Source organism: Mus caroli, unplaced genomic scaffold (assembly GCF_978045245.1).
Source record: "Mus caroli unplaced genomic scaffold, Mus_caroli_1 scaffold_15, whole genome shotgun sequence".
Taxonomy (NCBI): Eukaryota; Metazoa; Chordata; class Mammalia; order Rodentia; family Muridae; genus Mus; species Mus caroli.
Window position 1 is genome coordinate 67,574,677 of NW_028227270.1, and position 269,038 is coordinate 67,843,714.

The 269,038-nt window shown below is 45.7% G+C and overlaps 2 protein-coding genes and 1 pseudogene across 4 annotated transcripts; 1 reads left to right on the forward strand and 2 right to left on the reverse strand.

Moving 5' to 3' along the window:
* Window positions 1–62,896: 62,896 nt before the first annotated feature.
* On the forward strand, window positions 62,897–76,573 carry S1pr3 (sphingosine-1-phosphate receptor 3). Its single transcript, XM_021180081.3, has 2 exons — window positions 62,897–63,106; window positions 73,089–76,573. The coding sequence occupies exon 2, from the start codon at window positions 73,232–73,234 to the stop codon at window positions 74,366–74,368; it is 1,137 nt and encodes a 378-aa protein (XP_021035740.1). The 5' UTR covers window positions 62,897–63,106; window positions 73,089–73,231; the 3' UTR covers window positions 74,369–76,573.
* A 4,345-nt stretch (window positions 76,574–80,918) lies between these two features.
* Window positions 80,919–242,700, reverse strand: Shc3 (SHC adaptor protein 3). Of its 3 annotated transcripts, XM_029468657.2 has the most exons (13): window positions 241,498–242,700; window positions 240,226–241,403; window positions 170,828–170,898; window positions 137,830–137,893; window positions 135,086–135,205; window positions 127,725–127,778; window positions 121,484–121,535; window positions 116,538–116,664; window positions 108,600–108,750; window positions 103,682–103,769; window positions 102,457–102,615; window positions 97,298–97,593; window positions 80,919–85,704 (listed from the first exon to the last, which is right to left on the reverse strand). In XM_029468657.2, the coding sequence occupies exons 2-13, from the start codon at window positions 241,102–241,104 to the stop codon at window positions 85,576–85,578; spliced, it is 2,190 nt and encodes a 729-aa protein (XP_029324517.1). In that variant the 5' UTR covers window positions 241,105–241,403; window positions 241,498–242,700; the 3' UTR covers window positions 80,919–85,575. The 3 variants fall into 3 exon arrangements, with proteins under 3 accessions (XP_029324517.1, XP_021036164.2, XP_085687205.1); XM_021180505.3 differs by having other exon boundaries at window positions 240,226–242,700; XM_085831079.1 differs by lacking the exon at window positions 97,298–97,593 and having other exon boundaries at window positions 85,572–85,704; window positions 240,226–242,700.
* Window positions 242,701–253,166: 10,466 nt separating this feature from the next.
* On the reverse strand, window positions 253,167–253,773 carry LOC147000967 (X-linked lymphocyte-regulated protein PM1 pseudogene; annotated as a pseudogene).
* Window positions 253,774–269,038: the final 15,265 nt, after the last annotated feature.

Here is a 269,038-nt window from a genome sequence, read left to right on the forward strand (position 1 = left end):
CCCCTCCCCCATTTTCCCACAACACTCTCACTAAGCTGGGAGGTGGGACGGAGAGGGAGGGGGGCAAGAAAAAGGAGGAAGCACAGACGGGGCAAAAGAGATGAGGACAGATAGTTACACACCCACCCACACAAACAGCAGAGAAAGGGAGAGAGAGGAGGACAGAGAGACATGGAGAGACAGAGAGCAACAGAGATAAACAGAAAGAGACAGAGAGAAACAGACACAGGGAATATATAGCACAGAGAACCTCCGTCTCAAATGGTAAATGAGAGAGGTCGGAAGAGAAGGGAATGGGGCCGAGTGGAGAACAGAGGTCATCTCTCCTCCAGGGTTACTCTCCTTCTTCATCCTCTTTCATTTTCTTTGGAGCAAACCTTTGTGACTGGAATAGTCGGCTCTCTTGCTGGGCTCGGGCCAACTGTGGCGTTGTTGGTCTTGGGACTCCAAGTCCAGCAGATCTTCTTTAAGATCAGATGCCCCCCACCACCATACCCTGGTCTAATTCTGAGTTCTGCTTCTCAGGATCTAGAGTACCCTTCACAGCCTATGGCTCCCACACTAGTTCCATGGGAGCCAAGACTCCATGGTCCTTGTTCTTCCTGGGTTTTTCTGTGTCCCAAAATTGCCTAGAGTGTATCACCATCAGGAGTATATATAAAGACTTTCTTGATATGGCATTCATGATGTACAGTTTGAGAGAGTATGTATGTATGTGAGAAAGACACACACACACTGTGTGTGTGTGTGTGTGTGTGTGAGAGAGAGAGAGAGAGAGAGAGAGAAACAGAGACAGAGAGACAGACAGACAGAGAGTATGTGTGCATGTGTGTGTGTAGGTCAGAGGGCAACCGCAGGTGTTGGTCTGCCTTGTTTGAGGCAGGGTCCCCTGGTCATTGTCACACTGTATACATCAAGCTGGCTGGCCCTCAAGCTTCCAGGAATTCTCTCGTCCCCACCTCCCTGTCCCTTGGAGGCTCTGCGGGATTTCGGATGGTCACACCACTTTGTCCAACTTTCTTGTGAGTTTTGAGGATTCAAACTCAGGTCCCCCCACTAATCGCTGAGCCATCTCCTCAGGCTGATTTCACTTATTTTAAAAATTCTTTCAATCCATATTTACCATGGAGTTTCCAACCATGTCTGCAGGGGTGTGATCCCAGGCCTCCCGAGGGTTCCAAAGCCTGCACTGTGTGCTGCGACCTGCTCTTTGCATAGAACCACACGGATCGTCTCACACCCCTGAGATCACCTGCAGGTGTCATCTGTCATATCTCATGCACATAATCTCTATGTCCTTAGTTATCTTACTCCAGTGTTTCTGGAACAATGGTGAGGAAAAAGTCTACCTGTGCAGTACAGATGCAAATTTTCTTAGACTACATCTGGGACTGGTTGTGTCAATGGATGTGAACACTCAGGTACAGAGAGACAGTCTTAAGCTCTGCTGTGCCGAGGCTGGACAGAGAACAACAGAATGAAAAATATGCAATACACCCAAACCTGTCCTTCTATGTCTTCTCGTTATGGAGCAGACAATAGAAAGACCTCCTGAGTACGTTTTCTGTTTGCCTTGATGCCTGCACACGGTCCTGCTAGGATATGGTCATCTCCCCCTCAGCCTTGGACCACTCTTCATATCAACCGTGTTGGTGCCCTGTGATCCTGGCCTAGCTGTGGTGATGAGCAAGCTAGAGTCTCCCAAGTTTTCCAGGCTGCCACAAGAGGAGGATTCAGTGTGCGAGAGAATCAGTCTCTTCCTTGGGCAGGAGAAACTGGGAAAGGGGCAGGAGGAAAGAAGAGATGGAGAGAGAGGGAGGGAGAAAGGGGGAGTTAACATCTTCCTGGGTATGTAGGCGACAGTGACTGTATCAGCTAGCGGTTGTTGTGACAAAGCATCTGTCAGAGCTTAAGGAAGAAAGGGTCCACTTTGACTCACAGTCTGAGGGTACATTCCATCACAGTGGGGGATGCATGGCACAGAAGCGAGAGGTGGCTTGAGGCAGCTTGTGCAGGATCTTCCTACAACAGCTGATAATCAAGACAATCCACAGAGGAACCCACAGGCTGATCTTGCCTGGATAATCCCTCATGAAGATTCTTCTCGGGAGACTCCAGGTTGTGTCAGCTGGCAGCTCAAACTAGTTGGTACACAGACACACACAGACACAGACACACACACACAAACACACACACACACGGTTTAAGCTCTGATCCTTTGATATATGTATAAAGATGTGATTAAATCAAGCCAAGCAACACAACCACCACCTCACCTCCCTGGCATTTCTGTGGTGAAACACTTGAAGTTCTTGTGACGTGCACGGTACGCTTGTTGCTTTGTAGACATCAAAATCTGTTCCTCGTACCAACACTGCACTCTTGTCTCAGCTGGACCCCATTTCCTCCCTGCTTGACCCCCCTGACCCCTGGATACTTTTATGGCAGTAACACTAGATAGAGATCATGTGACATTTGTCATCTCTGTCTGTCACATTTCAAGGAGCATGAAGTTTTCCAACTCCACGCATGCTGTCATAAATAAATAATGCATTCTGTTCTTCTAAAGGCTGGGTAGGAGTCCATTTCATCTATGCAGACCACACTACCCTTATCCACTCATAAACAGATACAACCTTAAGTTGGCCCCATAAGCTGGAGCACATATGTCTCTGCCAATTCTGACTTCGGTTTCTCTGGAAGTGGGATTTTTCCCTAGAAGTAGGGTTCCTGGTTTACATAGCCGCTGTTTTAGTTTTTGAATACTCTTTATACAGTTTTCCATGATGGCTGAGGCTGGCTATCCTTGACCCTGTTCCCTAATTCCTATCCATGTCCCTCCTTGTCCTCCATGTGCAGGGCACTTCTTCTCCGGAGGACTCTAGAGTTAAGTTCCCCATTCCTATGGCAGGAAGTTTTACAACCAGGAGAGGACATTTCACAGCCGATCTTGCTGGTGACCCTGTGGGGCCTTTGAGAAGCCATCGCTTAGGCATTCTGCTTAGAAATACCTTTCAGAATTCCCAAAGAAACAGGACTAAGTCCCCAAAGGTTCAAATGCATCAGTGTTTGCTCATGTTGCCAAAGTGATGTTCCCAACCCCTGGCATTTTCAGAATAAGTGAGACTTGTACCCAAATGGCATCTTGGGGCCTTCTGGAGTCATGCAATTGGGGAAGGCTGTTTTCGGGGCATTCTGTGGTTTGCAAGTGGCCTGGGAAGCAGAGCTTCCAGATGCTGAGTGCTCTCTGCACACATCTCAGTGAAACAGCTGACTTTCTGAGTTCTTGCTTCAGACATGTAACTGCTCAATTCTCAGCAGCAAAACATGAGCTCCCCACGGTATCTGACCTTACCGACAGACACAAGCGACTTCTGTCATTATACCAACAAAAACATCTCACTGGCAAGATTTCTGGGGACCCACTGAGCGGTAGAGCAGACGTGACATAGTCACAGAGTGAGACGTGCTCTCCGTGTGCAGACTGTTCTCTGGAGACCTTGGCAATTTCCTAGATTGCACAGACTGAGCTCCCAGTGAGCCTTGTGTGCTGCCCCAGGGCGATCCAAAGCTGTTGAGATGTGCAAGCCAACTTCAGAGACATCCTCCCCAGAGTCTCTCAAGGGCAGACTGAACAACCAACAATGTGGGTGCTGAGGAGGCCCTACATCAATCGTACCCTGGGTCTTAGACTCAGTGAGTTTCTTGTGAGGACCATACAGCTGTGCAGTGGTTCTCTGGCCTTGCAGCTGACCCGGGAGCAATAGATACACATAAGCGAATTTTCTGGGAGGGAATGCATACATCACACATTATTAAGAAGGTCTAGGGCAAGCATAAGAACTTTATGGGAAGCCCTTGTGAAGCTAGTCAGACTGCTCAGAAACAGCTAGAGTGTGTGTGTGTGTGTGTGTGTGTGTGTGTGTGTGTTTAGTCTGGCTGACCATTGAGTTCCAAGTATTCTCCTGTCTCCAGCATCCTAATGCTGAGATTTCAAGTGCAAGCCACCATACCCTACTTTATATGTGAGCGCTGGAGAAATCCATCTCAGATTCTCATTCCTGCACAGTAAGCACTTCGCCAGCCGAGCCATCTCCTCAACCACAGAAACATTTGCCCTAAACGACGATCCAGATGCTCAGATTTGGTGGATGGCCATTCTTTCTATGCTCCCTCTCAGTATTCTCACGGACACCACAGATCACAGTCAGGGAGGTCTGCAAGATGCCATACTGCTGGCTGACCACACACATGGGTCGTAAAGCTAAGAAACCAGGGCTTTCGGGGATATATCCCAGAACTGTGGGCATCCAAGGCTCCTTTATACACACGCATTGCCCAATTGACCACACAGAGGGTGGCAAGCCTGCTTAGGGAACTGCCCAAGAAAACTCAGGCCATGTGGAAGTTCTGGTACCATACTGTAAGATTCTGGTCCGTCTGTTCAGCGTGCTTCCATCTGGAAAATGAAAAAAGGGAAGTCTCCCAAGGCACACGCTGTCGTCATGAGGGTCAGTGAGAGAGCAAGGGAAGCTTCCTCCACACAGAAGCACTTAAGGTCTGGGCTGACTTGAAAGTCTTGGGGCAGAAGGTGAGCAGGTGACTCCAGAGGCTTGGTGCACGTTTGAGGTGTGACCAGTGAAGTGTGCACTGGTGTCTGTGCAAAGGACAGCGCTTGCAGGAGTCTTTCTACCACGTCAGCTCTGGGATTTCAACTCAGGTTATCAGGCTTGGTGTCAGGATCCTTACCCACTGAGCCATCTCATAGTCCTCAATCTACTGGTTCAAAGGTCAGACCCATCTAGAAATACCCAGAATAATGTCTGGGCAACTCATAGCCCTGTCCATTTGTAAAGCCATCAGTTTTTGTGTTAGAGAAGGCAAACGGTTACAGAGCAAGGAGACTGGAGGCTGCTTGTTTGTGTTCAAGCCCCAGAGCTGTTCTTGTGGATGGTGGAGGCAGCCATTCTCTTCAGTGGCCACTGAGGGAGTGCAGTTGTCTTAGTCGGGGCTTCTCTTGCTGTGAGGAAACACCATGGCCAAAAAGTAAGTTGGATAGGAAGGGGTTTATTTAGCTTAAACTTCCACATTGCTGTTCATCACCAAAGGAAGTCAGGACAGGGTAGGATCCTGGAGGCAGGAGCTGATGCAGAGGCTGTAGAGGGGTGGTGCTGTTTACTGGCTTGCTCTCCATGGCTTGCTCAGCCTGCTTTCTTATAGAACTCAGGACCACCAGCCCAGGGATGGCACCACCCACAATTTTTACAGCCAGATCTTATAGAAGCATTTTTCTCAATTAAGGTCCTCTCCTTCCTGATAACTCTAGTTTGCGAGTCAAGCTGACACAAACTAGCCAGCACAGTGATCATAGGCACTGAGTGTGAACATGGACATTAAGTGTGGGCACAGACACTGTGTGGGTGGCAGGAGTGTGAGGCCGCTGGCTACAGTGCAATCTCAGTCAGGAGGCAGACGGGTGAATGCTGGTGTTCATCTCCCTTTCTCCTTCTTCTATATATCCAAGGACTGAATCCCATCCCTAGGAGCCCAGCCAACCCCCAACCAGCCTAACCTAGACACTCCCTCGCAGACATGTGCAGAGTTTGTCTCCCAGGTGATTCCAGAGCCTGTCGATCTGACAATCAGTATTAGATATCACACCTTCTAGAACTTCTCACTAAGCCCCATCTCCTGAAGGAGCCATGCTGGGGACTGGTCTCAAACCTGAGTGGAGAGTATTCCTGATTCAAACTGGAACAAAGTCTTTGTAGCGTGAATTGTTTGTCTGCTCTGAGCTCCCAGCAGGATTCCAGCGCAGTTAGCTCCAAGTGGTGAGCGCACTTCTTGCCACCTGCCAGGGTTCTCTGAATTCATGAATGAAAAGGCAAATGCACAGCGTTATTTTTAATATTCTTTACTAGCTCGACGGCTGGGCATTTCCAAACCTCCCTGTGGCTATCACACACTCCCCTCCGGTATTTCTGAATTAATACTTGCTAAGTCTAAATTTTATCTCTGCTACTCCAGACCCAACTGGGGGAGTGGCCCCGGGAGCCACTTTCCAGGATTCTTACATGTCTGCGGGCTTTTAAATCGATCTTCAGCATCTTCCTCTTTCCTTAGTCAGTTGTCCAGGAAATCTAAAAGTCCCGCCTCCGTCTCTGCCCAGCCATTGGCCCTTGGTAACTTGATTTCCCAATAAGAGCCAACTGGGGCAGGCTTCCTTTAGCCTACCTGCAGAACATTGCAAACAGATCTTTTGGGTAACACATTATCATGAGAACTCAAGCCGCTGCAGTACTTGAGCCTCCCAGCCTTCAGAATGAGACTATCCTTTCTGGTTCTTAGGCATTTGAACTTAGGTGGGGACTGAAAATCAGCTTCTCTTGCTGTCTGGCTCACAGACGCAGGTCTTGGACCTTATCAAGTCTCTGCCATCATGTGATCCAAGCCCTTACACCCTTGTGGGTCTGTGTCAGTGGACAGCTAGGCTAAGACACAGGGCCATCTGGGTTCGCTTTGGGTCAGTTCATGAGAGAATGTGGAGAGGGTGGAGCCCCGGGTGCTGTGGATATGTCTTGTAGAGCAACAAGCAAATCCCAGGGCATGAACAGAGCCTGAAACCTGAGTCAGGAAGGCTGCGGTACTTGACTATCAGTGCCCATGGGCAGAGGCTTCTGGATGATAACCCCCTACGTAAGCAATCTGGTCAAAGCCCACTGGAAAAGCTTTGTGAACCTGGTGTTCTGACTCCTTGGTAAGGATTGACCAGAGCTTCATAGCAACAGGAATGTCCTGAAATGTAAATATGTTACCTAGTTTTCCCTGGAGTAAAGAGAAATTGGTAAGACAGCTTTGTTCTCAATCTGTTCTTTTTTTTTTTTAATAGCGCCTGTAAATTGAGTTTAATAGTTATTTAATAACTCTATTAGTTATTAATATGACCCGGACAGGCCCCTAATAATTGAGTTAGAGTCCTTTGAAATTTTTAATCAGCTCTTGCACAATTACTGGAGCATTACCTCTAATCTCTTTTTCTGTACACTAGAGTGTCTACTTTCTAGATGCTCTCCCCAAGAACTTGCTGTTTGAGTCTTTTCCAGGTTACTTCTGCTCCAGCACTCTGTGTTGGGGACCTCCCAGTGTAGTACCTGAAACTCTGCCTAGCTCTATTCTTCCCAGTAATTGACTATGGCCACTTTTATTTAACCAATAGCTTTGAACTGGAGAGCAATTTACATAGCATCACTCGGTGTACATGAAGATCTGCTTGTCTACAGGAGGGTCTGTTAGTCAGGGGGCAAACAGATCTTGGGAGCCAGTATTTAGCGTTTGCATACACAACACCAGATCAACCCCCAACAGTGCTCTGTGGGGTGTGTGTGTGTGTGTGTGTGTGTGTGTGTGTGTGTGTTATGTTCCCTATCTGGGGCCAGTAAATGTTTCTTCATGTCTTTCCAGGAAAAGTCACACAGCATCATGTGAGTTCTTTGTCTTCTTTCAAGGGCTTCTGTTTTCTTTGTAGTCTTTCTTTCACATTCTTGAGTTTTCATAGTAAACTCACAATGCTTCTCTGATCTGAACAATTCATGGCATTAATAAGCAGGGGCAGATGACTAATTGGAGACTCTGTGTTGTGTCGCTAGTCACCAGAATGCACGGAACAGAAGCAGAGGTGTGAGTGGGGTGGTGTCGCCTCTGGTAACAAGTGTGGTGGCCCAATGACAGCCATGGACCTGAACTCGTTCGTGGCTTGTTGCAATAAATGCCCCTCATGTAGTATATACTGTTTTAAAGTAAAGTACATACATGTAGTATGTACCGTTTTCCGCTAACACATGTGGGGTTATAAAGATGTCGGAGCTAGGACTGCAGTTGGCTAGGAGCACTTGCTGCTTTTTCTTAAGATAGGGTCTTACCCTATCATTTAGGCTGGCTTTGAACTCACTGAGATCTGCCTCTGCCTCCCCAGTGCGGGAATTACAGGTGCAGGTCGCCTTTATGCCAGGAACTTGCGGATTTTGCAGAGGACTGGAATTCAATTCCCAGCATCCACTAGGGGAGATTCATAATTGCCTCCAGGGGAGCATGCGACTCCTTCTGCTGGTTTCAGATACCATGTCCATGTGCATAAACCCACACACAGATACACACACGTAATTTTGAAAATGTTGAGGACTAGATGACAATCAGTAATCCTAATCTAAACAAACAAGCAAAAACAATTGGATGAGAATCTGCACTGTAGTTCTGATTGCATTGATGACATTGGAAACAGTCCACCTCTGTGCCCTTCTGTCAAGCTGCATTCACTGGGAGCAACTGTTGAGCCAATATGAGGAACACATTACTGATATTTACAAGGTAGATGAATCTCAGAATCATTATTCTGAGCCACAGGAGTTAGAAATCAACCAGCAACAGATTAACAGGAAACCAAACCAACCAACCAAACAAACAAACAACAGATGTGTAAAAGTTTATCAGAGGTGAGTACCCAATAACTCGGTGAAATGTAGAAACGTATACCCTATTCCTCATGGAGGAGAGGGAGTGGTGTGTGTGTATGAAAGAGAGGGCATGTGAGCCTCTGTGTGTGTGTGTGTGTGTGTGTGTGTGTGTGTGTGTGTGTGTGTGTGTGTTGACTGTGCTGAAGTTGGATGACTTCCTCGATCTCTTCCCATCTTGTTTCCTGAGGCATGGTCTCTCAGCTGAACCTGGAGTTAACCAACCCATCATGTTGGAGATCCAAGCTCATGTCCCCACTCCTGGGTGGCAAGTGTGTCATCTGCACACACACACACTCACATACTGGGCCAGGGGTGGGGGAAGTGCACCAGAGGTTCACAGTTCCCACTCCGTGGAAGCATCCATCTCTAGAAGCTGCTCCCGTGTGTGAGGGCAGCCTGAGAGATATTTTCACTGACATCCTGGTTTGTTTTGATTTTCAGTTGTTCCACAGAAGCCAACCCTATTCTTCATGAAAAGGCTGAGTATCACTGTTTATCACAGATGACAATTTTACCCTGGGAAGCTGAAACTGCCTTCCAAAATGTTCACTAAAGAACAGAGAATGTATCCAAATACAGACTCAGGAAAAGTACCTTCCCTGCATCTTTGGCTTTGTCAGAGCCAGAACAGTGGGTTGGTACTAAACACTGCTCTGAATCTGGTTTCAATTATCTCTGCAGGAGTACTTTGCAAGCTCCTAGGTGCCTGTGCCTCTATAGCAGCCCTCCACAGGATTCCTCTACCCACCTCTTCAATGCAATAAGAGGCACATCCCAGTAAATAGAAGCCTGAACCCCTTTCCAGAGTTCAGCAGATGCCAGGTACGTGTACAGAAATAGTCACCTTTAGAAGGAGCAGAAAGCTTTTTGAAGACATGTTAACATGTTTGTCTGTCTGTCTATCTATCTATCTATCTATCTATCCATCCATGTGTCTGCCTGCTTGTTTGTTTTGCGGGCCTGGGCATTGAGTCCAGGACCTTGCACATGTCAGGCAAATCTTCTTCTACTGCGCTTCAAAGAACTTCCCTTCCCACACTTGACTTCAGACTCGTAGATGCCACTCAATATTATTTCACTCCACAATGTCCTCACACACACAATGTCTTCAGGAGAGGTCTCTGGCTGAGTTACATCCACAGCATCCTTTTACCTTGCAAATGTCCAGAACCCTTGCTAGCTGTTGTTTGCAGAACTTTGTGGATGGTATATTATACCGAGCCATCACTGGTAACAGAACACTAAAAATTCTTGTTTCTCTGGGTCTAGTGGTGACACAGGTAATCCATCACTGGAGAGGCAGAGGCAGGAAGGTCTTGATTTCTAGGCCAGCCCGAGCCACTGAGTAAGACTCTTGTCTGAAACAAATGGGTAGCATAGTAATAACCGCATGCACTTGAGATGATAATTAAAATAAATAAAAATGACTTTCCCACTTGATCTTAGCCAAAAGGCCGAGAAGCAATATGACTTTCGAAATATATCAATTTTCATAAATATATACTTGCAAGTCGGTTGATGACACACTTTATGGCCTGTCTATGAATAAGGTCACCAGAGGTGGCTACATTTTCCTCATCTGCCCTCAAAACTGAACTTTCACATAGTTCAAAGGTCAGCAAAGGATGAGTGCAAGTCCAGTGACAGTTATTGATTTAAGACTTTAAAAAAAAATACCATGAGTCTGAAAGACAGCAAAGGTTTTGAACTAGCCAGAAGGAATTAGAACTCGGAGATTTGTTTCTTTTAACACAGAACAGGACATTAGCTTCATTTAGCATCTTTGAGGAATTTTTAAAGAATCAAAGATTCTTTGTCCCTGTATCTGAAATGAGTGTGTTTTATGGTTTAAAAAGGAGGGGGGCTACACTGGAAAGAATTATTTTAATTTCTTCTAAATCTTCCTTTAAACAAATATACCTTTCATAACATTGAATCAACAAATTAAAAATGTTGAAAATGAAGCACGGGGCTGTGGAGAGGGCTTGGCCAGTGAAGGTGCTTGCCACCAACCCTGACAGCCTGAGTTTGATCTCACAGCTCCAGGTTACAGAGCATCCTCATAGGGAAGTCAAGGGGCTAGGTTTTCCCATATCAATCAAAGTAAGCAAGACAACCCCCCCAAACCCTCCCCCCCCACACACACACAAACATGACCCCTGGCTAACCCGATCCAGGAGATACCTCACTGGGACTCTCTACACCTGGTCCCTGACAGATGAAACTGCTCATCACAACTGTCATGAACCGAGCTTGTACTGTATGTGCAGAGGTCTCTGTTCTTATGAAAACAGTGATTTGAAGTTAAGCATCGGAGACTCTCAGCGGCCTCCCACCAGCTCCCAGCAAGTACCAGAATAGCCTCGCTTTGCATTCAATGATGCCAGAACAGTTGACTTCAGAAACTGCCTTGCTGAGTTGACTTCCCCCAAAAATTGTGAAATGATTTTTGACTTGAGATCAGGACAAACTTACAGCAGTCCCTGGAGAGGTCTTGAACATACATTTGCCGTTTTGTGAAAGTGCTTGCCCTTCAACAGAGCTGAATTCTCAACATTGATGATTCTGAAATCAAAATACTGATCAACTCTAAAAAATGCCAAAGTTTTTTTTAAGCATTTACACCCTGCTAGATCAGACCTTCAGCCCCGAATTAATGCTCTCTGTAAAGAGAGACAAGCATATCCATCCCATAACTATGCAGATTTGTTTTTCTTTCAGCAAAATGTTAAAATTATATGCCTACCAAAGAATTGATTTAAATTAAAGTCTGTATGGTTGGTTTTCCTTAAGTCTTTGCTTTGTGTTCCTATTTCACACAGTCAACACCTGGCTGGATAAAGTTTCTTGAGCAAAGAACGGTGACAGAGGAGAAAATTTTAAAAGCTGCAATGTTTGAATCTATGCACACAGGACTGAGCCACCAGCAGGGTCTTCCCCCCTTAATTTGATAATTACATTCATACAGAGTTGCAAAGCACTTACAATTGCCAACACAACCTTTTAAAGTAAGGTGGGCTTCAGGCCTGGCTCCCCTGATTCTACCTTTTAGGAGACTCAGGCACTCTATCTTTTGCTGAATGACTCAGGCAAGAAGATTAAGGGTTTGAAGTCAGGCTAGGCCATAGAGCAAGACCCTATCTTAACAAACAAACAAACAAACTACCGTGGAACACTAAGATAATTACTACTGATTTCTAGATTCACAAGAAGCCTAGCATAATCAAGACAGTATTATTTTGGTGACAGAATAGACCAGCAGTTCTCAATCTGTGGGCCACAACCCCTTTGGGATAGAATGACCCTTCCACAGGGTCTGTATATCAGATATCCTATACGTCATATATTTACATTATGATTCATAACAGTAGCAAAATTACAGTTATGAAATAGCAATAAAATGATTTTCTAGTTGGGGGTAAACACAACATGAGGAACTGTATTAAAGGGTTGCAGCATTAGGAAGGTTGAGAACCACTGGTATAGACCAAAGGGGTGTGTGTGTGTGTGTGTGTGTGTGTGTGTGTGTGTGTGTATACACTTGTTTGTGAGCATGTGTATGTGTTTGCTCTAAGGCCTGTATTACTTTTGACAAACTAACTGGATGTTCACTAAGTTCCAAACAATCACATTAAAAAAAAATTCACAGTGTTTAAATAAGTTTATGAGTTTGTGTTGAACTAAATTCATAACTATCTTTAGCCATGTGTGGCTCCCAGACCAGGGGCTGCACTCACCTCGTAGAGAGACTAGTAATTTGTGTGCTCACTCTGTCTTGCGCCCACTCTGTCTTGCTGAGTGACTGTTGACTGTATTTTAACCACACCTTGATGGAGAAATTCCAACTTTTTAGGTAAATGGTCCTACAGGAACTGTGTAGGCACACGAACACAGTGACCCATGCTCGGGTTCCTTCAAGTGATGTAGATTGATTTACAGTAAAAAGTCTGAACTTTAGAGAAGGGGGTGGCAGATGTGAACAACATTCCACCACCATACCAGGCTAGACCACTGTGCTCTTCATGGGAATTTCAAGTTACCTTTAGGTCAACCCAATAAAGGAGAAGCAGAAAAATGACAAGCCATTTAAAAGGCTAAATTTACTCCAGAAAGCCCTGTGTCTGGACTGTGACATGAACATGGAAATGGGGTGCTTCTAGCACGTGAAGACTTAAAGAGCTTTGTGAGACAGCACAGCTGGCCCTGGGGAGGACTTGATCCATTGAGGCTGGGCTGTGACTCGCCAGCATACCTCCAGAGCCCAAAAGCTCACTTACTGAGCAGGCCCACGGAGTAACCCTCATCTAACCTGGAATGAAGCAGTGAGAAGCTCACTCTTAGCTACCCTGCACCTTCACAGGAGGATCACTGTGTAGACTGGCCTCAGACTCCATCCACCCAGCACTGGGCCAAAGTCATCAGCCAGTTCATAAGGTCGGTAGGTGCAGTTGCTTGCTTGATGCGGAGGAAACTGGTCTACCCAGAGAGTGTCTTGTGCCTCCAGGTCCTGTCTACCTGACTGTAAACAGGACAGCAACACATCAGGCCTTGGCATTGTCCCCTTGTGAGGCTGGATATCTCAGATGGAGGAGAGGAGCTGAGTTCTATCCCCTTATAAAGAGCAGGACGCAACAGCTTGGAATCCCAGCTCTAGGGAGGCAGACTCTAGAGTCTTAAGCCAGTGAAATACCCCGTATCAACAAACGAACAAACAAAAACAGAAAATAAAGTGGATGCATTTGAAGAATTACAACCAAAGCTGTCCTCTGGCCTCCATGTTCATAAGAACACACAAGTATGACTGTACACCACCAAAATGCCCTTCTCTGAGACTCTCTCTCTCTCTCTCTCTCTCTCTCTCTCTCTCTCTCTCTCTCTCTCTCTCTCTTTCTGTGTGTGTGTGTGTGTCCCTTTCTAATAAAAGGTGAATTGGCTACTGCAGGCATGGTGTCTAGCCTCCTACACCATGGGGTTTCCAAGCAGAGTGACAGTCTTGGACTGTCAATCACAGAACTACATTCCTGAGTAGCTTATCTCTCATAATGTACCCAGGATACTAGGAACCAGTCCATAGTCAGAAAGTTTAAAGGGCTATAACCATCTGGTCTGTGTCCTTAGAAAAGATCCGAAAGCCATCCCAGGAGGAGGGTTGTGTGACTGCAGACTGTGGAGCCATCTGAAACCCAGACAATGGCATATTAGCCTTCAGAAAGGGGGAAGCAAGGCGTTTAGATACAGGCATCCTTTATTCCTACATGGGAACTACAAAGTTGTTTAAAATAAAGAGTCTCCGAGGCCCTTATGGGAACAAACAAGCTCCATAGTCCATAAATCACGAAGCCAGCTTTTTATTCCCCCTAGAGGAGGTGGGAAGAGAGAGGAAGAGCAAGGGAGGGAAGGAGTGAGGAGGGCCTGCCAGAGGATGGGGTGGACCAGCAGAAATGTACGCCTGACTCATTTTATGAGGAGTAATGATCCCTTGGGCTTATGGGTGGCTTTCTTCTGAAGATCTAAAGGCCCTCTGTAGACCAGCAGAAGGTTTCTGTTCCCTACAACCAGAAAAACAAGATGGCATTGTGAAAGAACATCAAACAGAGTGATCCTGCCAGAGAGAAAGCCAAGAGCCCTTTCAGAGCAGGGCGTGGCACTTCCTCCATGACAGGGCCATGGAGAGATACTGAGGATAACAGGTCTCACATGCAGCTCTAGGTCCCTCGGTGGTATAGATCCCACAGGGTCCTTGAGTGATGCTGACCCCACCTGGTCCCTCAAGGTGCAGATTTTACAGGCATTTCACTGTCTTAATACCTTATGTGCTGTGACAGTTCACACTCCACATCATCCTCCACTTCCCTGGCCACCAAGCCTTTCTTCTGTCTGTCTTTTGCCTCTTCGGCGACTTTCAGAATAGCTTCTTTCCTTTAGCCAACAGTCTTCCACATCTTCTGGCTTCCTACCTCCAGTCTCTTGGTAGCTGTATAATATTCCACTGTGTAATTGAAACACCTCTAGCCCATTTTCATACTGAAGAAATCTCAGTTGCCTCCAAGTTCAAGCAGATATGAATAAATCTGTTCTGTATGCAGGTGTGTGTGTGTGTGTGTGTGAATACAGCTTTCAGCCTCTTTGGGTCAAGGAGTGCAGTTGCTGTGTGATGACAGTGTTTAGTTTTGTAACAAACTACCAAGTGGCAAGTCCATTTTGCATTCCCAGCAGCTCTGATGAACAAGAGCTCCTATGGCTTTGCCTGGCTTTGATCACACAGGTGTTGACAGAAGCGTGAAGACTACAATCAGAACATTCCATTCTCTGAGCTTCACCCCTCAAAATCACTAGACAGAAGGGGCTTTCGGGGCTCAGACCCAGCAGTGCTCTCTGGAGATGCACAACAAAGCCTCTGGAGTTCTAATTCAGGAATGGGGTGATTCGCTGCCTCTGGGGACCTCGAGGTGTGTGGGGGTCTGTCTTGCCACTGCTTTTCTGTTCACGCACCGGATGCTGGAAGAGTTCCACATGTGGCAGGGCACCTGCTCCCATCTCTGCACTTTAACCTTAGCTTTTGGTTGGTGCTGAAGATGCTAATCGTGGTGCTAAGAGAAACCAGAGGGGTCTCATACAAGGTGGAGAGAAGGACCAGGCTTTCAAAGGTATCTCACTGCAGACTCGGGAAGAGGTTCTGAGCTATGCTCGGCTTCACGTCAGAAATGTTTATCCTGCAGCTGGAGGTATGGAAACATACAGGTTGAAGTTTTTTGAGAACACTTTGGGTCACTCCATAGGATGTGTTTCCTTTAAGCAAAAGCAAAGGCCGGTCAGGGGGAAGATGGCGCAGCTTAAAGCATGCTTGTTGTGCACATGTGAGGACCTGAGAGCGGATCCGGAGAACCAGTGTAAAAGCCAACGCTGAGTGGATGGGGCGAGGGGGGCAGGTCTCACTGACCCCAATGCTAAGTGGATGGAGCAAGGGGGGCGGGTCTCAGTGCGGATCCGATGCTAAGTGGATGGGGCCAGGGGGGCGGGTTGCTCTAGAAAATAGTGCGCTCAAGCTCAGTGAAAGAAGGAAAGGAAGAAAGAGAAGGGGGAAGGGAGGGTGGGGGAAGAAGGGGAGAGAGGGTGGATACTGAGCACTGAACCTAGAGTTTTGCACGAACTAGGCAAATAATCTGTCATAAAACTACATCTCTGATCCTTTGTCTTATTTTGATTTCCATTTTGAAATAGATTCTTGCTAAGTTGTCGAGGCTGGCCTTGAACTTTCTACTCAGTTTACGCCAAGATCCCCAGCATAGGAGATGAGGAGGGAAGGGTCTGTTCGTCCTCCCAGTGTCAAGACTCCTTGACACTGGGTAAGGAGGACACTGGACTCAGCAAGGAGCCATCTCATCCTAAATTCACTAGGAAGACGGTCCCTGCAAAGTTCTGTAAGTATATTCTCCTCTTAAGTCCACAGTGATGGACCGATGAGAGACAGACAGACAGACAGACAGAGATCTATCCACATACCTGTCGAAAAGTTGCAAAGTGTAGGTAAGGACAAATAATGATTATCTTCTAGCACAAGCCCCGCCCCCTTTTACATATGCATAACTTATTTTAATATTTAAAAACCTCAAGCTAGCCTTCAGTAGTCAGATGAAATGTTGGCTTTACTGGTCCTTTGAAACTCAATGCTGGGTTTTAAACACACCAGGAGGCATTTTAACAAAAATCTCCTTGTCGAAGCTGACAGGAAGGGAGGCAGAGGATGGAGGCTGGCATCAGAGCACCGGATGTGTTTCTATGTTTTGTCCCCTCCATGTACACACACGAAGGCTGCCTGGGCCAGGAGCCACAGAGTCAGACTTCAAGCCCAAGCCTGCCTGCCTGGGCCCACGCCAGAGCCAGTGGACATGCAGGGAGGCTGCCTCCTCCTACCCCTGAGCAGAGAAGTTCAGTTGACAGAGCTAGCTGGAGGTCTGTCTCTGTAGGAAGGTCGGCTGCTGGCTTCCACATGGAGAGCCACGGAACACCATCCTTACAAGAACCCTGTGATGAAGGGCAGTAGCTTCCAGCCCTGCCAAGACTTTTAAAAGTTACATATAGTTATGTGTGAGCACTTGGCTCTGTGGGTCTGAGAGATGGCCATGGTTTGGGCAGCCTAGGGAGCCAGTCATGGGTGTGACCACGTCTAAGAAAACAGACCCAGGGTGCCATGATGGTACAGTCAGTAAAGTGCATTTACTGTTGACATCTGACCTCCCCACCTCCTTGGCAGAAGACCGCATGAGCCAATCTGCTGTTGTTGGTATCTGAAGGAGCTGATGTGTAGTGCCGCATAAAGACCAGGACCATCAAAGAAATGCCTTACCACAAAAACAAACCTGAGCCAGGCAGGTTTACAAAGCAGCCACTTAAGTGGTTAAGAACTTGCCACACAAGTGTGGGATCCTCAAGGCCCACGTGAACATCAGGTGGGCGTGGTGGGCTGCTTGCCATCCTGGCTAGCAGGAGATGGACACAGGGAAGCCCTGGAATAAGCTAACTAGCCAGCATAGCCAAAAGAGTGAGCTCTTTGGGTTGACAAAGAGGCCCTGCCTTCATATGTAAGATGGAGAGCTATGAAGGAAGGTGCCTGAATTAACCTCCACACACATGCACACACACACACACACACACACACACACACACACACACACACGTATGCACACCACACACAAACGCACATTCAAGAAAAGCAAACAGACTTAGAGAGCAGGCGAACTTTCTTGTTTGTGGCGGTTGACTTTTGCTTGCAAAGGCTGAAGAGTCCAAGTCAGTGGTCTTCAATCTTGCTGAATATTAAAATCACGGGAAATATATTTTAAGAACCACCCTCACCCCCTCTTTCCAGACAGGATCTTGTGTATCTCGGTACAGCCTCCAAGCCAGAGATGACCTGGAACTTCTGATACCCTTTGTTAGCATTCATCCTAGGCTCCACCCCACAGTTACCTGGCAACAGCCAGATATGCCTGGCTTATTATAAAAGGGGCTGCTTGCCCCCTCCTTTCTCTCTTACTCTCTTACACTCTGCCCATTCTCCTTCTCTAACCCTCCACTCACCCCTCTCTCTGAATGTTTCTGGCCAGCCTCCCCTCTCCTCTCATGTACCTCAGCATAGGCCCACAGAAGCATCCCCTCCCACCTCACCAGGCCTCGCTCTATCAAACATATCCGTGGCTCTTTTTCCTCTCTATAAAACACAGCGCTCTTCACCTGTGGGATGCTGAGACTATATGTGTCTGTGACCATGCCTGGTGTGCACAGGCCTAGGGACCAAATGTAGGACTTTTGTGTGTGCTAGGTAAGCGCTCTACAGACTGAACCACATTCACCTCTCTCAGGAGATTTTGAAAATGCAGGTAAAGTTCTGAGGTTCTGAAGAGTCCCTGGGTTGGAGAAGCCCTGCCCTCAGTGGACTGTGAGGGTGCCAGCTCACAGGTGGCCAGGGCCTCTGGTTTTCCTCATCTGTTTAGAATGAGCCCCTGCTAAGGTTTAAACAGGGACTGTGTGTCTCTCAGAAGTTCGTGAACAAGAAGCTATGCACACGAGGGGCTGGAGAGGTGGCTCAGGGGTTAAGAGCTCTTGTTGCTCCATCATGGGAACCAAAGTCTTGATCTCAGCACCCACAACCAGCTCAAAACTTCCTGCAACACCCATCAGGGGATCTCACACCCTCTTCTGGCTTCTTCTGGTCACACGGGTATTTGTATATGTGCTTGATTGTGCACACACACACACACACACAGAGACAAAGATGTTATATATACATATACATGCACACACACACACACATATATATAAAGAGGCCATGGATTTGAAAGAGAGCAATGAGGGAAATCCCTGGGAGGGACGAAAGAGAAGGGGGAAATGACGTAATTATAATCTTAAAACACACACAAAACCATTCAATCCTGTCTCCCCAAACTTTTTTTTAAAATTATGGAAAAAGAGAAAAACTGATAACTAAGGTACTGACTAGCTAAGCAAACCAACAAACCCTAGCGTCTCTTTCACAGTAAATACAATTTGCTTTTCTTGAGCTCCTCCTCAGGCCTGGCCAGGGACTTTGTTGTTGTGTTTGAGACAAGGTCTTGCTATGTAGCTCCAACTGACCTCATACTCATAACGTGTGCCCAGCTAGGCTCAAACTCACAGCAATCCTCCTGCCTCAGCCTCCTGAGTGCTGGGATTACACACTTAGGCGGCGGTCCCATTCTTTACTGGGGAGGAACTGAAGCCCAGCGAGGTGGCTGCTGCCTGTAGTTGTGGAGCTTGTTCAGGGCAGAGCTGGAGAGCATCCCACCCATCTCCCTATTACATTCCTCCTTCCCCTTGACCTTTGCTGGGCTTCAAGGCAGATAAAGGGGAAATGATCTTTTCCTGGGACACTGAGCAAGTCTACACACTGTTACAGTATATTTTAAAAAATCACTATTGGCGTTAGTGGAAATTATTCTTGATTCTTGTTGCAAGAACTCTTCTGAGGTTTGTTTTCCTATAAACTACAAAGATGTCAGGGTCGGGGGCTATGGGATTCTCTGGTTAGCAGCTGGATCAGCCTTATGCCAGCCCTGGCCATCATGAACTTGCCACTGTATAGCAAGAGAGAACTAGAAAGATCTCAGCTGGTTGCCTGCACTCCTGAAGGTATGGTCTCAGCCAGCATGCTTTGAATTCGTTTCTAGCACAGTGGTTACCATCTCAAGCTTTGACTAACTTTAAATGACCCTGCAGCTGTGTTCACCTTGACCGGGTGGGCTGCATCTCCCATGCTGGTCTAGTGATGGGAACGATGTGACATCATCCATCAAGAAATTGACCCAAATATATGTTTATGGTCAATTGTTCCGAAACCAAAGGCCATGGCTCACCCAAACACATGACCATGATTGGCCCAAATAGCCTGTACAAGTAGCTGCTCAGATTCACCCCATCCTGTGAGAGACTCACCCAAGTCGTACCCCTGCCCACCAAGTTACTTCCAGACTGATAAAAGGTTTTGCTTAGTTACTCGCGGCAGTACATCAGTGGAGAGGGAGGTGGAACGGCAGAGACTATGAGAGCTAACAGGCAAGAGGCCAAGCACTGAAAACAGGCAGTGGGCTCCCCCGTGACTGAAGAAGCTGAACAGCCTGAGAGCAGCCAGGGCAGGAGTGAGTCTCAGGGAAGATTGGGAGATTAAGAGATTACAGACAACAGACACCGTGGCCTCCAGTCGCCAGATGGGTTCCAAAGAGCTGTTGAGTCTTGTGACTCTACTGAAAGGTGTAACACAGCCACTGCTGCAGGCTAACACTCGAGCCTGCATGAAGGTAATAACATTAATAGGACTAATACTCTCGATGCCCGAATCCAGCATGGGACTATAAGCACCACACACAGACAGTGTGGTGTGTAGCCAGATAAGAAAGTGCCCCAACTCTCTCATTGTAGGTGAATTCATACACGAGGAGCCATCTGTCTGCACAAGGGAATCATACGCAGCCTTGATAGGGAAGGAACCTTGAGAACACTATGTATATTAGAATAAGTCCATCTCAGGTAGACAAGAACTTCATGACTTCCCTTGCCTCTGACATCTGGTGTAGTCTAGTCTGTAGAGATAGAAAGTAGAGAGCTGGTTGTGGAGTGCTGGGGTCAGGGAGGATGGGGAGTTGTTGTTTCACAGGTGCAGAGGTTCAGACACAAAAATTCTGGGGATAGATGGCCCTGGTATCACAAAACACTAGGCATACATGCAATGCCAATTTATTGAACAGTTTAAAAATGTTACCTAGTATTTTTATGTGGATGCATCTTTTACCTGTGTATGTGTGTGCACCACTTATATGCCTGGTGCCCATGGAGACCAGAACAGGGCATCAGATATCCTAGAAATTGAACCCAGATCCTCAGAAGAACTGCTGGTGCTCCTGACTGCTGAGCCATCTCTCCATCTCCTGCACTGAACATTTTCAAATGTGTGAGATGGTTCATTTTATCCTGTGGATGGGATGCCATGATTTAAATCACTAAGAAGATAGAAGTTGTGGATTTTTCCACCCCTGTCTAGATGTCACACATTCTGTGGTTTGAGGGTTAGAGACATGCCAGCTATAGACTGTGGCTCTCTTTTGCTTAGTAGGGGCTTCAAACTAGGTATTGGTTGTGCCCAAGATCCTCCCTAGTTACTCACCATGTCAACGATGGTAGGGAAGATTACGGCAGACAGTAGTTACATTATAATGTTGATGAGGGCAGTGGTGATGATGATCATCATCATGGTGGTGGAAATGTTGGTGATAATGGCAGTGACAGTGTTGATGATGATAGTGATATGACGGTGGTAGAAGTATGATAAGGATGGTGATGATGATGGTGGTGGTGGTGATGTGATGTGATGATGGCAGTGGCTGTGGCACTAAATGCTTAGGTCCAAAATGACATTAACATTATCATTCTATCAACAAGAAGACTGGTGCTTGGAAACTTCACAGTCAGATTGGCAATTTGTGTTTATTTTTGGTTTCCATATACTTGTGGATACGTGTGTATGTTACTTGTGGATAATGTGTGTGTGTGTGTGTGTGTGTGTGTGTGTGTGTGTGGTGGGGTTAGGAGGAGGTTCGTGTATTTGTGTGTACATATAAATATGGAAGCTTGAAGTTGCCCTTAAGTATTATTCTCTTGGAGCTGTGCCCCTTTCTCAAGAAACAGGATCATTCACTGACCTGGAGCTTGCAAGTCTGTCTAGGCTGGCTAGTTGGTGATCCTCAGAGGTCCACAAGTCTCTGCCTCCCCAGTGCTGATAATATGCATGTGACCACCAAGACTGACTTTTAAAAGTGGGATCTGAGGGGGAAACTCAGTTCCTTGTGCCTGCAAGACAATTTCTAACTGAGAGATTTCCCCAGACAAGACTGAAAATAACAAAACTTTAGATGTATACACCCAGCATTGGCCTTCTTTTGGAATCCATCAGCCTTTTGGGCAATGGCCTTTTACATTATTTTTATGCCCACACCTTAATATTTCTTACTCTTTACATCTTGTTCTGTTTGCTCTCATGATACTAGAAAGCCTGTACAGCCCCAGGCATCCAAAGCTGACGGACTGTCTGCGGGTCTGTTAGGGTCTCAAGGCCATGGCTAGAATAAAAAAGTGATGTGCTCTGGAAAGCCCAGACACGTACCAGCCTTAAGTGTCACAGAAGGTTTGCTTTTGTGAGCTACTGGCAGGGAGACTAGCTGAGGGGGTCATATCACCCCGAAGCCTCAAGCAAAGGAAACAAGGAGAGCCAGTACTGTGTGACAAACTTTTCCTGGGAGATACAACCCATGTCTATTCACCCCAGTAGAGACTCTGTAGGGTTAAAAATCCTGAGCTCACATCTAGGCTTTGAAATCCCACCAGTCCCTGAGATCAGAAACCCACCAATCTCTGAGCTTGTTTTAAGCTCAGGACTTGAAATCCCACCAATGGAAACCCCACCCTGGAAAACTCCGCCTCCAAGAAACCCTATATAGGCCTTCCTCCTGCTCAGTTCTCTGCTGCAATCCACGAGCTTCTCTTTCCCAAGAGATCTTGTGTGAGGTTTGGCTCCCAGCTGTCAGGGCCTTTTCCCCTCAGAGCTGTAACATTTATAGATCCCAAGACAGAGCAAGGTAGAGATAAGACTAAAATGGGAATGGAGAAAGAACACACTAAGACCAAGTTCTCAGGACAAAGGAGATTTAATCACCTCAGAGGAAAAAGCAGCAAGGTAACTGAGGAAGAGGGACAAAGGACTGCCTTGGGATAAAGTGGAGACAGACATGGCCAGCAGCCTTAGGATGAGCCGATTAGTTTTGATTGGGCATGTTAATTAGGTGAGCCAAAAGACGGCTTCTGATTGCTGGACTTCAATACTTTCATAGTGGGGACTCACCTTGGCGGTGAGCAGCTGGAGGAGGAAGTGACCATATAAGGGAATAGACCCTGGAGGCTAGCTTTAGGGGTGGAACCTATGGTGTAGCAAGGGAAGGGGGAAAGATAAGACATGTGGTGCCATGTTTTCTATTCTTTCTATTCTATTCTTTCTATTCTTTAGTGTGGTCTGGTTTCTGCATCTGGGTGTTTCCATTCATCAGGGGCCGAGACCAAGCTGCCCAGTGCCATGTCCTTGGATTCTCCATTCCCCTCTCTGCTTTGTTTGCCTGGCCCAGCATGTTATATCTGTGTTTCCTGAGCCAATGCTGGCGGGCACTGTTCTTCCTTTTCATAGTAGTCTCCATCGCCTTCGAGGTTGTCCTGTTCATCCTCCCGTTCCCTCTCCCCTCCCCTCCCCCCACTCCCTTTCCCCCCTCCTCCACAGCCACTCCCTCCTCTGGCTCCTTCTCCAACAACTTCATTTCCTCTGTCCCATCCTCTGTCTTCTCCTCTTCCTCTTCCTCTTCTCCTCCTTCCTCTCTTCTTCCTCTATCTTCCCATCCCTTCTCATTCTCTCCTTCTTCTCCTTTCTCTTTTGATTGACACAGAAGAATTATGTGGAACTATGCAATAATGTGTGTGTGTGTGTGTGTGTGTGTGTGTGTGTGTGTGTGTTTGTGTGTATGTGATGCAATGACCAATGGGTATTTAGCATTTTGTCACCCTGGTCACACTTTGTGCTCAGAACACTCAGATTTTTGTGACAGTTAATTTTGACTGTCACTTTGACTGAATGAAGAAGCACTTGGTGGGGGGAGGGAGGTGAGTGAAGCTCACCTCCGGGTATGTCTGTCCTGATATTTCTATAGATTAGTCCCTTGATGGATTTGTACTGTGATGCCCATCACTGGTGGTGGGGAGGGTTCAGAAAGTAGGGGGTGGGGCTTAGGTTGAGGACAGAGATCACTGGAGCGCCCCCTTCATTTTCTCATTCTCTCACTGTTCAGCCTCTGAGGTGAAGACGGGCTTCTGCCACACACTCCCTAAAAAGCCGGAGCCAAAGTAATACCTTCTTTCTGTATACAGTTTGTGTCAGTATTTGGTCATGATGATGAAAACATAAGGTGCTGGCTCACTGCTTATTTAGAAACGCCCCTGACTGAGCTTCAGGGCAGCGACACTTCATCCTCATCTTGTCACAGTTGCTACTCCACTACCACCAGGCCTTCTCTGCCTTCCTTTCCTCTCCGCCACTCCAGCCTCTCTCTGTCAACCATTATTCGACTGTCCACTGCTGAGATCAACATTTTTGATTCCACGTGTCAGGAGATCAGTGGGTCACAGTCTCCAGCACCCTCCACCTTGTGTTTACTACAGAACTATTCACGGTAGCCAAGGCACACACCCCACCTAAGGGTCCGTGTGCTCAAGAGTATTAGGACATGGGCCCCTTTAGAAGTGAGTAGGACTGGGTTTGGAGGTACATTCCTAGCATCTTGGCCTTTGGGAGGCTGAGGCAGGACGACCCCCAAGTTCAAGGGCAGCCTGGTTGAAGCAACAAACGGAAAAACCATCCTGACCCAAGTGTGTCTGGCTCAGGTGTGTCTCCTGGGCCAGCAGCTGTATGCAAGGTGAGATCCTGGAGTCCAGGCACACACAGGCTATAAGTTAGGGATGCTGGCAGCCAGCACTCAGGGGAGGAGAGACATGGAATGAAAGTGCTCAGCGGTGCCCCTGAAGCCCACGTAATCACCTCGGATCTTCATAAACATGAAAACAACCCACATGAAAACACTTGCAAATTAACTACAGGAGCGTTTAAGAGTGGGTGGCAGAGGTTTTTATTGGAATACATAATGGGGAGGCTTTGAGGGCAACCCCAGCTCCTTGCATTTTGAGCATCCTCTGCCTTTCACCGAGGATTGCTTCTGCATAAAAAAAAAATGTTCTGAGTTCTCAACCTGAAGCTTTGGGGAGACAATGATGTCATTTTTTAAGAAAAACTAGCTTATTGTGAAAAGTTCAAAATGTTGAAGTAGAGGGGTTAAAAAAGAAGGACAGACTGAAGGAGAAACGGCTCCCTTATGAACTTTCCAGCAGAAAGGTTGGACATATGGCTAAATAACAACAGAGTTCTTACCTAGCACATATGATGTCCAGCTTCCGTACCCAGCCTTGGAAGTGTGCAGAGAAGTAGAAGCTTCTAGAATATAATCGGGTTTAAAAAGAAACCACTCAGAGGTGGACCGGACAGCTCAGACCTGTCATCCCCTTGTTGGGTATAGAATGAGTCTGAGACCAGCCTAGGTAACTGTTCATTCATTCATTCATTCACTCATTTAGAGCCCAATTCTCTGGGAAGAAGTTATCAGTGAAGGGAGAGGGGGACTGAGGTGGCCCCTAGGCCTTCTTCCATGCACACATCAACCCAAAAGTGTGGGGTACCAGTGACTTCTCACCAGGGAGGCACAGCCAAAGCTGTCTCGCTCACAATCAGACTGCGATGGAGGCACCACACTCCTTCCTTTTGCATAGCAGTGACCATGGTACAAACAGAGACAGCGAGCTTGCTTTAGCTCACAGTCCCTGAGGGGTTCATCCGTCATGGCAGAGAAGTTTCCTCAATAATGGTGAACACATAGAATAGAGGCCCAGGAACTAGGGCCCAGGCCACCAACTTCAAAAACAGGCCCACGGGGGACATTTCACACTCAAACTAGAACATACACTCAAGGCTTCGTCTTGCTATTTACGGAGACATCACTCCTGTCCAAATCCAAGCGGCAGAGGAACATCGGACGTGTCCAGAAGCAAATGGCTCCAGTCCTACAGCCACAGGAGCCACACCCTTCAAGCACAGTATGGGCTTGGAAGGTGACATCAAGCTTTATGTGAGAACCCAGGCTGAAGGAACCCTGGGACACAAGCTTGTGAGAACAGAGCAGGAGACTTGGTTGGGGCTTCCCGGACTCATGGGTACTGGGAGATGATGAATAGGTGGTTTAAAAAAAATAAAATAAAAACAACTGTATTAAATTTAATATGCACATAATTTGTCTATTAAAATTATATGGTCCAGTGTTTTTTATTACATCCATAGGGTTGTGCAGTCATGAGCAGTGTCTGATGTTCGAACACTTTCGCTTCTCTTGAGAGAGTTCTGGAGCTTGTGTTTCGAATGATACCTTCTCATTTCCTTCTCGCCCAGCCTAGTAGCCGCAACTCTCAGTGCACACCAGTCTATTCTGGGTGTCTCATGTGGAAATCATACGCTGTGAGTTGGCAGTGGCTCACTTCTCTCCCTTCCTACGCTGTTTTCAGGGTCATCCGTTTGGTAGCCTGGATCCTCTTATTCCACTTCTCCTGCCTCAGTGTATGGGCGTACCACACTTTATTCATTGATAAATCAGGAGATATTTGAGCTGTTTCCTCTTTAGGATGACTATGAATTGCGCTGTGTGGGAGCTGGGTCAGGCTATCTTGTAAAGTTCCTCCATTTTGATGGACCTGTCGCAATCCTAGAAAGACAGTAACTTGGATTCTAGAACTGAAGTGGCTTGTTTCTCTAGATTCTTGTCCTCTCTCTTATACCCTACTTGTTAGCCATGTGGCACAGAACCTCCCCTTCAGAAGCAACTCCCCAGACACAGGTATTGGTATCAGGACCTCAGAAACCTGGCATCACATAGGTGGGACCCGCAGACCTGTTGCCAAGGCAACAGCCACCATATTCCCAGAATCCACTTGGCTCACCTCCCACCTTTACCTGTGTTACATCATCATCCATATATAAAGAAAGGCCCTCCTGGTCTCTCTCTCTCTCTCTCTCTCTCTCTCTCTCTCTCTCTCTCTCTCTCTCTCTCTCTCTCTCTCTCCCCCTCTTCTCTTTCTGCCACCACCTTGCCCCCCTCTCTCCCAATAAACCTCGAGTGGAACTATTTGTCCTGGTGTGGTCCTTCTGAAGCCATGCGACATTCAAGATCACAACAACAGGCTGATTTCTCCTCTGTGCCCTACCATGTTGCTCTCTGCCCATCTACGATGACAGTAACTCTTATGAGATATCTCTAACCAAAAAGATGAATCCACTTCAGTGTCCCCTTTGAGCCCCAAACCCAAATCACCTCATCACTATAAATATCTGTATACCAAAGATGGTTGATGTCTGCTGCTTAGTACATGTATGAAATGCTGTCATGGTGCTTTCTTGGATGTTAAGAAACCAAGTATGTGCCAAAAAGATCTGTGAGAAACACTGTGGGAATCAAGTGTGTGATGTTTTGAGTGTGATGGTGACACTCAGATGTGGTGTGTGTGTGTGATATGTTCTTGCCTGTATAATTGTGTGTGTGGTGTATGTAAGTGTGTGATGTGTGTGCATGCAAGAGTGGTATGTATGGTGTGTGGGTGTTTGTGTGTGTTGGATGTGTGGTGTATGTGTGTTGTGTGGGTGTATAGTATATAGGTGTGTGGCTTATGAGTGTTTGTGTGTTGTGTGTGTGGGATGTGTGCTGTATTGTTTGGGGGTTATGTGGATATGATAGTGTGGTGTGAATGTGTGGTATGTGATCTATGTGTTCTGTGCACATGTGGTTTGTGTGGTATATGGTGTATATGGTATGTGTAGTGTGTGGTGTATGTGTGGAATATGTATATAGTATGTATAGTATATGGTATATATGATATATGTGTGTATGTGTTGTATATCTAGTGAGGTATATGTCTATGAATGTGTGAGCATCCATTATTAATCTAGCTATATCAGCAGTTTGATAGTAGAATACTGCTGAGGAAGGGGGCACAAACTCATGTTGCTTTACTACAGTTTGCAACAGACAAATAAATGTGGACAATAACTGTGTACATGGATGAGAACACACACAGATTCCCAGCTCATAATGTTCAGAGTTAAGGATCAAAAGCGATGTATATTCTGTAGGAACCATAACATAGGATTCTGAAGTTTGACCTTTCCCAGGCTAAGGATTTGTGGTAAGGACCAGGCTTGAAGAAGCCTGTGGCAGAAGCCACTCCCAGCTCCCTGCCTACCCCAGTGGTAGAACTGGCCACTCTCCAGTGAGCTGGTTCTGCAGGTTCATGCATGGAGCGTTACTTCCGTTACTGTACCCTCGCTGTGTGCTTCTGGGACACACCTAGAGGAGCCTGTGTCTCCCCGGCTCTGTTAGCAAGAGAGTCTGGAAGCATGGCAGGCAGCAAAGCCAACTTACTATATACTGGGTTCTTACACCACAAATACCATTTTCCAATAAACCAGAACTGCAGTTCCCCAGAGACACAGCTGCTTCCAGGATTGGGGCAAGAAAAGCACAAGATGAGCGGGAACATTTTGTAGTGCCAGAAATGAGAGACTTTTCAAAATGGAGGGGGAAATAAGAAATGGAAGGTCCTTGGGGAGCGCAGGAGGCAATCCGAGCATGCGCCAATCCGAGCATGCACCAAACCGAGCATGCGCCAGTGGCCAAAACAGGAACTCATTGAGCAACAAGAGAAAGCACAGGCTTTGATTGCAACAACCCAGAGAATGAAATAAATATCCATGGGTGCACGCTGACAAAAATAAACGATGAAAAATAAATAAAGGAGGAAACAGGACACGTTTCCCTTAAAAAAAAAAACTCCAAGTAATAAACACAGAAGGAATGAGAGAGAGAGAGAGAGAGAGAGAGAGAGAGAGAGAGAGAGAGAGAGAGAGAGAGAGAGAAACCACCAGTGAGAGCAGCCTGGTGGGAGTGGCTGCAGTAGAGATGCAGGGATGCCACAGTGCGTGGGAGGGTCTCTGAGAGACAGGAGATTGGCACAACCTCAAAGTACCTACCCCCAAACACTTATTACTCACGGTGTAACTTAACACAAGTCTGGAAATACTTTGATCTGCCTCAAGGGAGTTGATGTCACTCTGACTGCCCCTGCCCGTGAGCATAAGTTGAACTTGGTTAGGAAGGAAAAGAGAAACCTTATCTCCATGAGGAGGCACCCTGATGGTGACACTGCCAGCAGGTGGCCTAGGTTGTCACCAAGAGGGAAGTCACCTGGCCTTGTGCCTTCTGACCCGGGACACTGAGGTCACTTGACCCCTGAATCTGGGAGCCCAGTGTAACCATGGGAAAATATCACAGAGACAAAAACTAGGGGACAAGTCTCCAAAATGCTAGCTTCCAGGAGAGGCCAGAAACATCAGATATAGGACTAATCAGGTGCGGTGGCTAAATGAAATTCATGGTTCTGGACTGGACGCTAGGACAGAGAGATGGACATTCATGGGAAAGCTAACATGGTTAATAGGGCAGTAAAAATTTTAATGTCAGAGGTTGCTCCGTGAAGAAGAAAATCTCTACACTGTCACTCTAGTTTTGCTTCTGCTGCTGTGACAAAATACCTCGGCCAGAAAGCAACCAAGAGAAACAAACATTTGCTTGTAATACAATTCCAAGCTACAGTCCATTATTGTACCAAGCCAGAAATTGAAACATAATATCCGCAGTCAACAGCAGAGATAGAGTAACCACCTGGATCCTTGATTTTGGGCTCTTTGCTAGCTTTCTCTTGCCCTATACCGGTCAGAAACTCCTGCCTAGGGAAGGGCACCGCCCACAATTGGCTGGCTGCAAAAATTACTTAAAAACGTATATTTTTAACTATCTATGCACACAAACACACACACATATACTCATGCTCACGCTCACACATACGCATGTGCACACAGGCACACACCACGGAGAAGGACGCTTGGCAGGGAGGGTGACAAGCAGCCCTTGCTTAGGATAGTGAGAACAAACACAACCTCTGTTGACACGTTCTTGCTCATCCACATTTACAAATCTCCCTGGAACTTAATGTTCTTGAACTGCAAACCTTCCAGAGAAAACTCTGCCAATGAGATGCTTGGGGAGGTTCCCCTAGGCTAGAAGGGGGGCTGGGGGGGGGCTTGTATAGAAAGAATCACAGAAATACATGCTAGGGGCGAGGATCCTATGGTTCCTTAGCAAGACAAAGAGGAATCTTGATGAGATTCATACAGTGGCTACAGCAATCTTGTTTCCTATACTCAACCTTGTTCTGATGAACAGCCCCTGCCTGGCCCTTGGATCATTGAGACCCAAGACCCTGGGCTAGCAAGAAGGTTCAACAGTTAAATGTGCTTGCCACTAAGCTCCATGATCCAAGTTCAATATACAGACCTCACATGGTAGAAGAAGAGAATTGATTCTTGCAAGTTGTCCTTTGACCTCCACACATACACTGTAGCATACGTACATACTATATACATACATACATACATACATACATACATACATACATACATACACAAAAATTAATGAATAAATAAAGAAGAAAAAACCCAGGGCTCCTGGAAGTTCCCTTCATTATTAGTGACTTTACCTCTCATGGTCCCTTCAGGAACCTTCCCACCCACTTTAACTTTTACCAGACTTTGATGGTTTGTATATGCTTGGCCCAGGGAGTGGCACTATTACGAGGTATGGACTTGTTGGAGTAGGTGTGTCACTGTGGGCATGGGCTTTAAAACCCTCATCCTAGCTGCCTGGAGGCCAGTATTCTGCTAGCAGCCTTCAGATGAAGATGTAGAACTCTCAGTTCCTCCTGCACCATGCCTGCCTGGATGCTGCCATGTTCCTGCTTTGATGATAATGGACTGAACCTCTGAACCTGTAAAGCCAGGCCCAATGACTTGTTGTCCTTTATAAGAGTTGCCTTGGTTATGGTGTCTGTTCACAGCAGTAAAATCCTAACTGAGACACTGATCTTACAAGGGTTCCTAACCTCTCTTTGCTATGGTTTAAATGTTGTCCAAGCTCATGTGTTGGGAACAGTCTCCATTGGAGCAGTGTGGGAAGTGACTGACCATGTGTGCTCTGTCCTTACAAATGCATTAAAGTCAACACCACTGCTGCAGTGGACTGGGTGTACAAGTAGAAGAGAGGCTGTTACGTGAGAGATGGAGCCTGGGAAGGTAGGAAGAAAGGGATGGCAACCTCATTAAAGCAAGACACAGACATGCATGGAGATGTCATCTTGGGATCAACTTAGTTGCATGATGAATACGAATTAATCTTTATAACAACAACAACAACATTAATTAGAAGTAGAAGAAAAAGAAGCTAGTTCCGCCTGTTCTACCCTGCAGTCTCCCAACCACTACAGCCACAAAACAGTGAACCTTCTGTTCATTATAAGTTACTCAGACTCAGGCATTCTGTTATAGCAGCAGAACATGAACTAAGATGCCTTGAATCCTTGAGACCCTTTGTCTCGGGACTTCTGCCTTGAGAAGCAGAAGTGCGGGATTTGATACACAATTGTCCCCACCGTTTTCCAGACCTGTGTCCTCTGTCTGTCTGGGGGACCCATTTAGTAGGTACAGCACATGGTGCCCAAGCATGAGTCCTGGAGTTTGGATCCCCAGATCCCATGTAAATGTAAGTTGTACATGGCATCCCACCTGTAATTCATCTCGCCAGAGATAGAGGATCCCCACAGCAAGCTGGCTGGCCAGTCTAGCCGGTTTTACTGAGAGACCCTGACTTATTTGGTTGAGTTGGAGAAATGATTCAGAATGATTTCCAATATCAACCTTGACCTCCATGAATAAATGCACACACACACACACACACACACACACACACACACACACACCCCAACAGGTGAAAATGGGAAAGGAAATAAAAAATGTCTTAAAAAGACACCGAGCAGGCAAATGACATGTCAGAATGTCTATTCACTTCCCATCTCGTAGATGTCTGTTCCTGGTTTTTGTGATGGTTTTCTCACGCCATGAACATTTATTTCTCATGTCATGGTCATCACAAGAAGATAAGTGGGCCAGTGGACACCAGGAAGATGAGTATTCTTCTCCTAGAGAGCTGGGTCAGGAAAGACAGCTGGTCTGGGATGTCACTCTGTGTTAAAAGCACTTACATAGAATGCGCAAAGCCTTCCAAGACACTGAAAGAGGCCAAAGTTCTTTCCACCACAGGAACAAGATAAGAAGCCCCCGGTTACGGGCATTGGCCCTTTGGTTCCATTTTCTAACTGATCCTAAATATGTTCCATCAGCATGCTTCAGTCTCCCTCACCTAAACTAAAGACTGTGGCTCAGTGTGGCTCTTATGATGTCTCTTTCCCCTGCTCCCCTTCCCTTACTCCTGCCCCAACTCCAATCCTAGTCCCCAAAGCTTGGCACGGAGTCAACACTAAGTAGGTTTTAAGATAAGCTAGTGAATTAGCGAACAAATTAAACCGCAGTTCTTATCATCCTCAATTAAAGCCACTTGACAGCCAGTTTAAGGCAAGAACATCACCACTCATCATGACAAAAGAGAAACGGGCTCCAGTGATGTCTTCATGTTCTGTTCTAGCCCCTGGGGGAAAAAACCAAACACATCCTTTCAACTGCTAGCATAGCGTTTATCACCCCAACCCATTTTCCACCGCCAGTCAGCTGCTCTGTGGCAGCCACTGTGGCAAAGCCTCTCACCCCAGCCCAGACTGTATCCTAACATTCCCACCTGCACTGGGTGGGGGAGGGGGCAGCTGTGCCCCTGAGGGGGGGGAGGGGCTGGAGCAGCTCTTCACAATGTCAAGTTGCAACATTAAGCCCATCAGAGCACTGCAACAAAAATACATTTTAGAGCCGATCCTTGACTTTGATATCCTGTTGCTTATTTTCTGCAAAAACAAACAAACTAAACTCGGACTGTTCGATAACAGATGGTAGACACAAATAGAAGCTCACATGACCAGACGAACTAACTGATAAACAATCCTACTTCCCCCCAAGGACCCCTTTGTGCAAACTTTCCAAAGTCTGCAGGAATGCAAAGTGGGCCAGAGGTTGTGAAGTTTGCCCAAGGAGGGGGTCTGTGCTTTATGAAGAAATGGGGTGCAGTATGCAAGAAGAACATGAAAGTGTTTAGAAACTCCTGCTCTAAAGAGTGTGCTTGCTGGAGCTGGGGCGTGGCTCAGTTAGTTATGAGCTCTTCCTGAAAGCAGGACCTGACTTCCATCCCCAGCATCCACATGAATAAAGCCAGGCACCTTGGCGCACTTGGAATCTGAGACATTGCCAGTGAGGAGATGGTGGCCGGGGGTTGGGGGCAGAGCTGCCAGTGAGGAGACAGGGCCATGCTCTGCGCTTCCTGGCCAGTGTCTGTGTAAGTGAGTCACAAGTACCGTGAGAGGCATGTCTCAAAAAGAAAATAAGATAGTGTCAGAGAAAGGACCCTATGTTGACCTCTGGTCTACACAGACACACACACATGCGGGAACATATGATTATTCCCTGAATTATTATTCTCTTCATTTCAAATGCTTTCCCTCAGAATCTCTGTTATAAGCCATCTTGAGCTCAGGAGTATATTAGGGCCCTTTCTCAGTACAAGCTACCTAGTCAGACATCCACACAGTCTCTGGCCACATGCAAACCCTGTAGAGAGACGAGGCAGCTTCTCACCCCATGAGTGCTTTGGCCACCCTGGAAAGCAGGGAAGTTCCTCCCTCAAATGACAGAAACACAGCGTGTAGAGGCTCTGAGCTCTTTCCAGCTGAGCAGAGCCTACATCAAGGCCCAGCTCTTTCTACATGGGCTGAGAATTCTCACATCCCTGGCTGATGATGGAGGGACTGAGCAAATAAACCCACTGCAGGGTAAATCTCAGCAGGACTCACAGCACATGGAGGGCTTCTCCCACCAATACCCCCCCACCACCACCACCCAGGCAGGGTCACCTTCATGTTGGCCAGTTATCACTGGTCTGCCACTTTCTTTTTCCAGACACAAGGGTGTTTTTGGTTTTACCATCCTGTCTCACACAGAAGGAGTAGCACCCGGAGCACATTTCTCTTAGTACAGCGGGGCTGCAGGGCTGCCACTCACCAGTTTCTGCTCGACATCTGGAATTTGACCTTGGAGACCCAGGCACGGTTTATTTTAAGATGCAGTTCACTGACAATGCCCACACATGCTGGGGGAAGGGGGTTGGATTCAAAGGTGAACAGACCCATCTGGGAATCTGGGGTTGTGACCCTGTGGCGGTAGAGGAGTTACTCCAGAGTCACTTGTGACCCTTCTATCAGACCATAGTGGGCTTTTTTCTTTTCTTTTCTTTTCTTTTCTTTTCTTTTCTTTTCTTTTCTTTTCTTTTCTTTTCTTTTCTTTTCTTTTCTTTTCTTTTCTTTTCTGTTGCAAAGTTGTGCTGTTTAACAGGCCTGTGGGAGCTAAAGCCGACTCCAAAGAAAAGATACAAAAAGCTTAACTTCCCCACCATGGGGGAAATGAACAGAGGAAGAGAGGGCCCAGAAGGACAAGGGATCTTGAATCTCACAGGCTGATTCGTTTGCCTTTTCAAGTAGAGGACTCATTAAGAGTTAGTTCCCTTGCCTCTGCTGGGTTTCATTACATAATGCTTACCCTTGATGGTCTCACAGATTTGGAATGACAGTGCAACCAGGAGTGAAAGAGATTGCACGAGAGCCCACGTGTGGTGGGAAAGGCGTTCACAGAAGCCATGAAGTTCTTGGATTAAAAATCCCAATGTTGAGGGTAGGCTACCTCTCTATGAGTTGTCAGTCAAGGAGTCCCCAGAGGTCCCACAAACCATACAGGCTATCACCACTGCTGTGGGTTGTGTGCCAGAACAGAATGGTAAGTCCTTATTGCTAAAGACAACACACACCTTGTTCGCAGGAGAAAGTAGAGGGACTATGCTCCCTTCCTGTGGGTTGATTTTGTAATGCAAGGTGTTGCACAGGCTGTTGGGAATACTGTCACTGACAGTCCACTCAGACCCTGTATGCTACATGCAACATGCCAGGTAGGACGAGTCTGCTGACGTAATGGCGTCACAGATGTTATGAGTATAACCAATTGCTTTCTGCTCAGGGAAGTCATAAGACAAAACTCTTAAGGTCTCTCCGGAAGTCACATAAGTAACAAACCATTGCTGGGGAGAGGAGTTTCATGCAAGTTCCAGAAGGAATCTGAATGGTACAGTCTTCCTGAGTCTTCCCCCACGCTCCTGTGAGTAGCCCCAGTAAACTCACAGGTTTCAATCTTGGCTTGAGTGGAATCTTTTCTTTGGTCTGTCAGTGTGTTGTGTCTGGGGTGACAAGACATTTATTCATATCTCCCAAAGGAAAGTCACTCACACAACAAGATTTCTGATACGCTTTCACCATTTAGTAAACAAAGCTGCTTTAGACTTGCTTTTACATTATACGGGAAAAGGTGTGTTTGGTAAATAAGTCAAGCCCGAGACTCATTTTAATAGTTTCCCTACAGGGATGCTCACTGTGGACATTGCTTCCTTCTGTGATAGGAGAGTTAGTGTTGTGTGTGTGTGTGCACATGTACATGTGCATTATGTATGCATGAATGAGTACACACATGTAGATGTGAGTAGGCACGTGTGTGCATTTATTTATACCTCAGAAATTTATGCTGGAGCCTATCCCAGTTAAACAGCGTTGCTCCCTGGATCCTCTTTCATAGGCTGTGTTACCTCCACAGTACCACTGATGCAATGGTTAATCGCCCTTTTCAATTCCCTTTAAAAGCCATCTTCAAAACCATCACTAAATTAGTCAATGTCAGTCCTTTACATTATGCAATGTACTTGCTATGACTAACGTCGGCAATGATTGGCCATAAAGTGATGGCGACATCCTATCAACTGCTAACATAGGCTGTGGAAGAAGTCCCAGGAAATGACTATAACCTCAGTAAATTGATTGCATAATTAGTGCGGATTCATAAAACTCACCTCAAAATTGTTAAAATATTTTTTTATTAGAAACAAACCTTACACAGGAGTTGAAAATGAGCTCTTTGATAGTTTGCATGCAGGTTGCCTAGAATTGCTCCAGCTTGTCACATTGGACAAGAGTAAACAAGTAGAAGCTCTCTGGAGGGCATTCCAGATCCTGAGATCTTGGAACTATAGATGCGTGTGCGCTGCTGTGTAGGTGCTGGGAACCGAATCAGGTAGGTCTTCAGGAGCAGCCAGTGTTCTTAACCGCCGAGCCATCTCTTCCTACGTGATTTAAAACAAAAACAAGTCAATTAAAAGATTTCTGAAGCACATTATCCTTTTCCTTTTCTTTTCTCTTTTTTCTTTTCTTTTCTTTTTTTTTTTTTTTTTTTTGCCTCCTCATCTGTCTTGAAGCCCTTGCCCATCAGAGACCAACTTTGGCTGTAGTAGTACATTTGGAGGTGATTTCTGGGAAATGGCTGAGAAGAGCAACTGAGCAGGAAAGGTGGTGACTCTAACAAAGGATGTGGGTCCCGGCCTGTCCTGTGGACATCACAGACAGTCTTCTTCATTATTCTCTCACTCCTCTCTGGCTCTCACCCACAGTAAGCCCAGGCTCCTCTTCTGTGTTGTTTTGAAGCAAACAAACAAACTGGAATTGCTCTCTGTCTCTCTAAGAGTCCAGTCCCGTGACCACTTGTGCTTTGTGCTCTACCTCTCTCCCCCTTGCCCCCCGCCCCGCCCAACCCGTGCTTGTGTGGTGCATGTGCATGGGACTGTGGAGGCCACAGGAGGATGTCAGGGGTCTTGTTTGCTCTTTCATCTCTTTCCCATCCCTCCCACCCGCTCCTGCCTTGAGAAGGGTCTCTCACAGAACCACTCTCTATTTGTTTTCCAGTTAGGCTGTCCTCCTGTCTCTGTGTCACACTCCCCAGCACTGGGGTTCATGTGAACAGCCATATTGGGCCTCTTACCTGGGTGGGATCTGATCTCAGGTCCTCTGTGTGTGCAGTGCTCAGTGTTACCTGTTGAGCCGTCTCCCCAGCTTGTGCTTTCCCCAGATTTGCTAATAACAATGGTTGGTGCCCCAGCTTTGTGAGGCATCTCCTCTACTCCCAAGGTAAGACTCTAACAAGCCTTAGCTACCAGGAACCCCCACCCTCACCCTGGGGATCAATGCAAAAGCAAGAGGAATTTATTGTCCCAGAGTGCTGAGGCCATCCTGCACCCAAAGGAGAAGTGGCGACTACAGGAGGCCCGTTCAGCCAGGTTTTTTGTTTGTTTGTTTGTTTGTTTTTCGAGACAGGGTTTCTCTTTATAGCTCTGGCTGTCCTGGAGCTCACTTTGTAGACCAGGCTGGCCTCAAACTCAGAAATCCACCTGCCTCTGCCTCCCGAGAGCTGGGATTAAAGGCGTGTGCCACCACGCCCGGCAACTCAGCCAGTTTTTAAACAGCTTTCAGGGGTAGAATAGAGCAACAGCCACTAGGCACAATGTGACTGGCGGAACACTGTGACTTTTGAACTGATTGGTCCTTAGAGAATGAGGTGGCACAGACTTCCCTTGTCTGTAGATGGCCAATGTTGGTTCAACCTGTGGTTTTCCTGAGGAATGTGATCCAGGAAGGGAGGGGTCTTTATGTTCTGGGGTCTGGTGGAATTTTCCAAATGCCCTGAGCTGACCTCATCACTGGCAGGTATATTACCAAGTTCCAACGCCCTATACTTGTGTCTGCCTCTTTTTTTTTTTTTTAAATGAAAGGCTGGCATTTATCCCAGGAGGGTCTGGAGAAAGTAAATGATTCTCCCAGGACAGTCTGGTCCTCTGAGAGCCTGTGTGATAGCTACTCTTGGTTGTCAACTTGACTACATCTAATCTGGATTTTTGAGATAAGAAACTACACCTTTAATCCAGATGTTTTGAACTGACTGAAAAAATAAAAATAAAAAACCCCACATCTTTAATCCTGGTCTTAAGGAGAGAAACACACCATGAATTCAGATCTTGAATCCAGACATAATTTGAGCTGTACCTCTGCTGGAATTCTAAATCCAGACATAATTTGAACTGTACCTCTGCTGCAACTCTATCTGAGGACATGAAAGAAAGAAGCTTTTTGGAGGTGGGATGGGAGGTTCAAGACAGGGTTTCACTATGTAGCCCTAGCAGTCCTGAAACTCATCCTGTAGACCAGGCTGGCCTTGAACTCACACTAATCTGTCTCACTCTGCCTCCCAAGTGTTGGGATTAAAGACGTACACCACCACCCAGCTAGGAAGAGGGAAGCTTTTGCTGTTTGTCTGCTTGCTCTCACTTCTCGAGCAAATTAACCTTTACTGCCATCAAAACCTGCTTCTTTGGAATGCCAGCATATACCGAAGACCAGGTGAGATACTCAGACGGAGCAACTGCTGAATTCTAAAACTTTCCATTTATAGGTTTCCATTGTTGGGTTAGCTGGACCACAGCCTATAAATCATTCTAATACATCCCCTTCATATATATATTTGTTTTATATATATATATATATATATATATATATATATATATATATATATATGTGTGTGTGTGTGTGTGTGTGTGTATCATATATTTTATATTATATATTTTACATATTACATAGTAAGTAATATAAATATGTATTTAAGACATACAAATATATAAATATATACTTATAAATATATTTATAAATATCTATTATTATATTTCTATATATTTTTATTTCATATAAGTACATTTGATACATATCAAATTATCGGCAGTAGTTGATTAATGTGCTCTAATCACGCTGGCAGTGGCTGGCTCGAGTTCCTTGCTACCCACCTCAAAGTTCTGAATTCTGAAATGAAGCACACACACAGTGCCTTACATAGAAATATGTCTTAAACAGCTCAATGGCCAGGCCACTCCCAAACTTCCATGTTGTTAACGCCTCCCCTCTGATACTCCTGAATTATTACTTACTAAAAGCTATATTCTGCCGGGCGTGGTGGCGCACGCCTTTAATCCCAGCACTTGGGAGGCAGAGGCAGGCGGATTTCTGAGTTCGAGGCCAGCCTGGTCTACAAAGTGAGTTCCAGGACAGCCAGGGCTACACAGAGAAACCCTGTCTCGAAAAACCAAAAAAAAAAAAAAAAAAAAAAAAAAAAAAGCTATATTCTATCTCTGCTAGCCTTAACCCTGTGGTAGTGGGGGTCTGGGGCCGCTCTTCCTTGGCGCTTACATGATTGGTGTGCCCTCTCTTCTGCAGCTCTCAAGCCTGGATTTTATCCCCACCCCCCCCACCCCCAGCATGGCGATTCTCCTTCTTCCTCTGTCCCATTGTTCTTGAATCCCAAAGGCCCATCTCTGTCTCCTGCCCAGCCATTGGTTGCTGGCAACTTTATTTACCAATCAGAATCAAATGGGGACAGGGATCCTCAGAGTCTTACATATGGATTCTGGTGCAATTTTCGGAGCCCAAATGTCATAATGCAAGTTTTAAATCAAATCTACAACACCAGTCTATTAGTACATCATATACATACACATACACATACACATACACATACACATACACATACACATACACATATACATATAGAATCCTGACTAATATAGCCTGTGATAAGATCTTCAACCTTCATCCCAGGAGAGTGACTGATCAGACCATGGCCCCCAGATCATCTGTCCTTCCACATTAGATGCAAATTCTCAGGCTCAGATTTGCTGAGTCAGGAAATCCCAAGGCAGGGCAGCAGGGCAGCATCTTCAAAAGTCCTCCAGGGGATTCCAGTGCATGAGAGCCACCACAATGAGGAATGAATACGCCTCCCTTCAGCACAAGTCAGGGTAATCCTACTCTGTTATCCTTTTGAAGTGGAGAGACATGTATAAACCTTCTATCTTTGGTTGTTTTTATTGAAAAAAATTAATTCTGGAGGTCCCACAGCTGAGAAATATGTTATCATTCACCGCTAAGTCTGTGATAGATAATCCCTCCAAAACGTAGATTATGATAACAGTTGCCTAATTTACCTTTCAAGAGTTTGAGTGATGGTTTTGTTAAAATCACTAACCCTGATCTTTTTCCTTGGGCCTGCACACGTGTCTGATGTTTAACCATTTGATTGAAGGAGCCCCCTGAACTAAACCATCATATCATAACACTGTGTTCTGAACATATGTCCCCTGAAGAGATATAGAGATTGATTGCACATGCACAGACCAATGATTACACTAGCCTTGGCGACCTGGAATCAAGGCTTGGGCTCCCACCTTCACAATCAGTCATGGGTAATCTTCTCTCTCGTAAAAATCATCCCTTGAATGATGAACTTGGGACTGATTTTGTAGCAACATCCACGCCTGTTTCCCAGGCCATCTGGAAGGCATCTTAACTCTGCATTCCAACTCTGGAGTTGTCTATTTCCAAGCAAGCTCTTTCCTCTGGCTTCCTCACTCAATGTTAGGTTATGCCTGCCTCCTCTCAGCAACCTCAGAGTCTCTTCTGACTGGAGACCCCAGAGGGCAAGTACGCTGACCCACAGGGGTCAAGGGGCATATACTATAAAGTTTACTGTCTGTGACCCTTCTCAAATGCCACCCTAGAGGAAAAGGCCAAGAGTCTGCTGGCCAGAATCTCAGTCAACATCCCCAGGAGAGGCAGAGAAACAGAACCAATAAAGTGTATGCACATGCATGAGTGTGTGTGTGTGGTGTGCTATAAAGTATGTATCTGCGTGTGCATGAGTGTGCAAGTGTAGTGGTGAATTAGTTAAACTGTTTGGCTCCTGGTGGGCACACGCACACGGGCCCAAGAGCTTTGTGGATTCTCAAATGAAACACACATACACACACACACACACACACACACACACACCAGCTAATTTTGATATGCCTTGACTATCTCAATGGTTGGGCACTTCTAAATTTCCCCGTTGTTAGCATACACTCTCCCCCTCCAACTTTCCTGAGTCAATTTGCTAAATCAACATTTCATCTCTGCTACCCTAGACCCAATCGGGGAAGTGGCCTGTAGGGCCACTTTCCCAGATTCTTACATGCCTGAAGTTCTTTATGTTCCACCTTTCTCCTTCCACATCATGGCAATTCTCCCTCTCTCTTTTCTCTCCTGGTCCCTTGCCTGTGCAATCTAAAAGTCCTGCCTCAGTCTTTCTGCCCAGCCATTGGCTGTACGGCAATTCTTTATTATCAATCAAAGCCAGCTGTGGGTGGGGACCCTCAGGTCTGGAAGTGTGGCTTTTGGGAGCCAAAATAAGACAAGGCATTAGAACCAGTCCCCAACATGTGTGTGTGCTATAAAGTGTGTGTCCATGCATGTGTGAGTGTGTGAGTGTGTGTGTGTGTGTGTGTGTGAGTGCTATAAAGTGTACGTATTCACTTATCCACAGAGAGATAGAGTAATAAAAGGGGAGTGGCTACTGACCCCCAAAAAATCCTATAGGCCAGAGGATCAGGGTAGAAAAATCAGGAACAAATCCAAATGTTTAGAGTTGGTTTATCTTCAGCAATTTTGCCAGGAACACAATAGAAAATGATATGTTTGGTAAGTGGTTGGGGCACAGAAAGTAAAGTGCTTGAAGTGCAAGCTTGCAATCCTGAGTTCAGATCCCCAGAGCCCATGTAAAGTGAGGCATGGCAGTGCACACGTGTAATCTCGGCACTGGAAGAGAAAGACGGAAGGATATGGGAGCCAGTCGGTTTTACACAGCCAGCTCCAGGTTCAGCAGTGGACCCTGCCTCAAAAAAATAAGGTGGAGATTGACTGATGTCAACCTTTGGCTTCCACATGCATACATGGGTGTGCACACCTACAAACACACACATATACATACACACATACATATATATGCATACATATATGCATATACATACATACATACACATACATATATACATACATACACACACATATACATACACACATAAATACACTATATATATACACACACACATACATACACATATCTACAAAAACACACATACACATTCTTATATACATACATATACACATACACACATATACTCATATATACACATATATATGCATTTACACACATATGTACACACATACAGACAAATGCATATATACACTTAAACACACATACATACATACACATACATACATATACGCACATATACATACACACATAAATAAATAAATGAATAAATAAATAGAATAGAATAGAATAGAATAGAATAGAATAGAATAGAATAATCAAATCTTGGAAAAATAGAGCCTGTAGAAGAAGAATGAAATCAGACCCTAATCTATTAGGATATGACCAAATAAACTTAACACACATCACAAAATTTTAAGAAACCAAACTATAAAATTATTAGAAGAAAACGGAAAAAAAAAAAGCGCTTCTCTACTGGGTCTAGTGAGTGTTTTTAAGTGTGGTTCCCAAAGCACAGGCAACAAATTCAACAACAGACAGATGTAATTGTGTGGGGCCCAGAGGCTTCCACACAGCAAAGGAAAGAGAATGCAGAAGCAGCCTGCGTAATGGGTCAGGGCACTTGCAAGTCCTATGTCTGGCAAAGGGGTAATACCCAAGTATTTAAGGAACTCAGGGAACTCATTAGCAAGAAAATAAATAACCCGGCTTAAAAACAGACATGGGGCCGGAGCATACACTTCTTAAGAAAGACACAGGAATGGCCCAGCCAAACTATAAAAAGGCGCCCACTGTCACTGTCAAAAGGGAAATGCAAATCAAAGCCACAATGAGAAAGCACCTCTCCAGCTGGAATGGCTCTTATCAGAAAGGAAGACACAGACAGCCTGCCCATGACGCTTCGGGGGGAAAAGAAAAGCTGTGAACCCCGTGCATGGGAATTGGAGGTACAGCCATTGTGGACTGCAGCAGGGGCTTCCCCAAAAGCTAAAAATGGAAGCTGGGGAGGGGCTGAGCATTAGAGGCTGAGTTCAGACCTCCCAGCACATCTGTAACCTCAATACTGGGAGACAGAGTTAGGAAGGTCTTAGCAGCTCACCGGAGGCAGGGTAGCCTACTCAGCAAGCTCCAGTTTCAGCGAGAGCATTTGGTTCCTAAAATGGGACAGAACTGAGAAAGACACACACATTGACCTCTGGCCTGCACATGCACATACACATACAAACACATGCACATGAAGTTAAAAACACAGCCACTGTGTGGCCCAGCACTCATACAACTGAGCACCCATCCAGGAGAAATGGAAGCCATATGTCAAGAGTCACCCACACACCTAGGTTCACCATAGCTTTCCTCACTACAGCCAAGATCCAATCTATAAGAGCAATCTGCAGGTCTCCAAAGATGAACAACACACATGCACGCATATATGCACACCCACGTCTGGGCACACTGGCACACATATAGTGACCTGTTAGCCTTAAAAAGAATGACATTCTATCATTTGCACAGACATGTGCCAACCACAAGGATGTGATGCTAAGAGGAATAAGTTAGGGATAAAAGACAAACAAAAGAAAGAAAGACATATGCACACATGCACGCTCACACACGCACACACTCTCGCACATATACATATGTGCACACTTGTGCACACACATACATGCACACACAAGCATGTAAACATGCACATGTGCACATGTGTGGGCATGTGCGTGTGCCCACACACACACGTGAAAAACACAGCCACCATGTTTGTGTTTATGCAACAACATGCAGAATTAGAGATAGTATAATCCAGAGCTAAATTTGAGCACCAGACCCCAGGAAAACACATTTAGGTTACTCCAAATTCCATGTTCTGTCATGGAAGCAGTTTCATGTGTGTGTGTTTGTTTGTTTGTTTTATAGTATTACAGAACATAGAAAGTCATTAATGAAGGCACATTCAAAATGCACTGGTGGGTACATCAGAGAAGCACTAACAGCAAAGTGTGGGTAGGGGGATGCTTTTCTATGGCCTTCAGATGTTATTTGATGACATTCTTAGCTTTGGAGTGTTGAAGACTAGTTGTCTAGTAAGTTAATAGGTTCCAAAAGGTTTTGCTAACACAGAGGTGGGCAAGAAAGGGCTGTTTGGGGAGCTGAAGTTAGCCTGAGGTAAAGTGATTAGTCACTGGCTCAGCAACATTTCCACCTCTCCACATCACTGCAGATGTAACCAAGCAATCCCTCAGTCTTTGTAGACATGGCTCCCTTCTGGGAATTCTTGTTCATATTGACAAGGTACCCCGTTTAGATTCTTGTTAGCCATCGTCCCACTGTTTTGTAGCGCTCTGGCGCTTTGGCTTAGACAACCATTGCAGAAACTTAAAGTAGCTTGGCTGCTTTTCTAGACCCCTGCCCTCCTCATCGTGGACCCCCAGTAACAGCTGCAGGAGTGATGTTGACCAATAGCAGATGGCTTTTAATCCTGTGCTCACTTTACCCACTTGAAAGGCAAGAGGATGGTCCATTTCATTGCCTCCAAGTGCACAGGGGCCAAGAGACTCCACAATTCCTTGGAGCCCCTCCGTGTCCTGTCATCAAATCTCACATTACCAGGAAGTGCCAGGGCCCAATCCCCACTTGCTTTTGCCTAAATACTCCCTGCTCCTTGTTGGTCAATATTCACCCTTTCTTGTAACCCACCTTAGAGTTGGACTCTGGGCCTGGGTGGACAGACAAGTTCTGCATTATGGAATCTCTCAGCCCCTTCCCCTAAAGCCTGCTGATACTCCCCATACCACAGTCCCTGCCCACACTGACAGCTGGATCTCACAGCCCAGACCATGGCTGCCATTTGTTCTTTGGGGATTGCCCTGCTCGGGGTTGGGGTGGAGGTAGAGGTGCTAAGGAACCAGCAATAGGGAAGCTTCTTCAGACCTTCTGGTCACCAGTTGTCACTTTGAAGCCACCCTTAAGACCCTAAAGGTGAAACCTTCCTTGGGTGTTTGTGCTAAAATCACAGCTATAAAAGCAAAGTGTCTGGCAGTTCACAGAAGCTCAGAGAAGCCTTGGTGACCCTGGTCTCAGATGCTCTGAGGATACTGTGCAGCCACCAGGCCGTCATCCTGCTCCAACCCCCATCCCCTGTGTCCCATGAACTCAGCAGCGGGTTGTTCCTCAGTGACAGCCATCTTCTCTCTCCCCAGCTTCATGCTGCAGAGACTCTCCAAATCTCACTCACTCTTGCCTTTTCTCAAAGAACAAGGACATCTTTCCCAGGGTGCATTTTTGCTGCCTGTCATGAGCCTCCTGGTGCTCTCTCTGTCTCAGGGCCAGGGAACCAGAGTCTCCACACAGGAAGTGAACCTCAAAGCACTCAGTGTCTTATTCCAAAGGCTTTGTTTGCTTTGTAAATAGTAATTATCGTTCCATGGGTCTGCAAATAATCAAGGACTAGAAAATGTAAAAACAGCTGGATTGTTTAAAAAAAAAAACTAGGAAAAACTATTTCTACAGTCTCCATTAGAAAGCAGAATTTTATGGATGAAATGTACGTGTGGCTGTGTGCCCTTATGTGTGTACCTACATGAGTGCCCATGTGTGCCTCTGTATGTGTGCATGCATGCATGCATGCATGTGTGTGTACTTAACACTAGTCAACACACCTGTTGGTTTGAAAGGACTGAATTTGCACATGTTTGAGCCCATGGTGTTGCACACATCTATTGAATGCACATTGTTTGTGCATCATTATCTGTTCGGCATGGGGTGTCGTGTGGGCATGTTTAGGGTTTGGGGAGGGGATGCTGGGGTCTCAATTTTAAGGCAGGAGAATAGAAAGCTTGCAGCAGGAAAGGTGGTGTATGGTGAAGACTTATGCCTTTAGTTTGCCTGAACTTCACTCAGTCAACAGAGCATGCTCCGAAATGCCGGATATCAGAACCCAGTAAGGACAGATACTATGTTGATTCTGCATAGGAGGCCAGGACCTTTGTCCCTCTGCCTCTTGGACTCAAGGCGTATCTCTAGGTTCCTCTGTCTTTCCCTTAAATTCTCTACTGTCCTGTAGCTCTGTATCGTAGATTTCCCAGCTAATTCCCAGTGCCCGCTGCCTTCTGGCCAGGTTAGACCAAGCCACCAGCTATCCAACACTTTAACCTGATGAGTGGAAACCACCACTGGAAGGCTGAGCACAGCAGCAGAGACCCACATCTGTCCATGCTTGAGCTCCCTGCCTCACCCTGGGAGTTATCCAAGCTGATCCCCTCCCTCCCCCCCCCAGGCATGGCTGTGACATGGGGACTCCCCAGGTGATTTCCCAGGGCTCCTGAGCACTGGTTCCCAGTGGGGGTGGAGGCCTGTAGCAAATTGAATATAGTCTCACATTCTGAACAGTCTCTGCTGTGACATGTAAATCAACAGGAAACTTAAAAAGAAAACTGACATTTCACATAAATAATCAGGAAAACACACATATCCTCCCACACCTTGCTTGCAAAGATGAGGAAAGGAGACAGTTCCATGCAAGTCCAGAAAGTGAAAGTGATTTCTGTACCCCTGGCACAAGAGTCAGAAACACCCCCATTCCACCGGTATTCAGACTAGCTTGAATGGTGCAGATCCACACAGCACCTTGCTCAAGGGCCACAGACACAGCCCTCTTGATAATGGGACTTGGGTCCTCAGGCTGACGCAGAATCCAGCTGTGGGGGCAGCATAGAAGGGATTGGGAAGCATTCATTCATCAAATGGATAAAAGACACTATGGAGCAAAGCAGATATGGCCAGGAAGGCTTCCTGTAGGAAGCTACAACTGAAGTCAGTTGTGGAGCCTGATGAGGTACAGAGGGAAGCCAGCTGCTGCTGGTGGTACACATCTGTAAATCCAGCACTGGGGATGTGAAGACTGCAAGACTGAGGTTCAAAGTTACCCTCAGCTACATAGTGAGACCCTGTCTCAAAGGTAAATAGAAAACATCAAAGTAAAAACTAATACTTAAGGTGGTAAGGACGAGGGCAGTACATGCAAAGGCCCTGTGGCAGGAGACCACATTGCAAGCTTTCCAAAGGTGTTGACACAGTCAAGAGAGAAGGTGGGAGACTTACCTGATTCAGAATAGCTCTTGAAGGAGGGAGGCCCTCACCCCTGGAGGTGGGGGAGAGATCCCTTGAGGGACACTTTAAAAGATCCTTTTGACATCAGTATGAAATGTGACTGGAGAGGTATTAGGTGTGTGTGTGTGTGTGTGTGTGTGTGTGTGTGTGTGTAGGACCACTAAAACTAAAAGTTCTGGGCTAGTCAGGGTGAGCCACAGGGAAAACTAGAGACATTTGCAAAGCAAAGGACTTGAGTAGCAGGTGGCCAAGCAAGAAACAGCCACCAAGTGTGTGTGGTTACGTTGGGGTGCAATCAGCTGAAAGGCACAGAGAGATGGGGAGGGGAGGGAGAAGGAGGAGGAGGAGGAGGAGGAAGAGGAGGAGGAGGAGGAAGAGGAGGAGGAGGAGGAGGAGGAGGAGGAGGAGGAGGAGGAGGAGGAGGAGAGCAAGGAAAGCAGAGCTTCCCAGAGAGGAGAGAGAAGTGGCAGGCAGCAGGAAGGGTGGGCAGGGCATGTGTGGGGGCAGCTTGAAGCAGGAGTGGAGGAGGGGTCCTCCTGTAACTGGTGCTTGAGATGAGAACTGTCTCCCCTGAAGGTGAAACCTGGTAGACTTTCCTTCTGAGCCTACTGCGTTGATCCCCCATTTACCTTCTCTCCATCCTGAGAAACCACGGCAGTGGGGGAGCAGATTGAGGTTTGAAGATCAAAACAACCAGAGAAAAGCAAAAGCAAAGGCAAAAGCAAGGCCGTGAAACCGCCGGAGAGAGTGAGCTCCGCACACTCTGCAGAGAGAAGTGAACAGAGGGGGCTGGTGAGATGGCTCAGTGGGTAAGAGCACCCGACTGCTCTTCCGAAGGTCCAGAGTTCTAATCCCAGCAACCACATGGTGGCTCACAACCATCCGTAACGAGATCTGGCGCCCTCTTCTGGAGTGTCTGAAGACAGCTACAGTGTACTTACATATAATAAATAAATAAATCTTTAAAAAAAAAAAAAAAAGAAGTGAACAGAGGCTGGAAACAGCTGTAGCAACCCGAGAGAAGCCAGCGCTGGAGCTTACGCAGGTGGAGTCCCACGGTGAGCTTCTCAAAGCATCTTCAGGACCCATGGAGCCTTGGAGCGATGGGCTTGGGGAAGGAGTTACCGCATTAAAGTCAAGCGAGGCAGGGAATCTGTGGTCCCTCCCTGGCTGCCAGACCGGCATCTCAGGGTGAAAAGACCAGAAGATTCGACCACCAGAGAACATGACTGAATGACCAAACTAAGGGATTGCAGTCACCAACACCGTGGTTTCCCCAGCAAGACGCACTATGTCCATCACCTTTCTTCTGCTGTTGCTGGAACAAAATACTCGAGATGTCACTTTATGAGAAAGAAAGGTTTGCTTTTAGTTCCTGGTTTTAGAGGTGTCAGCCTAGGATCAGTTGGTTTCCTTACCTCTGATCATAGCAGGAAGTATTGGAGAGGCAAAGGTGCTGGCTTACCTTAGAGTGGCTAGGAAATGAAAGGCAAGAGGAACTGTGACCCCACAATCCCTATCAAGGGCCTACCCTCACTCACCCAAAGGTGCCAGCAGCCCATCATCTTAAAGGCTCTGCCGCTTACTGGTAGTACAAGCAGGAAGCTGTGCTTCTAAAATGTGGACTTTAGGGAGAAATCAGATTTAAATTCTGGTGCCCGTGGTTTTCCCAGAAATGTAAAGGGGAACAGAGCGGCAGAGGCCCCCAGATGCCAGGCCAGACCTCTTGTTTGAAAGAATTGACACAAGTGAGAGAGTAGTAGAGGGATGCAGGACTAGTAACAAATGGTGGGCAGTGGAGGAATGCAGGACTAGTAACAAATGGTGGATAGTGGAGGAATTCAGGACTAGTAACAAATGGTGGGTAGTGGAGGGATGCAGGACTAGTAACAGGATGAGTGTCAGAGACATAAACATTGGAAGCACCGGGCCAGAGAAAGTGACAACACATCAACAAATCCAGAAGAGCTACAGAAAGCTGGGATTGGTGGCACAACCTGTCATCCCAGCAGTTGGGAGACTGAGGCAGAAGAATCAAGAGTTCAGGTTAGTCTGAGCTATTGAGGGAATTTTTGGCCAACCTGAGCTACAGGAGACCCTGCCTTCAGAATGAAAAGAATGCTAAAAGAAAGAAGGAAAGAAAGGAAGAGAAAAGAAATAAAAGAGAACACATGTTTTTGTGGTACAAATACATGTGACTATCCCCTGAATGCTAGATAGGCAAGCAGAACAGATGACAGGGACCTGTGTGTCATAAAAAATGCATATAAACACATATGTGTATCATATATGTACTTACACTAAATAGCTGAAAATTTTAAAATGGTTCAATTAAAAATATTTGTATTTTCTGTTTTATTTTACCTACTTATTGCTTTTGAGACAGGATCTCACTCTGTAGACCAGGCTGATCTAGAATTCACTCTATAGCTACAGCTAGCCTAGAATTCACTATGAAGCCCAGGCTTGTATCAGACTTGTAGGGATCCTACTGCTTTAATCTCTGAAGTGCTGAAGGTGTGGGCCACCACATCTGTTAGTGATTCTAATATAAGGTGTAGATAGATAGATAGATAGATAGATAGATAGATAGTGCATATATATGCATGCATGTGTGTGTATGTATGTGTGTACCAGGAAGTAGATCAAAATATTAGTTAATATTAGAGATATTTTGGTTTGGTTTGGTTTGGTTTGGTTTGGTTTTTGAGACAGTGTTTCTCCGTATAGCCCTGGCTGTCCTGGAATTCAAATTCAGAGAGCTGCCTGTCTCTGTCTCCTGAGTACTGGGATTAAAGACATGCGCCTCCACTGCTCAGCTCAGATATACAATATTTTATAGACACACAAATATCCTAGGAATTAAAATTTAAAAACAAAAGGTTAAATAAAACAATAAAGGGAAACTCAACATTCGAGAAGGAAATAGAGAGTAAGAGGCTGGCCCTGAACAAATGGCTGACCAAGCTTCACAGCTGTCAACAGAACATTTCTGAGGGAAAAAGTGCAGAATGACCCTGACAGATTCCAGCAAGGGGAAGCTCTAGGGCCACTGCTTCAAAAAAGCATGGATTGAGTGTGATGCCCACCACCCATGTGTAAAGCCAGGCACACCTCCACACACCTGTAATGGCAGAGCTATAGAAATTGAGAACAGGAGATTCCCCAGGGTTCAATGGCTGGCCAGCCTAGCCTCGTCTATGAAATTCAGGTTCAGTGACAGACCCTGTCTCAAAAACAATTAAGGAAGACACTCAATGTTGACTTCCATGTGCACACTTAGATACATGCATACCCACACCAGAAATGATGAGTGCATACAAGCACACACACACACACACACACACACAAACACACGAAGCATAAAACTCATGATCTGTGCTAATTCTGAGGAGAATGGTTTTCACGCTGGAATTTGATACCCAGTCAAACTATCATCCCACTCCCAGGGGATTTTAAATAGGAGCTAGTACCACACAAGAATTCACTGTTGAGGTCTCTTTCCTAGGAAGTCATTTGTGAAGGGGCAACAGAAAATGAGAGAAAAACCATTGTCAGGACAGGTAAGAAACTCAAGCCTAATGCCCAGATGGGCTACCTGAGGATTCTCAAGGTCTTTGGTCTATGTGGGACGTGCATGGATGACTGTCTCTTCCTTCTCCTCTTGACATCACTGGAAACTTGAAGGGTTCAATGCCATGGGCTTCCTGTCTAAGCTGTTTCCACTGCGTCTACAAGGGCCACATTTACAAACCACATCAAATACTACTGTCTCCTGGGAACGGGATAAACATTGTGGTTAGCTGGGATGGAAGAGCTGGAGAAAGGAGGTCTGGTGGAGAGAGGAAGAGTGTGGGGACAAAGGAAGTCTCTGGTGCCCTGGCTGGAGAGAAGGCTCTGGGACAAAGGTCTCTTATTCTGTGAATGTGCTGCATTGAAACATTTGAGATGACCCTCCGCACCACCCTTAGTCATTAAAATGGTCATTTTGCATGACTCATCATAATGAGAGAATGTAACCCAAGATGTCTTGTTTGAGCTGCCCCATTTCCTCTTCCTGCTTTCCTCCAGTTCCCTCACTCTTGCCTGCTTGGGAAAGACAGTGAGCAGCAGAGCTCCTTGGAGACTTCAGAAATCTACTACAGGATGAAAAACTAAGTTTGGCTAAGCCAATCATAGGTCCCTTGATGCCTAGATCCACACAGGCTGTGTGACAGCTTTGGGATCTTACAGTCAGCTAACAGTCAGGCATTAAGTCATAAATTAGAAAGCAACCCATGTCCACAAAGTGCAAACCGCTGTCTGAAACCCCCGCAGGTAGTGGACCCCTCTCATCACTTGGCAAGAGATTTCAGAACTGCAAGAAGTGGTGCAGATTCTAGTCAATCAAAGGAAGAGTCATCGTTCAGGGAGGGCTCCACATCTCCAAAGATGCAAATGGACAATTAAAAAGATGAATTAGCAAATATTATCAGCGTTATGGTTCTCATTTTTGATTCTTAGGCCAAGCAAGAGGAAATGAGTGGTTGTACCCAGAAGCCAGGTGGGAATCCTGCTACTGTCTCAAGGTGGAGTCACAGGCCTTGTTCAGTTTCTCTGAGCGGAAAGTAACCACGAGCCTCTGCTGAACACACATTGCTTTCTGGGTACTGAGATCAAACACCTGGCACCTTTCAGTTCTGGACTTTTGAAGTCTCTCATCAGGAAGAAAAGTAATTTTAATATTTATTTATTTATTTATTTATTTATTTTAGTAAGTTCAAATTTTAGCGTTCTTGAAACAATTATAAGCTCACAGGAATTTACAGAGATAAGGACATAATCAAAAACACTTGTCTGCTTTTCACATTCTACTCAAATCAAGAACTAAACAAGGAACAGCATGTGTATACATGTATGATCACATGTATGTGTGAGTGCATGTGTGTAGTAAGCACATGTGTGGTCCCAATACTCTAAAGCACATGCGTAGACTCGTGTCACCACTGCAATGACACTGACATGGAATTTGAGTTGAGATCATTTGAATGGTAACGTGCTTGCCTTGGAAGCGTGAGGCCGTGAGTTTGAGCCGCTGAAGCTAAGTTTTAAAACGCTGCATTTGGTGCCATGGGCTTTTAATCTTAGTGTTGGGGTTGGAGTGGTGGTAGGGATGAGCAGGTCCTTGGGTGTCACCGGACAGCCAGCCTAGCCTAAGTCATACATTTGAGGCCAAGAAGAGACCTTGTCTCAAACATGGAGGTAGGGATGCCTGAGGGAAAGCACTTGATAAGGACCTCTTGCCTCTGCATACATAAACACACACACACACAGAGGCAGAACTATCTCTGGGTGCCATGGTTCACCCTTCATGGTCACACCCACCCCTCACCCCTCTCACCATCAGACCCCAGTTCTAGGCCCTGGAAAGCAGATATTTCTTTTCCCCACATTATAAAAACATAAATGGATGTTACAGGGCGTGCTGGTTAGAAACTGACTTTTCTATGTCATGTGACATCCTAGCCCTCCATTCAGAATTTGGCATGTAGCAGGGGACCAAGCTACGTCATCATAGCTTAGAGACCATCATCCATGGAATGGTTCCTCTACCGGAAATGTCTTAACTCTTTCCAGCCTGGGTTTTCTGTGTGATCAGTCACTTAGAGAGCTTCAGATGGACATTCCCCGAGGTCTCCTGGGGTAAGCTTGATTCTAGCTCCCCTGGGCCGCCTGCCCTGGAGTGCAGTGGCTAGGTTGCCAAACATCAGAGGTATAGTTTTATGTTTATTAGGGTTTTTTGGTTGGTTATGTTTTGTTTTGTTATTTTTAGGAAATTGCCCTGTCGTTTTCCAGAAAGTCTGTACCACTGCCCAGTCCCACTGGAGAAAGACAGGTTTTCTGCTCCTTCTACAACCACTGGCCAGGCAGTGTCCCTGTGAACTGCCGTCACAGATCACTGGGGCTTTATTTGCACGTCTCCCATGACCAGTCATGAATCTGTTTCCATCCATGTGACCCCTCTGCATTTCCTGCCCACATTTGATTTGAATCTTCTCGATTTTTTTTAATGAGTTCTTTATATATCCTAGATAGGAGTTCCTCATTAGATTTGTGGTTTGCAAATATTTCTGTCAGGTCGGAGCTCAGCTGTCGATCCTCCCAAGCAGGTCTTTTTCTGCTGAGCAAACATTTCCATTTTGCCGAGGTTTGATGCATTGATATTTCTTTTAGAGAACCTGTCATACCCGGTCACTCTGTTACCTATCCTATGGCATCTCACAAGCGCTCTAAAGCTTTATGCCGTACCGAAATCTTTGGCCTGCATACACACACACACACACACACACACACACAGAGGATATGGTGACACTTTCCTGAAATCTCAGCATTCTGGCGGCAGGAGCATCAGAGATTCCAGGTTGTTTACATAGGGAGTTTGAAACCAGTCTGGGCTACATGAGACTTTGTCTTGGCAAACAAAAATAAACAAGAACACTGTGTCTTCTTTATGAGGGGAGTTAAGTGGCATCTGTTCCTGCCATATTTGTGTGATCTGGGGGTAAAGATAGCCCTGTCTTCCTTAAGTAGCATCCCTGTCTCTTCCTCTTTCTGTTTTATGGAATTACCATGAGTCACTTGGTATAATATTTTAGATGAAACACTCCAGAGATTGAAATTCCCCTTTTAATGTTTTTTTGGAAGGTTTGTGAATTATTAGTTCCATTTCCTTGATAGTTTTAAGGGTGTCTCATGTACTTATTTCCTGTTAGAAGAGAGGTGGCTGCCTGGTAGCCTTCACTTCTGTATACATCAGGTCATCTCAACGAGGCTGTAGGAGGTTGCACCGTGCCCAGGAGTCCCTCCTTCCCAGCTCTGATTTCTCAACTGATGACTATTCATATTTTACTGATGCTTCTCACTTTCATAATTTCTGCTCTCTTTATTGGACCTTTTTTTTTTTGGTTTATTGTCTCTTCTGTCATTCTTTTTTGGGCTGTTCTTGAAGTGGCAATTTAGAAGACTAAACTTGTTTGAGATTTTTCCCCTCGTGTTTTCCTCAGTGTCTTGAAAGGGTTATTATTGTTTTTAAATAAATCCATACATGATTTCTAGTCAACTAGCCTTGAAGGGAACCTTTTGCACATGTGGCTGTATAAAATTATAGAGTTTCCATGACTCTTTAAATGCTCAGGTACCGAACTGTATTCAGGATGACAGAGGATGCTGACCCACAGAGCTTAAAGTCTTTCTGTGTCAGTCGAGAAGGATGGAGAGGAAGGACGCCAGCGTTATCCTCACTGCAGTAAGAGCAACCTGCCCTACCACCACCCTCGGGGCAAGGACCACTCAAAGGGATCTCCTGGCTTCCATCTAGAATCTTCTAACCCAGCTAACGTTGGCTCAGAGCTCAGACCTAGGAAATGGCAAGGTCCAAGGTCTGCCAAGGGTCTGCCCCCCTTTTCCCTTCATCTCTGCACTCCAGGGGAACCAGTTGCTGTCCTTATAGCTGTGGCAAAAAGTGACTTAAGGAAAGAAGGAGTTAGCCCATCATTGCAGAGAAAGCTGGAAGGCAGAGGCATGAGAAAGCTGGTCCCACTGTGCCTAGAGCCCGGAAGTGGGGGGAAGCTGGTCACCGAAAGTAGGGAGGCATGGGTGCTGGTGCTCAGTTCCCCTCTCCTTTTTATTCATTCTAGAGCCCCAGCCCACGGGGTGGCACTCCCCACATTCAGAGATGGTTTCCCCACTTCAAGTAGCCCAGTCTAGAAAATCCCTCACAGACACATCGGAAGGTGGGTCTAAATCCAGTCAACTTGATGACCTTAATCACCACACCAGGTGTTGGTCATCCATGGAGAATGGTCAGCCCACCTCTTCCGAAGACGCTGCAATTTCCCAATGTAATCAAAATAGATCCAGGAGACTGCAACCGGACTAGGAAGGAGTCCTAACAAGGGCCAAGGTGAAGCCATAGCTGGGTTTCTACCCAGCTGTGCAACCTTAGCAAAATGGAGGACTCTGTCTCCTGTCTTAGTCTGAAGCTAACCTCCTAGGGCTGTTCTGAAAGGGCAGTCGCCCTCCCCTCCCCTGCCCTCCCCTGCCCTCCCCTCCCCTCCCCTCTCCTCCCTCTCTCTGTGTGTGAACTCATTGTAAAGAAGGCCCTGCCCACACCAGCAAGAGGCTGGCCTTGGTTGCTGCTGGCTCCTCTTGTTTCATCAAACCCTCTGTCCTTCAGTTTATTGTCCGCCACCGCCTTTGATGTTTGGAAGGAGGAGGAAATCGACAACTGCTTCTCAATTCATCTCCATCCTCCGCGTCCCACCACCACCCTAAACCAAACCATTTGGTGACCGAGAAGAAGCAAGCTTATTCCAGAACATTGCAGACACTTGTTCAGAAGCCCAAGGGCACAGTGGGAGCGCGCACCAAACTAGTTCCAGCAGGAGGCAGGCAGGTTTGCTCCTGACCAACCAATCCACCTTCAGTTGCTCAGCGCCCGGCACACCACCGGGCATTTCTGTTGAATGACGCAGTTTACCTCCTCTGGGAACTGTCTGGAAATGAAGCACCGCGCGTCAGGCAGCTCCCACCATGATTTCCCAGGCGTGGCATCCACAGAGACACTTTAAGAGGAGTAATTTGACAGAAAGCCCCCGCCCCCAGGTTGCTGAAGTGTGGTGCTCTGACTGGCTGTGATATTCACATGCAAGCTCTGCAGACACTTTCCTAGCCAAAACGATGTTGCTGTGTGTGTATGGGGTGGGGGTGGGGTGGAGGTGGGAATCCAGGCCACTCACACCCAAAGCAGAGTTTTCCAGTTAGCGGCATTGGAAACACGCGCATGCGCGCAGGCCCCGGCTAGGTTTTCGGTTCTCCATCTGCTGCCAACCTGCTTCTGAAAGTCTGAAGGCTCTGTACCAGCTGAAAGCCCCACTCCCTGGGTCCGAGAAGTTAACAATTCCCCCACCCCACCTCCGCCCCCTCAAAGTCCTAAGGTTACTTTACAGTCATCACAGCTAGACTCCCGGCATCCCAGGGATGCCATGGCCTGGATGCTGCCTCTTTTGAGCTAATGCCCCCGGGTGCTGTTTGCTGAAAAAAGTTTAAATTCCCATTTGCACTTGAGCCTTTCACGTGTTAAATAGCTGGTTCTGAGTAGGATCGCTGGGTAGGAGCTGTCCGCAGCCGAACAACCCGGGCGGAAGCAAGATTATGGTTATGTGACAGTATGCCGACTCTTCCATTTATCATCCTTTGTGTGGCTCTTTTGAGTTCCTCTTTCTGTGCCTTGTTTTCTTACTTGCAAACCACTGTGATACCTATGTCCCCCACAAAAGAGTGTCTGAAGCAATCCAAGCTGTCCCCCAAACCCCAGCTCATGGGGGCGGGGGGAGGCAAGTCTTCCTTCTCTGCCCCCAGCGTATCTGAATCTTTCTCCTAGTGTGTTTATGCTTAAAAGGGCTATAGTTTCCTGGTCTTGGGCTTCTATCTAGAAAGCACTTCCTGAACTAACAACTTGAAGCATTTCTCCCATGATGCCAACCAAATATATTTTAAAATGTTCAATACCTATAGTTACCAGTGAAATGAAAAACAAAACGGCAAGATTCCATCCCACCCCAGTCTCCGTGGTTATCATCAAAAAATAAATAAAAAGTAGAGACGGCTCAGTTGGTAAAGTACTTGCCGTGCAAGCCTAAGGAACTAAGTCAATGGCTAGAAACCACTCAGAAAGCCTGATGTGAGGGTGACCTCAGTGCAGACCCCAGTGCTGGGGAAGGGAGAACAGATGGGGTCCTGGGGCTCACTGGCCTGCACCGCCTAGCCGACTCTCCAAGACCCGGGTGAAAATGATTTCAAGAACTCAAAAATAAGATGGAGAGAGGATGAGAAAGACCTGAGGTTGTGGAAACAGCAGCACACACCTGTACACTTGCATGCAGGCCCACAAAACACACAGGAAGGAGGGAGAGGGAGGGAGAAAAGGGGAAGAGGGGGGAGGAGAGGGAGGAGGGGGAAGGAGAGAGAGAAAAGGGGAAGAGGGAGGAAGAGAGGGAGGAGGGGAGGGGGAAGGAGAGGGAGAGAGAAAAGGGGGAGAGGGAGGGAGGAGGGGGAGAGGTTAAAGGAGGCAAATTCAGGAGATGACTCAGTCTGCAAAGTGCTTTGAGTTCAAATCCTCACACCTACATTTATTTATTTATCTATTTATTTATCTATTTATTTATGTTTGGTTTTTCAAGACAGGGTTTCTCTGTATATCCCTGGCTGTCCTGGAACTCAGTTTGTAGACCAGGCTTGCCTCAAACTCAGAAATCTGCCTGCCTCTGCCTCCCGAGTGTTGGGATTAAAGGTGAGCGTCACCACGCCCGCCTACATTTTTTTTTTTAATTGCAACCTGAGGCAGCTAAAACTCCTCACTGGTCAGCTATCTTAGCCCAGTGCATGAGGTGATAGGTTAAGTGAGAGTCTCTGCCTGTGTGTGTCTCTGCCCACGCATGCACACACACACACACACACACACACACACACACACACACACACACACGCAAGTGCTAAGTATAAGAGATAAATCTAGAGGGCAGTTTAATATTAGGTCCATAAGGAAAAACAATAGCAGTAGGTTCACCCCCTGGGCCCTGTGAGCTCCTTAACCATATGTTCTTTGTCAGATTTGCAGTACCATGCTTGCATGTCCTCTTGTGGGACGGGTTTAAAATCAAAGCAGGAAGTGTTTGGTTACCCCCAAAACAGACATGTCATGGGCCTATCTTTCCCATGCTAGGCATTATTACGGTTCATAGGGTTCACAGCAAAGTACAACAACACAGAGAGAAAGAGAGACAGAGACAGAGAGACAGAGAGACAGAGAGAGGGGGGGAGACAAAGAGAGGGGGGAGGCAAAGAGAGGAGGAGAGGGAGAGGGAGAGGGAGAGGGAGAGGGAGAGGGAGAGGGAGAGGGAGAGGGAGAGGGAGAGGGAGAGGGAGAGGGAGAGGGCACCCTACACCCTGTACACTGCACCCTGCATACTAGAACCTTCCAGTACTAAGAGAGCCAGGTAGCAGGAAGAAAGCTTCCTGATCAGTGCCCAACTTGATTCTTCCATGTCTGTGACAGCCAGTGTTTGTGGTGTCTTAAGCAATAGGTTTTTACCATCAAGTTCTTGTGGGCAGATAGGCAACTAAGAGCAAGCCTATATTATGTTGGGAGTCTCAGAGATACTTCTAACCCAATAAACCACAGAGTTATTTGGCAACCGATGGCTTCTAATGAGCGTAATCTCCCCTGTGTTGGATAACTCCAGCTAGACTCTTTTATATGGATATGTACATAACTATATACATACACATATGTGGAGCTTAGGAAATAGGTCTCCATATGACTTTTTTTTTTTTTAAAACATTCTTAGAGTTAGAGTCATTCTCCCTCCCACCACCTCGTCTGCCTGGCCCTTCCAATCCTTTCCCAACTAACCCTTCTCCCTAGTGTTCCCTTTTCTAATTGCCCTCTGAGTGTGTATCTTTCTATCCAGAAGCCAGCGCAGCTCTCAGGCCTCATCTTAAGATGTTTCTTTGTGCCATAGATGGTGATTAACAAATAAATCTACAACCTGTCAAAATGCGGAGGGTAAGTGTCTGTGGAGTGTTCAGCTGTAAACCTGTGAGACACCTGGACCACACCCTCCCAAGGCTCAGTGCCCATCTGGAAAGAAGGGGTGAAAAGACAGTAAGATCCCAAGGTGTCTCGGACCAGGACAGGACCCATGAATGTTCACACTGTCTGTGGTTGCCTGCACAAAACAACTTAACATTCTAGCAAGGAGTGAGAAGGGATTCCTAAGCCCCACCCCTAACTGAGGAGCTATTGGCAGTTGGTGGCTTCTGAAGGAGGAAGAGTCCGGTTTTGTTGAAGCTGTGGCTCCTGGTAGGTCAACCAGATTCTGGTGGTTAGCTCCACACCTAGAAGTCTGTGGACAGCACAAATTAGGGTGAATGGATTATTAAATATTTTTAAAAGAGAACATGAAATTGGGGGGGGAGGTAAGGAGGTGGGGGATGGATCTGAGAAGAGTGGAGAGGGTGAATATGGCCAAAATATATAAATTTCCTCAAAGAACTAATTAAAATATCTTAAAATCCATAAATAAGATAGTGAATGATTAAGGAAGATACCTAGTAGTGTCTACATGCATAAGCACACATGTTCACACATTTTTCACAACCCCACTTCACACACACACACACCCCACAAAATTAACATAAATGAATCAATAAATGCAAGTGAGGAAAATGGGTTCTGGTCATTTGAATAAGTATGGCCCCTGTGGCTTCCTATCTTTAAATGCCAGGGAGTAGCACTACTTGAAAGGATTAGAACGACTTGGGGGAGGGGTGGCCTTGTTGGAAGCAGGGCATCATGGGAGATAGGCTTTGAGGTTTCAAAAGCTCATGCCAAGCCCGGTGTCTTCCTCTCTGCCTGCAGATCAGGATGCAGCTTCCAGGGACTTCTCCAAGGACGTGCCTACTGCCATGCTCCCTGCCATGGTGACAATGAACTAAACCTCTGGAACTGTAGGCCAGCCCTCAGTTAAAGGCTTCCCTTCATAAGAGTTGGTCATGAGGTCTCTCTGCAGCAAAAGAACAATGACTAAGACCAGGAAAAGGGGGAATTCTTATACATTTTTGGTAGGAATATAAAGAAGTACAGATGCTACGAAGGAAAGAAAAAAAAAAAAACAACTAAAAATAGATCCAGCCTATGAGTCAACTGTCCTACTTCTGGGACTGTAGCTAAAAAGGTCCTTGCATGGCATCACGCACAGTGACAAAGACAGTCAGCTCAGGTCCCCGTCGCAGGCAAATGCTCTGACCATGGCTTCCCTTTCTCTTTTCTCTGTCTCTTGAGTGCTGGGATTGCCGCTGTGCACAACCATATTCAGTTTATACTGTGCTGGAAATGGAACCCTGGGCCTCGTGCATGCTAGGCAAGCACTCCACCCACTGGGCCACATGCCCAGCTCTGCCTTGTCCTTTAGATCAGCATAAGGCCATGGAGGCACAGCTGCAGGCTGACTGGGTGCTGGAGGGGATGAACATGGCACAGCAAAGGACACGGGAAAGTTCCATCATATTCTACAATGCAAACGCCAAGTCCACACAGCTCTGCCCACATGCTGCCGGCACACAGCTGTGAGCTGTCACTGTAGGATAAAGACCTCAAGTTTGGGTTTCTCTACTATGAAGCTAACATGGGTGCATTTAAAACAACTCAATTATGTGAGATGGAATAGAATGAGAAGGCTGCTGTCCACACCAATAATAGCCTCATACTCTCACACGTATCACAAACACCACACACATAAACACACATCACACATCTTACCACACACTATACCCACATCACACATAAACACATGCATACACATACATCACACTACATACACATACTCACACGTCACTACAGATAACACCATGCAAACGTGTACGTTACCCACCGCACACATCACAAACATACACATACAACACCATACATGCACACTGTGCAAATGCGCACTCACACATGCACACACACCCACTCCTGAGACGCACACGTCACATACCACACTAATCGCCACACTCATATCACAAGAGGGAGCACCTGCGCGTACACACACACACACACACACACACACACACTTCTCATTACAGATACGCTGCACACAATCCACATCTCACGAGTTCTCATAGCACACACCACACAGGCACACAGACACACAATCACTTAGTGATTCCACCCACAGACACATGTCTATGAGTGTCTCTGAATACTGTCAACGTCTTTCTAAAACACAAACTGTGAGAACAGTTCCTGGAACTCCTGGCTGACCTCAAGGATGACTACAGGACAGAGTAGGAGTGTGGTGATGAGGACAAGGCGCTGTAGTCACTTGGCGTTGGCCGATGGCTGTCACGGAATGAACTCCCCTGTGAAGGCTGTGGCAGTGAGTCAAAGGATCACTGTGCTCCCCAATAGGGTAGTGTGGCACACAGGGCCATGCTCCATTCCACAAGCCCAGGGCCAGGTTCGAATTCAAAGCCATCTCTCTCCAGATCTGAGTGGTGCGTGCCAGCAGAGAGGAAGTGGCTTGAGGTTGTCTGTCAAGTTGCAGAGTGACCACAAGACCCAAGTCCCCAGTATTGTCTCAAGTGAGTTCTTTTCTCCCATGCTGCCTATCTACAATAAGTTCAGCTTTTTCTCTGGAACCATGATACCAAGTGTCAGGGTGCTTCAGAAATACAACCCAATAGGATATAAGCATGTATGAACATGCATGTAGCACAAACACACTCTCCAGGAGGGACTGACTCACACGGGGGGTGGGGGGCAATAAACCAAACCCTACGGAGTTAATGCCCCAGTCAAGTCTGAAGCCATATGCACTGCTGTGGGTAAGCCAAAGACAACCATCAGGGAGGACTCTCTAACTACCGGGATTGGCCCTCGGTCTTCTGAACAGTCTATTCATGCCCACAGGGATCAGACAAAGCCTCCACACACTGGCCAGCCATATACTGCAGCAGACAGATGTTTATCTCACCCAAACATTCTCACAAGCATGCTGAGAATGGTGTTCAGGAAGTATCTAAGTCCCCCAAAGCTCAGGCCAGGGGAGGAGGCATATAATCAGGCACCTGCTGACCTCTCCGTGGAAAACCAACCGCTTCTTAGTTTCTAGCTGAAACTGTGTGATTGGTCGGCTCGCTAGCTCACACACTTTTACTTTCTGACACACCTGTCTGATTCTGTCCTTTCTGGGGATGGTTGCAGAACATGGATCCCCTCGTTCTGCTGCTCCTGCTGAGGCTATGAATTGGTTTTTCTCTCATCATCCAGCAATACCCAAGGGAAGATGCATTTGGAGAAATCTGCCTGTAGTGGGCTCTATGGACCTAGAGACCCACTGTGAGAGCTGAGTATCTGAGCTTTAAAGCCCAGATACAGAACAGCAGGAGGGGTAAGGTCACTAGCATGGTCCACAGAGGAAAGGTCTCCATCACAGCAGACAGGGGAGGGGCCTCCATCAGAACAGACATCACAACAAGGAACAAGACAGGGAGAAGGAGGCCTGGACTGGGAAGATGGCTGCTTCTGGTTAGGAAACTTGGAGGGAAAAGAAACCTCATTGAAAGACAGGTTTTAGGGATACCACAGGGATGCTGTGGGTGGAATCACTCTTAGGAAAGCCTGTCATTAGCAGTAAGAGCCCTGGTACCTCTCAGGCTGTGGGAGTCTGGTGTCTGAGGCTGGAGGAGCTGTCATAGAGAGACTCAGGGTCACCCTCTTCTATCCAGAGGACCATTTACCTGGTGAATGGAGAGACAGATGCTGTATAAAACACACCTCCAGCAGCTGGGGCAGTGATGGTGACACAGTGGGAAACAGCTAGAGCACCAGGCCTTTTTGTGGGGTTAGACATAGCGACCAAGAAACTGTTGTTACCCTGGCCTCAGGAAGTGGCTGCAGAAACAGCTACAGAAGCATCTTCAACTGCGGCCACCTCTGCCTTCTTTAACTGGATGCTGTAGGAGTCAAGCACACAGAGACACACCCATTCTCACTGCACTTGGGGAGAGAACTAGCTTTCCCCAGCCATATCCAAGACACTAGGCAAATTTGGGAGGCTAGGCAAGTAGGACCAGAGCTCAGGAGAATCATGCTGCTACTGAGCAGCCAAGACAGCTGGAGCCCTGCAGCCTGGCTCCTGTGACCCGGAGGGCTTGTGCGTCTCACCGGGCAACAGAGAAGGCCAAGACCAGCCAAGAGCTGCCTTTACATGCCAGATGAACCCCAAGAAAGCAGTAAATTCATCTTCTGTAGGCAAGAAAGCCCTGAGAAAAGGTAGCAGGGACCTGGAACCCTGCCTGCTCGGGAATTTAGCTGCGGTCTGCTTCCTCTCCCCTCTCCTTCCCCAAGCTGGTCTGGAGATCTTTTGCATTTCCTTTGTAACTGACAATTGTGCGTGCGGTTCCCCCCAAAGATTCTCATTTCTCCCCACATGGCCGGTGAGGCTTGCCCAGAGCGCAGGAGTAGACTGGGGTGCAGTTAAGTAAGGTAGACAAGACACAGGAGTCAGGACCTGAAATGTACAAGAGGCTGGGGTCCCTGCTTTCAGCTCCGAAAGGGATGGGGGCAGGGGCAGGAGTCCGAAGGGGCAGGGGGCTTAGCTTACCAGTTCAAGCTGGTAGTCGGTTGATTTCAGGTTAAAGATTGTATAGTTAAAACTAGTCACCTCGAGGTCAGTAACAGTATTAATAAGAATCCGCTCAAATCCTTCTGGACACTTAGGTAGATATCTACCCAAGCCCAGTTCTGCACCCAGTTTGGTATCTGCAGCTGCTGGGTTCTGGAGCACTTAAAATTAGCAGGATAGACGCAGAACCTTGGAGTCAGAGTACAGGTTTGGGGGTGGGGGGGAAGGTGATCGGCAGAGGAATAGGGGCTTAGGGAATACAGAGGGTTGAAGAGCCCCAGCCCGAGTCCCAGAGTCCAGACAGCGCGGATGCAGAGAAGTAATCCAGAGACTGGGCGGGGAAGTAGCCGAGGCGGGGACATGGCTGCAAACCAGGGCCCAGGGCGTATCTGGGGACCAGCCCGCGAAGCTCTGAAGCTTGGGTTAGGGGCGGCAGGAGGCGGGGTGACTTTGGGCCCCGCCCCGGAGGGCAGTGCAAAAGTTTGCCTTCGGATCCTCTGGGGCAGAGTCTGGGAGAACAAGTTCAGGGGCAGGCGACAAGGTCCGGGTGCTGAACAGGGTGGCTGGACAAGCCTAGCGGGAGAGAAACCTGAGGCCACGAGCGACCTCCGGAGGAGCCCCTAGACTGGAGTTTTAGCGGAGACACGGCAGCATGCAACCAGCCCAGATGCGCCTTGCAGAACGAGGTGAGCGGCGGGACCGGATCCCGGGGTTGCACAAACCAGAGTTGTGGGTTGGGCGCCTGTTTGAACCCCCTTTTTGGATAAAATTTCAACCAAGTCGGGGCACCAGAGTGACTTGGGCTCGCGAGTGCCTCGCTTCGGCCACCCCCTCCTGTTCATATCCCGGAGAACAGGACATAACCGCCCGTTGGAGCTGGTGGAGAGGTATAGGGTTCCTTTAAATAACAACCAGGGCTTTTTAAATGTGTTTGTAAACCCGGAGCAGAGGGAGCAGGCAGTCCAAGGGAAAGATTCTTGCTTTACTTGGCTAATTAAGAAGTTAGACAATCTTAGGAGAAGAAAACCTGGGCACTGGGAACGGCTGTGGGTTTTCCCTCTGGGAGAAAGCAAATGATTCTTGTAAGTTTTATTAGTGACAAAATTCCAGTTTTCTTAGCACTTCTCAAACTAGACAATTAGGAGTGTCGGGCCTGGAGCTAGAAGACAAGGTGCCAGCAAAGTGATAATGAGAGAGAAGATTGGTGTGTCATCTGTTCTTAACTGAAATAGAAGAAAGGGAAGGGTGACCATTAACCATGTGCCTGTACACGGTCTCTGTGTCCCTGTCTCTCCAGCCTTGAACAATCCTGACACCATGTTCTTTAGATTTGATGTAAGAGGGGTTTCTGGTCAGCTGTTAAAAGGGAATACTTTGCTTTGAACAAACACCTCTTCTTCTTGACACCCGCCTCCTCCAAAGCCTCCAGAGTCACTCATTCTAAGATCTGCAGCCAGAAGTCTCTGGTATTGCATATCACCACCTACAAAAATGTGTCTATTCAAAGTTCCATCCTTCATAGACTAAAACCAAGCAGACGGGGGTGGGGGATGGGGGGGCCAAGAGAATATAATTCCTAGAAAGTGGAGCAAGGGGTTACATACCTCAGGTAAAGGCCTGGCAAGTTGTGGCTGTGGTCAGGGCTGTTTGGTTGAGGTGGTGGTGGTGGTGGTGGTGGTGGTGGTGGTGTGTGTGTGTGCCTGTGTGCAGGCGCTCTGTTTGGGTAGCTGTGGAGGAATCTAGATCTGTAAGCTTCTTAAGGGGTGCAGAGCTCAGTGCTTGGGGGAGTATTGTGTGGCCATATACCTTCACATCAGATCTTTCCATCAGCAGACTGGCAGATGTTCTCATCTGGTCAGTGTCAGTCTGCCCACATACATCAGAGCTTGCCCTTAGGAAGCCCCAACCGGCATTTGGGGAGATTGACGTCATAACCACTTAGCATCTCCCCGAAGCCATTTGCTCTTTACACACACACACACACACACACACACACACACACACACACACACACCATACCGAGACCCTCCTGGCTGTCTACCATATTTGGATGCAGGAACTCCCATTTCCTGCGAAGCTTTACGTACTGACCTGATGCCCTGCTTCCCATGAGTCAGGGACTGGTCCCTTTTCTAGAAAGCATGATCCTTTGTTACACAGATTTTTTCCTCAGTGCCTACAGTTTGTGGGTATATTTCTCTATTACAAGGATAATACACATGTTGAGTGTGTCATAATTTTGAAAATGTCGGGGTCCCCTTGTGGTAGCTGAATCCCTCCTTTTCCATCAAAGTCTGAAGGGCCACTCTTGAGCAAGCTGTTTGTGTGAGCTGGGATGTGGTGTTGGGGTTCCTTGAATCTTGTTGTCACGTCTACCCCCACGATTCCATGTTTATCAATTTTGGATCTCTGTTATAGCATTCTAAAAGGTTTCTTCCCCACAAGTGCTTGGAAGAGGTGATCAGCAGGCTGACTGTGACCCTTGGGTCTTAATCCTATTCCCCCATCTTTTAGAGTTATCTAAACATTCCACCCGAGCTCCAAGGCTGGTATTGGGATGCCAGTAGCTACAAGCAATTAGACTGCAAAGACACCAAGAGGCTCTTAGCACCTCCTAGTTAAGGGACCTATGACAAGAGACGAACTCATAAAAACCTTATCCCTGAAGGGATGGACTGGACAGATGCTTCACACCCAGCCTACCCAGGCTCTGCCATTAGGAACTTCAGCTTCCCCCTGTGTGCATTCAGAAGTCACATACTATCGTAGGGCTAGATGTGACACGAAGTGACCAGGATGGACTTCCCCGGCAAGACACCTCATGCTTGCACATATCGTTAACTTCCTGATGGAAGTGATTTCCACAAATCCACATTCGTTTTCTGGAAAGCTTGGCAGTAAGTTGGTCCCCTGTCATTGCCGGGAACAGGCACTGTAGGGAGAATTTGAGAAGCCTGACCAGCAGGCAAAGGGGAAGACAAATATAAAACAAAATTAGATCTTGCATCCACGATTCGATGCCTTTCTACAGACAAGTCTGACGCGCAAGATGTTCACAGGGCACCCAGTGTTCTTGGGACATAACCTCCATATCTGGGGTTTCTTGGACCGCATCCAGATTTGTGTATCGTCTTGTTTGCTAATGAGAAGGACATGTTCGGCAGACAGCAGGACATGGAAAGCCCCACCAGGCAGAGGCACTCGTGTCCATGCCTGAAGGAAGGAAAGGAGGAGAAACGGGGAGCCTTCCCCGGCTTTCATCTGTAACCTTTGTCTCACAGGGTGCTTCACTGATGACCCTAGCTCAGCATGCCCAGTGTGGGGGGCTGTGTGAGTGAAGCCTTCCTTCTACCCTGAACAGTCTTCTAGAGGCAGAGTGAGGTCTAGACAGAAAAGCAGAGTGAGAGGACTCAGGAGCAAAGGAACTCTCCAGGAGTGGGAGCCATGGACTGGCCCTCTGGTTATGTCATTTCTTGGTTCTTTTAAATGAAAAAAAAAAAAAAACCAAAAAAACGAAAACTCCAGCTTTCCAAGAAACGTTGCTCACTGTCAAAAACTGGATGCTTTAATACGATTCAGAGACTGAGGTCATTGACATCTCTGGAAGGAGTCCTTCCTCTAACGAAGAGAGATGTCTTTTTCTCTGAGATTTTTGAGAAAGAAGCAAGGAGGAAAATAAAAAAGAGGAGAGGGGGAGAGAGGGAAGGGGAGGGAGAAGGAGGGGGCACACTAGATAGCAGAGATATTTTCCCTCCTTTTCCTTCTTTTTATAGTTTGTTTACTCTTTAAACCGACATATGGAGAAAGTGAGTCGCTAGTGTAGAAGGCACATCTGGAATCTATCAGACCCCTCTCCCAGGCTCGCTTTTCCCTAAGGGAAGCTGCTTTTGGATGGGGGGGGGAGGGCAGGCATGCCTAATATTGGCGGGTTCTCGTGTAGGGTCACCCACCACTGAGCCATTTGGTCAAGGCGTCTCCTTCCTTCTTGGCAAAAAGAAAATATGTTTGGTGTCAGATTGTTTCAAGGAAAGCTGTGCGATCCCAGTGTGGTGAGGCCAAAGTGAGAAGGTTCAGGGGATGGGGGATGGGGGGACAGGGGGTGGGAGAGGGCATCTCGGATGTGGACAGTGGCTCCCATTAAATGCAGAGTGCCTGAGGACTCCAGTCCAATCCCCATCAGATCAGAGGGGTGCAGGAGAAGGGAGGAGGGGTCTGCTGGGGGTGTCGGAATGCTTGCTAACCAAACCTTGGGGGTACTGATGAACACCGGCAAGGGGCTGCCTACAAACCTGTGCTGAGGAGACCGGTGCTGCTGAGGGAGTCCTCCGCTCTAGAACTCAGTGGGACCAGAACATGCCTCAGATTTTGGAAGACACATAAACTAGTCTCTGTGTGGCCACAATCTCAACATTAGACTTCTTTAAAAAAAAAAATTGTGTGTGTGTGTGTGTGTGTGTGTTAGGGGCACTTCTCTCTGTGTGTATGTGTGTGCGCATATACATTTGTTTGAGTAAGGGGCACATGTGTGTGTTCGTGTACGTGTGTGTGTGTGCGCGCGTGTGTGTGTTAGGGGCACTTCTCTCTGTGTGTATGTGTGTTCGCATATACATTTGTTTGAGTAAGGGGCACGTGTGTGTGTGTGCGCACACGCGTGTGTGTGCATGCATGTGTGGGAATGCAGCTGCTTATGTAGATCGGCACATGTATGGAGGTTAGACGACAACCTCAGGAATCAGTCCTTGCCTTTGTTTGAGACAGGGTTTCCTTTGTTAGTCATTGTGTTGTACACCAGGCTAGCTGGCCCAGCCTCTGGCAAATCTGCCTCTGCCTCCCATATTGTGTGGGAGTGCAGGGATTACAGAAGTTTACTGACATGCCTGGCTTTACATGCCACCTGGGAATTCAAACCTAGGCTCTCAGTGTCTACAGAAGGGCTTTGCTGTCTGAGCCATCTCCCTACCCATAGCTCCCTTCTCTTCCAAAGGAAATGCATCGGCAGTCCAACTTACAATGTCGTTGCCAGACTTCATTCCTTTCCCAACGCCCAATGCAAAACTGCCTACTGCATCTCCCGCGCCTTCAGTGGGAACACCTTGACACCCCCCCACCCCCCACAAAAGCCTATTTTATAGGCCTAACTGGACAGCTACTGTCAGAGAGGCCAGCGCTTCTGGGTCATGGTTACAGTCTACCCATTGCACCAATGTGCCCCTTTAGAAAGCAAGAGTGACCTGCAAAGATGCAGGGACTTGTTCACCAAAAGAATGTGTGAGAAACAACCCTTGTCTGTGATAGATCAGACCCATAGAGGGCGCTGTGCAGAGATGGGTAAAGAGCAAGCTGGTTCGCCCTGCATCCACAAGTGTGGTTAGGTGCCTCATGCAGGGTGTGCCATGGGTTCATTTACATACTGAAAGAAACAGAATAAATTCACTTGGGTGAGAAACCCAAACAGTGGACACATGCTGGGTGACAGTAGTGACCAGCAGAGACCCCTGGTGGCCTGGTGGCTGATTTGAGTGCTGGTTCCAAGAGTGTTTGGTTGTCTGTGTGGTGAGGCAGGCTGACTTCCTGGTGCATCATTCATTTGGTGACAGAACTGAAACACCAAACCTAGCCCTAAGCAGAGCTCACTGACACACATGACTGAGGCTTTCTTTTAGCTCAGTGGAACCTATCTGACCTATTCTAAACAGAGCGAAGGACTCCTGTGACCTGCCTCTGACCACGCAGCGATATCTAGATGTCTCCAAAACCAATCTGGTGCTTAGCCCAGGACTTAGCTCTCAGGATGTAACCAGCTTTACAATCGTGATAAACCAGAGAAAATAGGTGTTTAGGTCCCAGAGAGCCAGACAGCTTCAAGATGCAAATGCAGGGGAACAGAATGGAATCTAACAAAAGATGCTCTATAAAATCTCTGCTGCTTGAGAGATGAGTTTTAATTAAGGGGAACCATGGTCCAGGCTTTAGCAGCACAGTAGACTAGCTTGTAAGCACTTGGCCTCTGCGAGTCCTGGCATGTCCACTATCATTTTCATCGTGGATATTTAATTGCTGGTGTCTGCTTCTCTCTTCACCTGTTTTTCTTTCACTCTGCTCGGTCTTCTTCTATGCAGGAAGAAAATTTTTAAAAAGATCCACTCCTGAAGAGTGTCCCTGCCTTTCTTCACCTTCTGTTCCCCCTGGAACAGTGGTCCCCAACCTTCCTAATGCCTCGGCCATTTAACACAGTTCCTCGTGTTGTGGTGATTCCCGCCCCCACCCCCCAAGCACCACCACTGTAAAGTCATTTTCCTTGTTATTTCATTACTGTCATTTCACTGCTGTTAGGGAATCATAATATACACGTTTTCTGAGACAGGAATTTGCCAAAGGGTCACAATCCATGGCTTGAGATCAGATCTGCCTGATTGGAGGGACTCTCTTTCCTTCTGCTCACGCTGGAGGTAAAAGCTCAAACTCTCCAGGGAGGAGTGGGGTGTGTCCAGTGCTGTGGGAGGCTGGGCAAGCGAGACACTGGAAACAATCTGCATTGGTACGTGCATGGCACGAGGGCTGGGGAGATGGCTCAGTGAGGAAAGTGCTCGCCTCTTGAGCAGGAGGACCCGGATTCAATTCTCCGAGCTCCTGTGAAAAAGCAGGGTGTGGTGGCGCATGCGTGTATTCCCAACTCTGGGGAAGCAGAGACAGGAGCAACCCTGGGGCACGCTGGCCAGCCAGACAAGTCTACTGGGCAAGTTCCAGGCCAGTGAGAGACCCTGCCTCAAAACACATGAATGGCAAGCACAGCCATAACAAACCCAAGGTAGACAGCATCTGAGGAGCAACACCCGAGACTGACTCGTGGCTTTCACACGAGCACATGTGCACACAAAGGCTAACCTAAGTACATTTGTCTTCCCCAGAACAAGAAACCTGGAGGGGAACCTCAATTCTCAGCAGTGTTGTGAGCTATCTTGTCTATCTGTTCTCAGGACTGAAACCCCTGATGGCAGAGCAGACAGCCGCTCAGGGCTATTTGAAAACAAACCTGGGCATCTACACAGCATAGCATGGGGTGGGTCCTCCACCATCTGTAAGAACCCAGATCCACTCTGTAAGTAAGGAAGGCCAGCTGCTGTGTCAGGGGACAGCCCCCGAGGACATGAGGATGGACACTGATCATCTGGATGGCTTTTCCTGCCTTTGGCGTCTAATCTTGACTATCAACTTGAGGACATGTAGAATCAGCATGAAAACAAAACAGATCTGGGCAGGAACTACTTTGTAGATCAGGTTAATTGAAATGGATGGGCAGGACCATCCCATAGGGTGGGGTCCTGGACTGAATAAAAAACAGAGAATGCAGAACTGGTGAGATGGCTCAGTGGTTAAGAGCACTGGCTGCTCTTTCAGAGGTCCTGAGTTCAATTCCCAGTAACCACATGGTGGCTCACAACCATCAATAGGGGGATCTGGTGCCCTCTTCAGGCAGGCGGATGTATATGCAGCAGAGCACTCATACATTAAATAAGTAAAATTTTAAAAACAACAAGAAAAACGAGGCCAGCTGACCACCAACAATCTTTCTGCTTCCTGACTGTGGACATGATGTGACCAGCTGCCTCCAGCTTCCGCACATGGCACGTATCTTCCCCACTGTGGTAGACTGCACCCTTGAACCGGGAGCCAGATAAACCCCTCTTTTCCTACGTTGCTTTTGTTGGGTATGTTGTTGCATCTCTGAAAACTGGCTGCTTACAATTCCTAGTCTTCTAATGAGAGCTTTCGCTATGCTTTTCTTAAAGTGATGGCGACCCTGACGAAAGGTCATGGGAGCTGGCCTGACCCTAGATGGTGCCACAAGATGAGCAGAATGTGGATTGGGGTTTGACAGACAGATGAGATTTAAACTAAAATCAGGAGGCCTGGGCTGCATGTGAGTGTATACAGCTCAGTTAGCTGAGTGTTCGCTTATCAGCTGAGAGGCTTTGAGTTCAATGCCCTCCCCCTGCCCCCACTCCCACCCCTCCCACCCCCGCACTGCATGAAACAGCATGGTGGGTTGAGCATGTAATTCCAGCAGTTAGGAGGCAGAGGCAGGAGGGTCAGAAATTCAAGATCATTGTAGCAACTTCCAGGTCAGGTTATGTTACTTGATACTCGATGATGATGATGATGATGATAGGAGGAGGAGGAGGAAAAAGAGACTTGTAGAATTGTCCTGCCTGCCTCAAGAAGAACTTTTAGAAGCCCAGTGGGGAGCTTGGTTGGGTGTGAGAGGGGGCTCGCTCAATGGGTGCCAGGAGTCCTGAGCATATGAACCCCCTCTGTATCACCAGTATCTTATGCTCAGAATCACTCTCTGAAGTTAAAAGAAGGCAGAGTAAAGGTCCCCCCAGCCAGTGGCACTCAGACTGACTATGACTCAAGCCCTGCATCATCCCAGGCAGCTCAGATACTTGGACTAGGCCAAGGGCAGCTCCAGGTAGAATGCAGACATCAACTCAGACAGTTCCTGGGAAATCTAGAATAGCAGATGCCTGCGAGGGGCCAGGAATCTAGGAGATTCCTCTGCCAAGAAGCTACAGGCCTCCTCTTTCCAATGTCACCAATGCTAAGCTCCCCACCCCCACCCCCACCCCCGTGATGGAAAAAGAAGAGGCTTACACCAAACCCACTGCTCCCAGGGGGTATCTCAGGGGTACAGAGTCTCCCAGGAGTCACTTTCTCTTCTCAGCCCTATAGTACCATCTATAGAGGAACCCCTGGTATCCTTCAGGGATTGAAGTCCCTGTTGGGAGAAGCTCCTGCTGGTGGGTGAGCCCCGCGGTGTTGGCCCATGTGTCTAGGAACCAAATGTAGGCCTGGAGCTTAAACACTGAGTAAATCCTCAGCGGGTACGCAAAGTCGGCTATTTTCAGCTCACCTCCCTTGGACCTCATCAGATATTTAAGAATCCAGTAACTTTAATTTAAACTAAGTGAGCATAGAGAGGGGGTGTCGGAAGGAACAGAAAGAGGTGAGACCCAGTTGGACAGAGGACTCAGTTCTAAAGTTCTGCAGTTGGCTTGGGTTCACCCCAATGAAGAACACAAAGATAGGGGCCTCCGAACTTGCAAATGCTTAAGGAGTGGAGAATGCGAATGGCTATGCTGTGGTCATCACCGATGTATGCACCTGTCACCATGCCACACCCACAAAGATGTACAAGTAGGTGTGTCAACGACAGTAAAAAATAAATGGTTAGCCCGTGCCCATCAAGCACTGCCTTCACAACTGCTCGGCAGAGCACCAGAGTCTCGGAGGTGGATGGAGATGAGATGTAAGCCAGGTTAACACATCCACAGGCCAGTGGGCAGGCCTGGTGACACGGCTCAGTTGGTGAAGTGCTTGCCATGCAAGCATGAGTGAAAACCTGAGTTCAGGACCCCCCAGCACCCAGGTAGAAAGCTAGGTTTGGTGTATGCATCTGTAATCCTAGTGCTGTGGGCAAGTAGACAGGAGGATTCCCTGGAGCTCAGTGGCCAGCCAATGTGGCTGCATGGATGTGCTTCAGGTTCAGTCACACACATGGGAATACATGTGCATGCATTTGCATCACAGGCACACATGCTTATTCTCTTTCTTACATGCACATACACGTGCATGCACACATACACACAGACACATGCATGCACACAGACACAGACATATGCATGTACACATGCACATAAACACATGCCTGCACACATACACATGCATACACACATACATACAGGCACATGCATATACACACACATACACACATGCAGGCACACACAGAGACACTTAATTTTTCAGGGTTTGATGTTTCCACTCAAGGCCTTCACAGCCAAGTATGGCCTTCTAGTCCCAGGCATTGTAAATATGCTATTTTATACTCCTGGCCCAGACTTTTTCCTTTCAAGCCACACTCAAAGTTCACGTCATTACCCTTCCCTTCCCTTTCTTCCTTTAACCTCAGTGGCCGCTTCTTCCAGGACAGTTCGAGTTCCTTCCTCTCTGAGCTCTGCTCAGTGCAGTGGCCGCAGGGTTCTTGCCCAGGCTCAGGCTGCTCTTCCTGCCCTCCCTCTGTGGTCAAAGTGTAGGGCTGTCTGCCAGGTGGGCCAAAGGCCCATCCAGACCCCAAAGGAATCAGCCCAAGGAAGTATGGGTGCTTCTCACGGTACTGCTCCAAACTTCATCCTGGAGGACCCAGAAGTCTCTCAGATACCACTTTTCCTACTGTGTTCTGGTTTTCCTCACCCCTTCTTTCTTCCCTTTCATCCTCCTCTCCTTCATCTCCTTCCTTCTAATCCTCCCTCCCTCACTTTTTCCCATCCTGAGAAAAATCTGATTCCCTCCACAGCTGGGAATACTGGCTTACCAGCTCCCACGTGGTGGGTGAGAAGTAACGCAGTATTTCCTGGTGCCTGGAGATTTCCAAGTGGAAGCTTGCTCGTTTCTGCTGCGGTTACAGGATTCACAGATTCGCACTCTGAGGTTTCTTCTCTGGCAGCTCCAGGCCCCTAACAGCTTTCCCTGGTTTCTATCTTAGAGACTTGGCCTATGTTCCAAGCACTCCCTGCACATCAGCCCTCCACACGCGTTAGCATTTTCCACACTTGGGGCTGCTGAATGGTGATCACTTGCTCTAAAGCGCCTTCTATTTTCATCTCCTTACAGAGCCTATTTTCAACACTCTTCCCGAAGTCAGGCCTGCACGCCTTCAGGAACCCACCACCACGATCCCAATTGTTCCCTGAAATGAACGTTCCTGGCGCGCCCTCTCGTGGACTGTTGAAGTAACCATCTATCTCTAGGAAGCCATGGCAACCACGCATGCGCAGGGCCACCAGCCAGTCTTGGGGAATGACACTCTCCGGGAACATTACGATTACGTGGGGAAACTGGCAGGCAGGCTGCGGGACCCCCCTGAGGGTGGCACCCTCATCACCACCATCCTCTTCTTGGTCACCTGTAGCTTCATAGTCTTGGAGAACCTGATGGTTTTGATCGCCATCTGGAAAAACAATAAATTTCACAACCGCATGTACTTTTTCATCGGCAACTTGGCTCTCTGCGACCTGCTGGCCGGCATAGCCTACAAGGTCAATATTCTGATGTCCGGCAGGAAGACGTTCAGTCTATCTCCAACCGTGTGGTTCCTCAGGGAGGGCAGTATGTTCGTAGCCCTGGGCGCGTCCACCTGCAGCTTACTGGCCATTGCCATTGAGCGACACCTGACCATGATCAAGATGAGGCCGTATGATGCCAACAAGAAGCACCGCGTGTTCCTTCTGATTGGGATGTGCTGGCTAATTGCCTTCTTGCTGGGTGCCCTGCCAATCCTGGGCTGGAACTGCCTGGAGAACTTTCCCGATTGCTCTACCATCTTACCCCTCTACTCCAAGAAATACATCGCCTTCCTTATCAGTATCTTCACCGCCATTCTGGTGACCATCGTCATCTTGTATGCGCGCATCTACTGCCTGGTCAAGTCCAGCAGCCGCAGGGTGGCCAGCCACAACTCTGAGAGATCCATGGCCCTTCTGCGGACCGTAGTGATAGTGGTGAGTGTGTTCATCGCCTGTTGGTCCCCCCTTTTTATCCTCTTCCTCATCGACGTGGCCTGCAGGGCGAAGGAGTGTTCCATCCTCTTCAAGAGTCAGTGGTTCATCATGCTGGCTGTCCTCAACTCGGCCATGAACCCTGTCATCTACACGCTGGCCAGCAAAGAGATGCGGCGCGCCTTCTTCCGGTTGGTGTGCGGCTGTCTGGTCAAGGGCAAGGGGACCCAGGCCTCACCCATGCAGCCTGCCCTCGACCCAAGCAGAAGTAAGTCAAGCTCCAGTAACAACAGCAGCCACTCTCCGAAGGTCAAGGAAGACCTGCCCCGCATGGCTACTTCTTCCTGCATCATTGACAAAAACAGGCCGTTTCAGAACGGGGTCCTCTGCAAGTGACGGTCTCAACAGGGCAAGCTCTGCAGCCACACCTATTTATTGCATGCATCACTTCCACGTGGGGCCTTAAGAGATCTTAACTCTGGAGGTCTGCTTGCTGTGGCCAGACTGTGTGGCATCTCCTGAAGAGGAGACCCAAGGAGTCACCAACGCATTTCAGCCTGGACTTGGGATGTGCCTTATCTGTTGCAGGCTCCATCCTTCTGAATGTACCAAGCTGCTGACACGGTGCACTGCCTTCGGATGCCGCTTCCCCTGGTCCAGGGAAGGCAGGTGGTGATGTGCTATGCACATGCACATTGGGATGATGTCTCCCTGCTTTCACACTACATTTATTTTCCATAGAATGGGTGCTCGTGTGTGTGTGTGTGTGTGTGTGTGTGTGTTCATTGCTGTGTTGTACAGGATGTATACGATTGATTTTCCCAGGTGGAACCCATTACAAAGTGTCAGACTTCCACACATCATTGGTCCAAACCTGCCCACACTGCTGTCCCAGGTTCAGCATGTGATAAGGTCATGTCCCCTTCCCAGTGTTCTTGCACCGGTGTTCTAACTCATAACTGTGAAAAGTTACTAAAGTATTCTGTATTCTCAAAAGCCTCACCCAAGAGCAGCCCAGGTGTGCGGGTCTTATCCTTACATTCCTGCGCCTCTCCCTCTTGGGTCCCTTGCGTAAGCTTAGGTACACCTGAGAGCCAGACTATGTGGTCATTGAGGCATTTCTGAAAGCCACAGCAAAGCCAGCTGGGATCTCTCAGAATGCAGGCACCACTAAAGGAAGAACTCCTAAGGAGAGGCAAGATGCTCTCCACTGTCGGTAATCTTTCTAGGGACTGCAGTCGGTCTGCTGCATGTAGAGAGGTTCCCGCAGTGACGTTCACAAGCCAGTCCTTCATCTCTATGGTCCCGAGTTCAAGTCTATAGAGAGAAGCTTGAGGCTGGTTGTCCCCTTTGCTGTCACCCTTTGCTGGCAAGGAGCTGGAGCTGTCAGCAAAGCTTCTCAACTCCCTCAGTTATGGACCCTGTCCAGGACTATTCAGTGAGAGGAATCCGCCAGGCTGGGAGGTGTGATGTAGTTATTTGTGCACTCTTTAGAGAGAACCATTCCAATCCCCATATGATGGACGCTCTAGCCACTCTCCTCCGCTTGGACCTGCGTTCATTTGTCCATCCTGTAAAGAAAATGCGTAGAAGACACCTCTGAACATCCCCTACCCAAGGACTCTGCCCACAGGGCACACAGATGAAAGGTGGGTGCGTTGGAGGGTGGCCAGCATGCATGCTCCCAGAACAGCCTTCGGAAAGACTCTCATTTGAGGAAATGTCATGTCAAGGCTCCCCATAAGTTGATTAGCCTCAGAGACTGTTGCCTTACGAACCCTGGAAGAGCAGCCTTTACACACTTATGGGCCTTTTTAAAACTGATTTTTTTTTCCTCTTGGTGGTTACCTGATGGCATTTGCTCTTGCTTAGGGACATTTTTCTGGGTCTTAGGTAACCCTGGTCTGACTAACTAAAGACTTCCCCTCATGTCACTCCTGATGGATATAGGTCACTGCCAAGAAATTCTGCTCAATCATTGGCCTTGCCCTTCTCTATGTCACCGAGAAAATGTTGCCATGTTGACAAAACCCATGGCATTTCTGAAAAAGGAAAGCATACAAGTGCTGGGTTAAGGGAAAAATAAATAGCAGAGCAGTGTGTAAGGGAACTGAGGTGGAAAGAGAACAGGGCTTGTGGGCATGCTCTTTCATGATTGCAATGCTTTGAGGCCGTGGGTCTGGGTCATTGATATTAATCACACATTGTACAGGATTCTGGCTTCTCCATTTCCTCCTGTGTCTGCTTTCACGCAACAAACCCTTGTGGAGGGCCAGGCCCACCATCCCCAGCTAGGAGGTGACATTTGTAGCATGACAGACTGCCAAGCAACTGAAAATAAAAATACACTAAAACCCAATTGCGCTCACTTTGATGTATGCCCAGTGGATCCGTCGACCGTGATGCCAGTGTGCACACCTTTCCCTAGCTAGCCTCCGAGACAGCACTGAGACATCGGGTGCATCCAACCCTCGCCCTGAAGGTCAAAGGTCGGAAACCAGTGACACCAGAGACCCTGGGGCTCGCCCAAGGTAGTGAGCGACCTTGGCTACTTGCAGTTTATGTTTGTTAATAATAAATAAAACCAAAAGCCTGTATAAAAACCCATCCTGGAGGTCTGTGTGGTATGTTCTATTGTTTTGGAATAGACACTTGGGGGTGTAGTGGGGTGGTCTTGCTTCTCTCCCCTAGTACCTGGTCTCACGGCATTACAGGCATAAACCACATTTGATGCCCAATCACTAAGTCCCTTTTATCCCCCAGGGCCATCTTGTAGATGATGTTAGATTGAAGCTTTTGCGTACTGGATGCTACTGATACAGGTCTGGGTAGATGCTGTTTTACTGGTGGTGGTGGTAGTGGTGGTAGCGGTGGTGAGTGTGTGTATGTGTGTGCCCACCCATGTACACTATTGTGCATGCAGGAGAGGCCAGAGGTTAATGTTGGATCTCTCTCTCTATGCTCTCCATCTTGTTTTTTTGAGACACCATTTCTCACTGAACCTGAAGCTGCCAGCTTTGGCAAGATTGACTGACCACAGTCTCCCCAGCACCTGTGTTCCTCCTGTCATGGTTACAGGCACAAACTGCCCTCTGTGGCATTTACGTAGGCACAGGGCATCCCAGGGGAGCCATTTCCCAGCAGATCCTATGATTTGAAGAATGGTAATAGCCCCTCTGTAGGGAAGAAATTATAAAATAAAAAAATAAAAATGTCATCCAACCAGAAGACTAGGTTTCATTTGCCAGTGTCTGCAGATGAGCAAGCGGGTAAGCAGCCGGCAGAACTGGCTCCCTGTTTTATAGTCGGTAAGTTTTAGCCACTAACCTGCATCCCACACACAGAGGATCCATATTTGGTGTGATGCTTTGTTGACGACAGTTGTTATAACTTGTAGTGAAAAGACACCCCCACCCCACCCCCCAGTTCCACCTTCCCGCCGTCTATCACCTCTGACCTGCCCAAGGCAGTCTATGCTCCAGATCACAAAACTGGCATGAATCTTTTCAAGTGTTTCTGACAAGTTATCCCTTTTCCCACCCCTGAGGGAAAAACATAAGACCAATTTTCTAGAGAAAGGTTTCAATCTGCCCTCCTGTCTTCTGCGATGCGTTATAAGATCCAGGGCTGGCGAGTGGCTCAGAAGGCAATGTTGCTTGCCTTGGTGAGACTTGATGTCCTCAGTTCGATCCCCAGGGCCCACATGACAGAAGGAGAGAAGCCCTCCCTACATGTTGTCCTGTGACTTCTATGCACGCATGATGGCGCCCTGCCACCACACACAGACATGAGTTCTGTCACGCAAACAAGAGACACTTTTCACAGTAGCCTTTATTGCCAACAACAGACTTAACACTTACAGTCACTGAAACAATTAACTATTTAAAAATGGTTACTCCTCTCAATCTTTGAGCCGCGGTTATTCTGTGTGCTGGGAAAGAGCCGGTCACAGAAAGATAACAAGGTGCATTTTATAGAAAATGTCTAATGACACCGCTGCCGGTTCCATGCTTTAGAGACTGTATGGACAAATGAAAAAATTAAAACAAACAAACAAAAAAAACCAAAAACCTCATCACCCACGTAGTTGTCTAAGTCAGAGGGCAGAGGGGCAGCTCTGAGCTCTGGGATTGGAAGTGCATGGGTGGCCGTCCCAATGGTAAAGGCACGTGTTCCAGTACCTAATAATAACAAGAAGAGCAGCATTGTCTAGGGTTAGCCTGCCACCAGCCATACCTCGGCCATGGGGATGGGATGTTCTATGCTGCCTCCTCGTGGTTATCCCAGAAGCTCGGCTGTGGTGTGCCAGGACCATGGTGGAGGGCATGAGACCAAAAGCAACACCGTTTCTCTAAAGAGTCCCTGGAGGTGAGGGAGTCCAAGCTGGCTGATCACCTTCACCTGTTATATCTTGGGAACGCCAAATGGTCGTCATATCGCCCAAGTTTTATCAAAGAAAAATATTAGAAAACTTAAAGTTGACTTTGTATTTCTGCTCCTCAACAGGTGACTTAGGGAGCCAATTCCAGGCCAGTATCAAAGTGGCAAGGGGCGGTTGGCCACACTCCCAGGTAGTAACTGTTACAGTAACTGTTGGTGTTTCACAGCGGTTAACAGAAACAAAAAGAAATTTCAAATATGCATATATCAATATGTATAATTCGGCCACCCGAATGCTTTTGGAAAACTGTTCAATTCCTTGTTACACATTACATTACATTTACACTGAGCTGTCCCCTAATCCTGGGGCTTTTGAACATCAGATGTCTCATTCTGAACACAAAGAAATTCACATAAATTTCACAATACTCAGAAACAAGTTATATCCAAAAGTCAGTTGAACAGAGAACATTCAATTGGCAACTCACACGTAGTGTTGTTAAACAAAGAAGAGGAAAAGAAACTAGTTGTCCCCAGACTAGTTAGTCTACTGTCTCTGCCTTGTGAACTGTCGCTTGACTCTGCTGTGAGTGACTTTGGTTGTGGTAAAGGAATTTCCTCCAGTGTGAACTTGTATGTCCTCAGGAGCTCGGGTTTCAGATTCACCCCATAGGCTCGGTCCTCTATGTACAGTAGGTACATAAAGCTGTTCATTTCCTGTGGTTTCTCTTTCACCCATAGGTGTGTCTGGGGGGTCTCAGGGACTCACTTACCCCCAGGGCATCTGAGAGGGCAGCGAGAGGAAAGGAAAGCTTTTCATCCTGTCCTCCGGCATCCTGCTGACATCAGCAGATTCCATGAGGGACGCTGACTTGAACTTTTGCACCCTTTTCTTCCTCAAGGGCACAACAGCGCCACCTGCTGTTTAAAATCCTTCAGAGCCTCCAGCTCAGTCCTGAGCCTGATCCATGGTCCATACGGGATATGAGCACACCAGCCCTGAAAGCCTCCCCAGACTCCCACTCCAACACTCTCACACTTCTTCATGTGTGTTGGAGGAGAGGTTCCAGTTAGGTTATAAACAGGAACAGATCCACCTTATGTTCCCTTCTCTGTCCCACAAGTCCCTGCAGGGCCTGCTACATAGGATCTAATGTATAAATGTGGCCAGGAGGGCTGGTCAGCCAAGTCCGGTTGTGGTAAGTCAGGCTGGGTCAAGAAAGGATGTGGGTCTGTGGGTGTTTCATCTGCGTGTCCCTTTTCCTTTTCTCCAACACCTCCCTCTTCCTTGTCTTCTGCTGGTTGCTCCCCACCCTTCTGTTTAGTTCTGTTGAGATATGCCCTCGTGTAGCCCAGGTTGGCCCTGAGCTAGCCTTTACCATGCAAGTTCTGGGATTACAGAAATGCACCACACTCCTGGCTTGCTTTCCCTCTGTCACGGCCTGCAGTGAGAGCCCTACTTCTCTTTTTGTACCATGGCCTCACAGTCCACGACACCCAGAACTCTGCTCCACAGGTCTGCAAATGAGAGCCTATCAACCGCCAAGTTCTTGGTGCCATTTCTCATATACAGGTTGTCCAATGCAGGAAACCCCAGAGGCTCAGTAGAGAGAGACCCAGCACAGAGCTGATCTGCATCTGGACATACACATGCTGTGGTGCGCATTCCATCTGAACTAAAGAAAGCTCGTGTACGTGTATACTACACACATGCAGTTCACACTCAGAAAGCCCTAGTATAAAGTTGCAGTTTTTTTTCTAGCTGATATAAAATGTGCCAGTTTTAAAACTGTGCATTTGTTGCTTGCAAACTTATAAATATGTATAAACCCCATTATAAATAAATCCTGTCTGGCAGATGGCATTTTATCTGCCAGCCACAGTTGCAGGGAGTTTTAAGTACTTATTAATTTCCCATTTTCAAATTCATGGCATGGGCCTGGGAAATATGATGTGAAGTGGTGTGAAATTTTCTTCATAATTGGTGGGGGTGGGAGGGAGATGGAGTCCACAAGTAAGCGTCAAGGAAGGGGTAGAGGCTCACCAGTCAACATCAAAGCCAAGACCCTTAGCATTCGCATGTCCTCACACTGAAGACAAGTGCTCTACCCTCACACTAGGTCTGCTGAGTCAGGAGCCCAAGGGCCAGAGCCCTGAAATCCATGTGTGGATCAGGCAGCCTGGTTCTTCGATGTCTGCCTTCTGCTCTGAGACTGATTTTTTATAAATACCAGCCTCTGCCCCAGGATGTCCCAGTTCACAGAGTGTGCACAGGTATGCACAAGGCTGGGCAGAAATCTCTGGAGATAGCCTTCCATCCATGCTGACTGTGGTGGAGCTCCTCCGTTGCCCCACCCACTGGCTAACCCAGGTGTCTTCAGTTCTGCTCCCGGGGCTTAGCAGCAAATAGATGCCCACAATGTATCCTGGGTGGACTCGTGCTCCACAATGCAACCATTCCACAGCAGCTACTTCCTTCTTGACTTCTGGGATCATTTCCAAAGTAAGCTATATGGACCCAAATCCCCCCTCTATCCCCACCCCCACCCCCAGCTCCCCTTGGTAGAATACCAGCTAAGTCATCAACCACAGGTCCTGACTCTCTCAGGTAAATGGCTCAGTCCTTCCTGTACTTCAAAAGGTGAAGTATGTTGCTTCCATGTGAGCTACATGTCGGAGCCTCAAAAGACCTTAGCAAGTCCTGCATTCTTTCCTAGATCTAGCCATTGACCACTGCCATCCAATTTCTTCAGCTGAAATACAAGGGCCCCTTCAGCTGAATCATCTCAGAAGCACCTGCCCATTATCCCAGAAGGGCAAAATTTCTAGGTTTGTAATATGTTCCAGGAGTGGGGTTTATTATCTACATTGTCTTTCTTGAAAACACACACACACACACACACACACACACACACTTCAAAATTTCCATAAGAACTTACATCACACATATGTTTCTGAGCACATGGTTTCATTTGCAACCTTTCTACTACCCTCCTCCTATTTAAAATCTGGCTGTCACCATCCACAGAAACTGTTTATAGATGGCCTGCCACTTTGGGCCCATGGAGGAGAAGAGAGATACATTTTGTCAGTGAAGAGTCCCAGGAAGTCACTTTACATATTTATTTCTCTATCCACACCACTCTTTGAAGGAAGCACAAGTCATGGCATCTGAGAACCTATTGTTCAGGTTGTACCAGGATGAGCTTCGTGGGGGTGGCCTCTGCTGCATCACTGTCTTGGGGACTGAGTTGGATTTCAACTCAACTCACTTTAACAAGAAGAGAATGTGGCACTGGATCTAAGTTGGAATGGAGGTGTCCACTCTATAGCCACTCCTATAAGGAGGCCTCCCAGGTGTCTAATGTCACCATGGGGGAGATCTTCCCTTCGAAAGAGAGGCATCTTCAGGACACCAGTGGAGCCTATGGCAACTGTGACCTGAATCCCATGGGCTTTGGGGAATTCATTCTCCCTTGTCCTTCCAACCTAAGCTTTACCCTCCATTCATGGTTTCTCACGGCCTTTACGTACAACTGCCTCTGTTGCTAGGAGAACCTCACGGTTGCTTCATGTGTCCTACTTGACCCATCTAGCCACCATCTGAGTTGGCCTGTCACAGAAAGCTGTTTATCAAGGCTAAGCAGGCATCCCACTCTTCGTCTTTAAAATACAAAAGGGACACCGTGGTCGTAACACAAGTGTAGGTCAAAGATTGAGTCATTTGACCTGTGTTGTTAGCAGACTGCCCACCTTATGATGGAGGGAGATTTGAGAATCAGAGCCAACCTAGACCATGATGAACAACCCCGTGGGAGGTCAGTCAGCCCCACGAGTGTGCAGAGGTAATCTGAAGCACAGCTAACTCTCCCAGGAGAGCAAGGGATGGAAGGATTTGGCAGGGGATTCAGAGCCACTGTGCAAGAGCAGACAGGGGCTGTTTTTAAGGCTGCTGAACCCCACCACGCACCACTAAAATAGATGCAGAGTTCTGGACGGAGTGGTGGGGTGCCTATAAGAAGGAGCACAGGATCCAGGCACACGCCAGACCCTCATGCCTGGCGTAGACTCAGCCACCGTGCCCTGGGAGCTGAAGCCCCTGAATGCACAGCAGAGTGCTGTTCTGCACAGTATGGAGTTGCTCCTTCATAGCCCGAAGCCCTGCCCTACCCAGGCAGATATGGTCTGGGAACCCATGAAAGAGGAGTGTGGGCTCAGGGGGGAGCAGCTTTGGGGTTTGCCTCCAAACCCTGGCCTCAAAACACAGGCAGGCCACACCTGTGCGCAGAAAAGGCTAAGTGACTAGAACAGCTCTTCTGTTAGCTGATGATGCGACCTGAAGTGAGCCTCAGTTTCCCCAGGTATATGTGAGGTTTGAGGGACTTGTCCCATCACATACATGGTGTTTGTAGAAAGACATGACGAACCCCTGTGAACTCTGACATGCTTTAAAAGGAATGCAGGCCAGAACATGGCTGCCAAGTACAACCTCTGCAGTCTGCCCTGTGTCTAAAAGATTTCCCTAAATACAACTCCTGTCCTCTAATCTGGAATAATAACTAGATGTTTTGAATTAAAATTAAAAGAGAAATGATTCCTATAAATCTTATTACCCTCAAACTCAACACTGACTTCAGAGAATTCATTTCTGAGTATTTTTTTTTTAACTTCCCTGGAGAGGGAAATGAAGTCAGAAGAATGCTGAGGTGCTCATGGTCTGTAACACTTTGCTAGTGACTTGAACAGAAGCATTCCAGCAGTGCGTGAGCAGGAAATTCAAGATTGGATAATTTTGTATGTTTTTCTATGTACAATACAGTCACACACAGGAGCAGCAGGACTTGTATGTGTGTGCACAGGGCACAGCCTCTTGGGGGACAGAGGACAGGGTGACTCTTGGGGTACCTCAATGCTTATGTATGTGGCCACAAGGCAAGAGCTTGAACTAGGGGCTACCAGCATATCTGCTCATCTCTGTGATTTCATCCATGTAGCATCTGTCCCGACTGACACCACCCAGGAAACAGCAGGATCCTGAAAGTCGATGCTAGAAGACTGCTGTGCTGCCAGCTTGGATCCAGCGGGCACTCAAAGGGTTAAAAACTGCCAAGAGATCTCCTACTGAGCCCCCAAGATCTTCCCTTCCCAGCCTCTCCTGTTAGCACCCAACTGACTACGGGGCAGCAAAAGCGGGGCTCACACTTACAATTAGAGCCATGCCAAACTCCGATTGGCCCAACGTTTAGTCTCCCCTTAACTATACTCTTTAGAATATAATTTATTTATGTTTATATGTATGGGTGTTTCGCTTGCAAGTGTGTAAGTGCATTATGTGCCTACTTGGTGTCCACGGAGGCCACAAGATTCCTGGGACTTGAGTTACAGACAGCTGTGAGCTGTCATGTAGGCTCAGAGAATTGAACTTGAGTCCTCTGGAAAAGCAGCCAGTATTCTTAACCACTGAGCGCCCCACCCTCACCCCCATCTCTGTCTCCCCTCTCTTTATCTCTCTCCACCTACCTACCCACAATACGCACACACACACACACAAACACACAAACACAAACACACACAGAGAGATTTAATTCCTTCCTCTTAAAAATATCCAGTTTTAGCCAGGCAGTGGTGTGCATGCCTTTGATCCCAGCACTTGGGAGGCAGAGGCAGGCGGATTTCTGAGTTCAACCAGGACAGCCAGGGTGATACAGAGAAACCCTGTCTTGAAAAACCAAAACAAACAAAAAAAAAAATCCAGTTTTTCATCACACAACCCTAAAACGTACAGAGTCCTACTATGCTAGTCAGGAGTGCCACCACATGGAGTCTCGCAGGGACCAACACCCAGGTCACAGTCCTATGAGGAGCCAACCACCAAGTGCTCCATCTGCTCAAGTTTGTTAAGTCACGGGGCAATCACTGCCCACATGACTTTTTAGAAGTCATAGATGTAGCCAGCTTTGAAACACAGAGTATCACCCACCATGAAACAACAGCTTCTGAGATGGCAGAGAGAGAAGACAGAGCTCCACGAGCGTGGTTCCTTTTCATGGGGCTACTAAGAAAATATGGAGGAGAGACAAGAAGGCTCATTACCCCTCACTCCAGCTGCTCCCAAAGACTGGAGCGTGGAGCTGAGCACACACGGACCTGGGGAAAAACAGCCCAGTGTGTGTGTATCTCCAAAGCTCAATTCTGGGCAGAAGCTGGCACAGGCCTTTCGAGGCTCTAACACATGGTTTTTTGTTCTACTGAATACGAGAGGTAGGTGGGAGGCCACTTCACTGGCACCTTCCATAAAAAAGCCCATGATGGTCACATTGGCTTGAAGGACCTATAGACCAGGAATACGCACATCCTACTTCCTCAGACATACACGTCATCAGTACGCTGACAAGGAAGCATTTGCCAATCAGACATCTTAAGTCTTATTCAAAGTATCATGTTTGGCCTCAAATGAATCTCCCAAACACACACACACACACACACACACACACACACACAATTGAAGTCAAAGGTTCCCCATGCTGAAACATGACCCGAACAAACCAGAGTACCATCTACTTTGGAGTGGGGATTCAGTGGATTATCCTGTGGCAGAAAACCCATTCACACAATGTCAATTCAGGGCATAGGAGGCAGCACCCAGCGAGCCATGACTGGAGGAGGTACCACCATCCCAGAGGAGGCACCACCACCCATGAGCCGAGCTGTAGTCTGGAACCAGCACTCACACAAAGCGGTATCAGCAGGGGCAGATGTTTGGGCAGCATGCTACTGTATTCTCTCACAATTCTGTTTGTCCTGGAGCTGCCAGCTCACCTGCATTCGCCTTGAATTGTGCTTATTACGTAAGAATGACTTCCTAGCAAAATTTCCCAGTAGAACAGGTTAGTTAATATTTTTCCCAGAACAACTACAGTCGAACCTGCCTCTCTCTAAAAACACACAGCATAGAGCACTAGTCTCTCACATCTCTCTTAGTCTTAAAAAATATAAATATCGGGGCCATTTGTACAGGATGTGTGGGTATGTACACTTCTAATAAGCATGTCTGAATTGTGTGAACATATTTATGAAATTTGAACTTGAAGGAAACCTCCCTGGGGGGCTTTTAAAGGTGATGGGCCCACAGACAGTTGCCCCCATTTCCATAGGCTGAGAGCGGCAGAGCCCAGGTCCTCCTGACCTGGCATGAGGTATGGGGACTGGGGCGCTGGGCAAGCTCAGGGTTTCCTCTCCACTGGTTGCTGGAGACAAAGCTCACTCCCGGCAGAGACAATGGGCAGGCCGCTCTTGAGGTGGTAATTGATGAGGTGGCTGATGCTGTCAAAGACCCTGTCCTTCGTCCGGATCTGTGAGGACAAAAGGAAAGAGAGGTTGAGCAGGTGTCGTGGGGCAGAAAAGAAAGACCTCATTGCAGTAGAGCTATCTAGAACATCTGACTTGGTCCAGAAAGGCAAGGGGAGGACCAGGTTTCCTGGACCTGAGGTGGCACCGTGCTTCAGAGCTGATCTCTGTACAGACCCTGGTCACTGACAGTAGCTGGTCACTTCAGTGTGCGTCACCTACCTGTCCCTCTGAGGCAATCTTTGACCTTTCAGCCCCCCTGCCCTATGGGCACTGCCTACCTCAGTCCTTCTCTCTGTGACCACTCTGGGACAACAGAAAGGAAGTCCCAGCTAATGAAGACAAGAAAATGCAATAAAACACAGGTCTGGAAGGGAAATAAAGTGGCCTTTGTCTGTGGACTCCTGCATAGCTATGATAAAGAAGCCAACAATGAAAACTATTTTTGACCTAATACACAATAAAAGTAACTTTCCAACTTCTGAAGCTAATATACAAACGCCAGTCACAGGCCAGTGAGATGGTTCAGTGGGTAAAGGTGACCTAAGTTCAAACCCTGGAGCCCATGTGAGGACGGAAGTAGAAAACCAACTTCACAAAGCTGCCCTCTGACCTGTACACATGCATTATTGCATGCATGCGCTCCTACACACACACACACACACACACACACAATAACAATAAGTAAATAAAAATGTTAAGTTAATCACTTTCTTATACACTAGCAATGGCCACATAAAATTTGAAACAGAATGCCAACCAATTATTGTACCATTAAAAAAAAATAGAATACTTAGGTATTCAATGAAATATTTAGGTATAAGTTTAGTAACATATAAACAATGTATGAAATGAATTTGTTGCTATTAATAATTTTTTTCTAAAGTTTATTAAGAGAAGAAAAAAGATCCAGATTAGTCTCCAAAGTATTGAAAGAGAAGAACAGGGTTGGTTCCAGGCTACAATTCTGGACCCAGAAAGAAGAGCAATATGGAAAACTTCACTGCAGGAATCAAGACACTGAAGTGTTAGAGGAAGGACAGACTCGTGCACCTGGACCAGAGTAATGAGCCAGAAACAGACCCATTAGATAATGCTTGCTAACTTTTAATGAGAGATAAAGTCATGGACTGAAGAAAACAGTGTTTTTAATAGATAATCCTGGAATAATTGGGCATCCATGTGGGAAAAAAAAAGACCTTATATCTGTTCAAACATTGACTCAAATGTATTAAACAGAGACCAGAAAATCATGAAACTCTTAGAAGATAATTTAGGAAGAAATGTAGACAACTATGGTGTTAGATAAAAGAAAATGAGCATAGATTCGCAGAGAGGAAGCTGACAGGAGAGCGCCCTTCAGACAGGTTCTATTAGGAGACTGGCTCAAGGCCTCCATGACAAGGCCTCAGAAAGGCAGAGTATTGGGATGAATAAGACACTGTACCCACCTTCAATTCTGTTCAACAGAAGGAGTTTCTGACTCAGAGACCTTCCAAGGAGGTGGGAGCAAAGTTCAAGTCAAGAAGGTACTGATAAAGACTAGCATTTGAAGTTGGGAGACACACACTCTCGGACAGAGGGAGGGAGGAGGGAGGGAGGGAGGGAGGGAGGGAGGGAGGGAGGGAGGAGGGAGGGAGGGAGGGAGGGGGGAGGGAGGGAGGGAGGGAGGGAGGGCACCATATGTGAAGTACAGCGGTCTCTTGGTGTCTCTGGTGAGGCACCTCTCCAGCATCCATAAAACTGTGCATGTATTGCCCCTTGTGGTTTCAAGACCCACTATGGACATCAAACTCCAGAGAAATTCAAATCCCTTATTTGTAACATGATTCACCATTTGCAAAATATACACACATCCCACCATAGATTCAAAACAACCTCCAGATCTCTTGTTAGATTACAGGCCAGAAGCTGCCCCACCCCCACCCCAGGCTGTTCTCCAACCCTCCACTACCCCATTCTCTCCCACCACCACTCTACCCCTCCCACCACCCCCTCTGACCCCCTAACCCACCCCCTCCTACCACCACCTCACCCCTCCCCTCCCCACCCCACCCCCACCCCCACCCCTGGCAGCTCTCTTTCTGGGACAGAAAGTGACAAAACCGTGACCTGTGACTTCACGGTTCTTGTAGGGAACTCATTTCTCTCCCTTCCACTGCAGCTGTGAGCAAGCCCAGCTCCCTGGTCTCTGGACCAAGGGCCACCTTGAACTATATCTTCCCTTCTCTCTAGTGCCTTCTGGTGCCTGGCATGTAGACCACACCAGGGTAGGATGTGGTTTGGAGAGCTTGGCTTTATGCCCCACACTGAAATCCTGTAAGGCTCAGAAGCCCCAATTGTCCTTAGGGACTGAGGGACCCTTCTCTCAGGACTCCTTCATGATAAATGACCTTAAGGGCATTGAAGGTTCTCTCTTCATGACCTTATCCTCTGCCTCTGGACCAATGGGCCTCTCCCCCTCCCCCTCCCTCTCCCTCTCTCCCTCTTCCTTTCCCTCTCCCCCTCCCCCTCCCCTCTTTCCCTTTCCCTCCCTCTCCCTCTCCCTTTCCCTCTCTCCCTTTTCTTCTCCCTCTTCCTCTCCTCCTCCCCCTCCCTCTCTCCCTCTCCCTCCCCCTCTCCCTCCCTCTCCCCCTCCCTCTCTCCCTCTCCCTCCCCCTCTCCCTCCCTCTCCCCCTCCCTCTCTCCCTCTCCCTCCCCCTCTCCCTCCTTCTCCCCCTCCCTCTCTCCCTCTCTCCCTCTCCCCCTCCCTCTCTCCCTTTCCCTCTTCCTCTCTCTCTCCCCCTCCCCTTTCCTCCCTCCCCCTCCCCCCACCCCCTCTCTCAGCACTCTGTTCTTCCTTATCAAGGTCTGGTCATGGCTGCCTGTCCTCCTGAAGCTTTCTCTTCTAACAAAGGTAAGTCCTGCCTCTGTTTCCCTTTTCTACACGCCTGCTGTTCTCCCTAACATTTACAATGCTGTGGACATAGCTGTTCCCGAGCTCAGTTTGAAGGACAATGGCAAGAAGACCCTTAGTACCTTCTTAGTACAGATGGTTTTCTCTAAGTCACAACTGACCATAAAGGATCCTGTCACAGGCAGTTCCACCTTGAAAATATTGTCTCAGGAGCTCTGTGGCTGGGGAAAGGGCCAGTCTCTCGTGCCAAGAAGATAACTTGGCAGCTCTTGTTGTCTCCCACAAGACCATACTGCAGACCTCACCCACCTTTGGGAGCTCAGAAGAGCTTAGAAGGTGTGCTGTCTCTTCAAGCCTTCTGGGGTTGGGTGCTATCTGACTCACCACAGAAGAAATCACAGGGAACCTTCAGTTCTGTGAACAGGGGGAAACAGACACCGCTACCCACGGGGTCTCCAAATCTGTCTCAATGATCACAGCATCAGACTCATGAGCAGAGGAAGGCCCACAGGGGACACAACCATCCCTAGACCTCTGTGAGATCCCACAAGGCCAGAGTCAAGCTGGAGAAGAGGAAGATGGCATCTCCCTGCAGGTGAGTCTCCTAGGGAACAACATCAAGGCAGGATGCCTGCCTGTCTAAAATGGCTCCCAGGTGAGGCACCTCTCCAGCATCCATAAAATTGTGCATGTATTGCCCCCTTGTGGTCACAAGCGTGCAATGTTAGGGAACTTCAAAGTTTCCAGGGGGAAGGTTCCTTCAGCATGGTTTGTAGTGCTTGGGAAGATTTTGTTCCTGGACAGCAGCTCCATCACTCAGAACTCCACATGTATGCTAGCCCAGGAAGAAGCTGAGAGGGGCAAGCCCACAGCACTCCAGGAGCGACACAGATTTCCTCAAAACAGGTCCTTCCCACCCAGGACCTTCCCTGACAAGGAAGTCATACTAATCCAGAGCTGACAGTGACTTGACACAATCACAGTGGGTGGCACCTTCATCTCTGCCTTCCTGGACAGTGATCTAAACATAGTCCTGGTGATAGCCATCGCTCAGAAAACCATTGTGCCAGGCAGAGACCAGTCCCAGCTGCCCACAGCAAGGATGGCACACAGTCTAGTCAGAACTGGGCCTCCAGAGGAGTATCCAGGCAGGAACTTGCCTAGCTTCAATGTTGGCCAAGCACCTAACAGTGCCTGGGCAGCCCAGAAACTGGGAAGAAGATGCCTAACACTGCTGGCAGGGGAGCTAATCCTGCTAGGACACATGATAGGGGACAGAGGAATCTGGGCAAGCATGTGCCTTACTTACTTTGTGGCTTGGTAGCATGTCCCAGTGATGGATAGACTTGAGTGCAGAGGCCACTCCTAGTCCAAGCCACTCCAAGCCTGGGCTTCATAGCAGCGGAAGTGCACAGACTTCCTCAATGTGATGGGAACTGTCTCAGAGGGATCTCCACCCAGAACCTCAGGACCTTCTCTGGTCTGCATGGAGACCTCTGCTGACCTCCTTCAGTCCAGTCTCCCCTTCCTTCTAGATCTAGCATCCCGTCCATTGCTAGTTCCTAGGAATGGTTGGGCTGTAGACACAGAACACACAACTCCCATGCCCCACACATTCCTCTTTGTTTGTTTACAGAGGAGAAGACGGCAAGTAAGAATCAGGTGAAATGAAACACGCTGTCTGCAGACAACAGCAGTGACCCCAGGTAAGGCACTTCTGGGAGTCAATGAATTATCTGTCTCTTCCCCTTCCCAGAGTCAGATGCTCTACTCCAGGAGGTTTTCTCTCTCTCTCTCTCTCTCTCTCTCTCTCTCTCTATATATATATATATATATATATATATATATATATATATCCTCTCTCTCCCTCTATCCCTCCCTCCCTCCCTCCTCTCTCTCCTTCCTCTCCTCCTCCCTCTCTCCCCCTAACCCTTCTCTCCTTCTCTCTCCCTCTCTTCCTTACTCTCCTTCTCCCCCTCTCTCCCCCTTTCTCTGCCCTTTGCCCTCTTCCTTCCTCCCCCTCTCTTCCTTCTTCCCTCTTTCCCTACTCTCCACCTTTCCCCTCTCTTCCTCTCTCCTCCTCTTTCTCCCTCTTTCCTTCTCTCTGCCTCCCTCTCCTTTCTCTCTCCCTGTCTTTCCTTGATGTTCAGATAGATACAAGAGAGAGACCAACCTCATGGAACCTAACACAGCATCCTATTTCTAGCAACCACCACGCCCATATCCTAAAACACCACACCACAAAGGGAACAGACCAATTCCAACTCAGAAGACAAGTCAGAAAACAGAAAGAAATTCAATTCACATAAAACAAAAACAAAGGACTTACTACATCCGCTAAGATAGATGTATGAAAAAAATTATTCAATGGGTGACAAACTCTTTTAGAAATTAAATACACAATTTTACAAAGTATGTGAACATATGCTTATATGAGAGAGAGAGAGAGAGAGAGAGAGAGAGAGAGAGAGAGAGAGAGAGAGAGAGAGAAAGTTGATAAGGTTGTCAAGAAATGCTCCAAAGCAGCAGAAACTTGAGGGAAAGATAAGTTGTTATTCCTGTAGCTTTCCAGTAAGTTTATTTTTAGTGTTCTTAATGGTGGAGATGTACACTAATAGTATTTATAAGCAAAAAAACCGACAAGAGGTCAAGCAAGAATATATTACAAAATTATTTTAAATACTTCTCCCTTCCCTCAATTCCTTCCTACTCTTCTTCCTTCCTGGGAAACCAGTACAAAATAAAGGTAAGAGAGGTGCCATATTATAAGGCCCAACTGGGGTTCTGGCAAGGGGAGAGCACGCACGCACAGGAGGTATAGCTCATGGGTCAGAGAACAAGAGGAGACATGGAAAGACTTCATGACTGTGGAAGTGGAGCCATTGTTTACGGTTAGTAAGTAAAAGCTCCGAGAGCCAACAGCTGAAGGCTCCATGAGTCAAGCCCATGGAGGACCTGGACACTCGAGTGTTGGTGGTTTCTCCCAATGCATCACACTGCGCCAGCCTCGCTGGGCCAAGAGGAGGAATCAGCTCTGAATGACTGAGGGGTGGGGGATAGTTTTAGACATACACTGCTGACACAATGATTTGGCACAAAGATCCATCTCCAAGGCCTCTCCCACAACCTCCACCAGCTCTCCCCAACACTATTTATTTAGAATCCCTTTCTTCAGCACCCCACCCACCACAGAGGCTCCTGGAGCTGGGTTGGGTGGCCTCCCTTTGGCTTCCCAGTGACCTCAGTGCACAGCAAGAGAGCCCAGAGGCTGCTAGACGCCGGAATAAATTTAGACTCAGGCCGTTTTTTTTTTCTCTCTCTCTAATCTAACTTGCCAAGCTTCCCCCTTTATAGTCAGGGACCAGCCAATTACCATGAAAATCAGAAGAATAAATATTGAAGAGAACGTGTTCAGCGTCTATTTCAGTGTCCTCGCAGCAAGAAAGCAACTTTGCATTTTTAATTAAGTCTTTCATTTCCATCTCCTTTGCAGCTAAAGCTATCCTCTGTAGGATCAATTAAATCGGATAATCAGATCCACCTAAAAGCTCCTCCGTCCCCCCCTCCCCCTCCCTCACACCCCCCCCCCCCCGCCAAAGAATAGTCATCAGTGGGTAGGAGTTAACGAGCATTCTTGACGGCTCTGCAAATTTCACTCCAGAGTGACTATCCAGGCAGGGATCACAATTCCACTCCCTCGGTTCCTGCACACCTTGTTACGGGCTTGGGAAAATATAATAAGCTATTGTTAGTAGGGTATGAGGGTTGGTTTTAATTACTAATCCTATACACTAAACAGTCACCTGGGATGAGAGTTTGAATGAGATATTATCTAGATCAGGTTAGCCTGTGAGCATGTCCATGGGTGATTATCTTGATTATGATAATTGATGTAGGCAGACCCACCCACTGTGGGCAGCCCTATTCCCTAGGCAGGGAATTCTGGATTGTGTAAGAGCAGATAAAGAAAGCTGGGCACAAGGGTGCATGCATTAATCACTATTCTCTGCTCTTGCCTGTGAATGTCAAAGACACAGAACATGTCTTTTAAGATAATTCTTTGGTGTATAAAGACTTCGAGAAAACATTTAATCATCTTTGTTCTACGCACAACATACTCAGCTAGACTTTTTTTTCAGCATTCCATGTTTTAAATACCAATCTTCAAGGGAAATATTTATACTCTCACAGAATTCTTGAAGAGCTTTCCCTGCTATTTTCTTTTTGATAACCACAACTGAATTGCTGCAAGGCCTTGGGGGGGGAGGGGGGGAAGCACGGGGTTGGGGGGAGAGCACTAGGATGCTTCTATATAGGTATACTTGTTTGTGGTTTTATACCTGTAAAAATTCACTATAGTTCAACATTAGCAGCATCACAGATGCACACTCACACACCTGTAGAGGGCATGAGATCCTCATACAGATTAGTACTATAGAAACCAGAGGAAACAGATATTTGCCTGGTTTCCACCTGGAGAGCTGGGGATGGGTGTACTTCATAACCTGGTGATCTTTGCTATCTGTAGGGCCAAGCCCCACCCTAATCCCCTAAAAGATCATCTTTATTTATCCCAGACTCACCCCTCTATATCTTGAGCATTGCTTCTCATCTATAGAACCCATCCTTATGAGAGATTCACTTGTTCTTTATTACATTAGCCCAGATAACGTCTGTGTTATCTTAGGGCCAGGCCAATCCTGACTCTACAGGCATTTCCAAGTCAACAGAACCCATCTTTCTGGCAGAGGCTGTATGTACTTTGTAAAGAGTTTCAATGTCACTGTACATACAGGACTGGGTTAATTGTCATCAGGAAACTCTTTCTCTGAAGTTGTGCTATGCTTAAATGTGGCTAAAATAAAATGTCCCGGGTCATGCTCTAGAAGTCTGAACCAGCTAACTAAGTCAGGCTGAACTGATTTTCCTTCTGGCCTCTCTCAGATCGCTACTCAAACAGCCCTGACGGTTGCAGAGACACCCTACCTGCTCCCTAAATTCCTTAAACTCTCAGTTCATAATCTATAAAAGCCATGTGGGTCAAGCATCCACTCAGTGCCTGATGAATACCTACTTCAGTGTCTCTGAAGGTACAACATGCATACAGAACACCAAATAGACTGGACAGAAAATAAATTCATCATTATACATAATAATGACACATAATAATCAAAACGCTAAACAAATAGAACAAAGAAAGAATATTTAAAGCTGCAAGGGGGAAAAAAAACCAAGTAATATATAAAGGCAGACCTACTGAAATAACACCTGACTTTTCAATGGAGAGTCTAAAGCCAGAGCGGTCTAGATAGATGTGCTGCAGATTCTAAGAAAGCACAGATGCCAGCCCAAACTACTATACCCAGCAAAACTTTCCATCATAATAGATGGAGAAAAAAAAAGATATTCCGTGCTAAATCAAATTTAAGTAGTATCTCTCTGCAAATTGAGCTCTATAGAAAAATTTCAACCACACTCAAGAAAACACAAAGAACAAATAATCTCAGGCCAGCTAATTAAAAGGGGGGTGGGACCCACACCACCACAACAAAATAGCAGGAATCAGTAAACACTGCTCAATGATAACTCCCAATATCAATGGTCTCAATATCCCAATAAAAAGACAGAGTAACGTATTAGTTATGAAAACAGAACCCATCCTTCCGCTGCACCCCCTAAAATGAAGGATAGACATCACCTCAGAGAAAAAAAGTTACAAAAAGATCTTTCAAGCAAACAGACTAAAGAAACAAGCTGGTGCAACCATTTTTAATATCTGACAAAATAGATTTCAAACCAAAACCAATCTAAAGAGACAGGGGAGACTATATACTCATCCCAGGAAGAATCCACCAAGAAAATATGCAATTCTAAACATCTGTGCACCCAATACAAGGGCACCCAAGTTCATAAAAGAAACGACTACAGTACTTTAATGACTACAGTTCAAAATCACATGTTATCAGACCTCAGAGGATTGTGAGAAACTTCAATGCCCACTTCCTGCCAACAGGCGGGCCATCCAGACAAAAGCTAAACAGAGAAACTCTGGGGCTAAATGATGTCATAAACAAAATGGATCTAACATATTTACAGAGCATTTCACCCAAAGACGGAGAATACACCTCCTTCCCATGACCTCGTGGAACTTTCTCCAAAACTCACCAGAGACTCTGACACAAAGCAAATCTCAGCAGACTCAAGACTACTGACCCTACCCTCCTCTGTGCGCCAACCACACGGTCCAACCAAACACTTTGGCTCCCTCCCGGCCCATCCATCACTGATCTAATTCTGCTAAGTAATTCTAACCTTCCTCCTTTTGTTTCCACTGGCCAAGAGGTTTTAAAGTAACAATCCTGGCATTTGCTCAACGGTTAAGTTGATTAAATTGCACTTACTGAACTTGGCAATTATTGGACTCTGCCCAGGGTGAAGTCAAATACTCTTATTGATTGGCAGGTAGACAAGCCAGACAAACCCACAGAATTACTCAGACAGAATTGTATCATCAACTCGGTGCCTGAAGGCTGTGTTTCAGTGACCTGCAAAACACGGGGCTAATTGATGGGGACAGTTGCCTGCTGCCCAGCATTCTTTGTAGCCTCTAGGAAAGCCTAGAGATTCCAGTTTGGGAAACATTTGGGATAAATATTGAAAATCCAGCAGACTTTTAACTTCTGTGGTCACTGACTACTTTAGGAAGGAAGGGTGTGGTTGTTATTGCTTTAGTGTGCATGTGTGTTTGTGTACGCGTCTACACTCATGTGTGCAGGCGCCTTTGAGGACAGAAGAGGATGCCAAATCTCCTGAAGCTAGAGTCACAGGTAGTTATCTGTAACTGATAGATAGCATCCTGATGTGGGTACTAGGAACTGAACTCACGCCCTTTGCAAGAGCAACAAACACTCTTAACCACCGAGCCATTTCTCCAGTGTTCAAACGTGCAAACGTGCTATTTTTATAAATCTCGTTTCACAGTTATCTTTATAGTTTTATACTTTGGTTTTCAGTTCCAAATGGAGGTCCTTTTTCATAGGATATAAAACATGGATAACTTTTTAAGTGTCCATATGGTAAGACCAAAGTTCCCCTGTCTCGTTATATTCATTCTCTCTCTCTCTCTCTCTCTCTCTCTCTCTCTCTCTCTCTCTCTCTCTCTCTCGTGTGTGTGTGTGTGTGTGTGTGTGTGTGTGTGTGAGAGAGAGAGAGAGAGAGAGAGAGAGAGAGAGAGAGAGAGAGAGAGAACCACCCTGAGTGACGGCCTTCATCTTCCGCTTTGTCTGAGACTCTTGTAGAGGTTTCTCATTGTTCACAGTTATATACATCAAACTAGCTCCAGGGGAGTGTCTACTCTCTGCCTCTGTGCTGGATAGCTAAATGTTAACGTGACACAAGCTAATGTCATTGAGGAGGGAACCTCAATTAAGACAAGACCTCCCTAACAGCAGACTGTAGGCAAACCTGTTAGATAATTTTTTAATTAGTGATTGATAGGAGAGGGCCCAGTCCATTGTGGGTGGGGCCGCCCTTGGGCTGGTGGTCCTGGCTTCTGTAAGAAAGAAGCCAATAAGCAGTACCCATCCATGTCCTCTGCATCAGCTCCTGCTTCCAGGTTCCTGCCCTGTTTGAGTTCCTATCCTGACTTCCTTTGGAAGACCAAGTCTAATAACCCTTCCCTCCCCAAGTGGCTTTTGGTCACAGTGTTTCATCAGAGTAATAGAAACCCTGACTAAGATGTTCTCCCATCTCACTGTGAGAACATTAGGAGTACAGACGCCTCCATGCCTGGCTTTTATGTGGATCCTAGAGATTCAAACTCTGGTCTTCATGCTCCTAATGGTGTAGGGCTTGAATAATAATAATAAAAAAAAATGTCCTCCATGGGCTCATGTATTTGAATATTCAGTGATGCTGTTTGGGGAACCATTGGACGGTGCATCGTTTCTGAGGAAGTCCATCGCAGGGGGTGGGCTGTTGAGGGTGTGTAGCCTCATCCCACTTCCAGTTCACTCCTGGTCTTGACATGTAGACAAAGTGTGACCAGCAAAGCTTCACACTCCTACCACCACGCCATTCCCACCATTGTTCTCTCTCTCTCTCTCTCTCTCTCTGGAACTGTGAGCCAAAACATGCCTCCCTCCAGTTGATTTTGATCTTAGTGTCTTAGCACAGCAACAGAAAAGTAGCTAACACCCACGGCAAGCTCTTTACTCACTGAGCCATTTCCACGGCTCCCTTATCCATTATCTTTCAACAAAAGGTTTATCTTTAAACTTTTGATTATGTGCTCACAAGCAGGGGTGCCTGTGGAGGCCGGAAGAGAGCACTGAATTCCCTGAAGGGGATGTTAGAGGGGGTTGTAAGTCACCAAATGCGGCTGCTGGGAACCAAACCCAGGTCCCCTGCATCAGCACTAAGTAAGTACTCTAGAGCGGTGAGCCCTTGCCCCAGGCTAGATTTCTTTATCTTAAAAGACCTGAAGACCAAAGCTTTTATCCTGGACTATGATAACTTTCCAAGTTTCATAACTCACACAGGGCATTGGTCAGGTCACCAACACTTGTCACGTAAGTCTCCAGTTCCTGACAGGTGCCGTAAACAGAGGAGGCAGTGTGGATGTGGCCTCATGCGAGGCCTGGTAAATAGAAACAGTTAAAGGTAGCTATGAGCTTAATGGAAGGTGCCTGCCCATGCCTCACCGTGCCTTCCGGGTCCACCAGCAGCAGGTGCTTGGCCTGCCCATTGTGCATGCCCGTGAGGACAAAGGAGCCGGGGTTGGTGGTACTCTTCCTGACTAGGAAGTCTCCATCTTCCAGTAGCAGGGCCTCTGCCTCCTTCCTGCTCATCTCTCCTTGGTACCAGGGCTCATCGTTAAGCTCCTCCAGCATCCTGGCATCCGGGGCTCTGGGCGTGACTGGGCTGATGCACTCCACAGACGCGGCTTTGCTCAACATGGGGCCCAGGGGCTGGTTTCTCAGGGCATCTTCAAAAGGCTCTGTCAACAACATATGACAGCGACAGATCAATCCCCGGAAGAGGAAGCAGTAAAAATAGAGTGAGAGATGAGAATTAAGATGTAACTCTTGACAGAGCCTGGCAACAGAGATGGATCATCGGAACTAGCATTTCAATGCGCCGCCCAAATGCTGGCATGACTCTCTGGTGAGTCTACTTCCCAGACAGTTGGGGGTTGTGCCTGGTGCCAGGGATGTGAGCACACACTGTCTAGCTGGATAGATGGATTTCAGTGTTGCACACCACTACCACCAAAGGGCAGGTACAACTTTGTCCCACATCACCTACCTTCTCTGAACCTTTAGACAGCCTCCTTGAGGAACCCTACATACAAACTTATCAGTTCTGAAGGAAAAGACTTCATGGAACTTTGATTCTATGAAAAGCCCAACGCATCACAGATTTACTTTGAAAGTCCCCGGTGCCTCTTGTGGATTTGCTCCAGGATAAGAATTCTACTTGGACTTGACCTTCCCTGGTATCTGAGTACTGACACCACTCTCAGCCTTAATCAACATTGCAACAGACTTCTTACGATATAGCATACCAGTGAGTGCTCAGATCCCACCAAGTAACAACCATACCTGTGGCAAAAGAAACCACTAAATACGCCTAATTAAATTCCAGTGTGCAGTCTTTCGTAGGATGGGGGCATTGGTACAAGTGCTGAAAAGTGTGTGCAGTGCCAGGTAACCACCGAGGATTGCAGATCCCACCCCCTTCATGCTACAGTGCAAGCACAAGATCTACAGTGTTCTCTCTTGAACGGGGCCCCTCCCCAGAGGCCAACATTGTTTCCGGGATACTCATTGGAACTCCATAACCACGCAGTGAATGTCGTTGTAAAACAAGCCAGATTTGGTAGGTGTTAGGAAAGGGTGGGAAAAAAAGAGAGGAGACTTCATCAGAGCAAAATTATATCTTTTTCAGAATTGCTAAATCTTTTACAAGTGTAAAGAGGAAAAGCCATTGGCTGAAGGCTAAAATGATCATTTGTGCGTGTGTGTGTGCATGTCTGTGTGTGTATGTATGTATGTATGTATGTGCGTGTGTTTGTACATATGCATATATATGTATATATATATATGTACATATATATATATATATATATGCAAGTGCAGGCCAGATAACGATATTGGATGTCCTTTTAAATCCCTCTCAGCCTCGTTCTTTGAGACAGGGTCTCTCACTGATACGGAATTCCACTGGGCTGGCCAGGCATCCTCTGGTCTCTGCCTTACCGGGTCCAAGGTTACAGATGTGTGCTGCCACACCTGGCATTTTCACTTGGGTTCCAGACTCAAACTTAGGTCCCTGTACTTGGGCAACAAGCACATTAGTGCCTAAATCCCTCTGCCCTGTCCCCCAGCTCCTGGGTTTTCCTTTTCATCCTACTTTTAAAAATCTGATCATATGAAGTACTGGAAAAGCTGCACTCTCATGTTTCTGTGTCATCAACATCTTGCTAGTCCACCATCAGCCTTCGACACTACCATTGCCAACACTACGCACTACCCGACATCATCATGGTCACTGACATCACCAGCAGCATCACCAACACCTTCATCTCTAACACCACCAACATCAGCACCACAATAATCACTAACATCACCAGTATCATCACTAAGAACACCAGCATTGTCACCACTATTACAGACATCGTCAACGACACCACCACCCTCATCCCTAACATCATCAGCACCACAATAATCTCTTACATCACCAGTAACATCACCATCATCACTAATACCACCAACATTAGCACCACCATTATTAATAGCATTGCCACCATTACTACTATTTAGCAGTCGTGCTTCAGGATATACAGACTAAATATCCCTACTTCTAAACAGACAACAATTTCTTAACATCTTTTCTACTTTCAGTCACCACTTCTCTTGTTTTGCGAACAAGAACAGAAATTAATGGATGAGAGTAAGATGTCTTTAGATTTCCATTTCCTCAGCCCTCAGCCCTCAGCCCTCTCAGCTCTCTTCAGGCTCTCTGGCCAAGGCCACAGGTAAGTTGACTGAATGGAGCAGTGAGAACAGTCTGCCCATACTCAAAGCCTCTAGGCTGAAGTGGCTAACTCGTTAGCTTCCTGAGAACTCAAGCGGAAGTCAGGCAGGGTGGAACATGTCTGTGATTTCCAGCACTAGAAAGGCTGAATAAAGAGAACTGCTTCCACTTCAAGGCCAGCCTTAGCTATATAGCGAGTACCAAACTAAACAGGGATGTGGAGCATTACCTAGTCTCCAAACAAAACAAAACCTAAAAAATAAAATAAAAGAAACCCTGAAGAGTGGGCTAATCACTGCTCAATTCTGTAGCTTGGTTAACAGCCTTACTGTTCTTGTACTGTCTTTCTTCCTTTCTTCCTTTCTTCCTTTCTTCCTTTCTTCCTTTCTTCCTTTCTTCCTTTCTTCCTTTCTTCCTTTCTTCCTTTCTTCCTTCCTTCCTTCCTTCCTTCCTTCCTTCCTCCCTTCCTTTCTTTTTTAATGAAAGGAATGGATTCCATGATCCATGTTATTCACCTCCAGGCCCTGACCCTCAACAGTGTCTGGTGGGAGGTGGGCAAATCTTGGAAGCCCAGATGTGGCCCAGGAGAAGTCAACGCTGCCTCATCCAATAAGCACCTGAGTCTATCTTCACCCTCAGAAGACACCGTGAACAGCGATGCTGAACTGGTGGGCAGGGCTGCCGTTGACACAGGATGGGTCACTTAGCCGCTATGGCTCTCCTTTTCCTTTTCTGCAGAGTAGGGAGGTTGATAGTAATAACCCAAGCTACTTGCACGTAAGGAGACTTACGTGACAAGATAAATCAGGAGGTGAGCGCCCAGCATGCGGCAGCCAGGGCCCTGGTCTTCCCATCTCTCTTCAGCTCACTGACTCCTCAACAAACTAAAACAATGGAGTTTGAAATGGAGGGTTTGGGGAGTCAGCCTAGCTGGGAAAGCACTTGCCTTGCAAACATGAGGACCTGAGTTTGATCCCCAGAACCCCTGTTTTAAAAGTCACCCATGTGAGGCTGAAGAGATGACTCAGTGGTTACCAGCAAGGCCACTCTTGCCGAGGACCTGGATTGGGTTACCAACCCCCACACTACACCTCACAATCTCTAGCAACATCATTTCAGTAGGACCTGACACCTCTTCTGATTTCCACAGCCACCAGCCATGCATGTGGTAAGCATATATTTGTACAGGCAAAACCCACTCAAGACACATAAAATTTTTTTTAAAAAGATAAACCTTTAAAACAAACAAACAAAAATAAAACAGGCGAGCAGGTGAGTTCTTGCAATTCCAGGGCTGATAGCCTGTAGATAGGCAGAGCCATGGGGCCCACTGGCCACTCAGGCTAATCTAGTTAGCAAGTTCCAAGCCAATTGAGAGATCTTTTCTCAAAAACAAGGGGAATGGCTCTTGAGGAATGGCACGCACACACACACACAGGCACACACAGACTCACAAATCTACCCACCCACATACATAAACTCCTCTCTCTTCCTGTATGCATATATGTATATGTGTGTGTGTGTGTGTGTGTGTGTGTGTGTGTGTTTATCCTCATGAGCTTCCACATTTCTTTCCAAATTTCTTAACAATTTCTACTCATTCCATTTCAGTTCATGAATTGCATGATTTTTCTCTAACTATATGCCAAGGAACAAGACCACATGATTGCATCAACCTATCCTGCCAAGTCTGGTGAGTTCCCTTCATCCTGTTCTTCAGCACACCACTGAGCAAACGTTAGCTCCTGACAGCATGCAGTTGGTTATTTAAACCCCACCAGAGTGGGGCCGTCTGTTCCAATGCTCCCGTGCAACTTCAGGGAGTAGAAAAGTGTTTGATACCCGGGAAGCACTGGATACATTTTTGGAGGAGGTTGGGGAGGAAGAATGAGAGGGGAAACCAAGAGCAAATGGACAGGGCAGGGAGGGAAAGGGAAGCAAATAGGGCAGGGGAGGAGGAGGGAGACTGAAAGACAGGAGGGGAAGGGAGGGAAGGAGGGAGGGAAGGAGGGAGGAAAGAAGAGGTTACAGAGGAAGACACTGTAAACAAGATCTAAACAATTTCTCATCCATATGTCATTGCTGATAGACTGGGATCTGTTTCAGTAATTTCCAACCCCAATCAGCCTGTATAAAAGCACACACAATCCAGTTATTGTAATTATAAGCTATGTGCCTAAATTGGGCATCTAGTGCTATACTGACTTATTCCCCAGCTATAAGACCCTTTCTTACTTGCAGTTCCTCCTAACCATGAGGTTCTGCTCCATCATGGCTTTCTCCTCCCCCTCTTCTTCCATCCTCCCTCTCTTTCCTTCTCCTCCTCTCCCTACCTGCCTCTCTCTCAAAAACCTCCCATCCCACTTTTCCCCTCCACTGCCCAATCCCAGGCTCTGGCCTTTATTGACCAGTTAAAGTGGAGAGCAGAATCACCTGAGAGCACCTGAGTGATCACATGATCGACTGACTGCAACCTCTCTTGGGAAAACAAAATTAACATAATTCAAACAACATCAGGATAGCTCACAACAGGGGTCTCTTACTATGGCCACATCATCTCTGTACCTTCTGAAATCATACAGCCATCATGGCCAATTAATATTCAAATGAACATGTATATTATATTTGTATATTGCCTTGGTCTTCAAGAAGAAAGTCAGTTTTCCCAAAAGAAAGTCTCTTGGCTACGGGGTGGGTGTAGCAACTCCAACATATTACTTGAACCCAGTCAGAAAAAAAAACAAAACCCTTAATCATCACACCCACCAGCAGTGATAGGGATACTGGGGAAAAAGGCAGTACAGAAAAAGCGATGGATGCCTACTCATGTCAAAGAGGTCCTTCCGTGGGCTGCTCTCGGTGCTGCTGGTTGCTGCTGGCCACACCTGTGGTGGGACTGGCTGGGTGTTGACATAGGTTGGTGTTTCTCCTACAGGAACCATGTGAGTTTTCCCTTCTGGTGTGCTATAGATGTCCAAGGAGCCTGAAGCAAGAGAGTGAGTCCTGTTATCTCAGGATGGTAGCACTCTTCCTGTCTGTGCCTGGAAGAGCCAGAAGCTGACACAGTAGCACCTCAAGCCTGCTGCTAAGACTATTTCTCATGGTAAATTCTCTTCTAAACCTGTCATCACTGTGGCCCTGTTATAACAATTCCCAATCTTTCATGGAAAGTAAGAAAGAAAAGAAAGAAAGGAAGGAAGGAAGAAAGGAAGGAGGGAGGAGAGAGAGAGACAGAGAAAGAGAGAGGGAGGGAGGGAGAGAGAGGGAGAGAGAAGAAAGGAAGAAAGATGGGAGGGAGAGGGAGATAGATTGAGTGATTGATTGATTGATTGATTGATTGATTGATTTAAAGAAATAAAGAATCCTCCAGCCAGCATCATGATAGGCACTGGTGGTTAAAGGCCTTGTCATACAGTGTTTCAGGACCCTGGGAGTTGAGCATTGAGACACTATTTCAGTGTGACCTCCCAGCTGGCCAAAGGGATGCTGAGACTGGCCTGGGGGGTGGGATCTCTGCTGTTTTGTCACTCAGAGATAATGTTGAAAGTGTTTCCCAAGAGTAAGCACTTGCTTGGATAGTTCTTCCTGTGTGTGGCCATCTCTGCTTCACATGGACAACAGACCCCTTCTTCATATGCCTTTAGGAAGGATGGCTACCAGCCAATAGATGAATAAATTCATGTTTGTTCTGTGGAAGAACATATCTACTAGTTTCAAATAAGATCTTGAAGCCAGGTGAGGTGACTCATGCCCATCATCCCAGCTCTCCAAAGGCTACAGCAGGCGGATCAAGTAAGTTCAAGGCCAGTCTGAACTACACAGCAAAGCCTCATATCATAAAACACTAAAACAAAATTAAAAACTAAAAGAAAATAGAAGACATACTGAGTTGTGGGCTCTTGGGTTCCTGTAGAATGTTCAGTTTCCTGATGTCCCCATGAACTCTCTCTCGCTCCTACCTTATGGGAGGTAGAAGCGCCCCCCCCCAGGCCAGCGCATCCACCTTCTCAGAGCAGGTGTGGTGCCACCCCCTTCACTTTGCCTCTTACCTTGCCTGGTGGGTGCTCGCTGCCAGTCTTCACCAAATGCATCTCCTAAGTGTCTTCCCTGGTAATAAGTTTGCTCTTTTCCTGCAAACTAGAGACACATACCAATATTCAGAAAGAAAGAATTGTCTTCTCAGACCCCATCTTTGTGAGCAACAGTGTCATGGGTAGGGATTTATAGGCCGATACATCCTCTCTGATATCCACCTTACCATCCCTGCCTTACAGTGACATTACCTTCAACAGATACCCTTGCATGGTTGTGAAATAAATTGACTACCTCACACATGCTACAACGCTCTTTGTTCATTCTTGTGACCCTCATAACTCCTCCCAAGGGCAACCATAGAGAGAGATCTTGTGCCAACAGCCATCCTCTCTCAAAGAAGCACACTCCCTGAGAACCCAGGAGCTGCAGTGTCAGAGCTTTGATGTCAATGCTGCTCTGACACTTTTTTTTTAATTTTTATTTTTTTCATTTTTTTTAATTTTTAATATTTTTATTACATATTTTCCTCAATTACATTTCCAATGCTATCCCAAAAGTCCCCCATAGCACCCCCCACTTCCCTACCCACCCATTCCCATTCTTTTGGCCCTGGCATTCCCCTATATTGGGGCATATAAAGTTTGCAAGTCCAATGGGCCTCTCTTTCCATTGATGGCCGACTAGGCCATCTTTCGATACATATGCCGCTAGAGACAAGAGCTCCGGGGTTCTGGTTAGTACATCATGTTGTTCCAACAATAGGGTTGCAGATCCCTTTAGCTCCTTGGGTACTTTCTCTAGCTTCTCCATTGGGAGCCCTGTGATACATCCAATAGCTGACTGTGAACATCCACTCCTGTGTTTGCTAGGCCCCGGCATCGTCTCACAAGAGACAGCTATATTTGGGTCCTTTCAGCAAGATCTTGCTAGTGTATGCAATGGTGTCAGCGTTTAGAAGCTGATTATGGGATGGATCCCTGGATACAGCAGTCTCTAAATGGTCCATCCTTTCATCACAGCTACGAACTTTGTCTCTGTAACTCCTTCCCTGGGTGTTTTGTTCCCAATTCTAAGAAGGTGCACAGTGTCCACACTTTGGTCTTCATTCTTCTTGAGTTTCATGCGTTTATCAAATTGTATCTTATATCTTGGGTATCCTAAGTTTTGGGCTAATATCCACTTATCAGTGAATACATATTGTGTGAGTTCTTTTGTGATTGTGTTACTTCACTCAAGATGATGCCCTCCAGGTCCATCCATTTGGCTAGGAATTTCATAAATTCATTCTTTTTAATAGCTGAGTAGTACTCCATTGTGTAAATGTACCATAATTTCTGTATCCATTCCTCTGTTGAGGGACATCTGGGTTCTTTCCAGCTTCTGGCTATTATAAATAGGGTTGCTATGAACATAGTGGAGCATGTGTCCTTTTTACCGGTTGGGACATCTTCTGGATATATGCCCAGGAGAGGTATTGCTGGATCCTCCGGTAGTACTATGTCCAATTTTCTGAGGAACCACCAGACTGATTTCCAGAGTGGTTGTACAAGCTTGCAATCCCACCAACAATGGAGAAGTGTTCCTCTTTCTCCACATCCTCGCCAGCATCTGCTGTCACCTGAATTTTTGATCTTAGCCATTCTGACTGGTGTGAGGTGGAATCTCAGGGTTGTTTTGATTTGCATTTCCCTGATGATTAAGGATGTTGAACATTTTTTCAGGTGCTTCTCTGCCATTCGGTATTCCTCAGGTGAGAATTCTTTGTTCAGTTCTGAGCCCCATTTTTTAATGGGGTTATTTGACTTTCTGGAGTCCACCTTCTTGAGTTCTTTATATATATTGGATATTAGTCCCTTATCTGATTTAGGATAGGTGAAGATCCTTTCCCAATCTGTTGGTGGTTTTTTTGTCTTATTGATGGTGTCTTTAGCCTTGCAGAAGCTTTGTAGTTTCATGAGGTCCCACTTGTCAATTCTCGATCTTACAGCACAAGCCATTACTGTTCTATTCAGGAATTTTTCCCCTGTGCCCATATCTTCAAGGCTTTTCCCCACTTTCTCCTCTATAAGTTTCAGTGTCTCTGGTTTTATGTGAAGTTCCTTGATCCACTTAGACTTGACCTTAGTACAAGGAGATAGGAATGGATCGATTCGCATTCTTCTACATGTTAACAACCAGTTGTGCCAGCACCATTTGTTGAAAATGCTGTCTTTCTTCCACTGGATGTTTTTAGCTCCCTTGTCGAAGATCAAGTGACCGTAGGTGTGTGGGTTCATTTCTGGGTCTTCAATTCTATTCCATTGGTCTATTTGTCTGTCACTATACCAGTACCATGCAGTTTTTATCACAATTGCTCTGTAGTAGAGCTTTAGGTCCGGCATGGTGATTCCACCAGAGGTTCTTTTATCCTTGAGAAGAGTTTTTGCTATCCTAGGTTTTTTGTTATTCCAGATGAATTTGCAGATTGCACTTTCTAATTCATTGAAGAATTGATTTGGAATTTTGATGGGGATTGCATTGAATCTGTAGATTGCTTTTGGCAAGATAGCCATTTTTACAATGTTGATCCTGCCAATCCATGAGCATGGGAGATCTTTCCATCTTCTGAGATCTTCTATAATTTCTTTCTTCAGAGACTTGAAGTTTTTATTATACAGATCTTTCACTTCCTTAGTTAGAGTCACGCCAAGATATTTTATATTATTTGTGACTATTGAGAAGGGTGTTGTTTCCCTAATTTCTTTCTCAGCCTGTTTATTCTTTGTGTAGAGAAAGGCCATTGATTTGTTTGGTTAATTTTATATCCAGCTACTTCACCGAAGCTGTTTATCAGGCTTAGGAGTTCTCTGGTGGAATTTTTAGGGTCACTTATATATACTATCATATCATCTGCAAAGAGTGATATTTTGACTTCATCTTTTCCAATTTGTATCCCTTTGATCTCCTTTTGTTGTCGAATTGCTCTGGCTAGGACTTCCAGTACAATGTTGAATAGGTATGGAGAAAGTGGACAGCCTTGTCTAGTCCCTGATTTTAGAGGGATTGCTTCAAGCTTCTCACCATTTACTTTGATGTTGGCTACTGGTTTGCTGTAGATTGCTTTTATCATGTTTAGGTATGGGCCTTGAATTCCTGATCTTTCCAAGACTTTTATCATGAATGGGTGTTGGATCTTGTCAAATGCTTTTTCCGCATCTAACGAGATGACCATGTGGTTTTTGTCTATTTTTTTCATTTTTTATTAGATATTTTCTTTATTTACATTTCAAATGTTATCCCCTTTCCTAGTTTCCCCTCCGAAAAATCCCCTATCCTCTCCCCCCTCCCCCTGTTTCCCAACCCACCCTCTCCCTCTTCCTAAACCTGGCATTCCCCTATACTGGGGCATAGAACCTTCATAGGACCAAGGGCCTCTCCTACCATTGATTACCGACTAGGCCATCCTCTGCTACATATGCAGCTAGAGTCCCTCCATGTGTTTCCTTTGATTGGTGGTTTAGTCCCAGGGAGCTCTGGGGTTACTGGTTAGTTCATATTGTTGTTCCTCCTATGGGGCTGCAAACCCCCTCAGCTCCTTGGGTACTTTGTCTAGCTCCTTCATTGAGGACCCTGTGCTCTGTCCAATGGATGGCTGTGAGCATCTACTTCTGTATTAGTCAGGCACTGGCAGACCCTCTCAGGAGGCAGCTATATCAGGCTCCTGTCAGCAAGCTCTTGTTAGCATCTGCAGTAGTGTCTGGGTTTGGTGGTTGTTTATGAGATGGATCCCCAGGTGGGGAAGTCTCAGGATGGTTGTTCCTTCAGGCTCTGCTCCAAATTTTGTCTCTGTAACTCCTTCCATGGGTATTTTGTTGCCCCTTCTAAGAAGGATCAAAGTATCCACACTTTGGTCTTCCTTCTTCTTGAGGTTCATGTATCTTGGGTATTTTGACACTTTCATTGGCAGAAATAACCTTGAAAATATCCAGAGTTGGAGGCCTAGCTCAGCTCACCAGGCACAAGACTCTGGGTTCCATCCCCAGTGCCACAAAAGAAAGAAAAAAAATCTTTGAAGCTTCTATGAAGGATGGAGACGTAATTGTTTTAGAAAGCAATTTTGAGTTAAAAGTTGTTTGAGTTGGAGGGTCTGATGGTTTGTTTTAATTGACAGCTTGACCCAACCTAGAAGAGATGACTCTGGGAAGAAAGTCTTAATGGGAGATTTGTCTACATTCTGTTGGTCTGTGGAAATATCAGTGGGGGATCCTGCCTTTTAAGTAAGTTGATATGGAAAGACCTGGCCCACTGTACCTGCACTGATCCCTGAGCAGGTGGAGCTGAACTGAATAAAAGCGGGGAGCCCAGAGAATCATGGGAGCCAAGCACAAAGGATCATGGGAGCCGAGCACAGAGGAGCATGGGAGCGTTCACACACCACACCTCTGCTCTTGACTGTGGTTGTGATGTGACTTGTTGCTTCACACTCCTGCCCTGTAACTTCCCCACAGTGATGGACTGTAACCTGGTACAGCACACTACCATAAGCACCCCATACCCTCAGTTGGTTAGTGTGACAGTATTTATCACATTTATCACAGAAACTAGATGAGAGTGAGAGATAAACAAGATAAAAAAATGAATAAAATTGTTTTACTTTCAGGGGATGGGTCGACTCTTTTCAGGGAAGCCACAGTGTCGTGGGCCTTTTAAAAGCCCCAAATTCTGCCATCCCCTCATTAAGAGCTCAGCATACTGGGATTGGTGCTAAGATTTACAGTGTCTATTAATGCCCCAGAGAAGACGCTGTGACATCACCCTGTGAAATTGGTGGAAGAGAGTCTTCTTCAAGTGATAGTGTCCAAAGCCATGTGGGTTATCAGCCAGAAATAACACTGAAGAGGGTGAATGCAAAGGGGGGCCAACCTCCTCCCAGGAAGAGAACCCCCAACTTACCTGAGCTGCCTCAGGAGCGTGGGGTCTGCCTTTCAATCGAGCATCCAGAAACCCCCCTGGGGGAGGCATCTTGGTGGGAATGCTGTTGTAGTATGGGTGATCAGGGCCATCTCCCTCTTCTTCAGTCCACGGCTCATCCAGACTCTGCATTCTGTTAAAAGATTTTTCAGGGACCTTCACCCAAAATTGATCACTGGAGCAGACCCAGTGAATCTAACATCAGTGCCACCTATAGAGACAAATCACTGGATGTGGCTTAAGTGTGGCCTCCAGCACACATGGTTCAGGTGTTGGAGGCTTGGTCCCCAAAATGGTAGTGTTAAAAGGTGGTGGGACTTTTAAGACGCGGAGTCTCTCAGTCACAAATGAGACATCTACACAGATCCATACACGGAGATAACCAAAAACAGACACAGATTGTTTAATTCAGATATGCTTGGTACGTTCTAGCTCTTAAGCCTGTCAGAGACCTGCTGGGTTTGGCATTTCATATGTTTAAACTTTACTATGACAGACAGAGACTCTCAAATCCTAACAGCGACCCCAAACAAGGTCTCCAAGAAGATACAGTCATGACAACAAAGGACTGTACCTGGATGGTGGTATAAACAACACTAGGCATAGCTGCCCCATTGCCTCGCCAATGGCTAGGGCCTGAACTGTGGACAAAGAGAGGACACCCAGGGAGTTAATTGTCCCATGTGGTCTGAGACAAGGCAAGGTCAACCTATCCCATGTCCCTCCTCCACAGAAAAAGCCTCTCATCTTCTGGGTCTGATGGCCAAAGACTGCCTCTGCCCATAGTGCTGTGGAGGCCACAGGAGCCTGGGACAACTGTCTAGGTAGTGGACTATGGACTAGTCTCTGTCATTCTAACTAATATATAGGCCATTTAGATTATAATTTATCCTTCTCGTGTCCCTGAGCACAATGAAGGCTAAGCTAACTCTCTGAGAGCTAGAGAACAACAGACAACTAGCTTCTTACCCCAAGATAATCCACTACCATATTAATCAAAAGGGCAAACAGGTTTGCCTCGCTCGCAGGCTTCGTGTTTAAAGATAAACAGGTTTTCAGGTGTAACTTTTTACTCTTCCTTCATTTAAAGGAATTGACTTTACAGTGACTGCTCCCAATGGTCAACCACCTGTGTCTCATTCATGATAAATAATTCGATAGGAAAAAGGTGTCAGGTTTATGTAAGGTCTAAGGATACAGAAGCTTACGTTATGAGGGTCGGAGAAAGTATTTTAGGGTCTAAGAAGGTGTCTTGAGGTAGGCGAATGCAGGTGAAAACTTAAATGGTGATAAAAAGTGATTTAAGGCACGTAAAAGGAATGAAACATGCTTCAGTGGGACCAGAGAGATGGCTCAGGGGTTAAGAGCACAGACTGTTCTTCCAGAGGTCCTAAGTTCAATTCCCAGCAACCACATGGTGGGTCACAACCATCTGTAATGGGATCCAATGCCCTCTTCTGGTGTGTCTGAAGTCAGCTACAGTGTACTCACATACATTAAATAGATAAATAAATCTATCTTTAAAAAAAGAAAGAGAGAAAGAAAGAAAGAAAGAAAGAAAGAAAGAAAGGAAAACTCCTTCAGATTTCTCGCCCTCTCTATGGTATGGCTGTCTTAGTACATTGAAAGTTCAGAGTTCTAACGTTAATCAATGGAATTCTGATAAACTATTAATCCAACTCTGACAACACCTTCCACTATACAATCCACTATCATAGTTGCAAGTTCACGATTTTAAGTTTCCTTTGGTTGTCTTTTAAGCATAGACTTAAAACTGTTTCTCATGGTGCTAAATCTATACACAACTAGTCTTCTGGAGAGAGGGAAGACGCCCCGCTTTCATGGTTTCTAGTCATACTGCAAACCAAGATCAGATGAGCGTTTGCCCTTTCTGCTCCACAGAAGGTTCCTCTCTTCCCTGGCCTCACCTTAAAGCATGTTCAAGCTTTTAACAAAAACAGCTGTTTCCCAAGCCTCACTGTGACACAGAGGTATGAGTCTGCTGCCTTTTTACAATGTGGGTTTCACTATAGATTACAATAATAATGCTAACATGTCTAAAACGTATCTCTTTTTGTAAACTTAGAAAGATTCTCATAAGGTTCAGAGAATTCACTTGGATCCACATCTCACAGGTCAAATGAACTCCAGGTAAGTACCCTGCCAATCAACAGCCTACGTTTCCCACCTGTTGCTTATTCCAGGGGGTGGGACTCCTCCTCCGTCCCCCCAACTACCATGGGCCTAAAAGTTTTAAATGATATACCTTATAAATGATATACCTTATATATATACACACACACATACACTCATATACCGTATATCATATACCATGTATTCATATATCATATATACATATATATGTTCCAGTATCCTGCTAAGTCCAGGTATTTCCTTGAGATCTGCATCCAGGAAGGCTCTCCCTTCCTAGTCCCTCACTTTTAATTAAACCAAAGGGGAGGAATGTTAGCTTAAAGGTGATTCCACTAGGCTCCTCCCAGAAACCTAGCAACAGCTTATATCATCACCTATCACTTCTGCTAGGACTCCCTCCCCCCTTCCCCTCCCTCTCCCCCTCCCTCTTCCTCCCCTCCTCTTCCCTTCCTCTCCTTCTCTCTCCCTCCTTCTCTCTCTCCCTCTCCCCCCCACCTTTCTGTGCTTTTCTGTGCCTTTTCCCCTTCTCTGTCCTCATGGCTCTGCTCTTGTCTCCCTGTCCCCTAGTCTGCCTCTACCCTCTCCCAGGTCCTCACTGCTCTTCCCTCCCCCAGTGAGCCCCCTTTACACCAGATCTGTTGCATGGCATAAGTACTCAGGGCCACACTTGGAATGGGCCCTGTGCCCCTCACTGCATTATCCTCCATAACACTTGTGCCATGATGAAATGCATCCAAGGGACCCACAGTGCGGCTGAGCTTATGCCAGCATCATGTACTTGGCCTCTGAAGGAAGGAGTTTCATAAACATTTTTTTTTCATAAAGCCAGTCTGGCCCAGATATATGGAAATATTCTATATTTCTATGTATCTGTATCCATATCCATGTCTGTATAGTGAAACAGAGTTTTGTGTGCCCCGGGCTTTTCTTGAGTGTCCTATGTAGCCATGGGTGACCTTGAACTTTGAGTCCTTTGGTTTCCAATGTCCAAGAGCCTGAATTACAAGCATAGGAAACCACGCCCAGTTTATATGGTGCTGGGGCTGGAACCCAGAGCCTTTTAGGCGAGCACTTACTAACAGAATTGAATCCCAAGCTCTTGCTTTAATACTGAGAAATGGGTGAATACTATACCTGTTACTAAGAAAGAAATTAGTCACTGCCCCCCGCCCCACCATTTCTCTCCCGAGAATGTCTGTAAACAAGGTGAGTGTTTTGTCTTATAAATAAATCTGTCTTATTCCCGAGATCTACTCGTCAGAATATGCCACCCATATCAGAAATAACCCCTTTTAATTGAAAAATAAATAATTTATACCTACAGAGCACCAGAGCCTAAATGGGCATGTATGCATTTCAGCAAGTCATGAAACATAAGTTAAATGAAATCATGCAAAAATGAAGATTCACCTAAAAAAAATGGCAAAATATGGTCCTCTGAAATCAATTTCCATATAATTAATGATAAACTGCCCAGAGATTTTGGTTGGTCTAACTCAACGTTTTCAGAACTCTGGAATTAACAGAAGCTTGCAGCAGTCCAGGGTTTTGTTTTGTTTTTTAATGTGCTTACTACAGGAGCACGAGGACATAAGTCTGGATCCTGAGCAAGCGTGTAAAAAGCCAAGTGTCACTGCGTGTACCCGGAGCGCCGACACCTGAGGTAGTGGGTGAAAGACAGGAGGATGCTGGAGCTTTCCTGCCACCTGCCTAGCTGAAAAACAGAGAGAGGCTCTGCGACATCAGGGGGCTAAAGTAGAGAGTGAGAGAAGAGGACACCTGAACTATTCCCATGGTCGTAAGTGCATACACACACACACACACACACACACACACAAACACACACACACACACACAGAGAGAGAGAGAGAGAGAGAGAGAGAGAGAGAGAGAGAAACAGGGAGACAGAGAGAGACAAAGAGAGAGACTAGGAGACAGAGACAGAGACAGAGAAATGATTCGTGTTAACTGTCAACTTGATCGCCTCAGCCAGTCGGTCCCTTGAGAATTTGCATGGAGCATTAATCTCAATTGCAGTTTAAGGTCTGAATACCTGCCCACTGTGGGTAGAACCATTCATTCCCTGGGCAGAGTGGTCTTAGACTGCGTAAGATGGAGAACGCAAGCTAAGCCCTAGCATGTGTAGTGTGTTCTTACTGCAGAAGTATGTGACCTGCTGCCTCAGCCCCTGCCTTGGTGAGCTGTCCCTTGAGCTGTGAACCACAATACACCTTTATTCCTTATGTTGGTTTTGTTAGGGTATTTCATTACAGCAACAGAAAAGAAATCAAGAAACACATATGACACACACACACAATTTAAAACTAAGCATTTTAAAACAATGATATAAGCTGTAAGATCAGTATTGTTGTGGCACCTTAAATAGCCCTACTTGCATCCCTGTGGTAGCCTTGTAAGCTAACAGTCATCCATCAATGCCAACCAGTGTAGCCACAGATGGGACAGGGCAGTTCTGAGCCTCTTTCAACAGCCAGTCCCAAAAATTCATCATCATTTTCCCTGTCTGAGTGATCCTTTGAGAACCCAATTCCCCAAGCTGCCTTTTAAAAAATTTTACTTTTAATTATCACGTAGTAATTTTGCACATTTATTATGGGGCGCTGTGTGCTAACTTGATACATTTCTACAGCACACAGTGACCAAATTAGAGTAATTAGCATTCCCATCTCCTTAAGCACTTATCATCTGCTTGTGTTTGCCAAAGCTGTCTTTATTTAACCTGATGCAGAGCCTGCCCGGGGGCATCTGTCAGAAACATTCAGAGGCAAGTGTTTATCATGGGGCCCGCTTGAGGCTGGGAATAACATTTGGGTCAAACAATTTTTATTAGTGGAAGAAAGTGACAAAGAATGTAGAGTGAATGGAATTAGAGGGGGCGGGGAGTCTCACACAAATAACCACAACTAATGACTATCACAAACCCTAAAGCGAAAAGCAGAGACATTAATAAACTCCAGCACGTTTATCTAGATGCTACATTCATTTGCAGGATTCAGCATTTGTTCATACCCACAGTGTGTAACGTGGATCTGAATTCTCACTTCTGGCCTAACATTAAACATCTCACAAGTAGAAAGTGAAAGCTGAAACAATAATCAATTTACATATAAATACATTTAACACACAAACACATGTGTACATGTGTACATATACACACATATGCATATACATACAAATGTATACATACAACACACACCAACATACATACAAACGTGCACACTCATAAATACAAATACATATGCACAATACCATATCTACATGTGTATATGTGTACATACATATACATGTTCATATGTACATGCACACACATGTAGCCCTTTAGTAAAGACTCTAAGGCATCTAAGGAAACCTCTTCAGTCATTAGTGAGGGATGTAGCAGTGTCATCAGCGGACATACTGACATGTGTAGGTTGTAGAGTTGATAGAATTATTTCAGTAAAGTCACTAAAACAACTGCAAACATTAACAATATACATCCCAGAAAGAGAAGAAATATGAGTTTCAGTCTTGCCACTTTCTATTATTTACATTTTTGATGTCAGAAAAAAAAAACCCACCCTGTAAGCTGTATAAAGAAATAAGGAAGGATAGCGCCTAGACAGGAAAAATAAGTCAATGGGAACTGTGACCAAGAAATCTCAGACCTAAGGAAAAATAAACAAAGACTCTAAAAATGTTCAGCCAACCAAAATAAAGTATATGCAAGACACTAAATATGAAAATGCATCTCAGGAAATGTGGCTTGCTAGTATGTATCAAGAAATTTTTAAAAAGTAAATTCTAGAATTGAAAATTCTACTATCGCTGCATACATGAGAAGAAAACTTTAACAATTCACTTAAGCAAGTAGCAGGCTTGAGAGATAGAAGAAGGACAAGATTTAAATAGTTCAATTCAGCTGAACCAGTTTGAATGGAGCCTGGGAGACCTGTAGGACCACTGAGAATGCCAGCTTGTGCCAGCACGAGAAGATCTAGGATCACCAAAGAAGCACTCTGGGCACAACCACGAGGAGTTCTCTAGATTAGGTTAGCCTCGGGCCATGCCTGTGAGGAATTATCATGCTCTGGTTAATTGAGATGGAAAACTCACCCTAATAATGGGTGGCCCCATTCTGTGGGCTTAGATCTCTGGACAGCACAAAACTAGGGAGAAGTCAGCTGAGCGTTCATTGTTCCCTGCTTCCCCCCTATAGACGCAATGTGACTAGCACCTCACATTCCCTCAGCCTTGACTTCCTTGTCATGATGAAAGGACTTCCAAAATGTGACCCAAAATAGATCCCTCTTGCCTTAGGGTGATTTTTCCCCCCAACGTATCTGGGATGGCTAATCTTGGTTGTCAGCTTGACTACATCTGGAATTAACTAAAACCCAAATGACTGGGCACAACTGTGAGGGATTTTTTTTTCTTAATTAAATCTTTTAAATCGAGAAGACCCACTTCTAATCCTAATCTCTGAGATGGGAAAAAATCTATCTTTCATCTTGGCCATACCTTCTGCTGGCCGTCTATAGAAAGGACATAGAAGAAGACTGGCTTGCTCTTTGCCTGTTTGCTTTCACTCTCATTAGCAAGCCCATCTTTCACTGGCATTAGAGTCTACTTCTTTGGGGTTCTGGCATAGACTAAAGACCAGCTGAGACATCCAGCATCAAAGACTGAACAACTACTGGATTCTTGGACCTTCTGTTGGTATAAATCACTCATTGTATAAGTTTTATTTCTCTAGAGAACCCTGACTAATATTGTTTCTGAATATGGGGGGGGGGAGAAAGCAACAAGACAATTTCCCAAATGGGAAACAGCAGGGCCATTAGCTTAATAATTCTACTCTAATGCAAACACACAGGAATATTGAAAGATGGCTATCCCAAAGATTGACTACAACTTCATAGTAGCTCTGTTCGTATGAGCCAAAAGAAGGAAACAGTTCAAATGCTCACAAAGGGTGTATTTCAGTTAACAAGTTCACTATCCGGCTGGAGAGATGGCTCAGCAGTTAAGAGTATTGACTGTTCTGAAGGTCCTGAGTTCAAATCCCAGCAACCATATGGTGGCTCACAACCTTCTGTAATAAGATCTTACTCCCTCTTCTGGAGTGTCTGAAGACAGCTATAGTGTATTTATATATAATAAATAAATCTTTTAAAATAAACAAATTTACTGTCTATCATGGAAGGAAATCAAAGAGGAATTTGAAGAAAAACCATGGTGGAATGATTCTTAATGGCTCATATTTAGCTAGACTTCTTGTATAGCCCAGGACCACCTGCCCAGGGAATGGTGCTGCCCACAGTGGGCTGGCCCACTGCATCAATAAGCACGGCACTCCCTGACAGGCAGATCCATAGCCAATCTGATCTATGTAATCCCTCAAATGAGACTCCTTCTGCCAGGTGACTCTAGGCTATGTCTGTTGACATTTATGGCTAACCAGGACAGTGCGATTCCAAAACACAAATGATTCATTCAGTGTGACAAAAAAATATTACAGTGACTTTTTGGTAACCTTGATACTGTCTCTATAGCTTCAAGAAAATGTTTCCTGCCTATCCCAAGCCATATGTGAGCTTCCATCTGTCAGCTTCCTGTGTTTCTACTGAGCACCAGCCAGGTGTCTGTGAGCCTGGGAAACACAGTGAAGATCTGGGTCTGCCCAGAGTGTGGTGCTGAGAGCTGGCTTTAGAGGAAAGTTTACAGACCCTAGATATGTCCCGGAGAAAGACAGGCCCTGCTACTCACCGGTCCTGGAGAGCAGGAACCTTGGAAGGGCACTGCAAATACTGTTTGAACCGGAGTTCAAAGGCTTGTCCGATGGAGCCAATGACATCTTGGGCTAGCCCGTCACAGCATTCCAGAATGTGGCAAGCTTGGAGAAAAGAGGACATGAGCTCGTTAGAGATGATGCCAGGGCTCTCTGGACCCCTTGACACAAAGCCCCATCTCAGGTGCAGGAAAAAAAAGAGCCACCTGCCTCCTGCCTGGTATGGATCCTGTTATGTCTCTACCAACCCGAAGTCTTATCTCTGGGACATCCCATAGGGATGATGATGGACACATGAATTTCTTAGAGGGCTTTTCTGTTAAAGTAAAGCTTTTATTTTTACTATTTAAAACTTATTTGTTTTCATTTTGTGCACATGAGTGCTTCACCATTATGTATGTCTGTGCTTCCCGTGCACAAACTTCCTGAAGAGGCTAGAAAGAGGGCAGAAGATTCCCTCGGAACTGGAGTTACAGGCATTTGTGAGACATTCTATGGGGGTTAGAAACCCAACCTGGGTCCTTTGCAAGAGCAACATGTAGTTTTAACCACTGAGTCACCTCTTCAGCCCCTAGATGGCTCTGACACTCCCAGAATCTATCACCCAGTGGTTCTGACCTCCCTAGAGAAGCAAGCAGTGTTTTAAAAGAAACCTTAATGCACTCTGGATCTTGGACACAGTGTGTGTTCCTAAAGCCCAGGAACCTTAGCCATAGATTTAAACTGGTTCCCACGAGATGAATATTGATCTATTCAATGGATTTAGAGAAAGTTGTCCTTGACTTAGTGATAGCGAAACATTGACAAGGAAGTCTGACTGGAAACACTAAGCCATACAACGTAGGGACGCAGAGGAGATGGCTCCATTTTAACAAAAACACCCCAACAAAAGTGAGAGGAGAAAGGGTTCCTGGGGCTACAGTTCCAGGTTACAGTCTATCATGGTGGGGAGTCAAGGTAGCAGAAGCTTGAAGTTTGAAGGTGAATTACTCTGACTTGATCACTGTACACTGTATACACTGAAACCTCACTCTGCACCTCATAAATGAATACAAGTAGGTGTCAATTAAGATCAAACAGGAACAGAGGGCTAGGTGCTTGCCATGAGGACCTGAGTTCAGAAACCACATTTAAAGCTGTGTGCAGCCATGCATATCTGGAAGTCCAGTGCTGGTGAGGCAAGACATGTAGAAAAAAATCTCTTGTGTACTGTATGGCTACACCACCTGTCAATTTTTAAAAAGTCTATGGCCTAGAGGAAAGGGTAGTAGAATAGAAGGCGAGACACCCAGTAGGCAGAAAGGATTCTGGGATAGAGCAATGTGGGGAGAGTTGCGTGCGGCCATGGAGGAGGATAGATGTATGGGAGCTGAGTGGACATAACCAGCCTCGTGGCAGAACTTAGATTAGATTAAACTTAGATTTAGAACTTAGATTTAGATTTAAACTTAGATTTTAGAACTTAGATTAGAATAAATGGGATATTAACTTAGGATGTAATCGGGGAACCAACCAAAGCTTATGACCAAGGTGTTTGCAAATATATTTTGAATCTCAGAGTTGTTATTTCTGGGATCAATGGTGTGGGAAGGAAAACACAACACAGCAGAGACAGGGGATGAACCCTGAGCGCTGGCTATCTAATTTAGTCAAATAAATGAGCTTGTGGTTCAGGGGGAGATCCTGTCTCAAAAATAAACGAGGAACAGATGACAGAGAAAGATACCCAAACACTATGTCTAGACACACACACACACACACTGGGGGAGAAATAAGATTTTAAAATGAGAGAAAATCATGCACTAGACACTATTCTGCAAGGCAAGACTGTCTAGATTTCCCCAACAGCACTGTCTGTCCATCTTAGAGGAAGGCTTGGTGAAAGGACCAAGCACAGATGGAGAAAAACCTGGCCCCTTGACTCTGAAAGGTGAAGATGGGACAGAGATGGCTGGATTGCAAAACACCAAAGAAGCTAGGTCATTATACCATCCAAAGTGAAGTACTTGGAGACCAGACACTTTGGGGGCATACACTCCACCCAAGCACTCAGTCTTGCTATATGTCAGAGTCACACAAAGTACCTATGGGTGTGCTCGGGGTGGGGGGGAGTGTGTTCATCTTCATGTGTGCATGTGTATGTGGAGACCACAGGACAACCTCAGGTGCCATTCATTCCTTAGTGGACACTCACATTGTTTGATAAGAGAGGGTCTCTCATTGGCCTGAAACTTACCAACTAGGCTGGCCGGCCACCAAGTGGTCCTCCTGTCTCCACCTTTCAGGCTGGTTTCGGGAAATGGTCTCAACTTCTTACACCTGTGCAGCAAGCACTTGGCCAACTGAGCTCTTTCCCCAGACCCCCAAGCACTGTCTAAACACTTTGCTGTCTGGATCCCACTCTCTCAGACCTGAGCGCTGAGATTTTTCTTATAAGGACCGTATGTCACTCTCAAGTGTAGCTCACTTTGAGGACCACGGACCTACTAAAGAAGTCTGAAAAAAATAGAATTGCCTAAATCTCTTGCAAAAACTTTGTAGCAAATCAAAAACAAAGAACAAACTCTAGCTGCTTCTAATTCAGATAGAGTTCTGTGGGGACAGTGCCTGATACCTTCACTCCTCCATGCCCACCCTGACTGGGGGGGGGAGGTGCTAAAAAGTTAAAGAGGCTGGCTTATACTGTGGGTTAAATTATATCCTCTGAAAGAAAAAAGGTGTGCCAAAAATCCTAACCCCAGAGGCTGTCCTTACTTGGAAACTGTGCAATTTCAGATGTAACTAGTTAAAACAAGGTAACAGTGGGATAAAAGGAGCCCTGAGCCACCATGAAGTCTCATCTCCGTAGACATCCTTCAGTATTCACAGAAACAGAGAGTCTGTAAGGATGGATTTCAGTGGCATGCCTGCAAGCCAAGGGACCGTGGAGATCACCAGTAACTACTAGAAGCCAGAAGCAGGCAGGAGGGATTTCTCCTCTAGAACCTAGAGGGAGTCCACATGGCCCTGCTTATACTATGATCTGGGTATCCATTCTCCATAATTGTGAGGCAACACGTCCTTGTTGATTTAAACACCTTCATTTCTGTTTGCTACCTTGGACACTGACATGCAGCCTCTGAGCCTGCAGCAGTGACTTTTGCTCAAGTGCTCCGAGCAGCAGTCCTGACTGTCCCAGGTATAACCCTGCTCGCCTCGGATCAACACTGGCTGTGTGCAGCCACCAGAGAAGACAGGCAGGTATTCATGCTAACAAAGCATCCCAGGGCCACAACAGCCCCTTCTCTTCTCTCCCCAGACCTGTCTTATTTTTTTTTAAAGAAAAGTCAGAGTGGCTGCTTAATTGGTAAAGCACTTGCCTTAAAAGCACAAGGGCCTGAGTTTGATTCCTCAGACTAAGGCTTTAAACAAAACAAAACAAAACAAAACAAAAAAACCAAAAACAAAATAAAAAACCAGGTGTCATGGGGCAAGCTTGCAATCTCAGCCCTGGGGAGGGAGAAGGTGGCTAACCCATGGCCCCATTGGCCAACTAGCCTAGCCTACTTGGAGAATTCCGGACCAGTGAGACTCTGCCTCAAAAAATAAGGTAGAAACTATCTAAGGAATGAAATCCAATGTGGTCCTCTGGTCTCTACATACACATTCACACATGTGCACCTGTGCACACGCACACACACACACACACACATACACACACTCATACATGTGCATCTGTATATACACACACACAATCACACTACTGTCTAATTGTCCCAGCTCTGTTCAGGAAAACCAGGTACAGTTCTAGACTAGGAACCTGTGCTATGTTATCTACAAGAACCCTCTTCTCTTCCTGTCACCCTAAGGAAGACTCTTGATGAAGCTTCAGCTTACATGGGGAAGAACAGGAAGAAGAAAGCCAGACCCTCCAGACTCCCTGTAACATCTTGTCTCTTCAACTCCAAAACATCGACGATGGGATGTCAGTTCTGTGCTCTTGCACCCAGAGCTGGCTGGCAGTGCAAACGTTTACAGCCAACTCAGAAGCAGTTTGCAAGGACATAGTCGGCATATTTACTGTCTACTCCCTTGCTCTGCAAGAGCCTCTGGTCACAGGTTACACAGTTACTGTCTATCATTGTGATAAAACACCTGACGAGAACAACTCAAGGCAGGCAGGACTTATTTGGGCCCACAGTTTGGGGGTACAGTCCATCACAATGGGGAAGCCATGGTGTCCTGAGCCTGAGGCAGCTGTAACATTGCATAGACAGCCAGGACACAGAGATTGGTGACAGCTGGCACTTAGCCAGCTTTCTCCTTTTTATTTACTTCAGGACTCCAGCCCATGAAGGATGCCACTCCTAGTTAGGCTGGGCCTTCCCACTTCAATTGATCCAATCTAGAATCTCCCTCACCTCACAAACAGAACAGAGGTCCATCTACTAGGTGGTTCTAGTGTTGTCAATCTGACAATATTAGCCATTACATGAGGTTTCGTTTGCTGAAGCCCCTGAAACACAGGGAGAGCTCCCATCCTATCCTATGTTAATATGCCCTTATAGGCTGTCTTGAACATATATCCAAGATACAGGTTTGGGAGGAGGGTGGCAAAGCAGTCAGGAGCACACACGGGCAGTTGTCATGTTTCCCAGGCATAACCGAGGCTGCCATTAGAGCACAGGGTGAGAGAGGCACCATGTGAGCCAGGTAAATCAAAGCATAGCCATCCTGACACAGGTGTGCATGCAGCGCTCAGCATCCAGTAGGTGCTCTCTCAGCCAGGTGATAAGCTACTCTTGAAGGCCTCAATTAGCCTGAATCGTGGCACGTGGCACGTGCTCATTTGCTAAAGGAGCTGAGGTAATTAGGAACATCTGGTTCGCAGTATTAAGCCTGGCTTCCCACGAGTGAGTGATTAAATGGGTCGGGCATTGCTCACCTCTGCGATTGACAGGGTCCTTAGCGACATAGGCAACATAGTCCGTTGTGTCCTGTGGAAGGAAAAAAAAAGAGCCTTTTGGATCACTTATCACAGCAAAAGGTAGGGCCAGAGGGATGCAGAGCCCTGCATGCTGAGAATCCATTCATCCATCACACAGCCCAGAATCAGTTGGAAGGGAAGATCATGGACCAGCACTTTCCGAGTGTGGGAGGGCCCTGAGCCTCCTCAGCACTGGGGAGAAGGAAGGGAAGGAGAGAGAGAGGGAAGGGTCAAATACTGCTTACAAAATTGGTCCAAAATAGACATGGTTTGAATCAAGTCCTCACATTTGGATGTGGTTCGAAATCCTCAGAGATCTGAGTGCAGATCTCTGGGCATAGTTTGAGGAACCACGACCAGCTGTTACACAGCTCCCCTTGGGGCGCACACTCAGCGCAGCCAGGGCAACAAGCACCTGACCTCCCCGTGTTAGCTCTCCTCAAAGACTTTCAGAACTGGTGCTCAAGTCCCATTGGTTCATCTGACTTAGGTAGTTTGGATTTGAGACCTAGCCACAAGGATTTTTTTTAATTTATTTATTATTATATGTAAGTACACTGTAATTGTCTTCAGACACACCAGAAGAGGGCATCAGATCTCATTATGGATGGTTGTGAGCTACCATGTGGTTGCTGGGATTTGAACTCGGGACCTTCAGAAGAGCAGTCAGTGCTCTTAACCGCTGAGCCATCTCGCCAGCCCCCACAAGGACCTTTTTAAAGCTCAATGTGCACCAAAGTCATGAAGCACCGCCATCAGGGATGTGTATATGAGCCGTCCTCCGATTTGAGTTCCTGTGAGAATCCCCTGAAGGTTTAAGACAGATAGTTGGGCTGTACCCCAGTTTCCCATTGGAGTTCCAAATGGGGTTGCTGAGAAATTCCAGTAGCTGTGGGGTTGGAGACATACTTTAAGAACTAATTGTTGGGAAAAAATACTAGGGTAGGTGTTTAAAGACAGGATATTCATCATAGGTGAGATACAGAAATAACCTACTTGTCCTTCAGCAGAGGAGGGAACAGAAAAAGTGTGATGTAGCTACACAGTGGAGTACTATACAGCTCTAAAGAATGAAGTTATTTCATTTCCGGGAAAACGGATGAAATCGGGAGTCAGTCTATTAAGTGAAGTGAGTAAGAGTCAGAAGGAAAGATAGGGAAGTAGAAACAGGCTGCCAGGAAAAGGAGGGTTGGGAGGAGAGCAAACCTGTGGGTATGATCAAAGTATGTCATATATACACATGAAACTCACATGTCATGCACACACATGAAATAGTCACAATAAAGCTCATTACATTAAACAATAGTGAGTGCCAATTTAAAACATTGTAACTGTCAAACAAACAAACAACAAAACACCACTGGTTTCCTGTAGAAGTCTCACCCCTTGGTGTGAAATGAGTTTAGCCTTCTGAGGCCCTGATGATCAGCAGAGGCAGCCTGCATACACTCACTTCTGAGCAAGTAGCCAGGGACCTGGCCATTTTCTTAATCCTTTTAAAAGTAGTATTATTTTTAGTATTTTTAAATGTGTGTGTGTGTGTGTTGGGCAGGGGAAAGGGGATATGTACACGTGAATGCTTGTGCCTATGGAGGACAGAGATGCTGGGTCCCTGGAACTGGAGTTATAGGCTGTTATGAGCCACCCTATGTGTGTACTAGGAACCAAACTTGGGTCCTATGAGAAAGCAGTAAGTGCCCTTAACCACTGAGCCATCTCTCAAGTCCTGTTTTCCTAATTCTTAAAGCCAGAGAGACTTCTCTGCAACGTTGATATTTTTTGAACGTTCAGAACAACAAACCAAAAAAGCCTTAAGGTTTCTGGGGTGGCTTGGTCCTCAAGAGCTGTTCAGGTTGAGGTGTTGTACGGTCACAGTGCGATTACAACCAAGCACAAGGCTCTGCGCTCCACTCCCGGTTCCTCCCTCTGCCAACCAAACAGAAGCTCTTCTCTGTCCACTTCTGTTGCTGTGCCCAACACCCTGACTTAAAAGCAACTTAGGGAAGAAAGGGTTTCTACAGCTCACATGTTCAGGTTACAGCTTCTTAACGTGAGGAAGTCAAGGCTGGACCTTAAAGCTTCGCGTTCATAGTCAACAGCACAGAGGAAATTCAGTGTGTAGTTCCTTGCATGCTTCCTTCTGCTCTGTGATGGTCAGGAACCCTGCCTGAGGACTGCTGCCCACCACGGCAGTCTGACTCTTCCTACCCCACAGCTGAAGCTCGCTTCCCAAGTGATTGTAAGTGGGGTCAAATTGACGGCTAAAACCCCACCAGCACACACGTGCACCACCCCGCAGAGGGCAACTTGAAAGGTCAGCCTGTTTTTTAGTTACTTTCCAAATCTTATGCTCCGAAGGACTTCAAGTTCATCTACTGCCCCTAATGTCAGACTCGAAGTGGTTTGTGCTGGCTCGCCAGTACTGTTTCATCCGGGAGAAAATATCCTCTCCCCTCCAAACAGAGATCCAGAAGACCCTGCCAGGAGTGTGGAGGGGGAGGGATGGGTGGGCGTGGCACTCTCCAAGCCTTCAGAAAAATGGAGGCAGGAAGACTTGGCAGTGAAGGAAACAAAAGAAGCCTTGTCTCTGCAGCTCCTCTGAGTAGAGTACATTTCTTGGTCTTTCATATTTCACAAACTAGAGAAAGGACAGGAAGACGGTAAAAATGGCCTCTGTTCATGTCCATGGAGGGGCATCTTCTGAGGATTTAAAACTCTTGGCAAAAATATGTATTATAGTTTACGATTCTTTGCTCTCTTCCTGGCTCATGGGATGTGAGAGTCACAACTATCCAAGGACCCTCATGAACATCTTAGCCAGCAGACCAGAGTCCTGGAGCACACCCTGGGGTGTGCCTCGCGCCCTGTGTTTACCTTTCTGTGGTCTTTTAAAACAAGCTGAGAACCCAGGATCATCTATCCTTGAGTTAGCTTTGGGTGCAGTTACAGGGTCAGGATTAAGATTCGCAGCCAGCTTTCCCACGTGGTAGGATCTGGGATTTTTTTTCAAGAAGCAGAGAGCCGATGCTTTGGCCCTAATTGACCCAAATTGCTGTCACTTTTGTGCCTAAGGATGCTGTGGGCACTGGAGGCTGTATCTGAATAAGGGAAATTAGCAGAAGAATTGAATCACCTGGGTACCATGGTAGCAGAGCTACCATCCAGAAAGAAAAGGCTTGATGCCCTGGCAGGCAGCTCCTCGGAGAAGCATGGCAGGCAGGAGGGGTGCATGTAGTTACAACCAACTGTTTCTGTGGTACAATAACGGAACGGTGCACTATCAGCTTTCCGGTCTTCATTTGTATCTTCCAAATTTGATGGGGGTGCGGCTAGAGTTCAAGGAAAACATACTAACAGGAGGAGTCTTGTTGTTTGATTTTTGTACATAGCCAGAGCGCAAAATTAACTCCAGTCAGCTCTAGGGATTCATACAAGGAAGTCTTTTATTTTTAAGGGGGATGGTCACCTTCTCTAGTCTAAAGCACTACACTATGTCTGGAGAAGAAAGCTATAATATCCTTCTCTCAGATGGTCCATTGCCAAGCTAGGACATAGCTGTTCTGTCGCTGATCTTGATCCTTATCTGGCATTGTTCCCTAGTGTCTCAAGACTCAGAACAGTGTTCTTGGCCCCACAGTTCTACAGTGGGCACCCTAAATTCCAGAGAAGAGGCTGTGAGGATCTTCTTCTGTGGTGATTGCATCCCTGTGCTTAGTCCCCAAGACCTCTGAGACAGGTTGTGACATCCTCTTGGGGATCTTATGTATGCATGCAGGGAATAGGGTGCAGCAGTCTAAGGTGTCATTCTTCAGGCCTTTCAGACAAGGTCCGTTTGTTGCTGAAATCAGGAGTTCACCACTTAAGCCGGCTGGGATGCCCAGTCTCTGCCTCCCTGGTGCCTGGTTAGAAGTGAACTTCTTTTTGCTTGGGTCCTGGAGATGGAACCCACATCCTCCTGCTTACGTGGGAAGGGTTTCACTGAGCCGCCTTCCCAAGCCCTCCTGGTGATCTCTCAACACTAGACATTGGGGTCTGCTATCATCACCGCCTGTTTCTTTTTGGAGAAAGAAGGATTAGCAGTATTTTCAAGTCTCACTCAACTGTCATTTGTTATCTGTTTCCTCCTGGGTGGACCAATGAGGCACAAAGCAAAGCTGTCCACCTAGAAAGACAGTAAGGAGCCCAGCACAGTTTTGCTTTGTCTTTTAAGACAAGGCCTCATTCTCTAGCCCTGGCTAGTCTGAAGTGCACAATATTCCTGCCTCAACCCCTCTAGGCTGGGCTTACATATCTCATTACACCTGAACCACAACCATTTTTCGGTGAGGAAAAAAAATCTCAGAAAATGTACGCTACTATAGATCACTTCAAATGTCACCAGATGTTGTCAGTCCTTTTATTTTTTTTTTTAAATACAAGTCTCACTATGTAGATGAGGCTAGCCACTGGCCTGAATTTCAAAGCAGTCCTGTGCTCCTGATGCTGAGATTAAAGGCATGCCTGACCACACACAGCTAGACATTCATTATTCTCCTTTTTGTTTCTAGAAGAAATCATGGGGGGGGGGATGAAAAGGTTTTGAAAAATAAAGCTTTTTAACAAAAGATGATGCATTTGGTCTCCCAAGTTCTCAGAATGTGTACCTCTGCTCCTACCACTGCTAAGCATTGCTTTCACAAAATTTCCAGGAAGGGGAGCTGTTTATGCAAATGAGAACTAATACTGCAAACCTCTATGAGCCAGAGATGAAGGGATGCGGGTGAAGGTCTTGGTCTGGGTGTGGGACTCAGGCTAAGGGAGCATAGGTCACAAGCACACAGGGCTCTGCTGTGCTTGGGGTCTAAACGGTTCCTCCAGAGCTGCTCCTGTGAGGCAGGCATGCTTCCAGCTGGTGGAGCCCATCCCTGGCAAGCAATTGGATCATGAGGGCTCTGATCTAAACCATGGACCGATCCCTGGGTAAACTGACGGTGTGCTGGTTAATTTTAACCGTCAAACTTGATACAACCTAGAGCCACCCGAGTAGAGAGTCTCAATTAAGAAAGCATCTAGACCAGGTTGGCCTATGGGAATGTCTGTGTGGGGTTGTCTTGATTGCTGATTAGTACAGGTGGTGTCAGCTCCTTCGCTTTGGCTGCTAAAGTGTACAGCAGCCTTTCATTGGTGGTACGATTCCCGGGTTTTGGAAGCTAGACTGTGTACGAATAGAGAGGGCTTTTTAATTTTTTCCTTCCTAACTGCTGAAAACTTTACCCAGAACCAAAAGTTAATCTGAGAGCATTAAAAAAAAAAGAGAGAGAGAGAGCCTGAGGCAGAGGAAGGCGGATTTCTGAGTTCAAGGCTAGCCTGGTCTACAAAGTGAGTTCCAGGACAGCCAGGGCTACACAGAGAAACCCTGTCTCGAAAAACCAAAAAAAAAAAAAAAAAAAAAGAGCCTTTCTCCTACCACTGCTGGAAAGAGCCAGGCCTATGTCCTTCCTCCTCTTTGTTTCTTGCTCTCCTTTGTATTATCTGTCTGCCTTTGAGGTGGTTTGAGGGATGTAGCACAGAGACAACCAAGGAAGGCAGGCATGGCAGGATGGGTCAGGCATACTGGAGCTATTGCTACCTCTCAAGGAGGCCACACTTCCAGATCTCCTGACCCACCTTGTGACTGAAAACAGTAGACCGTGCTCACAGGTTACCCTGCTCCTACCACCAAATAACAACTAAAGTGACAGCCAAGGGATAGCTTGATGGTGGAGTGACAGCTAAGCACTGCTGACCTCAACTCAGGCTCTAATACAGAAAAAGGAAAGGGAGGGGGAAGGAAGTGGGAGGGGGGGGTCTTCTAGAACCGAGAGGGATAAGCAGCTGGGGTCACAGCTTCAGAATTTATGACTACTCGCAAAGTTTTACTGATGAATATTTTGTCTTACAAAACATCGTTTTCTTCAAAAGAATTTCCCCAGATAGGTATAAAACTTGTTTTTCTGGGGGCAGCACAATTGTTCCCAAGCATGTATCATAACGGAGTTCTACCCAGAAGTTTTACTGATGCTAAAACAGCTGGACTGGTATTAGGATAGTTCACTGGGGTTTCATTAAAATAAGCATTAAACACTTTTGTGTCACGGCGTGAAGGGCACATCTCTGGAAGAGAGGTTTCTTCTTAGAAAGTCCCAGCAAGAGCAAGAGAAACAAACCAAAGGCCACTTACCGGGTCTCCCCCTGAGGCGAAAGAGATAGACCGCATGTGATGGTTCGCTATGATCTGTCAGGAGAAAAAAAGGGAGACTCGCTGTTAGCGCCTTGCCACATCCTGCAGGGCCTGCTGGTATTGGCGAGCAACACGGGTAACAAGATTTCCTGAAAACTGCCCCCAAAGGAAATGACAACCGAAAAGCCCAGAGACAGTAGCTCACCTGCCCTCACATGCACAGCCTGAGGGCTGACATCTCCCTGGTTGACCAGAATGCTTCCTTAAGCCTCCCAGCAGCTGAGTGAGAACTGTGGGAAGCCCATTTTACAGGCACAGAACACAAGGCCAGAGAGGCCAAAGGGCTCGTTCAAAGTAAAAAGTATAATAACTCCAGGTCTGGGAAATCAAGGCTCCAACCTGAGGCCAGGACTTTGCCCAGAAGAAAAACATAGGCCTGGAGAGATGGCTCAGGTGATAAAGCACTTATTTTACAAGTAGAGGGACCTGAGTTCAATTCCCAAAACCCACCACACAAGTAGGGGAGACTTCATGATAAAAGTCTTGGAAAGATCAAGAATTCAAGGCCCATACCTAAACATAATAAAAGCAATCTACAGCAGACCAGTAGCCAACATCAAAGTAAATGGAGAGAAGCAATCCCACTAAAATCAGGGGCTAGACAAGGCTACCCACTTTCTCCCTACCTATTCAATACAGTACTTGAAGTCCTAGCCAGAGCAATTCGACAACAAAAGGAGGTCAAGGGGATACAAATTGGAAAGGAAGAAGTCAAAATATCACTATTTGCAGATGATATGATAGTATATATAAGTGACCCTAAAAATTCCACCAGAGAACTCCTAAACCTGATAAACAGCTTCAGTGAAGTAGCTGGATATAAAATTAACTCAAACAAATCAATGGCCTTTCTCTACACAAAGGATAAACAGGCTGAGAAAGAAATTAGGGAAACAACCCAATAGTCACAAATAATATAAAATACCTTGGTGTGACTCTAACTAAGGAAGTGAAAAGTCTGTATGATAAGAACTTCAAGTCTCTGAAGAAAGAAATCAAAGAAGATCTCAGAAGATGAAAAGATCCCCCATGCTCATGAATTGGCAGGATCAATATAATAAAAATGGCTATATTGCTGAAAGCAATCTACAGATTCAATGCAATCCCCATCAAAATTTCAACTCAATTCTTCAATTAGAAAAGGCAATTTGCAAATTCATCTGGAATAACAAAAAACCTAGGACAGCAAAAACTCTACTCAATGATAAAAGAATCTCTAGTGGAATTCCATGCCTGACCTACAGCTGTACTACAGAGCAATTGTGATAAAACTGCATGGTACTGGTATACCGACAGACAGGTAGACCAATGGAATAGAATTGAAGACCCAGAAATGAACCCACACACCTATGGTCACTTGATCTTTGACAAGGGAGCTAAAACCATCCAGTGGAAAAAAGACAGCATTTTCAACAAATGGTGCTGCCACAACTGGCAGTTATCATGTAGAAGAATGCGAATTGATCCATTCTTATCTCCTTGTACTAAGGTCAAGTCTAAGTGGATCAAGGAACTCCACATAAAACCAGAGACACTGAAACTTATAGAGGAGAAAATGGGGAAAAGCTCGAAGATATGGGCACAGGGGGAAAATTCCTGAATAGAACAGCAATGGCTTGTGCTGTAAGATCGAGAATTGACAAATGGGACCTCATAAAATTGCAAAGCTTCTGTAAGGCAAAAGACACCGTCAATAAGACAAAAAGGCCACCAATAGACTGGGAAAGGATCTTTACCAATCCTAAATCAGATAGGGGACTAATATCCAATATATATAAAGAACTCAAGAAGGTGGACTCCAGAAAATCAAATAACCCCATTAAAAAATGGGACACAGAGCTAAACAAAGAATTCTCAATTGAGGAATATCGAATGGCTGAGAAGCACCTGAAAAAATGTTCAGCATCCTTAATCATCAGGGAAATGCAAATCAAAACAACCCTGAGATTCCACCTCACACCAGTCAGAATGGCTAAGATCAAAAATTCATGTGACAGCAGATGCTGGCGAGGATGTGGAGAAAGAGGAACACTCCTCCATTGTTGGTGGGATTGCAAGCTTGTACAACCACTCTGGAAATCAGTCTGGCGGTTTCTCAGAAAATAGGACATAGTACTACTGGAGGATCCCGCAATACCTCTCCTGGGCATATATCCAGAAGATGTTCCAACTGGTAATAAGAACACATGCTCCACTATGTTCATAGCAGCCTTATTTATAATAGCCAGAAGCTGGAAAGAACCCAGATGTCCCTCAAGAGAGGAATGGATACAAAAAATGTGGTACATTTACACAATGGAGTACTACTCAGCTATTAAAAACAGCGAATTTATGAAATTCCTAGGCAAATGGATGGATCTGGAGGATATCAGATATAAGTGAGGTAACCCAATCCCAAAAGAACTCACATGATATGTACTCACTGATAAGTGGATATTAGTCCAGAATCTTAGAATACCCAAGATTCAAGACAACAATTTGCAAAACACATGAAACTCAAGAAGAACAAAGACCAAAGTCTGGACACTTTGCCCCTTCTTAGAATTGGGAACAAAACACCCATGGAGGGAGTTACAGCGACAGAGTTTGGAACTGAGACGAAAGGATGGACCATCCAGAGATTGCTGCACCTGGGGATCCATCCCATAATCAGCCACCAAACGCAGACACTATTGCATACGCCAGCAAGATTTTGCTGAAAGGACCCTGATATAGCTGTGTCTTGTGAGGCAATGCCAGTGCCTGGCAAACACAGAAGTGGATGCTCACAGTCAGCTATTGGATGGAACACAGGTCACCCAATGGAGGAGCTAGAGAAAGTACCCAAGGAGCTGAAGGGGTCTGCAACCCTATAGGTGGAACAACAATATGAACTAACCAGTACCCCCAGAGCTCGTGTCTCTAGCTGCATAGGTAGCAGAAGATGTCCTAGTTGGCCATCGTTGGGAAGAGAGGCCCCTTGATCTTGCAAACTTTATAGGCCTCAGTACAGGGGAACACCATGGCCAAGAAGTGGGAGTGGGTGGGTAGGGGAGTGGGGAGGGGGGGTAATAGGGGACTTTCGGGATAGCATTTGAAATGTAAATGAAGAAAATACCTAATAAAAAATTGGAAAAAAAAGTAGGGGGGACCTGAGTTCAATCCCTACAACCCACATGGAAAAGAACTCAGTAGAGTGGCTACAATCTTGGTACTAGAGACAGGTAGGTATCTTAGCTGAATGAGGGGACTTCAGACCATTGAACAACCCTTAGACACTGCCTGATCAAAGACAATGCAGGTTGACCTGTGACCTCCACATGTATGCACACATATGTCTTCACACAAACATATACCACACATATGTGTACACACACACACACACACACTGTACTAACTGGTTTTGTTTGTCAACTTGACACAGTTGGAGTTATCACAGAGAAAGGAGCCTCCCTTGAGGTAATGCTTCTATGAGATCCAGCTGTAAGGCATTTTCTCAGTTAGTGATCAAGATGGGAGGGTCCATTGTGGGTGGTGCCATCCCTGGGCTGGTAGTACTGGGTTCTATAAGAAAGCAAGCTGAGCAAGCCAGGGGAAGCAAGCCAGTAAGTAACATCCCTCCATGGCCTCTGCATCAGCTCCTGCTTTCTGACCTGCTTGAGTTCCAGTCCTGACTTCCTTTGGTGGTGAACAGCAATGTGGAGTTGTAAGCTGAATAAACCCTTTCCTCCCCAACTTGCTTCTTGGTCATGATGTTTGTGCAGGAATAGAAACTCTGACTAAGACACATTGGTGTACACACACACACATACACACACACACACACACACACACACACACATACACACACACACACACATACACACACATACACACACACATACACACACACACACACACATACACACACACATACACACACATACACACACACACAGAAGGAACTATATTGTAGTACAATGTTACAACTTGCAGTTTTTTCTTCCCCAAACAGCAGAAGCAAGATGGGGAAGCCTGGTTTGTTTCCCTCCATCCCAGTCATATTACATATGTGTACATCAGAAGGCCAGCATCCGAAAATTAAAACCCACTCATGATCCACTGGCTTAAAGACCAGGGGCTCTTCCGTTTTCCTAAAACGGAAATTTTCCATCCGGTTGATAAGCTGTAGCATCTGTGGAATTCAGTAGACACCGAGTGAATTAAGAGCTGCCCTAAATTCTAAAAGCTACGTAAGTCCTCTGTGCTATTTTTATCTTTTTAAAGACAATGTAACGACATTGAAGAAGAGTTCCTGTGTGGAAAAGAGCTCCCAGCTCCATCCCGACACAGCCAGGCTTATCTCTGAGCAGTGTCCTCTGTCCTTGTCCCCAGAAGACAGTCAGAAGGCACCAGATAGAATACTTGTTCCTGTAAAACTCGAAAATAACATATCATTATAGGGTACAATTTTTAAATATTTTAAAATGCTGACTCTGCATGTTGACATTTGTAAAACCTCATCTAGAGAAACCTGAGGTTTCAGGAGAATAGGGAGCAGCGAGGCCACCGGGAGGCTACGGAGCTGATGATGGTTGCCCTAGAGTCTGGCTATCGGTGGGCAAGCAGCTCCAGAAGGAATGATAAGTCAAAGGAATCCCCAGCTGTAAGCCAGGACTTCCAGGTTTTGTTCTCTTGAGGGTGGCAGTTGAGACAGGGCTTCCTGTAGCCCAGGCTAGACTAGAATTCATGTTGATAAGGCTGGCCTTGAACTTCTGATTCTCCTGACTTGGAGTCCTTACCACTTGGATTGCATGTGTGTCCTGCCATGCCCAGAGTTCAGTGTCTAATGCTGCATAATTGATTTTTTTGTGTGTTTAACTTTTATTTATTTAATTTTTCTCATAAAACACCTCCAAGGTCTGAGGAGATGGCTCAGCTGATAAATTGCTTGCCACACATGCATGAGGACCTGAGTTTGATTCCCCGGAAGATGTGAAAAACTAGGACTGGAGCCTGTAATCCCAGCACTGGGGAGGTAAAGAAAGCAGGGTTTCCGGGGCCCACTGGCCAGGCAGTCTTGGCAAATGTGTGAACTCCAGAACAATGAGAGACTCTGTTTCAAAAATCAAAGTGGAAGGTGTCTGACAATCTTCAGCTGAGGTTATCATCCTGTTTACACACACACACATGCTCAAACACTCACACACATCATACACACCATACCACACACAAAAGCAGCACACACATGACATATACATACACACAGACACATGCCATACTAGAGACACAAACAGCACAGACATAGCACACACATACACCACACACACGTACTATATACACTTCACACACACACATTATACCACATACACAAACAGCACACACATAACACACACACCATACTGCATACACAAACGGCATAAACATAACACACACACATACAGCACACACATACTATTCACCACAAACCACAAACACACATGTCACACACTATATGCACATGCTATATAGCCCCCTCACACACATTCACACATACACAGACATATACACAGACACACACATAAGCCACACACATAGTCAACTGGATGTGCGATCACTGTCTTGCTTGCCTCTCACCGCTCCAAGTACCCAAGAGGGAGAAAGGTGGATAAGAAGTCTTAACCTAGTACTCTGCTCAGCACTTGTTTCTCTTATAAGAGATTCGCTCCAGCCCTCTGCTCAGACCTCAGTACTCAACACTGTTGTTTGTCTGCTCCCTGGGTGGAAGAGGTGGGGGCCTTGCTTTCTCTATTTGCTGCACTGGGGACCTGAACTCAGGATACGGGAAAGACACAGCCATATGCTGTGGACTGTTCCTGTATCACCTAACTCACACCCCCTGGGTGTTGGAAAAGCTACATTTAGACACACCTAACACAGGGCAGGGGGTGAGAAGTAGACACCTAAGTAGACCCTACCTGGACCATCCAAGGTAGAACAGGGCCTCGGATTGGCTGTCTTAGCATTATCCTTACTGGACTTGCTCTTTCATTAAGTGGAGAATGAGCAAGAAGGGTGGAGAGTTATAGCCTAGGGGCCCCTGGAAATGAATGGCCCTTGTGTCACAGAGGCCAGGTTCCAGTTTGCATGGCTATCTAGAGCCTAGTGGGCCAGCCTCCATGAACAACTGGGGTTCAACTTAAAACAGCCAGTGCAAGGCTAGGCTGACTAGATATCTCAAATCCACAGCCTCGAGAACTGGTTGGTCCAACCCTTAGAAAACTGATAGAAAAGGGTAATCTGTGGCACTCTGGAAGACAAAGAGGTAGAATGAGGAGCTGTGGTCAGTTATGTCTCAAAAGAGCCCTGATTCAATTCTACATTAGATCTAATTGGTCTCTACATCTTGGGGTTGTTTTTGTTTTTGTTGGTAGGTAGGTAGGTAGGTAGGTAGGTAGATAGATAGATAGATAGATAGATAGATAGATAGATAGATGGTAGATATATAGATAGGCCTAAAACACAGTCATCACACAGAAATAGATAGATAGATAGATAGATAGATAGATAGATAGATAGATAGATAGGCCTAAAACACAGTCATCACACAGAAATAGATAGATAGATAGATAGATAGATAGATAGATACATACATACATACATACATACATACATACATACATAGATACATAGATACATAGATACATAGATACATAGATACATAGATACATAGATTAGATACATAGATACATAGATAGATACATAGATAGATACATAGATAGATACATAGATAGATACATAGATAGATACATAGATAGATACATAGATAGATACATAGATAGATAGATAGATAGATAGATAGATAGATAGATAGATAGATAGATAGATATCACACAGAAATATAGCCACCCTACCTGAAATTTGCCTTTATAAGTGTGGTTGTGTAGCCTGGGTCTCCACCTGTCAACACTGCAAGTATGCCAGCCCATCAACCCTGAGACAGGAGGGACTATAAGAGGCTCCAACCTAAGATGCTAAGAGGAAGAAAACTCCTGCCTATTAAACCACAGCATGCTGTCTACCTCGAGCAGGATAAGATTAAAGTGTGGCCCATAAAACCAATAACGCATGGCTATAAAACAAGGGCAGATACCAGGACATTTGCACCCATATCACCGTTTCTTGGTTACAAGCACACCAACAGCCACCATTTAGAACAGAATTCCAGAGAACCACTCATTCATCAGTGGGCACACTGTCAAGTTGGCTCAAGTTCAAGGTTCGGCCAAGCAGGTTCCGCATGGGCTACTCAGTCAGCTCTGAGCCGGAAGGCCCTGGGATGTCTACCCTGGGCAGCCACACACCTGTTTGGAGTCAGGAGTGCGCAGATTCAGGCTGGCGGTGGAGATGGTCAGGGAGATGCTCATCCCTGCGAACTGGAGGTTGCTCTTCCCCAGGATGCTGGACAGCATCTTACTCGGCGGCTGTGAAATCCAAGGGGGAGAGTTTAGCTTTTGATGCAGACTCTGTGTCTGAAAGGGCGAAGGCTGAGATGTCAGTATACCCCAGCCCCAGACTCTCAGTCTATGCACATTCAGGAATATGAGTTATAAAACTGTAAAAGATCTAAGATGTAAACTCTGGGGGAGAACTCCTTGTCTTCCTGGCTGCCTTGACTATATGCTGGCATCTCAACGGATCCCTTAGATGTAAACCTCCAGAAACCACGCAGGCAGGGCTTGGTGTCTCCATCACATGTCAGAAAGTCCTTATGGGAGTATCAGAGAACTTCAGTGTCCAGCCAGTCACCTTCTCCTGGATCCCTAGGCACATGCTAAAGCCTTTCCTGTGTCCTCCAGGACCAACCCACGCTTTCTGTTTGGCTACAACATCCTCTGATCACTATGCCAAAGAGTTCCTAATCAGACGCACAGTTCTTTAATCCAGTAGGAGAGACAGTGCAGCAGCTGAGGCTGTCTAAAGTGGAGCTGGGAAACAGGAGGTCACATCCCTCTGCAGAAGCTCAGACCACAGGATGTTCCTGTGACTCAGATAAGAGGCCAGACGCAGACCCGCTGGCCTGGTATACCAACCACTCAGTGGGGAGTAGCCTAGTTAATGAGCCAATCAGAATGGATTTGCAGTTTAGGGTGCCTGCCCAGCCAATGACCTGCCTCAAAAGACAAAGTTTAATGGAAAGCTTCTACTTCAAAAGAATACATCCTGCTGAACTTACCTCCGGGTTGCCTGGGTGGCCGACCCAAACCTCAGCTCTTTGCTCCCAGATAGATGCTATTTCCTTTAGTATCCCTGCCAATTTATTTTCTTCTTTTTCTTTTTACTTGACGCTTCAAAAGAGCCTTTTAGAGAACTCATCTCCCCTGTGCGAGAGTCAGGTCAAGTGCATCTGGGGTACAGTCTAGAAAGCAGCCTTTACCTCCGTCTCTTCCCACCAAGAGAAATGCAAGGGAACCACAAGGCCTGTTAGGACCACTTCCTCCGAGAGATGGTGGTCTTCCTTGCTGTTTCCAGGGGGCACCTTGCTTTCTGTATTCAAGATTCTAGAGCTTTGCTTGGTTCCCAGGGACTGACCATCACATAACATCAGCTGCCAAGTTCTGTGCCCTAAGCCCAGTTGCCCTATAGGTTCATGAGTGTCCCCAGTTCTAAAGACAGAAGTGACTTGGAGACAAAACTATCTGGAATCTGAAAGCTCAGACTGGGGCAGATATAAGGCTCTATGTGGTAGGCTTCCCCACAAATCCCTTCTAGGTGGGTAAAAGTTACGATTGTGGGTGCTGAGTTATTTCTTTCTTAGATACTTAATGAGAGAGACAGCTTAATTCAATGTTTTCTTCTTTTTTGTTGTTATATATATAGATATATAGATATAGTGTGTGTGTGTGTGTGTGTGTGTGTGTGTGTGTGTGTGAGAGAGAGAGAGAGAGAGAGAGAGAGAGAGAGAGAGAGAGAGAGAGAGAGTACAGGTGCAGATGTGTGCAAGCACGTGAGACTAAAGGTCATCAGGTATCTTCCTCTAAAACTCTCTACCTTGTACTTGGAGACAGAGTCATGGAACCTGAAGTAGACCAATTCTGAAACTCTGACTGGCCAGTGAGCCCCAGGACCAGCCTGTCTCTGTTTCTCTAGCACAGGGACTGCAGGCATGTGCTGCCAAGTCAGGCATTTCACATGGATAACTGGGTATCCAAACTCACATTGTGCAACAAGCGCTTTACCAGCTGAGTTTTCTCCCCAACCCCCAGGTATTTTCCCCTCCTAATCCAGCCATATTCAGGATGGAACATTCTAGAAGTATAGCTGAACATCTGCCTCTGGAGCAGGTGATCTGGCTTGACCGTGGCCCCAGCTCCTATCCACGTCGTGGCTTCTCAGCCCAGAGCCTCAAGTTCCATCATCTACAGCATGGGGACTTCCAGTGACACAGCTGGGCCGGCTCAGGAAAGCTAAGCGTCCCATCTTTAGAAATGCTATGAGCTGACCACTAAGCACAACTCTGATTGAAAGTTAGTTTATACAAAGTCGCAACTGCATAAATGGCATCTAAAGACATCAAATACTGGCTACCCAGTTTCACGCTGTGTAAACCTGTGCTCTTCGGGCCCCATCTGCTGTGCTTGGGCAAAATACAACACAGTAATGAGCTATATGGGTCTTTCCAGGGACCTTGCATTGAAAGCTTGAGTCAGCCACGGGAAAATCTTTACACCATAGTAATTGGCATTGTCCATGTCCTGCCTCCCTCTCACAACTCCAGGATCCAGTTGTTAAACATTTGCTAGCATTTACCACTTAGGTGGTGGGCACATGAGCAGTTAGGGGTACATGAACTCATGTATGTAATGGGATTCGGGGATGCTTAGCCAGGTGTTCATTGTTATGAAAGCCACTGTGGGTATCTACAACCTTGAGAGAGACACACAGAGAGACAGTTTCTTAGCTTTAGCTGGGTAGTTTACCTTAAGGGATGACAAGAATGCCCCAGGTCATGTAAGAACACAGTGGACAGTCATGTGGGTGGAGACACAGAGGATGGCCCTGAGACACACGAAGGAGGTCACAGACGTGACAGTGAGGGTGACCGTACCTTTCTCTTCTTGAGGGCTCCTTTGGCACCTGGCACAGCTTCGCAGACACGGCTGATGGCTTCCCTAAGGGCAGGGAGAGATTCGCTTTTATTACATGCCAATCAGAGTTATGTAACTCGGAGAGTCCGCACTCAGAGGTCCAGGGGCAATAACTGCCTGCTTATTTTAGCATAGAAAATTGGCCCTCCAAGTGTGTCTCTCCGACAAGCAGAATTAAACCAAGCACAGGCAGGTCATCTTAAAACTTTCACCACATTCTATCTCTTCCCTAGTGTGGTCATATGGTGATCAATGCCACATTTTGTTTTCCTCTTTTCCGAATCTAACTAAGATTTCGTTTTTAAAAATCAATACCTGATATGAACTCTCCCCCAAATTTTCTTTTACTCTGTCAATCAAGTCTTTAGCAACATCCTATCATGGTCAGATTACCAGGGCCTAACCTATCCAGCCACCACAGCTCATGGAGGTCCCTTCCGAAGTAAGTTCAAATGTCACCAGAGGAAACATGATTCTCATTGTCGGACTCCTAAAGTCTTCCATTTTAAATACAGTCAGCTGGGGCTACAGCCCAGTTGGTAGAGTGCTACCCTAACACTTCTGAAGCCCTGGATTCTATCCCTAGCACCCCACAAAACCAGATTTGGTAGTGCATAGCAATAATCCTAGCACTCTAGAGTTAGGGATAGGAGAATCAGAGAGGTTCAAGGGCATCCTCACCTAAATGGCGAGTTTGAGACCACCGTGGGATACATGAGACCCTGTCTCAAAAAATAAAAATAAAAATAAAAATAAAAATAAATGAATACAGCAGCATTAACCCTCACCTCACAGTCTGCACCATGATCACCAGAAGAAACTGCCAACACTCAAGTCCTCTGCTGCTAAGCTAGCATGTTCTAGCATATTCTCTAGGTTCAGTATATTTCCTATAATAATCTTAATTTGCAGTGGGCTTAAGAGTTAAGGAACTGCTGAATCACAAAAGCCCAGAGGCATGAAGAGTAAAGGAATTCTGCGGTACAAGGGTCTATGCACAGGGCAGGTGCACAGAACAGTACTGGTTGAGAAGTTTGCTATGCCAGGCACTGTCCTCACTGAGGGATAAGAGTGCCCTTGTATAAAGAATACGCGTAGGCTCCAGCAGGGCAGGAATCCCATGTGCAGGTCTCATCCAGTAAGGGCTGGAGAACTGGGAATAAAGAAAAGTCCAGGCAAGGAGGCTGTGGAGGTCCAAATCAGGTGTGTCAGGCTCAACCCTGTGACTCTTGGGAAGTAAGAAATGACTGGGAGAGGGGCTGGAGGCAGTTTGAAGTGAGGAATGCCTAAAGGAGCCAGGAATACACCTTCAACTCCCACATCGAGAAGGAGAAAAGACCGCAAGAACACAGAAAAATAAACCAACAGGCAAAAGAGATGGGCTGAATGAACAAGAGGAAAATGGCTCCTTAGAGACAGCCAACCAGTTTCCCCAAACAGAATACTCCTCACAATTAATGTCTACCATCTAGTTGAAAAATAACCATGGGTCTCAGTGTGGCTGCTTCAGGAGACGTCCTTGTCAAATTAGGGCAGGGACCATGCAGGCGGGCTTCATGTTTGCCATTCAATGCATTGTGGAGACGGGGAAGAAAAATGAGTCTTTGACAGTTTGGGCGCCAGGAAGCCTACAGGGTATGAGTCATCCTGACCTGGAAAAGCGAACCTGAGCAGATGTTTGGGATGGCAACACTGTTCCTATTTATTGCATAATAGCCATCGCCTGTGCCCAAATAATGAAATACGCACCATCTAAATCTGCTCAAAGCAAACTCCTTCTTTGCTTTCAGAACACGGGGGTGTTGTTTTTTGTAATGAGTTAATGTGTGTGTGTGTGTGTGTGTGTGTGTGTGTGTGTGTGCCCATATGCATATGAACGTGCAAACACCTGCATGCAGGCATCTCCATCGGTCTCCACCTCAGTCCTTTGATTCAGAGTCTCTCACTGAATCTGGATGGACCTGAATCTGGCAGCCAGTAAGAAGACCTGGCAATCTTCCTGCCTTCACAATACCCCCACACACATACAGCAAAGGGGTATAGGCCTGTGTAACCAAGCCAAGCTTTTGTTTAAGAGTGCTGAGGATTTGAACTCGGGTCCTCATGTTTGCAAAGCTGAGACATTCCCTCAGCCCTCTGCTGTCTTTTTCCATGAGCATGTAAGTCTCCATATGTGTTTTTTTTTAACCTGTTTAATATTTTCAGGTGTGTTTTATTTTTAATTATGTGTATATGTGGGATGGGGGCATGCACCCACATGAGTGCAGGTTCCCTCAGAAGCCAAAAGAGGGCAATCAGATCCCAAAGAGCTATAGTTATGGGTGGTTGTGAGCTGCCCAACGTGAGTTCTGGGAACTAAGCTGTGTCCTCTACAAGAGCAGTATGTGTTCTTACCTGCCGAGCCACTTTTCCACTCTTGTTCCTGTTTAATTTTATGTTTATATGTATGCATGGGGGGGGTTACTAAAGACACTGTCTACGGTAGTTTTGTTGTTGTTGTTGTTTTGTTTTGTTTTGTTTTTGAGATAGGGTCTCTTGCTGGCCTGAAACTTACTAACTCTGTAGACTGGCTGGTTAAAGAAGCCCAGACACCCTTCTGTCTCTACCTCCACAACCCTGAGACTACAGACATGTGCCACCATGCCTGATTGTTTTCTATTTAGTTAGTTTAAATTTTGTGTGAACATATGCTTATATGAGTGTATATATTTGTATATATGTGTATCACACATATAAAGACCAGAAGAGAGTATCAGACCACCTCTGCACTATATGTATTAAGTCAAGAGACGGATTTAGCTCGACAACCCAGCTAGATCTCTGATGATCTCAATAAGCTATAAAGGACACCTCTCCTTGGTCACCCTTATGACATCCTCAGTAGTTCCTAGATATTTTTCCCCTGACCACCAACATGGAACCTCATAGGAAATTAAGAGTGTTACAAACAGTTTTCTAAAAGGACTCCCACCATCAGAGGTCTTACCTAGTCAGCCACAAGCCATTTGAATCTGGTTTCTAGTCCAGGAAAAAAATCAAGGGGGGGGGGCATCAGTATTTAGAGGGGACTGTACAATGTGACAGATTACAAACAGAACGTCTTCTCAGAGAGGCCCATCAGGTCCGCAGAGCACATTCATGTACCCGCCATTTTATCTTTGAAATTTTCAAATAAAAGATAAGCCAGAACTTTTTTTGAGCTCACACACTCAAGGTGATTCCTAAGGATACCCCTGCGAGCTTTCAGAATCCCTGAGGTCTTCCAGTCAACATGCTTTTCAGAAAGAAAAAAAAAAAATACACACACACACATACACACAAAGCGCGCTGTGTGTGTGTGCGTGTGTGTGTGTGTGTGTGTGTGTGGTCTTAGAATGGCCACAGAATCTGTTTCTAATTCTCACGTGATCACTCCTGTGCATAAATCCTCACTTCAACTTGAGATGGTGTCTATTTCTGTTTGAAAGAGAAATGACACACCATTAAAAACAGCAATATTTAGATGTCTGAAATTAGTTACTTTAACTCCAAGGTCTAATTTTAAATGTAGCTCTTCTCAATTTCCTTCCTGGCTTTTTTTTTTTTTTTTTTGGTGATCAGTGCTGTCTCAATTTGTTCATTTAGCAATATTTTAGTTCTGTGTAATTCCATTTAATCCCCTTTTGGAACCCAGGTACCAATTTTGCTGGCTTTTTTTTTTTAAATAATAGAGATTGCTTCTTAGCATTCTGCTCGGTACAACCCAATTTCGAGAAGCTAAATCCTGACCTCAGTGCTCCACTAATACTAAAATGGGACATTTGGCAGGCTCAGAAGTCCTCTAAAAGCTACCAGAGGCAGCCGGGCCAAAACACTAGCCTTCATGTTTACAGCATCACCATCTCCTCTATCTAGGCCAGAATCCTCATGGATAGAGCAGACACCTCTCACAGCTGAATCTTATTATTGCCAGTGTAGAACTTTAGAACTGGACTTTTTACAAATGTTCCCAGTGAAACAATAAAAATATAATAGGGAAACAGTTGGGTGATTTTTCTGCCCTCTTTAGTTTGTAGTTAAGTAGGAGAAAGGGCAACAGAAAATGAAATAAATTCAACAATAAGCTAAGTCTAAGTTCACACGTGTGTACATGTGTGCTCTCTTTCTCTTTGTCTCTGTCTCTGTCTCTCTCTCTCTGCCTCTCTCTGTCTCTGTCTCTCTGTCTCTGTCTCTCTGTCTTTGTCTCTCTGTCTCTGTCTCTCTCTGTCTCTCTCTCTCTGTCTCTCTCTCTCTCTCTCTCTCTCTCTCTCTCTCTCTCTCTCTCTCACACACACACACACACACATATACACACTTCAGCTGGAGGCATCTCTGAGCCAGTAGTGGAGAGTGGACAGCTATTCATATGCAAATCACCAATTCTTGGTTCATCACAAGGAGAAGCTGTTGTGATTGTTTTTTTAAAAAAGAAATGAAAATATTAAAGAAGCTCATGAAGAATTATTTTTAATGATCTTTGAGTGGGAGGTTGATATGAGAGTAAGACATTATAAAAGGAAAGAAATACCAAGTGCAAACTATAGCATCAAAATAAAAATGTAGTCAAGTCAAGAGACAACCATCTCAAAATCAACCAGGAAGAAAACCCAAAACTCCAAAATCCCAATGACAAAGCCAAGACGGGACAGAGAGATTTTGAGCAAGAAATGAGAAATGTTTTGTGAAAATGAGGGAGGCATCTCAGCTTGATCCCTTTGGTTACACATGTGCCACTCAGCAAGTTCCATCCAGCAAGCAGGACTCTGAGGTAAGTATCATAGTAGCTGTGAATGACATGGGTGGTCACACAGGGGACCTAAACCTCAAAAATCAATGGATGCATCTACACAAAAACCAATGGGAAAAGGAGAAGCCACTGTAGAAGGGGTCCATGAATGCCCCATCAAAAGGAGACAGAAGAACAGGCTGTCCTGGTAGAGCAGAAGATAGGAGACACTTGACAACTGTGGGACAGGAAACTGGAGTCTCCTGAGATGTGAGTCAATATCCTAATGAAAATGGATTCTTGTTTTCTGCTCATTCTGAACTGAAACGAGATAGGATCATAAAATAAGGAAGAGCTGGGGAACACCAGGGCTTGTAGGTGGAGACAGGACAGGGGTTGGGGATAGGAGGATTCCAGAGGCAAGGTTGAGGCTGTTGAGGCTCAGGGGCAGAAAGTGGGATTCCTGGGAATCCAGGATGAGTGTATGGGTCCCGGGTTGGTGGGACACAATATGCATGGAGCCTGAAGCTCAGTGGCAGTGTGGGTGGGAAGCATCCTGGAAGGAACCTGAGAAGTCCTGGGGAAGTTCTGTCCAGGGTGCTGCCAATGTCCCCTAGCCTGCAATGCTGGTCCTTATCAGACAAGGGAACTCCCTTTGCAAGCACCTGACTAGACACAGCCTTTTTTCTATGCCACGTGGCACCTTGATCATATTGGAGACCTCCTCTTGCCAGGGTAACTCAGACTCTCCCACTGTCTTCCACCATCTTGCCCTTCCCATAGGAATTTTGCCAGTGCAGCTTCCATTTTGCTACTGTATAGAAACACATCACAGCACATCACAGCAGAAAAGGAAAAAAGGCAGGAACTTAAAGCAGTGTGTCCTATCCACAGTCAAGACAGAGAGAAACGGATGCATACATGCTGATGACTCAGTTCACATTTCCCACTCTTCTACAAGGAGGGATGCAAACCCAGGGAATGGCGCCACCCACAGTGGGCAGGGTCTTCCCACGTTGATTAACGTAATCAAGACGACAACCTCCACAGACATATCCTCAGATCAAGCTGATTTAGACACTCCCCATTGATCATTTTCCCAGGTGATTCTAGATCGTATTAAGTTGTCAATTAAAACTAACCATTACGAATATGGAAGGAGGTGGGAGAATGAAATATAAATTATAAAGTTCTTTTATCTAATTCTGGCTCCAAACACCACATATATTTATAACAATTATAATCTGATAGATTACAGAATATGATCCCAAAGACAGTCTCAAAAGAGAAGAAGAAAAGAGTAGTAGATCCAATGTGTAGGTGTGACTTACTGAAAGTGTCTATATTGATAGTTTATTTATTTGTTATTATAGTTATTTGTTTCATTGTTGCAACCAAATACTTGAGCAGACACAACTTGAGGGAGAAGAACTTATTCTGACTCATAGTTTGAGGGGAGTACAGTCCATCGCTGAGGGGAAGACATGGTGAGCAGGCCCTGAGGTTAGTTGGTCATGGATCCACAGTCAAGAAGCAGAGAGTCTGGTGCTAAAGCCTCAAGGCAGCCCAGAGTGACCTGCTTCCTCCAACCAAGCTCTACCTCTAAAGTGTCTAGATCTGTCTAAGACAGAAGTGTCACTGGATGAGATCAAGTGCTCAGTAGCATGCTGGAGATGCTGTTGAGAGGTTTGGGGGAGGCGGGGGGGGGGGGGATGTTCTGAAGCCTCTGCCTCCCTCCTGGCTCTACACCTTTCAAGTCACAGGGGCACAAAGAGGTACACCACTGGTTCCAGACATCCTTGCCTGAGCTGTCCAAACTCTCAGCAAGTCAAGGGCAGAACCAGAATTGAAACTCAGTTTGTGCTGGCTTGGAGAGATGACTCAGCAGATCAGTGAGCACAGTCATTTTGCAGAGGATCACAGTTTGGTTTCTGGTATGCATGTCGAGGTGGCTTGCGACCACCTGTAACTCCAGCTTCAGGGAATCCAATGACTCTGGCCTCCATGGGCATACCTGATCATGTGCACATACATGCCCCTGTGCACACTCGCATATGCACACACACACACACACACACACAGAAACATTAATTAAAAGTAGATTCAATCTTGAAAAACCAAACAAAATAGAGACCACTCCTAAGTTTTCTCTTTCCCAAGCCAGGAGAACACAACAAAGTCAAACACACAACAGGCAGGTGGCGGTGGCGTCACTGATAAACCCCAGCTCACCCACAGGAAGGTAGCACAGTTCCCTGGTGTCAGAGGGAAACAATCTCCACACCTCAACTTGTCTCCTCCAGCCCTGCCCTTCCCGATAAGAATAGCTCATGGGGAAATTCTGTGACCCTAAAGCCACCCCTTCCACACAAGGCTATGTGGATGATGGTGCCAAAGAAGTCGAGCTACAGACCTCCTGATGCTCTCCAGGGCAGTCGAGGAGTGGTCACAGCCACTTTGGGGCTGGGTAGCAGAATGCAAGGAGACTCTAGGTTCCCACATCACACATGTGACATTTTTAGTGGTCCACTTAGCTCACCAAAGATGGGTTCCTTTGTCAGGATTGTATCACTCATAAACAACTCCATATCACCATTATAAACCCGAAGACATTGCCAAATATGTCAGATCAAAGTACCAACTCCTAGAAATCTGTGGAGCGTCAGTTTTACTGGTTTTGGTCGCCTCCCCAGTGTTAGTTATGTTTCTGTTGCTTCACTAAATATCCTGACCAAAGAAATTTGGGCAGGAAAGGGTTTACTTTAGCTAACAGGTTATAATCCATCATTTATAGAAGCCAAGGAAGGAACTCAAGGTAGGAAATTGCAGTAGAAACCATGGAGCATCCTTCCATGCCCACTGGCTTGCTCCCAGACTCACATCCAGCTGTGTATTTGATGTAGCCCAAGGCCACTTTCCTAGGATGGTACTGTCCATAGTGTGTTGGGCCTTCCTATATCAATTAGTAGTCAAGAAAATGCCTCACAGAGATACCCACAGGACAATCTGGGGGAGGCAGTTCCTTAGTTAAGGTTCCCTTTTCCCAAATGTGTCAAGATGACAACCAAGTTTAGCCATCATGTTCAGCAACTGGAAAAAAAAAAAAAAACAACAACAACAACAACAAAAACAAAGTGAGGTTACAATGAGTCAGCAGAAAGTTGTGCACCCAGAAACGTCAGAAATGATAAGTGGGGGCGTGGACAAGAGAGGGTATAAATCAAGGAGATGCGAGGACCATGTCACAACCAAGCTGTGGAACAGAAAGCACCATGATGAGTCCACAAATCCCAGCTGTGGACCCAGCCCAGCCCTGTGGAGGCAGCCAGCATGTGCATGACAAACGAGAAGGTGCTGAGTGATTCAGTATTTACACATAGCGTTGACCAGTCCTCCAACCCATCCGAGGTGGGTGATATTTATTTAGGCAACAGTAACCTTGTGGAAAGTTCTAATTCCCTTTTCTGATCCCACTACAGGGCTGGCCTATCATACCAGGATGTTTCCTGGGTGATGGGGTACTGCAAAGCTCTTGTGTGGCTCCCTCCTCATCGCTGACTCCTATGTCCATATTTGTGCATCTCCTTGGGGACATAGAAGGGAAAGTGCCACTGGCTGAACTGAGGAGGAGAGGAACAAGAGGGGAGCTTAAATGGAATTCTAGAAAATGCCAGGTAAACTTTGCAGGAAGCTGGGGAGGGTGACCTCTGAAGGCAGCTTGGAGTGAGGCAGAGTAAGAGGGGGCAGTGTGGTGTCTCCATGATGGGAAGCCACACCTGACACTGCTTCCTGTCTGAGATCTGCCCAGTACTTCAAGGTGAAGGAAAGCTAGGAGTGGGGACCCAAAGGAAGCCCAAGTTTATGCACCTCCTTCCTGAGCACCAGGCATAAATGCTCAAGACACAAAGTGGACTGAAACACAAAGGAAGTTCTTCACTTTGTCTAGAACCACGTGACATTGATGGAATCAAACTGAGTCTATACCCATCCCCCAGAACTCAGTTTTTCTCGGGTCCTTAAGGTTCTCAGAAGTATGGAAAGGGGGCAGACCCTGGGAGAAACCCCTGACCACCTTGCTCACCTATTCATCTGATGGCCAAGGAGATTACCCCATAGCCAGCGCCTCTCCCGGACTGAGGAAGCAAGCAGTCCATTCCCCCACCCCCCACCCCCAGGTTCATAGCAAATGGGAGCGACAGCCTGGGCCAGCACCCAGTAGCCACTTGGGATCTTGTCCAGGCATCATAGCATGCAATTGAGCAGGGCAAACTGTGTTAGAGCGCATTCAGCAAGTTCCCCACCCTCTGGCTTTCAGGGCAATGCTGAACATCCTTCAAAGGCCTTTCTCAAGAGCAGGGAGGTAGCTCAGTTAGTAGAGCAGTTGCTTAGGATGCACAAAGCCCTGGCTTCAATCTGCAGTACCACATAGAACTGAGTGTAGTGCCTGGAAGGCAGGAGGATCAGAAGTTCTAATCCTGCTACAGTGACTCCCTGCGACATCATGAGTTTGAGGATAGCTTGGGATATGGACCCTGTCAAGAAGAGAAGGGAGGGAGAGGGAAGTGAAAGAGAGGTGTGCCCCCTCCCTCTCACACACACATACCCCGCAGCCCATTCCACTCTTCTGCAAAGGCACAAGGCGGTCCAGCCCACTGACCAAGACCATAGAGTCAGCTCTCATGCTGGCGTTGACCTGCACCCAGCCATCCAGAGTACCTTAGAATTTTTAAAGTGACATGAAGACATTTTGAAAAAATTAACAAGAAATAAAAATGAGGGGGAGGGGGGGCGCATTCTTCCAGATGATACCCACAGCTGCAGGAGGCCAAATGCAGAACTGAAACTCACTTTGCATGAAAGACAGATGCATGAGCGGATGGGATAAAACATGCAGAAATACAGCCGGATGTGTGTGGCATCTGGTAGAGAAAACGGTCTCCTTCAGATACAGTAGGGACTTTGTGTGGGATTGGCTATCTGATTACAGATAATTAAAAGTCCCAGTGCGGGCCCAGGAATAGCGCAGCTGGTAAGATGCTTTTAGCAGAAGCACAGGGACCTGAGATCGATGGCCTGAACCCATACGGAAGCTGGGTCTGGGGACGTGTGCCTGTAATCCCAGAGCTGGGGAGACAGAGACAGGAGATGGCTCACCTGCCATCCCAATCTAGGCTAATCAGTGAGCTACAGGTTCAGTGGGAGACCTTGTGTCATAAAATAAGGTGGAAGGCTGGGTATGGCAGCACATGCCTGGAATCTCAGAACTCAGGAAGTGCAGGCAGGTGGATCTTTGTGAGTTCTCCACCAGCCTGGTCTACAGAGTAAGTTTCAGGCTAACTGGGGCAACATTGTAAGACCCTGTTTCTCAATAATAATGTACAAAGAGATAGAGGAGGCACTCATCCACTGTTTACAACTGGCTTCTATATGTATGCATAACACATGCATGTACACACACACACACACTAAATACATACATAATTTAAAACTGAAAAGGAACTAGAAAGAATTGACATTAGTAATGGTGCTACAAGGCCAATAAGAACAGGCTGAATTCCTAAACTCCTGGTGACAACGAGAACACCAGACCCATACACCAGAGGTCACTGCCCATCCCCTTAGCTATCATCCCAGGCTATCAGACCCAGTAGGCCAGGTAAAGCCAAAGACAATTGACTCTGTTCTTAGACAGCTATGGATGCTCCATGCACAATAAAGAATCATGCACAACCAAAGACAGAGCCATTGAAGAGGATGGTGTGTGTGTGTGTGTGTGTGTGTGTGTGTGTGTGCATGGGAGTAGGGGATGGCAGGAAGGAAGGCCACAGACAAGATGGTGAGGAAGTGGCAGACACATGGCACATTGGATTCACCATGTACGGTAAGTTCAAGGATAGGGTGTCTACCATAGCCTATGGGCAGCACAGTGGAGGTAGTGCTCTGTAGGAGATGGTCATACTGTGGGCTGGAAAGGCTCACATGGCTTTCTGGGGGAATGTTCTTACTGAGGTAGAAATTCTTCAGTGATTAAGATAACCTCTTCTCAGCCTGACCCTTGCAACTGTTGCTCTCAAGAGGTATGCCAGCTCATTAAAAAAATTAATATTTAAGCCCATAAGAAAATAGGGAAAAGAAAGCAAGTTCAAGAGGACCGGGCGGTGGGACTGGGGTGTCAGGCCTTATCAGGAGGAGCCAGTGTCCGTTTTGAAGCAGGAAAACTCTATGACTACCTAGTTTGGAGAACCAGAATGGTGTGGTTTGGTTCTGTGACACCGAGTGGTCAGACCCAGAGCCTTTCACACTCTGTGCAAATGCTGTGCCTCAGAGCTACATCTGTAGCTTATCAGATGGCTTTAGAAGGCCCTGGCAAGGGAGGAAGAGGCAAAACAGGAATGCTGGCTCCCCTGGTAAAGATGTGAGCCCAGGAAATGTGTCAGAGAGGGCACCATTTGGAGGTGATGCTCTCATCCTGGTGACCCAGGATGTTATAACAGAGGGAGGATGGTGGTCAAACCAACAGCGGCTTTCAGGACTGGCATGCTACCTGGCCCTGTTCTGTGAGGTGGCATGTACTAATCTCTCAGCACAGAAATGACCAGACCTCCATTTTCTGAGTGAGAACTAGAGCCCATCTATGGTCACACAGGTGGGAAGTGGGGGCTGGTAGTACCTCTAGTTCATATCACCAGCTGTGTGTGATGGAATACAGTTCAGCCTACAACTGTAGGGCTTATAGTGATGGGCAAAGCCTCACCACCCAGACATCAAGGGCCAACTCATGTGCAAAGGGACTTTGGGACCATGAAGTCATACACTATGAATGCAAAGGAGATTTCCTGCAGAGGCCACCATGAGATCATACCTCATTCCCATCAGGTGGCTAGCCTCTAAACCAGCACAGGGAGATGCTAATGGGGAAAACTCAAAGCCTTGCCTGTGGGCTTGAGGGAATGTGAAACATGTGGCTGCTTTGGGAAAACCACGCAGCTCCTGAAAAGATCAGATGTAGAATTCGCACAGGATCCCTAAGCACCAAAGGCAGCGGGGGTGGGGGTGGGGGTGTTGCCCAGGTGTCTGCACACCCATCCTCCCAGAGGCTTCACTCACACCAGCCAAACGTTGGAAAGAACCCAACTGTCCAACAGCTGAAGAGGCCTGGCGTGGCAGACACAGGCAGTGAAACCACACCTGCTTTACCAAGGAAGGGAGGTATGACACACGGGTATGACACCGTGCCTATAACACAAGGACTCTATAGAAGGTGAGTTAAGCCAGTTGCAAGTAGTCTGTGAATCTGCTTTTTTGTGTCTTGTGAGAGTGCACACATGAGTGTGTGGAGGTGCCTTCTAAGCCCAGAGGTGGCCAGAAGATCCTTTAATCTTGCACAAGTGAGCTGCAAGGTGTGCGTGCTGGGAACAACACTCAGGTCCTCCCGACAAAGCAAGACACTCTTTTTTTTTCTTATGGTTTTTCAAGACAGCGTTTCTCTGTGTAGTCCTGGCTGTCCTGGAACTCACTCTGTAGACCAGGCTGGCCTCAAACTCAGAAATCCGCCTGCTTCTGCCTCTCGAGTGCTGGGACTAAAGGCGTGCGCCACCACGCCCGGCCAGCAAGACACTCTTAACCTCTGAGCTATGCCTCCAACTCCCGCATGTATTTCTTTTATGATAAATTAATTCACTGCAAGGGCATGGGGACTAGCCTAAAGCAACCTTCTGAGGCTCTGGACACTAGAAAAAAAACCCTGAGGACAACTTTGGTTTGTCATAATGTTGGCAGGGAGGTCATGGCATCTCATGATCTCATGGGTAGAGGTTGGGGGTCTGACAAATATCTCCAAACTCAGAGGACATCCAACCTCAACAGATAAAAGCCCTTTCTCCTTCCACTGACCCAAGGCAGTGGGTGGGTCCAGCCCCACAAGAAACAAACCCCTACAAGATGAAGCTGTCCTGAGCATCTTCAGTCTACCATGTATGTGGTTGAATGAATATGTACTGTGTGGGTGGGGAGTGTGGTAGACTCATTCATAATCCCTAAGTTCTAATCCTTCCCAGGATCACCAGGCTGCAGACCACTGGGTAGCTCTGGGCTTCTTCCCATCAATGACTAACCCACAGATCCATGATGGGTAGGAATAAAATGTCCCTCTGACAATATGCCAGGCCAGATGTAAACATCTGTTCTTCATTTTTGAGAGACACCTTCATGTACCCCAGCTGTCGTCAGATCCATGTAACTAAGATGAATTTGGACTTCTATACCTTCTGCTGGGGATGGCACTATAGTCTTATATATTCTTGGCACATGCTCTACCAACTGAGCCACAGCTCCAGCCCATAAACAACCACCTTTAATTATTTCTCATGCTGTGGAAGGTCAGGTGTCCCCAGATGCTGTGAGAACAGAAGCAAAGGGGCATCTCATGTGGCTAACTCAACACACGCATGCACACACACACACATAAACACTACATACAGCACATGTATGCACATACATACTTCATACATACACACTTCATATACATACATCACATACAAACATCACACACACATATATACATATACACACCATATATACACATATCACACACACACCATACATATCCACATCACACACATCATATATACACACATCATATATACACAAATACACGGATCATAATACACACATCATAATATACACATCACATACATGTACATCATACATATACACATCACACACATATATCACATACATACATCACACACATACATCATACATATACACATCATACACACATCATACATATACAAATAATACATATACACATCACATATCATACACATCATATTTATATATATATATCATACATGTATACACCATACATATACACATCATACATACATACATACATCATACATATACACATCACATACATCAGACATCAGACATCTCTCTTTCTCTCTCTCTCTCTCTCTCTCTCTCTCTCTCTCTCTCACACACACACACACACACACACACACACACTCAGTCCTAGAGAGAGCCAAAATTGCTTGGTTGAAAACAAAAGAAAACAAGACAGGGAATGATGGTCAGAGCCCCACAAAGTGCCATGGGATGGTAAGAGCAGTATGTCATGCGTCACACCACCTCTACAGTGAACCTGTCTCAGGCAGCTGTTCAGTCCAAGCCCATCAGTGGTGGTGGCCTTGGGTGGGAAGAATGTTCCATTGCAAACACAGAGGCCAGCTCTGGGCCCCAGCAGTCAGTCTGGGGACCTGAGGCTCACAATAGACCTCAGTGGTAGAGTTCCTACCTAATATGTGCAAGGTCATGAATGAATGAATGAATGTTCTTAAAATAGCAAAAGGCACACATCATCTCCCCAGAGAGAAAGGCAGGCTCAGGATCACTGTTCAACATCCTGTTTCTCACTCAGATCATAGCTTTAAGTATCAAAGTGATTTAACTAAGTTACAGGAAATTACAAATTGACTAATAAATAAAATTTTCAGAGTGCAAAGATTTTCCTTCAAAACAGCTCTCAAAATCTTCTTTCTTCAAAGTTGGTAAGAAGGAGTTGGCAAAAAAAAACTTGAGAGAAAGTGCATTCTACCAAAATACCAAAAGGTGAGTTTTCTGCCAAACTTGAGTGGTCTCATTCATTGTCATTGGTAAGATGACCTTGAGGCAGAATAAAAATGGAAATAATTTAATGTAATATTCAGTGTTCTGGTCTGTTAACTAATTGCTTTCTCTTGACTTTATTTTGGGTCATTAAATGAAGCCTTGAAATTTAAGATGTTACCACGTGCTGCACTGTGTATTCATGGTGAGTGTCGATTGCTTAACGTTTAGGAGGCAGGCTCTAAGTATACTTGTGAGGGATTGGCTACATTACAGTTAGCATCTGAGAATTCTGGGAGGGATTTGTCTTGATTATGTTATCAATGTGAAAAGGTCTAACCTAAGTGTAAGTGCAACCTGCACCTTGTAAGTGGAGAAGGACAGCCAGGTCTAGTATGCATGGACTCACCGCTCACTATTTCTGATTGTGGATGCCATGTGACCAGGTTCCTCGACCTCCCACCTCTGTGTCTTCCCCGCTATGACTTACTGTCCCCTGGAATTGTGAGCCAACCTAAACTGATTCTCCTTAAGTAGCTTGTAGCAGAGTATCTCATCACTGCTACAGGAAAAGAAACTACAGTGTTTTCTGAGAATTCCTGGTACCAAGATGAGCTTATGGAGAAAACTCAAACCCTTTTAATTAAAAAGATCACTGTGCTAAGACTGATTTAAGAGCTACTGGTGAGATAATACTGTGATTCTGAGGCAGCACAGATGAGTTGCCTACTTTAAACAATGTAAATATAAACATGTTGACAATGAATACAAAAAATATACAATCTTGCATGGCAAGATGGCAGGCAATGGGGGCACCTGCTGCCAAGCCTGATGACCAGATCCCGGGGACTCACAGGGTAAAAGGACAGAACTGACTCCTACATGTGTCCTCTGACCTCCACCTATGTATAGTGGCATGGGGTGCCTCCTAATAAGTAAATGTGACTTTAAATTCTTTTTGTTTCTAAGTTGATCTTTGTTAGTGTAACAAATACAGTGCATAGCTGTATACTGATCTGATACTAGGTAGATTTTCTAAACCCTTTGCTCTTGTATCTTCTGGGTAACTGCTTCAGGGTTTTATATAGACGAGGGTGGTTTTATTTTGCTTTGTCCTATTAGCAGGGCTTTTTCCTTTCTTGTCCCATTGCTTTACCTGGGATCTGTCAGACAGTGTTAAATAGCAGCCGTGAAAGCAATGTTACTCTACCTACAGTTCTTAAAGGGAAATGTCCCTGCTGTGCACTGGTGCTGGCCATCGGTTTGTGGATGTCTTGTCACTCTGCTGAAATGGTTTTCTCTTTCCAATGTTTTCCGGTTGTTATTGGGCAGCTTTTCTGTCTCTGTCAAGCTGTTCATATGATTTCTCTTTTTGAGTCATTGTAAGTCTCAAACCCATTGTATAATCCTTATAAAAATACCTTCAGAGTGTGATAAGTTATCTTCCTAAGGCATATCTGGATCCCATTAGAAAGTTTCTTGTAAGAGGTCTATGTCTATGTCTGAGGGTGTTCTGTTAGGTTCTTTTCTTTTATGGTCTCTGTGTGGTTTTAGTTTTAGGATAACGTTGGACTCATGAAGGGAATTGGAAAGTGTCCCTTCTGTTCGCTGGAACAGATTGTGGGAACTGTTGCTACCTCTCCCTTAAGTGTTTGGAGCCATCTGGCCTTGGAGTTTTCTCTGTGGGGAGGTCTTCTTTCTAGATGAGTTTCATTCAATAGATAGAGCCTATGTAGGTCACCTGTTCTTCATTCAGGGAATATAGACAGTTGGAACCTTCTAGGAATTCATCCATTTTGTCTGAGTTATCAAGTCTACTGGCACAGCTGCCCTGTTCCTTCTCACTCCTTAGTATTCACAGTTCAGTATGGACAGTGTCTGGCCTCAGTTCCTGGTGTTGTGTGTATTCTGTGACTCTCTCCTCCTCTTGTCTTCTTTCCTTCCTTTTGTTCTCTTATCTTCTAATTCTTTTTCTATCTCTCCATCTCCTCCTCCCATCTCTGTTTATTGACTTTAGAGATCTTATTTTTCTTTCTTTCTTTCTTTCTTTCTTTCTTTCTTTCTTTCTTTCTTTCTTTCTATGTTTTTTGTTTTTTGAGACAGGGTTTCTCTGTATAGCCCTGGCTGTGCTGGAACTCACTCTGTAGACTAGGCTGGCCTCGAACTCAGAAATCCACCTGCCTCGGCCTCCCGAGTGCTGGGATTAAAGGTGTGAGCCACCACTGCCCGGCTTTAGAGATCTTTTATGATGCTTTATTATTGTTATTCATCATCATCATCATCATCATCAGTAGTGTGTGTGTGTGTGTGTGTGTGTGTGTGTGTGTGTGTACATGCATGCCATAACACAAGTATGATGGTCAACTTGTAGGAATCGATTCCTTCTCTCTGCTGGACATTGCTAAGATTAAACTCAGATCGTCAAGCTTGTAGCAATTAGCTATCACTCCCTTTCTAATGATGTATTTTTAAAAGTCACTATTGCTTTCACATTTTTATGCTTGTTCTGAGTCTACTTTTGTCATTTCCAGAGCTCCTGGAATGGCATAAAGGACCTGGGAAGACCCTGATAACAGGGCTGTCAGTCAAGAAGTGATCAGTGACTTGGGCTCTGTACTGGCTAGTTTTGTGTCAACTTGACACAGCTGGAGTTATCACAGAGAAAGGAGCTTCAGTTGAGGAAATGCCTCCATGAGATACAACTGTAAGGCATTTTCTCAATTAGTGATCAAGGGGGAAAGGCCCCTGGTGGGTGGGACCATCTCTGGGCTGGTAGTCTTGGTTCTATAAGAGAGCAGGCTGAACAAGCCAGGGGAAGCAAGCCAGTAAAGAACATCCCTCCATGGCCTCTGCATCAGCTCCTGCTTCCTGACCTGCTTGAGTTCCAGTCCTGACGTCCTTGGTGATAAACAGCAGTATGGAAGTGTAAGCTGAATAAACCCTTTCCTCCCCAACTTGCTTTTTGGTCATGATGTTTGTGCAGGAATAGAAATCCTGACTAAGACAGGCTCCAAATCTGACATTTCTAGGAACACTTTCGTCTTTCCTTTTTCCTGTAAAAGAGGCCTTGATTCTATATTCTGGGTTGCATGTTTCTTCCCTCCTCTCCTTTCATTGTACTCCCCCTGCCTCGGCCTCCTGAGTGCTGGGCTCATGGCTATGTGCTATTTCACTCACAGGAACACTTTTTAATATTGCTCTATTTTCCTCTTAACAGACACAAAACTGTTACTTTTATATGAATCGTGTCTTCAATAATCCAGAATACATTTTTTGCTATATATTCACTGACTCTCAGTGACAAAGGGGCATTGTGTCGTGTCTAACAGGGTGGGAGGGGCTTACGTAGTGTTTATGAAACAATTGTTTTAAAGCGGATCCCAAGAGAAGTGGAGCAGTTTGGGAGGTGAGCAAAGGAAATGAGAGCAGATGTGAGGAAGAATTGGAGGGGAGTGCTGGCCAGGCCAGGAGGAACTCTGCAAGCTAAGAATGCTCCTGCAGAGCTCAGACACACTCAAGATCTCAGGATCACAAGATCCCAGAATCACAGGATCACAGAGACAGCTTGACTCAAAGGAGTTCTGACACAACCAGGATCATAGGAAGGACAGGCTCCATTTAGATATAGCCAGGGCAGGTAGCACTAAAGATAACCAGATAGCAGGAGGCAAGCATAAGAACATAAGCAACAGAAACCAAGGTCACTTGGCATCATCAGAACCCAATTCTCCCACCATAGCAAGTCCTGGATACACCATCACACTGGAAAAGCAAGATTCAGATCTAAAATCACTTCTCATGATGATGATAGAGGACATTAAGGAGGACATAAATAACTCCCTTAAAGAAATACAGGAGAATATAGGTAAACAGCTCGAAGCCCTTAAAGAGGAAACACAGAAATCCCTTAAAGAGTTATAGAAAAACACAATCAAACAGGCGAAGGAAAAGAACAAAACTATCCAGGATCTAAAAATGGAACTCGAAACAATAAAGAAATCACAAAGGGAGACAACCCTGTAGTTAGAAAACCTAGGAAAGAGATCAGGATTCATAGACACAAGCATCACCAACAGAATACAAGAGATAGAAGAGAGAAGAATCTCAGGTGCAGATGATACCATAGAAAACATTGACAGAACAGTGAAAGAAAACGCAAGAAGCAAAAAGCTCCTAACCCAAAACATCCAGGAAGTCCAGGATACAACCTAAGGATAATAGGTATAGAAGAAAGTGAAGATTCCCAACTTAAAGGGCCAGTAAATATCTTCAACAAAATTATAGAAGAAAACTTCCCTAACCTAAAGAAAGATGCCGGTGAATATACAAGAAGCCTACAGAACTCCAAATAGACTGGACCAGAAAAGGAATTCCTCCCATCAAACAATAACAAAAACACCAAATGCACTAAAGAAAGAAAGAATGTTAAAAGGAGTAAGGGAAAAAGGTCAAGTAACATATAAAGGCAGACTTATCAGAATTACACCAGACTTCTCACCAGAGACTATGAAAGCTAGAGGATCCTGGGCAGATGTCATACAGACCCTAAGAGAACACAAATGCCAGGCCAGGCTACTATACCCAGCAAAACTCCCAGTCACCATAGACGGAGAAAACAAGATATTCCATGACAAAACCAATTTTACACAATATCTTTCCACCAATCCAGTCCTACAATTGGTAATAGATAGAAAACACCAAGACAAGGAGTAAAACTACACCCTAGAAGAAGCAAGAAAGTAATCTTTCAACAAACCCACACAAACATAATTCCACCTCTAACAAGAAAATTAACAGGAAGTAACAACCACTTTTCCTTAATATCTCTTAATATGAAAATTAATATTACCAACACATCCTAATCTATTGAAGTTCAAAAATATGAGGAATTAGAAATTTGTTGGTGGTCATCCCATGGTCTCTCTAATTTGGTAATGGGAAAAACAGGTCCAATATTGTACAATCCATATATACTTTCTGCTTGTTTGTACATGACAGGGTCTTGCTGTGTGCCACATTATGGTCTTGAAATCATGCTTCTCCTATCTCAGCCTCTCTATTAGTAGGACTGTTTTTACACTATACTATGGTTTGCCGAACAGCTGACATATTTCACAATTATTTATACAGTCAAAAGAAACATAGACAATTTGGGAGGTGGCTTGTAAGAGAACAGCAAAGAGGGAGAATGAAGGCTTTGCTTGATATTTATAATTATTGTATCAATTTTGAAGAAGAGGACTTTATAAGTTACTCTTATTCTGAGATGAATGCATTTCAAAATCATCACAGACAATGAACCAGAACCTTACCCTCACCTAACATCTGTGCCACCTTCCAAGCAGAACCATTGTTCATTGAAACAGTTGGTGAATGACTTCATGGATAGACCATCTTAATACACACACCATTTCTTAAATAAATGTAACCTGTTCCCTGATGGCTGAGAATGACGACAATCACTCAAATCAAATAGCTTTGACTGTAGCAGGAAATCTGTATCCAAAAATGGTGCCTACAATTCATTCCTTAGCGCAGCAGAACTGTCAGCTCTTAGCTTATCTACTACGGAGGTAAAATCCTTTGGTGATGTGAGGGACATTCAAGTACAGCCTTATTACAATGAACTCCAATGCCCAAAAATTGTTCTTATTTTGTGTTTGTATCACAGTAGGAGCCAAGATTTTAAGCTCTACTAAAAACAAAGCAAGCAAACAAACAAACAAACAAAAAGACTATTTATGTTCATTAAAAAAACTAATAGTGATATATTGCTTTAAAATATCATACAGTTAATATATTTGGAGTTATTTGAAATTTATATTGAGAAAAACATGTATTTTCAGTATTGCTGTAGGCAAACATCTACATAAGACTGTTCAATTGATTGTTGTTTTATATCAAACAACTTTTATAATACTCATTTTTATTGTTACAATATTTTATAAATTTTAAAGAATATGATAAAAAAACGAAAAGTACTGCAGGTTTTGAAGAGGGGGGACTCTCTGGGAGGAATTGGGGTACAAAAGGGAAAAAAGAATGTGATATAAGTCTATGTCCTCAAAATACGTTTTTAAATGTTAACAAATTCAGATACGTTGAAATTATGTATCTTTTCTCATCATTATGCAATAAAACTTAAATCAAAGGAAAAAAAAAGAATGCCCCCTTCAGGTGGCAGAAACACTGTGGGGTATACTGAGAATCTGCACGTTTTAGCCATGGGGCGAAGGCTCAGTGGGCAAAGGACAAGTGTGAGGATCTAACTTGGGATCCCCAGAACCCACCTCACATAAACTACACAGAATAGTTCATGGATGTAATCCCAAGTCTCCTACCATGAGCTGGGAATAGAAACCAGAGAATGCCTGGAAGTTTGCAGGACAGCTAACCTGGTATATGTACCAGAATACACTAAGAGACCTATCTCCAACAAGGTGGTAGGTGAAGGCAGACACCTCAGGCTTTTCCCAACCTTCATGCACACACCATGGCATGTGTGCACTGACACTCACACACAAAAGCATAAGAACACACACACATACATATATACATACACACACACATACACATACATACATACATAAATATATACATGCATACATACACACATATATACATATATATGCACAAACATACATACACACATGCATATATACATATATACACAGATACACACATATTGACATACACATTCATATATAGATACATACATGTATACACACATACATACATAAACATGCATGCATACATACATACACACACATGCATGCATACCTACATACACATGCCTGCATACATACATATATACACACATACACACATATACATTCATACATATATACATACCTATATACACACACATACACACATACTTTTTTAAAATTGGGAACAAAGGAAATCGAAGATAAGGGTTAGAAAAGAGGGGGAGCAGTCACCAGGAGGAGCTGGCGATCTCTGGCAATTGAACAAGGGGGAGGGATGGGCTGAAACAGTCCCTAGTTGTGGTGACAACAAAGACTGCCAAAGAAATGCCAGGAGGGCACTGTGGTGGTAGTGGGTGAGGGAAAATAACCTCAACATGGTGACAGACTCAAGACTGCACCCTCTCTCTGACCATCCCAGCATCACAAACCACCAGGCAGCTTCTATAAGTACAGTCCTGGACTACAAGTAAATGCTGAGGGGTGGGGACAATTTTTCTTTTAACCTAGAAGTAATACATGCCACGGTGTGTGTATTTAAGGCCATGAGATTTGCCGATGGGAAATGATGCGACAAAAATGAAAATTGGGGGCCACTGAGATGGTTCAGAGGGTGGAGAAGCTTGTCACCAAGATTGAATACCCAAGTTCGAGTCCCAAGCCCTACATAGTAGAAGAGACTCTACTCCCACAGGTTATCCTCTGACCTCCACATGTGTGCCATGCCATACATGCATGCATACACACACACACACACACACACACACACACACACATGCACAAAAACAAATAAACATTTTTTAAAGAGAAGAAAATATGACTCTGAGCCAAGCTGGCTGAGCCCTTTTCTGTGCTAAGCTACTTAAATGCTTTTCAGACACCAGCTGAGTGGATTCCCAATTCTCCCGAGAAGGAGGCACCATCACGGGTGCACTGCAGGGCTGACAAACCTCATGAAATCAGGGAAGTAAAGCCGTGTGCACAGGGTCCCCCCAGCTGTAAAGTCCTGATGCCCGGCTGCCTCTCAGGAGGCTGCCTCTGACAGGAGCAGGGGGATCCTTCTGGAATCATCTATTTGGGAGACGTTGACGGCAGAAAAGGAGCAGTAAAGGAGGTACACTGACACAAATGTGCTTCTGGACGGAGGATTATAAATACACACCCTGCCAGATGGTCCTTACAGGGAGCACGGGGAGGAGCACCACAGATCTGTGACACGGATGCTATTTAAACCAGCTTCTGCCACCAAGTCCTCTGTGATCTCCATTTTTTAACATTCCTACATGAGTGGGCTCCTTTGAAAAAAAAAAATAAATAAATAAGTGGACTCATTTCCAAAGCTGTGGTTTCATGGACAGTTCTTGCATTGCATGGTTCTGGGGTTAAAAAAAAATGAATTTCCCAAAGACTTAACAAAAAAAAATAGTTTTTCCTGGAATAAAGAATAATACTTCCCAGAGTGGGTTCCTGGACAGAATTAGCACCTCAAAAAATGTGTCGGAAGCTGACGCTCATGTGGTCCACCTTGTTCCACGTGCCACGACCGTGTGACTATAAGGTAGCCTGGGTTTGAGAATGAGACCTCTGGAGACTGAAGGGGTCAGTCTACAAGTGTGGCCCAAGTCCTAAGCCCACACACCAAAGACCTCTGTGGTCCTGCTCTGTCCAGACTGCCTGCATTTATTTATTCACTATCAGTTGTGTGTGTGTGTGTGTGTGTGTGTGTGTGTGTGTGTGTGTGTGTGTGTGTGACATACATGTGTAGGGACACACATGCCACAGTGCACATGTGGAGATCCGAGAACAACTCTGGCAGTCAGTTCTTGTGTTCCATATTATCTCTGAAGCACTCTGCATTTCTGTGAGATTCTCTTGGCTTTGTTTCCTATATGGCTGAAAAAGTGTTGGCATTGCCTACCGCTACTCTCTGGGTACTGGGGATCCAAACTCCACTCGCTAGGCTTGTGAAATGGGTAGTTTTGCTCACTTGAGTTATCTCCATACCCCCAATTCCTTCTTAAGCTGGACCCCAAGGTCAGAAGTCCCACCCTTCCGGTGTCTTCTCAGCAAGGGGAAGATGGAGTCCCTTGGTTCCTTGTCATCATCTGGAGCTAAGGGAGAGGCTCTCTTGTGAACACCCTGACCCCAACCCACTGCTACAGTTTGCATCTTGACGTTCCTCCCTTTTCCCACTCTCACCCCGACTCCCCACCACCAAAGGCCCTGTGCTTGGCTCTCATTCTATCCGACCTGGTGTCAATCATTAGGAAGCAGCCTCATAGTCTCATAGTAGAGGGTCTTAGGCCAGTGGGAGCATGTCCTTGAAGGGAATTGTGGAGTCTTGTTCTCTCCTGCCCTCCCCTCTCCCTCTCCCTCTCCCTCTCCCTCTCCCTCTCCCTCTCCCTCTCCCTCTCCCTCTCCCTCTCCCTCTCCCTCTCCCTCTCCCTCTCCCTCTCCCTCTCCCTCTCCCTCTCCCTCTCCCTCTCCCTCTCAGCTCTGCCACCTGCTTTGGCCATAATGAACCTCCGAATCAAGGGGCCAGTCAATCAAGGAGTAAAACCTTCAAGACTGTGAGGTGAGGAAAAAAAAATGAACCTTTTCTCTGTGTAAGTTTGAGTGTTTTGTTATGCTGACATAAAGTGTGCCAGGAGGCAGAGACACCTTCCTAGGCAGTCAATAAATAAACAATGAATCAATCTGGAGGCAGCTCTTTGACATCTGGGGTGGTTGACACCATGTCACTATGACAAATACCTCCCCAAAACAGCTTAAGGGAAGAAAGGCTTATTTAGGATCATGTCATCAGATTTCGGTCCATTATAGTAGAGATGGCCTGGGGGAAATTCATGCAGTCAGGAGTTTATGTCAGAGACTATTCTCATTGTTACCAAGAGAACAGGTCAGCCCCAGGAGTGGACACAACCTTCAAATTCTAACCAGTGCTCCAATGGCTTCACCTGTTCTCTACATGAATTTGCCCCAGTCAGCTGCTCTTCTTTTTCTTATCTTAGTCACCCAAGGTCAGCCAGTTTCCAGCACCCATGCCAGTCCAGGGATCCACCTTCCACCCACACATGCGAATTTATAATTGTTTGTTCTGGAGGTGGGAGGGAGACTCATAAGCTCAGGAAGTAAACAAAACTTACAGGACTCACAAGACCCCCCCACACACACACACCCAAGGTTGTATAAGCAGAAGAGATTGCTGGGGCAAGGAGCCTCTTGTGAGTCAAGGCTGCCTATAAGTCATATGGGAACTCCATAACTCAGTTTCCATGGGGCTGCTGTCTCCTAGGGACCTCCCTAAGAACCGTATCTTGGATTCTATTGGTGATTGAAGGGAGTATGCATATTAAAACTAATGCACCTGAGATCTAATTAAGGTAACACCCATGGGCCCTTACTATCAATCATGGCTATCCCAGTCATTGCCACACAGTAATATCTTACCTAACTTTCACAGTTGTGAAGAATCTGGTATCATCATCATGGTCAAGGGATTGAACACAACATCAGAACAGGGTAAGAATCCTTTTCTACAGGACAGAGTCCAGGCCCCTATGCCCCAGGGATGCTTTCGTGTCTTAACATTGAGGCTTAGGGCTGGGTAGGTACACTATACTATGGTTTCTGGCGCTGACCCACATCCACACTGGGTACCAATTGAAAGTTCTGCACAGAATGTATTTGTACAATCACAAATATCCAGTGAGTGTGGTTCAATGAGTGAACGTGCCTCATCCAACCATGTCCAAACAATTGCCACCATGCTCCTTCTTCTGTGAGACTGAAGGAGAAACTTGCCAGTGTTTGCTGCTCCCTCTTCAGAGAAGTGTCCCTGGACTCAATCCCATGGGGGTGGGGGTGTCTCTTCCACATCCAAATTAACAGCCCCTCACCTTCATGAGTGCATGGATAGCCCATTGACCTGAACTCTGGGCCATGAGGGGCCTCCGCTACACATTCTGCACTTGGCACACACTTAAACACAAATACTGTTCGGTGAGAGACCAGAGCACACAAATATTCCAGCAGCTGAAGTCCAGTGTCCCAATGCCACCTGAGTTTCATTCCAAAGGCAGAGCACACACATGCACCGGTGACTTTTGAAAAGCCACCCCCAAACATGGAAACACTAAGTCCTCCCTGCCTCCCCTTGCTGTCGTTGGGGGGTGGGGTGAGGCAGTCAGGCTGGAAGCATGTTTTAGGGCAAGCACATTTAGAATGAGCAGGTAGGGCTCCAATCCAGAGACAGCTATTCTGAGCTGCCTGAGTGTACGGGGGCAGAGAGGGCCAATTCACACCGGTGTTCTCTCTCCTCATTCCGAGACTTGCCCAGCTTCAGAGGAGCTAGCTATAAAAATAGACTCGCTCCTTTCTCTGGCGCAGCTAGCTGAAATCAACATGGGGGCTGTTTGTTTTGTGGCGAGAAGGGAAATTTGGGATACAAGAATTGACTAGCCCACTTGAAATGGTGATGTGGCTCCTTCTCTCAGTCCTAAGGGGGCAGGTGGACATGGGTCACCTTCATCAGCTACCCCACGGTAGGTGGCCAGGTACGGAGCATAACATGTTTTGTGCGGTAGGTTTATGAAGGCAAGACTCCCCAGTATTGCCTCTCCTAGTGTTTCTCAAATGAGAAAAGTCACCCTAATCCAGTTAAGGTCACTATGCCTTCAGAGACATGAAGCCCCTGGGATAATTCTTGCACATTTAATATTGGTGCCATTCACCTCCAGGAGAAAATAATTACCAGGGGGCCTGGATAAAAGATGTTGGGCACCCACCAGAGGTGTCATGGGGCTACATAATCCCCAAGGCTCCCACTAACCCAGGCCTCACCTGTCCTCTCTTCCTTCATCTTCCACACACAAACCTACTCCTGATGAGGATGGGGCTAGAGAAAGCAAACCCATTGTAAACAGCACAAGCCACTTGTTAGTAAATGTGCCCTCTCTTAAAACCTGCTGTGCTGTTGGAGTGGAGTGTGGGGATCAGGACGCTGAGACTCCCAGGTCTGAAGGCAGTGGAGTAAAAGTTTTACCTGGAGGTAGAGAATGTGAGAAGCCAGAGCCTGGGCTTTCCAGGTGAAATCTTGGAAGATGGAGTCCAGGCACCATGCTGGGGTCTGGTCCAACAGGTCCTCCTTCAGCTGGAGAGGAATTATCCCCCATGAAGCCAGATGTGAGGAGACCACGCCCACACAGGGACATGTGTGAAGAGGCCATGCCCACACAGGGGCAGATTTGAGGAGACCACGCCCACACGGGGGCAGGTGTGAGGAGACCACACCTAAGGCCATGTTGAGGCCATGCTAATAAAGGGGCAGGCAGATGAGGCTACACCCCAGCACACACACAGAACTTCCATTCTGAAGAACACCATTCAGACCTCTGCTTCCGTTTCATAGGGCCAGGCCTTGTCAGCTCTTTGCTTAAGTTCAAAGCTGTCACTAGCAATGGTGTATCTCTCTTCTGACCAACACCCTGTGTTCACACCCCTACCTTCTAAGTCAAGCCCCTTGCATGAAAAAACTCCATGTCCCAGCTTGTCACCAGATCCCTCGCTCATGACAGACCGTGTCTGTGGGTGCCTCTACTGCATGTGTTTGGTACTCCGCCCAGACACATCACTTTAAACACCCACAGACATTAGCACCCAGAGGGACTTGTCTGAGACCCCAGCCCTGAGCAAGGACAGAGAGAAAGGGAAGAAAGATGCTTTCCTCTCACAGTTACTACCAGAACAGAACCTTCCTGCTCAGAAACAGAGAGGGCAGAGCAGCCACAAAGCCCATGTGGGATGTGCTGATGGCTACATGCAAGGCTCCAGAACTCACAGAGGTCTGTGAGCCTATTTAAATGAGGGATGCAGAGAACCTAAAACACATCAAGTTGTTTCCCTCTCTGGAGTTTAGAAACACAAGCTGTCGTGTTGGACTCTGAACAGCATCTTATCAATAACCTGCAACTCATTCAAGACTCCAGCAAGCTGGGAATAGGACCCTTTGTGACCAGAAGCCCCTGTGTGACTTCTCTGATTGCGCTTAAGGAGAGAGCTTGTATCATGGCTAATGGCCATACACTAAGTAGGAACAGCTTTAGGGGGCACGGTTTGTTTGTGCTTACAGTTGAGCTGACGAAGGGGTACAGTCGACTGTGGTGAAGATGGCACGGCAGCTGGAGTGTGCAACAGCTGGTCATGTCACATCCACAGCTGAGAAGCAGAGAGAGGGCTGGAGGGATGGCTCAGTGGTTAAGAGCACTAACTGCTCTTCCAGAGGTCCTGATTTCGATTCCCAGCCAACACACGGTGGCTCACAGCCACCTGTAATGAATGCCCTCTTCTGGTGTGTCTGAAGACAGCCACAGTGTACTTATATACATAAAATAAACAAATCTTAAAAAAAAATAAAAATATACACATATATCGAGAATCAGAGAGAGATGAATGCCAATCGAGCCCATTTCGCTTCTATTCAGTCTAGGAATAGCGCTGCCCTCATTCAAGGTAAGTCGTCCCTTGCTCGGTTAAATCTATCGGAAAACATTCTCATTGACTCCTCCAGAGATGTGTTTCCATGGTGATCCAAATCCCATTGATTTGACAATGAAAAAGAACCCTCTCCCTGGGGATGCGCAAGAGGGATGAGGAGAGAGCATGTCCTCCCTTCTGCTCCTCCATCTGCTGTCCAGGGATCCGACTTAGGGCCTGACCAGACACCCTTAGCATCTTGTACAACTAGGGTGTGACTGCTGGTTGATAACTGAGGTTGCCGATCAATATTAAGCACCAGAGAAGGGCCTTTGTAATTTTCTAGGTATGAGCCACCTTTCTGAGGACTCTGGATTTTAATTGTACTGTGTAGATATTCACAACTTTCCACTGTCCAAAAATTTGGCCTTGGGGGACTTCCAGTAACAGAGTGTAACACAACAGTGAACAAAGACATTTCTTGTCCACTGATGTACTCACAGCCATGCCATGAGCTCACACCAACTCCAAAGCTCCTGCCCAGGATTTCTCACCAGCTAAGGGCCAGCCCCCTGGCTCAGGAAATACTGTTAAGCAAATCCAGTAGTGCAAAAGATGGGATGGCAACTCTGAAATCAGTCTTGTGTCACAGTGGCCAGTGTAGAAACCCAACAGCCTTGTCCACATAGAGGCCTCCAGTAGGGAACCAGGCCACATTAGTCCTGGTCCCTGTCCCGGATCTGTGGGCCTTGTGGGGACCACAGAGCAGGCAGAGATCAAATCACAGTTGTGAGATTAGAGCGGAAGTGAGGCCATCAACTTGCTGAGCTAGCTTGGAGTCTTAGAACAATAAAATGTCACTGTCCCCGCTCAGTGTGGGGTTTCTGTGTTACCTCTGACATTACAAAATGCACTCCCCATGCACAAATGTGGGAGGTACACATGTCCTATTCCAAAACTGTGTTGGACAAGGGCACCTTTAGGGGAGGACTTGTGCTTGCTGAGCCTGCTGAGAAGGAGCCCTGTGAGAAGCAGTTTGCAGAATTGCCCACTAGCTTCTACAAGCACTGAGGGCCTCAGCTCCTCTGTACAGTCCATCAGCACAAGGATCCTGGGGGAAGCAATTACCCACTGCAGCCTTGATGTCTCTCTTACTAGGAATGCTCACTTACAGTGCCATGTCCACTGTGATAAATAAAACCTTGGCATTAAGACCGAATAAACTCCATCCGAAGCCTCTGTGACCAGACTTTGACCTGTAGAATCTATAAATATTGTCCTGGTCCCCTTCTTGCTATATGTTCAAATCCAGACCAGGTTGAATATTTCAGGTACAAATTGGCTTGACAGAGCTCGGCCAGGCCATCTTCTCAGCTGAAGGACGCAGAGAGAGAATTGGGAAGACAGGGAGAGGGAGAAGGATGAGATACAGAAGCTGAGAAGATAAAGCCAACCAGTCTTGTGAGTTTCTGGGTAAGTGGCCTCTGGCCACTTTCCCGATTGGGCCTGGGGTAGCAGGGGAAGAATTAGGACAATCCTAATTCTGGAGTGTGTGTGTGTGTGTGTGGTGTGTGTGTGTGTGTGTGTGTGTGTGTGTGTGTGTGTGTTTTCTATTTGCAGATCAGAGATAGTTCTGGGGCAGGCACACATGTGCAATTGTCTAGGAGCACAAAGCTGTGTAGACAAAACTACACGCTACATAGAAGCAATTAAATTTAAAAACTTAGGTTTTTAAAGTTATGTATTAGTTGGAAAACAGTTAAAAGTTATGTTTTAGTTGGAAATTCATGACTTCTATCGCTGATAAATACATAAATGAATGAATGAGTAAATAAATAAATTCAGTTGCCAGAAACAGAATAAAACTAAACCTACCTTGAAAAGGGTCTGTGACACCACTGTCAGTACCTCCAAATAATGTATGAGTAGAAATTTTAAGTTATATTTTAAAGTGCAATAAACAGATACATAGAGGTTATTTGCTCACAAAATGGACTCAATTAAATATCATGGCTGAAATATTTTTAGAAATAAGTTCACCTAGTGTCTCTATAATCTGAGCATGCTAAGTTTCCTACAACCTTTCAAGAATGTCTTTGCTACATAAATTATGGAGGAAGAATTTAATTAAATAGGCAAGCACAGTTAACATAGTTGCCAGTAAGGCCTTAAAAGCTCCACACTGGAAGGAAAGCAGATGGGAAGGGCTTAAGGGAAAAAAGAGAGAAAGAAAGTGACATAATCCTATTTCTATTAAAAACATATTTTTAAAGCTCCACCCTGTGGTAAATCTAAAGGGCATGGCAGAGCAGTCCTCTGGAAACAAACAGCTCCTTTTTTATTGCTGTTGTATCAACTTATTATTTTTGTGTGAGTATGCTCCAGGAACTAACTTCTATAAGAAACACGTCACATAGTAGAGCTAACACAGGGATAGAGGGCATCACAGAGATTAAACAACATAGCTTTCAAAAGCCCAAGGCAACGCTGCTGCAACCAGAATGTAACACTGCCTTTTCTGAGCCTGTGATTGACATTCCCCTCGCCCTAGCATGCTGAACCGATTTTACACAGTAGAATGGGACTGGGAAAAGCATCCAAGCTCCATATCCACCAGCACTAGTCACCTGCTTTCCTCTACAGTGTGAGTGCTTCTGTTTACTCGGATTCCACCCATGGGTGCCTAAGAAGAAATCTTCACCTTAGAGGAAACTGTAATTATCTACTTGTGGCTCCCAACCTGCTACTACCACCCCAGAGGAGCAGGGTGGTAGTCCCTTAAATGACCCTCAGTCATTTGTGCGCCATCTGGCTTCTGGACGCTGGGCACCCAGACAGGGCAAACAGCTCACTTCCTCAGCAGCACAACTCACAGAAGAATTTAATAACTGCATCCGTGGAACGAAAGGGCCTTCAAAATGCAAAGAGGAAAGCCAGTAGAAATGACTGCACTAGACTTTAAAGACAGCCATCACACGGATGAGCGTGAACATCGTACCCAGTCCCCACATCCCTGCACAGTGGGATCACTCTGCACGTGTGACAGTGCATGCTTTTCCAATGAGAGAAAGTCAAAATGGCCATTGTGGTGGTTTGAATAGGAATGGCCCCCACAGGATCATATACTTGACTTCTTGGTCATTAGGGAGTAGCAATACTTGAGAGGGATTAGAAGATAGACATATTGTTGTAATAGGTGTGGCCTTGTTGGAGAAGGTATGTTCCTTGAGGTGGGCATTGGGATTTTAAAAGCCCAAGTCAAACCCAGTCTCTCTTTTTCTGCCAAACCCAGTCTCTCTCTTTCTGCCAAGCCCAGTCTCTCTCTTTCTGCCAAACCCAGTTTCTTTCTGCCAAACCCAGTCTCTCTCTCTCTGCTGCCTGTGAATCTGGATGTAGAACTCTCAGCTCCTTCCCTAGCGCCATGCCTGCCCATCTGCTGACATGCCATGATAAGAATGGACTAAATCTCTGAAAATGTAAGCAAGCCCCAATGAATGCTTTCTTTTATAAGAGATGGTGGTCCTGGTGTCTCTTCATGGCAACAGAAACACTCGAAGAAAGCCATCTTATCTTCTGTCTCTAAGACACAGGAAGGAGAAACCAGCCTCAATGGTGCCTCCTTCCCATGATTACATCCCCACCCCACCCCACCCCACCCCCCACCCCAGATCATCAAATCACCACAAATACTGTTCTTACTCCTCCTGGTTTAACCATCAACACCATCGGCCCTAGCCCATATTCCAACATCTCTGAAAAGTCCCCAACCCCATGATCAACCCCCTCTTAAACCCTAGCAAGAACCCTAGGCTGTGAGAGAAGCTTACTCCGCCTCTCTCACCCTCCCCTGAAAAGCTCCTCACTGGTCTGTTGTCCCTGTGGTCCTGAGCACAGTGCATGAGTAAGTGACCAGAGAAACAGATTTTTCTTTTAGGAACTCTCACTTCAGAACACAATTCTTGTCTTTTCACAAACTGGGTGGAGATGGAGTCCTTTGGTTTAGTTCACTGACTTTGACATCTTCCCACCAAATGTCTTGAGTTGCTTTAGAGAGAAGAAGACATGAGTGCTTGACCATGGACTTCTCTAGTGAAGAGGAACAGGTATTACGTACAACAGTACTTAGGGCTGAGGTCCAGACATAACAGGTGATGACTATACATAATGATGTAAACCTTCAGACATGGTTTCCTGACTCAGAGAAGCGCAATATGGTGATGTGGGTGAAGAAATAATGAAGGGTCACTTTCTGAGGAAGTTGTCTGAGCAATTTCACAACTGCCAATACAATAGCGACCCCCCAGGCCACAAGGATGCTGCTCCGTCACAGCCTCTGCTGTCTTCTTCTGAAACATGATGAGCAATCAGTATTTTTTTTTAAAAGCTTGGCTCTATTGGAAACTATATTTAGCTATAATGTTTCATTGAAAAGTGTTTCAGTACTGGCTCATAAGAAATTTAGAATGTACGAAACACATATAAAATACTTTAAATAATGGTCACTTGTAGGAAAAATATATGTAACCAGAGATCGCTGTGTTAAGTGAAATAAACCAGACTAACAGTGTGGTGTGTGTGTGTGTGTGTGTGTGTGTGTGTTAAAAAGCAGAAAGAGGGGCTATGCCAGGGAAGGAGGCAAGGGGAACAAGAAAGGGCAATGGGGAAGGAAACAAACATCATATGTTTTTCGCTCATTTGTAGACTAAAGATTTAAATACACATAATATTAAAGTAGAAAGAGTATTTGGGGGAGAAGGGGACAAGTTGGAAGGGAAAGAGGGACAAAAGAGAGTGACAGGAGGAACATGTGAACACAGTACATCAGCATGTGTGTGTGTGAAAGTATAATGAAATCCAGTATTTCATATTAAAAATATTAATAAAAAGTGTCATAATGAATGAAACCCAATATTTTGTATACAACCTAAAATATAATTTGGAAATAAACTATTTTAAAATATAATATCCTTCCAAAATAATCTTCTCCATGAATATTTCCACCTCTAACCTTGTGAAATTTGTTCTCTCAATGCACTTTGGAAATTCACTCTGGAAATCATGGTCTTCATTTTTCAGAAAGAGTATAGTTTGGTGATTTTAGTATTGATCTTGCATTAGTGGCTCCTACGTTAGGGAAACAAACATGAACACACAGTTGTCCCCTTAATTATGATTGTTTGTCGCTCAATTATAAAACGATCCCAGAAGGGTCAGGTGCCCATCATGGTGATCCCAACAAGAGACATGTCTCTTCACTCATGGACAGATACACCAATATTTTAACACACTGTGAGTCCTGACTCCATCACCAGCCTCCGGTATTGGAAGGGGTGGGCTTTCTTCTAGAAATTCCTAGGTTTTGAACTTTTGAGTTCTTTCCTTTCAGAAATAAAGTCACAGGCATCCACTTTGAAGAATGCTTACCTGGTAACCTGAGTTCTTGTACTGAAGTCAAGAGACCTCATTGAGCGCAGAACTTCGATGCAGCCCAAGTACTGTAAGGGGAAGAAATAGATCATGAGCTCTGGGAACTGAGAGCACAGAAATGTCCTAATGATGTAGGGGGTTGGGGAAGCAATATACATTTCTTATGTCACACTGTGCCTTTAAATTCAATGCGAATACGGATAGTAAAAAGACTTCGTGTTTAAAGGTGTCTGCTGCCTAGCCTCTTGCCCTGAGTTTAATCCCTGAGACACACATATTAGGGATAGTAGGAGAGATACAACTCCTACAAGCTGTCTTCTGACTTTCATGTGTACACTGCTATTCTCTGTCTTCCTCCCTCCCCTACCCCCACCTCTCACACACACACACAGAATAAATAATTTTTAATGTAATTCTGGGTGTGATTATGTCTGCATGAAAACTCTAAACCCTAAACCTAAACCTGCCTCTATAGGAAACATCCCAAGTGTTAATTTTGGGATTAACCGAACCTTGACTTCTATCAAACCTGTTAGCACCGCTGTTGTCTTTACACGTATAGTTCTCAAAGCTTTTATTAAAGTATACCTCATACACTGCAAGATGTGGAAATCTTAAATGTTTGTGTTAATATTATTAAAACACGTTTTCAATGGGATTGCCTGCTCCCCACCCCCAGCCTGAGCATCATGTTTCTGGGTCTGAACAAAACTTCTTAAGGTCCTTGAATTTTTTTTTTAAAGACAAAATTTGACCACTATACAGCCAACACTTTCACTAACACCAATCTTCTGCCTTAGTTAGGTTTCTGCCGCTGTGATAAACACCATGACCAAAAGCAGCTTTGGGGAGGAAAGGGTTACTTCAGCTGACAGTTCCAGATCCCTGAGGTAAGTCATGGCAGGAACTCAAACAGGGCAGGAACCTGGAGTCAAGGATTTATGCAGAGGCCACAGAGGGGTGCTGCTTACTGGCTTCTTCCCATGGCTTGCTCAGCCTGCTTTCTTATAGACCCCAGGACCACCAGCCCAGGGATGACTCTAACCACAATGGGCTGGGCCCTCTCTCATCAATCACTAATAAAGAAAATGCCCCCACAGACTTACCTCCAAGCCCACCTTCTAAAGGCATTTTCTCAGTTCAAAGTCCCTTTTCCCAAATGTCCCCAGCTTGTGTAATGTTGACGTGAGACTAATCAGGACACCTTCATTATTTGGTAAATCTATTTATGGGCTTGTGAGTAAGCCATAGAGCACTTCAGTGTAGCAGAAAACCTTCTTTACAGTTTACCACAAGTTTCCGGAAGTTCAAATACACACGTTGCACCGCGTGACTTTGGTCAATCTCACCGGTGAGCTCGCACAAGTGAAAGGACATTGTGACTCTAGTCATGATAAGGGAGTCAGGCTTGGTCCTGTAAGCCCTGGGAAAGCCAGAAGACACAGACGCCTTTAAATTTAGACTGAATGAGTCTCATAGTGTGGCGCAGAAAGGGGTTTGTTTGCGTTATGCAGAAAACCCAAACTTAGGTCTGGCTTTGTCATCTATTGTTATGTAACTTTATGTAACACTTGACCCACTTCTCACAACTGAGTCTCTGCAGCTGCAGATGTGGCTGATCCTCCCTCCACAGTGTCAAGGTTACAGAAATCCCTCAGCACCTGTGTCAATGTTATTGACCCACCACTGCCAGGGTCAAGGTTACAGAATGTCACCAGCTGAGCCATCTGAGTCACGTGAGTTCTAAGGCAGAAGCCAGGATTCTGTTGTTAGCCCACCACTGCAGATGTATCATCAGGTCTCTATTGGAACCCTAATTCTCAGGGCTGGGGAGACAGCTCAGTCATTAAAATGATTGATTGATGAGGACCTGAGTTCATGGACCCCAGACCCTTGTAAAATAAGCCAAACATGGTTGCTATGTGTTTGTGCATATGTTTAATCCCACTTCTGGGAAGGCAGAGACTGGAGGATCCCTGGAGCTTGCTGGGCAGCCAACATAGTCTTGTTTGTTTGCTTCAGGTTCAATGACCCTCTCTAAAAGTGCACTGGTGGGGGCTGGAGAGATGGCTCTGCAGTTAAGAACACCGGCTGCTCTTCCAGAGGTTCTGAGTTCAATTCCCAGCAATCGTATGGTAGCCCACAACCATCTTTAATGGAATCTCATTCCCTCTTCTGGTATGCATGAAAACAGAGCACTCATATACATAAAATAAATAAATAAATCTCTTTGGGGTAGAGAGTGACTAAGGAAGACACTCAAAATCAACAACTGGCCTACACAAGAACACACACACATACACACACCTACAGATACATGCAAACACACAGGAATAAGTATACACATATGCATATACACACACATCTGCGCACACATAACTCTCACCCATAACTCTCACCCACGAGTAAAGCATTCTGAGCATGCAGATTGGTACCACACTTGACTTTCCTAAAACCTATTGGCATTGATTCATTTTATACAGAAGTATGTTTTTCAAACTACCGCAGAATTACATAACCACAGAACCCAATGTTGTTCCTGTGACTAACAGGCCAAATGTCACATACTTATGTGATAACCACCATTATCAAAGAAAACCACAGATACCACAACCACATTGCAGAGATATGAGAAACCCATGACCAATGTCAAAAAGTTAGATGCACACAGTCCACTACAAGGGCTATGGTGGGTGCCAAGCTCACTGGTGTTCCGGGATGAAGGAAACACTACCACCACCATTGTGGCAACATGGATACAGGTCCAACATAGCAGAACTGTCCCAGAAAGCAATGCGACAGAGATCTGAGAACGCTGTCAGCACTGTTAGGATCAAAATCGAAGCTAGTCCAGGGACTGAGGCAGGAGAATCACAAGCTCAAGGCCTGTCAGGGAACACAGTGAGTGTAAGACTAAGGGGGGCTGGGGATGTGGCTTGGGGATAGAATACTTGCTTAGTGTGTGTGAGGCCCTAGGTTCAACCTCCAATGCTGTAAAAAGGAATGAAAGAATTCATGAATGAATGAATGAATGAATGAAAATCTTTGATACTAGAAACACACTGGTGTTGGTATTTTCTCAAAGGAAATATGAAGAAACATTCATTCGTGAATATATGGAACTAATAGCTTCATCTCAGGAGGAAGAGACTAAGGGAGAAGCCTCCCAAAGCTTGTGGACAATATCATGGGGAGTGTCAAGAGGTGAACTCATTCCCACTAAGGTCTGGGACTTGGTAAAGGTGTGCATTTTTTTCCACTGCTGTTCAGCAGAGATGGAAGTCCTAGCCAGACAATCGGTAAGTCAAAGAAATATACCACATTGGAATGGAAAAGGAAGGAAAATTAAACTGTCACTGTCTGCATATGTGAGACACACACACACACACCTAGTAGAATAATAAATACAGAGTAATTAATAGTGATAACAAATTCAGCCAAGCGGCAGGATACAAAATCAATGCAATCAAATCAATATCTTGTCTCCACATCCATAACAAGTTACCTGAAAAGAGCTCAAGAGAGCAAAGACATTTATAACACTTCCCCAAAATAACATCCCCAAAGATAGGTTAATTAAAGGGATGAAAGTTCTCTGCATTGGAAATAATAAAATGTTGATGGAAGGGAGGGAATGGAAGAAGGCACATACAGGCTGAAAGATATCCCTAGTTTGTAGATGGGAAAGAGAAATCCTACTAAATGTCCATATTACCCACAGAAATGTTCAGATTCAATGCCATCCATATGAACAATATCTTCCTACAGAAGAACAACCTAAAATTTATATAGAACAACAACCAAAAAAGCCAGAGAACAAAGTCATCATTGGTGAAAACAGCTGTAAGCATCACCATATCTGACTAGTTCAAAACAGACTGCAAAGCTACAGTTGTACTGACTAACTTTATGTCAACTTGACACAAGCTGGAGTCATCAGTTAGGAGAGAACCTCAATTAAAAAAAAAAAAACCTTCATAATATCTGGCTGCAGGCAAGTCTGTAGAGCATTTTCTTAACTAGTAATTGGTGTGAGAAAGCCCAGCTCATTGTGGGTGGTACCGTCCCTGGGCTTGTGGTCCTGGATTCTATAAGAAAGCAGACTGAGCAAGCCATAGGGAGCAAGGCAGTAAGCAGCACCCCTCCACGGCCTCTGCATCAGCGCCTGCCTCAGCACCTGCCTCCAGGTTCCTGCCCTGTGTGAGTTCCTGCCACCTCTGCTTTTGATAATGAACTGTTATGTGAACTGTGAGTGAACTAAACTCTTTCCTTCCCAAGTTGCTCTGGTCATGGTGTCTTGTCATAGCAACTGTAACCCTAAGACAATGGTCATCAAAACATTATAGACAGAGGAACAAGGCTAGAGAAGGTGGAATAAAACTCACACACCTATCTTCAACAAAGATGCAAAGTGCACAAAAGAGAAGAAGGGTCCTCAATAAATGATTGGGGGGGGGGGGCGGGCAGAATGAAACTAGAACCGAATCTTCTACCACAAATAAGAATCAACTCAAGACCATTAAACTTGAAACTGAGACTAGTATTAGAAAACTCGGGGACCCCCGCCGCAGGATTTTGGGACTGCTGGTGAGTGGAACACAGCTTCTGCTCCAATCCAATTGCGCGGGACCTGAGACTGCATTAGTTAGGGAAGCAGAAACCGGCCTGAGTAGGACCACAGGCCTCATCCTGCTGGATCAGCGCCGGGGTAGCGGGAGCGCAGGGTTGCCTGACACCCGCCAGCTACCCACGACCCCCGCCACAGGATTTTGGGACTGCTGGTGAGTGGAACACAGCTTCTGCTCCAATCCAATTGCGCGGGACCTGAGACTGCATTAGTTAGGGAAGCAGAAACCGGCCTGAGTAGGGCCACAGGCCTCACCCAGCCGGATCAGCGCCAGGGTAGCGGGAGCGCAGGGTTGCCTGACACCCGCCAGCTACCCACGACCCCCACCGCAGGATTTTGGGACTGCTGGTGAGTGGAACACAGCTTCTGCTCCAGTCCAATCACGCGGGACCTGAGACTGCTCTGGTTGGGGAGAGAGAAATCCAGCCTACATAGGGCCACAACCCTCATCCGGTCAGAAAAGCACCTGGGCAGCTGGGGCGCAGGGTCTGCTGACACTCACCAGCTACCCACAACACCCGCCACAGGATCTTAAGACTTCTGGTGAGTGGAGCACAGCTTCTGCTCCAATCCAATTGCGCGGGACCTGAGACTGCATTAGTTAGGGAAGCAGAAACCGGCCTGAGTAGGACCACAGGCCTCATCCGGCTGGATCAGCGCCAGGGTAGCGGGAGCGCAGGGTTGCCTGACACCCGCCAGCTACCCACGACCCCCGCCGCAGGATTTTGGGACTGCTGGTGAGTGGAACACAGCTTCTGCTCCAATCCAATTGCGCGGGACCTGAGACTGCATTAGTTAGGGAAGCAGAAACCGGCCTGAGTAGGGCCACAGGCCTCACCCGGCCGGATCAGCGCCAGGGTAGCGGGAGCGCAGGGTTGCCTGACACCCGCCAGCTACCCACGACCCCCGCCGCAGGATTTCGGGACTGCTGGTGAGTGGAACACAGCTTCTGCTCCAATCCAATTGCGCGGGACCTGAGACTGCATTAGTTAGGGAAGCAGAAACCGGCCTGAGTAGGGCCACAGGCCTCACCCGGCCGGATCAGCGCCAGGGTAGCTGGAGCGCAGGGTTGCCTGACACCCGCCAGCTACCCAAGACCCCCCGCCGCAGGATTTTGGGACTGCTGGTGAGTGGAACACAGCTTCTGCTCCAGTCCAATCACGCGGGACCTGAGACTGCTCTGGTTGGGGAGAGAGAAATCCGGCCTACATAGGGCCACAACCCTCTTCCGGTCAGAAAAGCACCTGGGCAGCTGGGGCGCAGGGTCAGCTGACACTCACCAGCTACCCACAACACCCGCCACAGGATCTTAAGACTTCTGGAGAGTGGAGCACAGCTTCTGCTCCAATCCAATTGCACGCGGGACCAGAGACTGCATTAGTTAGGGAAGCAGAAAAACGGCCTGAGTAGGACCACAGGCCTCTTCCGGCTGGACCAGCACCGGGGTACCGTCAGCTACCCACGACCCCCGCCGCAGGATTTAGAGACTGCTGGTGAGTGGAACACAGCTTCTGCTCCAATCTTTAAATAGTGACAACGATAACAACTAACCCCAGAGATTACCAGATGGCGAAAGGTAAACGTAATAATCTTACTAACAGGAACCAAGACCACTCACCATCATCAGAACCCAGCACCCCCACTTCGCCCAGTCCAGGGCACCCCAACACACCGGAAAAGCTAGACACGGATTTAAAAGCATATCTCCTGATGATGATAGAGGACTTCAAGAAGGACTTTAATAACACACTTAAAGAAATGCAGGAGAACACTGATAAAAAGGCAGAAGACAATAAAGAGGAAGCACAAAAATCCCTTAAAGAATTGCAGGAGAACACTGCTAAAGAGTTACAAATCCTTAAAGAAAAACATGATAACATAATCAAACAGGTAGAAGTCCTTACAGAAAAACAGGAAAACACATCCAAACAGATGATGGAAATGAACAAAACCATACTAGACCTAAAAAGGGAAGTAGACACAATAAAGAAAATCCAAAATGAGGCAACACTGGAGATAGAAACCCTAGGAAAGAAATCTGGAACCATAGATACGAGCATCAGCAACAGAATACAAGAGATGGAAGAGAGAATCTCAGGTGCAGAAGATTCCATAGAGAACATCAGCACAACAATCAAGGAAAATGTAAAATGCAAAAAGATCCTAACTCAAAACATCCAAGAAATACAGGACATAATGAGAAGACCAAACCTACGGATAATAGGAGTGGATGAGAATGAAGATTTTCAACTCAAAGGACCAGCAAACATCTTCAACAAAATTATAGAAGAAAACTTCCCAAATCTAAAGAAAGAGATGCCCATGAACATACAAGAAGCCTACAGAACTCCAAATAGACTGGACCAGAAAAGAAATACCTCCCGACACATAATAATCAGAGCAACAAATGCTCTAAATAAAGATAGAATACTAAAAGCAGTAAGAGAAAAAGGCCAAGTAACATATAAAGGCAAGCCTATCAGAATTACACCAGACTTTTCACCAGAGACTATGAAAGCCAGAAGATCCTGGACGGATGTTATACAGACACTAAAAGAACACAAATTCCAGCCCAGGCTACTATACCCAGCCAAACTCTCAATTAACATAGATGGAGAAACCAAAGTATTCCACGACAAAACCAAATTCACACATTATCTCTCCACGAATCCAGCCCTTCAAAGGATAATAACAGAAAAAAACCAATACAAGGACAGGAACCACGCCCTAGAAACAACAAGAAGGTAATCCCTCAACAAACCTAAAAGAAGACAGCCACAAGAACAAAATGCCAACTTTAACATCAAAAATAACAGGAAACAACAATTACTTTTCCTTAATATCTCTTAATATCAATGGACTCAACTCCCCGATAAAAAGACATAGACTAACAAACTGGCTACACAAACAAGACCCAACATTTTGCTGCTTACAGGAAACTCATCTCAGAGAAAAGGATAGACACTACCTCAGAATGAAAGGCTGGAAAACAATTTTCCAAGCAAATGGCATGAAGAAACAAGCTGGAGTAGCCATTCTAATATCTGATAAGATTGACTTCCAACCTAAAGTCATTAAAAAAGACAGGGAGGGACACTTCATACTCATCAAAGGTAAAATCCTCCAAGAGGAACTATCAATCCTGAATATCTATGCTCCAAATACAAAGGCAGCCACATTCATTAAAGAAACTTTAGTAAAGCTCAAAGCACACATTGCACCTCATACAATAATAGTGGGAGACTTCAACACACCACTTTCACCAATGGACAGATCATGGAAACAGAAACTAAACAGGGACACAGTGAAACTAACAGAAATTATGAATCAAATGGATCTGGCAGATATCTACAGAACATTCTATCCTAAAACAAAAGGATATACCTTCTTCTCAGCACCTCATGGTACCTTCTCCAAAATTGACCACATAATTGGTCACAAAACAGGCCTCAACAGATATAAAAATATTGAAATTGTCCCATGCATCCTATCAGATCACCATGGACTAAGGCTGATCTTCAATAACAAAATAAATAATAGAAAGCCAACCTTCACGTGGAAACTGAACAACACTCTTCTCAATGATACCTTGGTCAAGGAAGGAATAACGAAAGAAATTAAGGACTTTTTAGAGTTCAATGAAAATGAAGCCACAACATACCCAAACTTATGGGACGCAATGAAAGCATTTTTAAGAGGAAAACTCATAGCTCTGAGTGCCTCCAAAAGGAAACTAGAGAGAGCACACATTAGCAGCTTGACAACACACCTAAAAGCACTAGAACAAAAGGAAGCAAATTCACCCAAGAGGAGTAGACGGCAGGAAATAATCAAACTCAGGGGTGAAATCAACCAAGTGGAAACAAGAAAAACTATTCAAAGAATCAACCAATCAAGGAGCTGGTTCTTTGAGAAAATCAACAAGATAGATAAACCCTTAGCCAGACTCACTAGAGGGCACAGGGAAAGCATCCTAATTAACAAAATCAGAAATGAAAAAGGAGACATAAAAACAGATCCTGAAGACATCCAAAACACCATCAGATCCTTCTACCAAAGGCTATACTCAACAAAACTGGAGAACCTGGATGAAATGGAGAAGTTCCTAGACAGATACCAGGTACCAAAGCTGAATCAAGATCAGGTTAATGATCTAAACAGCCCTATATCCCCCAAAGAAATAGAAGCAGTCATTAATAGTCTCCCAACTAAAAAAAGCCCAGGACCAGATGGGTTTAGTGCAGAGTTCTATCAGACCTTCAAAGAAGATCTAATCCCAGTTCTTCACAAACTATTCCACAAAATAGAAACAGAAGGTACTCTACCCAACTCATTCTATGAAGCCACAATTACTCTGATACCTAAACCACAAAAAGACCCAACAAAGATAGAAAACTTCAGACCAATATCCCTTATGAATATTGATGCAAAAATCCTCAATAAAGTTCTTGCTAACCGAATCCAAGAACACATCAAAACAATCATCCATCCTGACCAAGTAGGTTTCATCCCAGGGATGCAGGGATGGTTCAATATACGGAAATCCATCAACGTAATCCAGTATATAAACAAACTCAAAGACAAAAACCACATGGTCATCTCCTTAGATGCGGAAAAAGCATTTGACAAGATCCAACACCCATTCATGATAAAAGTCTTGGAAAGATCAGGAATTCAAGGCCCATACCTAAACATGATAAAAGCAATCTACAGCAAACCAGTAGCCAACATCAAAGTAAATGGTGAGAAGCTTGAAGCAATCCCTCTAAAATCAGGGACTAGACAAGGCTGTCCACTTTCTCCATACCTATTCAACATTGTACTTGAAGTCCTAGCCAGAGCAATTCGACAACAAAAGGAGATCAAAGGGATACAAATTGGAAAAGATGAAGTCAAAATATCACTTTTTGCAGATGATATGATAGTATATATAAGTGACCCTAAAAATTCCACCAGAGAACTCCTAAGCCTGATAAACAGCTTCGGTGAAGTAGCTGGATATAAAATTAACTCAAACAAATCAATGGCCTTTCTCTACACAAAGAATAAACAGGCTGAGAAAGAAATTAGGGAAACAACACCCTTCTCAATAGTCACAAATAATATAAAATATCTTGGCGTGACTCTAACTAAGGAAGTGAAAGATCTGTATAATAAAAACTTCAAGTCTCTGAAGAAAGAAATTATAGAAGATCTCAGAAGATGGAAAGATCTCCCATGCTCATGGATTGGCAGGATCAACATTGTAAAAATGGCTATCTTGCCAAAAGCAATCTACAGATTCAATGCAATCCCCATCAAAATTCCAAATCAATTCTTCAACGAATTAGAAAGTGCAATCTGCAAATTCATCTGGAATAACAAAAAACCTAGGATAGCAAAAACTCTCCTCAAGGATAAAAGAACCTCTGGTGGAATCACCATGCCGGACCTAAAGCTCTACTACAGAGCAATTGTGATAAAAACTGCATGGTACTGGTATAGTGACAGACAAATAGACCAATGGAATAGAATTGAAGACCCAGAAATGAATCCACACACCTATGGTCACTTGATCTTCGACAAGGGAGCTAAAAACATCCAGTGGAAGAAAGACAGCATTTTCAACAAATGGTGCTGGCACAACTGGTTGTTAACATGTAGAAGAATGCGAATCGATCCATTCCTATCTCCTTGTACTAAGGTCAAGTCTAAGTGGATCAAGGAACTTCACATAAAACCAGAGACACTGAAACTTATAGAGGAGAAAGTGGGGAAAAGCCTTGAAGATATGGGCACAGGGGAAAAATTCCTGAATAGAACAGTAATGGCTTGTGCTGTAAGATCGAGAATTGACAAGTGGGACCTCATGAAACTACAAAGCTTCTGCAAGGCTAAAGACACCATCAATAAGACAAAAAAACCACCAACAGATTGGGAAAGGATCTTCACCTATCCTAAATCAGATAAGGGACTAATATCCAATATATATAAAGAACTCAAGAAGGTGGACTCCAGAAAGTCAAATAACCCCATTAAAAAATGGGGCTCAGAACTGAACAAAGAATTCTCACCTGAGGAATACCGAATGGCAGAGAAGCACCTGAAAAAATGTTCAACATCCTTAATCATCAGGGAAATGCAAATCAAAACAACCCTGAGATTCCACCTCACACCAGTCAGAATGGCTAAGATCAAAAATTCAGGTGACAGCAGATGCTGGCGAGGATGTGGAGAAAGTGGAACACTCCTCCATTGTTGGTGGGATTGCAAGCTTGTACAACCACTCTGGAAATCAGTCTGGCGGTTCCTCAGAAAATTGGACATAGTACTACCGGAGGATCCAGCAATACCTCTCCTGGGCATATATCCAGAAGATGTCCCAACCGGTAAAAAGGACACATGCTCCACTATGTTCATAGCAGCCCTATTTATAATAGCCAGAAGCTGGAAAGAACCCAGATGTCCCTCAACAGAGGAATGGATACAGAAATTATGGTACATTTACACAATGGAGTACTACTCAGCTATTAAAAAGAATGAATTTATGAAATTCCTAGCCAAATGGATGGACCTGGAGGGCATCATCTTGAGTGAAGTAACACAATCACAAAAGATCTCACACAATATGTATTCATTGATAAGTGGATATTAGCCCAAAACTTAGGATACCCAAGATATAAGATACAATTTGATAAACGCATGAAACTCAAGAAGAATGAAGACCAAAGTGTGGACATTATGCACCTTCTTAGAATTGGGAACAAAACACCCAGGGAAGGAGTTACAGAGACAAAGTTCGTAGCTGTGATGAAAGGATGGACCATCTAGAGACTGCTGTATCCAGGGATCCGTCCCATAATCAGCTTCTAAACGCTGGCACCATTGCATACACTAGCAAGATCTTGCTGAAAGGACCCAAATATAGCTGTCTCTTGTGAGACGATGCCGGGGCCTAGCAAACACAGGAGTGGATGTTCACAGTCAGCTATTGGATGTATCACAGGGCTCCCAATGGAGAAGCTAGAGAAAGTACCCAAGGAGCTAAAGGGATCTGCAACCCTATTGTTGGAACAACATGATGTACTAACCAGAACCCTGGAGCTCTTGTCTCTAGCTGCATATGTATCGAAAGATGGCCTAGTCGGCCATCAATGGAAAGAGAGGCCCATTGGACTTGCAAACTTTATATGCCCCAATATAGGGGAATGCCAGGGCCAAAAGAATGGGAATGGGTGGGTAGGGAAGTGGGGGGCGCTATGGGGGACTTTTGGGATAGTATTGGAAATGTAATTGAGGAAAATATGTAATAAAAATATTAAAAAAAAAAAAAAAAAGAAAACTCGGGTGTAGAATACTTTGTAGGGTGTGGTTTTGGTGACGTTTTGATAAGACACCAAAACTACAGGGGACAAATGCAAAAGCATAGGGGTGGGGTTAGAGCTGAAAGGCTTTGCCAAAGGAGAAGGAACCAATCAGCAGAAAGAAGAGATAACATACAGAACAGAAGAAAACCATTTATAGACTGGACATCTGATGGAGGTGGGTGATCTAAAACACATGGGAACTCATACAATTTAATAAATACTAAGGAAATAATCTGATATTTTAAATGGGCGATGTACCTAAAGAAGCATATTCGTAGCCAACTGGTATTCGACATCAGTAATCATCAGAGAGAAGCAAGCAAAAACCCCAGTGAGATCTCACTTGACCCCCGGTTAGAATGAGTATCGCAAAATCAATGTTGGGGCTTGAGCTGGCTACTTTTATGTCAACTGACGCAAGCTAGAACTACTTTGGAAAGGGGGAAATGAGAACTCGGCCCCACCATATTGGTTTGAGGGGCTGCCTATAGTGAATTTCTTGATTGATGGTTGCTGTGGGAGACCACCCAGGCCACTGTGGGCAGCACTACCTCTGGGATGGTAGTACTGGATGCTGTAAGGAAGCAGGCTGAGTAAACCATGCAGAGTAGGCCAGTAAGCAGCACCCCTCCATGGCCTCTGTGTCAGTTCCTGCCCTGGCTTCCCTCAGTGACCAACTTAGAACCTGTAAGGTGAAAGAAATCCTTTCCTCCCCAAGTGGCCTTTAGTCATGGCATTTTATCTGAGAGACAGAAACCCTAAGCCAAAGCTAGAATGATGCTCATTAGCTAAGAGCACTTGCTGCTCTTATAGACGATTCAAGCTGAGTTCCCATATCCAGTAGCCCACAACAACCTGTAACTCCAGCTCCAGGGAATCCAATGCTCTCTCCTGGCCTCCACAGGCAACTCCACGTGCACACACGTACATACACATGAGCGCACATGCACACGCGCGCGCGCGCACACACACGCACACATACAATTAAAAATAAAATCTATTTTTAAATGTTCACCATCACTAATCATCAGAAAAATGGAAATTAAAACCTTAACATGATATCACTCCATCCCAGTGACTATGACTATTATCAAAAATGAAAAAAAAAACCAAAAACCTGACAAATGCCAGCAATAATAAAGAGAAGAAGCACTAACACGGCATTGGCAGGAATCTAAATGAATTCAGCTGATATTAAAAACTGCAGGTAGATTCCCCAGAACATAAAACTGCTATATGGTCTAGAAATCTGGCTTATAAATATATATGAACTTAAATCAATATGCCAAAGAGGCATCCTCCGTGTCCTTATGCCATCATTCCCTGTAACCTCGGAATGGAATGCCAGCCTAAATAACTGTCAACTGATGAGTAATTACAGAAAATTATATATATATATATATATATATATATATATCCATAAAGTATGAAATCCCATGATTTGCAACTATAAAGGTGAGCCTGGAGATACCATGTTACATGAAATAAGTCACATATGGAGCAGCAAACACCACATGATCCCCTTGGATGTGAAGACAGAAAATGGTTCCGGTTCTGGAAGTATTCAGTAGAACCCTAGTTACCAAGGCTGGGAAGAGTAGTGAGAAGGGGTTTGAGAAAAGGTTCACCAGTGGGTCCTCAGGCATACTTAGAAGAGATGAATCCTGCTGTTGCTTCGAGCAGTGCCATGAATTTAGTGCTATATCCTATGTTGGAGGTTGTCTCCACAGTGGTGTACTCCTGGCATCCATTTGGGAGATGGAGGAGGGAAGATTAGATGTTCAAAGCCATCCCTGGCTACACAGGTAGTTTAAGGCCAGCCTGGACTGAATGAGATCCTATGCATCACTTGGCAGAGTGCTTGCCCACCATGCTCAAAGCCTGGGCTCAGTCCCCAGCACTGCACACACCAGGTGTGGTGATGATGCACTCCTGAAATCCCAGTGCTCAGGAGGTGGAGGCAGGAGGACCGGAAGCTCCAGGTCACCCTTGACCAAATAGCAAATTCAAAGACCTAAATGAAACCCTGTTAAAAACAGGAAAAAAAAACCACCACAAACACCAAGACTGAAGAATTTACAAGAAAGAACATTGGGAAATGATAGATATTTGAGGCGATGAAGACTAGAACACTGTGAGCATCTCACAGCGCCGCCCCTCCCTCACCACGTACAGTTTCCATGGATCAAATCATAATTTCCTCCTGAACAGGTATTGCATGAGTGGGAGGGAAGGGCTCAGTTGCTTATGAAGGGATAAAGCCTGGCACAGCCCTGGAGCTCTTCCGACACCAAACATGAGAAGACCACACGCAGTAGCAGCAATATTAGTCTGGTGATGAGGAGCAACCAAACCAGAATCTGATCTCCACTCCCGACTACCACTCAAGTGGGAGGGGAAGGAGAAGACTCCAAGTTAACCACCCACAGACGCTTGCTGCAAGGAAGAGGCTGGAAAACTTCATGGTGACAATGGAGAAGACGACGTGGACTGCCGCAAGACGAGAGACAGCCAACAGAGATGCAGGAGTAGCATGCGCCTTGATGATTATGTACAACTTTCAATATGAGTTTTGGTCGTCATTAGTGTGAACGGTAGGGAGCAGATAGAGCAGAATGGTGTGTTTATGGTATTGCTGTGTTTTATGGAGGCTGTTCCAGACTTGCTTATTTCTAGATGGTGGCAGAAAAATATAGCTAGGGAAAGGAAGATGAGTCAGTTAGTAATGTACTGCCCATGAAAACACAAGAATATGAGTCTAGTCCTCAAAACACACATCAAAAGTAGGGTAGGGAGGTGTGTATGTATAATCCCAGTACTCAGGAAGCTGAGACAGGAAGGTTTTGGTTTTGAACCCAACCTATGCTACACAGTGAGTCCCCCAGGCCAGTCTGAGCTAAAGAGAGGGACTTCAGTCTCTTCACCCGTGAAAATACTGAAGCAATCATGAAGTTGTAGTTACTGATACTATCCCGTAATAATCACCTGTACAAGGTTTTATATCATTCATGTTCTCAATTATAAGCATGTTTCTACATCTGCAAGAAAGGGATGCAGAGAAATGGAATACGTCTCATCTTCTCAGTAGGGTTTACCACTGAAGCCTCTGAGAGCTAACCAGTAATGCCAAGAAAGCTGTCCCATGGGACAGTAAAGGAAATGGACTGTATCAGCTGCTGGTCTCATCGCTCTGATAAAATGTCCTCACAGAAGCAACTTAAGGAAAAAGGGTTTATTTTACTCATAAATGCAGGAGACAGTCCATCACAGTGGAGAGGACACGGCAGCAGTTGCCTGGTCATACTGTGTCCACGGTCGGGAGCAGAGATGGGCAGCCCCAGTGCTCAGCTTCTGTTCCTGTTTCTAGGCAATTCAGGACCCTAGAACAGAAGGGTGCTTCTGCCCACCTTTCCAGTGGGTCTTGCCTCCTAATCAAGATAGTCCCTCACAGGAGTGCCTAGAAGCTTTCAACCTGCAGCACAACCCTTGACAAGCCAGGATTTCATAACAAGTTGCTGCAAACTGTCAGTGCTAAATTGTAGAGGTGTTGCTTTCCAAGTTGAAACCAGTGCCAACATCCTCAGCAACACATAGGCCCTTGCATGTGTGTGTGTGTGTGTGTGTGTGTGTGTGTGTGTGTGTGTGTCCCTAACATCCACACGACAGCCACAGGAAAAGTTGCAGCTCATTTCCTCAGAACACTGTCCCACCTTGGTTCTCCTGAGACAAGGTCTCTCACTGACCTGGAGTTCGCCAAGCAGGCTAATCTGACGAGTCAGCATGTGTCAGGAATCCTCCTGTCGCAGCATTTCACAGTGCCTTGCTTTTTTATGTGGGTTCTGGGGTATAGGTCAGGTCCTGGTGCTTACAAGGCAAATGCTTTACTTGGACTGATTACACCACCTTCCCAGTTCACAAGGGAATTTTTACAAGACTCAAGCCTCCTGCAAGCCCTCCAGAGCCCAGAGGGTTCAAGCATCTATTCCTGCCTGACACCTGTCTACATGGAGCCCCATCTTAACTTCCAAGATTTCTTTTCTTTGTCATGGCCTGGCTATAGCAGTTTAAATCATGCATAGGGTCGTTTCAGCTCTAGTTCCCTAGGGTGTGTGTCACAGTTTAGTTGAGAACTGGAGAGATGGTTGGCTCAATGGTTAAGAGCAAGTACTGCTTGTTCAGGGGACCTGAGTTTGCATGTCAGTTTGTCCAGAAGCTCGCAGTTACTTGTAACTCCAGTTCCAGGAGATGCAATGTCCTTGTCTTAGTCAGGGTTTCTATTCCTACACAAACATCATGAGCAAGAAGCAAGTTGGGAAGGAAAGGGTTTATTCAGCTTACATTTCCACATTGCTGTTCATCACTGAAAGAAGTCAGGACTGGAACTCAAGCAGGTCAGGAAGCAGGAGCTGATGCAGAAGCCATGGAGGGATGCTGCTTACTGGCTTGCTTCCCCTGGCTTGCTCAGCTTGCTTTCTTATAGAACCCAGGACTACCAGCCCAGGGATGGCACCACCCACAATGGACCCTCCCATCTTGATCACTAACTGAGAAAATGCCTTACAGCTGGATCTCACAGAGGCATTTCCTCAAGGGAGGCTCCTTTCTCTGTGATAACTCCAGCTTGTGTCAAGTTGACACACAAAACCAGCCAGTACAGTCCTTATCTCTGGCTTAAGGGCACCTTCACTCATGTCCACAAACCTACCCTTAGACAGACAGACAGACAGACACACACACACACACACACACACACACCAATGCAAGCACCCAAACACATAATTTAAGATAAGAATAAAATCTTTTTTAAAAAAATCAAACAAGGGCCTGGAGAGAGAGCTCTGTGTTCAGGCATACACGCTGCTCTTGCAGAGGGCCTGAGTTCAGTGGTCAGCACCCAGGTCAAGTGGCTCACAAGTGGTAACTCCAGCTACAGGGAGGGGTATCTGACTCCCTCTTCCTGCTCCATGGGCAGCGCACCCCCATTCCACAAACCCACACATAGTTCCAACCCCAATCTAACTGCTGAGAGCTTTTGCTGGGAAATAGATGGAATCCGGGGGAAAAACAGCACCACTATTAAAAATAACAACTCAAGGGCACCGGATGAGATTGGCTTTCTGACTAAGACCTGCTGAAAAGCAAGAACACAAAGAGGTGGGCACAGCTCCTGCCACAGAAAGCAGGTTGACAAAATACACCGAGCTAGCTTGCTAGAAAGGAACAAAGTAATAAGGAGGGTGTGGAGGTAAAAATCAAATAGGGGCCATCGGGAAAGAGCTGTGATCTGCAGAGACTGGAAAAGAAAGCCTCAATTCATCCAGAGCAAGAGGAAAATAAAGAAGAAGGGCCAATCGGGGGAGAGTGTTAACAGCCAAGACTGAGAGACACTCTCTTGTGAGAGTCCTGCTGTAGACCCCGAATCAGCAGCTCTGAGTCTGAGCCGGCTGCACCAGCAAAAGAAGAGGCAGGAAGCCAAGCCAGTGCTGGGAAAGATGACTCACTGTGGCGCTGTCTGCAGACCGGGAGGACTCTTGCCTAGCCTGGGTAGGCACGTGCTGACAGAGGTCAACTGTCACTGTGAGCAGCTTCAGGGCAAGGTTACCATAGCAGGTCTGTCCTGCCACCTTAAGACCCCCCAAGGATATGAATTACAGAAGCTCCTGTGGGGACTGAGAATTAGGGACAAAAGGACCAGGGTCTAGGGACAAGAGGAAGGTTTCTGTATTCATGAGTTCCAGGAGACCTAGAAGTTCAAAGGTGCTTCCATGTTCAAAACTGATATCTCAAGGTTAAAACTGATTCCACTCTCCCCGTTGCTTGGAACTTCCAGAGGGCCAAGGCATGACAGTCTCTTCTGAATTACTATGACAACCCACTCCGTAAACCACAGTACATCACTCAAATTATAATGTTCCCCCTCCTCAGACAGTGGGGTAGCTCTGCATGTCCAGCCCCAGCCAAATCCTACATTGTCCCTGAGGTGGTATTGACCAGTTGTTCATTGTGATAACAAAATACCTCAGGTGGGCTAACTTGAGAGAGAGACAAAGACAGAAGCACAAAGAGGAAATAAGAGACAGAGAAAGAGGGGTAGACAGAGGGAGGGAAGAAGAAAAATGGACAGACAGACAGAGGCTAGAAATCCGAGCTGCATGGTGCAGCCTCTGGTGTCTACCTGCCTATGTCACCTCATGGGAGAACAGGTAGGAAAAAGAGCTCAAGTTTCAGAACAGGAAGCCAGAGAGCCCGGGACTCCTCAGCCTCTTCTCAAAGCACACCCACAAAGGACCTCCCATTGGGGCCCACTCCCCCGCCTTTCTTCTTTTCATATATGTGTGTGGTATGCATATATACTTATATGTATGTTCACATGTACATGAGGACTTGTGTGGGCATGCACATGTATGTGTGTGCATGGAAGGATGGGGCTGGAAACTGGTGTCCAGAATCTTCCTCTGTTTCACTCCACTTTATTCTTTTGAGACAAGGTCTTGAAATCGGACCCAGAGCTTGCCTATGAGAATGGTCTTACGAGCCAGCCTGCTTGGGGGAGGGGAGGTGAAGGCAGTAAGAAATCATCTGGCTCTACCTCCTATGGCTGGAATTACGAGTGAGCTGCCATTCTCCCCCAGTGTTTATACAGGTACTGGGGATCTAGACTCGGGTCTTGTTTGACAAGTCCTTTAACCACTGAGCCATCTCCTCAGACCTGAGGCTTCCTTGTAAAGGTCTCACCTCCTGGCATTGCCACACTGAAAATGAATCTCCCAGTGTACAAACTTATGAGAAACACTCTTAAATCATCAGGCAAGCACCCGGAGGTGTCAGCATGGTCTTTTGAGCCCTTGTGTTTGACCTTCAAGATGTGAACCACAAGATCTCAAGATGACGCTCTCTGGTCTCGAGACATCGTATTTAAAGAAAGGTAAAGCATACCTCAGAATTATACAAACCTGAAGACCATATAACAAGTTAGAGTTAACAGCGTGTGTGCGAACATGCTCAGGAAAGGTCTTCAATGACAGGCGCCCACCTGGAACTGTACTCAACACTGAGAAGGGTTCCAAAGACACAAGATTAAGAGAGACTGTGACTTCGTGGTGATCTCTCTCTCTCTCTCTCTCTCTCTCTCTCTCTCTCTCTCTCTCTCTCTCTGTGTGTGTGTGTGTGTGTGTGTGTGTGTGTATGTATGTGTGTGTGTATGTATGTGTGTGTGTGTATGTATATGTGTGTGTCTGTGTCTTCCCATACATTTTTGCACCCAAGTGTGTGCATGCATGACACATACTGTCACAATAATGCATACAAGGTAAAGACAATCAACTGATACCTAGCACTGGAGCTCTCAGACCTGAGCATGCCTCAGAATCCTTCAGAGGACTCTCTTCACAGTCCCTGGGCTGTCACTCCCTAGACTGGACTCCTTGGCCAGGAGGAAGGAGGGCTGATGTTGACAATCTGGTCAGATGCTACCCTGGAAGTTGTATGGGCTGAGGAAATGGTTCAGTGAGTCAATCAGAGCAGGGCTGGGCAAGAGAAACAGGCACCACCAGGAAAGCAGAAAATTAATACAAGAGTGAGTGCACTGGAGAGCACCACGAAGACCCAAGGAGGAAGTCACTGAGAATGTCTCCACTGAGCAGCTTTATCCTGGCTCCTCAGCCAACCATTTGTTCATGAAGACAGATGGGATTACAGTGACTCAGCAAAACCAAGGCCATCCCTAGAAGTGGGGCACAATTCCCAAAGTACAACTTTGCTACACAGCATGGAGGAAGGACCTGGACCATGGGGGGATTCTCCATAGCACGCATGAGGGTAAGATTAGTCTACAAAACAGGAAGAGAAGGAACACTGCTCAATTAATTTTATGAGGCCACAGTTCCCTGGTACCAAAACCACATACAAACTGAACAAAAAAAGAGATTTCCAGACCAATTTTCCTTATGATCATAGATGCTAAAATACTTGCAAACTGTATCTAAAAACACATTTATAACATCATCCACCATAACCAGGTAGGCTTCAGCCTAGAGATGCAGGAGTGGCTTACTATACAATAATCAATAAATATAATCCACCATATAAACAAACTGAAAGAAAAAAATACAGGATCAAAATCCTGGAGATATTAGGGATACAAGGGACATACCTAAACAAAATAAAGGCAGTTTCCAGGAAGCCTATTGCCAATATTAATGGAGAGAAACTCAAAGCAATTCCACTAAAATCAGGAACAAGATAAGGTTGTCCAATCTGTCCATTACTACTCAATTTAGAGGTCTTAGCTAGAACAATACACTCTCTCTCTCCACACCTACCCAATATAATACTAGAAGTCTTAGCTTGAGCAATAAGACAACTGAAAGAGATCAAAGGTATTCTGATAGGAAAGGAAGAAATCAAGGTATCATTATTTACAAATGACATGGCAGTAATCATAAATGACCCTACAAGTTCCCTGGTGGAATGCCTAGAGCTGACAAACACTTTCAGCAAAATAGCTGGATACAACAATAAATTCACAAAACTCAGTCGCCCTTCTATATACAAATGACTAAAGGACTGAGAAAGACATAAGGGAAACGTCTTTCACAATAGCCTCAAATACCATAAAAAGTCTTAGAGTAAGTCTAACCAAGCAAGTGGAAGACTTATATGATAAAAACTGCAAGTCTTTGAAGAAAAAAATTGAAGAAGATATCAGAAGATAGAAATACCTCCCATGCCCATGTATCAGTAGGATTAACATAATAAAACTAACCATCCTTCCAGAAGCAATCTACAGATTCAATGCAATAACCATGGAAATTCCAAAGCAATTCTTTACAGACCTTCCAAAGGTCAATTCTAAACTTCATATGGAAAAACAAAACACCCAAAACAGCTAAAACAATCCTGAACAATAAAAGAACTACTGGAGGTCTTATCATTCCTAATTTCAAATTGTACTATAGAGCTACAATAATTAAAACTGCACAGTATTAGCATTAAAACAGACACATTGATCAATAAAATTAAGACCTAGACATAAATCTACACACATATGGACACCTGATTTTTGTTTTTTAAAAAAAAGCCATAAATTCACACTAGAAAAAAAGACAGCATATTCAACCACTGGTACTGGTCTAACTGGATGGCTGCATATAGATGAATAGAAATAGATCCATATCTATCACCCTACACAAAACTCGAGTCCAAGTGGATCAAAGACCTCAACATAAAACCAGATACACTGAACCTGACAGAAGAGAAAGTGGGGAATAGCCTGGAACTCCTTGGCATGGGAGAAGACTTTCTGAACAGAATGCCATTAGCACAGACACTGAGATCAACAATTAATTAACGGAACCTCATGAAACCAAAAAGCTTCCGTAAGGGAAAGGACACCATCAGTTGTCAGTCAGAGGCTGCCTACGGAATGAGGAAAGATTTTTACTGCATCTACATCCAACATAGGATTAATATCCAAAACATATGAGGAACTCAAGAAACTAGATATTAAAAAAACAAATGATCCAATTTTAAAATGGGGTACAGATTTAAACAGAATTTTCAGTAAACTCAAATGACTGAAAAAACATTTAAAGAAATATTCAATATCCTCAGTCACCAGGGAAACGCAAATTAAAACTACTTTGAGATTCCATTTTGCCCCTCTTAGAATGGCTGAGATCAATAACACAAGTGAGAGCTCATGCTGGCAAGGATGTGGAAAAAGGGAACACTCCTCCATTGCTGGTGGGAGTACAAACTTGTACAACCACTCTGGAAATCAATATGGCAGTCCCTCAGGAAGCTGGGAATCAACCTACCTCAAGATCCAGCTATACCACTCTCGGGCATACACCCAAAGGATGCTCCAGCCTACCACAAGGACACTCCGCCAACCATGTTCACTGCTGCTCTAGTCATAATAGCCAGAAATTGGAAACAACCTAGATGTCCCTCAACAGAAGAATAGATAAAGAAAATGTGATACATTTATACAGTGGAGTATTACTCAGCTATTTTTTAAAAAAATGCCATCATAAAATTTGCAGACAAATGGATGGAACTAGTTTTTTTTTTTTTAATCTTGAGTGAGGTAATCCAGACCCTGAAAGATAAATATGGTATGTTTTTCTTATATGTGGATAGTAGCCACTAAGTATAAGAAAGCTATATATTGGATTCAATATACCCAGAGAGGTTAGGTATAAAAGAAGGGTCCAGCGAGGACACATGGATCTTCCTGGGAAGGAAAAATAGAATAGATTTTACAGGTGGGTTGAGGGAGGGGAGGGACAGAAACAGAAGGGAGAGGTGATAAAGTAGAGGGTGAGAATTTGGGGAGAGACATCTGAAAGTGAGGGGCATTTGAAGGATGGTATGGAAACCTATTGCAGTGGAAACTCCTTAAATATATATATGAATGTGATCCTACTGAGGTCTTCTGACAATGGGAGAGACAGAGTCTCTACTGGCCATCTCTTGCCACCAAGCAAGGCTTCCAGTAATGAGACTGAGTTGCATTCCGTTGCATTGTTGGACATAGGGGTCCCATAGAAATCTACCAAACAGCCCAGGCTGTTGCTAGGACAATGGGTTGTTCTCTGCAAACTGACAGCTGGGCCCCATTGCTGAGGACAACACCCACATAACCCACTGGACATGGAGAAGTGGGGCTGTCCCTACATGGAGCCTTCATCCCTGGATTCTAATGTCATATGTGGGAAGGTGCTCTTCAGGCTATCAAAAAGGAAACAAACACCATCCCAGCCACAAAACCTTTGACCTACAATCTGTCCTACCTGCAAGATATGCAGGGCAGTGGTGGCACATAACTTGTGGGAGTGACCAGCCAATGTCTGATTTGAACTAAGGCCCACTCCATGAGACAGAACCCATACCTGACACTGTTTAGGTAACCAAGAACCCGAGACTAGACACCCCAGAGACCTAGGGTAAAACCAAATATTACTAGTCCCCCCAAAAAAAGAGTAATAATAAAATGACTCCTAATGATATTCTGCTATACTCATAGATCAGTGCCTTATCATGATGATCATCATCAGAGACGCTTCCTCCTGCAACGAATGGGAACAGATGAAGAGACTGACAATCTAATGCATAGAGTCTTTGGAACACACAGCTCTAAATGAGATGTCTCTGTCAAATCCCTCCCCTTAATGCTCAAGGAACCCCGAGGAGCAGAAGGCAAGAAGAATGTAAGAACCAGAAGGGATGGAGAACACCAGGAAAACAAGGCCCTCTGACTCAACGAAATAAAGCTCATATGAACTCGCAGAGAATGAAGCAGCAAGCTCAGGGCCTACACAGGCCTGTGATGGGTTATCTCTGCCCACAAAATGTGCCAACTCAAGCCAAAAGACAGGTTTACTGGGGGCAGCTCTCAGGTGAGTTCACCAACCATACTAAGGGTGGGGGCAGTCAGTGAAGTTGCCATGCAGAGAGAGAGAGAGAGAGAGAGAGAGAGAGAGAGAGAGAGAATACAGTGAAGAACTTCTGAGTGAGAGGAAGTCCAGCCCTGGGCTAGAAAGTTTAGCATAGAGGGCAAGGTGTGGCAGTCATGCCCTGTAACAGGTAGGAACTAAGGGATGCTGGCAGAACCTGGAGGCTAGGTCCACTTTGATATTTTAAATATGCACCTAGCTGCTTGTCCTGCATCTGAAACCCAATAGTTTGTACCAGTTCCTCTGCACGTATACTATAGCTTCCAGTTTAGTGTTTTTATGGGACTCCTAAGTGTGTGAAGGAGCAGGCTTCTGATTCTTGTGCCTGCTCTTTTTCCTTCCTCTTGGTTGCCTGTCCAGTCCCAACATAATGGCTTTTGCTTTATCTTATTATATTTTACCTTGTCGGGCTGGAGAGATGGCTCAGCGGTTAAAAGCACTCACTGCTCTTCCAGAGGTCCTGAGTTTGATTCCCAACAACCATGTGGTGGCTCACAACCATCTGTAATGGGATCCAATACCCTCTTCTGGTGTGTCTGAAGACAACTACAGTGTGCTCATGTATTTTACTTTGTCACATTTGGTTGTCATCTCTCAGAAGCCTGTTCTTTTCTAGTGAGAGACCAAAAGGGGGTGGATTCAAAGGGAGTGGAGATGGAGAGGAAGCTGGAGGAGCAGAGGGAGAGGAAACTAAAATCAGGATATAATTTTTAAATATATATATTTTCAATAAAATGGAAAATAATCATACGAGGAAAGCAAATCTAAGATGGAGACAGATTGCCCCCTCCCCCCAATAAACATAGGCTATAGAAGCAAGACCACACAAGGAATTAAGAAAGAAAGATTCGGAGAAACTGAAGACCCAAGATTTCATTGGAAACTCTGCACCAGATAAGAAACACAGTTAAAAGGATACAGGATCGACAAAAGTCTCCAGGTCTAACATACTGTCAGAACAACCATAAAGAGAAAATTATGAGACTGTTTTAGGAAGAATAAAAAGCAGCTAAGGGATGGACCACTTAGAGACCATTCGATGAGAGTAAACTTGCTGCAAAAAAAAAATTTATCACTTTATGTGTTTGTTCATTTTTTTAAAAAACTAATAGAATATTTGGACAACAAACTTATTAACAACATAGATTAAAAGTAACCGGGCAAAAACTTGCAATTTCCAAAGGAAAACAGACTTTGAACCTAGACTTCAGTGCTCGCTAAACATTGGCTACACAATTGAGAAGGTTTTCACAGTGTGACTCAGAAAGTTGGCCACCCAGAAGCTCTCTCCAGACTAATTACATAAGCAAGAGTAAAAGAGGGAGAAAAGAAGGGGAGAAAACAGAAAAATAAGAAGCTGGGCACAGTGGAGCCCCAGCTCGGGCTGAGGCAGGAGGACCACTTGTTCAAGCCCTTCCAGAACACACTGCAAACACAAAGCCAAGCTGGACAACACAGCAAAAATAAATGAGTGGTTAGCCAATACCAATGGTCATCCCTGAACACTTATACATACAAGTAACACTATACATGAAACAGGTCGTATGTATGTACGTAGGAGTGTGTGCGTGTGCACAGCAATCAAATTTTAAAAAGGGTATGAACAACAGAATTCCTACAGAGACCATACATCACACCCAGCAAGATGGCAAAGTGGAAACCCAACGTGAAGTGTGGGTGAGGGCATGGAGTACTGTGGAGTCTCAGTCCTGACGGTAGAAACACAGGATGAGAGAAGCCCTAGAGAATGGTTTGGCATTTTCTTCCCCGGTGAGACACGGGTGTGACTCAGCAAGTCCATTCCAGGAGAAATGAACCCAACGTCCACCAAGAGAAATGTACAAAGAAGCTCAGAGGACTGCAACTCATCAGAGCCTCAAAGTGGAAATCAGACTGTATCCATCAACGGAATATGATCGAGTACACGTGGTACATTCTGTAATACCCCACCACACAGTAACCAGGATGGAAGGACCTCCAACAGCTTAGCTCTGTGTCCGACCCAGCCACTGCCCGACCACATCCAAGCTAACCGACTCACAAAGAGAAAAGGTTCACTCTAATGCAGTAACTAATGCGTCACTCTAATGCAAGGCCATGCAAAGCCTTACTCATCCCGGAAACACTGCCCAGCCCCACTCTGGGCTGAATGCTCATCTTGATGCTGAGTAGGATACGGTGAGAGGTGAGGGAGCCCCTGAACATACTGAGGCTCCACTTGGTAAGGAAAGCGGGTCACAGATGTCAGTCCAGATTTCACTACCTTTTATTCTTCTTGTGCCAAGTGCCTGCCTGTATTCCTGCCAAACCAAAAGTCTCACACTGGTCCTGACCCATGCCTCACCTCTGTATATTGAGATTTCCTGCTTGGAGTCTTTTCTTCTCTCCAATCTCTCAAACCCTCCCTATAATTCCTAAGAGGCACATGGCATATATATATATATATATACACACACACATATACATATATATGTGTATATATGTGTGTGTATGTATATATGTGTGTACATAAATATCACATTGCATATATATATACATATATAAGTATATACATATATATCATATATACATACATATATACACACACATATACATATATATTATTGCTGGTCCCTGAACTAACCACCTTCCCTTTCAGGGAATATAGTTCTCTGTGTTCCATTAACGTGGTTCCCTCAGCTGCTCACACGGGGTCCTTCTAATTTTTTTTAAAACCATACTGTATCACTTGACATAGACATTGTAAGATGACACAGACATAATTAAAAATAAAGAAATTATTAAACCATCTCTCCTTGCCGGCCAGTACCTTGGCACTCCGGCTCATCTCCCAGTGGATGCCAAGGCAGGGGTTTGTCCTCAGCAGCAGCGGCAGCAGCCAGGGAGGCTTCTCCCCGCTCACACTCACCATCATGATTGCTGCAGAGCTGTCCCTCAGTCTTCCGGTGCATGTCTAAGCTACACTCTCCCCTGACCCCATGTAATACAGACCAAAAAAGTGGAGCTAAGGGTGCTGTTGACAGTCCCTCGGCAATGCAGGAATTTCACAAATCTCAATTTTTCATGAACCTTGTGTTTCATTGATACGCACCAGTGTGTACCAGTGTGTGATAAGTAGTGAGCTTATACGCCAGCTGACTGAGGTTCCCTGAGGTTATTCTGGGATTTGGTTATACTGACATTAAATAAGCAGGCCTTTCTCTTTCCACTACCTTAAGACCACTGCCTGAGAGGTCAGTATTTGGTTAAAGAGCAAAGGGAAGGAGCTGAGCTTTGAGAAGGAACAAAGAGAGGTGAAGATGGGCTTCATGTTTGCCATTTTCTGTGAGTCAGTGATGAACTTGAATTTAAAAGCATTTTAAATTTCACCTGGGGTGTGGCGCCGTGGTAGAATGTGTCCCTGACATGCAGTAGACCTCACATATGATCCTTAGCTCCCTGCGGACAGGAGGAAGAAATAGAACCTAGAGAACTATGGTTTCACAACACTTCTCTCAACTCATCCAGACACTCATTTGTCCCTGTCTAGAGCAGCATCCTGAGAACAGATATGAGTTGCATTAAGCCTTGCCTACAGGTGTACCTCCTACAATATCCATAAATCCACATTTTTTCCCAAATAGAATCATATGCTTAGAGTTTGCCACTGATTAATGATAATACTAAGATGAATTTGTAGGCTCTGAGCTAATGAACTGACCCAGGGGTGTGTCCGCTCACTGTTGCGTGCCCCCACAAGCTGAGTCTCCCACAGCTGCCTAGCGGGGCATCTGTTAAACACTTCCACAGCCTGAGCACCCAGGAATGGGAAAAAGAGAGCCTCCTGGGGGAGGGGGAAGGGAAGGGAGAGGCGGGGAGAGGTAGTCAGTGATGTGCTTTCTGTGTGAGTGTGAAATCTAGCTTGGATCCCCAGTAGCCATGTAAAAAATCAGGTATTAGTAACCCCATTGCTGAGGGGTGGGGGACTGGAGATAAGAGGAACCAGCGGAGCTTGCTGGCTAACTAGTTTACCTGTGAGCTCCAGGCTCAGGGGAGAGCCCTGTCTCAAAAGGCAGATGAAGAAGCAATCAAGGAAGACACCTGCATTAGCCTGTACATACACATGCATATACAAACTCACGAGTACACATACATACACACACACACACAAACATGCATGTGTGCGTGTGTGTGTGTGTGTGCGCGCGCAATAAAGAAGAATAAAGAAGTGGTGTCTCTTTTGTTTTCTTTCTAATGACTACTTCCCCATGCAAACCATTTCTTTTCCCCTTGGGCTGACATGTGAGGAAACCCTGTGGAATTTGTGTGTATTCTTGTGTTCTGCTTTATAATAGGACAAGAGTGGACTCTGGAACCACCCCACCCCCAACCCCCATCAAAGACTGACTGTGGCTGAATAGTTGTGCGGCTTTAGTAAGCACTGATTCTGTTTCTTCCTCTGCAGGATGCAGGGGAGTGAGGGGTTCAGGAGTCGGTGTGAATTTCAGACAAGGGACCTTTCCTCTGAGCGCAAGAGAAGTTTATGAACACCCTAGTTGGGTCCCCAGATCCCACCTAGAAAAGCCAGGTTATGTGCCTCTAACCCTGATGCTGGGGAGACAGAGACAGGGGAACCCTGGCGCTTCTAGCCACCCGGCCTAGCCTACTGGTCAACTCTGGTTGGGTGAGAGAGCCTGTGTTAAAAAAGGAGGTGGGTGACATCTGAAGGGATTGATACCCAAGGCTGGCCCTCTGGTCTCTACATGCATGTGTGTGTGCTTGTATCCATGTACACACACACACACACACACACACACACACACACACACACACACACACGCACAACCCACCCAAAAACCCTGGTCTTATACTGAACGTTCGATAAAGCCTTGTTTATAGGGTGATATGTACTGTAAGTTCTCATGTACGCTCAACCCAACACTCAAGACCCTTCAGCCCCCAGACACCAACCTATAGTCCCCATGTCTGCGCATCTCCAGAGCTATACTGGGTTATCATCTTGTCTCTTGTTTTCTGTGATAGGTGTCATGTGTAGTCACTGTTTTGGCCCCAAAACTCATTTGTAGAACCTGTGAGGGAAAAATCTGAAGCCCCAGGCCAGGGACAGCACCTAGCCCCTGTCAGCTTCCTCCCTGTGAGTCTCAACCCCCTCTCCACTCTGGTAGCTGTCCTGGATAATTTTGTATCAGTTTGTTGTTACAGATGGAGTCATCAGAGAGGGGGGAAACCTCAATTAGAACAATGCCTCCATAAGATCTGACTGCAGGGCTGGAGAGATGGCTCAGCAGTTAAGAGCACTGACTATTCTTCCAAAAGTTCCTGAGTTCAAATCCCAGCAACCTCATGGTGGCTCACAACCTTCAGTAGTGAGATCTGATGCCCTCTTCTGGTGTGTCTGAAGACAGCTACAGTGTACTTACATATAATAATAAATGAATCTTTGGGCCAGAGCAAGCAGAAGTCCTAAGTTCAATTCCCAGCAACCACATGGCTCATAACCATCTGTACAGCTACAGTGTACTCATATACATAAAACAAATCTTTTTTTGGAAAAAAGCTGACTGCAGACGAGCCTGTAGGGCATTTTCTTAACTAGTGATCAATGAGGAAGGGCCCAGCCCATTGCAGGTGGTTCCATCCCAGGACTGGTGATCCTGGGTTCTATAAGGAAGCAGGCTAAGCAAGCCATGGAGAGCCATCTAGTAAGCAGTCCCCATCCATGGCCTCTGCATCAGTTCCTGTCCCCATTTCCTGCCCTGCTTGAGTTCCTGTCCTGACCTCCTTCCCTGGTGGATTACAGTGTAGAACTGTAAGCTAAATAAACCCCCAAGTCACTTTGATCATTGTGTTTCATCACAGCAATAGTAGCCCTAACTAGGACAGTGACACTGTGTGTGCGGCACAGATTTTACACGAGTTAGGTCGCTAAGCTGTCCCATGGTGGGAGTCAAGATCTTGTGACCTAACAGTAACCCCTACCTCTTGAACAAAGCAAACCAAATAACTAACCCCTTTGACTCAAGGCAAAGCCTGATCTGAGTCACAGGGCTCTTTAGAGTCCAGCTCTGCAAGGAACACAGGGAGCTGGGGTGGCTCAGAGACTGCACACTGGTGCTTTGCTGTTAACCAGGCCACCCCACTAAGTCTCTGATGATGGCCTGTGGTTGACCACATTACTCAGAGAAGGGACTTGGCCTTCAGGCATACCGCTAGACCATGGGCATCTCCCCAGGAGAAGGAGGGAAAAGAGTAGGGTTAAGATGAATCTTCACATGCTTAGGTGGTCCTAATATGTACCTGTGTCCAAGGGCCACAATGTGTCCCCCGGCAGCCTGGTAGTCACCAGTTGGCTAGGCTGTCTTGCCAATCCCTACACCCTCATGCAGAGCAAAGGGTTACAAATGTATGCCTCTACACTCAGCTTTTATGTGGGGGCTGCGGAATCTAAACCCAGGTCCCTAGTTCTTTATACCACTGAATAATTAGTCCCAATGACCGATCATTTTTAATGTTCTACCTCAGAGGCTGGAGACAGGGCTTAGTGGTTTGAAGCATTTGTTGCTCTTACAGAGAAAGAGACTTCAATTCCCAAAACCCACAGGGTATCTTACAACCAACCATCTGCGACTCCACGATCGAGAGTTCTGACACCCTCTTCTGACCTCTGTGTTCACCAGGCACACACGCTGCACAAATGTACCTACTGAAAATACACTCATTTAAATAAATATTTTTAAAAATTAAATCTTTAACCTCACAGAGAAAATCATACTAACGTGAATTCCATATAGATGCCTGTGCTGGGTGGTTTTATGTCAACGTGACACAAGCTAAAGTCATCTGAGAAGAGGGAAGCTCAGTTAAAAAAAAAAAAACAAAAACAAAAACAAAAACAAAAAACAAAAAAACAAAAAACCGACCTTCCTAAGACTGGGTCGCAGGCAAACCTGTAGGCATTTTCTTGCTAGTGATATATGGTAGAGGGTCCAACCCATTGTGAGTAGTACCAGCCCTGGGCTGGTGATCCTGGGTTCTGTAAGAAAGCAGGCTGAGCAAGCCATGAAGAGCAAGCCCGTAAGCAGCACCCCTCCATGACCTCTGCATCAGCTCCTGCCTCCAGGTTCCAGCTTTGAGTTCCTATCCTGACTTCCTTCGAGGATAAACAGTGACATGGGAGTGTAAAGCCAAACAAACCCTTTCCTCCCCAGCTTTGGTCATGGTGTCTCATCCCAGCCATTGAAACCCTAACTAAGCTTTCCTCAGAAGAGCTGGGCGCCTCTGTGAGTGCTCACTGGTGGCGTGTGTGTCATCGCCTCATTACTTCGAGGAAGCTGAGTCATGAGGGGAAGTATGACTGGCGAAGAGTGAACTGCTGTACTGAGATTCATCTGAAAATCAACGCGATGAACATCTGCTCTCCAAGGTCAAAGGCAGGAGTGCAGAAGGGTCCCAAGTGCATCCCCGGGTCTAGCCGAAAGCCACCCTAGCAATGTGAGTGAGAACAGCTATGCCACTGCTTCTTCTAAGCATCCAGGTTTGTTCTAGCATCGTCCATTTGCCATCCTAGACTTCACACTTACACTAACCTGGCTGCTAGAACCAGAAAATCTATTCTCTCTCTTCCTGAATATGTCTGCTCTCCACTCTTCCCACTCTTCCCCTAAGTATGATTCTTGACTGAGATAGTTTTAATATAAGCAGCTCAGCTGCTCTCTGCAGCTGAGGAGAGGCCCCAGCCAGCACCTCAATCCCCACTGGTCAGAAGGAATAGCTTGTTTTGTCTTTCCTAGAGGCCTCTTAGCCCGAGATTGACCCCTGGGACAATGACCTTGACTCCTGAAGCCTGGTTTGTGTTACACCCTAAGATGTGGTCCTTGGGCTCGCTGCCTTCTCTAGTCTCCCTCCTAAAGAACAGTCATTCACATAGGATCTGATGAGATGATAGAAAACACACCTAGCTCTCTCTGAAGAGCCACAGTATTGATATGATGCTCTCAATGCCCTCAATATGGTCTGTGGCCACTTGCCTCAATTCACACTTTAAAATAAATTAAATAAATAAATACACCCCACATTGTGTAGCCAGGGAACCAGGAGCTGTTTCAGGGCAGGACTGGGGTTGAGTAGTGTCCAATCCCAAAAACCCCACCTCAAAAGAGGTAAGAGTGGGACCACTCCCTCCCTCTCTTGCTCTGGGCCTGCATATCCCTGTACCCTCAACCTTTGCCCACACCAGAGGAAACCATATAGTTCCCCACCAGGTTAAATTTCCCCCTTTACTTATAAGGTCATGTCCAGCAAGCACCAGAATTCTTCCCTATGCAAATTAGGCATCCTCAGCACCCTGGCCCCATCCAATGGTGTACACCGACCCCCACAGCCCCTTCCCACCCCCAAGGGTTTAAAAGGCCTTTGTCCTCCCCACCCCCAATTAAATGAGCTGTCTCACCAGAGTTGACCCCTGAGAGTCTGTTCTCAACTTGCTCACCACCCCCTGAGGTCTCATCACCCTGGCGGTTACCAACCCGATTACCTTCTCAGGCCATCGGTAGTGACTGTGGGTGATCAAGTTGTTTCAGGTTGGAGAGCAGAGTGGGAATGACTTTGCACCTAGCCCTCGTGTGACTGCTCAGTAAATCTCCCCCGGAGATATCAGGGGAGTGACCTTGCTGCCACCAGCCACTGTGCCAGGATCACTGCTGAGTCCGAAAGCACCAAGCCACATAGCCACATTGGAAAGGAGACACAAGCTGCTGACTCTTGTCTAGTGTGGACCCTGAACCACAACAGGCTTCCAAACCATCTACCTGTTCATCTGCCGGCTCACATGTACACACACGCACTACCTAGACTCTCTCAAATGGCTGCCAGCCCTAGTTAACTTGGCCTGGCATCTAGATGAGGGTTACCTGCTGTTAACAGCACAGCACGTTCCACCTGGCTCAGGCAGCCCATTTTCAAAAAACTCTTCATTCAATCTTCTCCACCCACTGGAGATGTTAATGTCAATCACAAGTCTTTGGTCCTTCCCAGCCTATAGCCTATGGCAGCAGGTATGTATCTGAGGTTTCCTGGCAACCCTATCCTTACAGAATCCTCTCCCTGACTGACACACATGACTAGGAGAATATGAGGGAGATAGCATGTGGTTTCTAGGGTAAGCCACAAAAGACATCACTGCTTTGATGGCAAGGAGGCCGGTGAGAGACTTCCTGTTTGCAGCCAGTACCACTGGAGGCTGCCTTGTGAATGTTAATCTAAGTGGATCTTTGGGGACAGGAGAGATGGAAAGATGGCTGAGTGATTAAGTGATTGCTGCTCTTTCAGATGACTCAAGTTCAGTCCAATACCCACACTGAGTGGTTCACACCCTCCTGGAACTCTAGTCCTAGGGGATCCATTTTCAGTAGGTGTCCTTTTCTGGCCTCTGTGGGACACACACACACACACACACACATACACAACATACACATAATTAAAAATAAAAATAAAATGGCTCTTCCAGCCTCAGGCAAGCTGACATTTATTTCTTGAAGGACCCCAGACTAGAACTAAGCCAAGCCCTAATTCCTGGAAGGGGTGATCAAAGTTGTAAGCCTCTACCATGTGACTTTACAACTCAGCAATAGATGCTTAAAGAGTTCCCCCATGTCCCTTCTGTTAGCTACTTGCCTCCTTGCTGTAATAAAATACCTGGCAAGAAGCAACCTAAGAGAATAAGGGCTTCTTGGGGTTCATAGTTCAAGAACACACAGCCCAGCATGGTGGGGAAGCCATGGTGGCTGGAGCAGAAGGTAGCTGGTCACATTGTATATACATTTGGGAAGCAGAGAACTACATATTGGTGTCAGCTCACTTCTTCCATTTTATTCAGTCTTTGGTGGTACCCATTCCTGAAATGGTTCCACTTATATTCATAGTGGATCTTCCCACCTCAGTAAATCCAATCTAAAAACTGCCTCACAGGCATGCTCAGAGGTCTGTTTTCTCAGTGATTCTAACTTCTGTCAAGTTGGCCATTAAGGATGAGCCTCACACTGCATTTTGTTCTGGGGTGTGACAGAGCCCAGTGATGTCACCCAAAATATCTACACTGTTTCCAATGTGGCTGTGTCTCTTAAAAGTGTAGAGTTCCTAGGACCTTGCCAACATCTATTGGGGTTATGAGTTTCAGTTTTCTATTAAGCCTTGTGCAACCATGGCCAAAAGCAAGTTAGGGGGTTATATAACTACTTTTCTGTTGCTATAATAAAACATCATGACCAAGGCGATGTATAGAAGGTTCTTCAGGGGCTTACGGTTCCAGAGCAACAAGAGTTCATATAGTGGGAGGCATGGCAGCAGGAAATATGCACGGAAGCAGGAATGGGAGGCTCACCTCATCAAACGCAAGCACAAAGCAGAGAAAGCAAACTGGAGTTACGGTGAGGATACAATCTCTCAAAGCCTGTGCTATTACTTCCCAGTGATATACTTCCTCGCAAGACCACTTTTCCTAAACCTCCTCAAGCAGCCTAGAATGCTACCCGACCAGCTGGGGTCCCAATGTTCAAATACCAGAGTCTATGGGACATTCTCATACAAACCACTACTGGATTAAAAGGGTTTATTTGAATTACAATTCCAGGTTGTAATCTACCATTTCAAGGGGTTCAAGGCATGAACTCAAGCAACAAGTTACATTATACCCACAGCTACAGGAAAGAGAAATGAGTGCATCCACTCTGCTTGCTAGCTGGATTATTCTCAGCTAGCTTTCTTCTACCCTATGTAGCTCAGGACCCCTTCCTAAGGAATGGTGCTGTTCCCCATCCCTTATGGGCTGGGTCTTCCTACATCAATTAACAATCAAGACAATTCCCAACAGACATTCTCATGGGTGAGTGTGATCTAAATAACTCCTCAGTTGAAACCTAGGTATTCTAGGTTGTGGCAAGACGACATTTAGAAATAACCATCAGAGGTTTGGACCAGTGGACCACTGTATCATCAATTCTTATATCCCCTTAGTTAATAACAATAACAATCTCATGTGTTTGTCTACCTTTTGGTGAGATATCTCATGTGTCTTTGCCCACCTCCTGATTGAACTTTTTTCCCTTTATCATTCTTTTTCTGCTTATTTCTTATTATTTGTTATTTAACAGTTTATGACTTTAAAACATTAACATTAAATGCCTTTTCACTCAGGTGACAGGTCCCTGCAGAACATGTCTTTAAATTGATGCGATCTGATTCATTACTTCTTTTCTTCTATAGATTTTACACTGGTATCAGGTCAAAGGACTCTGAATCTCAAATATTTCCTCTTTTTCTTTATAACTTATATTTCTACTCAAGTCTATAGTTTATTTTAAGTTGATTTCTGTGCGGGCAAGAGGTTCTGGTTAAAGTTTATGTTTTAGTTATGGATGTCCATTTGCTGCTAGGATACTCATTGACGATGCTCTCCTTCATCGTTTGAATTTCTTTGATATCCTTATCAAAATCAACTGAGCTTCTTCCAGTGCCTGCTCACTCTGCAGCATTTACTGCCCCTGCCTTACCACAAATCTAGTTTTAATTTTTCAGTTTTTAAATTTGTGTGTGTGTGTCTGTCTGTCTGTCTGTCTGTCTGTCTGCATAAGCACACCCATGCACATACACAAGCTCCACATCATATGTGTATCTGCCAGAGAAAAATTATTATGCTGGGTCCAGGGATTGAACTCAGGTCATCAGGCTTGGTGGCAAGCACCTTTACCCCCTGAGCAACCTTGCCTGCCCTCTACCTTTAGAATAGATCATAGCATCAGGTCCCATGTTGGGTGCCACCTATAGGTTTAGATTTTTAAAAACCTACTTTTAATAAGGGTTCTGAAACACTTTGATTCCCCCTGCCTTCCCCCCCCTCCCCCCGCCCCGGGCCTTCTAGTCCACTGGCCAAAGGTAGGGAGAAAAGATGGTAAGTAGGGCAAGAGGATATGGACCTGTTTAGAAGTAGTTCTTTGGGGCAATTTCAATCTCCATTGTCAGATACCAGCAGCCTAGTTCAGTCTAGTGTCAGGACACCAAATATGAATCAGCAGCAGTGGTATGATCCAGCAGAAACCTCCAGGCCTCCACCAAACTCACAGGAGTCATGAGGAGTGAACAGGATCAGTTGGGATGCCAGTTCTCTGTCGTGCCTCTCTCAACAAAGCTAGCTATGCAATGATGCCATCACTGTCCATTGAATCTTATTTATATTTATATTTATATTTATATTTATATTTATATTTATATTTATATTTATATTTATATTTATTATATTTATATTTATTATATTTATATTTATATTCTTTCCAAACATCGCATGTCCTCCCACACGTTTTTAAAACACAATGTGAGTTGGCTTTACAACATAAGTCTATGCCACGTAGGACCACAGGCCTTATCCGGCTGGATCAGCGCCGGGGTAGCGGGAGCGCAGGGTTGCCTGACACCCGCCAGCTACCCACGACCCCCACCGCAGGATTTTGGGACTGCTGGTGAGTGGAACACAGCTTCTGCTCCAATCCAATTGCGCAGGACCTGAGACTGCATTAGTTAGGGAAGCAGAAACCGGCCTGAGTAGGACCACAGGCCTCATCCGGCTGGATCAGCGCCAGGGTAGCGGGAGCGCAGGGTTGCCTGACACCCGCCAGCTACCCACGACCCCCGCCGCAGGATTTTGGGACTGCTGGTGAGTGGAACACAGCTTCTGCTCCAATCCAATTGCGCGGGACCTGAGACTGCATTAGTTAGGGAAGCAGAAACCGGCCTGAGTAGGGCCACAGGCCTCACCTGGCCGGATCAGCGCCAGGGTAGCGGGAGCGCAGGGTTGCCTGACACCCGCCAGCTACCCACGACCCCCGCCGCAGGATTTTGGGACTGCTGGTGAGTGGAACACAGCTTCTGCTCCAGTCCAATCACGCGGGACCTGAGACTGCTCTGGTTGGGGAGAGAGAAATCCGGCCTACATAGGGCCACAACCCTCTTCCGGTCAGAAAAGCACCTGAGCAGCTGGGGCGCAGGGTCTGCTGACACTCGCCAACTGCCCACAACACCCGCCACAGGATCTTAAGACTTCTGGTGAGTGGAGCACAGCTTCTGCTCCAATCCAATTGCGCGGGACCTGAGACTGCATTAGTTAGGGAAGCAGAAACCGGCCTGAGTAGGGCCACAGGCCTCACCTGGCCGGATCAGCGCCAGGGTAGCGGGAGCGCAGGGTTGCCTGACACCCGCCAGCTACCCACGACCCCCGCCGCAGGATTTTGGGACTGCTGGTGAGTGGAACACAGCTTCTGCTCCAGTCCACACGCGGAACCTGAGACTGCTCTGGTTGGGGAGAGAGAAATCCGGCCTACATAGGGCCACAACCCTCTTCCGGTCAGAAAAGCACCTGAGCAGCTGGGGCGCAGGGTCTGCTGACACTCGCCAACTGCCCACAACACCCGCCACAGGATCTTAAGACTTCTGGTGAGTGGAGCACAGCTTCTGCTCCAATCCAATTGCGAGGGACCTGAGACTGCATTAGTTAGGGAAGCAGAAACTGGCCTGAGTAGGACCACAGGCCTCATCCGGCTGGATCAGCGCCAGGGTAGCGGGAGCGCAGGGTTGCCTGACACCCGCCAGCTACCCACGACCCCCGCCGCAGGATTTTGGGACTGCTGGTGAGTGGAACACAGCTTCTGCTCCAATCCAATTGCGCGGGACCTGAGACTGCATTAGTTAGGGAAGCAGAAACCGGCCTGAGTAGGGCCACAGGCCTCACCTGGCCGGATCAGCGCCAGGGTAGCGGGAGCGCAGGGTTGCCTGACACCCGCCAGCTACCCACGACCCCCGCCGCAGGATTTTGGGACTGCTGGTGAGTGGAACACAGCTTCTGCTCCAGTCCAATCACGCGGGACCTGAGACTGCTCTGGTTGGGGAGAGAGAAATCCGGCCTACATAGGGCCACAACCCTCTTCCGGTCAGAAAAGCACCTGAGCAGCTGGGGCGCAGGGTCTGCTGACACTCGCCAACTGCCCACAACACCCGCCACAGGATCTTAAGACTTCTGGTGAGTGGAGCACAGCTTCTGCTCCAATCCAATTGCGCGGGACCTGAGACTGCATTAGTTAGGGAAGCAGAAACCGGCCTGAGTAGGGCCACAGGCCTCACCTGGCCGGATCAGCGCCAGGGTAGTGGGAGCGCAGGGTTGCCTGACACCCGCCAGCTACCCACGACCCCCGCCGCAGGATTTTGGGACTGCTGGTGAGTGGAACACAGCTTCTGCTCCAGTCCAATCACGCGGGACCTGAGACTGCTCTGGTTGGGGAGAGAGAAATCCGGCCTACATAGGACCACAACCCTCTTCCGGTCAGAAAAGCACCTGAGCAGCTGGGGCGCAGGGTCTGCTGACACTCGCCAACTGCCCACAACACCCGCCACAGGATCTTAAGACTTCTGGTGAGTGGAGCACAGCTTCTGCTCCAATCCAATTGCGCGGGACCTGAGACTGCATTAGTTAGGGAAGCAGAAAAACGGCCTGAGTAGGACCACAGGCCTCTTCCGGCTGGACCAGCACCGGGGTACCGTCAGCTACCCACGACCCCCGCCGCAGGATTTAGAGACTGCTGGTGAGTGGAACACAGCTTCTGCTCCAATCTTTAAATAGTGACAACGATAACAACTAACCCCAGAGATTACCAGATGGCGAAAGGTAAACGTAATAATCTTACTAACAGAAACCAAGACCACTCACCATCATCAGAACCCAGCACCCCCACTTCACCCAGTCCAGGGCACCCCAACACACCGGAAAAGCTAGACACGGATTTAAAAGCATATCTCCTGATGATGATAGAGGACTTCAAGAAGGACGTTAATAACACACTTAAAGAAATGCAGGAGAACACTGCTAAAAAGGAAGAAGACAATAAAGAGGAAGCACAAAAATCCCTTAAAGAATTGCAGGAGAACACTGCTAAAGAGTTACAAATCCTTAAAGAAAAACATGATAACATAATCAAACAGGTAGAAGTCCTTACAGAAAAACAGGAAAACACATCCAAACAGATGATGGAAATGAACAAAACCATACTAGACCTAAAAAGGGAAGTAGACACAATAAAGAAAACCCAAAATGAGGCAACACTGGAGATAGAAACCCTAGGAAAGAAATCTGGAACCATAGATACGAGCATCAGCAACAGAATACAAGAGATGGAAGAGAGAATCTCAGGTGCAGAAGATTCCATAGAGAACATCGGCACAACAATCAAGGAAAATGGAAAATGCAAAAAGATCCTAACTCAAAACATCCAAGAAATACAGGACATAATGAGAAGACCAAACCTACGGATAATAGGAGTGGATGAGAATGAAGATTTTCAACTCAAAGGACCAGCAAACATCTTCAACAAAATTATAGAAGAAAACTTCCCAAATCTAAAGAAAGAGATGCCCATGAACATACAAGAAGCCTACAGAACTCCAAATAGACTGGATCAGAAAAGAAATACCTCCCGACACATAATAATCAGAGCAACAAATGCTCTAAATAAAGATAGAATACTAAAAGCAGTAAGAGAAAAAGGCCAAGTAACATATAAAGGCAAGCCTATCAGAATTACACCAGATTTTTCACCAGAGACTATGAAAGCAAGAAGATCCTGGACAGATGTTATACAGACACTAAAAGAACACAAATTCCAGCCCAGGCTACTATACCCAGCCAAACTCTCAATTAACATAGATGGAGAAACCAAAGTATTCCATGACAAAACCAAATTCACACATTATCTCTCCACGAATCCAGCCCTTCAAAGGATAATAACAGAAAAAAACCAATACAAGGACAGGAACCACGCCCTAGAAACAACAAGAAGGTAATCCCTCAACAAACCTAAAAGAAGACAGCCACAAGAACAAAATGCCAACTTTAACATCAAAAATAACAGGAAACACCAATTTCTTTTCCTTAATATCTCTTAATATCAATGGACTCAACTCCCCGATAAAAAGACATAGACTAACAAACTGGCTACACAAACAAGACCCAACATTTTGCTGCTTACAGGAAACTCATCTCAGAGAAAAGGATAGACACTACCTCAGAATGAAAGGCTGGAAAACAATTCTCCAAGCAAATGGCATGAAGAAACAAGCTGGAGTAGCCATTCTAATATCTGATAAGATTGACTTCCAACCCAAAGTCATTAAAAAAGACAGGGAGGGACACTTCATACTCATCAAAGGTAAAATCCTCCAAGAGGAACTATCAATCCTGAATATCTATGCTCCAAATACAAAGGCAGCCACATTCATTAAAGAAACTTTAGTAAATCTCAAAACACACATTGCACCTCATACAATAATAGTGGGAGACTTCAACACACCACTTTCACCAATGGACAGATCATGGAAACAGAAACTAAACAGGGACACAGTGAAACTAAGAGAAATTATGAATCAAATGGATCTGGCAGATATCTACAGAACATTCTATCCTAAAACAAAAGGATATACCTTCTTCTCAGCACCTCATGGTACCTTCTCCAAAATTGACCACATAATTGGTCACAAAACAGGCCTCAACAGATATAAAAATATTGAAATTGTCCCATGCATCCTATCAGATCACCATGGACTAAGGCTGATCTTCAATAACAAAATAAATAATAGAAAGCCAACCTTCACGTGGAAACTGAACAACACTCTTCTCAATGATACCTTGGTCAAGGAAGGAATAACGAAAGAAATTAAGGACTTTTTAGAGTTCAATGAAAATGAAGCCACAACATACCCAAACTTATGGGACGCAATGAAAGCATTTTTAAGAGGAAAACTCATAGCTCTGAGTGCCTCCAAAAGGAAACTAGAGAGAGCACACATTAGCAGCTTGACAACACACCTAAAAGCACTAGAACAAAAGGAAGCAAATTCACCCAAGAGGAGTAGACGGCAGGAAATAATCAAACTCAGGGGTGAAATCAACCAAGTGGAAACAAGAAAAACTATTCAAAGAATCAACCAATCAAGGAGCTGGTTCTTTGAGAAAATCAACAAGATAGATAAACCCTTAGCCAGACTCACTAGAGGGCACAGGGAAAGCATCCTAATTAACAAAATCAGAAATGAAAAAGGAGACATAACAACAGATCCTGAAGACATCCAAAACACCATCAGATCCTTCTACCAAAGGCTATACTCAACAAAACTGGAGAACCTGGATGAAATGGACAAGTTCCTAGACAGATACCAGGTACCAAAGTTGAATCAAGATCAGGTTAATGATCTAAACAGCCCTATATCCCCCAAAGAAATAGAAGCAGTCATTAATAGTCTCCCAACTAAAAAAAGCCCAGGACCAGATGGGTTTAGTGCAGAGTTCTATCAGACCTTCAAAGAAGATCTAATCCCAGTTCTTCACAAACTATTCCACAAAATAGAAACAGAAGGTACTCTACCCAACTCATTCTATGAAGCCACAATTACTCTGATACCTAAACCACAAAAAGACCCAACAAAGATAGAAAACTTCAGACCGATATCCCTTATGAATATTGATGCAAAAATCCTCAATAAAGTTCTTGCTAACCGAATCCAAGAACACATCAAAACAATCATCCATCCTGACCAAGTAGGTTTCATCCCAGGGATGCAGGGATGGTTCAATATACGGAAATCCATCAACGTAATCCAGTATATAAACAAACTCAAAGACAAAAACCACATGGTCATCTCCTTAGATGCGGAAAAAGCATTTGACAAGATCCAACACCCATTCATGATAAAAGTCTTGGAAAGATCAGGAATTCAAGGCCCATACCTAAACATGATAAAAGCAATCTACAGCAAACCAGTAGCCAACATCAAAGTAAATGGTGAGAAGCTTGAAGCAATCCCTCTAAAATCAGGGACTAGACAAGGCTGTCCACTTTCTCCATACCTATTCAACATTGTACTTGAAGTCCTAGCCAGAGCAATTCGACAACAAAAGGAGATCAAAGGGATACAAATTGGAAAAGATGAAGTCAAAATATCACTTTTTGCAGATGATATGATAGTATATATAAGTGACCCTAAAAATTCCACCAGAGAACTCCTAAGCCTGATAAACAGCTTCGGTGAAGTAGCTGGATATAAAATTAACTCAAACAAATCAATGGCCTTTCTCTACACAAAGAATAAACAGGCTGAGAAAGAAATTAGGGAAACAACACCCTTCTCAATAGTCACAAATAATATAAAATATCTTGGCGTGACTCTAACTAAGGAAGTGAAAGATCTGTATAATAAAAACTTCAAGTCTCTGAAGAAAGAAATTCTAGAAGATCTCAGAAGATGGAAAGATCTCCCATGCTCATGGATTGGCAGGATCAACATTGTAAAAATGGCTATCTTGCCAAAAGCAATCTACAGATTCAATGCAATCCCCATCAAAATTCCAAATCAATTCTTCAACGAATTAGAAAGTGCAATCTGCAAATTCATCTGGAATAACAAAAAACCTAGGATAGCAAAAACTCTTCTCAAGGATAAAAGAACCTCTGGTGGAATCACCATGCCGGACCTAAAGCTCTACTACAGAGCAATTGTGATAAAAACTGCATGGTACTGGTATAGTGACAGACAAATAGACCAATGGAACAGAATTGAAGACCCAGAAATGAACCCACACACCTATGGTCACTTGATCTTCGACAAGGGAGCTAAAAACATCCAGTGGAAGAAAGACAGCATTTTCAACAAATGGTGCTGGCACAACTGGTTGTTAACATGTAGAAGAATGCGAATCGATCCATTCCTATCTCCTTGTACTAAGGTCAAGTCTAAGTGAATCAAGGAACTTCACATAAAACCAGAGACACTGAAACTTATAGAGGAGAAAGTGGGGAAAAGCCTTGAAGATATGGGCACAGGGGAAAAATTCCTGAATAGAACAGTAATGGCTTGTGCTGTAAGATCGAGAATTGACAAGTGGGACCTCATGAAACTACAAAGCTTCTGCAAGGCTAAAGACACCATCAATAAGACAAAAAAACCACCAACAGATTGGGAAAGGATCTTCACCTATCCTAAATCAGATAAGGGACTAATATCCAATATATATAAAGAACTCAAGAAGGTGGACTCCAGAAAGTCAAATAACCCCATTAAAAAATGGGGCTCAGAACTGAACAAAGAATTCTCACCTGAGGAATACCGAATGGCAGAGAAGCACCTGAAAAAATGTTCAACATCCTTAATCATCAGGGAAATGCAAATCAAAACAACCCTGAGATTCCACCTCACACCAGTCAGAATGGCTAAGATCAAAAATTCAGGTGACAGCAGATGCTGGCGAGGATGTGGAGAAAGAGGAACACTCCTCCATTGTTGGTGGGATTGCAAGCTTGTACAACCACTCTGGAAATCAGTCTGGCAGTTCCTCAGAAAATTGGACATAGTACTACCGGAGGATCCAGCAATACCTCTCCTGGGCATATATCCAGAAGATGTCCCAACCGGTAAAAAGGACACATGCTCCACTATGTTCATAGCAGCCCTATTTATAATAGCCAGAAGCTGGAAAGAACCCAGATGTCCCTCAACAGAGGAATGGATACAGAAATTATGGTACATTTACACAATGGAGTACTACTCAGCTATTAAAAAGAATGAATTTATGAAATTCCTAGCCAAATGGATGGACCTGGAGGGCATCATCTTGAGTGAAGTAACACAATCACAAAAGATCTCACACAATATGTATTCATTGATAAGTGGATATTAGCCCAAAACTTAGGATACCCAAGATATAAGATACAATTTGCTAAACGCATGAAACTCAAGAAGAATGAAGACCAAAGTGTGGACACTGTGCACCTTCTTAGAATTGGGAACAAAACACCCAGGGAAGGAGCTACAGAGACAAAGTTCGTAGCTGTGATGAAAGGATGGACCATTTAGAGACTGCTGTATCCAGGGATCCGTCCCATAATCAGCTTCTAAACGCTGACACCATTGCATACACTAGCAAGATCTTGCTGAAAGGACCCAAATATAGCTGTCTCTTGTGAGACGATGCCGGGGCCTAGCAAACACAGGAGTGGATGTTCACAGTCAGCTATTGGATGTATCACAGGGCTCCCAATGGAGAAGCTAGAGAAAGTACCCAAGGAGCTAAAGGGATCTGCAACCCTATTGTTGGAACAACATGATGTACTAACCGGAACCCTGGAGCTCTTGTCTCTAGCTGCATATGTATCGAAAGATGGCCTAGTCGGCCATCAATGGAAAGAGAGGCCCATTGGACTTGCAAACTTTATATGCCCCAATATAGGGGAATGCCAGGGCCAAAAGAATGGGAATGGGTGGGTAGGGAAGTGGGGGGCGCTATGGGGGACTTTTGGGATAGTATTGGAAATGTAATTGAGGAAATTATGTAATAAAAATATTAAAAAAAAAAAAATAAGTCTATGCCACATGATATATCCAGAACCTTCCACTTCAATATCCAGCAATGTTATTCCTCCCACTTTATTCTTCAATTTAAAATGTCTTGTGTACACTTGGGTCTGTGGCTTCCAGATATATTTTGTAATATATGGGCAGTGTCTACACAAGTCCTTATGGGAATTTTGATGTGGACTGCATTAAAACTACTGCTTAATTTTCAAAAGAATTGAAAAACTTACTGTGATGATTCTTATTCTTGCAAAAGGGTGTGTATCTTCACTTATCTATATCTTATTTCACTAAATTTTAAAAATATTTATTTTTAAATATATTGGGGTGTGTTGGGTGGGGTACACACATGCAGGTGCCCACTGAAGCCCAAAGAGAGTACTGGATCCCTGGGAACTGGAGTTACAGGGTGATGGTGAGCCACCTAACATCAGTTTTAAGAATTGAACTCAGGTCTTCTGCAAGAGCAGCAAAGTGCCAACTACTTCTCTGTCTCTCTAACCCCTATATTGTGTCTCAGCCTTACATATTTGTGTCTTCTTTTATTAATCCATCAGCATTTTAAAATTCTCAACATCTATCACTCATATTTTGGTGGATTCAAGTCTAAATATCTCATTTTCCTGCTGGGATGACAAGAGGTATATGATTGTTTCAGTTTGCATGTGTCAATTTTGGTCTTTGGAAGTTAGATTTGCTTTTTTATACATATGGCCTGCCCCATAGGCTTTTTGAACTAACTTATTTATTCTAGAGTCTCTAGAATGCTCTACTGAAATATCATATTATCTTTTATTGTTCAACCCCCATGCCTTTCTTTTTCTTGCTTTATTGCAGTGGCTAAGACCTCCAGTGCTGTGTTGAGTAAAAGTGCTGAGAGCAGATGTCAAGCCTTGTTTTCAACCCTGAGAGGAAAATATCCAGTCTTCTATTTCAAAGTCTGATGTGAGCCTCACACTTCTTGTGAAGCTTTATCAAAGTGACGATGCTCTCCCCAATTATCAGTTTGCTAAGAGCTCTTATAATGAATGGGTATTATGGTTAGAGAGTACTTTTTCTGTGTTAATTAGCATGATATTATGGGGGGGTTCCTTTTTGAGATGGCTAATTATACTGATTGATTTTCAAATCTTGAACTTGCCTTCAATGCCTGGGATAAATCCCACTTGGTTGTGTTATAGATTTCTCTTCAAATACTGTAGATTTCAGTTGCCAATATTTTGTTGAAATTTTTGTATTTAACCTCTTAGAAGACATTGTGCTATAGCTTTCCCTTTTATCTCCGTGTATTTGGTGCTTTTCTTGTCTTGGTTTATTCTACTATAAACCAAGGCACTTCTACTTCCATAAAAGTAGCTGAAAAGATCCAGCCTACTGTAGACAGCACCATTTCTAGGCCAAAGGTCCTCAACTGAACAAGGGAAGAGTTTTTGAATATTTTTGCTGGTTTTCTATCTGCCAGGCATAGATGGACTGCTGAGGTCTCTAGCTAGAATTGTGTGTGTGTGTTTGGGGGGAGGTGTTTACAAGATATCTGCTACACTGTGCCCTGCTCCTTCTGTTCTATGTTACCTTGTAACATGCCTTCAAGTCAACTAACGGGATTCTAATTACCTTTGTCAAATCATTGCCCTAGGATTTATTCTACCATTACAGTGGGGTGGTTGCTTTGTTTGCTGGGTGGTATAATTTCTGGTAATGATTGCCCCTGCCCTTTTGTGTTTCAGATTGGGATGGTGGAAATTCACACTAGTGGAATGGCCCCTATTAGGCAACCAGGAGTAAGGGAAGAATGCTGGAATGCTGGAAATTAATTTATATTGACCTTTGTTTTTGTTGATGGTGGTAGTTCTTTGTTATGTAAAAGGAAGTGTGACTTGAACTAGGTGTAGTAGCTCATACCTATAATTCCACAATGCAAGAGGCTAAGAGACAAGAGGATCTCAAGTCCCAGACCAGTCTGAGCTACCTAGCAAGACCATTCTCAAAATAAGTGGAAAAAGGGATCAATGAGATTGGGCATGAGGAGAGCCAACGTGCTGAACAGACATGTATAATTAATATACTGCTGTGTATCCATTTCCTCGGAGTTGAAGCACTCCATCCTGGAGAAAATCTTGTTAAAACTCAAAAGTTGTAAAGAAAGGCTCATTAAATCTCAGGAAGCAAACAATTCAAAAGTCTCAGGAGGTCACTGAAACTTACCAGATTCACAAGGCTCATCCCTCCCCAAGGTTATAAAGCAGTAAGGGCTGCTAGAGAAAACAACTCTACAACATGTTGGACTGCTGCGCATCACACAGAGAACTCTAGGGTTCCAGATTTTATCAGTATCTGCTCTCAGATTTTATCAACCATACTGAAAGTGGGCTTTCAATGACACAGCTGCCTTTGAGTCTTCAATGTTCCTGTAGTAAACCCAATGAATGTACTGATTCACCAAGGCAGACTTTGGTGTTATCATTACTTTAGCCTGTCACTGGTTCCTTTTCTGAGCTAAGTACACATTTGTTCATAGCTTCCTAGGAATAATGTCACACAACATATATAAAATGAAATTTTATATATGTGTGTGTGTGTAATTATATGTGTGTGACTTTGAAAATTATATATAATTGCCCCTATAGATCATAACAAATCATGAAGAACCATACTTGGAAAGAGAACAGCGGTGTTTTAGAAAAGGCTGAAGTTATCTTTCAGTCAATCAAGCTCAAAACTAAAAACCCAGAACGAATCTTAAGACAGGAATAGTCTCTAGGCTAGAGATAGATGCTGTGTCCAGTGTCTTCAGAGGCGTTTCCTCTGGCAGCAGACAGGAGTGGCTGCAGAAACCCAGAGCCAGACATTGTCCAGAGAGAGATCTAAATTGGAGATCTCCATCAGTTCCTTCTCAGAGATTAGGAAACCCCTCAGAAGAGTGAGAAGGAAGGACTGTATGAGTCCCAGGAAATAGAGGACACCAAGAGAACATGGCCCATAGACTCAAGCAAGCAGGGCTTCACATAGACTCACAGAGACTAAAACACAAACATGGAGTCTGCACCAGGTCCTCTGCAAAGATGTTATGGCTGTCAGCTTGGTGTTCTTGTGAGACTCCTAAAGAAGTAGCAGGTGTATTTCTGACTCTTTTGCCTGCTTTCAGACTTTTCCTCCTATCGGTTGCCTTGTCCAGCCTTAATAAGGGGAATTTGGACTTCTCTTATTGTATTTTCCTTTGTCCTGTTTGGCCATTATCTCTTGGATGCCTGGCCTTTTCTGAAGAGGAAATGGAGAGGGAGTAGATCTTGGGGAGAAGGAAGAGGGGAGTGAAGAGGAGTGGAAGAAGGGGAAACTATGGTTGAAAGTAATGTATGAGAGAACAATCATTCATCCATATGTATGTATGTGTGTATGTATGAGTGTGTGTGTGTGTGTATATATATATATATATATATATACACACATATGTGTATATATACACATGCGTGTGTGTGTGTGTGTGTGTGTGTGTGTGTGTGTGTGTGTGTAAAAATAAAAGACAGAAAGACTCTCAAAGAATAATTTATAGCAACATTGGCCAGAACTGTAATTCCACTGCAGTCTTCACTGTGGGCAAGTTTTCTTTAATTTATAAACCAAGATACAAACAGATGAGAGAATCTCAGACAGAGTAGAGACCCTGCCTGTGGATGGAGCAGGAGATGAGTAGCTTAGAGAAGGCTAAGGGACAGCATGCCCTCTGCTTCCTGGGGGACTGTCACTGGCTAAGGAGAAGCTAAGTTCTGCAGGCTCCAGAGGGAAGGGTCAGCTGGGTAGAGGACAGTGTGAAGTGCAGGGCACAGTGGTCAGCAATGGATTGCAGCTCCACATAGTCGGCAAGCTCCTGGACATGGAAGGAGCGCTAACAGAGGCATGCTACCCCAGGATCTGAACCTGTTTAGGTGAATCTCAAATCTTCCAAGGTCACAACCTGTGTGCACAGCCAATGGAGTGCCAACATTCAGCATCAGGCATCCTGCTGACCGTAGTCACTCTGAAGTACGAAGTCTTTCCGGGTCCACCCGTACCTGGAAAGATCTCACCCCGGTCCTTATGCCCCGCAAACCTTCCACCCACCCACCTACTCAGATCTGGATAATGAATCCCACCACCTCGCTGAGACCTGTCGAGCTTTGAATGTTAAATGTTACTGGTGGCTCTGTTTTGGGGAGACTGTGGAGCCTTCAGAATTGGAGCTTCTCTGGAGGGAAGGCATCACTAAAGGTGGACCTTGAGATTTTATAACCTGGCTCCACCTCCCCTTCCTTCCTAACTTCAGACCCGTTGTGACCAGTCATCCAGCATCCTGTCTGTTCCTGCCAGCACACCTTCCCTGCCTTTCCCTCCCCTCATCCTCAAACTGTGAAGCAAAATCAGCCTTCTCCCTGTAAGCTGCTTCTTCTGAGGTATTTGGTCACAGCAAAGAGAAATGTGATTAATAAATGTGAGCTGATAACCCAGCTCACCGTAGACCTCTTACCAATAATTGACACCTGTCACAGCACATCTTTTTCTTGTTAAAACTGGGGTGCTTGCCTTGTTCAACTGGATCAGACATATATGAAATAGACCAATATGGTCTGTTTCCAGCATGACATGAGTTTAGAGCTCATCACTGAATCACAGATGAATAAGCAGGTTGTATGAGGCTCCCGTCTTCCCTAGGGAGCAGCTGGCATCTGTTTACCTGGGCTTTTGTTGTTGTTGTTGTTGTCGTCGTCGTCGTCGTTTAATCTTAGAATTTAAAAGTCTGCTACATGACTGAAACCAAATACCAGAAAAGTGGAAAAGTTCCAGCCCAGAGGAGGATCGAGAGCTTAGGAAGGACCATGTTAGACTGTTGAGTAGATTGTACCTCCCTGAAAAACCGAGCCAATGAGAAAGTGAGGCAAGGCAATTGGGACTATAAAAACCACAGCCCTGAACTAAATTGGACTTGCCAGCCATCTTAGCCTTTTCGCTAGGCCGCTGCCTAGCTTTGCAAGTTTGCAGAGTAAACTGCCTCACTTGCACTGTTTGACTCTCCAGGACTCTTAAGAGGTATAAATTGTAAAGTGGAGATAATTGTTCCCCACAATAAGCTCCTAGAAAACCCCCTGTACCATTTTTTACCACCTACCACATTCTCCACAGGACTAGGGACATGATTGAGCCATCAAAAAAATACCTGTTGATTCATTCATTCTGCTCCCTTTTCTTGTCCGTGAACCCGTGTGTTTTAATTAGAGGTGAATGCACAGGGATGTGTTAGAGGGTTTAGCTTTCTGTTTGGGAAACACTCTGTCTGTGCAGCATTTTAACTTAATAATGGTCTCATGAGGCGCTCATTAAAGCCTGGTCACTGACTGAAACCCTCCTGTGGCGATCTGCAAGGAAGAAGAGGAATGGAATTCATGGGTCTGCTAATTATACTTCCCATCTATGGAGCAACTTATGAAGCCATAGGGCAGGCTGTGGCGCACAGTCCGACAGCTCAGAGAAGGAACAGTAATGGAAGAGGACCAAATAGAGTTCTTTGGAGTTATCTTCATCTTTAAAGTCAGTCTCTCTCTCTCTCTCTCTCTCTCTCTCTCTCTCTCTCTCTCTCTCTCTCTCTCTGTGTGTGTGTGTGTGTGTGTGTGTGTGTGTGTGTGTGTGTGTGTGTGTGTGTGATATACACAAGTATGCATGCAGATGACTGTATCTGTGTGATCCTGAAGGCCAGAGGATGTCACATATCCTGCTCTGTGACTGTTTGCCTTATTGCTATGAGGCAAGGTCCATCACAGAGCCTATGGCTAGGTCAGCAGCCAGCAAAACCCAGCAGCCCTCCTGTGTCCATGTCCAACAGCACTGAGGTTACAGGTGCCCATGGCCATGTTCAGCTTTTTATGGGAGTTCTGGCTTTCAAACATAGGTCCTCGTGCTCACACAGCAACCACTATAGGCAGCTGAGCCATCTCCCTAGTCCTTTAACTTATTTCTTTTCTAATTTATTTTTTTAAAAGATTTTAGTTAGTTGGAGGGAGGTCTCTGCCTATGTGCCCTTGTATGTGTGTGCGTGCAGTAAATGTGGATGCCCATGGAGGTCAGAAAGGGGCATTATATCCCAGGCAGGGGGCAGGGTGTGTGTGAAATTGCAGGGTTGTGAGCCACCCATTATTGAGATGGTTGAGAATGAACTCAAGTGCTCTGTGTAAGAACAGTGTGCACTCGGAATCAGAGATCCTTTCCTAATGCCCTAAAAAGCCCCTACACCAACCTCCTAGCCAATGATCTTCCAGTCTCATGGGCTACTGCAACCTCTGTTCTCCTGTCCTCGCATATTATCCACCCTTTGCCCAGGAGAGTCTCGGGAAGTGATGGATGTCACATGGAGTATGGATTGTCATCTCTGAAACTCAGATTGGACGTCGCTTGATGAGCATCTGATTCAGAGCACTCAGGAATGGACCAGAACCATGTGGCAATGATGAGCCTATCCTCGCTCTCACAGGACTGGCTAGATATCAAAAGAGTACATTACCCCGTAGAATGGTGGTGTACCTGTTGCCTCTTTTTGAACACCCACACTTTTCCTGCTGCTTCCTACCACCCCAGGTTGGCCTCTTGAGTCTCCAGACTGTGAGCAAAGGTAAACTTCTATTTATAAATTATCCAGTCTCAGGAATTCAAATAGAGACAGACTATGACAACTGGTTGACCCCCTTTCCTATAATCCATGGCTTCCTGCATCTCTTAACCAGCCCCAAGCAGCTAGAACAAAATACTCCACAGACTGGGATCCTAAGCAGCCAATATATGTTACCCACAGCTACACAGGCCCGAAGCCCATGGTAAAGGTGTCAGTAGGGCCAATATGTGGAAATAGCTGTGACATATTGTATAAAGAGGGCCATTGAGCTCTCTGGGGTCCTTTCAGGAAGGCACCAGTGCCATTTACACACTCATGACCTAATTACCTCTGAAAGCTCCTGCCCCCTTATGCTGTTGCCCTAAGGGCTAAGATTTTCCACATAGGAAGTTTAGAGAACACAAACATATAACCATAGCACATCATGTAACTCAGAGCCTCACATTGTACACGTGACAGACCTCTCTAGATTACCATTTCCTTATAAGTGGGGCTTATTAATTCATCACGGGCTTTTAAGGACCCTGGGCTAAGCAGCAAGTACAATCTCCATATGAACTGAAGTGGCAAATACAAGGATAAATAGGGTTGTAGGGAACCCCGACAATTAGCCACCACCCGCTGGCACGGGAGGCCAGCTTGGTTGTTTATTTGAGCTGAGTCTGGAAGGCTTAGAGGGCATCACTCACATTGGAATGAGATGAGGTACAGGTTCTCTAAGGGAGAGAGCCTGAGTCAGCCCAGAGGGCAATAGGAAAAGAGGTTGTTCTATGTGGGTGGAGCTCTGGGAGGCAGAGGATAGGAGGTAAGGCTCTGGCTAAATGGTGTTCTCATATAAGGAATTCTAATTGAGTTCTGTAACCAAGGGAAAAATGAAGAGCTTTTGTTTTAATTAGGGCGACGAGAAGATAGGCAGGAATTTCAGAAAGATGAATGATGTGTCACATCAGCTGAGAACGATTTTTTTAAGCACACGGTTCACCTTATTAGACACTGGAAGAGACATGGGTGAAATTCAAGAACCGCTTCAGATCTTATTATAACTGAAAACTAGGGAAATCCCCCCTGACTTCTGAAAGTTTATAGACTGCTAAGTGACCTCTTCACAGGAATGCAGCCAGATTCATGGTGTAGGTTGGGGCAAAACTGTGACCTTCATGGGATCACCACAGACACAGACCACTGTGGCCTCCCTTCCTCCAGCCTGGAACCTGCTTGCTCAAGGGTGGAGCTACGTGCTCATTCGTCCTGCCACGCCCACTGCTGGAACCTGCCTTTGCTGCCTGGAGGCACACACGTGTTCGTCCTGCTACTGGACCCTGAGTTACTTGGCGGGATATTGGGTTCCCTCCCCCTTCCTTTATAACTGAGTGTCTGGAAATAGTAAAATTGAGCTTTGATCAGGATTTGTCTTAGCTCCATTCTTTCTTCCGCCCCGTCTAGATTCCTCTCTTTTCAGCGAACTGCCATTCTCAGTTGAACCGTTCGTGTTGTGGACTGCGGGCAGGCCGCAACAGTTGGCGCCCAAACAGGGACCTGAAGAATGGCAGAGGGATGCTAAGAGAAACAACTGCTGTGTGGAGCTCCACAAGAAAGGAAAGGATCTTCGTATCGGAGGAGCATCGGAGCAACGGACAGGTACACATGCTAGCGCTAGCCTAAAAAATTTCAGTTTTGTAAAGTGTTGCTGAGGATGCGGTAAGATACGAATCAAGTTTGAATCAGTGCTGACCCAACACTGTTTCTGCTTGGGGTCAGTAGTTCGTTAATCGGAACTAGATACGGAGACAGGCGGTGTGCCGCAGCTTTTTAGAAAGCTGCTTAGGTGGAAGAAGGAAGGGTTCAAAGTCAGAAATCTTTTAGATAAGATAGATAGCTGTTGTCCATGGTTCAAAGAAGAAGAAACGATAGATTGTGGAACCTGGGAAAAAGTTGGTGAGGCCCTGAAGCGAGTTAGAGTTTGAGATTAAGCTTCAGAGGCTGAGTCTCTTAAGATATTTCTAGTTTAGATAATGAATAATGTGGTTCCTATCCTAAATAGTAAAATTTAAGATAAGATATAACGCAATGCCTCTTTATTAAAGCGTTAAAGCTTGCTTTAATAGGTATTCATAGGTATTAATTGATATCCAAACTTCGTAATATGATAGTAATGCTTCTAATATTGATTTTAACAGTGATAAATTGTTTTAAACCTAGGTTTTGCTTTCCCAAAGTTGTAGGTATTATCCTAACCTTGCACAAAAACTTAAAAATTATGGTTAAAACTGCCATTGTTCCATTGACTGCAGCTTGCAGTTTGATTGCAAATTTAAGATTAATGCTCAGATTAAAAAGTATTTTACCTTTGAGTCAATACAGGGCTCTGGGCATCCCCAGAGCGGCTTGTTGCCCTTTCTTTTGTTTTGCAAACAATGCCAAAAAAGTTTTTCCCTGTGTTCAAGAAAATTTCTTTTTAACAGTGTTACAGATCTATTCAGATGTTTAAAATAATGCTTAAATTCAAAGATTTTTGCTTCTAGTAAACTGGTAATCACTAGAAAATTTTGCCTCTACGTATGGCTAATATAGCTTTACATTATGTAAGAAAAATGTTTATTGTTTCTGCTTCTTTACAAGAAGCCAAAAGTTTTAATCTTTCAGTATATATTGCTTCCTAAGTGGAAAGTATTTTATTAACTAATGCTTCTCAAGGGAAGGTTACCTTAAATCCTTGCTTGTCATTTTTCCAGTTTAGACTAGCTTCTAGCCTTTTAACTTTATGGCAATAGTACATCAGAGACTGTATATTCAGACTTAGTAAAATTAGTCATTTAATAGAGTCATAATGATTTTTCACTCTTCTTCAGTGTGACCAGCCATTCTAACTCAATCTTAGACTGGTCTAATATTCAGTTCAATTATTAGAGATTCCTATATTCTAAATTACCTAGCAAAGTTAATTCAGAGCATTTCCCCCAAGGTCACCAAAGGCTCATCTTGCCTTCACCTTATTTGTCCTAAACTTTTTGCAAACTGACATTAAAGGTCAGTCTGCAGCGGAACGCCACTGGCACCCAGTTACTTCTAATTTGAGATTAACTTTAGTTTTACAATTTGCATCTAAATAAAGTACCTTGACTTCTCCAAACAGAAAATTTACATTGCTACACTCTCATTGTTTAGAATTCTTCCTTTTCTCAAGCAGGTCAATCTACATTCTCCGGTTCTCCGCCCCTAAGAGCAAACAGGTGGTACTGCTAATCTCCCTTCCAAGGACATCCCAGCATGTGGCTTTTTAGTCTAAGATAAGATTTAGATTTACCAGGAGAGCTAGAGAAGTAGAAATTTCATATATATTTACAGAGATTAGTTCTTATTTTAATAGAGATGGGCTTAGTCCCTTAGCTGGCCTCTGGCTTTTCACCCTTGCTGTTACTGCAAGGTGTCCTTAGTTCCTCAGGCTAGGGAATAACAGATATGAAGAGGAAAGACTTTCAGCTCCTATTTTAACCAAAATTAATGGTGTTAATACTGACATAATTCTTGTCTAGGCCTTGCTAAATCTGAGGTTGACAAGTCTCATATAGAGACCGCGCATAAACTCAGAACTGCGCTACTGATTCATAATCATATGAATACAGTATGGGTACCGCTTGGCGCAGGAGATTACTGCAGAGGGAAGGTCCAGCTTGACCGTTTCTGAGTTCCCTGTGTGACACACCTGATTTGTAAGAGGTTGGTATCTGACTCCAGCTAAAAACCAAAAATACTTAAGGCTCTGCCTCCCCTCCCCAAAAGATACCAAGAGCCACAGATGTGAGTTGTTATAATGCTCACGGGAGGAATCAGGTCAATGTCCACCCAAGACAAGGTTAAAGGCACACTCATCTATGGATGAAAAGAATCATTTGATCACCTCTGTTAAGCATTGCCTATTTAAACTTAATTAATAGGGGGGAGATAGGTTGGAGACCTTGCTGTCGTAAGGGCAGGCCCTTCACTGCCTCCCACCCAAATAAAAAAAAAAAAAAGCCAACTGGCCTTGTACTAGGAGCCAGCCAGTCTTAACCCCTTCTCACTGTTTCCCCTGCCTTTCACCCAAAATTGCGGATAATTATCAGCTCAGTGTTATTCTAAAATTGTTTAGTTAAACTCAGCCAGGGTTCCAACGCCCTACTTAAAATGCAAACAGGTAGCTACCTATTCAGCACTAATTAGCATTATAAAGTCAGAGCCTACAGCCCAGCGCTGCTATTCCTTCAGTGCTTTAAAGACAGTCTTAGCCAGATACAGTTTACCATTAGAAAAGTTAGGGAATCCCACGGAAATAGGTTTTTTCTTTAGCCCTAAGAACTCAGGCAGAACTATTGAACATAGATAATTTTTCTAACTCAGGACACCCCCTTTTTTATTTTTGTTTTGTTAACTAATGGGAGGAAATGTGGCCTCCCTTCCCCCAGCCTGGAACCTGCTTGCTCAAGGGTGGAGCTACGTGCTCATTCGTCCTGCCACGCCCACTGCTGGAACCTGCCTTTGCTGCCTGGAGGCACACACGTGTTCGTCCTGCTACTGGACCCTGAGTTACTTGGCGGGATATTGGGTTCCCTCCCCCTTCCTTTATAACTGAGTGTCTGGAAATAGTAAAATTGAGCTTTGATCAGGATTTGTCTTAGCTCCATTCTTTCTTCCGCCCCGTCTAGATTCCTCTCTTTTCAGCGAACTGCCATTCTCAGTTGAACCATTCGTGTTGTGGACTGCGGGCAGGCCGCAACAGACCACCAGCAGCAGCATCGAGAATGGGAAAGAATTACTGCTGGTTGCTAAAATGTGCCATGGACCTGGGCAAATGCTTCCAAGAAAGATGGGTAGGGAAGGGTAGAAATGTGGCAGCCACAGACCTTCTCTAAGGCCGATATAATTAGAGGCATTAGGGCTGGGGAGGGGAGGTGGCTCAGTGGGTAAAGTGCTTGCCACACAAGCCTGAGGATCTGAGTTTTCCAGCACACAAATGATGCTGCGTGTCTGTAACCCCAGCCCTGGGAAAGCCAAGGCAAGAAGAGCATAGAGCTTGCTAGGCAGCCAGCTTAGCTGAAACAGTGAGTTAGGCTTAAAGAACCTTCTGAAGGTAGACACCAATAGAGGAAGATACTGGAAGTCAACCTCTATGGCCTCCACATGTACCCCCGTCAAGGATCTGGTTGCTGTGCACACTGGGAAACAATCACACTTTCCTCTAAGTGGATAAGAACAATTGCTAGCCACGCCCCAAAGCAATTGCTAGCCACACCCAGGAGTGTTCGCAATAACCAAGGCATGAACGAGGGCAAAAGTCATGCGGAGAGAAGGAACATTTGAAGCGTCATTAGGCAGAAATAAGTCTTGCGCCTGAGCAGATGTCATGAGCATGTCTGAGAATGACTCGAAAGTCTCTGATTTAGGAGTCCTGATCTGGCACTGAAACTCTGGTACAATACCAAGAGGGCTGCTGGTCTTCATTCCATCCTGGGAGATTAAGGACACTGGGTTCTGATGTCAGGAAAGGAAGGTGTCAGCTGCAGCTGCGGTCACAGTCAGATAGTTAGATGAACTTGCAAACAGGGTTAGATGAACTGGCCAGGAGACAAGAAACAAAGTTTCCTTCTATCCCTGCTATCTGGCTGCTACCAAAAGGTGTCATCCCTATTCAAGGTAGATCTTCCCATTTCAAATAACCTGATCAAGAACATTTCTCACAAGAGTGCCCAACAGCTTTTTTCTTAGTTGAGTCTAGATCCACTCAAGTTGATGACCAAGATCAGCCAAGGCAATGCCTGAGTACATGACTGTGCACACTTTCATGAATGTGGATGTGGGGTCTTGAGCAGGAATTTGGACGCCATCCTCTATTACTCTCTCAGTGACTCTCCATGGATTGCAAGGTTGCCATTTGAACTAGGCTGCTGACCAGCAAGTTCTTGGGGTCTACCTGTCTCTCCGGTGGTGGTTTGGGTGATGGTTGGCCTGGAAAGTGACACTATTAGGGTGTGGCCTTGTTGGAGTGGGTGTGGCCTTGTTGGAGTGGGTGTAGCCTTGTCAAAGTGGGTGTGGCCTTGTTGGAGTGGGTGTGGCCTTGTTGGAGGAAGTGTGTCATGGTGAAAGTGGACTTTCAGACCCTCCTCCTAGCCATGTGGGAGCCGGTTTTCTCCTGTTTGCCTTCGGAACAAGATGTAGAATTCTCAGCTCCTCCAGCGTCATACCTGCCTGGACACTGTCATGCTTCATACCATGACGATAATGGACTGAATCTCAGAATCTATAAACCAGCCCCGATTAAATATTGTCCTTTACAAGAGTTGCCTTGGTCATGGTGTCTCTTCACAGCAATGGAAACCCTAAGGCACTGCCCCTTCCAATGCTGACCTTGTACGTATAGGCATCCACTCCTGGTTCTTTGGGAGAGTGCTGAGGATTTGAACTCAGGTCCTTAGGCAGGCAGACCAAGGACTCTTACCTACTGATCCACCTCCCCAGCCCCTCCCTCAATCAATTCTCTTGTTCACATCCACATGACATGCAGCGGTGGGACTCTCTTCTGTTTCATTTTGGGTGGTTTTTGAGTTGTCATCCCTTCCTACCCATCCCTCTATTGGTCTGTCAATGTACAAATTAGTTTTCCAGTTCAATGGATACTTAAAAAGCTCCCATTCTGGGGGAGGCTGTGCTGGGAGTTGGGGCTAAGCTGGGCAATTATTAGAGTTGCTCTCTGCTCTTTTGGTGCCAAGTTGGGGAGGAGAGGAAGTGTCAGGGACATATACTGGCACCAGAAATGTGGAGTTCAAAAATGGTTTTCCTGGGGAATAGTGTGGAACAATCTGGAAGGTGGATGGGACATAGGAGCTAGTTCACGAGGAGGGGATAAAGGCAGAGGAGGAGGAAAAGAGGGTAGAAGAGAGAGTGTGAGTACATTACAGGGAAGGAGACAGAATCAGAACATGGGCTCACATCTATAGCATGTAGAACAGGGCTGGGCAAGAAAACAGAGTTAGAGCAGTAGCTTCATGACTGTAATATGTCAGAGCATGGTCTCATAGCTGTATCATATCAAAGCATTAGTCTCATGGCTGTAACATGTCAGAACATTAGCCTCATGTCTGTAACATGTCAGAGCATGATCTCATGGATGTGGCATGTCAGAGCATGATGTCATGGCTGTAATATGTCAGATCATGGTCTCATGGCTGTAATATGTCAGAGCATTAACCTCATGTATGCAACATGTCAGAGCATGATCTCATGGATGTGGCATGTCAGAGCATGGTCTCATGAATGTGGCATGTCAGATCATGATCTCATGGCTATGGGATATAAAGCAGAGTGGGCTGATGGGGTTGCAGATCTCTTAGCAAAAGAAAAAACTCTGGAGAGTTTCCAAAAGACAATTAAGGCCTAGTACTGTAAACCCTGATTGGGATGGCTATTCTTGATTGGAAACTTCATAACATCTGGATTAGCTAAAAACCCAAGCTGCTGGCCACACCTGTGAGGGATTTTTCTTGACTGGATCATTTGAGGTAGGAGGACCTACCTTAAATCTGGGTCAGAGCCTATATCAAGTCGTGGAAGAAGGATGCTTGTTCTCTGCCGGCTTGCCCTCACTCTCACTGGCAAGTCCATATTCCCTCACTGGCATTAGAGCCCTGCTTCTTCAGGATTCCTGTGCATGCTGAAGACCAGCTGAGACATCCAGCCTCGTGGACTGAACAACTATTGAATTCATAGAATTTCTGTTGGGAAACAGGCATCGCTGGAATTGTCAGACCACAGCCTGTAAGCCACTTTAATAAATCCATTCATGCATGTGTGTAGTCATATTTGCATATGTTACATATCTTTATATATATATATATATATATATATATATATATATATGGTTTTTAATCTATCAGTTCAATTTTTCTAAAGATCCCTGACTACTATTACACTGGCCAAACCCATGGCTCAAGAACTCATAGGCCTAGCGGGGAACCTACTACTATTGCTCTTGTTAAGTGGCCGTATTGTCAAACTGCCTTGTAAGTATTTCTGTTTGCACCTATAGATTACTGCTGTTCTCACCCTAGCCAGAGAAACTTCTCTTTATACTGGGCAACAGCTATAATCTAGCAACACCCATAACTAGTTAAAGTTTTGAGAATAAATGACTGTCAAGTTCCTGGGCCTATGTGGGACATGTGTATCACTCCATACAAGGCCCAGGGGAAGTTGGGAAAGAAATCTTATTAAAGCTAGAAGACAGGGAACAATGTTGTGAACGCTATCTTCTGGAGTAACATGTCCACTGGGCTCATGACCTCACAGCAGCCGTGGGGTTGTACACTAGATGGGGCCATCAACATTCCATCATGATTAGAGAAGGGCTCAAGATACCACAACCTCCCCAGGGATGAGGGACACCTAACTGTTAATCTTGCTGGGAGAGCCATTTTCTTCACGGGTGTAGCCACCTTTACACTGCCTTTGCTCAAGTGACCCCCATCCATAAGCAAAAACAACTCCCCCCCAAGTAGCCATATTTGGAATTCTTCTTTTTTCTCCCACCTGAGTTAATATGTCACTGTGCAAAAATGCTTATGCTCATTACAGGAGGTGTGACTTCATCGAGAAGAGCCACAGCTCTGTTCTTCAGGCAGAGGTGCCAGCAGCTTCTCATACAGCCAAGTCCTTAAACAAGGCAGGCCTTCCACCTCAGAGACCAGCCGGGACCCTCAGACCCTGGCCTTCGGAGAGAGTGGAAAGGGCAGAGCAGCCACCTGCTGCTTCTCTCCTACAGATGGACATGGACAGTGGGACAATAGGTAGACATCTCAGAATCTAGGCTCCTTGCCCACCTCTGAGTAGTTCCACTTTCTGATTGTGCTTCCTTTAACTGGGTCAAAGTCAAATAGAAACACCTGTCAGAAATGTTTATTGAACTTTTCATAAGTACATCTCTTGTGTGTGTGTGTGTGTGTGTGTGTGTGTGTGTGTGTGTGCGTGTGTGCATGTGCGTTAGTAAATGTTCTTGTATGTTTGCAGGAGCCTGGGAGGGTATGTGTGTGGAGACCAGAGCTCAACCTCAGGTGTCCTTCTTTAGGCACCATGCAGCCTCGTTTTGGTTGGTTGGTTGTTGTTTGTTTTAGACAAGATCATTTGCTGGCCTGGAAATCACCAAGAAGGCTAAACTGTCTGGCCAGAAACCCTCGGGGATCCAGTGCCTCCCTAGAACTGGAGATCACAAACACGTACCACCATGCCTGGTGTTTTTAGTGAGTTCTGGGTCAAACTGGGGTCTTCATGTTTTCAACGAGAACTATTTTACGAACGGAGCCATCTCCAAAGTGCTGCAAGAGCAAATCTCAAAATGAGAAAACCGCATCTACAAATTATCAGTTTTTAATGGATATTGGCAAATTAGAGGAAAAACACCATGGGGTTTCCATTTTAGTGGTCACACACCCTGGATGCCTGGGGTGACCCTGTCCCTCTAACACACATGATGCCATGCATTCTGCTGCTACACTTGCTACCAATCATGTGGTGATGCCAGAAAGCATGCACGCTGCTCCCGGAGCCAATAGCCATCAGAGCCTGGAGACTTTCAGGAACCAAGGACTCAGACCTCGGAACACTGGACCGGGAAGACAACACAGTTGGTAAAGGATTGGCCACGTAAGCGTGAGAACCAGCAATCAATCCCCCAGAATCTGCATTAAAAGAGGGTACAGCAACCGGGCAGTGGTGGCACACGCCTTTAATCCCAGCACTCGGGAGGCAGAGGCAGGTGGATTTCTGAGTTTAAGGCCAGCCTGGTCTACAAAGTGAGTTCCAGGACAGCCAGGGCTATACAGAGAAACCCTGTCTCGAAAAAAACAAAACAAAACAAAAAAAAGAGGGTACAGCAGTGTGCGCCTGCAATTCTATCACTGTGGAGGTGGAGTCAGCAGAATTCCTGGGGCTTTCTGCAGAACTGCAGAACTGGCAAGCTCCAGGTTCATTGAGAAATCCAGTCTCAAAAACTAAGGTGAAATGCAATTGAAGAAAAGCCCTGATATTAACTTCTAGCATGCAAGCACACACACACACTTCTATTCACAGCTCTATGCATGTTAGTCAGTTTTCCCTTACTGTGATAAAATACCCAAGAGAGTCTACTTAAAAAAAAAAAAAAAAAAAACATTTACTCGACAGTCTCGGAGACCTCCATACGTGATCACTCAGCCCCATACACATGAACGTATGGTGAGGTAACACGTTACACTTGGTTTGATTTTTAATATTTTTTCTTTAACAGGCATTTTGTGTTTGCGATGTTGGCAGTATAAATAGTTAATGTCTGTGAAGTAAAAGGCACAGTATTAAAGTCATTGTCTGCAGGAGCCTCTGGAATGACTGCCAAACCATCATGGGTTGCAAGCAGATGGAGTTTCTCAGAATGACCCCAGCAGGTAGCATGGCCGTCCTGAGGCCAAGTGAAGGCCAAGTTCCAGGGACTTTGAAAAGCTGGGACAAAGTAAACTTCCCACTTGGGACAGGGGATGGGATGGTGCCCAGACAGTGAAGTGCTTGTTCACAAGCACCCGCGTTTGACCCAGCCCATAACATTCAAATAAAAACTAGGTAAGGTGACGTCCACCTGTGGTCTGTCTCTGAGGCTGGGGAGACAGAGACAGGCAGATTCTGGGGGCTTCCTGGCCAGCGAGTCTAACTGCATCAGTGCTCTCTACATTCAGCTAAAGAGCCTATCTCGAAAAATAAAGTGGAGAGAAACTGAGGAACATGTACCCCCCACATGGATGGGAACACACATACACTTACACATACACACATATACACTCATATACACACACATACACTCACACACATATACACACATGCATTCACACATACACACTCACACACATATACACACATATGCATTCACACATACAAATATACACACATATGCTCACACACACATAATCACACATGCACACACACATGCATACATGCACACACACATACATTCACACATACACTCATATACACACACATACAAATATACACACATACATTCACACACATACACACACATGCACTCACACATGCATACATGCACACATACACACACATACACTCATATACACACACATACAAATATACACACATACATTCACACACATTCACACACATGCACTCACACATGCATACATGCACACACACACACATACATTCACACATTCACACACACACACAAATACACTCATATACACACACATACAAATATACACACATACACACACATGCACTCACACACACACACATACTTTTGAATGGATACTTTGCTTCTCCTCCTCCTCAATAGGCAGAAGGGAATGAAGGCTCTGTGGTATAGGTTTCCTCTTTGGAACAAGAACACATTTCCAAAGACATCCTATTGTGGCTTCACATCTGAAGTCTCAGCACTAGAACAATGAGTTATTTAAACTTTTTTCTCAGAATACCTTGACTTTAAGGGGTTTCCAATGTATTCACATGGCTACTGGGTGATCAGAAACCCAGAAGCTCTCGTGGATACTACAAGGCCCTTTCCCAAGCTATCTCCTCAAAATGCCTTTTCTGCAGATTCAGGGTGCATGGTCAGTTTCTCATAAGATCTGAAAATCATGGCTAGAAACCCAGATCTCACTATCTGGTGAACCCTGGGACAGCACAGTACATCCCTAAGCCCGGAATCCTGGGATTGATGTATCCACGGATGTGATAAGCTGTAGCTATCAACTCAGCGATTTCTGGATCCTGACCCCTCAAAGAGCACCAGCTGGAAGCCAGGATGGCGTGAACTCCCAGAGAATAGTAACAGCCACCTCCTGTGGGTGACAGGAGGGTTAAGAGGCACCCAACATACCTTTCCTGACTCCCCTGACAGGTGTGAAAACACACTATGTTACCCCCAACTGCAGAGAGCCAGATTCCCATTCTTGACACACTGCTGGAAGTCAAGTGATCCAAAGCAGATGCGCTGTCCCCTCAACTCCAGCTAGATTAACATTGTATTATGATTATTTCAAAACTCAGAAACGAACATGCAGGAAAGAATCTCTCGTGAGATAATGTGGTCACGGGTAAACATGCTTAACAGGGGTTCTTGGCAATGTTGTCGCTTTGGTGGGGAAAAGGTGATGGTAAATCAAAGTAGCACAAAATGACCTGGCTTTGCCACTACAAGAAAGCCATAATTACCACAAGCACACTAGGAGGCATGTATAGTTCACACATGCACAAACGTCAACTATCCTCATATGCAGTTAACCATACTCCATGGCTATTATCTATATCCTTGAGTTGAGTTATACACATACAAACACACACACACACACAGAGTCACTGTACATGCTAGAGTACAGTCACACACACACATAGTCACTATACATGCTAGACTATAGTCACACACACACACACATGGTCAGTATACATGCTAAAATACAGTCTCACATACAAACACACACACAGACACACACACTCGAGTGGTCAGTATACATTCCAGTGCACTTACTGTGGGCAACATCCCCCCACTCAACAGTCTATCCCTGTTCAGTGTCTCCTACCTGGATGATATCCTTTATCCAGCAAATATCAGAGGTTTTATGTGTTAACAAGTTGTTTTTTTCCTCTCCAGATAGGATATATGCACACCTGGCCATTTCTTTCAGTCTTATCTATTCACAGATTTCAGTCATATATTCATAATGATCCCATTGTAAATGAAACGATTCCACCTTTTCCTCTTCCGTTTCCATGAGTACTCTAGCTCTCCTGTTCCTTCTTGTCTCTACCATACTTTCCCACCCAGCTGGCACTGGTGTCAACCCCAGCACAGCAGGCCAGCCCTCTTCCACCCAGGCAACTGTGCTTCTGAAGGTGCAACGCCTGTTACAGGCCCATCTTTCCAATGGGGTCAGATGTCAGCGCCAGAACCCTCCCAATCATGATTCCAACATTTCTATCAGTCCAGCCTCCTGGTTACAACCTCCAAAGCAGGACAATGTAGTCTAGAGAAACGAACTGACCATTCAAGTCCGTAAAGAGCTGCCCTGCCTCTCACCAGCCAGCCCAGATACTGATGCATGGCAACCCATGCCAAGGCCACAATTCAGCACTGCTTGTAAGATGAGCCAACTTCTCTGTCACCAGGGCTTTGCTTAAAGGTTACTTATCACCGGGTGTGGTGGCACATGCCTTTAATCCCAGCACTCGGGAGGCAGAGGCAGGCGGATTTCTGAGTTCGAGGCCAGCCTGGTCTACAAAGTGAGCTCCAGGACAGCCAGGGCTACACAGAGAAACCCTGTCTCAAAAAAACCAAAAAAAAAAAAAAAAAAGGTTACTTATCATACAACCTTTCAAAACACAGGCATCTGTGGACAGGGGAAACCTGATGCACAGGCAGGTCTGTTTTGTGCAGGACAAAGTCTCACTGATAACTTATCATCCGGGTGTTGTTTCTTAAGCATGAATATACACGAGACTTGCTAGATAATTGGGAATTTCTAGAAATTCGGCTTTTTGAATGAGAATGGAGATTGTCCCAATCTGAAATATAATTGGTTGTTCACCTATGGGTTGCAGAGATGGAAAGGAGCTTGTGTGTGAATATGTGATATGTGATGTGTTGCATGTATGAAAGCACTGTGTATGTGGTGTGTGTGTGTGTGCATGTGTGTGTGTGTGTGAGAGATGCAGCATGTGTATAAATATGCAATGTGAGGGTTGTATGTTTGTGACACATGCTGTATATGTGTATGTATAATATATGGCATTTGTGTATATCTATGCAGTATATGTGTATGTGATATGTACTATCTATGATACAGTGTGTAGCATATATATATATACATATATACATATATATATATGCAATGGAAGGCACATATATATGTGATGTAAGCTCTGAGTCTGAGTGCAGTACATGTGTGTATATCTATAGGTATGTGTTGTATATGTATATAATATGTAGTATATGTATGTGTATATATGGCTTGTGCATATCTCTACAATGTGTGAATAAGGGTATGTATGTAACACGGCATGTGGTGTGTATATGCGGTATGTGGCATTTGTGTATATCTGTGATTGTATATGTGGGATGTACAGATGTATACATATATGATGCATGGTGTATGTGTGTGTATTAATTAGTTATAACAACATGTATGGGGTATGGAGTTGTGCTTTCATGTGTGGTGTAGTGTAGTGTAGTGTGTTTGTATATGTGTATGTGGTATATCTTTAGACAGATTGTGCATATGTGTGTGCGTGAGCATGCCTGTGTGTGTGTGTGTGTGTGTGTGTGTGTGTGTGTGTGTGTGTGTGTGTAGGATATGAGGTATATATGTATATGATGTGTGTTGCATATGGCACATGTATGTACTTTGCAGTGGGATATAAGTATAGATATGTGGCAAGTGTGTTCATTTAACAAATCAACACTTATGTCACATAAGAGAGAACACATTTTCCAGACCAAATTAAGAACCATTAACGTCATGAGAGTTTCTAAAGCTATCTATCGTTCAAATGTTTTAGGCAGTATTTGCATGCAAGCTACACATTCCAAGGTGGTTAAACAACTTTAAGAGAAAATATCAACCTTTAAAGTTCAACTCATCTAGAACCAAAACAAAAATCCAATTAGTTTCACCGTCTGAGGCCTCCTGGGTGGACTCATAAGGACTTGGCAAGCACTGGTTTGCATGAACTTTACTCATAGTTACTAAAAAAATAAAAGCTGTAAGAAAAAGACGTCGTTGTAGATGAGTCAAATCAAAATTTAAGAATAAATTTCAGAATAAATCTAGTTTATAAAAACCACCCATAAAGATAAATAGAAGATTAATGAATAAAACAGATGACTCACAAACTCCAGATGTCACTAGTTTCATAAACCAGAGAAAAAATGATTTTAAAAGCATTAAAAAAAAAAAAACTTAGCTCTAGAAGAAAACCAGTCCCAACATACCAGGAAAAACTCCCTCCTTGTCAGTTGGTAAAACCTCCTCTACGCCTGGGGAGTCAGTGGTAGAATTCTAACTGAGCATGTGTGTGGCCCTGGGGTCAATTCCCAATAATGACATTTCCATAGAGACCCTGTCATTTTCACCCCAGTAAAGAAGTGATGGCACAAACTGATATGGAGGGGTCAGCGGGATCTATGAGCAGCCCAGGCTGCCAGCTCCCTGGGTGGCAACCACAGTGTGCACCGCTCAGTGCAAGGACCTCAGCCATTCTCAGTTTGATCTTATTTTGGTAGTTTGCACTTGGGACTGCCCTAAACGTGGTCACATCTCAGCACATCAACCCCTCTGAGCCTTTTAAAATGTGGTTCTACAGAGCCTTTCTTTTGTTGATCATGTTGGGGCCAGCAGCTGGCCTGATGCAGACCACAGTCTCACAGTCTCACAGCCCACAACTGTTGTCTCTGCAAGCACCAAGCAGTTCCAAAACCAGGCCGTAGACCTGCTTGTCTGCAACGGCTCTTCGGTGCCAGGCTCAGACCAGCTTTCCTTCCTAAAGTCTCCCTGACTGGAACTAGGAAAGAGAAGGAGGAGCAGCCTGAGAGAGCCCCATGCCAGCCACACTCACAGCACAGGTGGGGAGTCGCAGAACTGCTCTCCTTTATCTCCAGCCATCTCCAGTGACCCTTACATCCAAATAGAAAGCAAGCTTTAGATTGGCACATCATGACCCTGTTCATGGTTCTTAGCTGTCAGGGTTTACGTTCTGTCTATCCGGGGCATGGCTTGTTGTTCATTCTCTATTATGTTACCACAATTAAGCATGTGTCTGGAATACTTAGAGGGATAACATAGTGTTGCCACTGAGACCTGGCTGGCAAAGTCTAAAGCTGAGCCCTCCAGGGTGCATAAGCCCCCCACCCTTATTGAACAGCAGGCTCAGGTTGTCATCAAGTCTGCAGAGTGCTTACCCAGGATGCTGGAAGCCCCAGGTATGATCTCCAGCACCAGGGGATCTCCAGAGATCAGACAGGGCTATGCACACTTGCAATCTCCATACAGAGGTGGAGGGAGACAGGAGGATCAGAAGTTCAAGGTCATCATTGACTATATAGTAAGTTCAAAGCCAGCCTGGGATACTAAGACCCTGTCTGGGCATGTAGGGGGAGGGGTGCTTTTTTATGGAAAGAAAGGGATAAACTAACAGCAGGCTCAAGGGTGGCAGAAAATATGGGTTAAATGTGCAGGGAGCTAGGAATCCTGCTGGTTGGGAACTCTTTTTAGTTTCCAGTTTCTCATACTCCTTCAACGTTAGCAGCTGCCCACAGAAACAAATCAAAACCCACCCAGCCTCAGTATCCACAGTGCCCTCTCAAGTAGATGAACTTGACGTGTTGGAGTTATCACTCCTGTATCCGACATCCAGTAGCCACCTCCCAGGAAGTACTTCTCATCGATCGGGTGTGATGATGCAATGTTGGGATTTTCCAGAAATCTAGAAAACATCCGAGGCATTCTTTAACTTAGAAAAACAAGTGTATAGAAAGGAGTTGAGTCCTTTCACAAACTCTAAACCCTAGGGTTTTAGAACTGAGTTCCGGGTTTAAGATGCAGGCTTTTGAAGGTTCCAGAAGAACCCTTCATTCAGCAATGACACCATCAGATAAACACCAACGTAAGAGGTTTTTTTAGTTTTGTGGTTTTTTTTTTTTCAATAAAACTAGTCGGTTTTGAAGTCAACATGACAATGTGGGAAATCTGCTCACATGTGCCAACAGAGGGCCACGTGATTATGCACACAAGGACTGCAATTGTCCTTTAGTGTCTGTCTGGCTTCCTTTCTGTGTGATCTCAAACTTCTCCGGAGATGCGGGGAACCACCCCTGGCTTTATGCTCCTGTGAGCATAAACATTCACAGCTGCAGATAAACAACCAGGCCAATAACAACTGGGTCACTATAGTGTGGGTCACTGGTGCCTGCATCTCTATGTGTAGGTGCCTCTGGGGCACTGCTGTACCCTCTTCCTGGGGACACACATAGCCTCTGAGTAGACCCAATCAGCTTTCTGACCCTGGATATATGGCTGCTGACACTGGGATAACTCAAAACTGTCCCCACAGAGAGATCCCAGGCTAAGCAGGCTATCTTATCTTCCTATGTTGGTCCTGTGGCGTCATCTCACAAGGGCAAAGCCTTCATTAAAGTGATTTTTCTCCCTAAAATACCATTTTAATTTGTCTGGCTGAATATTCAAATTCCAGATTCACTGACCTACTGTTTGGGCACTGGTACAGCTGACGCCAAGTCAAATGGTTCTTTTAAAGTATGAGTTTGAAAAAATGTCCCTCGTTTTGAAAGCAACCCTCTACGTTCTACTGGATACATACCCCAACAGCTCTTCCCAAGCTCTATTTACCTATTTTTTAAACACTTAACAGAAACAAGCAGAAGAGGCAATTAGGAGACTACCAGAGGTAATGACTACATTCCAGGCAGTTTAATCCCAAGGTTGTCAGTGTTGGATTTCCTTTGCTTATCGGGTTGGCTTTGCCCTTTGGGCCCTGGACGTATCAGTTAAATGATCAGCAGTCATCCTTTCCTGAGATACACGCAACAGGATGTGCGTGTATATTATGCTGATCTGTGTCCCCTTTGTGAAAGTATGGTGACAGTATATGTGATTTGTGTTCAGTAGCTGAGAGGACCAATTAAAAGCAAGCTGAAGAGAGGGAGGTCCTCGGCCACATTCCCTACAAGCGTTTTATACAGTCAAAGATAATGTGCATTCCTTAGGGAATTTGGTTCCATGCTGCCAAGATGCTGCATTTTATCTGAAGAAGTGTCCTATGGAAGTTTTAAATTAGATCTGCAACTACCCCTTACAGGCCAGACGTCTGTCCCACAGGTTTGTTGACACAGGTGACTGAGACAGTCTACTTCAACCGAAAAAGCAGTGCCCTGGGGCAGAGCGTGGAAGGGGAGGGGGAGCACGATGAAATGAGCCCCTGGTCTCTCTCCTGGCTCTCATCTGGGCAAAGCATGGCTGTGTCTGCTGCAGCTGGTCTGGCTGGAAGAAATGAGCATTTGGCAGATGGGCTGAGCTGTGCTGGGTACCTTACAGGCCTTGGCACACTTGAGAGCTGCGGGGATTCTATCAGTTACGTTGGGATCTTTAAAATTATCATTTTTTTGTGTTGCAAGAAAAGCTCCTTTCCCTCAGGTGGGTCCAAGAGCCACAACCTCATTCCCTCTTTAGTCCATGAAAAGGTAAGACTTCTATCACCCTGAAAAATAGTCTCAAATGCTCCCCATGGGTGTAAACCAAAACAGTTCAGAGCCAAAGAAAATCTTTCTGGGTAAGATGCTAGAACCCATCTTTTATAGGAAGCAAGGCAGTGCCTCCTGCCCTGCCCTCTAGAAGCTGGTTGCTCTTGCTCTGGGGGGTAACTATAGCCCACCCCTCCGCCAGGGGAGGACACAGAAGTTGTGACATCGCTCATCGGGGAGAAGGCTGGCTGCCAGGCTTGACAAGTGTATCTCTAGTAGGCCAGATCATAATCTCAGGGATGGATTCCTCGGGAGAGAGGGACATCTGATGAAGCCAGGTGACCAAAGAATGCTTCAACAACGGTGCCTTGGGGAAAGCAGGCTCCATGCGAGGTGACCAGACAGTTCAACCTTTCCCCCACACAGAGCATTTCTAGTTCACTCCTTGCCCTGTCGAGCAAGAGAATGGCTAAGGAGGGCGCATTTCCTAACATCCAACTGTCGTCTGTGTTCCCTGGGGCTTGTCCCTGAACCCTGGGGCTTCAGAGAAGGACATCTGTCCCCAGCCCTGACTTCCTCCTCCCCACCGCACCCTGTCTCCAAGACCCCCGCCCAGCAGTGTGCTCGGATTACCCACCTTGACCACATAGGTGACTCCCGGCCCCAGCACCTGGTCGCTGGCGTGCGGCGCGCTCCGAGGGGGCCTGGGCAGTGGCTCGTCGCCGGCCCGGCTCTTCCTGGTGGCACTCATGCTGGCGGCCGGGGCGCGGGACCCGGGGGTCGCGCTGCCGCCGTCCGGGGCCGCCAGGCTGGGCGCGCTGCAGCTGCCCGAGAGCCGCGCTCCTGCCCGCTCCCGGGCGGCCGACGACAGGCCACGCAGGCCGGAGCTGGAGAGTTTCAAGTGGGACACCTTGTGGAGCAGGTGGCCCAGGCTGCCGGGCCCATCGTCCGGCGCCTTGCGCAGCGCCTCGCCCGACACCAGGTAGGGGCTCGCCGCGGGCTCCGCCGAGACCTTGCCGCCGCTGCCGCTCACCGACAGGCTGTGGAGAAGGTCATCGACCGATGTCACCGAGTCATTCCTGAAGCGGTTGTACTTGGTGCGTGGAAGCATGCCCCTCCGTGGGCTCGCCGCATCCACCCGGGCGCTGCTGCTGCCGGCCCCGGCGCGGACTGCCGCGCATAGCACACGAGCCGCGGTCCCCCGAGCGGGACGAGGAGCCCGAGTCCCAGGACAGCCTTTCCGGAGAGGGACAGCCGAGGCCGACGACCGAGCCCTTTTCACCGTTACAAGGCAGCAGAGCAGCAGCCACGCAGCGCGGGCCCTGGAGACCGAGGGTTGGGGTGGAACGCTTGCCTTGCAAAAGTCATAGTTGCGGCTGATGGGGCGAGCGGCCAGCTGCACGGGGCTGCTCCCAGCAAAAGCGTGACTCACTCTGAGGAGACCCTTCTCAACAAAGGCTCGGTGAGCTCCGCAAATCACTTCCTGTAGCAAAAAGAAGAGAGAAGAAAACGACATCCACCCGCTGACAGCAACTACAGCCAATCAGTTCTCAAATTTCCTTTTTCTACCTTCGCAGATATTTCCTTCCAGTCTTTGCCTTTTCACCTACCCCCTCCCCATCCCGCATCTGTGCCAAAGGTAAATCCAGTCCCGTCAAATGATCTCTTGAACTTTCCGCAACCCATTATTCCGTGCAATGGCTTGCTCTTCCCTTGCTCAGCTCATGTGGATGAAGCCCAGAAGTGTCTGACAGGGATGCGTTCAAATGTGACGAAGGCTTTTTAAGAAGTCTTCAAGGCGAATCCTGATGAATCCTGATTTTGGAAAGTAGCAAGAATTTTTAAGTAGGAAAAAAAAAGAGGGGGGACCCTTCACCAGCAGATGAATATTTAAGAAAGAAAAAGAAACCTGTCAGTTTCCTGTGGTTTGCTTTTCTTGTTCAGATCAGCAGAGCAGCCATGTATCTGTGGCCGTGCAAATCCTGTACCAATTCACGAAAAAAAAAAAAAAATCAGCACAGAAATTTCTTCTCAGTACAGCTCAGAGGGGGTCTTCCCTAATAATTTACAGCAGTCAGCAGCCATATTCAGCTAGGGTTCAGTTGAAAAATCTACTTCAAAAAAAAAAAAAAACAAAAAAAAAAAACAAAAAAACAGTGCTTCTCTGCTGAGCGGCAACAGGCTCCAGAAATCCATGCCAAAAAAAAAAAAAGAGGGCCTCGTTTCGAGTTTTATTCCAAGTGAATGTGTTTAAGCCCTGGAAGCATGCCTTAGTAGCATTACCAATCCGTTTCAATGTTCCTTCAGTTGCTGCTTGCAGCCCTGCAGTCAGGCAGGGAAAAAAAATGCGGCTGCTCTAACTGTCCATCAAATCCACAGCAAGAATGGCCTCTTCCTTGCGAGTCGGGCCCAGGCTTGCAGTGACACGCACAGGCCTTCTTCCTGACGCTTGGGAGAATAGAACATCAACAGCCTCCCCGAGGGTCTGTCCAAGATTCTGAGACCCACTGAGCCCTTCCTCGGTGGCCTCTACCAGGTGGCCTCATGCGTTAAGACAGATAGCCTGCACCACCGAGAAGTCAATCGCTGTCAAAGTTTCCTGGTAACTTCTGTGCAAGCGAATGCATTTGCCTTCTAGCACACTAGCAGGTTACCCTGAGTCTTCTCACGCCCGGGGCTGATCTCGGGTGGCAGTGCGGTTCCCAGGCTTTCTGGGAGCCCCAGGAAGGGAGTTTAGGGAGAGCCACCCGTGGCGGGCGTGCAAGTGAGGCCGGTTCCAGAGGACGAAAAAGCGCAGAGCCGCCAGGCCCGCCCTGGCGCAGCAAACACGTCCCCACCGCTCTCCAACCGCGCGGCAGCCCTAGCTGAACAGCCACCCCGCACTCTCTTTTCTCCCTTCCTCTAGCTCGCATAGCAACAGCAGATGCGCACCCCACGGACGATTTCGATGGTGATTGGAGTCCCCCTCCAATCTGAAGCAAGTCAGCCCCACCATTCCCAAACCGTGGTCTTCTTCATTAGAAGCAGACAAAAAAAGAAAAAAAGAAAAAGAAAAAAAAAAAAAAAACAGACCGAATGTGAATGAGATGCTGTTTGTGTGAATGAAAGGGCCGGCGAGCGAGCCAGCGTTTCTGTGAATGGAGCGGGTCCTTGCAGCCGGTGCCAGGCAATCCCCTGGGCTCAGGCGGCCTCAGCCAATGAGAGGCTGAGCCGATGACTCATTCAACAAAGGCTCGCTCAATAGTGGAAGATTCCATTTCAATCAAGGGCGGGATCTTTTATCCAACAGCAGTGTGGGAAAAAAAAGAGAAAGAAAAAAAATAACACCACCCAGATTGATTACAAAAATTCTGGGAGGAAGAAACAAGCCGGTATAGAGAGATGGGGAAAATTAGCTTTATAAGGGTGTTGGAGATTATCGGGTCAGTTCCGGGTGAAGCAGGACCACTCTCTGGGAGGTGAGCTGTACCCAAACTTTCATTCACTGGTTCTTCTACCTCACGGAGCAGCCATGAATGTACCAGCTTTTATTATGAATGCACACAGAAGACCCAGTCAAAGGCTAGCCTCTTCCCCATGAAGTCTTTCCTAATAAAGGAATAAAGAAGACCTATGCAAGCTAAGTCTCCAGAGCAGCGGAGGGGATCCCAAAGCTACATCATTTAACCCTTTAGCCAACAAGGACACTTTGGATTCTATTATGAGGCCAACGGAGGGAGCCGACTGAGAAAATATGAATGGCGGTGTAAATTTACATACAACAATTAGACTCGTTGGTGTTAGACGTTAATATACCAAGAATATCATATAGTACAGCTAGAGCTGCTGTTAGCTGGAAAGTGATATGAATATTTTGGTGTACAGGAAAAAAGAAAATAAATTAAAGAGCCCAAGTGCGTCAGATGGAATTCCACAGCCCCTGCAGGGGAGCTCTGCTCACGTGCCTATCCCAGGAGAGCCCTTTGTTCGCCCTAGGGAGCCTGGCTGTCCCTTATTTTAGGCATGATCCCCCAAAGCCCAAGCTCTGGGTTGTCAACTCACAACAAACTGGCACCGGTGAGAACGAGGATAGAGAATTCTAGATGCCATGTTCAAAGTCTGCGCTATGCTGTGACTATCACATGTTCACCGGATGCTTATGTTGAAGTCTAATCCTGACCACCTTTCTTTCAAAATGTGAAAGCTTAGTCTGTGTCATTTAGGGGAGGGGCTTCTGGGACACGACTGGGATTAGGTCATCAGAGTAGAGGAGCAATAGCCCAGTCAGTAAAATGCTTTATCTTGCAAGCAAGAGGACCTGAATTCAATCCTCAAAAACTCAACATTTAAAAAAAAACAAAACCAAAAATATTAACAGACAAACAAACAAATGGGCTGGCGATCCAGTGTTACACAGGTAGAGACAGGCAGATTCCTGGAGTTCCACAGCCAGCCAGCCCAACCCCTCAGCAAGTTTTAAGCCAAGAAGAGACCTTATTTCAAACAAACAAGATGGGGCCAGCAAGATTGCTATCAACCTTGATGATTGGAATTTAGTCCCCAGGAGCCACACAGTGGAGAGAGACTCATGGTGCTGTCCTCTGACCCTTACGCATGCGCTCTAACATGCATCTAATGAAAAGCTATTTTTAAAGAAAACATGGCTGACATCCAAGAAATGAGAGTGGAGGCCGTACTGTGTCCTCCAGGCGAAGGTATGGCACACTTCCACACAAGGATGCTCCTGCACACACATACCCACACAGAAGGAGAGAGACTGAACACACACTGAACACGTGTGTGCACGCAGGCATACGTGTTCCCAGTCTCTCACTGTCTTAAGCCCTGAGCCACCTCAGACTCTGTTAGCAAGAATCCCCAAAATTTGGTCTCTCAGCTGTACCAGACCAAGGAGCAGAGGTAAATTATCTTTATTCATAACTCACTTAGTTTATTGGACTGTGTTATTAACCAGAGATATGGATGGAAATTCTATAACAATGCAAAGAAAGTGCCTTGTCCGGGCAGCTGACATTGAGAACTGCTCAACCCTGACCACCTGCAGCCAGGCATCTTCCACTGAGAGGAGTGCAGGGCAGAGTCCATATTTCCTACCTGGAGGATTCACCTGAGTCAAGTCCTGTTCATCAGAGTGGAGAGTCTAATCAGGTGAGGAGGGGAGGGAAGGGAATAAGTGCATGGGAGTGGTCAGCTTAGGGTTAGGAGCCTTCCATGTAGAGGCATCAAGTGCAGAGGTTGAAACCCGGGAATTCCTAATTGTCTAGATGAGATATAAAAAGGGTGGTCAGATTAGGGGTAGGTGGTACATGCCTCTGATCCCAGCATTTGGGCGGTTGAAGCAGGACATTTGAGGGCTCTAGTGGGACAGTCTGGGTTACATGGTGAGATGTCATCTCGAAAACAAACAAAACAGCCAGAAATTGTAGGATAAGCATAAAACCCGAGCCATCTGAGGATCTGCCCTCACCAACCAGCAAGGCACACCTACTGCAAGTCCAGCTTACATCCTGTTTTGCATAAAGGAAGCCAAGGGTCACTGGGGCTACACAATGTGCAGTGACCACATCTTCTATCTTCATGGCCACACACAACCCTGCCTCAGAGAGGTAGGTGTGGTGTACGGTGTCCAGTGAGCCTTCTCCCTTTCGGGCAGTGGTCATTCATCATTAGATAGCATACGACAATGTCGCCAGTGGAGTGAGAGACAAAAAGGTTCAGACTTTCTAGAAGATAGAAGATGGGCTATATTACAAAGAGAGGCTAGGGAGATGGCCAGTCAGTGAGATGGCTGACAATACACCCAGAACCCATAGAAAAAGCCAGGCGCGGTAGTGTGTACCTGAAGTCCTCATGCTGAGAACAAAGATCCCAGAAGCTCCATAGTCAGTCTTATCCAAACAATGAGCTCTGCTTTCATGAAAGATGCTGTCTCAAAAATTAAGGTGGGGCTCAAGGATTGAGAGCACTGGCTGCTTTCCCAAGGGACCACAGTTAGATTACCAGCACCCACATGGTGGCTCACAACTGTCTGGGATTCCGTATCCATAAAACGAAAATAAGAATGGGAGAGAGAGTGATAAAGACATCTTCCTGCAGTCACACACACGCACACACATGAAAACACACACAAACGCATATGCATGCGAAAAACATAAACACAAATATTAAGACGTAACAGAGTATAACGGAGGTGAAGTTATTGTGTCTTATAGTGTTAAAGAGTAGAGCAGAATGGAAGCAAGTAAGGAGCAGGGACAAGGGAGAGAGAGTGGACCAACTGACCCTCGGGAGGATGGAAGTGATTGACAGCTCTTTCAAGGTCCCGGTATGAAACAGAAACCTTCCTACCTTCCTCAGAAGGCAAATGCAGAGGACAGCTTTAAAAGCAGACTTGTGGAGATGGCCTCAGGCGACCCAAAAGGAAGGAGAGACACCAGAAAGTCACAAGAACCAAAACCCTTGGTGGACCAATGAGCTAATCCCGGACATTTGTTGGAGTATGGGTGAGGGTTTACTTTCGGGAGCATAGACAATTCAAAGGCAACTATGTTACCAAAAGCCCTACCCCAGCAGGAACAAGTTAGGAAAGCCATATCCCCAGGAACTTGCAGGCCACCCCACTGAACAGTCTCCCACTAGCAACTGCCTACTGCTTTGACAGCCTTGAGACTGTATGAGTTTTACAAATCTCTGCGTCTCCGTTCATTAACTTCCCCCAGCCCCCATCTCTGGGAGGAAGTATTTAAACTAGGAGGAAATAACCACACGGTGGGATTGCAGTCTTCACCGCTTTGGGTTGGCTCTCCTGGTAGACGTTTATCAGACCAGCAAAGATAGATAGATAGATAGATAGATAGATAGATAGATAGATAGATAGATAGATAGATAGATAGATGTAAGTGGGCTGAGAAGTCAGAATGGATTTGGGGGGGAGTTGTCCTTAGTTTCACCTGAGTGTCCATCTCAAGCATTCAGAGTGTCAGGAGAACACCTGTGACACTGCATGACAATACAGTACTACATAGCCCAGTAACAGCTGAGGAGTGGACAGTAGTCTGTAGTGTACATACCAACTTCCCTAGCCGGGGCTATGGCTGCCATTGAATAATATTTAGTTGTGATTATAGGCTAGCTTTGCCCTTTGTCCGTCCCTGCATCAGACAGTTGCTCTTAAGTAGTAGCCCTGGAAGAAAAAACCATTACACAATGCTACCTAATATCCAAACCACCTATAACACACACCATGTTAGTAGACAGAAGCATTTATTCTGTAGATGTGAGTGACTGGTGCTGTATTTCTAGGTTATACTGTGACAACATCTGTGTAGTTCACTGACTGCTCTACACACACACACACACACACACACACACACACCGGCCAGATGGGGCTCGCTGCCTTGTCCACTCTCAGGGATGCGGCAGGGAGAACAGCCTCCATCTGAGATACTGGTATTCAGTCAAGAAGAGCCCTGGCATTGCGCTTGCAGCGCTGCAAGTCTCTGCCAGGAAGCGACAGGAACGAGGCACCTTTGCAGAGGGTTGCTGGGCCCCTCTTGAGATGCTGGAGTCAGATTTTTCTGTCTGCACTGAGCTGCTGTCGGGCCATCTCTGGGCTTGTGGACAGTGTGGTGGGTGTGTTGCTAGGAAACAACCAATTGAGTGGAGTCCGTGGGAGGCTTCCTACAGAACCATGTGATCCGGGAGGGCCGCACATCCTGTGGTCAGCAAGGCTCTGCCAGGATAATGTGAGAAGTGGCCAGCTGCTGTGACCATGGTGACTCTGCAGCACAGATGACGAGATGGAACTGCACTGGGCATTTGACCAGGGCAGACCTCGACCCTCCCCGGGGTTGTTCACTGCACCACCCACTTGAGGCTTTGACCTTCAAACCTTATTCTGTTAAAGTCACTCTCAGGCCCACCCCAGCTGTTTCAGGAAGTGCTCCAGCATACACATTTCCAGTTAACCTGAGCTCAGGATGTAACTCCTTGGTGACAGTCTACATACCCGCAAGTGTTGCTTCTGGAAAACTAAGTAACTATCTTGGGAATTCTCCCTAACAGCATCCAGAGTTAAACTTGTGAGAGCCAGTTATTTTCTCTGAGTCTGAATGTGCCTAACTGTGAGCACGGGAATGCAAATCCAGAGAGATGACCCTGGTCTTTGCACTTGAAGCCACTGTGTTCCAGTCTCAGAACTGGCTCACACACAACAGAAAGAGACTCTCAAAACATGTTTCTGAAAAGGAGGTACTAGGGAAGAATTGTTGGTAAACTATTATATAACCTTCCTAATGCTGTGATCCTTTGATTACAGTTCCTAATGTTGTGGTGAGCCCCCCCCCATTATTTGTTTGTTTGTTTGTTTTGCTACTGTTATGAATTGGGATGTAAATGTTTTTGGAGATACAGGCTTGCCAAAGAAGTCGAGACTCATAGGTTGAGCATCACTGTTCTAGATGCATAGGAAGCTTCAAGTACATTTTTGTCGAGATAAAACTAAATACCCCAATACGTTAGATTCTGTGTTGCTTATCAACTCTGTTAGGAAAATCTTCAGACACACAAAACTGCAGGAACCCCATGTTCCTATCATTAAGCCTTCCACTTCAACTATTTTTGCCAAACAGCTTCTTGTATACAACATCCCCCTGCCCAAGAATACTTGCACCTTCACAGAAGAGAGACAGACAGCCCAATCTTAGAGTTTCAGCTTCCACAAGTATGAACCAAAAAAAAAAAAAAAAAAAAATTCATTTTCTTTACAAAGTCCCTGGTATGTCATTAGAACAGCAAAAATTTGGACTTAACATTTTGTATTTGAGTTTCTGCAGTGAGCGCAGACTTATCCTTGAGAGCTTTCCCATTTTCCTGTGGAAATGAGGCAACAGAATTGGGTGGGGAATTGGATAGAAATTCTTCCCATCTGACTGAGTCAGTGGTGTAAATTTGAATAGATTCACTGTTTTTCAGCAAGATGCTAGGAACTTTCTTTTTTAATTTACTTACTTTTTGGTTAACATACAAAGGAATGAGTTTCACTGTGACCATTTCATACCTCTGTGCTTGCATGCATGTATACATACATGCATACATACATACATATATTATATATATATATGTGTTGAGAAAACACATTACCTTCTCCCACTCTTGCTGGTGTGTCCCCTTTTCCTAAATAGTCCCCCCTTGATGTCCATGTGATAGATTCTGCTTCCCTCTCTGGTCCCCTTACTGCCTTCATCCACATCTGTGTAAATGCACATCTAAATCTAAGTTATGTGTGCAAGAGAAAACAGTGCAGTATTTGTCTTTCTGAGTCTGGATTACTATGCTCAGCGTAATGACCTCAGCTCTATCCATTGCCCAGTAAATGTCACAATGTCATACTTCATCACAGATTAGTAACATTCCACGTGTGACATACTTTATCCTTCCGTGGGTTGATGGACATCTAGGTTGCTCCCATATCTTGACTACTACAAACAGCACTAATAAACATGGATGTGCAAATAACTGGACCATATGGTAGTGCTACCTTATTTTTTTCTAGAAACTCCTATACTGACTTCCATAATGGCCGTGCCAGTTTGCCACTAGCAAAGTCTAAGAGATTTTTCCTCTCCCACATCGTTGCCAGCATTTGTTGGCATTTGACTGGAAAGAGATGGAATTTCAAAGTAATTTTAATGTGCATTTGTCTGATGACTAAGGATGTTGAGCACTTTTTCAAATGTTTCTTGGCCTTTTCATCCCTTCCTTCAAGAACATTCTATACATTAGCCCATAATGGATTGGCTTTATGGAGTTTGAAGTATTTAATTTTTTTAGAGTTCCTAATATATTTCAGATATTAAATCCCTGCTGAATAAATGGCTAGCCAGGTTTTTCCTCCCATCCTGTGGGCTTTCTGTTCGCTCTGCTAATTATTTCATTGGGAAGGGGGGGTTCTAATTTCATGCAGTCCCAATTGTCGATGCTTGGAGTTATTTCCTGTGTTGCTGGAGTCCTTTTCAGAACTCCTTTGCCTGTGTCTGTATCTCAGCATGTCTCGCCCTTGCAGTTCCAGAGTGTGGGATCTTACTGGATCAGCTTGGATTTATTTAGAAAGGGGTGAGAGGTATGGATCTAGTTTCATTCTTTGACATGTGGATCCCTGCTTTGCTTTGCTTTGGTTTTCCAACACCATTTGTCAAAGAAGCCGACCCCTCTCCAATGCATATCTTGACATCTTTGCCAAACAGGGGGTGGTTGTGGCCTTGTTGGAGGAAGTGTGTCACTGTGGAAGTGGGCTCGCCAACCCTCCTCCTAGCCATGTAGGAGCCAGTTTTCGCCTGTTTGCCTTTGGAACAAGATGTAGAACCCTCAGTTCCTCCAGCACCATGCCTGCCTGGACATGGTCATGTTTCCTACCATGATGATAATGAGCTGAACCTCAGGATCTGTAAGCCAGCCCCAATTAAGTATTGTTCATTATAAAAGTTGCCTTGGTCATAGTGTCTCTTCACAGCAAGGTAAACCCTAACTTCGACAACTGTCAAGAGCCTTTATATCTATTGAGTGATAATGTAAAAATCGTCTGTTCTTAAGTCTAGGTGCTGTACTATATTGATTAATTTGCATATGTTGAACTATCTTTGTATCCCTGAAATGAAACCAACTTGGTCATAGTGTATGATCTTTTCAATGTATTCTTTCAAAGAACCTCTCTCTCTCTCTCTCTCTCTCTCTCTCTCTGTGTGTGTGTGTGTGTGTGTGTCTATGTGTGTTACAAGTGTACCAGTACCCAAAGGCCAGAAAAGGATGTCATATCCCTTGGAATTTCAAGTGTCTGTGAGCCACCCAACATGGATGCTGGGAACTGAGCTAGGGTTCTCTGGAAGAGCATCAAATGATTATAACCACTAAGCCATCTCTTCAGACCCTCCACGTGCTCTGAGATTTAGTTTCCAAGTATTTTATTGAGAATTCTTCTATGTTTATTAGTGAAACTGACATGTAGTTTTCTCTTTTCTTTGTTTGTATTTACTCGTGAGTGTGTACACACATGCATTTGAGCTTGCACATACATATGCATGCCATAGAATCACACACATGGAGGCCACAGAACAACTTAAGGAAGTCAGTCCTCACTTTCAACAGAATTCAAGTGCTCAGGCTTGGTGGCAAGTGCCTTTTCCTACTGAGCCAGTTCACTGGCCCCTATAGTATTCTGTTGTGTCCTTACCCACTTGTGGCATCCGGGCACTGCTGGCTTTGTGAAGTGAGCTGGGTTATATTCCTCCCTTTCTATCTTATAGAATATTGCTTCTAGACCCTCTTTAAAGGCTCAGTAGGATTCAGTGAATCCATGTGGTTCTGGGCTTTTTCTTTAGAAGGTTCTAGATCACTGTTTCTTTTTTTTTTTTAAAGATTTATTTATTTATTTATTATATGTAAGTACACTGTAGCTGTCTTCAGATGCACCAGAAGAGGGCGTCAGATCTCAGTACGGATGGTTGTGAGCCACCATGTGGTTGCTGGGATTTGAACTCTGGACCTTCGGAAGAGCAGTCGGGTGCTCTTACCCACTGAGCCATCTCGCCAGCCCCCTAGATCACTGTTTCAGCCTTGTTTGCTCTAGATCAGTTTACATTGTCTCTATCTTGATTTAACTTTGGTAGGCCACATGTGGGAATGGTCCATTTCTTTTAGGTCTCTTAGGCTGTTAGAATCTAAGTTTTCCAAGTCTTCACTGATGGTCCCCTGATTCCACTGTGATCTATTGTAGCATCCCCCTGCCTGACCTGTAAACTATTAGCCCAGTCTTTTGGTCCTGTTCATTGGGGGTTCACTGATCTCATCTGGTTTTCTAAAGAATCAACTCCCTGACTGCTTCTACGTGTTGCTCATCTTATCTCTATTTCATTAAATCCTACCCTGGTCTTTTTATTTCTTGCTGTCCAACAGCTCGATGCCTCACTAGAACCCCGGCTTCACTGTCACAGCCTCACAAGGAGGCCTCTGACTGCCTCACAGCACCTGGCCTTAGCAGCTCTCTCAAGCCACAACGGAAGGATCTAAAACCCCATTCACCCTCGCAGCCTTCAAGGCAGCGCATCTACCACCTTGGGAGGGATGCTGGCCACCTTGAATCACTGCAGCAGCAGAGCTTCAACTCGGTTGCTTTCTGGGAGCAGAAAGTGCCTTGACCTCCCTTTCACAAATTGGGGGTTCATCTGAGTAAGTCTTTCACACCCCAAGGAAACCCTTCCCTTCACACCAGTGCAGACCCAGCCTCTCCTTAGGGACACACAGCTCCTTAACCGGCATAGCTTCTCCACTTGCCTTTGGCTGTAATATTAAGCTTCCTAGTGCCTTTTATCTGCACACTCTACAGTTTGTATTTCTTTCTTTTCCCACTCTCTCCGTTGACTGTAGACCTGCATACGCACTGTCAGGAAGAACCACCCCAAAGACTCAACATTATTCAGTCTGGAATTTTCCTCTGCCAGAGGAATTTTCCCATTACTATTTCATTTACCCTCAGGCAAATCCTTAAGAGGTGGGCAGAAGGCAGCCATATTTTTTTTTTACCAAAATATCATAGGAATGGCCCCTAGCCCAACTGCTGTATTAAAACTGTTACATCCCTCCCTCTTGATCTGGGTCCCCTGAAGTCCTCCTTACTCTCAGCACCACAGTCTTCTAGGATCCCACTTGACTGGCCATGTAAGGGCCGCTTACTACTGTCAATCAGTTTTCTAGTCCAAAGTTCCAAAGCCGGTCACATTCTCCAAAACACTGAGAGAGGACTACAGTACTCCTCTTTCTCCAAGCAAAATGTCAGCCCAGCGCTCAGGCATGATTGAAAGGCAATGCCTTTCTCCCATCCTTTTGGGGTCTTGGCAAACAAGAGCCAAGTGCCACATATCAAGGGTCACTGAGGTCTGCTGGGGACTTCAGGTTAGAGCAGGAGGCAGGCCTGGGTTCAGGCTGGGATGTGGGATTCATGCCATCCTTTCTGTGAGGCCCCTACCACTCCCACCTCCCTCCATAATGGCCTTTCCACCGTGCATCCACAAATATCAGTGTCCTCACACTGGGTGACTTTCCCCAGAGTGGAGTGTAAATTATTAGCTTTAACTGTCAATTAGATCCAACCTAAAGTTATCTGGAAGAACAGATTCAACCAAGACTTGTCTATTTTGGGTTGACCTGTGAGCATGTCTGTGCGGGGGGAGGGGTTGCCTTAATTAAGTTAATTGATGGAGCAACCCAGCTGACTTGGGTGGCACCATTTCCTACAAAGAAGATCCTGAACTGTGTAACTATGTAGAACCAGCTGAGCATAAACTAACAAATCAGCATGCATTGTTCTCTGTTCCTGACTGCTGACACAATGTAACAGGCTGTTGGAAGCTCCTGCCTTGACTTCCCCCACAATGAAGGACTATATAACCTGGATGTAGGAGCTCCAACAAATCCTTTTTCATCTAAGTTGTCTTTTTTTTTTTTTCCCCCATAGGAGACAGAAAAGTTAGCGAATTTTTAATTTGGTTACAAATGTACCAGCAAGTAAAAAATATGCATGCTTCATTAGTCTGAAGATGGGAAAGTAGAAGAGTACTTCAGAGTATGCTTCATGATGTCTTTTTTAAACACAGACATTTCTTTTCTCAGTTCACCATCTTCATCAAAAAGCATATCGTAGTTGTTGGTTTCCAAGTTCATCAAACCCTCCATGTACTTCTCATGCATATCTTTAATTGCTTCCAGGGTCTGGCTCTGACTACATTTGGACAGTCTTAATGCTTGTTGTTCTTTTTGATAATTGTTCACTGATTTCTCTTGTTCTTCATTGAATTTCTGGACATCCATATCAAACTTCTGAAATGTAGTTATATACTGCTCACAAAATTTGTTGTTGATCTTCTTTCTCTCCCATTTGTTCGTTTTCCAAAGTTGTTCTAATTTCTGGTTGCTCTCTTTGAAAGAATCTTTGATATAAGTTTCCATGCGTTTTCTCTTTTTGTGAAGCATCTTGTTAATGTCACCCTGTATCTCCAACTATTCCTTCAGGATTTGCATTCCCATCATCATGAGTTACTGGATTCTGTACTTCAATAAGGTCCAATTCTGGAGCACTCCCATCTTGCTGGTCATCACTTGACAAGTTCCAGTTTTCCATTGGTGTCTCTAGAGACTATTCAAAATGCTGCCTTTCCACTAAGAAACTTACGTTTTCATGCTTCCTCAAGAACTTCGCTTCCTCAAGGGCTCCCTAAGTTGTCTTTTGTCAGAGTATTTTTATGGCAGCAACAGAAATGACGCTAGTACAGGGTGCAGATGTCTGTTGAGAGTAACTAGTGGACTGTGGTCCGTGTAGCAGGAGGGTAGGCTCAGGAAGAAGGACAAATATTCAAAAGTTACAGTACCAATAGGATCTACTTTGCTGCAATAAATGAACTTTGTTTGTTTGTTTGTTTTAATCTTTGTTGAACACAGTATTTGAACTCTATCATGAAACTCTATCAAATTCTTTAGAGTTGTACACAAGGCTCTATCTCCCTTCCTTCCCTCTCCTTCTTTCCCCCTCTCCCTTTCCCTCTCCCTCTCCCTCTCTCCCTCTCCCTCTCCCTCTCCCTCTCCCTCTCCCTCTCCCTCTCCCTCCCTCTCCCTCTCCCTCTCCCTCTCCCTCTCCCTCTCCCTCTCCCTCTCCCTCTCCCTCTCCCTCTCCCTCTCCCTCTCCCTCTCCCTCTCCCTCTCCCTCTCCCTCTCCCTCTCCCTCTCCCTCTCCCTCTCCCTCTCCCTCTCCCTCTCCCTCTCCCTCTCCCTCTCCCTCTCCCTCTCCCTCTCCCTCTCCCTCTCCCTCTCCCTCTCCCTCTCCCTCTCCCTCTCCCTCTCCCTTCTCATGCATGAAAAACACTGCAGGATTTTCTTAACCGGACAAATGTTTAAATTCACAGGACTCCTTCCATACTAGGGGAAAAAATGCTAATTGGCCACCAAGTGCTTGAGAATGTGCTTTAGGGAAAAAAAAAAAATATATATATATATAGGTTTAAAATAGCAAGGTTCTGTGACAAGCCTTCGGGTGCAGGGCTGACACAAGCACGCACTGAAAAGGAATTTGGAAACGAGTCATGGTGCATTCATCTCTCCTGCACACGGAGTGCGACTGTAATTATTTCAATGCGGAAATTCCTGCAGACTCCTCCTGCCGGCTTCCTCTCAGCAAGTCACAATGTGTTTCCATGGCAACCTTGTTGCTAAGGGGGGACCCCATAAGTACATCAGTGTGGTGTCTGCAGCCTGGAGAGGGAGTTAGCCTGAGAGGCCTTGTGGGCAGGCACATTTATGTTTCATTTAGGCCTCTTTCCATACATCAGTGCCTTCACTAGAGAGGTCTCTCTCCCTGGTCTAGAGGGAAGGAGTCCCCACTCTCCACTGTGTGTTGTCTGTCCCCTTGCTACAGCATTCTCTTGTGTCTTCAGCATGAGAATCCCAAGACAAACCAGTAACCGCATTACAAACATCACCAAAACACCACCCGAGACCCATTTTGTTGAACATTTATAAATGGCAAGGAGACACTAAACATAAGCCGTTGCAACAAACGGCATTTCGAATCATTAATCTGAAAGATTTTAAATAGTAAATGTTTAGAAAGCCCCAAATGAAGCACATCAAAATATTTTTGAAGTCTCCCTTTCAATGTCTCTGAAATCATATCCTGGCAGGCAGATTGTAACATTCCATCAGAAATCCTGATTGCGGTCCAGAGCCTTCCACCAAGCCAACTTTCACGGGCTGTTTTATTTGTTGTTGGTAATTCCTTTACGTGGCCTGTGTCCAGATTCTTGTTTCTTCCGCTCCGGATGTCAGGATGTCACCGAAGGAGAAAGGACCACACTCACAGTCCCAACGCAGGTGTTCTTGGTGAGGGGTTGGGGTGAGGAGTGGGAGCTACTGCAGGGGAGGAGAAGGAGAACAGAGGGAGAGCAGAGAATTCTCCCTGAGCAAAGTACTTGCTGTACAACAGCAAAATTACCTGAGTTTACATCCCCAGCATCCACGTAAAAATCTGCTATGGCAGTGCAGGTACCCATAACCTTAGCATGGGGAGAAACACGGACAGACAGACCTCCTAAAACTCATCCTACACGGGCTCATCACAGCCCAAGCGGGGGAGGGTGCTGTCTATCTTGGAAGCACATGACCCTCAACATCATATTGGCCCTGCCCTCAAAGGTCGGGCCACTCCCTCATCGTCAGGAGGTGATTACAGTGTCCAGCACCTGAGCCCACTGCCCTATAAAGCCAGCTTGGTGCAACTTGAGAAGGCATATATGACCAGAAGGGATATCCATACATAGGCAAGCCCAGCCCCCCAAGGGGATGTCACAGTAAATGCCAAGATTGGCCCTTATTTGGCCCAGAGTGAACACTGGTTCCTAGGGACACACTCTTCCCATCTCCTCTGTTGCTTGGAGACCTGTTATTTCACCCCAAGTCTACCAGGACTCTGGAAAGTGTGTTATAGAGCAGAGACCTAACATGGCAGGACCTTCTTTCTTGGAGACACCAAGTACCCAGTAATCTTCAAACTATTCACTCCAGGGTCCCAGATATCTGAAAACTCCTTTGATTTTCACAGGCACCACACAGCCACAAACTGAAGAACTGGGTGGAAAGAACTACCCAGAGGCTCTCTTTTAATCACCTTGCTCTTCCTTGTTTGCAGAGGGAGAACATTCTCACTGTGCCACTGTAGGAACCCTGTCCCATGTGACTGCCCTGCATCATGCACTATGTGTGGTCACTTCGGTGCTCAGCACTGGATGCCAGCCCTTGAGCTCAGGCCAACACTGCTGACCTTGAGGGAGAACAGTGACACTTCCCCAGGACAGGGTGGTACCTGGCCATGTCCTAACAGAGTGTGAAGCCTGGATAAGTACAGAAGTATCATGGTAAGCCCTGTGTCAAACCTGAGTGGGTTTAGGACCCCACTTCCTTCATGACCTTGTAACCAACCCTAAATAAAACTAAGAATGGTGACAAGTGGAAACTTAAGGGTTCTTTGAAAAGTCAGTTGTGTCAGATGATGTTTTCCTGGAACAAACATGTGAAGAAGTGTTTTCCTGAAGCAGACACGGGTGAAAGAATGCTTTTGCTAAAGCAGACATATGAAGGGATGTTTGCTGAAGCAGATACAGGTAAAAGAACTAAGCAGACTTGTGAAGGAATGTCTCAATGAAGCAGACACAGGAGAGAGGATGTTCTACAAAAGCAAGCACGTGAAAGGACACGTGATGAAGGATTCTTCACTAATGACATGCATGTGTAGTTAAGCTGCCTTTGTTGGGACTCCATAGAAAGAAACACACACACACACACACACACACACACCTTCTGGAAGTATGCTGCAGTTTCTTGCCACTTTCTCAGACTCCAGCTGATTGGAAGAGTGATGCCCAGAGTGATATCAGCTGAGAGAAATGCACATGCTGAGGCAAGAGACATGGAGGGCACCTGATGTATGGAAGGAGTATAAATAGGACTCAAGGGATAGTGGCAGAGGCTTGCGGCTTGCTGGTACAGCTAGCTGTACAACGCTTGTTGGTCTCGAGTCTTCGCTGATCTTTTACTTTGCTGAGAGAAGCACAGCCAAGAACTTCTCCTGGTGTTCCTGTTGGCCCCGGTCCCTCTGCTGACTCATATTGATTCTGCTGAGGCTTGGCTGTCTGTCTCTGCTAGGTCATGCCATCACTACTTCTATCCTGACACTACAGAACTGGACTGCTGGTGTATCTGTGAAGGGTTTGTGAGTGGATAGAGCTGCCTCTGCTGACCTGGGAATTAAACTGCTGATTTCCAGACAACACAGACGGGAGTTGCTCCAAAGGACCTTGCTAAACAGGTCCACTCACCCCCACCCCACCCCACACCCCCATATCTTTTATTTCCCACTACCTCTGGTAGGTGGTGGGCTTGAAGGGAAGTTAAAGCATTTAAGAACCATTGTTAAAAGAAGGCTTTGAGCCAGGCCTGGTGGCGCACACCTTTAATCCCAGCACTCAGGAGGCAGAGGCAGGTGAATTTCTGAGTTCAAGGCCAGCCTGGTCTATAAAGTGAGTTCCAGGACAGCCAGGGCTACACAGAAAAACTCTGTCTCGAAAAACCAAAAAAAAAAAAAAAGAAGATAAAGTCTTATCATATAGTTCCGTATGTATCCCAGGCTGGCCTTGAACTCAGTATCTTCTGCCTTAACCTGCTAAACGCTGGGATTGCAGGCATGTGCCACCACACCCAAGGCCTACATTGTTTTAGCTCTGCATCAAAATAAGATTAGCTCCTAGTCAACGGCCCACACTAAGAGGTGAAGTACTGGGGGGAGGAGAGTGGCAGGGAGGGCATGGGGGATTTTGGGGATAGCATTGGAAATGTAAATGAAGAAAATCCTAATAAAAAAAAGGAAAAAAAAAAGAGGTGAAGTACTGAGGATGTCAGGGAACCTGGCCCATTCGGGAGACATGCAAATGACATGAAAGCTCAGATAACTGTTCCAAGTTCAAATCATTAAGAAGAATACATCCAGAGCCAGAGCCACCTGAGAGAGTGCATGGTGACCATCATACTCACAGCACATACCCACTTCCACTCCTATGTACTCCACACAGATATACAGCATATGCAATGTATCACCCAGAGGTATCTTCTACATACATACATACATACATACATACATACAGCACACATACCACACACTCCCCCACACACACACCACAGATACATACATACAGCATACACACAATGTATATACACCCCTACGCACAAACAGCATAAGCACATATACCACATACACAGCCTATGTCACACCCATATACCTCACATATACTTAAACAAACCACATACATCTCACATACGCACTGAACATATATACACATACCACACATACACCTACCTAAATTGCATATAGATCATGTACATATAGAGCATGTACACATTACACCATAGCACACACATATCACATGAAACCAACCACACATATCCCACACATACTTATAGACCTATATGTGTACTGCCACACCCACTCCAGTGGAGTCTGCGTGACAAGTCCAAAAGCTTGGCTGCAGTCCTGAGGCACAAAGTTTCATGGAAACTGGTCTCCTAGAGTCTTTGGCATCCCATAGCATGGATGCTCCAGATTTGTCCCTGCAATAGTGTGGAGGGTTCTGCATGCTTTCCTTCAGTACTGTTTTATTATAAGTGGAATGAGTTGACAAATAGATAAGTTAGATTGAACATTGCTTCCTGGCCTCCACCAGTGTTCCAATATCCTAAGCAATCCTTGAGCCGACCTTGGGCTTTGAATTTCATAAGAATGTTACTTATTCAGAAGAAATGCCTCCAGTGTTTAAAGAGAGGTAGTGAAAGAAACCAGGCATTGCAGTTTACTCAATTAGAGTAGAAATCTCAGGGCAAGTTCTACAAAATAAACTTGTAATTCTCATTACAGTCATGTATGGCAGACTACATTACATATTAGAATAAAGTTGGTGGGTTCCTCCATTAAATGGAGGTTTTCCTAAGATACTTAAAATAACAACTAAGTCACTCCCATATACAGAAGTTTAAAATGGCCTAGAAAGAAGGTAGGTGGGTTGTGGTCTAAGAAGGAACTAGAGTAAACAAACACTTAGAATAACAGCTGAGTCACTCCCATATACAGGAGTTTACAATGGCCTAGGGAGAAGATGGATTATACAATGGACCAGAATTGAAACTATGGCAAGGGTATGAAGCCCTTGCCCCTGTCTTCTAAGAATAAGCTGACCTTAGGTAGGGCTGATTTTTATCCCAGTTGTAAACACTGACTTTTAGCCCAGTTGTAAACACTGCCTGGTTCCTGTTAGCTTTTTTGTATGCATTTCTCTGTTTTGTGTAAAGAGTGGTTATACATCGGATGACCTTAATGTATCACCTAACTTCCTTGTTTTCTTCTGTAACATAAGTCTGATGCTCGCTTTGAAAAAGTACATTCAGATCCAACACTCTCTCTGGTGTTCATGTCTGTTTGTCACCCAACGACTCCTTGCCCACTTAAGTACCAGGACCCTGAATTCTCCTGCCGGTTGAGGGACCGACTGAGTCCAGCCCATGGCAGTATACTACATACATACCATGTACCATACATACAACACACACACATAGACCCTGCACATGTATACATAAATACATAGCATACATACCACACATGCCCATACATACCCTACACATACATATACACAACAAACATATTACATATATGCTACACATAAATCACACACACTAAACACATATCATATACCACATACATACACCACACATACACACAGCTAGGTCATTTCTGGGGATCTTATCTCTGAAAAGAATCAGAGTAGGGGGAGCAACAAGACTGTGGAGGAAGACTTCCCCTCAAACACATTTTTCAGTGTCTACAGATGATATCCACCCATTTCAGGTGGGCCGGACTCTGGGAAGGAAATCAGTAAAGAATTAAAGAAGTCTCCAGGGGCTGGAGAGATGGCTCAGCAGTTAAAAGCACTGACTGCTCTTCTAGAGGTCCTGAGTTCAATTCCCAGCAACCACATGGTAGCTCACAACCATCTGTGATGGGATCTGATGGCCTCTTCTAGTGTATCTGAAGATAGCTACAGTGTACTCATATACATAAATAAATAAATCCTTTTTTTAAAAAAAAATAGGAAGTCTCCAGATTTTGTGCATGGTCAAGCCAACTTGAGTTTTCTGAATCTACCTGGACCCTTCAGCCTGCAGTTAAGATGTCTGCTCTGGGCAGCCCAGGATTTTGTTTCTCATCATGTGTGTGGTCATTCTCCATCCTTAGGTCGGGACTACACTTCCCTCTTCAATAAGCCTGCTGGCTCACCAGGCTTTGTCCACATCTGCAGATAGTCCCTTCCTTGTTCATTTAGAAGCTCCCTCAGCACAGGGCTTCTTGCTTTCCCACCTCATGGAACCTGAGGCACAGCTCTCTCATGATCTATCTCATAAAAATTAAGAAGAAAAAAGAAAATGTTACACAGCTTCTGCTTCCTACTCTGCATCAGAGTCAGGACTGAGAAGACCACAACATGGAGAGACTTCCTGGAGCTCCAGTGAGCATAGCCATACCAGGGTGTCAGGCTGTGGGAGCCTGGGATCAGCTCTGAAAGCCATTCTGAGAATCCTGCTGTTTAAAGGCTCTTTTGCCTGAGGAGAACCCAACACAATAGTCCATACATTACTGGGTAATAACCCATGTTTTAAGATGTCAACTGCTGTTGGGGATTGGTTCTAATGCTTTGAATTAATCTGATCCCCAAAATCAAGAACCTGTGTATCCAAATGCTGAAGGTCCTTGTCTCCAATTGGTTTTTGACCCATCAATAAAGAGCCAATGGCCAATGGCTGAGCAGGTAGACTGAGGCGGACCTTTAGATTTGTGTGGGCTAGGAACTGGGAGAGATCACCATGAGGGGGTAGAAAACCAGACCTAAAGGCCCACTGACATGAGAAAATCAGGGTAATTGGCCATGGGCCACTTCCCCAATTGGGCCTGGGATAACAGACATGAAATCTAGATTTTAGACTATGCTAATTCAGGAGTACCAGAACGGAGTGTTTGCTAGCAGCAGGAAAGATTAGAAACGCCCAGCCATTAAGCTAGTCAAGGCATATTAATACTAAAATTAACTGACGTGCATGTGCGTGTGCGTGTGCGTGTCTTTCATTCTTGAATCCAGATAGCTCTTGGGTGGATGCTCGCATGTGACCCATCAGGAACACAGATCGGTTAAGTAATTACCGCTACAAACTGCAGCTTCCACTTTCAAAAGAAGATATTTTATACACTCATGTTCCCTCCCAACTCCCCCCTAAAAACAGCTCAGACCCTAGAAATAAGTTCATGGGTAGCCAGAAAAGATGCTAAAAATGCGTGTGTTGAGGGGGGGGCAGGAGGGGGGCGTCACAGCAGATTTACAATCCATTAAAAAATGTTTTTAAAAATAACTGACTGTAGAGTTCAGAGATTCGGAGATAACATGGTGGGGAGGCCTCTGGGTTTATTTTTAGCTCTTGCATAGGTCAGCTGCATACTGAAGGAGCCTGAAGCCAAAAACTAACAGACAGAAGGGAAGAAGGAAGAGACAGAGGGAGGGAGGGAGAGAGGGAGGGAGGGAGGGAGGGAGGGAGGGAGGGAGGGAGGGAGGGAGGGAGGGAGGGAGGGAGGGAGGAGGGGAGGGAGGGAGGAAATCAGGCAGCTGGACCTAGGATGGGAGAAGGAGGAACATACACAGCCCAGTTTGAGATTTTGTTATAGCTTTCTGTCCCTGCAATAGGCCGTAAGTCTCCATTTCTTTGTGGGGTTTTTTTCATCCCCAGAAATAAGCTTCTGGGCTGGAGAGATGGCTCAGTGGTTAAGAGCACTGACTGCTCTTCCAGAGGTCCTGAGTTCAAAACCCAGCAACCACATCTGGAACAGGATCCAATGGTATATGTCTGAAGACAGCTGCAGTGTACTCATATAAATAAATAAATAAATAAATAAATAAATAAATAAATCTTTTTTTTAAAAAAGTTTCTATTTCTCTGAAATGTAGCCTATGTCTCATACACAGTGGGTCTCTCTGTGCTTGTTATACTACAAAGAGCAGAGAAGGTTGAAGTGCCCACTTGCACCCCAGCCAATCATAAATGACACAGACAGATGCCACACCCATGATAGAAGGGGCCCATTGACAGCCTTAGACCAGTATAAGAGGGTGGGAAGGGGATCACCAGTAGACACCCTAAACCCAAGCAGAAATTGGAACTTCTTAATGTTGCTGCCTGTTCCCAGTTCTAGAGGTCTTGCTCTGCCCAAGAAATCTGTAATAGTGTCAGTAATCCTTATTTCCACAGTACACTACGCTATTTTTCTGTCTTATAATTTTTTAACTGGTGTGGGGGAACAGGGGAGAACTCATCTGCTAGCTGATACTGGAAGGGAGGGAGGGAAGGAAGGATGGAGAAAGGGAGGGAGTGAAATTTTAGATTAACCAAACATACAACAAGAACAGAATGGACCAAACATTTTTACTCCTCTTCTTTCCATACTGAAGGATCAGGAAATGGAGGTGCCCAGGATCCTTTGGAGACCCACGCCAGACTCCTGTAGCACTGAGTGGCTGATCTGTACACACCAGCAGCTTCAGAGCCCCAGTGAGCTCAGACCAGTTCCACAGCCAGGGCACAGGCAATTGGGACAATACCCCCACAGGCCAGAACTGACTGACTCTCCAGCCCAAGTCAGATTTGACACACGCACAGGGACATCCACTCTGACCCAGCATCCCTAGACTGCCACAGAGGAGGTGTCTTCTCCTACAGGTGACAGGAATGGAGGTCACTGTGAAAGCTCAATGGCACAAGCGAACTATGACACAAGCACTTCAAACTTCTGAAAACTTCCCTAGGAACTACATCCCATAAAAGTTGATCAGATTTAAATAAGATGACTGTCCTCTAAAAAGGAGAGTTTGACTAGGCTCAGGAGCAAGGCAGGACCCAAAATGTCTCCACAAAATACAAAAGGGAAAGCCAGCAGACAAACCAAGAGCCAACATTGACCACTGCATATCCTCCTGAAACGAAATTTTACAATAGAAAAATGTTCAGGCAAGAAATATTAAGTTATCAAAAGAGTCAAAAGATAATTAAACGAAAAATGGGACTCAATGAAACAACGTTACCTCACCAGTAGGGTTCTATAATAAGTAAAACAGCAATAACAAGATAAAAATCAATGAACATGAAGACAGAGTAACAAAATGTGGTCAGCCTGACTGGCAGAGATAAAACAGACTGAAAAATGAACAGAGCTTCGGGCATCTGTTAAGCAGCAACAAAAAGCCTAGCATTAACATGACTGGAGTCATATTGGAGGAGTGTTGAAAAGATATTTAAAGAACTAATACCCCACAGGTTCCTGAGCTGGGCATAAGAAGCTAAAACCCAAATTTGGTAACTTTTTAAAATCTAGGAGCTGGGAATATGGCTCAGCAGATAAGAACACTTGTTGAGCCAGGCGTGGTGGCGCACGCCTTTAATCCCAGCACTTGGGAGGCAGAGGCAGGCAGATTTCTGAGTTCAAGGCCAGCCTGGTCTACAAAGTGAGTTCCAGGACTGCCAGGGCTATACAGAGAAACCCTGTCTCAAAACAAAAAACAAAACAAACGAACACTTGTTGATTGTTCAGATGACCCAAGTTCAGTTCCCAGCACCCACATTTGATGGCTGACAGTTTATCACTCCAACTCCAGAGGATCTTGTACCCTCCTCTGGCCTTCAGGCATCTGCACACACATGCACATGCCCACATACAGGCTGTGGTCCAACTGCCAATAACTTCATTTCCTGGGAATCCAAGCCCTCTTCTTGTCTCCACAGCCTATAGCTACCACACAAACATGGCATAGCACATACACATGCACTACGGATAAATAGATGGATAAGTTGTTTTAAATTTTGGACAAGATTAATCTAAAGAAATATAATAGCCGGGCGGTGGTGGCGCACGCCTTTAATCCCAGCACTTGGGAGGCAGAGGCAGGCAAATTTCTGAGTTCGAGGCCAGCCTGGTCTACAGAGTGAGTTCCAGGACAGCCAGGGCTACAGAGAAACCCTGTCTCGAAAAACCAAAAGAAAGAAAGAAAGAAAGAAAGAAAGAAAGAAAGGAAGGAAGGAAGGAAGGAAGGAAGGAAGGAAGGAAGAAAGAAAGAAAGAAAGAAAGAAAGAAAGAAAGAAAGAAAGAAAGAAAGAAAGAAAGAAAGAAAGAAAGAAAGAAAGGAGGAAATATAATTTGTTTGGCAGAAGAATTTTTTAAGACAGCATTAACAGCCAGACTGTGGCACGGTTGCTGCTTACTGCTCTTGGTCAGATTTACAGTGACAAAAAGCAGGAAATGGACCAGAAAGATGGGGAAAGCATGCAGTTTGACAAAGAAATGAGCTTAAAATCCAGCCACAGACAAAGCTGGCGAGGACAACACATTTTGTAATTACTAAAGCGGTCATCTGTGATTATTAAACATATTAGCACCAATAATGAGAAGCCACTACCTTGTCCCAAGATAACAGGAATGATCCCTTGAGGCAAGAACCCATCCACTGAGTGCCCCAAAAATCTTTAATTTAGAAGAGGATGACTGAACAAAGAGAACCTTTAAAATACCCTACTCAAACAGGGACAGCTAGGCAAATATTTTTCCCAGGTTCAGCCTGCAAGGCCGGCAGAAGCTGTTGTACTTACAGTGCAATGGGACCGGGCTATATATTGCATGGCAACAGAATCTGCAAAATGTATAATATGTAACTAACAACATCAACTTAAATTCTTACCACCAAATGATTTCATTAGAAAATAAGGTCTTAGCTGGGTGTGGTGGCGCATGTCTTTAATCCCAGCACTCGGGAGGCACAGGCAGGTCGATTTCTGAGTTCGAGGCCAGCCTGGTCTACAAAGTGAGTTCCAGGACAGCCAGGGCTACACAGAGAAACCCTGTCTCGAAAAACAAAAAAAGAAAAAAAGAATAAGGTCTTCCATATCTTGGTTTCTCACTCAAGAACTTGTTGGTAAATTGAGGTCCAAATAAATGTGAAAATGGCAGAACAGAAAATGTGACCAAGAAAAATTACAAAGCCATTGAACTTGGATATGGTAGAGAAAATTAATAAAGCACAATGCTATATCTTTGAGGGGGAAAAAACCCAACCACTCAAATTGGTATATCTCTAGTCAACGACAAAGTTAAAACAGAAGACCCAAATTATCAGCACAGCATTCGGCAGAGGCTCTCTCAACAGACTGCCCACCCATTAAGAGGCAGATATGAGTCGGGCAGTGGTGGCACATGCCTTTAATCCCAGCACTTGGGAGGCAGAGGCAGGTGGAGCTCTGGTCTACAGAATGAGTTCCAGGACAGCCAGGGCTATACAGAGAAACCCTGTCTCAAAAAAACAAACAAACAAAAACGTTGTGCTATGAACAACTTTCAATTTACATACACAGTGATTTAGATAAAATATAACAATTTCTCAAACCCTCAAACTGTGAACAGAGGTATCATGACAAGCATTATTGATGAATCTACAGTCATTGGAGTTTGCATTGGTAGTTAAGAAGCTTGCAGAAAGGAACTCACCAAGCATGCTTTCACTGAAGCAAAATCACTCACTAAATTAACATTCATGCTTCACAGATTCATCCAGAAAACCGAAGAAGGTGAAATGGTTTCTAATTCTATTGCCCTGAGATCAAAACTAGACAAAAACAGTACAGGGAACATCACCCAACTTCTCTTGTCTTATAAATAGCCCCTTAATAAAATATTCTGTTGGAGCCTATGGAGAGAATATCTGTGTGTTGTATGAATGCATCGTCTGTCAATTAAAAAGCCTATGGCTTAGACAAGAAGTGGGGGTGGGATATCTGGAAGGAGGAAGGACTCTGGAAGAAAGCCAGGTGGGGATTTGCCAGGAAGATGCATGGTACCTGAACACAGGTAACCAGCCATGTGACAAAATGTAGGTGAAAATGAATATGTTATCTTAAGTTATGAATCTAGTCAGAAAAGAGCCTAGTATACAGCCAGGGATTTGTAAATATATTTTTGGGTCTGAATCTTATTTCTGGGAGCATGAGGCTGGGAGGAAGAAGCAGGACTTAACTTCAACAGGATCCAGCAATGTGTGAAAAGAACTGTATAATATGATCTAGTGGAATTTATTACAGGAATGTAAGGCAGGGTCAGTATCTGAAAAGCAACTTAACCTACCACCATATCAACAGGCTAAAGAAGAGAAACACGTGGATTAAACCTCACATTTGTTATTAATATTTTTTATTTGTTAACAACTTTATACATGTAAACAACATGTATACATGTAAACATGTGTCTTGATCTCATCTACCTACCTCCTACTCCCTCAGGGACTCTAAAACTTTCATGGTGTGTGTGTGTCTGTCTGTCTGTCTGTGTGTGTGTGTACATGTATGTGTGTGTATGTGTGTGCATGTGTGTATGTGTATGTGTATGTGTGTATGCGTATGTGTGTGCATGTGTATGTGTTTATGTGCATGTATGTGTGTACATGTGTGTGCATGTGTGTATGTGTGTATGCGCGTGTGTGTACATGTGTGTGTGCATGTGTGTATGTGTGTATGCGTATGTGTGTGTACACATGTGTGTATGTGTATGTGTGTATGCGTATGTGTGTGCGTGTGTGTATGTGCTTATGTGCATGTATGTGTGTGTTTGTGTGTGTGTGTACATGTATGTCCCACTGAGTCCAGTCAACGTTGCATGCTGTGATGATGACTAATCCCATAACTCCCATAGCTGCTGGGAATTCCTGAGTTCAAACGGCCCTGTCACATGCAGATACAGAATTGTATAGCTTTCATCTTTATCCTTCATTTCTTATCTTCTTTCTAACCCCTCTTCCCAGATTTCCCATGAGCCTGTCCTGGAGGGTGGTACAGATGCCCCACTTAGGACTGGAGCTCAACAGTCACTTGTTCTAGCTGTGGGTCTGTCTCTTCAGTAAGTGCTGAACGCTGAAGAGAGAAGTGTCTTTGGTCACAGCTGAGAATGGTACTAATGTATGGTCATTTTGACAACACGTTTGTTCCTCCCTAGAACCTGTGACCTCCCTGGCAGGTTGATATTGTAACACACAGATAAACTTCACCTCTTAATATATTGTTTGGTTTTTAATACTGTGATTTCATATCCAATTTCAAGTAGAAATAATTGTGTTTTATTTTCATTTCTTCTTATCCAAACTAACGGGCTAACCTCAGGATTACAATGAAAAAAAATTTTTTTTGAGGTATAAATAATTCAAAAGCTATTTATAGTACTAAATTCTAACACTGTTTACATTAGGCAGACATTTTAAAATACATTCTGAACACTAATCTATTTTTAAATCGTTGAAAGGGGTTTCACCAGCCACCTCACAAAAAGAAAGAAGGAGTAATAAACTTGAGAATGCAAAACAGTTTAAATTATCTCAAGCCGTTTGGATTCTTCTTTCCTGATAATAGCAGCGCTGTGGCTTCCGTATGCTAAAATCAAGGATTGTTGTTCAGTCTTATTTTCTACACTGGGCTTTCTCGGTTCGGATGGGTCTATTTGCTTCTTCGCCTCGTCTGCTTTAAATCCTAGCATGGTGAGGCTCACCACCAGGGCCAACTCTGGATCGCTTCAGCCCCACCCTCCAAGTTCTCTTCCGCAGGAGCCTAAAATTCTTTTGTAATTAAGTAGGATAAGCGCCTGGGCTCCCAACGTCTCCACTTCCTGAGACCCTCCCTCTGTACCACCAACACCCCTCCTCCCGGTGGTGTGGCCCGTTATCCTAGAAACGCTGCTGAACCTCCGCCTCCTAACTCTGGCGGACTGTGGCATCCTCCCTTGCGCACTTTGCGGGTGAGGCAGAGGCAAGGCTGGGCACACGTAGGTGGGTGAGGCAGGCGCATGTGGGTGCTGCCAGTGCGTGGGTGAAGTAGGGTTGCGTGGGTGACGTAGGGGGGTACGTGGGTGCTGCAGGTGCACGTGGGTGTTGCTGGCGCGTGGCTGCTGTAGGGGCGTGGGTGTTGCTGGCTCACGAGGCTGCTGCTGGCGCGTGGCTGCTGTAGGGGTGTGGGTGCTACATGCAGACGACAGCGGCAGATCCAGAGTCCCAACCTAAGAGACAGAGGCAGTGTGCTTCCTGTCCCAACGCATAAAATCCCTGGAGCCCCAGGAAACGCTCCAAGTAACGCCTGTGAGGTTCACAGTTCCAAAGAGGAAAGGAAATGCTACTGACGCTGCAGAGCAATGGTGGGACTGGGAGGGGAGGCAAAAGTATAACAACAACAAGAAGAACAAAAACGCCCAGAGGAAACGTCAGAGAAATGCCCAGAGCCTCTCTACAGAGGATCCTCCCAGACCAACCCAGCAAGTCCCCTATTCAGCCATTAAAGCACCCGCCAGCACCTGTTCCCCATCACCCTCACTCAAGAAAGAAGAGAAGAGGACTTCTTCAAGTTGGAAAGATGAGGATAGGCTACGCATCCCTGCGCACCCATGATTGAGGGCGGACCCGCCCACGCCCCTTTCAACAGCCCACATTATGTCTGGCTCATTTACTCAAACGGGCATTAAGCAAACTGCAGTTACCAGAGTAAAACTCCCACAACACACCCTCTCACTACCTAGAAGTGTGCCTATCCCCAGAGTAAAGAGAGAGGCTATCGTGACCAGTGAGTTTCAAGAACCAGATTTGTCTCCATCAACTAATGTTCTTCTCTGGATCCCACACAAGTCCAAGCACCAAACACACCTATTCCTCAGCTCCTTCAAATCCCAGTCTACAGAAGTTCCAGTTCTGTGAGCCCCT

What these genes read in the sequence shown, in the direction of transcription:
- S1pr3 (XM_021180081.3), top strand. Translation starts at nt 73,232, where the DNA reads ATGGCAACCACGCATGCGCAGGGCCACCAGCCAGTCTTGGGGAATGAC.
- Shc3 (XM_029468657.2), bottom strand. Translation starts at nt 241,104, where the DNA reads ATGTCGTTTTCTTCTCTCTTCTTTTTGCTACAGGAAGTGATTTGCGGA. An exon ending in GAGTCACCTATGTGGTCAAG is followed by an intron (nt 170,899 to 240,225) that starts GTGGGTAATCCG and finishes TTCCCCTTACAG; the next exon opens with TACTTGGGCTGCATCGAAGT. An exon ending in GAAGGACCTCTTTGACATGA is followed by an intron (nt 97,594 to 102,456) that starts GTAGGCATCCAT and finishes TGTTGTTGACAG; the next exon opens with AGCCTTTTGAAGATGCCCTG.